This window comes from Canis aureus, chromosome 1 (assembly GCF_053574225.1).
Source record: "Canis aureus isolate CA01 chromosome 1, VMU_Caureus_v.1.0, whole genome shotgun sequence".
In the NCBI taxonomy this organism is placed as follows: domain Eukaryota; kingdom Metazoa; phylum Chordata; class Mammalia; order Carnivora; family Canidae; genus Canis; species Canis aureus.
The window spans coordinates 72,930,444-73,218,801 of record NC_135611.1 but is presented as its reverse complement, the minus strand read 5'-3'; the positions used below and the strand labels follow the sequence as shown (position 1 = coordinate 73,218,801).

The 288,358-nt window shown below is 44.5% G+C and overlaps 1 protein-coding gene and 2 long non-coding RNA genes across 3 annotated transcripts; 2 read left to right on the top strand and 1 right to left on the bottom strand.

Moving 5' to 3' along the window:
- Nucleotides 1-51,400: 51,400 nt before the first annotated feature.
- LOC144317757 (uncharacterized) lies at nt 51,401-71,912 on the top strand. The gene is made up of 3 exons (XR_013383726.1): nt 51,401-51,729; nt 69,003-69,105; nt 71,689-71,912. It is a non-coding gene; the product is annotated as an uncharacterized LOC144317757 (long non-coding RNA).
- A 46,076-nt stretch (nt 71,913-117,988) lies between these two features.
- Nucleotides 117,989-287,659, top strand: DAPK1 (death associated protein kinase 1). The gene is made up of 26 exons (XM_077904609.1): nt 117,989-118,055; nt 118,897-119,064; nt 208,957-209,178; nt 235,372-235,510; nt 237,475-237,604; nt 237,804-237,852; nt 237,942-237,968; nt 238,663-238,815; nt 239,169-239,214; nt 240,318-240,407; nt 241,752-241,844; nt 244,239-244,358; nt 244,820-244,918; nt 246,008-246,106; nt 247,409-247,507; nt 248,415-248,612; nt 249,982-250,179; nt 254,977-255,075; nt 261,478-261,555; nt 270,237-270,459; nt 274,333-274,521; nt 276,576-276,773; nt 277,750-277,888; nt 279,325-279,445; nt 282,468-282,656; nt 285,130-287,659. Exons 2-26 carry the CDS (start codon nt 119,003-119,005, stop codon nt 286,360-286,362), a joined length of 4,293 nt encoding a protein of 1,430 aa, XP_077760735.1. The 5' UTR covers nt 117,989-118,055; nt 118,897-119,002; the 3' UTR covers nt 286,363-287,659.
- On the bottom strand, nt 125,444-131,725 carry LOC144317746 (uncharacterized). The gene is made up of 5 exons (XR_013383725.1): nt 131,643-131,725; nt 131,036-131,294; nt 128,468-128,710; nt 127,286-127,484; nt 125,444-126,525 (listed from the first exon to the last, which is right to left on the bottom strand). It is a non-coding gene; the product is annotated as an uncharacterized LOC144317746 (long non-coding RNA).
- Nucleotides 287,660-288,358: the final 699 nt, after the last annotated feature.

Sequence of the window (288,358 nt, the reverse complement as noted above, 5' to 3'; positions counted from 1 at the left end):
GAACCAGAAAGTCCAAAGTCACACTGACACATTGAGAGTGTACCAACTTTCCAGATGAATCCATCCTTGGGAGGCCTGGGTGGCTCAGTGGTTGGGCATCTGTGTTTGGCTCAGGGTGTGATCTCCGGGTCCTGGGATCGAGTCCCACATCGGGTTCCCTGCAGGGAGCCTGCTTCTCCCTCTGCCTGTGTCTCTGCCTCTCTCTGTGTCTCTCATGAAAAAATAGTCTTAAAAAAAAAAAAAAAAAAAGGAATCCATGCTTGACCTCCAAATTGTAAATACAGTTGTCAACCGCAAGGTGGCCCTAGAAGCAACAAAATGCAGCCTCCAGACTGACCCTGTCTCTAAATGGGGTTGATCTGAGCTGTTTTTGTTTTCCCATTTATGAGCAATTAATTGAGTAGGGGGGGGGGGAAAGGAAGAATGAAGGATTGTGCTAACAAAGTGATCCGTGTCTTCGGTGTTCGTGTCCATCAAATAGAGCGGAACCCGCAGGTCCCGTGGGAGGCAACACAGCACACCTTGGCTGTTTCAGACCCCAAGCACCTCACATGACTCGTGAGGATTTCTGCCAATTTTTTAAACAAGGGAAACATTAGGGACAGTAAAGGAAAAGGCCCCAAAAGACGAGCAATTGTGCAAATAGGGTTTTTTTTTTTAAAAAAGAAAAAAAAAAAAAAACAGGCTTCAGCCAACACAGAATTCCAGATTGCCAGATTTCTTGATTGTGGCTTTTAATCAAAACCCAGCCAGCTGCCTGTATTTAACGTTAATTGTTAAGTTCCAAGTCTCAGCCAATCATGCTACTTCTGAGCTGGCAGTGCCACAAGGACAACAAAAATATGAAGCTGTCCCTGACCCAGTTTAGGGAGGGGGAGGGGTGGGGGTGGGGGTGGGGGTGGGGGAGGGGGACCCGTTCTGGGATCGGGTCAGCCCTCCCGCGAAGGCCGCGTCTCTGGCTCTAACAGCAAAACAACATCTGTGCCGGGAAAGTGGCCCCGCACCTCCCAGAGCAGATAGTGTGTTTACTACCCCGAACCCCCCTCCCTTTCTCCCCCCCCCCCCCATGAAGAGCCGCCTTAGCACTTCAAAGAGATGAGGATTTTGTTTGTGGTCAGCCAGAGGGGTGCCCCCACTCCCGGAACCTTCTGGGCCTGTACTGTCCTCCCCTATTCGCTGAGAACCTTTTCTGTGCCGGTGGCTTCTCTCTTCTGGGCCCTTTGTGCGATTTGGAGTTTCTTTCTCGTCCCAGCCACAAAGAGCTTCCTCTCCTTTTCTTTTTTTCCCTCAGGGGAGAGATACCTTAGCTGCTTTCCCGGATCTGGAATGCAAAGAATGTCGCTTCGTTTGAGTGAATGGAGAATTCTTGGTGAAAAGACACAACCCCCCTCTCTCTGCCTCTCTCCTTCCATCTTTCCTCTCAGAAACCATAAATAACACACAAAATGGAGTCTCCCTGCCAGTATCTGCAAACACAGTTTCTGTTGCAAAACAGTATCTGCAAACCAGCTGGTCTCTAGAATCACCCGGGCACAGACCTGGAGGTGCAGCGCCTCCCTCCAGAGCGCGGCCTCCCACCACCAATCTGACTTTGGGCCTGACCTTGAGCTCGGGGTCCAGGTGGCACCAGGAATTGGTCACCGCGCATAGCAACAAGTTCCCCTCTCTCCAATCATTTACATGGAGACGGCAGCTAATATTCAAATCCATGCAAGCAAGCCCACGGTTGATTAAATTAGATCTCTTCTCCAGCTTGATTTGCATAACTTGCAATAATCAGGACAGGAAGCGAGAACATAATTGAAAGGAGAAAATATACCCTTGCAGCTACTTGGAATTCGGTGGAGTTGAACTAAGCTGCTAAGTTCTGAGGGTCGTGAAGGCGGAACTGGCCAAGTCGAACCTTCGTTTCAAAATATTGAGGTGAGTGGAGAACACCTTTGAGTAACAACAAGAAAAATTTTAAGAGAAAAGTGTTGAGCTAGTGGTCCAGAAAGTTTGCTCACGTTTTATGGGCCTAGTAGAAGGGGTCTCTGCACACTCTGTTCTGACCTGGCCCTTGGAAAGAAAATAATTCAGCCAGCATTTTCTTTATTTTGTTGCACAGATTTCCCCCAAGATCCTCCCAGTGGCTACACCCAAACTCCAGTTTTCTTCCTTTATGGCTTAGGTACGAAGCCCTCACTCCCACCCCCTGCCCACGTTACCTTTATATATAAGAACAAAACCTGAAAGAAAAAAACCACCGTGCCCTGTGCGGGTGGGAACCCCACTGGCGAGCAGTGCATCTGACAGATGCTGCACACTCCCTCTTTAATTTTCTTAATTCCACCTTTCCTTTGCTGTCCCCATCACCTAGGGCCTGAAAGCAGAAACGCAAAAAGCAAAGGGGTCCAGCAACAATGACACGGATCCCTGGAACTGCCCCCCTCCATTAATTCCCATCCATTTCTCAGAAGCAGGGGCAGCAGCAGGCCGAGCCAGGGACCCCCAACGAAGCAGAAGCAGAGGGCACTGCAGTTGGGGACAGTCTGAGAGACAGCGTCCCCCTCAGAAGCTCTTCGCACAGGCCACGGACAATGTCACAAAATGTTAGCCCATGGCAAATCTCAGCGCCCCCACCAGCTTGTGTAGGTCTCCTCATCGAGGGGACACTTCCCTCTGGCACAGAATTTCTGGAAGAATGTGTGGAATGCATTTCTTTAGGACAAATGCCCGTGATCTGCTGTTGAAATCAACGCACACAGATACCAACCAAAAATCAAAGTGAAGATGTTTGAGGGCAGCCCAGTTGGCTCAGCAGTTTAGCACCGCCTTCAGCCCAGGACTTGATCCTGAAGACCGGGGATCGAGTCCCACGTCAGGCTCCCTGCATAGAGCCTGCTTCTCCCTCTGCCTGTGTCTCTGCCTCTGTGTGTGTGTGTGTGTCTAATGAATAAATAAATAAAATCTAAAAAAATAAAAATAAAATAAAATCTTAAAAAGAAAGAAGAAGAAGAAGAAGAAGAAGAAGAAGAAGAAGAAGAAGAAAGAAGAAGGAAGAAGAAGGAAGAAGAAGGAAGAAGAAGGAGAAGAAGAAGGAAGAAGAAGGAAGAAGAAGGAAGAAGAAAGAAGAAGAAGAAGTTGTTTCAGTGTCCCTGCAGACGTTTCAGTGTCCCTGCAGACAAGGGCTTTGTAACCACATGGGGTAAGGGCTTGCTGTCACTGCTTCCCCAGGACCGGGGACCTGACTCGGGCTCCAGTGCGTCCCAGGAGCCAGGGAGCACAGCTGCCCCACTCCCCAGGCGGGAACAAGGAGGCAGGCCAAGGGAAGCCACCTGCCCAAGGGCGCCCCTAACCCAGGGGAGCGGGAGCGATGCCCGCCCAGCCAGTCTAGTTACACAATCTCCACTCTTAACAGTGTCGTGCTGCCTTTCTGAAGGGCATGATTAATTATTCTGAATATTGAGAAACTGTTTAACAGCCAAGGGGAGAAAACAGTTCAGAGATAGTTGTTTAGGGCAGCCCAGGTGGCTCAGCAGTTTAGCGCAGCCTTCGACCCAGGGCGTGATCCTGGAGACCCGGGATCGAGTCCCACGTCAGGCTCCCTGCATCAAGCCTGCTACTCCCTCTGCCTGTGTCTCTGCCTCTCTCTCTCTCTGTCTCTCATGAATAAATAAATATAAAATCTTTAAAAAGAGAGAGAGAGAGAGAGAGAGAGTTGTTTAATTCCCAACATTTGCCCTACCTTGGCCTTTCTTTGTTTCGTCTCAATTCAACTTCCAAAGCTGAAGTCAGAATATGATGAGCTTCCTTCAAGGAACTTCTAGAAAGTTCTATCCTTTGCCTCACTGCAAATTTTAAGGGGCTCGAGGGGGAAATTCCGAGCATCCTAGAATAAACCAAGCAGCTGAAGCAGAGAACCAGGAGAACCCTCTAATAAGCAAGTGTGAAGTGGGTATGGCAGGCCCTGGTGCTGCTCCAGGAGCATGCTGAGTCCTATTTTTCAACTCGAAGAGCAGGGACGCATTAGGGTTGGTACAAATGGTAGAGAGCCTTGCTGGATACCTGTGAAACAGAGTCACTTCCCCCTCAGGGGCTGGCAGGGACTTGGGAGCAACCAGATGCCCAGAGAGGAGGAAAACCAGGCAAGCCCTGGCAAGCAGTGGTCACAAAGACCCTTCCTGGCTCCTGGGAACTTCACAACCATTTCCCAGCCTCCCTTGCAGCTCACCTCAGCATCCTCTAACTAAGCTGTAGCCACTTCCAGGCTGTCCCTTAGGAAATCCTTTCAGCATTTTCCTCTCAAGTCTGAACACCTTGGGGATCACACACTCCAGATGGTGTAGCTACAAAGGGAGGAGGCGGACTGACCCATATGAGGATGTGTGCAAAAAAACAGTAAATACGTATTATGCTAAAGCCACTGGAACTTCAGGATTAATTTGTTACAGGACCATAACCTAATCTACCCTACCCTAATCCTCCATCCAGTCCTGACTAGTGTAGGGCAAACTAATTACCTGCAGGGTTATTGGAAATCGAGATTCCTAGGATCCACTCCCTGAGATTCTGGTGGACTCCACAGACTTGGATGAAGGAACGGGGAAGGGGACTGACTGTGTTTGGGGCAGGCAACCCAAGGCACGGTGTGTCTGCTATAAAAGGGAATAAAGAATGTCAAGAAAAATATCTAAAGAAGCTGCAAGATTTTTGTGACAGTTTGGGTGAGGCATTTGTTTAAAAAAAAAAAAAGAAAAGTAGAGTCAAGACTTCCAACTTGAGAGGCTGAAAAAATAATGGGAGAATGAGAGTCTTCAGGGTTCATTTTAGAGAGAAAGATGAATTTGATTTCAAGATGCTGGAGGCCCAAGTGAAGTCTGTGCAGTTGGAAATGCAGAGCAGGCACACAGGTGAAGGCAGGTGTGCAGGTGAGCTGCCCCCCAGGAGTGAGCACATAGGAAAAGGGCAGGAGGTGATGACCTGGGTGCGGAGGATGCTCACAGGATGCTGAGAAGGCGCAGACAAGAGCAGGCATGAGATCATTGGAAGAGTAACAAGGCCAACACATGTAAGCAGGAGCCCGAGGGCAGTGGGAGGTGAGGAGGAAGGTGCAGAGAACACAGCTGGTCCCCTACAGGCCACCAGGGACACAGCTCAGGCCTTCCAGGCACCCCACCACCACCACCTATGGTCCCCAGATGTTGTCTTTCTCCTGCTCCTCCTCACCCACACTTTGGCCCAGGTTCCTGCTCTTTCTCCTCTACTGACCTTATCAGTGCCTTTCTCAGCACTATCCCTGCCTGAACACAGCCTCCTGCCCACAATGTCTTCTCCCTGCCTGCCCTCCCCCTGAACAAAAGCCCAGAACAAGCCTACCTGCCTTCCCTGAACCTTTGGTGGCCCTCAGTGGAGCAGTTTCCTCCTTTGTCCCTTCTCTCCTCCACAGCCCATTGCTGATCCAGTGGTTTCCAGTATAGGGAATCACCATCTTCATCCAGTAAAGGTCTCAGAGTCACTGAGGACTGGCCCGTCGGGAGACCTCATCCGGTGCTCCTAGGAGCAGGTGTCCTCGGGTCTGGAGCCCCGGACCACCGCCAGGGGGGTAAGGCTCCTTTTCAGTTTCTCAAGCTGCCTTAGGTAACACAGGAGCCGTGGCTCCCACAAGAATTGTCCTTCGAGCCACATTCGGTTGTGGGAGATTCGACGCCTGAACTGCTTTGAACTGGTGTAGACTCGCCAGGTCCCCTCCCAAACCCGAGACAGGGCTCTAATGCCGCTGCTCCCATCATGCTTCTCTGTGCTCCCCCTTCTAGATCGTCGCCCTCATTCTCCCATCACACGTCTGCCCATCTGTCCTGGCGGATTACGGGGGATGGCGGGGAGGGGTGACTATCAGAGCCTCGGGGCACCAGCCCCTCTCAGACTCAGGGAGCTGCCCCTCGTCCATTGGCTGCCAACTTTGGGCAAGGGAGTGTCATGTGGGACCCGCGACCTGTAGCCCCCGCTGCAACCTGTGGGACACAGCCGCACCTCCGGTGGTCATGGTCCGTCCCCTCTGCCTACCTGCTACGTCCTCCTCCTCCGGCCCGCGGATCTCTGAGCACAGGACCCCAGAGGGCTCAGGTGGCAGCCTAAGCTTACAGTTCAGTGAGAATCTTGTCTCTGTGTCTCCGACAGACGTCTCCCCTTTGGGACAGTCGCGTCCAACCCAGCAGGGCTCGGGGGCAGCGTGGGCAATGCAGGCTTTCCCCGTGCGCCAGGGGGCGGCAGGAAGTCAGGAGCGGCTTCTCCTCCCTGGTTCGTGGGACTGGTCGTCTTCTCATGGGAGACACAGAATTGTGGAAGGTCTTTGGTTCAAAGTGTGTAGGGCAGCCAGAGCTCCTCGCAAAGCATGCAGAAGCTGGGGCTGCAGCTCCCGGACTCTCCCAGACCTCGACCACCCCAACGACTTTGGGGTGCTGGGCCTGTGATATCACGAGTGGATCCCATTGTCCTGTCATGGGCCTGCTCCTGCATCTTCATATGTCAAGTGGGTCTCCTGCTTTGAAACATTGTTATATCTGACCCTGTGCCGGTGGATAAGCCTCTGGAATAGTGGCCCTGGTTCTTCCAGCAGGGCTAGTCACTTCTGCAGGCTCGGAGGGTTTGGGGGAATGTATATGTTCAAGATTTTCAGGAGCATAAACCTAGTCATCCCATCCGGTGTCAGGATCCCATTCTCTCCCACAGGAGCCCTGACCCTGGCAGAGCTGAGCTGCCTTGTTGGAGTTTAGCTTCTTTGGAGCTCAGGATTCTGATCTTGAATCCTGGACCTGAGGGGTGCCTGCCTGCCTGGCTCAGTCGGAAGGGCATGCCACTCTCGATCTTGAGGTCGTGAGTTCGAGCCCCATAGTGGGGGTAGAGTTTATGTTAAAAAAATAATTAATTAGGGATGCCTGGGTGGCTCAGCTGTTGAGCCTTTGCCTTCAATTTGGGGTATGATCCCGGGGTCCTGAGATAGAGTCCCACATCAGGCTCCCCAGAGGGAGCCTGCTTCTCCCTCTGCCTCTCTCTCATTCTCTCTCGTGAGTGGATGAATAAAATCTTTAAAAAATAATAATAATAAAATCCTTTCTTTTATTAAAACACACACATACACACACACACACACACACACACACACACACAATCCTAGGCCAGAGCCTGGGCTCCCACTGCCTTCCAGCTATAGGAGATGAAACCTCTTTAATAAAGTCCCAAGGTGGCCTCTGATTGTCACACTTGGCCTTTTCTCATAGTTTTCTAGAGTTTCAATAGAATCTGGCCATTGCCGTCCAAGGCCATTGTTGCTATTATCTCCTCCTTCCATTCAGACTCCTGATCTGTCACACAAGCTCCTTCCCTTCCCTGCTACCCCAGCTCACCCCAGGTGGGAGTCTTACAGCTAGACAGCTACCCTGTGCCCAGGCCTATCTGTATCATCCCTGCAGTCAGTGATGAGAAGCTCGTGCTCGGCTGGATGGCTGGATCTCGTGCCAATACAATAATCCACCGTATCACCCTCTCTTGGCCACACTAGAACCAACTGCCACAAGTTAGGCTCTCTCAGACGCTGACTCTGAAACAGAATTTAGTGCTTAGGACCCATAGGACAGAGAGTACCCACAGATTGGCCCCTATGAAAGGACTGGAAAGAAGAGGAGGACCTGTGCCAGCCCCCAAGGCCTCAGCCACCCCCGTGGGGATCCTGGAGTGCAAGATGCCCATTACAGTGGTCCTTGCATTGGAAGGTGCTTGTAAAGAATGTGGTTGGCCTTTGTACCCTGTTCCTGGGAGTCAGCCTCTAAACCCTTGGAATTTCCCCAGTGATTAGAATGCCTTTGTTATTCACATGAGCCCCCCCCCCCACACACACACACACACACCTGACTTATGCTAATGAGGCCGCTATGGCTGAGGGCTGCTCACACCAGAAAGATCAACCTGGTGATTGGAGAGTTGGGGCTTTGAGCCACTGAATCAGTCTGACCTTCAGAGGAGTCGATGAGGCCTGGAGATTAAGTCACAAGGCCAATGATTGGATCAATTGTGCCTCCATAGTGAATCCCTGATAAAAATGACAGAAATCAAAGCTGGGGTGAGCCTCGCTAGTTGGGTCTGTGTCTTGTCACTCACTGATGTGCTGCAGAATAACAAGTCCTGAGGACAAAGAAGCTTCACCAATGGGATGCTTTTAGACTTTGCCCTATTTTGTCTCTCCCAGTAGCTGACCTTGATTTGCATTATTCTTGCTGCTATCACAAAGCTATAGTAGATATACAGCTTTCCTAAGTTCTGTGAGTTGTTCTAACATATTATCAAACCTGAGGGGTTGCGGGGGGAGGGGGGAATCCTCCAAATTTATAGCCAGTTGGTCAGAAGTCAAGGTGGCCTGGGGACCTCCAAACTTGTGGTTCATGTCTGAACGAGAGCAGCCTTGTGGGAAAACAGATCCTTCACCTCTGAAGGCTGGCTCGACTCTAGTTAGTTGGTGTCAGAGTCATTGTACGCTGGGACAGCTTTACATCCCTGTCACCACCACCTGTGATGTGGCCCATCTCCTGGGCAAGGTAGCTCTGCAGCGAAGGCAGACCCAGAGGAGCTGGGAGCTGAGTACTGTCTGCTGACAGCACAAGCAGCAGGTCCTCCCTTGAACGGGGATGTGGGTGGCACATCTCCAGGTGCCAGACATCCCTCCATGTATGCTCCAGTTGCTCTGACTTCCAGAATGTCACCCCATAACAAAGGTTAAAAAACAAAAATTCATCTGAGTAAATGTGAAGATCTAGTTAGCATTATCAAGCGATTCATGAATCCAGCAGCATCCCATCTAGCAAGTAGGGGGGAATTTAGAATTGACCAAAATGGAAGGTTTTGATGTGAAGGAGAATAGTGCAAGAAGAAAAAGGAAAGAAAGGATTGCTTCAGACAAAGTCACCTTCCTTGAAGGGCCGGGGTCTTATTAGGTGGATTTGGGAATAGAGAGGACCCATGTGACAGCTTACCTCACTGGTGTTGATCAGAAAATTCCTAACTGACAGGGTAAGACTTACATTTCTAGGGGAGGTTGGAATGGCGGTTAAGTTAGGTATTTTACCCCAGTTTGATGACTTGGCTTAACTGAGGCCATTTGAGACCTACAGTTGTTTTGTTTTGTTTTGGTTTGTTTGTTTGGTTTTTTAGGATTTTATTTATTTATCCATGAGAGACGCACAGAGAGAGAGGGGCAGAGAAGCAGGCTCCATGCAGGGAGCCCGATATGGGACTCGATCCTGAGTCTCCAGGATCACGCCCTGGACTGAAGGCGGCTCTAAACTGCTGAGCCACCCGGGCTGCCCAAGGCCTACAGTTTTCTTTATAACACAAGGGAAACTGATATTTTGTCCTGGGTTCCCAGGAAGTAGCCAGCTTTGATTCCATTCCTGATTGTGTGACAAATAACTTTATCCATTTCTGGCAAACACAATACCCCCTGCCCCTGGGGGCTTCTGTCCTCCCCAGGGCCTGGTAGGGCTTCTTCAGCATCTCCTGGCTTCATCTCCCATGAGTACAGGGTGAAGACAATGAGATCACCCACTTGTCTCCAAGTCCCAGGTCTGGGGCAGATAACAGAGGAACATTTTCTTCTTCCAAGCTAAGCCATGGGAGGGCTGAACTGACCCCAAATTGCACACTGAAGCACCTGGCCAGAAAGCAAGATTTAACTGCATCTTGCACCAGTCTAGCAAGGATGATGGGAATGAATGAGTGGATGTCTCTGCAAGATGGAGGTCTGTCCATGCTTGTGCCTGCGAAGCACAGCTCCTTGGAAGGCATCTATGGAGAATCTATCGTGCTGAGGCAGCTGACACAGAACATGGGAGCGACGCCTAACTTGAACTTTGAAGTCAACTCCTCACGGCCCACCCAAACCCGAGAGAGGGGCTCTGACCTTCTCCACCTTGACCTGCTCTATGTATCTAGGACCCACTCTCCAAGTGGGGAAAATGGAAGCTGGGATTTGACATGTAGGTTAAGTCAATGAAGGCTGAAGAAAGGCTCAGACCCAGATGTGAGTTGTGAACACTGTCCAAGTGACATCCCCACCGGAAGCCAGGGCCCAGGGGGAGTGTGATGGTGCCGTTCTACTGCACGGGTGCTCTCAGCTGCTGCTTAATTCCCGTTTGGGCCCTGACGCTGGCAGCAAACGGCACTGGCTCCAGGCGAGGCTGGTGGCCTGCGAGTGCTGACGGCGCTCCTCCATCGGGGTCTGCTAGGGACCCACGCTCTCACCCAGAACATTGCAAACCTCTCTTCCTTCTCCTTTCCTCTCTTTCTCCACATTCCCTGGGCCTGGGAAGATATTTTCTAGGGGAAAGAAAGAAAACAAAGCTTTACCTCATGTTAGTTGCATTGCCCCAAATGTATTGTGTTGCCTAAGATGCACATTTTAATTTTTTATGTTACTTTTCTGAAGAGCCTACTCTTCTGAAACTTAAAAGCCATGAGGAAAGAAGATCCCAGTTTCCTCACTGGCTCTGCCTCTCCTTTTCTTGTAGTGAGAAGTAGAAGCACCCTGGCAGGCGGAAGGAGGGGGGCTGCTGGCCTTTCTGCCACACCAGAGACAGTGGCTCTGGGCAGCACCCCAAGAAAACCCGGGGCCTAGTCACCAGCCTCAGAAAGGGACAAGTGCACTTTCTCCTCTCCTCAGCTGGACACCATTGAATCTCTTCTTTAACATTAAAAATCAATAGTGGAAGTGTACCTTCCATTTCATTCTTTGGCTGAGACTGTTCTCAGTCTGAGCTAAATTCAAATCCCAGCTCTATTCTCAACTTCAGTGCATCTGCTTTAAGTTCTATAAATCCGTGTCTTCTACATAATGGAGGTACCAGTACCTGCTACTGAGAGCCAGTGCAAACAATAAATGCAGTGCTGGCTCCCTTTCTCCCACACTTACAGGACAGGACACATGGGTTGTCCTGTCAGACCAATGATTCCCTCTTAAATTAACCACTCACCAACTGCTGCCCCATTTTACTCTCGAACAATGGCATCCACCCACACCATCAGCCCTCTCAGGGCAAACTCAAACAAGAGCAAAGCTCACAAACCAAAAAATAGCTCCTGATCCTTTTCCAAACTTAAAAAAATTACAGGCTGCCTCCCCACTCCAGCATGTCCCCAGGCTGCGCATAATACATTCCTTCTCCTGGCCCTGCCTCCCACTCTCCCACTGCTAGCCCCGCCCCTGCCTCTTCCCAGGTCCTTGCTCAAGGTGTTCCCATTCTCTCTAGATTGTGGCACGTGTGCACTGGGAGCACAGAATGTGCTCCTTTGTTCCATGCTAAGTGCGGGACACTGTGGAGAACTTCTTACATTTACAAAACCCAGAGGAATCCAGAAAGAACTATAGGATCCCGGTTGCATGGGAAGTCTTATGCATTTATTTTTCTTCCAGCTTCTCTCTTATCCTGGTGCATTTTTAGAAGGTAGATACCTCGGGGCTCTAGAGGCTGCCTGGAAAAGCAGATATAGGTATTTCAGGGCAAAGAAAGGGCATCTCTCAATATCTACCACCAGATGTTTCCTCCACATTCCCTGCTAAGTAATTCCAGGACCCTTGTTGTATTATTTCCCACTTATTGTCACCAGATTACATCAAGGTAGTTGAGCAGTTTATCTCTATCAGGGTGGGTGTACTGGCCCATTCATGTCAGCATCCCTTACCCACTGTACAGTGCCTGGCAAACAAAACACTGTGGGTGGCAATAAGCCATGGTATGACTTACCACAGCACACTGTACTTAGAAGGGTCACATATGGACCAGCAGTGGCTGAGCTCAGTTGGTAGGGATACTGGTGTTTCTCTCCAGCTGGGAGCAGCTTTAAGTGGCCCGATTTGAGAAGTGAATTTTGTGCTTTGGCATTTGAAAGGAGAGGGAAAGTCTCCAAGAAGAAAAGCAGAGAAGAAAAGGGAATAGCACAGCCTATTAAACATGGGAGAACCACATCCTCACGAAAAGGACACCGTCCAGGTAGTCGGAAGATCAACTTGAATACGCCTGCCTGAGACTTCTTGGGAGGATCAAAATTGCTCCATCTCAGAAGAATGGAGCTTGAGTCTTTTATTTGTCAGAGGTGTTGATCCAGATCTTCTGCTTCCAAAGTTCAGTGGTCTCCACTTCCTAGGACGGATTTTAGTGTTTGGTCACTGTATCCGTTTCCTAGGCCTGCCAGATCAAAGTCACAAACCGGGTGGCTTAACCAACAGAAATTTATTTTCTCACAGTTCTGGAAGCTAAAAGTCCAAGATCAAGGTGTTGGCAGGTTTGATTTCTTCTGAGACCTCTCTCCTTGGTTTGATGAGAGGTAGCTGTCTTTTCCTTGTACTCACGTGATCTTCCCCGATATGTGCCTAAGTCCAAATTTCCTCTCCTTATAAGGACTCCAGTTATATTAAATTACTGCCCACAATAATGGCTTCACTTTTTTAATCTTAATTACCACCCTACAGGCCTCATCTCCAAATACAGTCATATTCTAGGTACCGACGTTTAGAACTCCAACATACAAGTGGGTGGGGCGGGGGGGGGGCACAGTTCAGCCAGTGTTGCCATGACCACTATATGGGCCACTATACGTGTTCTTTCAAGGTTCTAGCAATCAACTTGCATCAAAAGTGAGCCCTTGGCTATTACCAGGAATCCCTATTTTAACAAACCGACAGGACCTAGTGAGGACATCCCATTACATAAACGTGAATCTCTTTACTTAGGAACAGAGTGATTATCCAGGTATACTCTACTAATGTGCTCACAATTAAAGATCAAACTTCTGCCACCGAGAACATGAACATTCTCAATTACAAAAAAGCTATACATTGCACATGATCAAAGTTTAGATCCACTCAGCATCTTCTTAAACTAACTAAATAGAGATAACTCTGTTTTACAGGATAATATCCAGTTGGTCAATACACATGTGAAAAGGTGATCAGTCTCATTAACCATCAGATAAATACAGATGAAAAATCTAATAACAAAGCACCGCCTATTTGCCAAATGGTTTAAAATTTTTAAAAATAATAATACCAAGTGAATGGATGCAGAACAACTGGAATTCTCACATATAGCTGATGAGAGCATATATTGATACAACCACTACAGAAAACCGCTAATGGCTCCTACACTGCGCATACCCATATGCTGTAACCTAGGAATCTACTCCTAGACATATACCTGGCATATCATATTATGTGCCCACAAAACAGACGTATTGTAATATTCACAGTAGCACTATTCACAATTTCCAAAAACTAGAAATAACCCAAGTGTCCAGCGATAATACACTAAATACTTAACTTGAGCATACTCATATAATGGAATACTATATAGCAATGAGAATGAAAGAGTTACTACTACATTCAACAACACAGATAAATCTGACATTTAGACTCTAGCTTGAAAGATGTCACACACAAAAGATTATATATTGTATTATTCTGTTTATATAAAGTTAGACAAAACTAACTGATAGTTTACCTTTGGGTTTAAGAACTCGGAAGGGCCTAAAGTTATGTTCTATTTGTGAAATTGGGTGGTGGTTAGACAGATGTGTTCACTTAATGAAAATACACCAAGCAGATCTTATGATTTGTGTACTCTTTCAGACATATTTTAATTCTTTCTTTTAAAATATTTTATTTATTTATTCATGAGAGACAGAGAGAGAGAGAGAGAGGCAGAGACACAGGTGGAGGGAGAACCAGGCTCCCTGTGGCGAGCCTGATGCGAGGCTCGATCCCTGATCCCAGGATCATGACCTGAGCCAAAGGCAGACGCTCAACTGCTGAGCCACCCAGGTGTCCCAACATATTAAAATTCAATAAAAATTTTATCACTCCTACCCTCAAAGAAAAAAAAGGAGAGTCAAAACTTTGAAATAAGGCTCTATAATGAGCATTAAGTCCACCTGATGAGAAAACAATTAAACAAAACAATGATCCCAATGAAAGATAGATTAAACAGACAATGAGAATCTTGCTTAGATGACCAAACAGTAGAAAACTACAAGCTTTTTCTTTGTTCAGAATCCGTGCATGCATGAACTGATTAAAGAGAGAGAGAGAGAGAGAGAGAGAGAGTGCGTGTGTGTGTGTGTGTGTGTGTGTGTGTGTATTGTTTGCTTATTGACTCAATGAACTCAATGGTTTTGAATGACCAAAAGGAGTCCTGCTCCAATCTCAGTGGGGGTCAATCTTCTGAAAGTGCTGGAGTCAACCCTGTTTGTCAGGGCTGCTTGGACCCCATTGAAGAGCAGACTTTTAGGATGATATCTCTCCTAAGACTCTCCCTAATGTTTGGTGAATTACAACCAACATTAATTTCCAGAAGAGAATCAAGTGGTTTTTCTGAAATCTAAAAGAGTCACTGATGAACTTTTTCTTCCTGCTATTTGATCTGAGTTGGCTTTGTCATGGAGACACACATGGACCCAAGCACAGATGTGCCTATCTGTAACATCAGCTGACACATGCAGACAGCTGTTAGAGGAGCACACCTCCTTTCACTTTTTTAGACTGAATTCTTGGTTTAGCCCAACTATTGAATCCAGGTGATACTCCCTAATTGGCAAATGTAATGGTTAATTTTATGTGTCAACTTGAATAGACTATGATGTATCTAGATATTTGGTTAAGCATTTCTGGTGTGTCTGTGAGGTGTTTCTGGGTGAGGTTACCATTTGAATCAGTAGACAGAGTAAAGAAGACTGTCCAACCTAGGGTGAGTGGGCCTCATCCAATCAGTTGAAGGCCTGAATAGAATAAAAAGCTAAATAATAATTCTTTCCCTTCCTTTCTTCTTCCTTTCTTTCTTTCTTTCTTTCTTTTTCTTCCTTCCTTCCTTCCTTCCTTCCTTTCTTTCTTTCTTTCTTTCTTTCTTTCTTTCTTTTTCTTTCTTTCTTTCTTTCTTTTTTTCTTTCTTTCTTTTCTCTTTCCTTCCTTCCATACTTTCTTTCCTTCCTTCTTTCCTCCTTTTCTTCCTTCCATTCTTCTCTCTCTCTTCCCTCTCTATCTTCTCTCTCCCTCCCTCCCTCTGTCTGAATGTCCTCAAGCTGAGACATCAATCTCCTCTGACTTTAGACTCAGACTCAGTCTGGAACTAACACTATTGGCTTTCCTGCTTCTTCTGGACCCCTACCTCTCCTCATAGTTCTCCACCTTGCCAACTGCAGATTCTTGGACTTCTAGGCCTCCTTAAAAATATGAGCCAATTCCTTATAAGAATATGTATATTCAGTATGTATCAAAATACATAGGCTGTTTCTCTGGGGAACCCAGACTAATACAGATTTTGATACCAACAGCAGTTCTAGAGGAACAGAATTTTAAGGATGGGTTTCTAAATTGGTTCTGGGGTTTCTGGAAATGGCTCTAAACTGATTAGATTTTAAAATTCCAATAGTAAAGATAAAATATCTCCACTACATACTTTTCGTCAACCACTTATAAGACTGGATGATAGTGTACATTACTTTGAACCTTTTTGGAAACCTAACAAAGATAATGCAGTTGGCTGGTTGCTCCTAATGTTGCTAGACAGAGTAGAAAAAGAAAGGGATGAGCTCAAGGGTTGTACTTCCAAGGTAGAGCACCACATAAATGACCAGAAAGCTTCCACATATGCCCTCCAGGAGACCCTTATCCCCCACATTGCACAGCTGAGATTGCCTGAAATTGAATGCAGTATCTCATCTAGTGAGTGAGTAAATCACAATGGAGGCTGATTCCCCCACATGGTGTCTACTATCTGGAAAGCAAAGAGGACAGCTGGATAGAAAGCTTTCATACCTTCAATGAATACATAAATAACCATGAACAGAATGTTGTTAGAAACATCAGATGGAAATGAGGAATGTGCTAGTGGACACTGAAGGAAAAGCCATCCTTACTTTAACGTGATGAAGAATTTGGCTCAAGTTCTAGTGTGCTATGGAAGGTAGAACTTGTGACTGATAAAACTGGATATTTAGCCCAGGATATTTCTAGGCAAAGTGTTGAAGGAGAAACTTGATTCCTCCTGACTGCTTATAGTAAAATGAGAGAAGGGAGGAATGAAAAGGAATTTTTTAAGCAAAAAGAAGCCAGAACTTAGATTTCAAAAACCCTCAGCCTGTCCACATTGCAAAAAAATGAGCAGGTGTATTTGGAAGAGAACACCAAGGCTGTGACAGGACTAAGACTCAAAATAGATTATGGGGTTATATGAGCAGAGACACTGCCAGTTTGGGCTGAAGGGGATGGGATGGGCAAAATGAAGAAAGGCTCAGACTTCTTACATTTTATGGGGTTGGGCCATGGAGCTAGTCAGCAGGGCACATACACTGCTCTTCAAGACAAGACTCTGAGATCACTAAGGCTTCCTCCTTGGTTTCAGGCAAGTCGGAAGGGGGACATTGCTTTGGCTTCAGATAGTAGTCATCCAGACTTTTGGTGAAGAAGCCTTGGGGATAGAGCCACCCAGAGCTTTGGAGAGAGGACCTCCACCCAAAGTTGTGGAGGTGGGACTGCTGCCCCAGGGGGCCTGCAAGGCAGCATCAAACCAAAGAGAGTTATTCTTGAGCCTTAAGATCTAATGGGATTCTCCTTGCTATATTTTGGGCTTGCTTGGGGACTATCACTCCTTCCTTCTTTCCTATTTCTCCCTTTTGGAATGAGAAAGTCTGCCTTATGCCTGCCCCATCATTGTATTTTGGAAGCAGGTAACTCCTCAGGTTTCACAGATTTACAACTCGAAAAGAATTTTGCCTCAGGTTGAATTAGATCTCATCTTGAGTCTTATCCATAGCTGATTGAGATGATATTTAGATGAGACTTTGGACTTTCACACTTTCAAGTTGATGCTGCAATAAATTAAGGCTTTTGAACCTGTTGGAATAGAATGACTGTAGTTTGCATGTGAGAAGGTCATAAATCTGGAGGGATCAGGGGGGAATGATATAGACTGTTTGTTTCTCTCTAAAATTCATATGTTGGAGGTCTTAACTCCAATGTAATGGAGTTACATTTGAAGGTGGGGACTTTGGGAGATAATTGGTTTTTTTTTTTTAATTTTTAAAAGATTTTATTTATTTGAGAGAGAAAGAACAAAAGAGAGAGCACAAGCTGGGGAAAGAACACAAGTGGGGGTTGGAAGGTTGGTGGTGGTGGGGGTATGTGAAGAAGCAGGCTCCCTGCCGAGCAGGGAGCCCATGCAGGGCTTGATCCCAGAATCCTGGGATGGTGACCTGAGCTGAAAGCAGACACTTAACCAACTTAGCCACGCAGGCACCCAGAAAATTAGGTTTAAATGAAGTCATGACAGTGGGGACCCCAAGATGGGGATAGTTTCCTTACAAGAAGAAGAAGAGGAAGAGAGACCAGAGTTTCTCTGTTTTTCTCTCCCCTCTGTGAGGACACAGTGAGAAGACTATTCTATTGCTCAAACCACCCAGTTTATGGTATCTTGCTATGGTAGCTCCAGTGACGAATACAATGTATAAGCAATAAGATGTTCATCAGCCATTTAAGCAATTTTTTCCCCATTTTATTGGGCTCTTTATTTAATGATTGGCTTGCACTTCCTTGAGGGACTATGTGATAGCCAGCCTCTAGGCCAGCAGCACACTTGTACATATGCACTGTAACTCATGCATTGATTGTGTGATTCAAATAAGCTCAAGTTTTAGAGGTGAAACCATTTACATTCTCACTATAGATTGTTTTTTTAATCTGGCTGAACCTTCAGGGTACTTTTTATTTTGTGAAATTAAAAATCTGTCTTTCTAAGAAAGCCAAATACAATAGAGAGCCTAATAGGGAGCTCTAGGGCATCTGCTACTGCTGAAATCTATCGCAATAAATTTTTAGTATTGGCTTAATTATTTAAATAACTAGGGTATGCTAAAAGGAAAATGTTTTTTTTTTTTTAATGTAATGTAGGAAATGAAATAAGTCAACCAAATGCCATATCGATCTTTGCTGAAATAGCAAAGCCTTTAGGGAGTTAAGTGCAACTTTGTAATTTCCTCAAGGCAAAAATCCCAGTGTGACAGATCAAACTGTGTCCCCTACAGTGTATTACCAGAAAAAGAGATAAACACCCAATTTTTTTCCATATGGTTTGTGGAAAGAAAATATTTGCAGCAATGAATGTCCTTTCTCTTGGTTTCAGCTTCCATAATCATAAATACTTTAATCATCTCTAGATCTTCAAAGAAAAGGCCACCAGTGCTAAGTATACAAGACATCTATCAGTTTGTGTTTCAAGTTTCAAGATCCTTATTTAACAATACCTGAAGGCTGTCAGCTTCCCAGAAGAGCAGATCAAAATGATGAACAAATGAAGCATGGCAGAAAAGCCTTCACTGGGGGAAGCAGAGGAGTTTGTGGAGGAAGGGGAGACAAAAGTGAAGTGGTCTATCTCTCAGAGTCAAGTTATCAACATGTAGAAGACAATGATGGAATTATCTAGGTCAGTTTTACAATCACTAAAATCTTTTAATTCATTTAACAATAATAATTGAGACCTATCAAAAAAAATAAAAAATAAAATAAAATAAAATAAAATAAAATAAAAATAATTGAGACCTATCAAAAAAAATAAAAAATAAAATAAAATAAAATAAAATAAAATAAAATAAAATAAAATAAAATAAAATAAAATAAAATAAAAATAATTGAGACCTATCAAGTATTAGGCATTGTTACAGGCTCTGAAGATATGATGGGAACACAGAAGGGTCTGTCAAAAGGCAAACACAATAGTAATATCCATTTACATGGGTCACATTTTTCTTTTTTTTAGTTTCGATGTGAATTGCAACATTAAAAAAAATTCCATGCCCAAAACTCAATCTGTAAATGATCATATTCATATACATTCATTCAAAAAATACTTTGAGTGCCAATTCTATTTAGGACTTCGGAGTGTTTTTTTTTTAAAAAACTCATTGCTTAAAATCTAGATGCTCTAAAATTAAGTGTTTCTGAAATTTACCATGATCTTTTTTTATGTATTCCTTAAGAAAAAAAAGCACTTTCATTTTTATCACTGTTTCTATCAATGATCATATTGCCATGACTGCTTGGCAGTCATGTTTCAGATTTATTTGTTCCCTGATAATTTTCAAAGATACAACCAATTTCTTTTTTTTTTTTTTAGGTTTTATGTATTTATTCATGAGACTCACAGAGAGAGAGGCAGAGACACAGGCAAAGGGAGAAGCAGGCTTCCGCGGGGAGCCTGATGTAGGACTCGATCCCAGGACCCCGGGATCATGACCTGAGCCAAAGGCAGACGCTCAAAGGCTGAGCCACCCGGAGGTCCCAAGATATAACCAATTCTGATAACATTTGTTGCAGTACCAAATCATGTCAAGATTTATATTATCACCCCTTCCTATTGAAATAAATTATAATTTAGCAGATGACAAGATTTTTGGAACAGACAAATCTTGTACACAGAGGAGTACTTTCACTGATATGTTTTTAAAAGTGTATTTATTTTCCAACTTGACTATTTTCCAATGGATTCCAATATTTGATTGTTTTCCATTACTTGTAATGCCTTATTGATTTTTTAAAGATTTTATTTATTTGAGAGAGAAAGTGCACGCAAACAGTGCAGAGGGCTAGAGGCAGAAGGAAAAGCAGACTCCCCACTAAGTGGAGAGCTTGACATCAGTCTCTACCCTAGGAGCCCAAGACTATAACCCGAGCTGAAGGCAGAGGCTTAACTGACTGAGCCACCAGGCCACCCCAGCTATTAGATATTTTAACATTACATAGTTTAAATGATAGAGTATCATTAGTTCCTTCCTTAAACCCAGGCTGAGTCCCTTTTGTTTCACGCAGTTTGAGATATAATTGACATTTTAAACTGAACATGATTATAGTGTAAAATTACATAAGTTAGACATATGTGTATATCTGTGAAGTCATCACCACATCAAAATAATTGAGCATATCCATCCAAAAAGTTTCCTTGCATTCTTTTGTGGTTCTTCCTTCCTGTCCCTTTCCAACCCTTTCTTCTCCCCACTTCAGGCAACCACCAATCTGCTTTCTGTTACTATAAATCAGGTTGCATTTTCTAGAAAGTTTTGTAAATTGAATCTTAGAGTATATACTCTTTTTCTCCTAGCTTATTTCATGCAACATAACAATCATAAGACTTATCCACATTGTTGTGTAGATCTATAGCTTAATTCCTTCTTATTACCATGACTAACTGCATAAATATACCAGTTTATTTATCCACTCATCAGGTAATGGATATTTGGATTGTTTCCAGTTTGGGACTATTACAAATCATGTTACTATGAACTTTTGTGTACAAGTGTTTGTATGGATGTATGATTTTATTTATCTTGGGTGAATACCTAAATGCTTATATGTTAGCTTTTGAAAAAATTGCCAAACCACTTTTTTTAAATGGCTGTGTCACTTTACACACCCATGATATGGGTGTATATGAGTTCCGGTTGTTTCACATCCTTATCAACACTTAGTATGGTCAATTTTGAAAATTTAAACAGGTGTAGGTGGTACTTTGTTGTGTTAATTTGAATTTCTATAGTGACTAATGATGTTGAGTAACATTTCATGAGCTAATTCGCCATCCACGTATCTTTGGTGAATTATTTGTTCAAATCTTTTGCCCATTTTTTATGGAGTTTTAATTTTCTTCTTACTGAGTTCTTAGAGTCCTTTATTTATGGTGGATCAAGTTCTTTATCAGATATATGATATGCGGGAGTCCCTGGGTGGCTCAGGGGTTTAGCCCCTGCCTTCGGCCCAGGACGTAATCCTGGAGTCCCGGAATCGAGTACTACATCAGGCTCCCTGCATGAAGCTTGCTTCTCCCTCTGCCTGTGTCTCTGCCCCTCTCTCTCTGTGTCTTTCATGAATAAGTAAATAAAAAATCTTAAAAAAAAAAAAAGATACATGATCTGTGCACATTTTGTATTTTCTCTCGGTCCACGGCCTGTCTTTTCATTTTCCTAACACTGTTTTCCTAAGAGTGAAAGTTTTTAATTTTGATGAAATCTAATTTATAAGTTTTTCCTTTTATGGACACCATTGATTTTGTTTATAAGAAATGTTGCCTTACCTAGGATAACACAGATATTTTCCTGTTTTCTTTGAGAAATTTTATAGTTTTAGGTTTAACATTTAAGTCTACAATCCACTTTGACTTAACTTTTGAACATGATGTGAGCTATGGCTCAAAATTCATATTTTTGCATATGAATTGCTCATATTTTTCCATCTTTATTTGTTAAGAACACCATCATTTCTCCACTGAACTGTCTTTGCACTTTTGCCAAAAATCAATTTATCGTATGTGTGTGTATTTCTTCCTGGTCTTTCTATTCAATTCCAGTGATTTATTTGTCTATCTTGACAATACCACAGTATCTTGATTACTATAGCTTCATAAGAAGACTTGAAAACAGTGGTCAGCTCTTGAAAACCAAGAGTCAGGGCTTGACTGACTTGAAGACAATAAGAGTTCTCTAACTTTATTGTTCTTTTTTTAAATTTTTATTTATTTATGATAGTCACACAGAGAGAGAGAGAGAGGCAGAGACATAGGCAGAGGGAGAAGCAGGCTCCATGCACCGGGAGCCCGACGTGGGATTCGATCCCAGGTCTCCAAGATCGAGCCCTGGGCCAAAGGCAGGCGCCAAACTGCTGCGCCACCCAGGGATCCCACTTTATTGTTCTTTTAAAGTTGTTTTAGCCGTTCCAAATTCTCTACATTTCCATATGAATTTTAGAATCAGCTTGTCAACTTCTACAGAAAAAAAAAAAAAGTCTGATAAGATTTGTTTAGAATTACATTGAAGCTATAAATCAATTTGGGGGAACTGACATCTTAACAATTTTAAATATTCCAATTCATGAACATAATATACTCCCTATTTATTTAAGTCATCTTTAATCTCTCTCAGATGTTTGGTAGTTTCCAAGTCCTGCATACTTTTTGTTAAGATTTACCCTTAAGTGTTATATAGTTTATACTACAGTAAATTGTGCTATTTTAAAATTTTCAATTTCTGATTTTTGTTGCTAATATAGAGAAATACAATTGATATTTTCATATTGATGTTATTTAGTACAAGATAGTTAAACTCACATACTAATCCTAGAAGTTTTTTATAGACTTGATAGGATTTTCTGTGCAAATAATTATATTGCTAGCAATGATAACTATTCTAATTCTTCATTTGTTTCTTTTTCTTGCCTTATTATTTTTTTTTTTTTTTGGAGATTTATTTATTTGAGGGAGGGAGGGAGAGAGAGAGAGAGAGAGAGAGAGTAGGGTGAAGGGCCAGAGGGAAAGGGAGAGAGAGAAGTCACAAGCAGATTCCTTACTGACCATGGAGCTCAACCCAGGCTGGATCCCAGGACACTGAGATCATGACCTGAGCCAAAACCAAGAGTCAGCTGCTTAACTGACTAAGGCACACAGGTGCCCCTTTTTTCTTGCCTTATTGATTGACTAGACTTTTCAGGATAACGTTTGGTAGAAGTAATAAAGGTAGACATTTCTGACTTATTTCTGCTAGAGAGAAATCATCAGTTAACCAGTAAGTATGTTAAGCAGAGGGTTTTTAGTGAATGCCTTTTATCAGAGTGATGAAGTTCCTTTCTACTCTTAGTTTGCTGAGAGTTTTCATCAGGAGTGGATTTGGGAGTTTTTTACACTTACTAAGATGATCATACAGTTTTCTTTTTTTTGTCTATAAACATGGCAGAGATTACATTGAGTAGTTTTTAAATATTAAACCAACCTTGCTTTCCTGAAATAAACCATACTGGGTCACAATTTATTATCCTTTTATATGTATTTGTTGAAATTGATCTGCTAAGGATTGTTGCATCTGTGTTTCCAAGAAATATTGGTCTTCAGTTTTCCTGTCTTGTCATTTTGAGAGGAGGGTCCTAGGTTTTGGTATCAGATTAATGCTGGCTTTATAAAATTAGTTAAGAACTATTCCCTCTTTTTCAATTTTCTGCAAGAGTTTATATAGAATTGGTAATATTTATTCCTTAAATGTTTGGCAGAATTCACCAGTGAAGGTTTCTGGCCTGGAGTTTTCTTTGTAGTAATCTTTTAAATTCTCTGCTCCATTCCTTTAATAAATAAAATGTTTCTTTTTCTTGACTAAGCTATGTTCATTTGTGTCTTTCAAGAAATTTATCCCTGTGATCCATGTTGTCAAATATTTTTGACATAAAATTATTATATTTTTTAAAGATTTTATTTATTTATTCATGAGAGACACAGAGAGGCAGAGACACAGGCAGAGAGAGAAGCAGGCTCCCTGCAGGGAGCCTGATGCAGGACGTGATCCCAGGCCTCCAGGATCATGCCCTGGGCCCAAGGCAGATGCTCAACTGCTGAGCCACCCAGGGATCCCTGACATAAAATTATTTATAACATTTCTTTAAATATATGCAAAATTAGTAAAATCTTTTTTAAATATTTATTTATTTATTTATTTATTTATTTATTTATTCATTTATTCGCGAGAGACACAGAAAGAGAGAGACAGAGACATAGGCCAAGGGAGAAGCAGACTTCATACAGGGAGCCCAATGTGGGACTTGATCCCAGAACCCCAGGATCACACCCTAAGCTGAAGGCAGACCCTCAACTGCTGAGCCACCCAGGCGTCCCTGGAAAGTCTTAATATTGGTAATGTGTGTATTTTTTTTCCTCTCCATAGGATCCTAGTCACTTTGACTAGGGATTTAGCAAAAAACTAGCTTTTGGTTTTGTTGATTCTCTGCCTTTAAGATTTTTGTTTCAATGATTTCTGCTCTGATCTTTATTATTTCCATTTTCTGCTTCATTTGGATTTAATGTTATTTTTTTTACTACATTCTTAAGATAGAAGCTAAGGTCATTGTTTTCAGACTTCTCTTTTTTTTTAATGTAGGTATTTTAGTGCTATAGATTTCCCTCTACATACTGCCTTAGCCGCATTTTGTAAATGTTAATGTTTGTTTCCATTTTTATTCAGGTCAAAATACTTCCTAATTTCTCTTTTGATATCTTCTTTGACCAAAGGATTATTTAGAGATATATTGTTTCATCTCTAAGTATTTGGAAATTAAATAATACTGATCTTTCTGGTTTTGATCTTTTTTTAAAAATATTTGATTTCTAATTTTCCTTTTGATTTCTAATTTAATTTCATGTTGGTGACAGAACATATTTTGGATGACATAAATCCTTTTAAATTTTTTGAGACTCGTTTTATAGGGGTCAGAATACGGTCTTGGTGAGCATTCTGTCTGTACCTGAAGAGTATGTATTCTCCTGTCATTGATTAAATGTTTTACAAATATTGTTAGTAACATAAAGTTAGCTCACAGTGTTAAGTCATCTATAACCTTACAGATTTTCTGTCTACTTCTTCTAACATGTATCAAGTGAGGGACTGTGGACTTTTTTTTTTTTTATTCCTTGCAAATCAAACAGATTTTGCTTCAAGTATTCTGAAGCTCTGGTGTGTGTGTGTGTGTTTGTGTGTGTGTGTGTGTATGTGTGTGTGCATGCGCACGAGCCTAAATGCTTAGAATGGGGATATTGTCTTGATGAATTGACACTTTCATTATGAATTTACCCTCTTTATCCACAGCAATGAATTTTCTTTGTAAAATCTATTTTGACATTAATTTAGTTACTATAGGTTATTTTTGTGTTTTTGTTTTTTGACTAGTGTTAGCATAGTATATCTTTGTCATTCTTTTAACCTATTTGTGTCTTTACTTTCAAAGTTCATTGTAGGCAGGATAAAGTTAGGTCTTTTTTTAAAATCCAGTCTAAAAAAATAAAATATTTTATTTTTTATTTTATTTTTTTTAAAAAAATAAAATAAAATAAAATAAAAATTTTATTTTATTTTTTATTTTATTTTATTTTATTTTTAAAAATAAAATAAAAAATAAAATAAAATCCAGTCTAACAATCTCTTGTTTTTAATTGGAGTGTTTTGGTCATTAGCAATCATATGGTTAATTACTGGTATGGTTACTATCTTACTATTTGCTAATAGTCTTATATGTTCTTCATTTTCCACCTTCTTTTTTCTTCTTTTTTTCTTCTTTTTCCACCTTCTTTGGATGACTTCAGTATTTTCATGATTTTATTTTATCTTTCTTGTTGGCTGATTACCTAAAACTATTTTTCCTGAGATTTTAGTGGTTGAAGTGGTTCATAATATACATCTTGATCTTATCACAGTCTACCCTCCAGTGATATTATACTATTTCATACATAGTGTAAGAAGCTTATAGCAATGTGCTTCCATTTTTCCCCTCCCAACTTTTTTGCTACTATTATCACATATTTTTATATGTATGTTTTAGACTCCCAAATATGTTTTATTTTTGTTTTAAATAGTCTTTTATTTTCTTAAGAGATCAAAAAAAAAAAAAGAGAGAGAGAGAGAGATTTAAATAAAGGGGCACCTGTGTGGCTTAGTCAGTTAAGTGTCTGACTCTTGATTTTGACTCAAGTCATGATCTCAGAGTTGTGAGATGGAGCCTACTAAGCATGGAGCCTGCTTGGGATTCTCTTTCTCTCTCTCCTTTCATCCCTCTCATGCTTGCTTGCACATGTTTGCTCCTGGATGTTCTCTCTCTAAAAAAAAAGAGATTTAAATAAAAAGAAAAAGAGGTGGGTGTTTTTGAGTATTTTTATTTACCCTTGCAGTTACCATTTCCAGCATCTTCATTCCATTGTGTAGGTCCAGGATTCAATCTGGCATAATTCTCCTTAATTTTAAAAGATATGCTTTAGTATTGCTTGTAGTATAGGTTTGATGACAATAAATGCTTTCAGTTTTTGTATAACTGGAAAGGTCCTTATTGTGCTTTCATATTTTAAAGATATTTTTCTTGGTAATTAATTTCATGTTCACAGATTTTTTTTTTTTTTTTGCTAATTTCAGTACACTATCATCTAGCTTGCAGTATTCTGACAAGAAAACTGTTGTTCTTTCATTTTACCTTCTGTATATATCTTTTTTCTCTGACAGCTTTTAAGATTTTCTGTTTTACTGGTTTTAAGCAATATGCTTATGATGAGCTGTAGTGCCACATTCTTCATGTTTCTTAAGATTCATGTTTGATGAATCTCTTAGATCTGGGCTTAAAGTTTTTATCAAATTTGGGGAAATTTTGGTCATTCAAATATTTTGCAGACCCTCTCTCCTTTGGGGACTCCAATTACATATACACAGTTTATGCCTGAAAAACACAGGCTTGAACTGCATGGCTTCATTTACATATGGATTTTTTTTATAAACACAATACAGTAAATGTATTTTCCCTTCCTTATAATTTTCTCAATAACCTTTTCTCTAGCTTACTTTATTATAAGAACACAGTGTATAATACATGTAAGATATAAAATATGTGTTAGGTTTTCAGTCAACAGTAGACTATTAGTTAAATTTGGAGGGAATCAAAAGTTACATGGGGGGTTGGTGCCCCAACCCCTATGTTGTTCAAGGGTCGGCTGTATTTGCTTGAAGTTGTCCCAGAGTTCACTGACGTTCTCTTCACTTCTTTTCTCTCTACTTTTATTTTGGATAGTTTCAATTACTATGTTCAAGTTCACTAATTCTTCTGCAATGTTGAAACCAATATTGAACCTATCCAGTGTAGTCTTCATCTCAAACATTGTGTTTTCATCTTTTAAAGTTCAGTTTTAGTCTTTTTTTCTCTTCCATAGAATATGTATGGTTTTCTTCTACCTTTTTGAATATATGAAATATCATCATCATAACTTTTAATGTCCTTGTTTATTAATGCTATCACTGTGTCAATTATGGATCAGTTTCTACTGATTGATTTTTCCTCTCATTGTAGATTGCATCTACCTGTCCCTTTGCATGCCTGGTGAGTTTTGTTTGGATGCTAGACATTTTAGATTTTATCTATTGAGTGCTGGATATTTTTATATTCCTATAAATTTTCTTGAGCTTTTGTTCAGTGATGCAGTAACAATAAATTACTTGAAAACAATCTAAACCTTTTAAGTCTTACTTTTATGATTTGTTAGGAAGGACCAGAGCGACATTTAATCCCGGTTTAATTTTTCCCTAGTCCTGAGACAAGATGCTTTTCAGATAATTTTCTATGTGGTTGTTGGAAACCGCTATTATTTTGAGTCTTTGTGAACACTGGGCATGATTTCCTCTAATCCTTTGGGTGTCCCAGCCGCAGCTTCCTCTAACACTCTCTGGGATCATAGCCCTTTATCATCTGATGTTATATGTACTGAGTGCCCTTTTTTCGGCTGATTTTATGGCTATTTCAAGCTGGGGGATAAATTCAGTCCCTGTTACTCCACCTTGACCAAAAGCAAAAGTCTCTCAGTTTTTGTTTTTTTTTTTTTTTTAAGTCTCTCAGTTTTATCTTGAATCTTTTCTAGAACACACTGCTTCAGAGGTCGTTTTTGAAATTCCAAGTGAACATAACACATGATTAACAAATATAAAGTTTAAGACATATTAGCACACATTCTGACTCCATAAATATGCTTTCTAAAATTCTCCTTCCTTTAGTATCAAGGGGTATATGTTTCAAAGTCTGCAGCATTGTTTTGTTCACAGTGCTGATTGCTTTCTTCATAAAAGAGTAAACTACGTAAGACTGAAAAAGTATGGGGGATATTTTCACATGTTTTTGTTAACCAATGCCTAATTAAAAAGTTGAATTTGACTTAAGTTCAACACAAAGAAATGAGTAACAATACCTCCCTGAGGTAGAAATACTTTTAATTCTCTTGTCTTGATGCTTAAAATTTGGTAAGTTTAATACTTTTGAGAAAGAAATGCTTCTCACCCTTTCAGGAGCAAGTAAGGAGCCAGCTTAAGGAGGATTGGAAACTCAATCTTTATCTTTCAGATTTGCAGCTTTTAGGAATGGCACTACCTACCTCTAACTGCTCTGCTGTTCTATCTCCTGCACCTATTACTGGTGCTCAACTAACACAGACTAAAAACAAGCTTCCTTTTTGTTGCCATCTACAAAAAATTTGAGCAAGCTTATGATTTTAATCAGTACTGTCTAAGGTTTTATTGTCAGGGCATCAGGGGTTGGGCCAAAGAGATGAAATCTGCCCAGAACCTCACATCAATTTAATCGTTTTTTAAAGACACAGAATAACAACTACGAGAATACAGCGTTGGCTGTATTTTGGGTTTGTTTAGCTTCTGTTGGTTTATTTTGGGGAGAAAGTATTAAGTTAAAACAACATCAAGGACATTCTTGAAATGAGGAAAGAATTCATAACCAAGCAGCTCACCGCTAAGCGGGAGAAGTGGTTGTGGAGAAGAGCTGACCTCCAAGTGTCTCTATCAAGGCAAAGGCAGGATGGGGACAGAGCCTAAGCTGGCACATGTGTTTGACCCTCACTTGTTTGAAACTCACCCAGCAACCAGGCTACGTATAGACAGATGTAAAGGAACAAGTGAAGTCTGACTCAGCCCAGGTCTTGGTACAGGTGATTGGCATCGAGTTATCCATGAGCAAGCTAGAGGCAGGTGAGACAGACCATCTCAGGAACAAAATGAAGGACAGCAGCTAGGCCAGTGGAAGAGTTACACATGAAGGGAAAGGCTCTTGTCCTCTGGGCCATCCATTTTTCCAACCCCTGCTCTGGACCAGACACTGTGCTCTTCATGGAGGTACACATGAACTAGAGTCAGTCTCTGCCTCCAGGTGAAGTTAGGGTAATTCCAGGAAAGAAATGTTCCCTCTGTAGTCTACTCACCTTTTCTTGATGTGAGGAAAGGCAGCAGGAAGCACCAAACATCAACAGAAAAAGTCTAGTGTGGGCTTTGAGGGTGCATCTTACTGGAATTTATTCTCTTCTGAAATGACTCTTCAGTTCTCCACACACCATGCTCTCTTCCTTTACTCTGACTCTTTCTCTTCCACAATTATACCTGTGTGCACATGCGTGCACAGATACACACACACACACACACACACACACACACACTAGCAAATACGGGTCATAAACTACCAGCTATAATGTAATAGGAGGTCTCTAAAAGTGATACAAAAAAAGGTGATGAGAAACAGATAAGGGAGAAATCAATTGTTAGAGGAAGGAGGAGACAGAGAGATTTCTAGAAAGGGGACATTTGAAAGAATGGGATCCACTGAGTGGTAAGAAGAGGAAAGTTAGAACACTGAAGGGAGGCAAACAATATGGTCAAAAGCTCAAGATCACAGAAAGGCCTAGAGTGGTCTGTGGGACTGGAGCATTTGGAATAAAGAAGCTGGGGGGGAGGGTAGAAATGGCTCTAGGGGACCTCCAGGCCTCCAAGCTCTCTGGCAAGAGTGGGCCTCTCACAGGAGGAACCATGGGCTGGAAAGTGCCCTCATGAACAGCTCGATGTTTTAGAAAGCTGGTATGCACACTTAAATGGAGAATCAAGTGTCACATGGGGAGTGACAGAAAGTAAGGAAATCAATACAAAAATTACTGTAATAGTCCAGGCAAAAGACATCAATGGCTTTCACATTCTGGAATATTCTTGGCATCAGAGTTTTATGAGCACATTAAATTAGAACTGACATATTTATGTTCATAAACTAAAAGAATAGGGAGAAGTGAACTCACAGATTTCTCTCTCGTACCCCCCCAACCCCACTTCCCACACACACAAAAAAGATTTTTTCTTTCATTGCCTTAATGCTTTAAGAAATTCTGTATCTCTACTCTTTAGAACACCTAGCAGGAATGTGAGCAAAGGGAAGCTGGTTAATGGATAATGTTGCCCTTAGAGAAAAGTAACAGAATAAAATATAACTCTGCTGTTGCTCCACATAAGTGCAAACAGCATACTCCCCACAAGTGCTATTAATGAAACCAAGGAGAGTGAACAAGGGCCATTATCACCACTGGTCAAGCACCCACACCAACTGCATTCTTCACAGGCAGACAGGCCTTGCATTTTGCCTCGTCCCTTTGTCCTCCATAACTGGAAAATGCAAAGAGATAAACAAAATGTGCATAGTGAGCCTGCCATTTAATTTTTGACTTTTTCCAAAATGCACCACAACTTATTTCAGAGACAAGGGGCTATAAAAGGGGTTTCTGTAGCATTAGTATGTGCCAAGGCTCTGCCATCAAGGACCAGTGGGGCATCTTGAGCAGGTTTCTCTCCCTCTCTTTAAGGATATATCACTTCCTTACCTGTTTATTGTATTTTTTCTAGAGGATAATAAGTGAAAAATGTGATCTGTGAGATGGTAAAGTGCTAACCAATAAATATATGTACTGCAGTATTTAGCTTTAAAAATTAGAAAAGGCTAAAAAAATAAAATAAATTAAAATAAATAAAAATTAGAAAAGGCTTTCCCTTATTAATAGCCAATACAGGACTCCTGGGTGGCTCAGTGGTTAAGCACCTGCCTTCAGCTCAGGTTGTGATCCTGGGGTTCTGTGATTGAGTCCCACATCGGGTTCCCTGTATGGAGCCTGCTTCTCCCGTCTCCTGTGTCTCTGTTTCTCTCATGAATAAATAAATAAAATCTTTTTAAAAGATAGCCAATGCATACATATTGAGCCCTAATATGTGCTAAGGTAATATAACATCTTACTTGTTTTTCTGGGCTCCTCTCTCTCTTCCTTCTCTACTTCTTCTCTGTGTCTATTTTTACTTCTTTAAAAATCATTCTGATGAACCAAATGATCTAAGAATGTCTGTTACAGGTTTTCAAAGGTTTACATAGCCATCTGCCATCTTTGTTGGCTCTTCATTTTTTCCAACTACTCATTTTGCCCTATCTCAAAACTGGTCTGAGCCTCCAAGTCAATTTGAGACAGAAAGACAATGTCTTGGAATGCCTGGGTGGCTCAGTAGTTGAGCGTTTGCCTTCAGCTCAGGGCATGATCCTGGAGTCCCGGGATCAAGTCCCACATCATGCTCCCTGCATGGAGCCTGCTTCTCACTCTGCATGTGTCTCTGCCTCTCTCTCTCTCTGTCTCTCATGAATGAATAAATACATAATCTTAAAAAAAATAAAGACAATGTCTTAGGACAAGATCTAGCCAAGGAAGGAATTCAGGCCACAAGAAGCCTCTGGGTGTCCTCCACGTTTGCTCATCCCTGGGGGAAGCACAGCTCTGGCTACCATTCAAAGCTCTGCTCAAAGCTTTGCTAGGTAGTCTAGTCTTCGTTCGCATGTCTAGTTAGTAGATTACTCAATTGGCATGTCTACCTCAGTGCTGAAAAAAAATTAGAGCTTAAGATCATTATACTTTATCCACAGAGACACCCAGATAATCATGCTTCTCTTGTTGGACACCAGGCTCACTACAGAGACACTTTTACAAATATAACTTTTGGCCAACCTATTTGCTTTCCTGGGAAACTAGAGCACAATTGTGGTGGTAAACGTTTGCAAAGTTTATAAAGAAGAGCTCATCCTGAGGCTGAAGCATGACTTCAAAGCTTAAGAGCCAAACATTGATCTATGGCATGGATTTCTCACATGGCAACCTCAAGTTTAAGATCAACAGTTGATAATATTTAGTGAAGGCCTAGCTTTGTAGTGGTCTGCAGTTAAGCATAATTCTTGTCAAAGAATTCTTAAAACACACACACTAGAGAAACATGGAGATGTATGGGCAGGTATGCAGAGTATTTGAAGATATGGCAACAAGGTTTAAAACATAATTGAGATCCCAAAATCAAAGCTATTTGAAGTTTATCAAGTAATGTAAATGTGTAAATGGGGGATGGGAGCAGGGAGAGGTAGGGCCTGGAGCAAAGTGGAGAACACATGCTTTGCTGAAGTCTTCGAATTCCAGTTGTTTTAAATATGTATTTTGAGACATGTCCATAGACATCAATGGCCTGTGGACCACAGCCTGAGACCCTCTGATTCTGATATGTTGCCAGGACATTTATTTCTCTTTTGCTTTTGCTGACACTAAATCTTATCACCAGGAGTGCCATCTAATTTGTAATAGAGTTTATCGACACTTGTTTACCTCAGTGATTTGGGGCAGAGGATGGAGGGGGCTACACAAAAAGATGCCATCCTTTCACACACATCATCATAGAAGATACAAATCCTTGCATCCTCCAGAAGCTAAGGGGCAATAGGAAGAAATAAAGTATGTAAATAAGGGCCAGATTATAAAGCAAAGCCAAGAAGATTGATACAGACAATCCACATCACAGGGTGTCAGAGTGGGAGATGTCAGTCCAGATATGGTCAACTGGAAAAGTATATAAAATATTTGGAATTTTCACTATGCCTGAAGAATAGGTAGGACATTGAGATACAGAGATGGAGTAGTATGAGGTCAGTCTCTTTACTTATGATAAAAAAGTTTATCTTCAAAAGTTAAAGTTACAAATTGACATCCATGCTGCCTCTGAAGTCTAAGTCCATCTGTGGAGCTTGATAAATGACAGAGATTTTGCAAATGTCTAGAATGGAATCTGGAGATGGGCGATAGAAGTACAAATGATCCAGATCAAAGAAAAAGAATGTAAAGGCTGAGTGGACAATTCTTACCCTTTATTGTGACATCTGCCAGAGTCCATACACTACTCCCTAGTTCTGAGTCATAATGACAGTACTAACGCTTGGATAACTCCTTCAAAGGAGCATTTAAGTTAATCCAGAAAAAAATAGACTTGTCAAAATATTTGTGTCAGTCCAGCACTTTTAAACTGCTTATTAATATGATTTTTTCCAACTCCATTTGTTGTACAGGATCCCATAATTAAACTTCCAACAGTGATTCATTTTGGTTGGAATAAAAAACCTTTGCAAAAATAAATACAATTGCTTGTATGACCATCATCTGAGGACATCTAAATTATTTGCAAGCAATATCCTGTCTTCATCATCATATCCATTTGAGTTCTTGGGTTGCAAGCAATCAAAATCAGATCAAGCTAATTTAAGTAAAAATGGAGTTTATTGAGTGACTCACAGAATGGGAGACAAGATAAAAATCAAATTTCATGAGGGAGTAAAAGCTAAATGTTAATCTTTCTGGAGTAATACTAATGAATGCTAATTGTTTTCCATCTCTTCCTAACATTCAGACTCCAAGGAAATAGTGTGATTGAAGTGTGATTGAACTTGGGATCACACACCCACTCTATGGCAGGTGAATAAGAGATGTCTTGGGCACCAGGCCAACCAGCATTATATCTAACAGAAGGAATTTGTTTTCCAAAGGAAAATTGAGGTGTGATTTCAAAGGAGTAGAGGATGGATCCTTGACACTCAAAAGCAATGGAGCATCATATATAAATGTAGCATCACTATAACTATTATGCCTATTGCCCTTGGAAAAAGGTAAGATTTTTGTATTAAATCAATTGTGGTAATGTTGTGTCCAAGGATCACCTGAAAATGACTTGGTTCTTGACCATTAGCCCTGTGTTAACTCACAGCAATGTAAAATAGGAAGACAACGACAAATGTGGAGTCATGATCTTCTGAACAGGATGCTGCTTGCAAAGATTAAGGTTTCTTCCTAGCAGCCAAAGGACCATCTGGGTGAGTTTTAAGGAGTAAGTAAGGAAAAGCACAATCATGGTGGTAAAATGCTGATACTTCTGACCATGGGTTTGGGGGAAATTAGTATCTTGTGAAATGTTTTAGTATCTTGTGATCTTTATGCTCTCAGATTCCTATTGATTTTAGACTCATGTCATCTATCATTTTTTTTTTACCTTAATCTCTCCATCACCAGACGAGCTAGTATGTTATATTGGGTTTATTACAAAGGAGATAATTGGGGCATCTGGGTGGCTCAGTAGGTTAAGCATCTACCTTTGTCTCAGGTCATGATCTCAGGATCCTGGAATTGAGGTTCCTCCCCCAGCCCCTTGAGTGCTCTCTGCTCAGCAGAGAGTCTGCTTATCACTATCCCTTTGCTCTTCCCCCTGCTCGTGCTCCCTCTGTCTTAAATAAATAAATAAAATCTTTTACAAAAAGGAGATAATTATATTTAAGCATAAAAAATCAGAAAATTTTTCTAATTTTAATTTTTTTTTTTTAATTTATGGTAGTCACACAGAGAGAGAGAGAGAGAGAGGCAGAGACACAGGCAGAGGGAGAAGCAGGCTCCATGCACCGGGAGCCCGAATTGGGATTCGATCCCAGGTCTCCAGGATCGCGCCCTGGGCCAAAGGCAGGCGCCAAACCACTGCGCCACCCAGGGATCCCAGAAAATCTTTCTAAAAAGCAAAAATACCAAAAAACAAAACAACACACACACATACACACACACACGCAAAACAGAATGATCATCCTACCAGGGTGGTCATTTCCTTCTCTTAAAAGTTGTCAAGCAAAGGCAACTATTAGCCACGGGAAAGACATCCTGCTTTGTGTCACTAATGGCTAGATCTTATAACCAATAATAAGAATTATAATTCTAAATCTATTTAATAACAATGTGGAATCTCAAAGCATAACCAGATAGTTGTATAAAAAGAATATATTATCATTTTCACCCAGAAATTGCTTAAATTGGGGGATCCCTGGGTGGCTCAGTGGTTTAGCGCCTGCCTTCGGCCCAGGGCATGATCCTGGAGTCCTGGGATTGAGTCCCACATCAGGCTCCCTGTGTGGAGCCTACTTTTCCCTCTGCCTGTGTCTGTGCCTCTCTCTCTCTATCTCTCATGAATAAATAAATTTTTAAAAAATCTTAAAAAAAAGAAATTTGTTTAAATTTTAACACCTAAAGAGGCTAAATTTAATTTATTTATGAAAAATTATAGCTAATGGTAAGTATAATATGTTTCTCCAGCAAGCTGGGGTGTTATTTCAAGCCAGGCTTCTAAAGCAGTTGAAGCAAGTAATTCTAGTCAAAGCAAGGATTTTTAAATGGAAAACTGCTTCTTTTTTTTTTTTCTTTTTTTTTTTTCCAGAGAGAGTGAGAGTGAGGAGTTGGGCAAAGGGAAAGGGAGAGAGAGATAGAGAGTCTCAAGCAGGCTCCCCACTCAGCAGGCAGCCTGATGCAGGGCTTGATCTCATGACCCTAAGATCATGACCTGAGCTGAAATTAGGAGTTAGATGCTTAACTGACTGAACCACCAGGTGCCCCCAAATGTATTCCATTGTTAATGATATTTCTAAGTTCTATAGTTTGATGTAGTAGAAGAGCATAATAGCATATTGAAGCATACTATCAATGCATTGAGGCAGACATTATCCAAGACAGCAAAAATTGAGAACATAAAAACTTTATGAGGCTATCAAAGATGAAAGAAAAGCTCATAAAACCTCAGAAGACTCTAAATGTAATAATTAGTGATAAAGTATCTTTTAACATGTAAAATCAAAATCCTTTCTAAGTAAATTAAAATGCTGTTAAAATAATACTAACTGAAATTCACACATATACATTATTATCAAACTGGTAATTCTGGAGTTGAAGCTCTTCAGAGGATCGTAGATCTCCAATCATTTTTTAAAGTGCATAATGAATGGAAATGATCTAAAACTCCCTGTCAGTAAGAACTGCTTAAATAAACCCTGATGTATGCATTCAGTGACATACCATGCCGCCATAAAAAAAGAACGAAGGACTCTATCACCTGCTATAGAAAGCAAGGTCTTGGGATCCCTGGGTGGCGCAGTGGTTTAGCACCTCCCTTTGGCCCAGGACGTGATCCTGGAGACGTGGGATCGAGTCCCAAGTTGGGCTCCCGGTGCATGGAGCCTGCTTCTCCCTCTGCCTATGTCTCTGCCTCTCTCTCTCTCTCTCTGTGTGACTATCATAAATAAATTAAAAAAAATTTTTTTAAATAAAAAATAAAAATAAATTAAAAAAAAAGAAATCAAGGTCTCGATCAGTTTTATGTTAGTTGCCATTTGAGGAAAAGAGAAATAAGTAAGAGAATGTTTGCACGTTTGCTGCCATATGCATTATTTCTGAACCGTGCACCAGAAACTGGTAACACTGGTTGCTCCTAAAGGGATCCAGAGAGCTGGGGCCAGTACTAAAGGGAGGTTTTCATTCTGCATCCTTTTTTTCTCTTAGATTTCTTATTTCTAGAATAATAGGCTTCGAACCTAATCTTAAGAATTCAAAGATCTTCGTGCTACCAAACTTACACCACAATGTGAATGTGCCACCTATTCCTTCTATAAAGAAAATGAATTTAAAATTTTTTCAAGTCATTAAATTGTTTTAAAAATGGATAAAGTTGTACACCTTTATCCAGTACATAGTATACACCTGGTACTACCAAGAGCAATATGGTCAGTTTGGTAGAGTACCTTCATAGTAAAATGATGTTTGGTCTCAACTTTCATGAATATTTTATTGTTCTTTCCTCGGGCCTCTCTTAGGAACATAAAACACTCCATTACTAGGTGGCAACGCATAAATTGATTGGTACTGAGCAGAGTCAACAGGACCACCAGGGGGGTAGTCTTCCTCCTTATTCTTCTGGCAGGAGACAGACCCAAAGCAATGCATACATGTTAGAAGTGGGTACATGAGGTATATAGCATTCCTAACTTTTTATAACTCAGTTTAAAACTTCTGTTCTGAGTCCCCTTCCACCACAGTGTAACAGTCCTCCTTCCTTCCCAAGAAAGGCATATAATGTCTAGAAATTCTTCATTGTGCCAAGGGACTAGGGTGGGGGAGGAAGGTGGCATCTGATTGTGTGTGAAGGCATCTGTTGAAATATCCATCACCCCACCTGATCCCCCATCACGATCTATCCCTCATGTCTACAAGGACTTCCAACAACCCCAAATAAATGAAGCTCATCACCTTCCCTCTGGTTCTCCCATTCACCATCCTTACTGATTAAAAAATCTCTTTTCTGTCCTGGGGGAAGTAATCCTTGCTGTGGCTCATGCTGTATTCTGCAAGATCTTCTGTCTCCCTTTCTATTCCCCTGCCAGTCTGCTAAAACCCAAATACCAAGAATATATTTCTTTTTATTCTTTTTGAATTTTTCTCCCGTGCATGAGAATCACCCAAAAACAGGAAGTTCAGTCACTCCAGAGGTCTTCAGACTTGGCTGCACCTCAGAATCCTTTAGAGAGCTTTTTAAAAATACCCATGTCTGGGCCAGGACCCCAGAAATACTGATTTAGGTCCTCTGGCAATAAAACCCTAATAGGGGGCAGCCCCAGTGGCTCAGTGATGTGGCACAGCCTTCAGCTCAGGGTGTGATCCTGGAGATCCAGGATCGAGTCCCACGTTGGGCTCCCTGCATGGGGCCTGCTTCTCCCTCTGCCTGTGTCTCTGCCTCTCTCTCTCTCTGTCTCTCATGAATAAATAAATAAAATCTTAAAAAAAAAACCCTAATAGGGTTAATTTCTAAAAGATCCCAGGTGTTTCTTATGTGAGGTCAGGTTGTGTTTTTGGTTTTGTATTTAGAATATACACTCTAATTTTTTTCCAATTTTTTGAGAATCTTTTTTTATTATTGAAGTATAACTGACATACAATGTTATATTAGTTGTAGGTGTACAACATAGTGATTCAACAATTCTATACATTACCCAGTTCTCACCCTAATATGTGTAGTTAGCATCTGTTACCACATCACATTATTACAATATTATTGATTATATTCCCTATGCTATACTTTTCATCTACATGACTTATTTATTTTATTACTGGAAATTTGTACCTCTTAATCACTTTCACTTATTTTTCCCATTCCCCCCAACCCCTGACCTCTGGCAACTACCAGTCTGTTTCTGTTTTTTTGTTTATTTGTTGTTTGTTCATTAGTTTTGGAATCTTAGATTCTACATATAAAGGAAATCATATGGTGTTTACCTTTCTCTGTCTGACTTATTTTGCTTAGCATAATACTCTCTAGATCCATCCATGTTGTCACAAATGGCAGGATCTCATTCTTCTTTATGAGTAAATAATATTCCATCTCATATATTTATATATATCACATCTTATTTAACCATTCATCTATCAGTGGATACTTGTTTTTCTTCCATATCGTGGCTGTTGTAAATAATGCTGCAATAAACATAGGGGTGGATAAATGTTCCAAATTAGCGTTATTGTTCTCTCTGTGTAAATACCCAGAATGGAATACTGGACTGCATGGTATTTCTATATTTAATTTTTTAAGGAACAACCATACTGTTATCCAGAGTAGTTGCAACAATTTTAATTCCTAACAACAGTGCGTGAGGGTTTCCTTTTGTCGCCATCCTTGCCTACACTTGTTTTTTTCTGGTCTTTTTGATACTAGCCATTCTGACATGTACAAGGTGATACCTCACTATGGTTTTTTTTTTGTTTGTTTGTTTTTTGTTTTTAAATTTTTTATTTATTTATGATAGTCACACACACAGAGAGAGAAGCAGAGACATAGGCAGAGGGAGAAGCAGGCTCCATGCACCGGGAGCCCGACGTGGGATTTGATCCCGGGTCTCCAGGATCACGCCCCGGGCCAAAGGCAGGCGCTAATCCGCTGCGCCACCCAGGGATCCCTCTCACTATGGTTTTGATTTGCATTTCCCTGATGATGAGTGATATTGAGCATCTTTTCATGTGTCTGTTGGCCATCTGGTAGTCTTCTTTGGACAAATGTCTGTTCATGTCCTCTGAACATTTTCTAATTGGGTTTTTTTAGTGATGGATTGTATAAGTTCTTTGTATGTTGTCGATATAAACCCCTTATCAGATAGTAATTCGCAACTATCTTCTCTCATTCAGTAGGTTACTTTTTTATTTTAATGGTGATTTCTTTCATTGTGCAAAAATGATTTATTTTGGTGTAGTGCCAATGGTTTATTTCTACTTTTGTTTCCCTTGCCTTGAGAGACATAGCTAGAAAAATGTTGTTAAAGCTGATGTCCAAGAGATTACTGCCCGTGCTTTCTTTTAGGAGTTTTATGGTTTCACATCTTACATTTAGGTCTTTGTGCATGATCCGCCTGAGCACTCAACAAAGGGGAAGTACAAAGGAAAGAAAGGACAAAGAAGAGAATACTTTGGTTAATATTTCATATTATTATGTAATCATATACAAATGCCAAAAGATGGAAAAGTCTTTGGGAATGAATTTGAACGTATGAAAAGTTAGAAGAAAATTGAAAACTTTACCTATCACAGATGTCTACTAATTTTTTTTTCTTTTCTTCTAATTCCTTTTTGTTGTTATTGTTGTTGTAGCCCAGAATATCTGAATGCTAAACGCTTCCTGGTAGAGCATTTGGAAAATCTTTACTTTCCAACTTATATATCTTGGTAGTCTTACATTTTCTTTTTCTCCAGTCCAGCATCCAGGTAAGATCAAAACTTGCATGAATTCTCATGGAAAGGAGAGGCTTCTGGCTTGACCAAGACCCTAACAGTCATCTGAGAACAAATTAAATCTTAACATCAGCTACAAGAAAAGGATACTAATCCAAAATCCTAAGAGCTTCAGAGTGTCCTAAGAAGGTGAGGGCTCTGCCCCATGTGCCTAAGGCCACATCTAGTTTCCTTCTCTGGAGACACTCTTGAGCACTACCTGGGGTTCTCTACAGATGGTGGCCCCAAGCACACAACATTCTTGCTCAGAATGAGTCAACCAAACTGAGAGTTCATTACTTGAGCAATAAAATCTTAAGATTTAGCAGGGACACTGGTGTTTAGTTAGAAGCAGAAGTATACAGTATGTGGGCTCTGGAACTGAGTCCAAATCTTGGCTCTACAATATGCCAGCTGTGTGAACTTAAGTGACTAAACCTCTGTGCCTCATCTGACACATTTATAAAAGAATAGGGCAGCCCCGGTGGCTCAGTAGTTTAGCGCCATCTTCAGCCCAGGGTGTGATCCTGGAGACCTGGGATCTAGTCCCACGTTGGACTCCCTGCATGGAGCCTGCTTCTCCCTCTGCCTGTGTCTCTGCCTCTCTGTGTGTGTGTCTGAACAGGAATAAATAAATAAAATCTTTTTTTAAAAAAAGGATAATAAAAAACTTTCTTAGTAGAAGTTTTATGAAAATTACATGAAAAATATTGAGAGAAGGCTTTGTATGGTGCCTCACCCAGAATGCCTCAGTAAATGTCAATTCATATTATTTTTGATTTAGTTGCATTGTGAAATCCCTGCTATGACATTCCTAAGAAATGGTGCAGATCACCCTAAAAAATGGTAAGTGAGAAGACAGGAAAATGATGCCAAGAGTGTGAAAAAGAGAAAGAGGGGGCTGTGCAATGTTTTTTAACAACTGGCATTCCAGTTGATCAGTAGGAGTGGCCCTCCTTAACCCACAGCAGTGGAAAGCCCCGCACTCTTTTCCTCAGCAAATCACACAGAGATCCTGTTAAGTCTGCTCTGAGTAGGAACTATTCATTTTTGTACCCTCAGAGCATAGCACATAGTATGTGCTCAATAAACAAAGGTTGACCTGAGATAATTATCTTGTCTTTCCTCTGCAGTGGCACAGCACAGCTCTAACTGTGGAGAAAAATAGAGAATGATGAAGGACAGGGACCAGGGAATGTTCCTTCTGCTTTCTTAGTGCCCCCGACCAATACATCTCAAAGCTGTGCCTTGCCCATCTCCATGCAGGTTGGCAGGGGATCAGACGAGCAGAGCCCTCCTGGTCCTGCTGTCTTCCAGGCCCCTTCACTGAGCTTTCCAGAATTCTTCTCAGGGAATGTAGCCTGTTGGCAGAGGGAATCCTCCTTCCCTTCTCTGTTTTTCTAGAGGACTTCACTCATGCTCAAATCTTCCTTTCATTCTCAAGACTCTAAGGAAACCAAAACAGTTCTTTCTTCAAAAGGCGGGGCTAATGCCTAAGGTACTGCTAAGAGTTCCATAGCAGGTATAAAATAGCTACGACTTTTATGTAATTACAAATTTAATGATATGTAAAATTCATTATTTAAAGTAAGAAAAGTGGTTTTGAAAGTCTTTGAAACTTGCTCATAGTGTAAAATATATATTATGTAAAAAGAACAGCATGACAACAGGCACAATGGGAGTTAACAAGTATTACTATTCACTCCTACGTGGTTTTTCATTTTTCTTCTTGCCCCTGCAATCCAGAGCCTTCCTTTACCTCACACAAACCTCCTTCAGAAACGTGGTGGTTGCACACTGCCAGGTGATACTCCATAAGCTGACCCCAATTCCAATAAGAGTCATGGAGAGAAACTGTGCCAAAGCATATGAGTTGGTAGCCTGGGTGGCTTAGTCAGTTAAATGCCTGCCTTCGGCTCAGGTCATGATCTCAGGGTCTTGGGATCAAGCCCCATGTCAGGCTCCCTGCTCAGCGGGGAGCCTGCTTCTCCTTCTCCCTCCTCCTGCAGCTCCCCCTGCTTGTGCTTGCACTCTTTCTCTCTGTCAAATAAATAAATAAAATCTTTTTTTTTAAGCATATGAATCATAATCAACTTAAGAAACACATGCCCCCCTACTTATTAACTGATGTCTCATCCCTCACCTGAGAACCACCTTATGAGAACATGGAGAGATTTTTAAGGGACGTCTTCTTGGATGCATAGTTTTGTAACTGGCATTGCCCACAGTTGCTAATGGATCCTGCCAGCTTAAACAGTCATGGGTCCACAGTATCATTTATTCATTCAACAAACATCAGCACCATTGAGCCAAGGCCTAAAGGAAATATGATGGTGAGCCATGCAGAATTGTGCAGGCAGAGAAGGCGGGGTACCTGAGGTAGAAGCAGATCGGCCTAGCCCACCATCACCCCACCCAAGGCCCTGCTCCCAGCAACTCAAAGCTTCAAGATAGTGAAGAATTCCACTTCTCTCCATACTAAGAGGGAGTCCCCAGCAAGAGCTTAACTCACTCTCTCAATAACTGAAGGGAGAGTTTACTCCCTCCCCAATGTAAAATCTGGCCAGAACCCACAATGGTGGCTCATGGATTCACAAAAAAGAGAAAAATGGAAAAATAAAGAAGAAAAAGAGCAAGTGGAAAAGGTGGAGGAGAAAGGAAAAAGGTAGAGGAGTAATATCCACATGAAACAGAGACACCTTCTATCACACATCCACAATATGAAACCTTGGATCTCAGAACCTGTATCTCCTCATGAGCCAACATGAATGCACACTTTGGACGTGGCGCAAATGTTACTGTGGCATCTCAAGAGGCAAAGGAAGCAAGACTAAAAGTCTTTGAATTAACAATGTGTAAACGTGTAGGGGCGCCTGGGTGGCTCAGTGGGTTAAGCATCTGCCTTCAGCTCAGGTCATGATCTCAAGGTCCTGGGGTCGGCCCCATGTTGGGCTCCCTGCTCGGCGGGGAGCCTACTCCCTCTCCCTCTGCCCCTTCCCCTGCTCCTGCTTTCTCTGTCTTTCTCTCAAATAAATAAATAAAATCTTTTAAAATAACAAGAGCAATGTGCAAACATGTAAAACATAGTATCACACAAACATAGGACTCAAGCACATTGTTTTAACACTGGTCCTTGTACAAATAAAACAATCACATCTTTGATATCTATCTATGTATACTAAAGGAATCGGGATCCCTGGGTGGCGCAGCGGTTTGGCGCCTGCCTTTGGCCCAGGGCGCGATCCTGGAGACCCAGGATCGAATCCCACGTCAGGCTCCCGGTGCATGGAGCCTGCTTCTCCCTCTGCCTGTGTCTCTGCCTCTCTCTCTCTCTCTCTCTGTGACTATCATAAATAAATAAAATTTAAAAAAATAAAAATAAAGGAAGCAATTTTGCCTGAGTACCAATCATTTTATCTCTACAAAAGTACATTTGATGAAATGATGGTTACCCAGTTAAAAAGTTCATTTCTGTGAATTATCAGGAAAATAAATATTTTCTTTCTTAAGCTCTTTTTTAAAAAATCTGTAATTAGGGCAGCTCAGGTGGCTCAGCAGGTTAGCGCCGCCTTCAGCCCAGGGTGAGATCCTGTAGACCCTGGATCAAGTCCCACGTCAGGCTCCCTGCATGGAGCCTACTTCTCCCTCTCTCTCTGTCCCACATGAATAAATAAAATATTTTTTAAAAAAATCTGTAGTTAAAAAGCCTTTCTCCCCTAAATAAATAAATAAATAAATAAATAAATAAATAAATAAATAGCTTTTCCCTCCTATGTATTTTATATGTATTTCTATGTTTCATGGTATTTATATCCCTTGAATTATTTTATTTCAAATATGCCAAATAAATCCATTTATTTACCATATTTCCAATCTGCCAAAGCCTTTTCTTTTCTTTTTTCCTTTTTTTTTGCCAAAGCCTTTTCATTGTATCTCAAAAGATCTCTTTCCAAACAGCATCAAAGGTTATTTGAAATTTTTAAAAATAAGAAGTTGAATAAACAAATACTAAAATTTTTACTTGATAGTAAAGTCTTTCTATGACACGTATATGAAACTTTTAATATGACCTCCACCATTACTGTCCCTTCAAATACTCTGAATCCCATCCTGAATGCCAGGTGTCATTACGGGGAGCAGGGATTCTGGGATCCCAGGCAATGCTGAGCCCATACAAAGCACTTGATAAATAGGTACTGACTGAAATACCTACTCCCTCTCTCTTGTGTTCAACCGCCTGGCAAAGAAATGGTTACACCGGGTTTTCTGACTGAGCTATGATTTGGCTGAGAAATTATTATCACTGAAGGGGCTTTACCTGGAACTTGTTTCATAAAACAATACTATGAATTCATCACAGAACAATTGCTTGTGATTTTTCTCCTATCAATGCAAAAGATTTGCACTCAAAACTTAGAATATTAAATTTAGTGTTAGATTTTGGATTTTTCTGGATACCTTTTACACAAAGAAAAGAAAATAATTTCTAAGGCATTTTCAAAACACAGCTGGCAGCACCAAACTACACTGAATTACCTAAAAATGTTGTTCTATGTGCCAAGAACAAAAATCTAAAATCTAATTCCAAATCTAAATCTAAGTATTCAAATTTAAGTATTGACAACAGCTTAGAATGTGACCACTGAAAATAAATAGGTGTCATTCAGTGGTATCTAGGTTTCTGGTTAAAAATAGAGAAGTAACTTATCTTCTCTTTGAAACAAACTACACATAAAAGAAAAAAATGTATTTAATGTGTCTTTAACAAAACTAGAACTATGTCATAATTTTGAAACATACTTATGAAAGAAACACTGCAGAGCACAGCAAAAACGGAACTGGTGAAAGGAAGACTGGTGTGATGGGGATTGCTATGTGTTCATGAGACTCATTTCCTTTTCCTGCTTAGCAGACAGCCAGACTACATTTCTCAGCCTCCCTTGCAGTTAGCTTCAGCATGTGGCTGAGTTTTGACACCTAGAATATAAGAGGGAATATGTCACTGCTGGATAAAATGTTTAAAAAGCAGGTGTGCCTTCTTACTCTCTTCCCTATAGCCAGTATGGTTGGGCTTGGGAACCAAAAAGAGGAAGTAGAAATGCCCAGAATACTTGATGGGGAAAACCTATTTTCCCACCCAAATCTTGAGATCAAAGTATTTGGTAGTCTTAATGCTCAAAGGAGAAATTCTACCGGAGAATGCAGTTTTGGCTCTGTTACATTTGAAGCTAAGACTATGCCATGGCCATTCTGGATTCTTCACACAACTGACCCGACAAGCAGAGGAATGGGTTTCTGTATTGCCAAACTGACAGGGAGACACGGGTGCTGTGACTCAAGCAAGAGATGTAGGGAATGCTATGTGGGCAACCCAGAAAGTAGGCTAGGTGCCTCTTAACACCTCCTGGCCAAATACTTCTGGTCAACGAGAAACAGGCCATATGAAAAAGACAAAACAACCAAGGTCTCAGACCCCACACAACTGAAGGTTGTGACCCATACCACCAGGCAAAAGATCCTACATAACCTAGATGTTGCTAGAAAACAGGGAAATATGGACTATGGTTGCTCTTCAACCTTTAACTGCCATGCTCTGCCACCATTCTCATATGCCTTTGGACCTCTGCTCATGCTAGCTTCTAGAAAACCTATTAATGCTCACTAAATATCCATGTGCTCCTCTACAGTGACTTACTAATATCCTACCTAATTTACCTTTATGAATCTGCTATCCAATTAAGTGAGTAGTGCTTCATTCAAATTTTCCCTACGATATTTTTTGCCTGAGTTCAATGTGGTGCATCAACAATTTAAAGAAGAAAGAACCATAGAATCATCTTAATAGTGACTGAAAAATATGGCCTTGAAAATGTGCCTTTTGACCTAATGTACTTCTAAGAATTCATGGAATCTATGGAAATTATAAATAAAGACAAAAAGTGTACACACCAAGATATTCATCACAGGATTATATGTAACTGTCAAAACTGCAAACACCTAGGCATCAACCAGTAGACAAATGGTAAGTACGTTATGGAAATTTCATACTGCATAATATTATACAATCACTAAGAAATATTAATCCCTTGAGGGAAATGATTATAGTTAATAAGTGGAAAAAACTATATACAGCACAGTCCATATTAGATAACATTTTATTAAAAACTAACTCTACTTGTTGGAATTGTTGGTTTTCAGTGAGTGCTATGGTCTGAATGTTTGTCTCCACCACATACCAAATTCATGTGTTGAAATTCTAGTGTCCAATGTGATGGTGTTAGGAGGGGACACCCTTGGGAGATGATTAAGTCATGAGCGGGGAGGCTTCATAAATTGGACTAGTGGCCGAGTTCCTTGAAATCTCCCAAGTCCCTTCTACCACGTGGGGACATAGTGAAAAGGAACCAGGAAGCTTCCACCAAACACTGAATCTGCCGATTCCTTGATCCTAGACTTCTCAGCTGCCAGAACTGTGAAATAAATTTTCGTTGTTTGTGAGCCTCCTAGCATGTGGTATTTTGTTCTGGCAGCCTGAACAGCCCAAGACAATGAGCATGAGCCTATGCTACCTGTATGAATCATGTATGAAAAAAAAATTTTAAGGGTTCTATTAGATATGATTTTTATTTCAGACTTCCAACTCTGCCCCATAGAGCATCACGAAGTGCTAAGACTGCCTTCCGAATTGGCAAAATAATAGTCTTTATCCATTAATTTGTGAATTTGAGCTTTCCACAAATCTCAAGAGAATGCAAAACCAACAACAAGCCAACAAAAAAACAGAGTTTTTAAGAAGTTTAACCCTTACAACCAAGATCTGGCAATATTACAGCCACAAACGTAAAAGAGAGCTGAGGCCTGGATTTTTTTCCCATGGGCTGTGTTTCTTTGATTTAAAAACAAACACACAAACACCACCACCAAAAAGACACACAGGCATTCACTAGTTCTTTTCTTTACATCCTAAAAAGAAGTAAAGAAACTGTTGAGAGCAGGATCCTGCAAAAAAGTTTCCAATGTGTTGCCTTCATATGTAATTCCCGTTATTTTAAAATAAGCCACCACAGGAATTATTTCATGAGAAGACATACCGCAATACAGTTAGTGAAACTCTCAAAACAAATTGTATTATATTACTCTTAAAAGTAAAAAATATGGGCAGCCCGGGTGGCTCAGCAGTTTAGCACCAGCTTCTGCCCAGGGTGTGATCCCGGGGACCCCGGATTGAGTCCCACGTCAGGCTCCCTGCGTGGAGCCTGTTTCTCCCTCTGCCTGTGTCTCTTCCTCTCTATCTATGTATCTCTCATGAATAAATAAGAAATCTTAAAAATAAAAAAAAGTAAAAAATAAAGGGGCACCTGGGTGGCTCAGTCCGTTAAGTATCTAACTCTGGATTGTGGCCCAGGTCATGATCTCAGGGTTGTGAGAGTGAGCTCCATACTGAGCCCCTCACTGGGCTCTGTGCTGAGTGTGGAGCCTACTTAAGATACTCTCTCTCCCTCTCCCTCTGCACCTCCTCACCACTCCCCTTTTCCCTCTAAAAAAAAAAAAAAAAAGAGTAAAAAATAAAAATATACCTGACCCTTCCATACAATATGATGCTCTGTGGTTAAATCAGATAAGTCATTACCCTGTATGAGAGGATGAAAGCTACATAGAGGGTGGGAGGGTAGGGAAATGGGTAGATACAAAAAGACCAGTTCCTTAAACTCTCATCAGTGATCTGATTACTTTTCCTGGACCATGTAGAAGAATGCATTTACTTCTGGTGCTACCTTTTGGAAGATACTTACATGACTTCACTTTCCTTCTAGGCCTATGGAGAAGATTTGAGGTTGGGTCTTGCTGTTTTCCTGTGGGGCAGCCAAGAGAGTGTGCAGGCATGCAAATGATTTACTCAAAAACAGATGCAATACTGTGTCAGAGCCAAGGGCAGCTACAATCTCCTCTGAGCTCCCATTATCACTCAAATTCCAAATTTTTAGGTTGCTTTCTCCCATTGTGAAGACTTTCTGTGCCAAATCAATTAACTACAGGCTTATAGCCTCCATTTCCGGTCCACTCAAAGTAAAATGGATCTCTATCATATTAGAACAGCAGTGTACTGTTGCCTATGAAGAAATCATCATGCTCATATACGTAACCTCTGAAGTAAGATTCAGTTTTGTTTTTTGAAGCATATCAGAACCATGATTAAGCTAGCATTCAAAAGAAATATCAAATGAAGCAGATGCTTTTCAATTTGTTTAATACCATGTTCACATTTGCTGTCAACTAAAGATCAAGAATTCGATAGGATTGTATTATATAGAATATCACCGTGTTTCATTGTTCTTTCTGCACAGTCTTGCCCTGCTCCAGGACATTATCCAGGATAAAACCAAAGTAATCTTCTAAAAGCCATAAATATGATCTCAACACTTTGCATGGCTCTCATTGTCCATTGGGTAAAGCACAAATTCTCCCATCATGGCTCCCAAGTTCCCAAATTATCTGGGCCCCTGTCTTCCTCTCTAGTCATAAAAGCCGCCCCTTGGCCTTTCATATCCTATGCTCCTGCCCAGCTACAGTTTCTCAAACACACAGCACTGCCTCCTGCCTTTGATCCTTGCATGTGCTGTTCTATTGTAGAAACTGCTAATGCTCACTATGCTATGTCTTCCTATTGCCCTGGCCCGAGGCATCTAGAAAGGTCATGTGACTTATTTTTTGCCAATGACATGTAGGCAAAAGTGATGAGTCATCTTCAGTCCAAAGACTTAAGAATTAGGTATGAGATCTCCATCCCCCAAGTCACCCTCTCTCTCATCAGTGCACCTGGTAGTGAAGGGTTGCAAGGTTGCAAAATGGAAAGCGTGGGTCCCAATATCTCTGTTGGAAGAAAGTCAAGCAGCTACCTCATCCAACTTTGCACTTAGTATGAGTTAAAAAATAACCATTTATTATGTTACGTCACTGAGAATTGGGAGCGTTTCTTACTGCAGCAGCAAGCACTGATGAACCCAGTGACCTCTCAGCCTACAAAATGCTCTCCTCACTTTTCCACCCTCCACCATCAATTTTCACCTAATGTCTACTCTTCTTTAAGTTTCAGTGTGACTCTCTCTCTCCCTGAGACTCTTGTCCTCTCACAGAAGACACTCTTGTCTTCCTTATATTTCCTCAATGAATTCATTCATCATATTTCATTGTAATTGCTCAAAGTTCTTTATTTCTATATGGACTTTAAGCTCCAAAGGAACAGGGACTCAGTTTACATTGTCCCCTACTGTACCCTCATGTTGACATGGTGTATGACATAGAGAAGGTGCTTAAGCAATATTTGAGAGTGAATGAACGAATAGAGACTTGGTTTTCAGCTACTGCAAGTGTCAACATTATTTTGCTAATTGAGGCAATAAACTTTCATTGAACATCCAAGAGACTTAATATACAAATGGAGAGAAGCCAAACGATATATAAAAATAGAATTCTGATTTATAGTCAGCAGCAACCAATTCAGGAAACCAACCCATTATCTCCAGTAACCAGCCCAAGAAACCTGCGAGGCTATAAAGCTGTAAGTTAGAACAGTAGGAAGTCGGACCACTGTCTATACCAAAAGGGCAGTATGCCAAACAATAACAATAATGGACCCCAAATGGCTAGGACTTAATTAATAACTGTCAGCATTTCTCATTTTTGTCTCTATTTCTAACTTAGACCCAGATGGAAAAAGCCAAATACGTTGTACCCCAAACTAACCACAGAGGATGCTCACTTCTAGTTAGCCCACCTATAGCTTCCCATGCCAACAGTCCCCAATCAGAGCATGCCTGAAGTGTGAGGAAAGGTTTCATATACACAGTCTTTTGACCCCCCCACTCAGCCACACAAGAATGGGCCTTGGGCCTGGAACACTTCTCAATCTGAGAGATAGAGTCCACACAGCCTGTCCAGGGCTTGTTACCACCATCTGTTTGAGCAAGGCCTCCAGATGCTGATGGTGTTACATTTGGGAACTACACAACATAACCAGATCTGAATTACCTTACATCTCAAAGGCATTTGTCCTTTGGAGCCTATTCATATGTGGTTCCTTCCCCATGAAAAGGTCCTATGAGTCTCTTACTCCCAGAGTCATTGTTACACAGCTCCAGACAAGGCCAATCGGAACATGCCTCCCTCTGGGAGCCATGGCTTTTGCATTGTGCAACAATCCCCTTTGAAACATGCTTCATGCATCTCCTTCCTTCTTTTCCTATGCCACCTGGTATTATGATCTGTTAGAAGACAAACACACCGACTTTGGCTGTGCCCAGTTACTAACTGTTCTGAAGAACTAGCCAAATTATTCTTATGACATAGCTTCCTTCCTACTGAATTTTGCTTCATATTTTTAGACTTCTGACTGTTCGTCTAACATGTGGAAATGGATGCCCTCTAAGCTGAAATCTTATTTTACAGAAGCCAGAAAAATATGACTTGGAGATTCAGAAGAGCACTTTCCAATATCAATGGCCTTCTCTCCAGGCTACCAGTGCCTGGGAACACAGTAGACTAGAAAGATAAACAGGAGGAATTTTGCCTTCATGGTTTTAACTTCTGAGTTGAAACTTCCTGATTTAGAAGGTTTAATGAACAAATTATCTTTTCATAAGCATCACAATGGTTTCCAATAGTTAAAACTGGGGTCTGATCTATATGTTGAGGCCTCAAAAGCTTAAAGGGTCTCAGGATTCCTTTTCTTAAAAAAGAATATAAAATTGGGTGTGATGGGAAACCAGATTGCATGCGAAACCAGAAATCATAACAAAAAATACATTTTGGAAAGTTGATAAGTATCAACTTATCATAAAACCATATTTGGTTTTATGATAAGACCAAACCATATTTGGCTGTGGTCTCTGATCATTTCTTCATATGGCAAAGGTGCTGTAACATCAGATACAAGGTCAAAGACCTTTTCTCTAGCATGGTTGATCCATTTTTTCTTATTGCTAGTTTAGAAAACTCTTTTGGCAACACACCTGATATTAATAATGTTTCAGGAATTGTTTTTAAGGTATTGTCAAATTTGGGCAGATTTCTATCAAGTTTCCTCCACATGTGAGCTTTAAAAATCGGAAGAGGCTTTCACAGACTAGCTCCAGGCCCCATACCTTGTGGACTGGGCTTCTGCCCTGCCTCCCATAAACAGGGTGCAGTTCCTGGTCTGTCCCCTCCCTGTCCCCACAGGGGAGGGTAGCAGAGAGAGTCTTCATGCCCTGAGGACACCAGCACTAACTGAGCTGTACACAGACACGAGTGCGCACCAAACAAGTATATTCCACAAAAATCCACATTAGATAAATCCACTTAGATGAGCCCCCAACTCAACTTTTCCTTGGACAGTTCTCAGAAATGGCCATGAGTGCTCCAACTCCAACCACCGCGGGGGAGAGCGGCCTGAGAACGTGCAAGCTATCGGCTATGTGTACATTCTCAGCACTCGGCCATGTGAACACAGCGCCAGGGCAGTGCAAGCCAGACCGGCCTGAAGCTCAGCTTCCTCGGAAAATCCACCTGCAGGCACCTGGGTGGCTCAGTGGTTGAGCATCTGCCTCTGGCTCAGGGCATGATCCTGGGGTCCCGGGATCGAGTCCCACATCGGCTCCCTGCATGGAGCCTGCTTCTCCCTCTGCCTGTGTCTCTGCCTCTCTTTGTGTCTCTCATGAATAAATAAATTATATCTTTAAAAGAAAATGCACCTCCAAGGAAGAGGAGAAGCGGAGTTTGAGTCCTGATGCGTCTTGGCAGGTGAAGGTGCGGCATGCACCTTTAATAGACAACCAAAGAAAAGCCGAGAGTAGAAAGGGACAGCAGATGATGGAAAGAAAGTGATAACCAAACACCAGTGGCCCGAGGCTACTGTATGAAAGGAGGGGAAAGTAGATTGAAGAATATGAGAGTTTTTAAAAAGACAAATGCGCGCGGCCGAGCTTCCCCAGCCAGGCTGCCGCGTTTCCGTGCACGTCTCAGCAGAGCAAATTTGTCATAAATGATTAACTTCTGGAAGAACAAATCATTTGACCTCTGCAGCTGAACAAACACGGAGCGGCAGTGACTAAAAAAGCCAAAGGCAATGCTTCAGCCGCACTGAACACATTTTCATGGAAGTCCTGCCATTTTATGGCACAAGAGCCCGAGGAAACTGAGGTTTTGGCTTCTCTTTAGCTAAAGGGAAAGCCTTCTCGGGGCCTGCGTTGCCGCTGCAGAGGGACTTCGGGTCTCAAAGGTTGGTTTTACCTTAATTTGGGAAGCATGGCCTGCAGTTCTTCATAGGAGAGTTTGAGTCCAATTTCCGGGATTGCAACAAAGAAACTGAATGAAGGTAGCAAAATGCTGCAAGGAACCCAGGGCAAGGAAGGCCACGGTAAGTTCCCAGTGACTCTGTGCCTCTGTTGTAAGCACTTGGCCATCAAAATTTACACAAAACAGCTTTGAGCCCAAAGAGTTCCTTGGGATACAGAATGCAAATGCAGCTCCATTAATTCCATGTTTCCCTGTTGTGTGAAGCTTTCTACCACAAGGAGATTTTTATTTATTTTATTTTTATTTTTTTTTAAGGATTTTATTTATTTATCCATCACACACACACACACACACACACACACACACACACACACGGGGGGGGGGGGCAGAGACACAGACAGAGCGAGAAGCAGGTTCAGTGCAGGGAGCCTGACGTGGGACTCGATCCCGGATCTCCAGGATCAGGCCCTGGGCCGAAGGCAGGCGCTAAACCACTGAGCCACCGGGGCTGCCCCACAAGGAGATTTTTAAATAAGGAGTAAGTTCCTTGTCCCAGGGAATTCTTGTTTTATTCAGATATAGCTTGGCAGGGACTTTCACAAATAGAATGCAAATGAGAATGAAGAAAATTAATTAGAAACAGAGATCAGAATTCCTTTTCATTAACACCTTAAAAACCACCATTCCCCCAAAGAAAACCTGAAGAAATGTTAATATACTAAAATTAAAATTCAAGTCACCCCTTTTCTGGTTATTTGGTTTGGTTTGGTTTGGTTTGGTTTAGTTTAGTTTAGTTTAGTTTCTTTCTTTCTTTTTTTTTTCTTTTTTTCTTTTTTTCTTTTCTTTGCCATGATCTTGCTAAACTAAAAGTAATGATCTGGTCAGCCCGGAGACCTTGTCTTACAGGGCATTTTCCTCTATAAAGCTGAAGGTTGGAATTCTGTTCTAAAGCCTTTGCCTGACCCATGGTTATTAAAAAACAGTGTTCTCTCTTCAGGCTCTGGAAGCCAGCACCTACTAAACCATGAGACAACAGCCCTGATGCATTGTTGATTTGTTTGGAGCAGGTACCAAATACCTGGCAATTCCTGTAACATGTCCAAAAGAATTCTTATAGTTTTACTTTAATCATACCCATAGAATACACACACATAATCATCTATGGTTTCATCTTAAGTTTACAAAATTGAAAAGATAGAAATAACTTGTGAACAATCATTTGAAACAAAATGTATTTGTATTTATGGTGCTTGCAGCATATCATTTATATGCAATGAATTCTTAAAAATTATATGTCTTTTTAAAGTTTTAAAAAAAAGTTTAAAAGCCCAAAACAGAATACTTGGAAAAGAAAGAAAAACAAGAAAAAATAAAATCACCAATATATCTGCCATCTAGACACAAGCAGGCTTACCTATGGGTTTATCTTCTGGTATTTTTGTTGTTTATAATTTTTTTCATATAAATGTCAATATATGAAGTATTCAAGATTTTATATGCTGATTTTCAGTCTTTTCCTAATTATAAAACTAATATCTGCTTATTGTGTATCATCTGAATAATACAGAAAATCATGCCTCTACAATGCAACAACCCAAAGACACTTTAAATATGTTGGTGTAATTCTTTACATTTTCTTCTTTTAAACCTAAACAACTAAATATGTGTACATTTTTGTTTAAAATATTTTTTAAAAAGATTTTATTTATTTATTTGACACAGAGAGAGAGCACAAACAGGGGGAGCAGGCAGAGGGAGGAGAAGCTGGCTCCTTCCTCAGGGGCTCCATGCGGGGCTACACATGGGGCTCCATCCCAGGACCCTGGGATCATGACCTGAGCCAAAGGCAGACCCTTAACTGAATGAGCCACCCAGGTGCCCCTAAAAGATTTTTTAAAAAGGAAGTGTAAGAAGCAAAACACAAAATGGCCCCTTTACCCTCCCCTATCAATGTCTGCCATCCCCACTCCATCTTGGTGGGCATTTATATTAGTCCTAATTATTTTTATTACAAATAATGCTGCAATGAATATCTATGCATGTACATTTGTGTAAACAGGCAAGTATTTCTTTAGACAAATTCCTAGATTTAGAATCCCTAGATCAAAGGAATTAAATTATGATAAACTTGCCTTCAAAAGACTTGCAATTTACATTTCAATCAATTCTGTGAATGCTTGCTCCTCCAATCCTTGCCTATAGATTATAAACTGCAGTTATAATTCATACTTCCCTAACTACTGCCAAGGTTAGGCATCTTTTCCTTTGTTTATTGGCCATTTGTAATTTTTCTTTCATAAATTTCTTGGTCATCTTCATTTTGTTTGTAGGAGTTTTTTGGTTTTTTTTTAAGATTTTTTTTTTAATTTATTTATTCATGAGAGACACAGAGAGAGAGAGAGAGAGAGAGAGAGAGGCAGAGACACAGGCAGAAGGAGAAGCAAGATCCATGCAGAGAGCCGGATGTGGGACTCGATCCCTGGACTCCAGGATCACACCCTGGGCCCAAGGCAGGCGCTAAACTGCTGAGCCACCCAGGGATCCCCTGTTTGTAGGTTTTTATATTGATTTTTAGGAACTTTTTATATTTGCTGGTTACTGATCATTTTTTTTCCGTCTGCCAAGTTGTCTTTTTACAGAGACATTTGTCATAAAGACATTTGTTATTTTCTGTGTCCTCAAATCTATAAATCTTTTCCTTTGGGGCTCTGGGTTTTGTATCTTGTTTTGGAAGTCCTTTTCATATCCCCAAGATTATTTTAAATTTTTTTTTTTTTAATTTTTATTTATTTATGATAGTCACACACAGAGAGAGAGAGAGGCAGAGACAAAGGCAGAGGGAGAAGCAGGCTCCATGCACCGGAGCCTGATGTGGGACTCGATCCCGGGTCTCCAGGATCGCGCCCTGGGCCAAAGGCAGGCGCCAAACCACTGCGCCACCCAGGGATCCCCCCAAGATTATTTTAAAAAATAAGATTATTTTCCTTCTGATACTTTTATGGTTCTGCTCTTGAGACTTAGCTCTTTATTTCTGTGTCTGATATGAAATAAGGGCTTGATTTTGTCTATTTCCAGATAGCCTAGGGTCCCAATGGTTTATCACATTGTCCAATCTGTGTTCTGCATCTAAGGGCACATTTTAAATTACTTGGGCTTGATATTGTATTTTGATGCAGGGTAAGGGTGCTCAGGCAAGGGGTCCCCCCTCATTCCCATTGTTCTTTTAGTTATCTCAACATTCATAACTATTCTGTTTTCTCTTCCAAAATGAATTTTGTAATTATTTTGCCCATAAATTCTCTTGGGATTTGATTGGGAATGTCTGGAATTTATAGAATAATTTGGTACATGATAAAATCCTTATAATAATGAGCCTTGCCATTAAGAACATGCTATATTTCTCTAGCCCATAACTACTATTTTGTATCTTTCAGTAAAGATTTACAATTTTTCTCAGGTCTTACACATGTTTGAGATTTATTTCTAGATTTTTTAATTGGGAATAGATTTGGATTTGACAATTTTCATTTCTGAGAAAGGCATTTTTTTTTTCAAAAATGTTAGCTTGACTTGTGCAAACTATTCCCTTATATATTTTTTGTAATTTCCTGCTTTTCTGCAGTGATGTAAATTTCTCATATCTGATATTATGCTTTTTTAGATTTGCTGTGTTTGCCTTTTTCATGGGTGTTTTTTAAAAATCAAGTGTGATTGGGTTTTTTTGTTGTTGTTTATTTACCATTTCATTAATCTACTTCCTTTTTTTCCCTTCCCTCTTTGGATTTCTTGTTGTTCAGTCTTCAGCTTCTTTCTTATTTTGTAATATATCGGTGTAACACTACACACAGTCCTTCAAGCACTGCTTTGACCTCTTCCTCCGTGGTTTATATTTGGAGACTCCGATGTTAATCATGTCTGTTCATCTGCATCTGCTTCCTCCACAAGGTATTCCTCACACCTACCCCCGCCCCTGTCTTCAGCACCCTTACATCCTGCTGTATCTGGAATTCTGCGGTTACAGTTTACTACCATGAAAATCCTGACGTACTAAAGACATTTGGGTTGTTCTGAGTGCCCAGAATCACATTCCTCAAATCACCTTTCTCTTTCCTTTTACTAATTCTCTGTGCTTCCTGTAGGATGGCCTTTTGAGTAATTGAGACCCCTTCCCTCCATCCTGAGAAAAACTGGATCCTCATATTTAATCTAAATGGATCACGCATAAGAAACAAACCCCTCTCCTACTAATATTGACCATCTCTTTTATATATTGTTAATGTGTCATTATGCTATACATATAAGGAGACATACAACCAGTATTTTTTAGAACAGTCAAAAAATAGGTGGATTTTCTAATGTCCTTTTAGAGAGAACTTAACTGAATCCTGATTGAGATTTTTCCCACCCCTTTGAAGTATTCATTTACCTTTTCTTTCTCAATGTAGCATCCATCCTGGGCATATCTATTGAATCTTCTATGGGCCAGAAATCTGATGACCCATCCTAAGGTCTGCTTGAGGAAGGACTCCCTTTGCTTCAGGAAAGTAGAAGCTGGACCTCCACTGCACCCCAAGGGAGTCTTACCGGATTTTCTATTCTTTGGATCACTATTTGTTCCCCACCAGCACCCTGATGATGCCCTGAAGAGGGAGGACTCTTCCCCTTACCAGAGTTTTTCAGTGTGTAAGAAGTAATAGTAATGATCAATAATTTTTCAAGGAGTAAAATCATGATTATCATCTAAAATAAACATGGTAAAAATTTTATTTAGCTCATTAACTAAAAAGGAAGCCAGTACGATATTACAACCAGCTCAAGGAGAAAACAAAGAATAGATGCAAATATAAGTCCCAAAAAGTGCTGAAATGAATTGGCTCAGTAGATGCAAAATTTGTTTTTTTCATGAGGATGGGAGAGGATCAATCACCTCTCCACCAGACAAGGTTTATTTGCATACCTATAAAGGTAAATTATTTTTATTGCTATCAGTTATTTATAATTTACAGTTATAAAATCACTCAAAGACAAGGAAACTGTAGAGATAATCTGGAAAAGTGTGCTATAGACATCCAGTCATCTGCTTTGCGCATTTCAAAGGCATTCACCACTTTTCTGATGTGCTTCCCTTAACATATTCAGTTTCAATTTTACTCTGTAAGCTGGCGGGGGTCCTCTTCCCTGTCTGGTAGTTTGTGATTACCTGGCATTCCCAAATTAGACATATTCTGGCCTCCTGACCGCCCAGAGATCATGGAGCCCTCTGTTGTATCAAGCTTCCATGGATACCAGCCGATGAGCTACACAGAGCTCTCCCTCAGATTAGATTTGGGCTGGATGAGTCTTCTTCTGCCTTTTAACCACACACAAAAGTCACTGGGTATCTGGGGATCCTTCAGATACCAAGAAATGAGGACTGAATCATCATTTGTAATGATTACATTTGGGCCATTAATTTTTTTATTCCCAATTTGTCTGACAAATTGGCTGTTGTTTCCTTCAGGAGCCCGAGAAATAGTTGTAGATTTTTAAATCTTTTCAACTAAAATAATTCCAGCACTAACCAACTCTCAAAATCTTCTCTTTGGTGCACATGGATTCAAGCTAAATTTATAAGCCAAAAAGGATCCCCCAGTCCTGTTGCTATCAAGGAGGCTTCAGAGATTGAGTGAGAAGCTACAAGGAGGCAAGTGGTCTTTCTTCATAGTTGGCTGTAGACCATGATTGGAGATCCTTGACCATTTAGTGTCACTTACAACATGATTGCTCTTTCAAGGAATAATAATTTAAGGGATTGTATTAATTCCAGTCTTGATCAAGGTCCTTGTAAGGTCAAATAATTCTACTTTATAGGTGAAGAAATTAAGGCTCAGAGGAAATAAAAAACTTGCTCAAAGTCCCATAACTATTAAGTAACTGTGCTCTGATGTACAGAGGCTATAATTCAACATATTGAATGCCTTCCATCACACTATGCTGCACCTCTATATTCCAGGTATTTGTTCCAATATTCTACAAATATTCACTCAGTGCCGACCATGGGTGAGGCACTGTATAAGAAACGCCATTTATCTGGTTACCCAAGAAAGGAACTTCTACATTAGCCTGACTCTGCCATCTGCTCCCCCATGTACATTCAGTTGTGTTCTCAGCTCTATGAATGTTATTTTGATGTATTTCCCCACTGCATCCCTTTCACGCTATACCCCTGCACATTAGCTTATTCATTCATATTCATCTCTGTTTGCTGGAATAACACAATGTTCTTGTCTGGCCTCCCTAATTCTAGCTTCTTCCCATCTCTGTTTCCTACCCATGTACCCTTCTTATTTTCAATGAGTAATACTGTTGATCTATGCATGTCCCTCCCTTGCTTAACAAATCTGAATGACTCCCCAGTTACTATAGGGTAATGTGCAAACTCCTTTGAGTAGCCCATAAAGGAGTTAAAAATGTATCAGCTCATCTTTCTGGTCACTCTTCATCTCAGCCACTAATGAATCTATGACATAGCCACAGTACATTAGTGCCTATTTCCATAGCATCTCTTCTCTTCAGGCTTCCATGCTTTTCTTTCCCTTGTACTGTTCTCTGGAATTACAATGTCCTTCCCTGATTCCAGGTCAGATACCTCCTCTTCTGTGAGACCTTCACTGATACCATTACCATTCTCCATCCACTGAGGAAAATAATCCTCTTAGTCAGGGTGCACATTTCTCTATTAAAGCATACATACACTCAGGTTCTACAATGAGTGTGCCTGTTTGCCCATGAGTGTCTCCTCATGGGCAAGGGTCATTCCACACACCTTAGAATTTGCAGCATACAGCACAGAGCCTAGCATCAGGAGGCCCTCAATAAATGTGTTGTTGACAATCTAAATTAATAAGAGAACACATGTTGAACTTGAGAGTCCAATTTTCAGACTCTTCGCTGCATCCCAATCAGTTTAAGAAAGAAACAATAAAAACAAACAAGCAGAAAAACAGGAAAGGACAACTCAAAGGCTAATATTCAGGGAAAGCTGTGTATACCCCTGGATGTCCACCTAAACCCTAGTGGTTAAGGAATGAATTGCCACAGTGGGAACCAGTGCTGTGCCAGAGCCTGTGCCCTTCCTAGCTGCGTTCAGTGATGCCACGTGGGCAGCTTGGCATCAGCCATGATGGGAGTAGTTTACACCACTGAAATTGGCACATGGTGTGAATGGAGGTTGTGGGGAGGTGGGTCTTGTGTTATTCTTCCCATTTTGAATTGTACAAGTCAGTGGTCTTTAGCGTATTCGCTGCTTTTTATCCAATTTCAGAACGTTTTCATCAGTCTCCAAAAAACCTTTAGCAATCACTTCCCATTTCCGCCTACCCTAACCCTGGCAATATTTTTTCATCTGTGTGTGTGTATGTGTGTGTGTGTTTTGTTAAAGAACTGCTTGTTAAACATTTACAATACACCACTGTTGGGAAACCATCTGTTTCTATAATAACAGTTACTTTTCTCTTCTCATTCAATGCTTTGATACTTCAAGTACCTTGAGGCCTCCTAAACCCCAAGGTTTATATAACAAAGATTTATATACCTTTAAAAAGAAGTTATTTTAGCTCTTGCTTAATTCAATTTATCCATCATAGAATGAAATGAAAAATAGTCACGCATAGAGAAAAGATCAGGAGCTAATAAATCTTTTAAAAGGCTAGATCACTTTCTGCCGGATTAGTATACGGGATTTACTTTTGCATGAGACAATGGGCTCTTGTCTATTTTTAGATTAGATAATGCATTTCCTAGGACCCACAGGAGGCCTTGGCTTCTCTTATTACTGAGCACACATGCAGAGACCAGAGGTTTTATGAAAGAGGAAAAAGAAAAAGACAAGGGGAAAGGATTCGTGGTTTGCTCTTTTGATCACTAATGCAACTCCATCAGGAAAGAGGAAATATAATGCCCAGGAATTTCCTCAAAGAAGTTCACCACAGATGCACAAAAATGCACACTATCAACAGATGTATATGCATTGCACACATCCACGTGAATGTGCTTGTGCCATAAGATCATTTGTTAATGTCCTAATAACCTGCTAACCCCAGAACAGTGTCCCATATGTGGGCTCCCAGACATCAGATGTACATTACTTATCTAATTAATGCCTACTGATTGAACTTGTTTCTAAATCTTTTATATTTGCAAGAAGGGAATGCTGGGCCACCCTCTAGGAAAGAGACTGTAAGCTTTGAACTCAAATTGTGGCCCACGGACCAGCAGCATTAGCATTATCCAGGAGGTTATTAGAAAGGCAGAACCTCAGACCCTACCCTGACTTACTGAGATGTATTTCTATTTTCCCAACATCCCTGGCTGATTCATGTGTGCATTAATGTTGAAAAGCACTAGATGAAACCAGTGGTGGACCCTTGGATCAGTGTCTATTCTCACCTCACTGTCTTGAGTTTGGATGAAGGAAGGACTTGGTGAGACTTCCTTGGAATTCATCCAAATGCTCACCAACCAGAGCTTAGATGTCTTGGGAATTCCATCTTATCCTAAGCTTTAGTTTTGGAGCAGAAACAAGAGGCTTATTTTCTGCCCAGATTGGAACCCTACTGACTGCAGAGAGGTCAATGGCCCATCTTCAGAGATCATGTCAAGTTTTTTTGTTTTTGTTTTTGTTTTTTAATTTTTATTTATTTATGATAGTCACAGAGAGAGAGAGACAGGCGCAGAGACACAGGCAGAGGGAGAAGCAGGCTCCATGCACCGGAAGCCCGACGTGGGATTCAATCCCGGGTCTCCAGGATCGCGCCCTGGGCCAAAGGCAGGCACTAAACCGCAGCGCCACCCAGGGATCCCGATCATGTCAAGTTTTACTTAAAATCGAGTTTTAGTAAGACCAAACTAATATGCTCAGTACAGAAAATCTAGAGAACTAAGGAAAAGCAAATTAATACCACTTGACTTTCCATCACTGAGTATTAAACACTTAATACTTGGGCACTTTTTTTAAACATGCAATTGTTAACATCCTGTTTCCAGTAGAATTCTTTATTTTACACAGCTAGGAGGGTGAAGTACATAGAGTATGTATCCTGGGTTTCTTTTTTTTTTTCGTATGCTATGATTATTCTCTTATTCCTAAAAATTCTTCAAGAACATGATTTTAATGACCTTATATTCTTATGTGACTAAATCATATTTTATTGAAATATTCTCATATTCCTGAGTACCTTAAACATTTTTAACCATTATAAATGACACTGTGATTAAGATTCTTATGTATAGGGACGCCTGCGTGGCTCAGCGGTTTGGTGCCTGCCTTCAGCCCAGGGTGTGATCCTGGAGACCTGGGATCGAGTCCCACGTTGGACTCCCTGCATGGATCCTGCTTATCTCTCTCTGCCTCTTTCTCTGCCTGTGTCTCTGACTCTCTCTCTCTTTCTCTCTGTATCTCTCATGAATAAGTAAATAAAATCTTTAAAAAAAAAAAAGATTCTATGTATAAATCTTTTTCTACTTTATTTTTTAGTAGGTTTCACACCCAACATGGGGCTTGAAAATCATGACCCTGAGATCAAGAGTCATGTGCTCCCCTCTTTTTCTGAGTTTCTGATTTTTCTTCTGTATAGATTTTCAGAAGTGCACTTGTTGGGTCAAATGGTGTGAACTTTACAGGATATTGATACATAATATGGAAGTTTATTATGTATCATAACGTGGGGCTTCCCACCCCCCCACCCCACCCCTGCCCTGAGCCCCTGAGGTGGACCACACCCTCACCAGCCTTTTGAACTCCCAGCTTCCTGGGTGACAATCATTATTGCTTTTTTCTCATTTGAATTTCTTTGATAAGCAGTGTGGTTTCATTTGTGAATCCCCTATACTCTTTGATCTTGGTCTTTTTTTATTGTTGGGGTGCTACTACAATAATACGTATGTGGTGTATGTTCACATCATTGATTCTTTTATCAATCTTATCTTATGTTCCATTTTCCCAATTGCCATTTATCTGTGGTTAAAGTCATATAAATGTTTTACATTTTATTTTATTTTATTTTATTTTATTTTATTTTATTATTTATCTATTTATTCACGAGAGAGACATAGGCAGAGGGAGAAGCAGGCTCCATGTGGGAGCCCAATGTGGGACTCAACCCTGGAACTCCGGGATCACGCCCCGAGCCAAAGGCAGACATTCAACCACTGAGCCACCCAGGTGCCCCAATACTTTACATTTTAAATTGAATATTGTTAAAATTATGATTTTTTTCTGTGGGACTTCTTACATAGTGCTTATGGTTAGAAAGATCCTCCCCACTAAGGAGTGCATGGTTAATCTACATATTTTTCCACAACAAGGTGAAATAGCAGGGCTGATTGTGACTATTCTAACCTCATTCCTGATAAAGCCTGATGTTGGCTTTTACCTGGATCACTTCCTGAATACTTCATTCCTTCCCCATTTTTTTTGTGATATTTCATTAATTGTGTGTTATCTTCTAAAACATACTCAAGAGCCTGTTTGATAGCTGACCTATCTCACCGATCTGTCAATTCTTGCTTAACTCCCATTAGCTTTTGCTTCATCACCTACAAAATTAAGAAAATAATGGTTCCTAGCTCATTGAGTTGATGGAATGGTTAAATGAGATTAAAGGAGCCAGCATAATGTCCAGCACAAAATCAACACTAAATAAATGTGAGCTTAACACGTAGAACCCCCTTTCTCCGCACCCCATCATCTTTGCAGTTGATCTTGCCTGACTTACTTCACTGAGAAGATGAAATTCTGTCTGCCATTTCCTTTATGCTCATCCTTGACTCTAACAATCGCATTTCCTCCTTCTTCCTGTCTCAAGAAAGGAAGGTCCAACCTCCCTGCCATGGCTGTCCCTAGTTCCGGGATCACCTTCCAATACAGAAGCTATAATGCTTGGCTGAACTGGCTTTGGAAGCCACACGCTATTATTTCTGCTCTATTCTATTGGCCCCACATATCAGCCCTGACTCGACATGGACGGGGACAGCAGAAGCACTTGAACACCACACGTTAATGATCAGAGAGGCCACCTTAGACACTACCTCAGTCCACTCTTATGCCCTTATGCCTCTTTCCACATGCCCTTAGGAAGGCTGTCCTCAGGCAGCCCCGGTGGCCCAGCGGTTTAGCGCCGCCTTCAGCCCAGGGCATGATCCTGGAGGCCCGGGATCAAGTCCCGCGTCGGGCTCCCTGCATGGAGCCTGCTTCTCCCTCTGCCTGTGTCTCCGCCTCTTTCTCTCTCTCTGTGTGTCTCTCATGAATAAATAAATAAAATCTTTAATTAAAAAAAAAAAAAGGAAGGAAGGATGTCCTCACTGGCCACAATTTCTCAGCCTCTACTCTCTGAGGCAGAGTTCCTGTTTGCAAGCAACTGAACTTGACTCCAAGTATTTAGAAGATGAATTTATTTAAAGGATATTTTGGGGGAAGACAGGAGACCCAGGGTGGCTGAAGTTACATTTCTAGGAGCAGTGCCACCGAACGGGCCCAATGGGTTAACAGTCCTTGCTGCGGCTGCTGTTGCCACTGCCCTACTAAGCACTACGGGGGACAACCACCATCACTGCCATCCCAACAATGACATTTTTTTTTTTTTTTTAGTCAGGACCACAACCTCACAATCACTGCTCTTCAAAAAGGCCAAAACCTCTGCTGCCACCCACCACAAAGAAAAATAAAGAATTCTTCAAATAGATCTCTTTCATAAGTTGTTCACTTCTGAACAGATGTTTAACATGGGTGTGTCTGGGTTGCATTCTCACATCCCAGCTTTGAGAAATACTGAGAATTTCAATTTCTGAGTTCTGCTCTGGTAAAGCAAGCTGCAAAAGGCCAAAAATACTCAAACATTACAAGGGTTTCAAAAGGTATAGGACATCCAGAAAGAATGACAAATTGTTCACAGTGTCTACTTCTTTTAACTTTTGCAGTTTGGCTTCAGTCTCACTATTCCCCTACAGCTGTTCCTCAGTGACATGCTATGAATCTTCTTGTGTCAGTCTTGCACTAGTTGAGGAAATTAAAGTAGCCCTTGGTCAGAATCTTAGGACAGGTTCCCCAGAAGTAGACACAGAGACAACTCATTTCCAAGTGATTTATTAAGGAAGTTTCTCCAAGGAGCGACTAAGAGGGGAAGCAGAAGAGGAAGAGCAAGAAGCTAAGTATGGGCATAATTTCAGGCAAAATCCCAGGGAGTAAATTCAGTCTGATCCTGCAAGGGACTCTGGAGGGAAAGTTGTGTCTCAGAGCCCTGACCTGAGGCCAGGAAGCTTTCACAATCTACCCCAGAGAGGCAGGAAGGGACACAAAATACAGAACTACTAGCTCTTTCGATTACACAAGTAAGGTGGCCATAGTAGCCTGAGAGCAGGCCTCTGAAAAAATAGAGGCAGACCTGGACCAATGGAGACCAAAGCACACAGGTTCCTTCAGAAGAAGGATGCACAGACATGGTCAAAGAAACTCAATGTTTTCTGGACAGAAGACAAAATAGCCTAGTAGAATCAGGGATTTAGTATTCAGTTTCAAATATGCCTTCCCATGGGTACCACTCCACCTGGGTCCACAGCCTTTGCCAACGGGCTCCTGTCATCAAGCAGCCACCATTAAGCCATACTTCTCAGTAATCCCCTGGATCTACCTCAGCCTTCATCCAAATTCACTGTCAGCTTACACCAAATATCCCTTGCCTTTCTTGCCTTCATCGCATCCCTGTCCTCTACCTGAGGATGCTCTCCCCTCAGTTCATCTACTGTAGACTTCCCTGAGATCCAGCCCAAATGCTGCCTGCATCAGGAAGTCTCTCTTGGTCACCCCAGCACTCAAGGAAAGCTCTCCCCTGAATGAGGACAAGACTATTTTTAGCTCTTTTAAGATCCTGATCACATACTGCAGACATGTTCATGCCTTGTCTTCCTTGATGAGTTTTAGGCTCCTGAGGACAAAGACTACCTCTTATAAAACTGTTTACTACGTAGCATCTTATTAATAATATTGACTTAGATGTTTTAAAAAGAATCCTGTTTCTGAGTGCATGGAGACATCAAGGATATTACAGTCTACTTTTAAAATAGAGCACTACCTAAAGCAGGACCTCTAGTGTATTACCTTAAATATATTTCTCTGTTGAGAGCAGAGAAATAACACACTTTTGTGTAATTATTCCCAGTCTGAAAAGTAAGTACTGAAATAAAAGGTTTGGCTCTGGGTCCTCAAACAAATAAAAAAAAAAAAACAAAAAAAAACATTCTGGAGAATGTTCCTGACCCTTTGTGATGATTTTCATCAAGTGAACTTATACCCAGCTCCTCCTACGAAGGTGGGGCTGATGCCTTTGAAGCTGTTGGGAACCAGGTGCTCTCTCGTGCCCTAATCTACTTAAAACCTCTCCATAATGTTCCACTGGTTTCTGACTTCAATCCAGCACTCATAAGGCCCTACATGACTGACACTGTCTACCCCACCAACCTCATCTCATCACATTTTCCCTTTGCTCACAAAGCTCTCTCCACTACAATCTGCTCTTGCTGCTGTCTACCACACTTTTCTTTGCTTCAGAGCTATTGTTCCTTCCATTCCCTTTGCCAAACTACCCTGGTAGGTGACAGACTAATTGATTCCTCTTCATCTTTTAGGTCTTAGCTGTTTTATCTGTGACCCTTTCACCCCTTTGCCTGGGTGGTATCAATCATACCACTCTGTTTTTGTTTTTTAAGATTTTATTTATTTATTCCTGAGAGACACACAAAGAGAGGCAGAGACACAGGCAGAGGGGGAAGCAGGCTCCATGCAGGGAACCCAATGCAGGACTCCAGGATCACGCCCTGAGCCGAAGGCAAACGCTCAACCACTGAGCCACCCAGGTGCCCCTGGTCCTGAACACTTTCAGCATTACCTACATCAGCTTAACCACTGAGCCACCCAGGCGCTCCCATATCACTCTGTTTTTATCCTTCAAGGCCTTCATGACAATCTGAAATTGGTAGCAGTTCACATGTTTCCTGTCCCCAACTAAAATTGTGTGTTGCCCAAAGGAGATTACCTTATAAATGTGCTCAGAGACGACAACAATTATACACTGTGTGAGCACTCTGTTAGCAGTTGTTCAAACAGCAAATGGAAGAGTGTACTTTGAGAAGGAAAGTCTTCTTGTGCAAGACAGCAAAATGCAAAATTATAAAGCAATAGATAAATTTGACTTCATAAAATTTTGGAAGCATCTGATGAAATGTAAGGATACCAAGTAAAATATGGGAAAAAAATTCTTGGAACGAAAATAGATGGTGAAGTGTTTTGGGCACAGCAGCCAATAGCCAGGTGAGATAAAGGAAAATAATGAATGAGAAAAAATAGAGGAAGTGAAACTCTAACATGCAAGATGGATCATCTATGTAGTTGTGGGTTTCTCCAAGAGTGGAATGGAAAGGTGAACTTTGAATGGGTGAGCCATTAAATGCCTTTGGGATGTGGAGGGCATCCAGTCCTCTCCACAAATTCACATGGCATGACATTTTTTATCATCACTTGACAAAAGTGTCATCACTTGACACTTGATAAAAGGTACCTTGACTCACTATCTAACCTCACTCAAGCCTGTAAGTGGTTGGAGCTGGGATTTGACCCTAAGTTTTTGTGGCTTCAAGGCTTATTATGTTCTCCCTATGCCAGTATGCACCTTCCATTTTTCACTGGTGAGACTAAGCACAAGGAAGTTAAGACATGATCCATGGTATTCTTGGGCAGTGGATTCTAAGCCCAAAAGAGAAAGTAAAAAGTAGGACTAAAATGCCTTGGGGAAGAAATACCAGACTCTAGAAACTCTTAGTCTCATTAATCTTAACACATTAATCTCTGCACACGACAATCCCATTCAGAAATGTGACTTGACCGCCCAGGGGAATAAGTGGGATTCTGGCATCAAAAGTATATAAATAAGCCATAAAATCTTAGAACTATTAGATATCCTCTAGAAAGTATTTTCTTAGAAAGTATTTTGTCCAACTCATTTTCTGCTTAAAAGTGACACTCAGAAAACTCAGTGCCTTGCCTAATACCACAAAGCTAGATGATAACACCAGTCTAACCAGGGCATTACTAGCCCTGTGCCTCACATAGACTTGTGACTTTTTCCTCCCACTCCAAGAGGATTTTGAGACAGAATCCTTGAGACTGTATGTCTTTTCTTAGATCATAGTCACCTATAAGTTAATTCCACTTTGCCTGGGCGTCTTCTCTGTGGTGCATTTGGCATCATTGGCCCTTTTTGCTCAAATTTGCTGATGCCGGCCTTCTCTCAGATCCAGGAAAGCTTCCTTCACCAAAACCATGACTATAACCTGCTCTGAACTTGTGGTCAAATCTTACGAGAGGCAAAAGTCCTCTTCCTGATGGGTCTTTTTCTCACGACTGGACTCTTGAGAAACTGGAAGTTCAAGTACGTGTTGCCAAGCAAGAAGCCTGAATCACTGAGCACTAAAATGTGAGCCAATAGAGAACCAGCCCCTCACCAACTGCTGTTTGGAAGGCTGAAAATGCACTGAGCTGTCTCAGCTTCTTCAGTGAAGTCAGGTACAGCAACTGGGCATTTTCCTGTACCTTCCAGCCAGATGATTCTCTGGTGGTTGGGAGAAAGGAGCTGGGATGGATTGGGCCAGAGAAGAAACAGAGATGAATTACAAACTACTTCCTTTTCCACACTCACTCACTTGAGGAACAGTTGATCAAGGCATATCAACATTAGTAAACATTGTGTTCAGCTTCCTTTGGCTCAAAGACATCAGCTTTTTAAAATGAGGGCTATTAAGGCAAGTGGCTGTGTAGGGCCTCATAAATTATGAATTTACTAGTCATGGATGAATACAGATAACCCTGCAATCAGGAGACAGCTGGTAATTAGCAGCAACTCTTCTTCTGATTTAATTAACCACCTGAAGAAATTGGGTTTTGATTTGGATTTGCATTTGAACACAGAATTCCTTTAAATCAAGGAAAAAGAGGAGCACCTGGTAGTGCAGTCAGTTAAGTGTCCAAGTCTTGGTTTCAGCTCAGGTCATGATCTCAGGGTCATGGGATTGAGCTTCAGATTCACTCTAACGTAAATAAATCTTTTAAAAAATATTTTAAATAAAATAAGGAAAAATAATAATTCCAGAGTGTAGAATATCTCTTCCAGATTTACAGTAGGAGAGCTCTGTCTACTATGGGTAAAAAAAAAAAATCAATGAATAAAAAGAAAATTAGCCACCATGTGTTATTGTTGTGAATAATTGCCATTGATCAGCTCAGGAGGGAGGAGGATGGGGAGAAGCATTCTGCATTTCTGAAATCTGATCTTCCCCATGGCTGAAGACAGCCTGTTTCTTTAGGAGATTTGATGATGGGGGAACCGAGGTTTGGGCGGTTGCCCAGTAATTGCTAGCGAGTAGGTGGCAGGCTCAACATTGAAACACGGAGCTCCTCATTTTCCAATCTACAATGCTGTTTGCTGCCTATAGCACATGACCCCCGCAGATGTTTGGGAGCAGGGAAGGAAATTCTTGAACACTTCTGTATTTGATCCTGCAGTCTTCCTGACAGGTTAGCGAGGAACAGAATGTGTTCCCCAACCCCCCCACCCCCGCCACGCCAACAGAGACAGAGACAGGTGTTTTAATAAAATCTAAGAAATGTGGTCAGCATTTCAGAAGAATGGTGTTGCCTAGCAGCAGTGACCTTTAAAGAAAGGTCAAATAGATGTTTCCTAAAGGTTTTTCAGGATACTTGCAGCCAAGTTTCCTGATGATTCATCTAAATATAGTACTGAAATTTTACCATCTGCATGAATAAAGGGAGTCTTTTCAGACTCCACAAATAAATATTAATAATGGCCATCACTTATTTGATGTATTGTTTCACAAAGCACGGTACAGGTTCAGAGACCACAGGTGGTATACAAAGTAATCTGATGTCAGAGATCCCTGGGTGGCTCAGTGGTTTAGTGCCTGCCTTTGGTCCAGGGCGTGATCCTGGAATCCCGGGATCCGGTCCCACATCGGGCTCCCTGCATGGAGCCTGCTTCTATCTCTGCCTGTGTCTCTGCCTCTGTCTCTTTCTCTCTCTCTCTCTGTCTCTCAAGAATGAATAAATAAAATCTTTAAAAAAAACACAAAGTAATCTGATGTCGTATCAGATGAATATTTGTTATTACAAAGGTTGCATATTTGTTTAATTTTGTATTTGAAAACAACTAGTTCACCAACTCAAAGCTTTAATAAATAGAGTTGCTTAGAGTAAAGATAAGTTTTTAGAATAATTTAAATAAAGCCAATTAAAGTATTTGACTAAATAAGAATACATATAGTCAGTGCTCAAATATAGCTAACGTTTTGCAGGTAATACTTTGGCATTTATCATATTCCAGACACTTGTCTGGAGGATGGTACTTTCTTCTCCTTCTCCTGTTTCTTCAGAAGCTCAAGTAAATCATATCTGTGGGTAAGTGGAACTGAACGCATTTGGGTTTGGTTTTGTTTCCCTGAACACTATTACCCTTTGAACTCAATCCTCTTGGGATTTAGATTTTGCAGGATTATGGGCAGATGTCTGAAATTCTCCTGTTTTAAACAGTCAGTTCTAGAATTCTCTCAGTGTTGCAGCAGTCGCTCATACCAGCTCTCATGATTTATGCACATTCCCAGCTTTGTGTTCAGGGACAGTATTTTGGTCGCTTGAAACTGGCCACAGTAAGAGTATTAACACCACAGATATTGGTAAATGCTATAAATTAGGATGTGCTTTTTGTTAAACACGGGTGTTAAATATTTATCAAATAAAACTGTATTCAACCTCATTTTAAAGAGTTGGCAATGATGTAGACAAAGGGGAGCCCTCTTGCACTGTTGGTGAGCAAACTGGTAGAGCCACTCTGGAAATCAGTATGGAGGTTCCTCAAAAAGTTAAAAATAGAGCTGCCCTCGAATGCCTGGGTGGCTCAGCGGTTGAGTGTCTGCCTTTGGCTCAGGGCGTGATCCTAGAATCCTGGATTGAGTTCCACATCAGGCTTCCTGCATGGAGCCTGCTTCTCCCTCTACCTGTGTCTTCACCTCACTCTCTGTGTATGTCTCATGAATAAATAAATAAAATCTTTTTTAAAAAGAGAGAGCTACCCTATGACCCAGCAACTGCATTAGTAAGTATTTACCCAAGAATACAAAGATACCAATTCAAAGGGATAAATGCATCCCTGTGTTCATAGCAGCATTATCTACAATAGCCAAATTATGGAAACAGAGCAAGTATCTTATCAACCAATGAATGAATAAAGATGTGGTGTATATAGACCATGGAATATTACTCAAGGATAACAAAGAATCAAACCTTACTGTTTGCAATGGCTTGGATGGAACTAGAGAGTTTACTATGATAAACAAAATCAGTCAGTCAGAGAAAGACAAATACCATATGATTTCACTTATAAGTGGAATTTAAGAAACAAACAAGCAACAGCAAGAAAAAGAGAGAAAGGCAAACCAAGTAACAGACTCTTAACTCTAGAGAACAAACTTCTGGGGACACCTGGGTGGCTCAGCAGTTGAGCACCTGCCTTCGGCTCTGGGCGTGGTCCAGGAGTTCCGGGATCGAGTCCTGCATTGGGCTCCCTGCATGAATCCTGCTTCTCCCTCTAACTGTGTCTCTGCTTCTCTCTGTGTGTCTCTCAGGAATAAATAAATAAAATCTTCAAAAAAAAAAAAAGAGAGAGAGAGAGAACAAACTTCCAGTTACCAGAGGAGAGGTGGGTTGAGGGATGGGTGAAACAGGTGAAGGGGGTTAAGGAGTACAGCTGTTGTGATGAGCACTGGGTGTTGTATGGAAGTGTTAAATCATTGTATTGTACACCTGAAACTAACATTATACTGTATGTTAACTAACTGGAATTTAAATAGAAACAAAAAAAAATTATGTCTCCCTGCAACATATCTCCAGGTCCCTAGACAACCAGAGACGTCCACCTAAACAAGCTGCTGCACTCTGCAGCAGAGAATGAGACCTTCATGAGGGGCAGGAATTTTAGGCAGTTTCTTTTTTTTAAGATTTTATTTATTGATTTGAGAAGGAGAGAGAGAAGGAGAACATGAATGAGGGGAGGGAGGTACCATTGACTAATGGATTGCACCTTGACTATACGAGGGGCCATCAAGACAGCATTGACTCCAAGCTGAGAACATCCCAATTCATCCTGGGCTCCTCGATTATAGGAAGTCAGCAGCTGCAGGCCTTCCACATTTTACGATTCCAGGGAATATACTTTACATTTTCCCCTGTGTCAACAGTGACTCCTGGAAGTGTACATTGCACACAAATGATCAAATGCTCCACCAGTGAAGAAAGGAAGGCCTGCAGAGAAGTCTTGTGCAAGTCGCTTAGCTAGCTGCTAGTAGAACCAGGATTATATTCCAATCTCTGGATCACAACCTTTCTGAATACACCAAACTGCCTCCCATACTTTACTAATAATAACAACAGAAAAATAATGATGCTATCTTACTACACTGAACGTTTCCTATGAGCCAAGCTCTGCATATTTAATGAGTCATGTACATTTTATCATTCATAAACATGATGAGTGGAGTAAGCCATGGGCCTAGGTCTCTAACATATTGGCCAAGTCATAAGTGAGAATTTGGCAGAGTTCCACAAAGTTTAAGAAGGGATGTGGCAGGCCTCAATGCTTCTCCTTGTCAAAGCATAATCCAGGGGTCTCTCTGACTTAACCACTTTGCCCCTGAGGAGGTAGGGTGACTTAGCATACTGGGCATGTGTAGTTCTGCCCATTGGTTCTCCTCTGCTTCTCCATGCTATAAATCTTCCGGAGGGGAGGGGGGATTCTCATGTACACAGAGTTCAGAATGTACGTGAACATATAGATATGCCTGATTCCAGGCTGTTTGCTGTCAAGCCTTGCTATCATTTAATTATTTGTTAAACTGATTGCATAAAAATAAGCCCATATCTCATCAAACAATTCCAATAGGTGTTCTTTCCTCTCTGCTCTAATATCACATTGTCATCTCATTCCAGATACAACAATGAAACATTCAGAAAGAAAATTGAGAGGTCCCTGGGTGGCCCAGGTGATTAAGTATCTGCCTTCAGCTCAGGTCATGATCTCCAGGTCCTGGATCAAGCTCCTCACTGTACTTCCCTTCCTTAGCAGGGAGTCTGCTTCTGTTTCTCTCTCCCTCTGCCTCTCCCTACCACCTATCTCCCTACCTCTCCTTACCTGTCTCTCTCTCAAATAAATAAATAAAATCTTTTAAAAAAGAAAAGAAAAGAAAAGAAACTGGTTTAACATTTGGAGACAAGATTCCAATCCTTTAAGCTTCTATCCCTGTGTCTACCTTCTCTGCCAGAGCTTTTTTCAGTTAAGATTGCATTGGGCTGCATGCATCAAACACTTGACTGTGGGGTCTTAAGCAAACAAAGAGTTTATTTTTCCCACTAAACAAGAAGTCTGGAGGTAGGAAGTTTAGAGCAGGTGTAGTGGATTGGGAAAACCACCAAAGACCTAGGATCCTCTTTCTTCTCCACTACCCTTTGCATGAACTCTATTCATCCTTATAGTTGTGAGATAACATCATGATTGTGTTCAGGCAAGAGAAAGGGAGACAGTCAGTGGGCAAAAAGGGCAAGCCTATGAAGTCTTTCTTTTTTGTCAAGAAAAGAACAGCTTCCCAAGAAACCCTACCAGTGAATTTTCAGATTTATATCCCATGGCTATGGCTAGGGAGCCTGAGAAATCAGATGATTTGGGGCAGGGTCACATGCTATTCTGAACAAAAGCTGAGTTGTGTTAGTAAAAGAAAATGAGAAAACAGATATGTTTTCAGTAGTGTCAGCCTGAATACTGGAGTCCCTCCCTGGGGCCCTGACCATCACTAAGTCCTTCCATAGAGGTCAGAGTTCCCTTCTCCAGCTGCAGTCCTACTTATTAAGTATCCCTTTTCTGGTACTGTTACCTGATTCAGTACTCCCTGAGATAGACAAGCCCACTAAGTCTTGCCTCTCTGTTAGCTTTGGTCAAAAACCAGAATGGAAGTCTCTTGTTAAGCCTAGAGCCACCTACACTGTACTGCGCTCTACCAATGCAAATTTTTAGTCTTCTGTTCTCTCCTGAAACTTTTGGCAGCTCCATATATCCAGGGCATCTTCACTGATTATTGCCTCCACCTCCATGCCCGTCCCTGAGGTTGCGAGCATCCTATGGCCTTCTCAAGTGATAGTACTCTTTATCTTATACCCAGAGAAGCTCAGGGCACTTCCCTAAGTTCTCCCTGACAATCCAAATGAGATATAAAGATTCTCACATTTTGGGCCCATTCCGAGAAGTTTGTGCCTTCTCCAGACCTCCTTGTCCAAAACTAAACTTTCTCTTTCCAAATGGCTAATCATCTGGCTACAATCACCATCTAGAAATTGGAATAGACCCTTATTACTTCAGATAATCCTCCTTCCAGGAGAGTGGACAAAGAGATACACTGTTCAAAGTTCTGCCCACTGGGAAGATTTCCCTCCCTTGCTACCCTCAGTTGAAATGTTCTAACTGTCTACTTCTGGTGGAGGCTGACAAGCCCGGAAGGAATATCTGTTGAAGGATCAAGTTGGGTTTTTTAAGAATCTTCAGTTGTGACAGCTTCCCATGTGGTTACAAGGGTGGGCTGACAGAAGGACAGATGAGTGGCAAAAGTAGACACAATGACAGTGTGAACCACACAGCCCTCAACCTAGTTATGCTTTCAGGGACTACTCGGGCTTCTTATGCTTGATGACTGAAGGCCTGACTTCATGGCTGGGTATGTCCAGGTAGATCAGATAGTATCTAGGTCATCAGATCAAAGCACAGTAGCAAGTCAGAAGCTATTTCTCAATGGAGAATCTGTGCTCTGCCACAGATACTTCAAGAACCATTGAATGTTCTGAGCCAAAGGGAAAAAATAGGAGCAGGTTCATTGGAGAGTCTCTTATTCTGGGCTCTATACAAAGCCGACAGCTTTCGGGGTCACATGGTAAACTGGCCCAAATAGATGAATACCAGTCCATCAAGTAAAAGATCTTCATAAGTTTATTAATTTGCTCCAGTAATAAAACTGTGTGAATGAGCATCCACAATGGAAATTACTACCTACTTACATTTATAATTTACAGTTATTATAGAGCATCAGACTGTTTTGGGTTTTGGTCTTTTATTTTTAATTTACCAAACTGAAAAATGCATCAGAAAGCAACAAAAAACATTAGCCATTCGTATTCAAATGTGTGATTGTATCATAATCTCCGAATGTCCCCCAGTAATAGAATTTTGTTTCCGTTTACTTACTATTCAGTGGATTTGGCCAATTACTCTGATCAGCAAACTACAAGGTCATTCTATATCACTGAGAAACTGAGAATTTACTTAATCTTGCTATATAATAGTTTTCCCAATAAAATAGCCATAGTTACTTTGAGGAGATGCTGGAAGGAACTTCTTAGACACATGTAGGATTATAGCCCAGCCTTTCACCCACAGTACTTGGCTTCCCCTTTATTCAAGAGGCTATTTTTTAACTGTCTTACATTATAGAGTTGGATAAGTTTTCTTTTCTAATGTAACAATTTGAACTAAATTTCTCTTCCCTTCTATCCATGGGCTGCCTGTTGCTTTCATTCATGAGGCACCCATAATTTAAAGACCATAGCCAGATATTTATGCATGTCTGATGATCTCTTACATTCTTCACACCATGTTTTCCCTGCTGCATAATGAAATGATTAGATCACTTTGTTTCTGCTGTCATTTGGAGTCAGGCATTCTGGCTTCTTTCAAACTGAGATCAAGGAGGCCATTTCAATTACAGCATTTTCCACCAACTTCATGATCTCTTAGGAACAAACTGTAAAGTTCTTTTTAAATGTTGCAGTACTTCTTTCATCAACATGTCTTCATGGCAAGAGTAAAGGGAGAATCTTCCTGGTCATATCAGAAGATATAGTAATGGGCAGATAAGGAAACATAATAGATTCAGTTCAGCATCTGTTCAATGATTTTTTTAAAAAGATTTATTTATTTATTTGAGAGAGATAAAGCAAGCAGTGGGAGGAGCAGAAGGGGAGGGAGAGGAAAAGGAAAAGAATCCCAAGCAGACCCCATGCTGAGTGTGGAGCCCCATGGAGGGCTGGATCTCATAACTCATGAGATCATGACCTGAGCCCAAACCAATAGTCGGCTGTTCAACTGATTGAGCTATCCAGGTGCCTCTGTTTAACAATTCTTGAAATTATTACTCCTGCATCCTAATAAAAGCCTTACTGTTCTTTCGGTGTCATTTAGTATGAGCCAAAATTTAATCCAAAATTATGTAAGCTAACCCAGAAGAATGGTAGAACCATAGCTGGTTAGCTAAATCTAGTCCAGTTTATGCTGAATCTCTAGCAAATATACCCATATTAATAATTTAAGTCCCATCCTTAGTGAAATAAGCTCAAAATTGATTTCAAAAAATTTATCTAGACTTTTAATGAAACAAACTCACAAATCCTTTCAAGTTCATGATATCTGAATTTTGCACTTTATTTCCCTGACCTTATTGTGTTTAAATTCTGATTATCTTTAGAGCATCAATACTACATGCAGCATATGGAAAATTATCTTTCTTCTACATTGGAGATATGGCTTCCTCATATGTAGAAAGAATTTTAGAAAGTTTTGAGTATCTGAAAAGCCCATAAAATCTTGCCATATACCCCATTCCAATCACTGAGGTTCCTGGTCAAAGCCTTAATTTTCAGTTAGAGACCTGGCTAGATTGTGATTTTAACAGGTGCATAACTTAGCAACCTGCAAAGTCAGCCTGCGAATTTCTTTTAGTTATTTTAGCTCCACGTCTATAAGCCAAAAGCAAGCTATAAATATAAATTGTGTTTTTTTCCAAGCATTTTTGGGCATAACCTACATTATAAAGTAAATTTTATATCACAAGTGAATTCACATATGCATACAATTGAATCATAAATTACACAAAGCATTTTTAACTGCAACTATATATAATGTACTTTGATATTTTCTCTTCTATTATGTTATTTTTAAACTGTTGGTTTTAACTACACAATAATGAGTTTCAACCACAACCTCATAAAAATTCTGAGATTTATGTTTATTTCAAAGTTTGATACAGCTGCTTAAAATACCCAATGGTGTTAGGAGACACCATCTACCCTCGTGCTTCCAGCATTTCTCATCTGTTTTAAACTTATTTCCAGCTTTAGCTACCTAGTTCCTAAGAGCTTCTCCCTCAGTGGTACAGTGTTTCCCCCTGGAGCACAGGTGAAAATTAGACTAGCAGTTTACCAGGCCATAACCTACCCCTATGTATTTGGTGCATAAATGGGAATTTCACCATATTTTTCCCCATTTAGATTCAATAACTAATTCTAATAAATCACATTTCCTTGAGGATCTAGATCCTACAAATCATTCTTTCTCCTGTCAATGTTTGTATGATTTAGAGTTTTTTGGATAAAATAACAAAAATCAATTCTGGCTAACTCAACTTAAAAAAAGTTTATTGAGGATCCCTGGGTGGCGCAGCAGTTTGGCGCCTGCCTTTGGCCCAGGGCGCGATCCTGAAGACCCGGGATCAAATCCCACGTCGGGCTCCCGGTGCATGGAGCCTGCTTCTCCCTCTGCCTATGTCTCTGCCTCTCTCTCTCTCTCTCTCTGTGACTATCATAAATTAAAAAAAAATAAAAAAAATAAAAAAGTTTATTGAGGGGCACCCGGGTGGCTTAGTCAGTTAAGCGCCAACTCTTGGTTTAAGCTCAGGGTCATGATCCCAGGGTCCCGGGATTGTGCCCCACATCCAGCCGTGCCTAGTATACAGTCTGCTTATCTCTCTCCCTCTGCCCCTCCCCTCACTCTCTCTCTCTCTTTCTCTCAAATAAATAAATAAATCTTTTTTAAAAGTTAATTGAGGGGCACCTGGGTGGCTCAGTCAGTTAAGTGTCTGACTCTTGATTTCGGCTCAAGTCATGATCTCAGGGTTGTGAGATCAAGCTCCATGTCAGGCTCAGATCCTGCTTAAGATTCTCTCTCTCCCTCTCTCTCTATCTCTCCCCAACCACTTACACATGCTATCTCTTGCTCTTGCTCGCTCTCTCTCTCTAAAAACAAAAACAAATTTTATTGAGAGTATACTTGGTACCATGAAATCAAAAGAACTCATGACAAACTAAACTTTGGAAAAAGTAGGAACAGTAAGTTTTAGGAATCTCAGTTTTAGGCATGTGTAGACTCTCTCTGGAAGATTCTCTTCCAAACATACTTACTAATGATTCAGATTTATAACAAAGAGAGTCTAACTGGCCCAGCTTGATGTGGTATGCCAAGTCTCTGGTAGAAATAGTAACATGCCCTTCTGATGAGCAGCCTTATCAGAACCATATGGATAAGGATGAGAAATACGTCCCAAAGGAAGAGACATTCCCAAACACAAATAATGGATGTTCGCTTCGTCACAGTAAATTGTAAAATCAGGGTAGCCATCTAGTTTAGAAGTAGGGTTCAAGGAAAAGTCTAATTTAGCAAACTGCAGATCCCTATCCAGCAACTCAGACAGATCACCCCATTCTCAGAGCAGAGACTTCTTGATGACAGAGCTCTGTGATTCAGGCACCAAAAAATTCCATATATTCCAGTATCCTATCTTCCAGCAGTGATTGCTTCCCTGGTTGGGTTAGTAAGAGTTGGGATGGGTAGCATTCTCAATGCTACGTCCCCTTGGTTATTTTAAAGGTGAGATTGAAGCATTAAAACCATTTCCTACATTAATCAGAAATGCCTAAAAGCAGTAGTTTTCAACACTGAATGCCCCCTATATGAGTCGGGATGCTTTTTAAAAATATGCATGATCCTGATGTAACCTCAGAGATTGTGAGGGAGCTCAGATACGTACATTTTCAACAGAAGGACATTTTGATTCTCAAGCACAGTCAGAGTTAAAATGGACTGAGTTAGAAATCGGAGGGGGTGAAGCCTGGAGATGAGGAAGCTCTGTTCAACCCAGCTCTGAAAATCACAGAAAAAGAGAAAAGAGGCAAGTCAGTCCACCAGACGTGGGAAAGGAGGTGACATTACAGTGTGGGGCTCTATGTATAAAATATATTTACCTCAGAATCTCTCTTCTCCTCCCATCTTCAGATCACCACAGGTATCTGACATTCTGTCATTTTTAAAAGATTTTATTTATTTATGAAAGAGAGAGCAAGCAAGGGGAGGTGCAGAAGAAGCCAACACCCAATGAGCAAGAAGCCGACATGGGGCTCCATCCGAGGACCCTGGGATCATGACCTGAGTCAAAGGTAGACATTTAACCAACGGAGCCAGTAATAAGCCCCTCTGACACCCATTATTAGTAGTTTCTCCCAGAAATAACCCTCTCATACTGAGCCCTACTGCCCACTAACATGTTAGCCAAAATAATTTAGAAAAAGAGCTGGGAATCAGAGACAGGTCAGGTCAAGAAACCTTTGATACAGAGTGAGGAGAGGCAGGAATGAAAGCCTATAATGGGGGTGCAGGTGGTGTGTGGCAGGGAGCACTAGCTGCCCATGCCATATCCATGACTCCTTTCTCCTCACTAATAGAATTGCATTGTAAGCTAAAGACTACATTTCCCAGACTTCCTTGCCACTAGAGGTGGCCAATGAGATGTATATGGAGTTGTTGAGTGGTGCTCTCCTGCTCCTTCACAGGAAGACTGACTTAGCTGAGAAGGGTACTCTTTCCAACGGACCCCTTCTCATTCCTGAGACCACACTGAACTCAGACTTAGGGGCTGAGCCATCTGGAGCCCTGAAATTATCCGAGTACAGAGGCTGCTTGCTGAAATGGAGGAACAGAAGGAATGATGGAGCCTGGCTACCTCCAGAAACTTCTTCTGTAAGAAAGAAACAAATCTCTGGTCTGCTAAGTTGCATATTGGTGTTTTCAGTTATATGCATCTAACTGTACCCTGGAAGAGAACCTGGAATGTAGTCCTATGCCCCAAGAGGACATTTTCAGGAAAGGCTCTCAAAAAGAAGGCTCTGAGAGTTTTAATGTATGAAAAAAGAATTTAAAACTTCCATCAAGTGGAAAGTAAGAGCAACCCATGGCCTCTTATTTATGGCATATCCAACCCACAGCTTAGAACAGGCTCACCTCTGCAGGCCACCCACCCCTTGTCAACACTTCTGTCCCATGACACTGGTCATTCCCACTCCACTCTCACCTTGCCCCTCAGACCTGGAGCTCCTGACCATCGTCCCAGGTGTGGCTGGCTGTTCTCAGCCCCATTTCCACCACTAATGCTGCTTTGCATGAGTGCCTGTCCAGCCCAGCATCCTCACCTACAGAGGTGACTCCCAACGACTCGTGGCACAAAATGTGCACAATATTCAGCAAGAAAAGGTTAGCGTGGTCATGCATTAGAGTTGACTTGTTCTCTCAAAAGCTTAGAGCTGGAAGTAAATTCCATAAATGAAGATCTTGAAGTTAAAACAGTATTTTGGAAAATGTGTTCTGTTGTTTTACATCTGTTTAGGTATCTTTCTTCAGGTCACATTCCATAAGACACAGTTAGGAAAATGTCCAAGATGGTCGGAAGTTGCGTACTAGTAGTTGCTGATAGTTGTAAGCCCTAGTCTCTTCTCAAACATTCATGATGAGCACCCAGCCACTGACCTAGCAGCCAGCAGGGTCCAGAGGTAGTCCTATCTACACAAGGAGCAGATGCCCCCAAAAGTGGACAGGGCGGCAGCTGGACTGATCCCTTGGGTAGCTGGGGCTCTGCACTCCTCATCCTCACCAATGTCCCCATCTCCCCACAATGGGAGGGCGTGCTTGACAGTTCTGTTTCCATGGCTGGGCTCTATTTGTATTCTTCATTGTCCATCAGATGTGTGCGTAATCAGGACTTTCTGTATGCCCAACACGTTCCATGGTCTTTCCTTGTGCCTCTGCAGCCACAGCCCCTAGTTGGCCTCCCAGAAAAACAGCTCCTGCCCCCACCCCCACACCAAAACACAAATGCTCATGTCTCTGCTCTGGCTCTCAAAGCCTGTCCGAATCTAGCCTGGTATGTCTGTGCCCTGTCTCATGGCTCTACCTCTGTTCACAACACCTCCTCCCACTCCTGAAGGCCTGGCCTCGTCGAATGGCATTGACTCTGGTACTGTCTAGCTAGAAGAACATGGATGAATTGCTTGGGGCTGCCCATCTCAGTTTCTTCAATCAGAAAATGATGGGATTCAGTAGAGAGTTTAAAGATCCCTTCCAATTCTGAAAGGCTGCTATACTTTGCACACAGGTTCTCCTACGTCAGTATCCTTCCTGATTAAGAATATAGATAAAAGTAATGGTCACCTGACACCTACAGAGCACCTGTTGTGTGCCAGGCATGGTGCTAGGTGCCTGACAAGCCTTTTGTTATTTGACCCCTCCTGGTTAACATATAAAAGGTGAATGAGATAAGGCTCCCTGTTCTGCACCAAAGACAGACCAGAATGTAGCATAAGATGCCCAGAGTAATGAAGACTACAGCCAGGCCTAGACTTGGAGGCTGACCCCAGAACTCCTGCTTCCCAGCCCTCCGCTGTTCTACGGTAGTGTCATGACCCTGATGGTCGTGCGTCGGTGCCAGGGTCCTAGGTTCAAACTCTGATACCACCATTTACGAATCAAGTTTTGACAACAGTGTCAGCATTTAGTAAACAGCCAATCACCATCAGCTATCACTCTTGCTCCCCCAGTTCTTTCCTTACTGTTTCTTCCTGGGAGCAACAGATTCCTTTTGGCTGCAAACTGCTGAGGTCACCTCTTAAGAACAGACACATTTGTTCTGCAGAAGGGGGAATTCCAAAGGAAAAGGAACAGTAAATGAGTCCTTGGGAGAAAAATTTCTCTTTTCAAATCTTGACAGAATTCAAAGAACTGATTTAACAAGAATTTGAGTTCCAGTTACAACCCCTTGCACTGGTAGTAGCATTCTGCAGAGACTGTGTGCTACTGGGGACGGAGATACAGCACCGCTGTTCCTAGGCAACCGACCACAGCAACACAGGACGAAGCAAACAACTCAAGCTCAGAGGCCGTGGATTCCACCTCTCACTTGGCTTCTGTGATCTAGAGCAGGTCACCTGCTACACAAGCCTTCTGCTCCTTGTTCCTCTAAATGGGAAGAACAAGTTCAGCCCTGTGTGGAGAAAGCCACTTCAAAAAGCGACTTGCCAATAAAATGCATAATTAAAATATGTAATAGAATGTTATTTAGCCCTTCACATAATTGTCTATCCATTAATATACATGTGTGGTCTTGGCTTTCATGCATTAATTATTAAGAATTCTTCAATCAGGATCTGCCTGAATATAAATTGGGCCAAATATGTGTTCTATATTAAGGTTGAAAAATATGTAAATCTCGAGGGATCTTAGGTCTGAGAGCTATAATTTGTAGGAGGACACAAATACCTTTGGTGTAATTGTTTCACTGTCCATAATTATTTCAGACTAAATTAGCTTCAATTTAGATAAATCCTGAAAGCTATTTAACATCTCAGCAGGAAGGATGACCTGTGATGCCTTAAGTTCCATGCATCACTCCTGCATAACTAATTATTATCATCGTCCCTATTATGAACCATAAAATAACAAAGACCTGACTAATTACTTAATAGAGTAGTCAAGCGTCAGTAAACATTATTTGACTCAGCAGAGAACATAAAGTTCAACCTCACAATACGTCTGCTTTCAGTTTGATGGAGATGAAAGGAAAAAAATACAGCCGAAGTTAGAGATAGGACCTGCAGACTTACTGCCCTTTTCTTCTGAACGATAGCCTTTGTAAAGCCTGCCCAGGGGCCCACGCAGGGTTTGACCTGGTTATTTCTGCATTTGAGAAACTGGAGAGCAGAGAGACACTGGAAATGATCCAAAAGAAAACACTGATTCCTAAAGATGAACAGCTCGCTTATCTATTTCCTTTAGTCATGATAGTAACTTGGAATGTCCCTCTGATGTTTGCATTTGCACAGATTCTTCCTTCCCCGGGACGTATGTGGTGCTTTTGAGCACCTTTGGAAAAAGATTCTCAGAATGGTCCCCTTAGGGATGCCCGGGTGGCTCAGTGGTTGAGCGTCTGCCTTCAGCTCAGGGAGTGATCCTGGGGTCCTGGGATCAAGTCCTACATCGGGCTCCCTGCACAGAGCCTGCTTCTCCCAGCTGTGTCTCTGCATCTCTGTTTCTCTCATGAATAAATAAATAAAATCTTTAAAAAAGAACGTTCACCTTAAAATAGATGGTTGAGTGGGATCACCTGTGAATAGTGACTGAGCACAGAATGTGCCAGGACTTCCTCATTTCCTGTGCTATTTCTTTTGTTTGTTTGGTTTTCTTTTTTAACTACCCCTCCTCGCCCTCCACCACACACACACACACACACACACACACACACGCACACACACACACACACACACACATTTATTTTTACAAAATAAAGCCACATTGATTTGGAATGCTTCCAACAAGCAGCCTTGTATTTGGAGATTTCTCTTTCCTCATTTTTAAGAACGCCTCTGGTGAGCAGAACGTTGTTTAAATCAAAGCAAGGAGGAAAATGTTAATCATTATTAATGGAGCTGTCCCTTCAGTTGCCCAGATATAATTCATAATGGCCACTCCAAGCAGGTGCTCTGTCATTAGGAGGTTAGTGATACATATGCTGAAGGTATCGAGTTGAACAGCGAAGTCGATCTTTTTCTGGTTTACATATCAAACCGGAAAATAAAACAAACAACTCTTGCTATAACAACTGAGTCGGTCTGGGTAATTCTGTTAGGCTAATTTGATAGGGGTGGATAGAGCCCCAGAAGGTAATAGACAGAGCCCATGCAAGTAACAGACAGAGGTCACATCCTGTTCATAAGATCGCCAGTATTTTTTTTTTTTTTATTGGAGTTCAACTTGCCAACATATAGCATAACACCCAGCGCTCATCCCGTCAAGTGCCCCCCTCAGTGCCCGTCACCCAGTCACCCCAACCCCCCGCCCACCTCCCTTTCCACTACCGCGTGCGGCATAATAGTCTGCAATCCGCACAGCCCATTCACATGTTGACGGAAAAAGGCACGTGCGCTAAGGCCCGAGGCTGCTGCCCCTGCCCCCGTTCACCCTTGGGTTCCCCCGGGGATTATTTGACCGCAGGTGCAAGCAGGGTATTTGCAGGTGCTGGGTGCCTCTGATGGGGGAGCGGAGTTCCCTCCCGGGCAACCCCCGCCCCCCCCGCTTCCTCCCTCCCACTCCAGCCCACCCCGCGGGGTTTCCAGGGCTCACCAAGGACCTTTCAGCCTAGTAAAGGTTCTCGAAAAGGTGCGCTTTTCAAACAAGCGATTCCTCCGTTTCCTAACAAATCCGCTCACCGCTATACCCCGGACCAAGCCATGTTTGTGAGTTTACCCCAAGACTCACATGTGAGAAGGTCAAGGATGGAGCTTCGCTTTTGGGTTTGCTTTGCGGGGATACCTCAGGCAACAAGGATGAAGAAGCGGTATCTGGGCCCTACCACCTGCGCCCTGCTGCTCCTGTCTCCAGGTGTTTTCTTCACAGCACGTTCATCTAGTCTCCGTTTTGCCCAAAAGACATTTGTCTAAGTTACCATTTCATTTTCCCATGCAGTTTTTTTGAAATTGAAGTGTAATTAAAGTAGTGTTATATTAATTTCAGGTGTATAATTTAATGATTCAACAATTCTGTGCATGCTCAGTGCTCCCAGAGATAAGTGTACCCTGAATCCCCCTTTTTTTCTGAATCCTCTTAATCACCCACCCTCCAATCACCCCCCTTCCAGCAACCGCCAGTTTGTTTTCTGAATTTAACAGCCTGTTTTTATTTTGGGAGGGGTTTTGGGGTATTTTTTTGGGGGGGTCTCTTTCTTTCTTTCTTTCTTTCTTTCTTTCTTTCTTTCTTTCATTTATTTTTTATTGGTGTTCAATTTGCCAACATATAGAATAAAACCCAGTGCTCATCCCATCAAGTGCCCCCCTCAGTGCCTGTCACCCAGTCACCCCCACCCCCCGCCCACATCTTTATTTATTTTGTTTCTTAAATTCCACATATGAGTGGAATCGTATGGTATTTGTCTTCCTTTGACTTATTTCATTTAGCCTTATACCCTCTAGATCCATCTATGTTGTTGCAAATGGCAAGATCTTGTTCTTTTCTATGGCTGAGTAATATTCTACTTTATACATCTGTTTATACATGAATACTTAGGTTGCTTCCATATCTTGGCTATTAGAAATAATGCTGCAATAAACATAGGGATGCATATATCTTTTCAAATTAATGTTTTCTTTTTCTTTGGGTAAATACCCAATGGTGGACTTAGGGTTCCTTTTGCTCCTCATCCTCACTAACACTTGTTATTTCTTGTGTGTGTGTGTGTGTGTGTGTGTGTGTGTGTGTTTAAGATTTTATTTATTTATTCATGAGAGACACAGAGAGAGAGAGAGGCAGAGACACAGGCAGAGGGAGAGGCAGGCTCCATGCAGGGAGCCTGATGCGGGACTTGATCCCAGGACCTGGGATCACACTCTAAGCTGAAAGCAGACGTTCAACCGCTGAGCCACCCAGGCGTCCCTTTCTTGTTTTTTTTATTTTAGCCACTCTGACAGGTATAAAATGATATTCCATTGTAGCTTTGATTTGCATTTCCCTAATGATGAGGGAAAAAATGCTAAACATTTTTTCATGTGTCTTTAGGACATCTGGATGTCCTCTTTGGAAAAGTGTCTTTTAAGGTCCCCTGCCCATTTTTAAACTGGGTTATTTGTTTTTTTGGTGTTGAGTTGTACCAGTTCTTTATATATTTTGGATACTAACCCCTTATGAAATGTACCATTTGCAAATATCTTCTCCCATCCAGTAGGCTGCCTTTTTGTTTTGTTGATGGTTTGTTTTATGCAAGATAGTCATGGGCTCCAAACAGGATGAAAAGCTGGTGAAGAAAATGGGGCAGAAAGAAGAATGTGCATTCCAGCATTCCAAAGAAAACTCTCTGGTGCCTTTCCTCCATCAGCCACCATGAGCCATCACCTTTTCTTCCTTTTGTGGGACCATAAACCTTTAGTGCTCCATATACAAGTGATGTTAATAACCTTGAAATTATTCTTTAAAACTTAAATAAAAGTATCATTGTATAATCGGAATGCTTTTTTATCCATGCACATTGGGCACCTTGGCACTAGTCTGAGACACACTCCAATTTTTCCTATTAAAACTAATGGAATTTTTTTTTTCACTCCATGGTTTTTCACTTAACAGCAGGATTTGCAGGAATGAGTGACACTAAGTGAGGGATGGGTGTAATCTGGTCTGAATTTAGTCTATATGAATGCACTCTTGCACGTCCACAGTGGAATCTCTTCTGTCTAATCTCTAACCTGATAACTTTTCTGGGTGCCCCCAAAATGGCTATTTCCCCTGCCTCTTTCCCTTGGTCAGGTTATTTCAATTCCTTGGAGTTTTCTTTCCTTGAGAACACCCCATCCAAATCATGCACATGCTTCTTTACCCTTCTGGAATGCTTCAAATGACCACTGCTTTCTCTGGCATCCTCGCTGTCTTACTGGTTGCACTATTCATTTTCCTACCCAAGCACATCTTGCTGAATGTTTCCAGAAACCTAGTGCACAGATCCAAGTCCTTCTCCTCATCAGACTGCAAATTCTAGTGGTTCCTACTCCCACCCAACTCCCCCCACCCCATCACCACCTACCCTCATAGCACCTAGTAGGGAGCCAGGCTGATGTTCAATAGATATTTGTCGCATTGGAATTCGATGGAATTTTTGTTTTCTAGTCCTGCATACAAGAGAAGCCAAATCTATGCTCACACAAATCATTCTTACAGAAGTCCTCTGTTGCATTTCCAGGTAGGCTGAAACACGCAAAGATATTTTGCCCTATAGACACTGGCAGGGGTAATAATGACACAGTGCTGGAGTGCTTGGCATTGTAGACAGCTCTGAGCATGAAACCCACTCTCCTACTTACTGGCTAGGGCACACTGAACTAGTCTTTTAATCTAAGTCTTAGATCCTTAATTCACAAAAGAACAAAATGACACTTCCTCCCTAGTTATTGTAAGGTTTGAATACTTTTCCTTTCTCTGTCTCTTAATTTTAGACATATTTTAAGTTCTTTTTCAGATTGCTCCATTATTTTCATTTCTCTGGGAGCAAATTCCTCATGCAATTGTTGAGCTTATTCCCTATCTTTTTAGTGTCCTCCTTCTTCATGTGCCTTCAACTTGGAGTCTGTGAGTAAAAATTTTTTTTTAATTGTATTTGTCTTTCCTTCTTTCTGGCTTAGCTTCTCCTCCTAGCAGTTTTATGGTTTCCTCACAAGCCACCTCTGTGCTTGCAGGGAGAGCCAGATCCTATCAGAGAATCTCAGGGCTTCTGCATTAGGATGATAGTGAGGATATGGTAGAGACATCAGCCAAGGCTCCCACAAACAGTTGGACCCTTTCCTTGAGTGAGGCTGAATCTGCTTCCACCTGCCACTGAGGCACATAACTTTACAAACACTGCCCTTCCATACAGTATCAGCACATCCATCAGCCTCTGTTTATAGGCCAGGGATTTGACAGTATTCCCCAGTTGTAGGCACTGTGCCTGATTCACTTTTCATTGGATATTTTGGTTGCAATTACTCCACTGATGTTAAACTGTTCTCTCACACCCACAGACCAGCTGGCCTGTGGTTTCAACCCAGCTCACTGCCTTATATATCTGTCTTGTGTTCAGATCTAGAGAGATCTTTGTCTTGTCTGGGGTGGAAAGTCATGCCTTTATTATTTATTTATATATTTAATAGTTTGCTATGTTCATGTATCACTGATATGCATTGGAAGCTAGAGATAGAAGAGACAGAAAGGTGGGGGACCACAGGTATCTGAAATCACATGCCACCTTAACCTGCAGAAGTACCAAAAATGGCATCTTAGGGATGCCCACTGAACTGGGCCTGAGATCAGAGATTGTAAGAGATGAAGGACTGGAGCCCAACCCTGGGAAGGAGCATGAGCTCCAGTTTGGAGGAAGAAACACTAAGCCATATGTCAGAGAGGACAAAGAGATTGGTTTCAGTTGGTACACTCTGTGTGTGTGTGTGTGGGGGGCGGATATTGTAGGAGTTTGGGCTGAAAAGGGAGACAAGAGGAAAAATCAAAGCCCAAAGGAATGAAATGACCTACCCCAGGTCGTTGAACTCTGTCCCTTTGAGGCACCTGATTCTAAACAAATTTACAGCAAAACCATGGTGGAAAACAGGCAACCCTACAAAGAGAAGCAAAGGAAGAAGCAGAGAAGAAAGAGGTAGAGGACAAAGAGTAGAACAAGAAGAAAGAATAGAAAAAGGAGCAGGGAGAGGAGAAGGGGAGAACCAGGAAGAGGGGGCAGTACTCTCTGCAGGGACCTTAACCTTAGATCTGAATGTGCAACATTCATAAATAGCATATATGCAGATTTAATTCTCAACATTTTTTACAAAGCAACAAGTGGTAATAAGCAAATTCTGATAATCAAGTGTGGAGGTAGAGGGGAATTCTGGGAAGATGAGAAGGAAAAAGAAGGACCACCAAACATACTGGAGATCATGGACTCACACCTCCTTATTTTATAGCTGCAGAAACTCAGACATAGAGGGACACAGTGACTTGCCTCAGGTCCCACAAATTCAGAACCAAGACTAGCCAATCGGACTCAACAGTGGTGCATTTTTTCTTCTCATTTTATCCTCAGGGAGAAGTGGGGTTAATTGAGAAATACTCACAGGAGCAGAACCAAATAAAAGAAAGCAGTATTTATAATGTTGGCTTTGTAGAATACTAAGCTGGTGGGTCTGATGATTTGTAAAATGTAATTGAAATGTCTTTGAGCAAATAAAATACATTCTGTATGAACACTCTATATTCTGGGAAGTGGTATAATGAGAGGTCTTCATGAAATAAAAATGGGATGGCAAGAAACCATCACTGGTCACAGAGAATCTTCATGGTCATAAGTGATGATGGACCAAACAGGTAATTAAGTCCTAACTGGTTTCTTAGTCTGTCAACTATGACATTCTTAATTTGGCCATTGACCTTTGAGACTGATCCCCTGAAGAAGCAAATTAACTTGAACACTGGACCCTATTTTCCCCTGAAACATAACCTTCATGTGTAGATATGGAATCTTTTTGCTTTCTGATCAAAAGCTAACCTTCTCTCCAAAGATTTTATTCATTGAGTAGTATTTTGTTAAACTTTAGTTTGGTTTCTAAAACAAAATTCAACACTTAACACCTACTTTAGGAGACACTAATATAATAAGAGAATTTGTTGTCCTATCCTACCCATGCTGCATTTCTAATTTCTAGAAATGCTATTATCAATCAAATGATCTCTTCATTAGAAAGACTGTGTGATTTTTATCATTTTTCAAATTCTATTTTTTTTAAATAAAGAAGTTTAGGTATTTTAAGTTATTAATTCTCTTTCTAACAATCCTACGGGAACAATCAGAAACTCAGATATGCTCACCATTCAGTTATCTCTCTTAATAAAAAAATTAAAATCGGTCTGTCACACTATAGTATAGCAATTTTATTATCACATATACATACACTGGAATATTAGGTACTGTGGAACTCATCTTTTGAAGAATATTTAAGGACATGGAACAATATCTCCTATAGGAGGTAAGCTCCACGAGAATTGAGACCAAGCCTGAGTTTGTTCAAATGTTTCCAATTCCTTGTACAGTGGCTCAGTGATTATTTGTTGGATGAATGAATAGATGGATGGAAATATTAAGTGAAAAAAGAAAGAATTCAGAGTTATGTGTTTATTGCAAATTATATTGTTTCTTCTCAAATAAAACTCCAAAGAGACACTGTCACTATTATCACAAACAAATGCAACATTACCAAAAGCATTTCCTTCTTCTGGCTTTGTACTATGTAAACATAATTAAAATGTGTTCACTTTTGAAAGCTGAAATATGTTTCTTGGGTGCTCAAGCACAGTTTTGATACACACGATAAACAAGTTAAGACTAAAACAAAAGACAATCTTTTGATCCTAATAAATTTTTTCTCCCCTAATTCTATTATATAGAACCTTATTTTTTAAAATTTGTTCTTTGTTTCCATAGTGATGAGCTCCCAATGTGAAATTATATCACACTGGCTTTCTTTCAAGTTTCAATAACATGCTGTCAACACCCACTTCTCTTTCAAGTCCTCTAATCTCTGAGTACCTTAAGAGCCTCACTTTTGGGGAGCTCTAGTGGGAGTTTGGGGGCGTGGTTAGCAAAGAGTTATGTATGGAGAGTAAGAGTGAAATGACAAGAAAAAAGTGAAATTTGAAAATAAGTTAATTTATCATATAAAATAAGGTTTGGCCTTCTCCATACAGCAATGTACTCTTCCCATCTTCTCAAATTTTCATTTTATAAATGATATGCCAACAGATGAAGGGAACCTTAACTTAAAATCAGAGTAATTTGAGAATAAAGGTGTGTGGTTTGTATTAGAATTTATGGATTATCCTTAATATAGAAAGTGTCTTTACAAAGCAATAAGAAAATGTTTTCCAATAGAAAAATAGAGGAAACACATAATAGGCAATTTACAAAAGAAAATAATACAATGTTCAATAAACGCTTAAAAGGATGTTTCACCTTGCTAGTAGTCAAAGAAATAAAAATTAAAGTATCATCTTTTGTCTGGCAACTGGTAAAAATTTAAAAAGATGAAAGTGCCAATATAGCCAGAGTTTACTGGAGAATTGGGCATTCCTGTACACTGTGGTAAGAATGTAAATCGGTACAACCTTTCTGAATAACTTTTGAATTAGGATTTCCACTTTTAGGAATTTATCTAAAAAGGGGGGAAATGGGGGCTCCTGGGTGGCTCAGTGATTGTCCGCCTTTGGCTCAGGTTGTGATCCGGGGGTCCTGGGATAGAGTCCTGCACTGGGATCCCTGCTCAGAGCCTACTTCTCCTTCTGCCTCTGTCTCTGCCTCTCTCTGTGTCTCTCAAGAATAAATAAATAAAAATATTTTTTAAAATAATAAAAATTAAAAAGGGGAAAATGGAGAAATAGGGATATATATTCACAAAGATGCATATGCAATGATATTCAACTTTGTTTTCACACAATAAATGGAATCAACCTCAGTACCTATCAGTAGAGAATAGTTCTATCAATCATGATGTAACCATGTAATGGAGTACTCTGAAACCATTGAAAGTGATGATGTAGACTTATATTTCTTGACACGAAAAGTTTTCTTATTGACCTGAAAAGATAGTCACATAACATATGGTGGGAAAAAAAAGTAGGGATTTGGAAGACTTCTGGAAATACCCTGGGAAGAAGAAATGTGTGTGAGTCTCTGCAGAAACAGGTCTAGATGCTGCTACACCAGAATATGGATGAGGTTATTGCTGAGACAGATGCTTTCAAGTGATTTTTATTTTCTAAATTTCTGTGTTGTATGAATATTTATAATTGGCAAGCTGAAATCAAGAGAAAACAATGGAAGTGTGTATTTTTGTCATACACTAAGTAAGTCTCACAGAATTTTTGAAACCTGAGTTCCCAGTACAGAAAGCAGTTAGGACTGGAATGGACCTTGGAAGTCAGATGGCCCTAAAATGAAATAATGATGATCGGGTTGGGGAAGGTGTGTGGAAGCACGAGCTCAAATCTGTTACTCAACCAGTCATTTTTGAGAAGAACCTGGATTTAGTCCTTCATTTTATAAGACAGGAAGCCCCAGATCAGAAAGGTGAAGATGTTTGTTCCTAGTCTCCGTCATGCAATGAGGGACTGAGGAGCCCAGATTTCCCCTTTCTGGGTCTCTTGGTTCCTCTCCCCTTGATATGTCATCCCTGCTACACAAACTACCTGTGCCCTCCTCAATTTCAGGTGACTGCTTTCCTATATAGCAAAAGATTTTTTTTCATCATATGATAAATCTTGAACAAAGAAAGACAGCATGATTCAGTGAGCTGAGTTTACATAGAAATTATAGGCTGTGAAGCTGTTTGGTAAGAGTTTGGAACTAATTACAAGGTATTCCCCAAACAACACCTCTTTGGGTATCACATGCATTTCTGAAAATTTCCTGCGGATGACTGCTGGCCAAAGGCATTTCCTCTGTGAAAATCCAAACACTGCTTGTTTATTGTTATGCTCCAGTGCAAGACTTCTAGGAATATTTCTAGGAACCAAAGCCTTACCAAGTTGCATAGTCTCTCGCCACTGAAGGAATGATCTGGCTAAGGCAGCATTTCCACTGCTAGTGTAAATCACTATTTCGGAATCCAGGTGATTCCGGTCTGGTTGCATTGAGTACAAGAGATTAGTAGAAAAGGAGTCATATTAATGGGGGAAAGTCCACGTTTCTCCAATCCTTGACCTGGCCTGTTTTAGAACACTGAAGAATGTCAAAGGGTACATTTGGGTGTCCCTGGTTGGTGTCTCTTCTTGTCTCCCAAACCTGGCCCTCAGCATCCCCCAAGGAGGACCACCTTCACATTCTTCCCCTCTGCCTGGTGTCTTTTCCCTTTCTGGCCGCAGAGCCCCTTGCCCCTCTATTAGCATCAATCAGAGGAAGGTTAAAGTCCTTTCTCAGGCTTCCTCTAATGCTGCCTACTGTACCAAACCTCACTGAGAGTCTGGTGACATATTCTCTGAAGACTGAGGAGAAAGCATCACAGACTCTGGCCCACATTTTGTCGCCAGGAGCTGAAGGGAGCTGACTCTTACCAATGGAGCCACAGGGCCGGCAAGGCGGAGGCATGGCAGGTGCCAGAACACCGTCCGTATACCCCCATCTCTCCGTGGGCACACCAGAATCTGCCTCACTTCCCTGAAACAAAAATCACTTGATGGAGGTCAGCTCATGCAAAACACCTCTTATGGATCAGCCCTCTGCTCTTCAGATAGGTCTGGATAAGTCTGAATCTCCTTAATGAGCTTAGCTACATGCATTTCCCTTGTCATTTTATATTGCAGAAGAAATAAAACAAAAGCAGTTTGGGGAAAATAAAACCAGTTTCTGTGATGCTAAAAGAAATTTAGCATTTGACTATTCTAAAAGGGTCTATTGATTCTGGTCAAGTTCATTGGAAAAGAAATACAAAGCAAACCTGTAAACATTTTAATGTGAAAACCAAGAAAGATAGGAGCACCAAATAGTGAGAATGTCACCCCTTCCTTCTTGCTTAATTTTGTCTTTTGGCTTGAATTTGTCACAGTTGTCAGAGCAGATCAAATCACTGTTTAGACAACTCTTAAAAAGTTAGCAACGGTTTAAGCTTAATTTTATTTCAATTTTCAAAGCGAACTTTAAAAATGCCTCCCGGGGCTTCCACAAATGGGCTGAGCACCGAGCCCCTTCGCAGCAGCTGCCCGAGAAGGCCCCGCTCCGTTCCCATGATGTATGGCTGGGCCCCAGCGAACACCCTCAGATCAATCTCGAGCACCAGGGATTATCTACGTAAACACACAGAATTTAGCACCGCTGAATCTGACCACTCAGACATAAATGCAACTGTTCTCAGAGAAGATCAATGTTTATAGCCTTAAATTCATTCAATATTTAATTTAAATGCAAGCTGGTTTATGCCTGAAGCCAAAGCCTGACATTTCGGGGGTATTTTTTCTTCACTGATAGGCCAACCCAGCAAAAAGTATCACGCAAATTCCCAGGCGGCTCTGAGGTCTCAGGGCCTCAAGCACGGAACCCACATAGCACAGAGGGGTCCAGGGACAGAGGAGGAAGGCACATCCACATATCTGATCCTGTCCCAGAAATCCTGCTCATTGGCAGCTCCAGCTTCTTGTTTTCCCTGCTTCCCTCCTGTCACCCTCCAGCGAGTCCCTAAGGGGCTGCCCAGGCCAACCTTCTGGCGAAGACAGGAAACATTCAACCCACCATTTAATTCAAGGCCACGTTAAATATTGAGAAAAACATTTCCAAAGAGCAGAGTTGACCTACTTAGTTGAAAATCAAAAGCAGAAAAATACCCTCTAAACAAATCTAGATCCAACTCTTATATTCTTTCTTTCATTGGGTTTTGTTTTATCTTGCTTTTCAAATGCCATGTACACTTACTACCCACAATTCACAAAACAGAAACAAGCCAAAAGAACGTCTTTGAATTCACTACCTCCATCTCCTAGGATGGCATATTTGTACATCCTCCTTCAAGATTCTTCCAGGGGGGCACATATACATACAGATAATATTTTTTACAAAACTGGGCATCTGAAGTACATGTTGTTTGTTACCACAATTTAGGTCAGTGGTTCTTGAACCTGACTGCACATTATAATCACTTGGGAATACTTTCAATACCTTAATAGGCCTCACTCCTTAACACTAAATTATTAGAATTTCTGGAATGAGACCAAGACATCAGTATTTTTAAGACTCCCTAGCTGTATCCAAGGTACAAAAATGTTTGAGAACAAAAGCCTTGTGAAGGATAGCACACTTTATCACCTCCAAATATGCATATACATCTCTGGCATAAGCATTATTTTAAGAGGGACGCCTGGGTGGCTCAGCGGTTGAGTACTTGCCTTTGGCTCAGGGCATGGTCCTGGAGTTGTAGGATCGAGTCCCACATTGGGCTTCCCGCTGGGAGCCTGCTTCTCCCTCTGCCTGTGTCTCTGCCTCTGTGTGTGTGTGTGTGTCTCTCATGAATAAATAAATAAATAAATAAATAAATAAATAAATAAATAAATAATATTTTTTTAAAAAAAGGATTATATTAAGAAAGTGCCAACACACGAGAAACTTTGAAAAGGGGTTAGAAATTACCTTTCACTAAGGGACGTTTATATTTATTATTTTTTTAGTCTCCATTTGTAGGGGTGACTCCCTGTCTGTGCCAGGAAGAGCTGGCTAACTCTAAGTCACAAGTAACTTTTATCAATGGACCAGGCAACCCTGAAATTTGCATAACAAACTTGCACTCCTTTACTGTGCTTTTCCCATAACCAGCTCCCCTCCTGCCCACTCCCAATATCTTTCTTTTGTTTTTAAGTGAAGATGATATTGAAGGTGGTGGTTTGGGCCATTTTGAGGAGAGTTACTTACCTGGGTCTCTCCCATGTATATGTGAGGTATACATGTTAATAAACTTCTTTTTTGTTGTTGTTAATAAACTTCTATTTGTTTTTCTGTCATTAACAGGTCTATTTATTACAGGGGATAGTCAACCAAGAACCTAGAAGGGTTGGGGTAGAGTTCTTTCTTCCTCCCCTACACTCACATGATAACCTGGGATAAGAAGATCAAGAGTGGGGGAGTGGGACCAGGTAGGGCAGTGGTTGTTGAACTTTGCTGTGTATCCAGACCAGCTGAGGAACCAGCTGAGTATGCACAGTCCATGAGCCTTGGACTTGTGCTCCTTACTAGCTCTCAGGCAATTCAGGTATTCACCAACTTGGAGAACCATCAGTTTAGATGACCGATCTCTTACTGTGTGATTACTTCTTACATGACCTGTTCTTCCCTCCTGTTCACCAGACTATAAACTTCAGGTGCTGCTCTTCGCTATGGTGGGAGCTCTACCCACATGTGCCTATGGAATACTTGACTCTGTGGCTGGTTCAAAATTGAGAGGTGCTGCCAGTGTATTGGAAACACTGGATCATCAGGCTTTATCGTATAGATAAAGCCTGAAATCATAGTATTTTGGCTGCATTAGGTTCCTTTCTTTTTCTTTCTGTTTTCAGTGTGGCTACTAAGACATTGAAATTACACATGTGGCTCACTTGAGATTTCTATGGGACAGGTTGCTTTTAGGACGGGACCCATGTCTGTTCTCTGCTGCCTTTCCAGCATGGAGCTCAGTGACTTTGCATCAAATATGCACTCAATCAATGTTTTTTCTGAAAAAGAGAATGAGTCAATGAATGAATGAATGAACACAGATGGATGGAAGACCAGGCATCCACAGTTCAATTCCACAGACAAAGGAGAAACTTTTGGAGAATACATGTTATTTTGGTCTGGATTCCTCCCAGAAGCAGTCTCTGAGACAAGGATTTGAAGCAAGTGATGTATTTGAGAAGGAATCTCCAAAATACCAAGAGAGTGAAGAAGCGGGAAGGTGGCAGGGGGCACAAAATAGGATGTGTTCTTGAACCAATTACCTCTGTGGGCAACTGCAGCTTGGTCCTGCAGGAGAATTTTAGGGAACAATACAGAATTTGTGCCTGAGGTCTTCCCTGCCTCCCAAGAGTGAGACAGCCAGGGTCTTTGTACACTATTTCCCATCAGTCTTTAGTTGCAGTGTGCTGAGAGGACTGGATGTGTGAATCCTGGGCACCTCTGTCCCACCACATGGAACAGACAGAGAAAGCCTGCCGGCAAAGGGATGTCAGTGCTAGTAGGTGACATGTGCTAAAATGCTGTGGCTGAGGGGACAGGGGCATGGCCAGCAGCAACTAATGACATTTCCTTTCTAAGCAAGCCTATTCACTCCAGCACCAATGTTTAGCTTTGGCACCATCAACATACAGGTCTACATATCCCTCCAATCCCTTCAGGATTATTTGCCAGCTCCTTCCTTGCTGACACGATTTCCCATTCTCCCACCCTACACTTGGGGGCATCTAATGGATTTGCAGAAGAGGGTTCCAGCAAGGAGCCCAGTGTGGCTTGAGAGTTGCTCACGTTGACTAAAGGTGGCCTCAGTTCCTCCGTCACAGGTTTAGGGTTCTAGCCCTCATCTCCCGTTAGTTAAACTATGCAGATGCTGGTGGCAATTTTCTTTCTCCTGGTTTCTCCATTCTGATGCAAATGCACCCCGGGGATGTAGCTGGCCCTTATCTTTGAATTGCCCAAAATACAAGCACACAGGCCTGAAATGGTAGTAGCTGAAGGTTTTAATAAAGCATCTCAAATTTCTGGTTTCAGAAAATATAACTTTACTTCACATTAAGTCATTTCACAGAAACCAGACCACAGTGGTTCTGTCTAGGGAGGTTAATTCAGTCTGGTTCTAATTTGAAATGAATCGGGAGCGGCTCCAGAATAATTTCATTAAGCACAGTGAAGCAAGGCAAATAAGCCCGAACAAGTAGTAAACAAAATGAAACCAAAAAATGGTTGCTGTTGTTCTGTTCAGAGAGGGCAATGAATTCAAAGTAGTCCCAAGTTGTTACAGTAATTTTACTTCTACTTGATACCATAGAAATGTATCTATGTTTCCCCAGTCCATTTCAGTCAAGACCTTGGCTTATTCAGGTTGGGCCAAACCCCATCACGACCTACCACTGCTGGAGTTCTACATTCAAGGCCTTTGCCCTAGTCTAAGATTCTGATATTTTCTTTCTCTCTGGAATTAAAGGTTTATAATTGTTTAGGATATTTAATTAAGCATCTAGGTTACAAATAATTAGGTTCTTTAATTTAGATAGATGATGGAGAGAGAGGAGGTGGATGAATAGATAGTCTTAGAGTCCCACATATCGTTAGGACACAACCTTAAAAGCAAAACTGGATATTCCGATAAAAACATGACAAAAATAAATGAATCCCCCAGGAACTCCCCCCCCCCCCCCCGCCACCTTTTTTAAACAAATGCATACGAAGCATCAAGTGTTGGCAAACACAGATGTCTATGGCCAGGTATGTTGGATAACAGCTCTGTCTGAACAGCCCCTGTGAAGGTCTACCCAATTGTTGGGTGAGGGAAAATGAATCACCTGTCTCCAAATCTACTACCTTTATGAGACATGTCAAATCCTTACATTTTCATAAAAAATACTTTTTTTACAGCAATAACTAATTTTTAAAAATGTTTATATATTGTAGAGGCCCAAATGAAAAGGGCTGAGCAGGGGGGAGGGAAAGTTGTGACTTCAGATCCACTATGGAGTAGATAGTCTTTTTTTTTTTTAAAGATTTTATTTATTTATTCATGAGAGACACAAAGAAAGAGAAGCAGAGACACAGGCAGAGGGAGAAGCAGGCTCCATGCAGGGAGTCTGATGCAGGACTCGATCCTGGGTCTCCAGGATCATACCCTGGGCTGAAAGCAGCGCTAAACTGCTGAGCCACTTGGGCTCCAGGGCTGCCCTGGAGTAGATAGTCTTTACTTGGTGCCTAAGATACAAAGATCTGCTCTCCAGAATAGATGTCACATACAACTAAAATTTTCATACAGAATAACAAAGATAGGGGTAGAGTGGCATGCAGTAAGAGAAACAAAACCCATATATGGGGTGGGGAATTGAGGTATATGATTTATGTTTTATTTCAAGCAACTGGAGCAAGGACTGGCCAGCCTATAATTTATAGGACACACTGGCAGATTGGAAAGACAGGCAGGAGCTGATGTTGTAGTCTTGATGCCGAATTTCTTCTTTTCCAAGAAATCTTAGTTTTTGCTCTTAAGGACTTCAGTTGAGTGGATGAGACCCACCCACATCCAGGGTAATATTCTTTACCCAAAGTCAACTGATTGGAACTGTTAGCCACTTCTTCAAAAGCCCTTTACAGCAACACCTAGATTAATGTTAGACCGAAAAACCGGGTACCATAGCCCAGCCAAGCTGACAGAAAACTGACAATGGAATAAATCCTATAAGACAGGTACAAGAAATTACTACAGGCATTCAGAAGAAAGAAAAATCAAGGAAGGTTAAAGCATTGAAAAATAATCCCCATCATAAAAGACTAAAGAAATATGGACTTCTCAATAGGGAAGAGCAAGAAGAAATAATATTAACCTGTAGTAGCCAAGGTGTTACTATTTTGGGGGGGATTTTATTTATTCATAAGAGACACATAGAGGGAGACAGAGGCACAGGCAGAGGGAGAAGCAGGCTCCCTTTGGGGAGCCCAATGAGGGACTCGATCCCAGGACCCTGGGATCACAACACGAGCCTAAGGCTCAACCCCTGGGCTACCCAGGCATCCCTAGCCAAATTTTTATTATGTATCATTTCATTTAGTCATCTCAACTCACCCTAAGAGGGCAACAGATATCATTCTCTCAATTTTATAGATGAAGACCCAAACTCAGCGTTTTCAATATCACATAAGCAGGAAGTGAGGGAGATGGGGCTCAGATTCAGGCAGTTTGAAATCTCTGGAGCTTTCACCGCTACTTACATTGCCTATTTGATGAACCCATTTCCCATATATGACTTCATTAACTCTCACAAAAGTCCCATGAGATAGTGTGATTTTCTCCGTTTTATGGAACTTGGAGGACTACCCAGCAGTGGGCCAGAGCTCAGTGAATCTGATTCTTAACCTTGTTCTGATGTTCTCCCAGAACACTGCACATCTCCCTCCTTGGCTCCAACTGTACAAAGAGAATGTGTCAAGGGGTCTAGTTTATGTTCAGATGTGACCTACATAAAAGGCTTAAATTCAAGGAAGAAAAGCATTATGAGAACATTGGAAGTAACTTCTTGGTTGTCCATCAGAATGATGTGTACCTCAACTGGAGAAAGATACATTTCTCATTGGAGATCGTGCTGTTGTCGGCATTAACCTCCTCCAAGACCAGAGAGATTTCATTTGATTGATGGAGACTGAATTTTGGTTATTGATTGGCAAGAATAAAAACACAGCACTTTGCACCCACACAGAAAACAACAGCAAAGTTGGCTTCCCTTAAATGAAAATATTTCCTTGGCTTCCTCTTAACCACACATTTTTAGCAAAAATTAAACATACACTGCAAATTGTGCCTTTACTTATTGTGTAGGGAATAGACTCATCTCAACTGAACTTCAAAGGAGCAGCCACAAGACTTTTTTTCCTAGCCCACTTTGAAACACTCCCACACTAGTTTATCCATTTCCCTCTGAGTTATTTTTTTCCCTTGTCAGAACGTAGAGTATGTGAGAAATCTGTACTGTTCTATTTTTGCTGAGGAATGAATTTTGAGCTCAGAAATTGTTAGCTATTCGATTGTTATTTCTTCTCTAGACATTTATATCAGATTCAATGCTGGGTCTTTCCTCGTCCTGTGATTGTAACAATAACATGAGATAGAAGGTAAAAATTTAGCTATTGTCTAAGACTAAATGATGCCCTATAATTGTAAATATTATTTTTTACTTTAATTACATCTTTATAATAGTAATCATCCAACCCCACGTAATCTTATGTGGTGATCATGACGTCACAGATCAAATAATAAAAATGAAAACAATATTTTTTAAGGCTTACTACAGGCCATCAGTACCTTTAAGACTCCCATTAAGCCCATTAGTTAGATGCTAATAGTTGTCCCTATTTGTCAGAGGAGAAATCTAAGGTACAGGGGACTTCTGTATCCTGCCCATGTTTACACAGAGTGGGGGCAGAGATTCAAAACTGCAGAGACCATCTGTGGTCAAAACGATGCATACAATCCCCACTAAAAATGATAAGGTTTTATTTTACAGTTTTGCTCTTCCTTCTCAGGAGTTCAAACACCAGTCCACAGAGGCAGAACAAATAAACACAAATAACCCAAAGGGAAATCCTATGATCAAGTAGGTGGTCTTGTCTATCATTCAGGGGAGATGCCAGCCAGGAGGTGAGCAGTGAACCTACCACTAGGAATATGATAATGTGGGAGATGCAGACTTGGGGGGGTCCCTTGACCCCTACCTCCAGATGTTATGGACCTCAACAGCATTTCCCTAATGTAATAAACTTTATGAGAAACCACAGGAACAGAGCTTGACACCTGCCTTAGCCTGTCATGGCGGTTTAACAAAATACCGAGAGTGGGAGCCTTATAAACAACAGGAATTTATCCTCATGGTTCTGGAGGCTGGAATTCCAAGTCCAGGGGGCCAGCACGGTGGGGTTCTGGGAAGAATCCTCTGTGTCTCAGAGTGCCAGCTTCTTGCTGTGTCTTCTCATAGCAGAAGCGAGGAGCTCTCTCAGACCCTGTATAATAAGGGCACTGATCCCACCCATGACCCAAGCACCTCCCAAGACCAACACACTAGGCATTAGGGTTCAATGTATGCATCTAAAGGGGGGGACACATACCTGAGTCCATAGCGACATCCCAACCAGTTCTCACTTTTTACCAAAGTGACAGCAGAAGGCTAACACGTGGGGGAGAGGCTTACCCAGATTCACAACATTTTTGGTAAAACTAGAACCATTTATCCAGGTTACCAATGTCTCTGCACCTCACATCTCAAGCATAACAGAGATGAGAACAGCAATGTACCAGAGGTCTGCATTCTATGTGGCTTTAGAGCAGTGATAACTTCGCACCTCCAAATCTCTGTTACCTGAAACGTCTATAAAACATGCTCATAAGTTCTTCAAGATTTCATGGTGCTTTTTGGATTGTGATAAGAAAAGATAAAATTGTGGTCAGTGTCATTTTGCTGTTATGCAACCTGTTTTATTCTATCTCTCCATATGGCAGTTTATTTTGTATCTGCTAAACCCCAGAATATACTTATTAACTAGAGCAGCTGGGCTGAGCAGAAGTGGTTAAAAGTCGACACAGCCGGGTCATCTTGTTGCTCCAGAAAAGTCAGAGGGTTCTAAGTATAACTGGAAGAAAACTGGGTCAAAATAACAGAGCGAAAATAGTTGTAATACAGCATCGAGATCTCTCAGGCAGAGGAAATATTAGCATTTATGCTTCTGTGCAGAGGAAAGCTCCCATAAGCTTTTGCATGAAACCTCAGTAAATTTACCTTCTTCCACAACTGTAAAGCTGTGGAACCAAGTCCCTTTTGGGAAAATACTTGGAAAGAAAGTGGCCAGAGCCTTGCAAGAGAATCCAGGAGGTGTGGAAGGCGTGGAGCCCTGGAGGCCTGGGTCTAGGGTGTGGGGCAGGTTGCATTCCCCTGGACTCTGAGCTGAGGAGATTGCCTGCAGGAGGTCAGTGAGTGGTGCTCTTGAGATCAACATCTGAGGAAGGGAAGGACAGGACAAAGGGTTGCCAGAAGGAGAGGATGAGCAGAGGCCTCCCGCCAGGAGGTCTGAAACTGGGGTGACGTGTTTAAGGTTGTCCCAAGTTCCTACAAAGGCGATGGGCCTTTGCACTCCAGTTCCAGTGGTCACTGAACACAGTCCACCCCAGCTAGGGCCAGGAGGTTCTCTTTAGCCTGGAAAATTCCCCAGCAGGCTGACAGCTAAAGGTTTTCTGCCAGGAGCACTCCCAGCAACCAGGAAGGGTGACCTTTCGTTCCTTGCAGGGAGATGCTGGGGGATGCATCATAGCTCCATCCTGGGGTCATGAACATGCTTCTTTCCTGGGAGCCAGGCTTTATAAGACCAGACAAGGGCATTAGGACTGCTATCCCAACACACAGGTCAGGGCACAACTTCCACCTCAAGAGAAAGGATGGGGGAGGGGTGCCCCGTGAACAGAGTCTGGAGGATGAATCCATGCCTCACAACAGAGTGCACACACTAGACTCATGCCTGTGACAGGGCCAACCCAGATAGGAGGTGCCAAGTGGGGACTGTGAGTGCTAGAGGTGTGACATGGGTCCCCTGTCCTGCTGTCCTCTCTCTTAGGCCAGCTAGGTAATAAGGAAACACACAGAATTCCCTAGAATCCTGGCAGGATTGTCTGGGCCATAGACTCACAGTTTGTAGGGTGATTTCTGACACATTGGGTGTGGAGTGGGGTGAGCCTGGTGGAGTTGGGGGTGTGAGTGGGGATGTGAGGGGGTTACCTCAGCTTTAAGCAGATCAGGAAGGCAGGAGAAATCCAGGGGGTGGAAAAATAAGTAATTGATAATACTTTACACATGTAGGATATTTTATATCTTCTAAAATTCTATGTGTGAGAGAGATCCCATTTTCTAGTTAGTTCTGCCCCTAGAATGTTTATACAAAAAACAATGATGAATGAATGTGATAAATGCTTGTATTACAGCTGATCAGGATGTACCCTCACCCCTTCCTCCCTGTCCCACGCCTCTGGAGGTAAGAGAAACTCCTGGAGCATGTGGTTTTTGTGGTAGATGAACCACTGTAGATGTCCTTGGCCAAACAACCATTCTTGTCCAGGAAGATGCCTCTAGTATACTTTTCTCTCTTCATCTTCCTTTTGCTCACAATGTTAAATGGCATCATCAGTCTTTCGAGACTCACCCCAATTACAAAGATGACAAGGTCATGTCAACCATTTTAATGATGACACCATTTTCGTGTTTAACCAAACCGGCCACAGCTCTGTAAAGCACTCGTGACAACCCTCCGATGTCTCCCTTCACGTCCAGCCTGTAGGACTGAAATAAGCATTTTGTGGGACAAAACATAACATAGGGAAAGATAAGACCTCAGTAGTCATAACTGCTAATCAAATTCTGACTCTGCAAGAGGTGTTGTCAGGAACCGAATGTCTACTCGAGGCTATTGTTGTGGGGCCAAAGCACAAGTAAAAGGCAATTTGTAGGGTTGCCTGTTAAAAGTAATGGGTGAGGGACACCTGGATGGCTCAGTGGTTGAGCATCTGCCTTTGGCCCAGGTCATGATCCTGGGGTCCTGGGATTGAGTCCCATATCAGGCTCCCCACAGGGGGCTTGCTTCTTCCTCTGCCTGTGTCTCTGCCTCTCTTTCTGTGTCTCTCATGAATAAATAAATTAAATCTTTTTAAAAAAATAAGGGGTGGGCCCCATCCCCATTGCCATAGACTGGTTTGAACGCCGTAGACTGGTTTGAACAGGGTTTGAACCCTGAACTTCTGCAGGGAAGGCAGGGTGAGGGAAAGTCATCTACACACAACGTGAGAGACTGGTGGGACACATCCACTGCTTGCTGCTCACAAGTGGGTCTTTGAGCATCACATCCTTATTATCTCAGTAGGAGAAATGTAACCCTTCAATGCCAAGTTTAACAAATGCTTTATTTGGGTATTTCACGTTTGTAACTATCGAGGAATGTCCTTGTCCGGCAGCATCTTGCTATCTATTTTTAGGTACTTAATTAATGGCCTTGCTCCAGGATAAACGCATCATGTTTTCAATAAGATGATGAAAGCTGTCTTTAAAAATGTATCTTGCATGGCATTATACTTGAAACTGTCCTTCAACACAAAATAGTGAACAATTATTTTAAACAAAATTGTAGTAACAATCGATGAAGATATTAATTCTGTCTGTTCTCTGATGACTCATTCAGCCCCATCTAGCAGATGTTGAGAAGATGCTCACACTCTAAACTGAGTGCAAGATGGTACATTCTATCACATCAGAGCAGTACTCTCAATATCACTGTGGATAAAACTGTGCAATTTTGGTTTTTTTAACAGCTTGTTTGAAATTCACTTGTTTTCAGAGTATAATTCAATGATGTTTAGTGCATTTTGTGATCCTTATTAACAATGATTATCCCTGATAAAAGCATGTATTGAGTTTTGTTCAATCATAAAAATCATTTCCAATTCAGGTATTTTGGTGCCTTCTGTATCTCATTTGTACAGAACTCACAGTTCTTGCTAGCTAGGACATGGAAAGGCCTGGCCATTTCCCTGATGACAAATTTTTAACAAATATCTGGTTTGTCCTATCTGTATTATAATGGGAATACCAAGAATTTTGTCTGGCTCGTGCTGCTTAACATCAAAAAACACTCTGAAGGCAGGCCATGATGTATTGAACACATGCAATGCTGCATATAAGTTTGTCTTTTGCAATCATATTTTATTTTATTTTATATTTTAAAGATTTTATTTATTTATTCATGAGAGACCCACAGAGAGAGAGAGGCAAAGACACAGGCAGAGGGAGAAGCAGGCTCCATGCAGGGAGCCCAACGTGGGACTCGATCCTGGGTCTCCAGGATCACACCCTGGGCTGAAGACGGCGCTAAATCACTGCGCCACCAGGGCTGCCCTGCAATCATATTTTAAAAAGGTTTATTCCACTGTCAAAACACAATTCATTTAGTTGTCATTAAATACATTTTTCTTTGCTATTTTGTCTGGTGTACAGCCTATTGGTCATTGGCAAAGAATGCAGTGATGCATAATTGAAGGTGCATAAAGTCTGCACCTTAGGAACACTTGTGCATTGGTGTGCTTAAAGAGTTTGCAAAGCCTGTGAGAGCTGATCTAATTCTATACTAATATGATCTACTTGGAAAATAGATGGAAGCATGATGCTTTCAATTAACATATATTTAATCAAAAGGAGAAGGAAGGCAGGAAGGAGGGAAGGAAGGAAGGAAGGACTAGGAAATAAATAATTATTTGACAGTTTCAATTAAAATCCATGTGTAGGCCATGTGTATGACACTCGGCAGTAATATAAGGTACATTCCTGAAGAGGTGAACCCTACTGATAGATGATGGGATAATGAAAACTATTGAGGGATCACATATTTTGAGGTAAATTGCATAGAGAAAACTAAAGGGTCAAAGCAGTTTAGAGAAAGATCAGTGTACCATTAATATTGGGGAAAGTTTCATGGAAGTAACAAGACATGAGCTGGACCTAAGGGATGGTTAATATTCTTAAGAGAGAGTTTCCAAATTTAGTTTACAATTTTGATAGAGTGGTATAACTTAAACTTTTCCCACCTAAATTGACTTAGAAATAGCACATAAATAAAAATGTTTCCATGTAGTTACACACAAAACAATGGAACTGAAAGATACAAAAAGGAATTTGCCAGTATTTGGCGTTCTTCACTGTTCTCAAATTCCTGAGCAAAAATGGGGGTCCAGTCACGCAGAGAGACCTGGCTTACCAAATACCTGACTTGGAGCACACCCCACACATTAGGAGTTTAAAGGTCTGAGAAGTTGTGCTGAAGAGACACTGGTTAGCTCTGTTTACTTCAGAATTCCCCAAGCTCACCTGACCATGGAATGTTCTTTCTCAAAGAATAGACTGTGAGAGGAACTGAACTCTACAGGACACAGATTGAGAAATACTAATCCACCAACAGCAACAAACAATCCAATTTTTAAAATGGACCAAGGGCCTTGACAGACACTTCACCAAAGAAGATATACGGATGCCAAATGAACATATGAAAAGATGCTCCACATCATGTGTTATCAGGGAAATACAAATTAAACAAGGGGATGGTATCATGCACCTATCAGGATGGCCCAAGCCCAAAACACCGACAACATCAAATACTGGTGATGATGTGAAGCAAGATGAATTCTTATTCACTGCTGGTGGGCATGCGAAAGGGTGCAGCCACTTCAGAAGATAGCCTCTTACAAAAGTAAATGGGATTGAGCAACTATACTCCTTGGTATTTACCTAAGTTGTTGAAAACTTATCTCCACACAAATACCTGCACATAGATGTTTATAGCAGCTTTACTCATAGTTGCCAGAACTGGGAAGAAACCAAATGAGCCTCAGTAGGTGAATGAATATATAAACTGTTGTGTATCAGAATATTATTATTCAACTCTAAAATACAATGAATTAAGAGGCTGTGAAGAGATATGAAGGAAACTTAAATGCATATTACCAAGTGAAAGAAGCTAATCTGAAAAGGCTGCATGCTGTAGGATTCCAACTATATGACATTCTAGAACAGGCAAATCTGTGGAGACAGTAAAATGATCAGTGGTTGCCGGAGGCTATGAGAGCAGGAAGGTGAATAGGTGAAGCACAGAGGATTTTTAGGGCAGTGAAACTATTTGTATGATATTATAATGGTGGATACACATCATAAATTTATCCAGATCTATAGAGTGTACAACACCAAGACAGAACCCTAATGTAAACCATGGACATTGGGTGAGAATGATGGGTCAATGCAGATTCATTGATTGTAACAAATGTACTTCACTCTGGTGATAATAGGGAAGCTGTGCATATGGTAAGAACAGCGGGTTTAGGGGGAAATCTCTGTACTTTTGCCTCAATGTTGCTATGAACCTTCAAATGCTCTAAAAAAATAAAGTCTATTTTTTTAATGCAATCCAGTCAAGCAGGCATTGCATTCCATTGGAATCTGCTCCACATACTTATTATTTTCTTTCTTTTTCTTTCTTTCTTTCTTTCTTTCTTTCTTTCTTTCTTTCTTTCTTTCTTTCTTTCTTTCTTTTTCTTTCTTCTTTCTTTCTTCTTTCTTTTTTTTTCTACCTTACCTGTGTAGTACAAAGCTTTGTTCAAAACAAAACAAAACAAGGAAGAATTGGTATTGAGAGTTATTATTTAAAAAAAGAGAGTTTTTATATGCTTGTCCTAATGTCTCAGTGAGTGGTGGAATCCAGATCTACTCAAGTATAGTCTTGCCCTTGTTCTACAAAGTTCTGTCTCACAGAAGCATCCTTATCTACATCCTGAAACCCTCAGAAAGCCTGATGAACAGATTGAACAATGTCACCACTGATCTTGAAAGGAAAAAAATAGAAGCCTAAAGTTCAACCTACTCAAATGTGGCCAAATATAAGTTTTTTAAATGAAAAAAGAAAAATGCCTTCTGGTTGCAAAAATGTCGAAATTGTTCAAAGGCATAGAGATGGTTCCAATAGGAATTTACAATCACCAAGAAATTCTATAAGGATTTCTAGTCTACTTCTTAGCCATGCAAATCTGTTGTTTCTTCTTAAGAATTGCAACACTTCCACCTAGTTCTTACCTTGAAATAAGAGACATTTATGAATTGCAGCTGAACTCAGTGAATGGAGAAAAATCCAACTTAAATATACATATAAGACACACAGCTCCCATGTTTCATATTTTCTTGTGTTGAAGTCCTTGCATTCCCTGCCTTTGATCATTTTCAAGTTTGATTCCTTGCTACCATCTTTAACCATTTTAAATATTCTTGTTTTACCATTCAATTGTGCTGTTATCTAAAGTTCTCAGGGGGGCACCTGGCTGGCTCAATCAGTAGAGCATGTGACTCTTTTTTTTTTTTTTAAGATTTTATTTATTTATTCATGAGAGACACACACAGAGAGAGAGAGAGAGGCAGAGACACAGGCAGAGGGAGAAGCAGGCTCCATGCAGGGAGCCTGATATGGGACTCGATCCTGGGTGTCCAGGATCACACCCTGGGCTGAAGGCGGCACTAAACCACTGAGCCACTGGGGCTGCCCAAACACGTGACTCTTGATCTGAGGGTCATGAGTTTGAGCCCCACAAGAAAGTATGGGGTGCCTGGGTGGCTCAGTGGTTAAGCTCTGCTTTAGGCTCAGGGCATGATCCTGGAGTTCGGGGATCAAGTCGCACATCAGGCTTCCTAAGGGGAGCCTGTTTCTCCCTCTGCCTATGTCTCTGTCTCTCTTTCTCTGTGTCACTTATGAACAAATAAAATCTTAAAAAAAAATAAAGTTCTCAGGAAGGAAGCTACTCTGTTATTTATTAAATCTGATGATTCAGAGTTACGATGCTTTGGTTTCTCGAGGGTTTTACAGTTTTCAATTGTGAGGTCATCTTCACAACAGTGGAGTTTAGTATTCTCCATGGCCTAGGATAAAGGCAAGTTCCTCTGGAGGAGTTGATCAGTACAGGGCCACTTTCCTGGTATAGGTGATGCTGAATCAACTTGAAGTATCAATTTTAAACTCAATTCCATGTGAGAAGGAGGCCTGAGGTTACAAATTCTCATGCACTTTATGGCAGGTCAACTTTTTGTCATTGGCCCATGGTGAATTTTTATCCAGTCCACCTCTTACTGAAGGTTTGGCCTCTGAGAATATTTTTTTAAATTAATTTTATTTATTTATTCATGAGAGGCAGAGACTTAAGTAGGGGAGAAGCAGGTTCCCCAAGGGAGCCCGATGCAGGACTCGATTCCAGGACCCTGGGATCACGCCCCGGCCCAAAGGCATCTGCTCAATCACTGAGCCACCCAGGCACCCTGATCTCTGAGAATGTTTTATCCAGAATTGCCAAAAGTCTCCTCTCCTGTCTCATCTGGGTTTTAAAAATCCAATGCCTTACATTCCTGAAGCTAACACCCATCCCCAGTGCTGACAAGATCCATTTATATCTTCTTAATTTTTTTCTTTGGTTGTGTCTTCTCTACTTTCTTTCAGGTACGAATGTGCATTTAAATGATGTTTGTTACATGTTATTAGTGTTGCTAGTAGCTCACAGCTAGAGGGCTTCAGGGTTCCTTATTCCATATGCTGCCAGTTTCAGATGCCCTTTGGCCTTCGCCGAATGACTTCTGTTAGACACTGAGGTTGCATTGGATTGGTTGGTTGGATTTTGGTGTATCCTTTGCTTGGCAAGTCTGTGAGAATACATAAAACTACTGTAAGTTCAAATTTTTCCAATGAATTAGGAAAAACTGTTCTGTATTCTTTTCTGGGAACATTTCTTACATGTCATAATACAAAGCACTTATAAATTAATAGAGGAAGCAGCAAATAGTGAAGGGAGATATTTTTGGTCAAATTTGAGATCCTTAAAAAAATTCAAAAAAATTCTTTGTGCAGCAACTCTCCATGTGAACAAATAACATGTGTTGCATACCTCATACCATCCTTTGAAGCAGCACTGATGAATTCCAAAGACCCTTGTTGCTTCAGGGAACATTTTTTTTTTGTTTTTTAAGAGAGAGAGAGAGAGGGAGTAGATGAGTGGCAGGAGGGGCAGAGAGAGGGAGAGACAGAATCCTTTTTTATTTTTTTTTTTAAGATTTAATTTATTTATTCATGAGAGACACAGAGGCAGAGACACAGGCAGAGGGAGAAGCAGGCTCCCCCCAAGGGAGCCCGATGTGGGACTTGATCCTGGAACCCGGGATCACACCCTGAGCTGAAAGCAGACACTCAACCCACTGAGCCACCCAGGTGTCCCAGGAGAGAGAGAATCCGTAAGCAGATTCCCTGCTGAGTATGGACCTCTCTGATGGGGGCCTCGATCCCATGAGATCACGACCTGAGCCGAAATCAAGAATCATCCATTCAATCTACTGAACCACTCAGATGTCGGAGGAACTTCTATAATCGTGAAAGGGGAATCAGCTTAAACATTCTCAGACAGATATTGGAAACCTACCCCCTGCTAATTATCCCTCAAAAGTCCTTCTAAAGACTCTTATTGTCTCTTCTGTACAGTTATAAATGACTAATTATTTAATTATTTTACTCACATACAAATTTTGTCTAGAATTTATCTTACTATAACATCGCAGTTTATGTGATATTGTATATGTGCGTATACACACAGGCACACACACTTATAACAATGGAGTGCTCTGGTGGACGTAGACAGTGCATTTATAGCCATTTTATTAGGCTTGGAGCAGAATTTACCGTTCTGTATTTTCAGAGTTATAGTTGCTGAGTCTTGGCTTTTATGACATAGTCTTGTTTACTGCCACAATTTATTTCATGCCAAATCCTTGATCAGGATTACAACCTCCAATTATCCTGCTCTTCCCATAGAAAAGTGCTACCTGCTTTACTATAGGCTACATGATGCTCCAGTTCCCTGGAATGCATTTTGCTTAAAAGTCAACACTATCTGTATATCAAAATATTATTGTAGCTAATTAATTACACTAAAAGGCAATCAATCCAAGTATTTTATTTTATTTTTTTGAAGATTTATTTATTTAAGAGAAAAAGAGCACATGTGCGCAGAGGGGGAAAGGCAGGGGGAAGAGCAGAATCCCAAATGCAGCATGGAGCCCCACTGGGGCTTGATCTCACAACCCACGAGATTATGGCCTGAGCAGAAACCAAGAGTCGGATGCTTAATTGACTGAGCCACCCAGGCACCCCAGAGCCTACAAGTATTTTAAAAGGCTATATAAATGCGACTTATAATCAAGTATCTAATCAAAAACCATTTAAAAGACACGTTAAAGTCACTTACGACATATTTAAGTCCATTAAAATATAATTTTTTAATATATAGAAGAATCTATTTTGTTAATACTTGAGAAATTAATTCACCTGTGCCAAAAGTTAGGATAGGATGGGGAGGAATCTATGTTTTGTACACCTCAAGGGGGTGACCTAGAGGGAGTGGGTGGATGTGTGCAGGAGAGATGGGAAACGTATTTTCAACTATTGTGCCTTTTTTGGGTAATGTTGGTTAGGGACTATTTTTATTGACTGTGGTTGGAAAGCTCAATTTAGGGATTTCTTCTAGGAAACCAGCAGGAAATAACAGAAAACCGAAGTAGATCCTTTCTATAAGAGACTTCTAAAAAATTGTAAAATGTGACTCCTAAATCATCAATTCCTGGGTCTGTCTAAACCTTATCATGCAATAAATAATTAAATTTCTGATGAGCATTAGACTATGAGAAGTAATTCTGGATTTCTAAGAAGTTATAAACCCAGCATATTGAAGGGTATTTTCTCAGAAATTTTCATCTTTTCAAAATTTCTTAAAATTGAAAGAGAAAATTGCAGAAATACTTCAGCAGCAAATTAAATTACATCCGTTATTCTTATACAGTTTTTTTTAAAGAGTAAATTTAGACTCACTAAGTCTATACAAGCAGAAAACACCAATTTTATAGGTGTATAAATTTTGAGTTCTTGGTGGGAGAATACAGCACTGAATGGGTCAAAGATTATTGCTCTATTTGCAAATCTTCAAACCGACAGAACCTTCTGGAAAGATTTATGACAAGTTTGTCTTTTTAAAAAAGCGATGTTTCTATAAATCCTACCAAACTGCTGTGAGTAAGGCTATAAATCACTTCACTGACTTGAGTAATGGGACTTGTATTTCATGAAACCGTGCCAGGAAACCTAGAGGCTTTCATTGATATTGAATCTTCTGTAATATTTAATACCTATCTGCCCCCGAAAAGATGAATTTTGATACTGACTGAAAATATTTTTTACCACAATTTTTGTTGAAAGGAAAAATAAACAGAAATCAATGGTATTAAATCTGATGGTTTTAAAGAGGTTTATTAGTCATCAGCAGAAAAAAAAATTAGAAGTAACAGAAAATAAATATAACCACATTCACTAAATTGATGGGCTATAAGCTCAGATTTTATCTGCAGTCATGATTAGTACATCCAGTTCTAATGGATGAACTATCCTGAGTGTTTCTTTCTGGATAACTTTTTTTTTTTTTTTTTTTAAGTCTTGCTTTAAATTTGACAAAAGAAAAACTCCTTTGAATGTTCTACTCTTCCTCCCAATTGTAGCCACACAGTCTCATAGGGAAATGTAGAGTCTGGTAGCTACCTGCACTAAAAACCCACCAGTGGGTAATTCCTATGGGGCGAGAAGGGTACCTGTCACACAAATTCCACATTTGCAGTGAAGTGTATGCTGTGTAGAGGCAGCCCTGTGTGCCTTTAGTTAGGGACCTGCCTGACATTCTAGGCCATGAATTTTATAAGTGTTGTCAAGTGTTACCAATCTTTGTCTCAGATAGTGTCAGAACTTGGAAGAAATTGGTCCAGGCATAAAAGAAATCTGGGTAAGGGCAAGAGTAAACTTGGAGCCCCAGATGTTTATGTCCTGTGGCCTTTCAGACACTGGTCAGTGATTTACATGTGTCTATTTACACCCTACTCGTCTTCATAAAGGATTTGATGGGGGTCAGAGATGCATTCAAAACCTTGGGTACAATAAACAAAAATTGGAAAGAAGCTGAGTCAGAAGGGGAAGTAAGGGTAGAGAAGTAGGCAAAATTTATGCCATAGGATCTTAAACCTGAGGTCACATACTCCAGCTCAGAGGGCCAGGAAGACAATGTGACTAATTTTTAAACCCGTGCACTGCAAAAAAAGGTGAGTCTGGAGCAATGGTGGGAAAAGGGGTTAGAAAGATGCTTCGAATAACTCACAGCTCAGAAGGACGTGTGTAATGTGCATTTGTTATTCTGTTTGTGCATATTCAATTCTGCTATAGAAAACAAGAAAATAAATGGGATGACTGAAATCCATAAGGTGTATTAGCCTAGATAAGGAAGTTGGTAACCTATCAAACCAAGAAGATAGCAAATATTCATAATGCACTATATATACAGGCACGTAAGGCACTCAGTATTCATGAGGTCTTAACTCACTACCCGCCGGTGATGCCCATTCTGGCCCCAAGAAACACAAGGGAGACCCAAAGCAGCTCATTAGGCTAGTTGGCATTCTATAGTTCCGGGTCAGGCACACCTACCCCGCTGTATTTGCTTGAGTTGATAGCTTCTGTTCCCAAGAGTTCTACCGCAAGCCCCTCTGTAGTCCTGCATCCTGTTCCTAGGTGGCCTCATCTACTTCCTGCCCTGGCTCCCCTGGCCCGCACCAGAATCACCCTGTCTATCCTGCAGGTCCCTCTCACCTTAACATCATCTGGACGCCCCTGACACCTCAAACTTTGTATCTTCAAGACAGTCATCATCTTCTCTTCCCCCAAACAACTTGTCCACCTGTATTTCAGACTACATGGCAGCACTAATCACTTCACCGAAAGTTTGGATATCACCCTGACTCTGTCCTTTTTAAGGACAAAGTCCTGTGATTTCTATCTCCTAAAGTATCTCGTTGTTGTTCTCTACCCACCACCTCTGAGCATGCGCCAAAATAAGGACATAATGGACAAGTGTAATGGGCAAGGCTGTCAAAATCTACCTGGGTTTATCTTTGCGCTCTTCTCTAAGTCCTGGGGATGGTGGAAAAGACCCTTTCTCTCCCTGCTCTTACCTTTTGCCATTTCACTGGCCGAAACTTAATTGCATAGAGATGCCGGAATGATCCATTATCTTCTTCACATCTGTGATTTTACCCTCACTGTTTTCTTCTGTCTAGATGTCCTCCTCCCATCCCTGGTACCCCCCCGCCCCCCCTCAGTCCACCACCTCATTGCCCACCATTTTTTTTCTGCTTACTCTTAATCTTTTTTTTCTCACGTTTTATTAGGATGTCAGCTCCTCTAGGAAATTTCCCTAAAACCCCAGGCTCACCCCTATCATCACCCTCCATCCTTGGCCTTCTTCTGAATTAAGTGCACTCCCTTCGTGTTTTCACAGCAGTCTGAGATTCCATTCTCATTATACTAGCAATCAGGGTCCCAGAGGAAAGCGACACATTCTAATTAGGATGATTCAAAGAGGTGTGGGAGAGGTGCAGGGGAGCCATAAGGGATGGAGTAGGAACCCAGGTTAGTAACAGCTGATCTGGCACCAATTCTAGGTCCAAGAAGACAAGGTGAGGGAGTGGTTACCAACAGGCTGAACAGAGAAAATCATGTCGAGGGGCTTACCTGCTGAAGAGCAGTGACTCTGTTTGACAGTGACCAAGGCAACCTTTCTGCGAGGAGAACAGGAGAGAAACTCTCCTGCCTTCATTCTCTTCCCCTCTACTTGACCTCATACCAGGGTTCCCCATTGACCAAACCAACCAGAAGACAGGGGACAAGGAAGGGAGTTAAAATAATCTCACAGCCTAGCCTGCCCATCTGTAAGATTGGAAAAGGGTTGAGATTGGCCCTGGAGAAGTGAATGGATTATGTCTAGCCTAATCACACTTGAATCAACTGTCTCTTTGTTCGTCAGGCTCCCTCATTAGACTGAGTTACTTCATCTCTTCATCCTCAGTATCTAATACATACTAGATAATACATGCTTATCGATTGATTCAGAGAGTATGGTGAATTGACATTACTTAGAGGACTATACTTTCTGAGCTTGCCTCATGCTTTTTGGAATCCAGGGAAAATAGAAAACAGAATGAGCTTTATGATTTTCATTGTCTCACAATAGAGAAATATCATTTGTTCAAGAGAGATGAGTTACCTTAGTGCTCGGTACTGGGAGGGAATTGGAAGCAGTCACGTGGTCTTCTACATAAGAGATACTCAACTACGTTAACGGGTAATCCCTCCAAGGGAAGCCACAGGTGCAGAAATATTTTTCACAGGGATTTTAAAAAATATTTTATTTTATTTTTATTTTTTTATTTTTAAAAATATAAGCTTCTGAGGGCTCCTGGATGGCTCAGTTGCTAGTGCGTCTGACTCTTGGTTTCAGCTCAGGTTATGATCCCAGAGTTGTGGGATCAAGCCCCACCTCGGGCTCCATGCTGGGCATTGGAGTCTGCTTGAGATTCTTTCCCTCTCCCTCTCCTTCTCCCTCTACTCATGTTTGTGCACTCTCTCTCTCCCAAATAAGTAAATAAATAAATCTTAAAAAAATATAAGCCCCTGTACTTATGAAATTAATATAACACTATATGTTAACACTGTATGTTAACTATATAGGAATTAAAGGGTTTTTTAAAAACCCTTGATAAAAGCCAGACTTGTAATTAAAAAGTCATGGAAAGGTGAATTGAAACAATGTGATCCACTCTGATAGGTCTTAGAATATCTTGCCCCCAATGGTGAGGCCTTAGACTTCAAACCTGACCCCCTAAAGAAGCCTCCAACGTAGTCCTCTCTGGAGTTTCCCTTATCAGTCAACAGAAGAGAAGCATCAATGAAGACGGTCACATGAACTGGAACCAGGGATCCCTCAGAGAGCAGAAACTTGGCTCCCAGAATGACTACTGGGGACCAGTAGTCCCCAGTAAAGACTACTCTCTTTACCTCTCTACCTCCTGCAAACCTTTGTGCTGAGACCAAGAAATGAACCTTCAATTTGTTAGAACTCTAAGTTTTGTTAGGCTTTATAGTAGTAGTTATTTTACTCCTAACACAGATATGAAATAATGTTCTAAATTCTATATCTGAATCTGTTTTAAACGCTGTCACCACGATTATCATAATCCATTGTCTGTATTCATAATCAGTTATGTTCATAGAAGTCCTTTCCAGCTTGAATCTCATAACTTGAGGATTGCTGTATTGCTGCCTTCCATTCGTGAGATGCCTCTTAGTGTCCTTCTTGCTTGGAACATGATGGAAAATACACAACATTCTGATGTATTTTATAATGTACAAAGTCCTATTTCATGCAATGTCTCTCTGTCTTCTCCCAGCAAATCCGAGGAATCTTCAAGGATCTATTAGTGTTCCCATTTTGCAGGTGATGAAGCTGACACAAAAGTTAAGTATAAAATGGAGAAAAAGGTGGAAACAGCTAATGTACAGAGTTCTCTGAAGAATAAGCAAGAGAATAATTTAGTCTGCCTGGATCTGGTACACGTTAAGACTTTTCTTATTTTCTTTCTAACTCTCTTTTAAGTTATCTATTGCTGTGTAACAAACCACCCCGAAATAATGACTTAAAACAGTAACAATCATGGATTCGGTTCCCAGAGCCGGGCTGGGAAAACATGAGTAGCTGGGGGTGGGGATGGGGCTGGAACAGCTGGTTTCCTTGGGCTTCTTTCTTTCTGTGGTCTCTCCACATGGTCTCTCCACATGGCAGCCTCAGGGTAACCATAGCAGCTAAAGGCTTCCATGGGGAACAGAGGGAGTGAGAGAGTAGAGCAAGAAAGAGAGAGCCAGAGTGAGATACAGAGAAAGAGAGGGTGAGGCAAAAGCTCATAATGCCTTATGACCCAGCTTTGGAAGGACGTTATGCTGTGTCACTTCCATCACATTTTCTGAAAAGCAAGGCATTAGGGCCAACTTATGTTCATGGGGAGAGAAATTAGACTCCCCATATATATTTTTTAAATACCACATTTTCCTTCTCCAAAACGGTTGCATAATTTTTTTTTATTTTAAAGATTTTATTTATTCATTCATGAGAAACACACAGAGAGAGAGAGAGAGGCAGAGACACAGGCAGAGGGAGAAGCAGGCTCCATGCAGGGAGCCCAACATGGGACTCGATCTGGGGTCTCCAGGATCACACCCTAGGCTGCAGGCGGCGCGAAACCGCTGCACCACCGGGGGCTGCCCACGGTTGCATAAATTAATGGAGATAGGAAACTTGGGGCATAGGGACACGTCCGAGTCCGAGGTCAGTCAGCCCTTAAATGGTTCCGCCAATATTAGATCCAATTTTGTGACTCCCACTGCCATGGGCTTTCCAAGACCCCAGAAAACCTCTGTGATTAGCATGCCAAGCATAGTAGGTAAGACATGCTAGCCCCCAAACAGAGCCAATCCTCATTGCCTTGGAAAACACACTTACATTTATTTTGCAGGAAAAAAAATATTACCCAGAGATAGTTGTCCATGAGCACTTTCTAAGATTCTCCCAAACATCTGTGTTTTAAATCCGCCCCCCCCCACAGATGTATTCATTTGCATTTCCCTCAGATGAATCACTTTTTTGTTATTATTAATTTTTTTTTTACTGTATTTCTTACCTCTCAATATCCTTTTGTATTAATTCTCCAACTCCCTACTTAGGTTGGTACCATCTCCTGATTTGGAATCCTCCCTTACTTCCACCATCATGAATGTGAGTCCTTCCTATGGGCCACTAAATGAAATGTTCTTTAGGAGGATGGTCTGAGGGACCCCTGGGTGGCTTAGTTGGTTAAGCATTGGACTCTTGGTTTTAGCTCAGGTCATGATCTCAGGGTCCTGAGACTGAGCCACAGGTTGGGCTCCTACTCAGCACTGAGTCTGCTGGAGATTCTCTCTCCCTTCTCCCTCCCCCTTTGTCTCCCCAGTTTGTGGGCACTTGTGTGCTCTCTTTCTGTCTAAAATAAATAAAACTTAAAAAAAAAAAAAAAAGAGGACAGTCTGATATAAGGTCTAAGGGGCATTCTTTTTTGGGGGAGGGGCAACAGGGCACCATCCCTACAATTGAAACTTCTGTTGATCCAAAGACAGTTTAAACCTCATTTTAGAAAATCTGGGTTATTTGAACAGTAATATAACTCTGAAATCTCAGAGGGCTCAAATAGTGCCTATAATTCCAAGCAGTAAGGTAGATTTCCCTGTAGGAGCTTTTCTGTTTGGATCCCCAGGAGTCTCTATGGAGAACCACCCTTTCTGTTTCCCAGGCCCAAAGGGTTGGTGGGAACATGGGGTAAGAAGTAGAGAGAATGGATGAGGAGTCTCCAGGAGATATGGGATCTCTGTGTAGACCAGCACAGTCTTCAGAGACATAATGCAAGCCCCAAGAGTAGTGTTACATTTTCTAGTACCTGCATTTTAAATAAGATTTTATTTATTTATTTATTTATTTATTTACTTATTTACTTACTTATTTACTTATTTATTTATTATAGACATAGACAGGGAGAGAGGCAGAGACACAGGCAGAGGGAGAAGTAGGCTCCATGCCGGGAGCCTGATGCGGGACTCGATTCTGGGACTCTAGGATCATGTCCCGGGTGAAAGGCAGGCGCTGAACCGCTAAGCCACCCAGGGATCCCCTAATACCTGCATTTTAAAAAGTAAAAGGTGAAATTAATTTTAATAATAGATTTTATTTAACTCTATATCCAAAACACCATCATCTCAACATGTAGTCATTAGAAGAATATTTATGAGATACTTTTCATTCTTATTTCTATACCACCTCTTGAAATCCGACGTCCATTTCACACTTCTTCAACACTTCATTTGGGACTAGCCACATTTCAAGTCATCGATAGCCAATACCATGTTGAAGAGCACACATCCAGCCTTCCTTTCTGTTGCTTCATTGGTCCCCTGAGACCTCAGTCTTGTCTTTTCTGTTTACACACCTTCTTACCACCGAGATCTCTGCTCAAAACACCTATTTCGGAGAGGAAAGGCAAGTAACCCGACCCGCGCTCTCTCTCCCCGCCCTTCTCTATCCTGTTCTCCTGTGTTACTGTCTCCAAAGAACTGATTTCTTCTAAAACGGTCTCATTCATTTGCTTCCAGATTTCTTAAGTGTCGTCTTCGGCAGAATGGAAGCTTCACGAGGGCAGGGATTTTTAAAGATCTGTCTTGGTCTCTGAGTTCTCGGTGCCGAGCACGGTGCCTGGCACGCGCCGCCGGGTGCTTCGTCCCCCTTCGCGGGACCAAGGGATCGCATTTTCTCCGGAACGCAGCGGGGGGGGGGGGGGGGGGCAGCCGAGCGGCGCGCACAGGTGGGGCGGCCCGGCGCGCGCGGGTGTGGGTGTGTGTGTGTGTGTGGGTGTGTGTGCGCCGTGGGGCGGGGGTGTGCGCCGTGGGGCGCGCGGGCGGGCCCGGAGCGCGGAGCCCCGGAGCGCGGAGCCCCGGAGCGCGGAGCCCCGGAGCGCGGAGCGGGAGCGGGAGCGGGAGCCGGGCACAGGGAGCGCGAGCGGGAGCAGCAGGGCCCGCCGCGCCGGGCGGCCGGGCGGCTCGGAGGTGGGTGGGCCGCGCCGCCAGCCCGCCCGGGGGTCCCCATTGGCCGCCGCCGGCCGCCCTTCGCCAGGAGGAGCCGCGAGGCCGCTCGCGAGCTGGAGGGGGAGCGCCCGACCGCGCCGACGCCGGGGCGGCCGCGTGGGATCCGCGCCCCCAGGCGCCCCCGCCCGCGCTCCCGCCGCCGCCCCGCTCGTGGCCGGCGCTCGCCGTCGGCCTCCGACTGCTCCAGAGGGACCCGCGCCGCTCCCGGGCGCCGGGTGAGTGGCCGCGCGCGCTCCCCGGCTCCTCCCGGGCCCCGCCGCCTGCTTTTGCTTTCGCCTCGGCGGCGGCGGCGGCGGCGGCGGCGCGGCGGGGTTTGCCCGGGCAGCGCCCGAGGCGCCCGGGCAGGCCGAGGCGGGGCCGGCTGGGCTGGGGAAGGGGGCGCGCCCGGGAGGCTCCCCCAGCCCGCGGCCCGGCGGGAACAGGTGGCGCGGGCCCGGCCGGGCGCTTTGTGTCGGGGCGCGGAGACGGGAGCGGGCGGCCGCGCCTCCTCGGCCGCTCGCCCCCTCCCTCGCCTGCTCCCGGGCGGCCGCTCGCCGGGTCGGCCGGGTAACGGAGCGGGAGTCGCCAGGAATGTGCCTCGGGGGACTGCGTGGCGGTGGCGGGGGGCGGGGGGGCCGCTGCGCCGCCGCAGGCGGAGGGGATGCTCGCGGCGAGGCGCGTTCCGCCGGGCCTGGCGGGGGCTTCCTTCTTCGCGGCGGCCCCGGAGGTGGGGAGCTGGGGGGCGTGTGTGCGCGAGGGGGAGGCGGGAGGCGGGAGGCGGGAGGCGGGGAGGCGGGGAGGCCGCTCACTTCCGGAGCCGGTTCTGGGCCGCGCCGAGCGCCCTGCCCTCGGGGACGCGGGCCTCGGGGTGCGGCCGTGCCGGGGCCCACGCGCGCGGCCGCGGTGCGGGGCTGGGGCGGCCCCGGCGCGGGCTTGACAAAAGGGTGCGCGGCTCCACCCGGCGGGGAGTGGTCGCCGGGGAGGGGTGGGCTTTGGCGAGCGGCCCCTAGCCGGGGAGGTCTCCTTCCTGCTCGGGTTGTCGTTTTTTTTTACCATTATTGTTATTGCTGTTATTTTAGAGGGCTGGAGACATGCATGCGGGGCCCACGGCGGCGCAGCGGCGGCGGTGATGGTGTGGGAAGCGGAGCTGAAGCGCGCCGGGCTTTGGTGAGGCGGGACGGTCTATCATGACTGTGTTCAGGCAGGAAAACGTGGATGATTACTACGACACCGGCGAGGAGCTCGGCAGGTACGAGGGGTGCCCGCAGCGCGTGCACCTGGGTCGTGGGAACGCATGATACCGGGGGCGCCGCGCGGTAGACGAGGGCAGTTAGAACCCGGCGGCTCTCCCTCTTCCTTCCGAGAGACGTGCAAATTGTAGAGAAAAGAGTTACTAACCCAGCGCAGCCTGGGGTCCAGAGATAAACCACCACCTCATCCAAGGGGCTGTGATGGAGAGGCAATTGCAGTGTTGGATGATGTTGCAAAGGGTATTATTGATCAAGACTCCTGGACGGCAACAGATTTCATTGTCTGTAGTAATTCTCGTCAGCTTTGGCTCTTCTAAGGTGAGGCAAAAGCTAAGATGTATTTTCACGGGGGGAACTAGAGCTTCTATGTGATTTAAACACAGTGCAAACTAATCAGTAGGCTCTTAAAATCTTAATACGCTCCTGAATTTTCAGAGTAATAGGAGCAAGTACTGGTAGATCATATATGGCGACTTGCCAGATGTTGGTGTCGGGTTTGGATTTTGAAACTTCCTCCAACCAGGAATTTAATAACCCATTTGGTGTTAGTGGTTGCTTTGGTTTTGTTCACAATGTTAAATTTTTGACAACTGGTTGGGAGTCCTATGTGGCTATCTGGATTCAGAGCTTACTTCCATTGCTGTGGGAGCCATGACTCTGAGGGCAAAGTTGTTCAGTTTCTAGGTGAACAAAGAATGATTATCTTGAGATGTCTCAGGGCTGGCTCAGTTTCCTCTTGACTGGGTGTTTGACAGATTGTGTTGAGCTCTGATCTAAGTAGCACAAAGCCCAGTTTTCACACTTAAATTTAAATTCAACATGAGAATTTGATTGTAGTGGATTTGTATTCAGTGAAGGATCTTGAAACAAAGTATATATTTACTTACACTTGTATCAAAATATGTATTTTTCCATACACACCTGATGTCCTGATCCTAAGCTTTTTCTTTATTACAAGGAAATTCAAAAACACTCATACCCTAAACTACCTAATGAGCGTGGAGCTTAACTAAAATTTTTTTACAAGTTCAAGTAAGAGTCGGGAATAAAAGCAATTTTTAAAAGGTTTTTGTAACGGTATTTCTCTATGTGTTTTGTATCAACTCAGGACATCACTTAGGAGAACCTGCACTTAGGAGGAGCTTATGATACACTGGAGATTTACTGAGTGCATAAGAAGGAAAGCCCTCAAAAATCATATTTCATGGATATGTTTAAGATTAAGGTTTAAGGGTATGTGGTTGAAGTACTTGGTTTAACTAGAATTAAATCACTTTACTCCTTTGATTTTCAGCAAGATGAGTGGTATATGGAGTTTTCCTACTGGGAAAAAAAAAGGTGAAAAAATATATTTTAATTTCATTTGTGTAATGTGGCCTGATTATATAAATTCTATAAGAAGGAGCTATTAAAGTTAGGCGAGCTGATTGCTTTCTGGATTAACTATATGACTCTTATTTTCAGTTAGATCTTTTGGTAGAATTCTGTGTTATGAGAAAGACAAAAAATGATGCCTCCCTGAGGCTGGTGGGGGAGTTTGTGATCTTTATTTCGTGGGCGAGATGACAAGCCCTCTGCCTCTGAGCTGGGAGTGGCTTGCTCGTTTGTCAGTACATTTCGCTTTGATTCTTGTTCAGAATCCGTTTCTGTATAACTTTCTCCTTACTATGCAAGATTAATTGACACCTCGTTTATGGACTAATTTGTGTGACCTATGGATTTGAAAGAAGGGTTCTGAAAAAGTGGGAGTTGGGTTTTTTAAAAGAAAGTATATATGCCCATCCATCTGATAGAGCTGCTTTTGCTTTGCCTAAAAATGGGGAAAATGGTTGATTTTAGGGGGAAGTTTTTTTTTCCAAGCCCTGTGATTTTTACATCTGCCTTGGATGTAGCCACTTCCTGAAAACAAGTCCTGACCTAAGATAGATATGAAGGAAGGAGGCTGCTTCGTGTGTCCCAGAAATGGAAATGGGCAGATATTTAGCACAAATGCAAGGCCCTTCCAAGCAGTAAGTTATACAGAGACCAGATTTACATTCACCACTCAATCTGGATGTTTCTAGGAGTCATCTAAATAATAGATACTCTTTTAACTTATGTATATGCTGAGACCGGGTTCATAGCCAGAGGAGGGAAGATGGGGCAACTCCGTATTATCATTATTATTATTATTATTATTATTATTATTATTTTACTTTTAGGAAAACCAAGAGAGTGTGTATGTGTGAATGAGTGTCTGTGTGTGTCTTTGTGTCTATGTGTGTTAGTGTGTGTCTGAATGGACTGCCCAGGACTGCTGTAAAAGCTCTCTGTTCCTGTAAAAACTTTATAAAAGATTCTGATTATTGCAGTAGTGATCCAGCAGAAAGCCCACTGGACAGATAGCCTGGTTCAAACTCCAGCTCTGCCACTTGCTAATCACCTTGAATAAGTCACTCACCCTTTCCGACTCACCCTGAGGATCTTCATTTTTAGTGAGAGGCTTAGAGGTACCTGGCTGGCTCAGGAAACCTCTTGTTCTCAGGGTCATGAGTTCAAGCCCCATGTTGGGTGTAGAGATTACTTAACTAAATGAATAAATAAAAACTTAAGAAAAAGTAAAAAAAAAATAAAGTGAGAGGCTTAAAGCTTATGTCATGGCTGTTGTGAAAATCACATATCTAACCCATGTAAAAGTATTTTAATCAGCAGTGAAGAGTTAAACCAATGCAGATATTATCTGCAGGACTGGCCGAGATGTGTGGGTGTTGCAGGCAGGCTAATTACTTGGCCTGCAAGTCAATTTTTGTTCAGGTGTCTGTTTACCAGTTTTGGGAGCAGAGGCCTCCTGGGTAAAGCGTCATGCATGGGGGAGACACATTGGTGTTGTCCTTGGCCTCCCCACTCTGAGTCTGAATAGAGCCACTTGGAAGAAACAAGTTCCTGGAGTGAACAGGCCCCCCATCCTTAGGAGACTGTGTGGTGGTGACCTTCTGTGTTGCCTCCGGGAGGCCCTTCGGGGTGTTACTCTCTGTCTCAGGAGGTGGAACAAAGCAGTGCTTCCGTCTCATGGAATGGGATCTGGGAGGAGTTCTTATGAATGCAGATTTCTCCGCCTGCATTATAGCTGGGTGTTGTTAATGCCCTGGGTGTCTGAGCTGCTCTGGACAGCTGGCACTTGGGAGGCTGCAGGCTGGCTTGTCCCACCATTGGGCTCCCATTACATGGTTGGCGGTAGTGCAGCCTAATCTGTGAGCTTCTAGACATGTCTCTGAGCACCATGTTCCTGGATACCTGGCCATCATTCCTCTCCCGCTGGCTGGCCTGACATGATCTTCACACCCAGGTCCTGCCTCCTGAAGAAATCCCTCCACGGTGATGTCTACCCTAGACTTGCTGTCTTAAAGCACTGTCCTGTGTGGGCACGTGAGTCCAGACTGCATCGTGCCATGCTGTGCCCTTGCTCTGTGTTGGCATCATTCTCGCGTTGCTTCTTGCAGCCAGCTTGGAGTTCCTCTGGTGAGCTCTGTGGTCTTTTCTCTCTGGGCATGCAAGGTGCTGTGTAACACCAGGCGAAAGTTTGGTCATTGCCTGGACTAGTGAGTGCAGTTTGGCAGGTGCAATATTGGGACCAGAACGGAGACTTAAGACATAAATGATGACATGGATGCTGATGCTGATAGGGAGGCAATGCACGGTGAGACAGACTCAGTACACTCATTTGGAAAGTGGGGAGACACCTACCTTTATAGGGCATTATGGGAATGAGAGACTGTGACTGTAAACACCTGACACATTGTCGCTGCCTGAGGTATTGTTTTAATAAACTATTGTCCCCATCCCAATGTTTACCATATGGTAGAGTCATTGCTTATTTGATTATGTGCTTTCCTCACAGGTTGTCACAGGGTTGCGATCTTGGACTTGCTCATCAGTTTGTATCTCTAAAGCCTAATTAGATCCATGTCAGTAGGGCCTCAAGAAATGCTCGCTGATCGTATGAATAGATGGATATACGTAAACACCACACACACACACGTGTGCATGCACACACGCACACATGCATGTACATACAGGTGGCCCTCAATCTGTGATGACCCCAGTGGAAGTTAACATAGGATATTACAGACTGCAGCTCATAAAAATAAAAGCTGTTTTTCCTTTTGTGTTCTTGGCGACAGAACAGTAATACACACAGCAGCGAAAATTTCCAAGCAGAAGATCCGCTTTGAGCAAAACAAAGTGGAACATAGATAGTTTACAGTTGTAGTAAGGCTCTGTCCTAACCCCCAGGAGTCAGAGTACATCTTTCATTTAGTTTACTGTGGACCACAGGGTGGGTCCTAAGAATTATGGTAGTCCTGCATGGATGGAAGCAGGAAAGACTTGGTGTGTTTTCTCTTTGGAAGTGGGAATCAGAGGCCCACTTGGTTGACCAGTGACATCATCCTCTAGGACTTAGCCAAATGTGGTTTTTTTTTGTTTTGTTTTTTGTTTTGCATCTCTGCTTCCACATACCCTCAGATGTTTCCTCTGATAGGAGACGCTGCAAAGTTTTAAGAGAGATAAAGTTCATATGTATTTATTAAAGGTAATGTTCAGTGATTTTTTTTTCTAAAGTATAGTTGACACAAGACACAATGTTACATTAATTTCGAGTGAACAACAGATTGAGAACCCTGTGTTATAGCTGCTCCCTCACTCGCTCTACAACACTATGATAACATTGCCAACTGTATTTTGTGTTCAGTGATTTTGAATTCTGTGCATTTTAGGAAGGTTTCATAATGGTCTTCCAGGTATGAAGGGAGGGCACAGTGATGGTGGTGAGTGGCAGTTTGGCTGGATGCTTCCTTGCCAACACTGAGAAGGCATCTCTGGACCACCTTGGCAGGCCTGCTTTCAGTGCGGTGGGGCCAGAAACATAGGAGGTTGAGGTTTTATTGATGGGGGGCCAAGAAGCATTGAAGCTTCCCTCTTCCCTCTATATCCTACTGCCCTAAGCCTGTACTTTACCCAGCCACTTGGGAACCCAGGCCCCATGACATTGGCTGCCCCTGCAAAGCCATGGAAAACACACTGTAGGCTTACAGAGATGGCTGCTCAAATTAATTTCAGTCATTACCTATGAGGGTTATATCAGGAGAGATGACAGTGTCAACATGTCCTCTTACCTCCTAACAAAGTTGTGGCCTTTTAAAGGCAAAGACCATTTCCTCCTTGGTGGAGCAGGGCATCTGGGTGGAGAGACACGAATGTGGATACCCCTGGAGGTGTATGGTGGGGGGGAGGCCTGAGCCCTGTGAACTACAAGGTCAGTTACATGGTCTGACCTCTTCAAAGACCCTCTGTCTCCTGCAGGGAAATGTGTTGTGAACTTTCACCCTCAATTCTAGCCAGCTGCTCTGTGTACCTAGGTTAACCAGGCGTTTTGTATAAATGCAATAAAACATGAATTTAGTAGAAACTTATTCCTGATCATGAGGCAAAGAAGCTGCTTATTGGTGGAGAGGTGCTTGCCTTGGTGAAGGGCAGCCAAAGGCCCCTCGGCACCCAGACCTGGAAGAAGCTGGAGGGATCAGTGGGTCCTTCCTTCTCATTTCATCTAGTCGGTGCTTAGACAGGTCAGGTGTCTCAAGCAGCTAGTAGTAAGTAGCAGGAGGTGGACCCCAAACCTTGGCCAGGCCTGCTTCGAATGTTCTTTACAATAGTTAGGATTTGGCAATTTTTCTTTTTCAGAAACTAGAGGACGCTGATATTTAAGGGAGGTGATTTGGCAGCCAGCTAATGCCAGTCCATTTTAAGATCTGCCCCGGAGGGGTGGTGAGGAACAGCTAGGGGTCCCTTCACTGAAGCTTTTATTCTGCCTGAAGCCAGAGGCTTACTGAGCTCCGGAGTCTCCTGGGCATATTCCTGCATGCAGAAACTTCTTTCCTTTTCCCAGTGGCTCGTGCCCCATGGTTGTGAATGATGTTAGTGTGTGGCACAGTTTGACCCAACTACCAAAGTTAATAGTTCAGCTTTTTAGAAAGTTCACAGGACACTCTTATTATTATTTAACCTTTGAGTAATGTAGTGTATACGAGTCATGGCTCTGCCCGGTGGGCCATCCCCTCAATAATACGCGGTTTCTTATTTCATTAAGTGGCACTGGTCTGTCTGCTTTAGAGCGGCTGTGTCATTGAGGCTTTATGTGGAAGGTAATACTTAATTGTTTACCTTCAGTTTATTGAGGTAAATTATCACAACCAGAAAGCATCATCTCTCAGCCTTGAAAGAGATGATATGACAGTATAATTAATTATAGTAACTTCAATTTATCACTTTGTTAACATTCTAAATGAATTCCTTTAAATGTGCAATTAGGAGAGAGGAGGAAAAAGAATTGCCATTCGGTTTTTCTATAATATCTAACTAAATGAGACGAGAACACTTGGGTCTGACTAGTAAGTCTTTCTTAGGTGAACCAAAAAGTGCTGTAGCCGTCTCTAGGTTTACCTTTTACAACGAAAACATCTAAAACCTAACATGGTTTGTGTCTTGTTTTCAATCCCGGTCCAAAACCAAACCAAACCAAACCAAACCAGTCACGTGCTAGTAACGAGTCTCTGGCAGTAGGTTGACCAGTGTGATCCTTGGTGACTCTGGTTGATCACTTCTCTTTTAGGTGATGTTTTAAGCTAGTGTGGCTTTCCGGATCACACTGTGGTCACTTAAACATAATACTGCCTCTGCCTGAGAAGTGACCATGGATCTTACCTCTCTGTCCTCCGACATTTTGAGTGTGAGCTTGAGGGATTTTATTCAGTAACCTAATGTATATTCAGAGGTGTCAGGAGAGGAGGTGGGGTGGATATGGTTGATTTTTTTTTTCTGTTTATAAACATGTTCAACTTTGGATGAGGACATAATGTGTGAGCAAGTGAATGCCAGGAGCTGCTCATCTCTGGTGTTTGAAAAGTTTATATTGATGGTGCTTATGTTCGTAAGCCTGGTGGTTTTTGGCTGGGAAATTTGGTGGTGAATGTGGCCTCTCTTTTGGGATACACTTTCTGTCAAAGTTACCTAATTATTCTTATTTAGATCTAATGGGATGAGCGAGGCTGGTTTATCTCAACTACAGTGAATATTGTGAGGTGTTCGCCAGCAAGGAATGAGCTAATTTCCATTCTTTCCCGTTGCTCACTAGTTTTTTCTGCAGCTTGCCATTTCCTGCCTTTGAAGCCATGCACACTTGACCTTTGTAACTGAAAAAGGGGTTTTGAGACCTTACTTCAATCTTCCATGCTCCCTTTTGAGGCCCTCGAGGATAGAGTTTTCCAGTTGAAAAATAAATGTAGGGAAAATCATCACTGCCCCTTTTTTCGATCTTTCATGGAAAGGATTGGCTTTTCCTCTGAGCTGCACGTCTGTCTGTGGCCAGGCTGTGTGTGCAGAAGGTAAGGTGACTTAGGTGAGGTGAGGAACAGCAGCAGAAGGATCTGTGGGGACAGAGACAGAGTGGTTGGGGGTGGGAGAGACCAGTAGTTGGAGCCGGCAAGTCCTCAGCTTCCCGCCCTCCTTTGAGAGGTTGCTTTGCCTCCTCTGTGCAGAGCTCCGTGTTTCTTTCTCTCTTTTGCCATCTGTGGTTACTGGGTAAGCAGTGTGTGTGTCTCTGGGAAAGTGATGGAAAAGGCCACAACCCTGCGAGTGTAGTTTTTAATAGGCTGAGAGTTACAAGCTGCTTCACTTTACCACCACCACCAACCACCACCAACAGGCTCAGCTAGGTAGTGCAGGTACACGGGCCCTGTTGAGAATAGACTTCTACCAGCTGACTGCCAATGTCGGAGATGCTGAATCGCACAGGTTACACAGAGGAGCTGTCTGTAGAAATTTGGTAAGCAAGACCCAAAACAAAAACGCTGAGAAGTCACTTGCTGCCCTACAGATACCACTTTATTGGTGCGTAACTCAGTATGATTGAAAGCAGAGCCTGCTCGGGGTTTCTGCCGGCCACCTGGGATGTGCATGTGCAACATCGTCTCTCTAAATATTGTCTTTGCCACTCAGAGTGTCTGGGATCACCATGCGAACTGCTATGGTGGAGCCAGGAACGTCTACTGAGTTTGTCCTCTGGGGTTGCGTCTGGATGGTCACGAGGGTGCGCCCTGCACCCTGCAGGGTGTGAGGCCCCGCTCCTGCCCGCCCACCGCCCCCGAGGCCATGCTCACTTGAGGCACTTCTCTCCTTTTTGCTCACCTGTCATCCCCTCTGGCTGGTAGCCTATAAAGTGACTGCTTGGGATCCTCTTCTTGGTGTTTCTTTGCCTGTAATTCAAACGAGCTTCGGGATAGCTGGGAGATGCACACCGCTTTCCCATGTAGCAGCGATGAGGCCTGGCTCTGAGCACCATCATGTATTTTCCCTCACGTAGAGCTTCCGGCAGCTGATTCAGGGGCTTGGGAGAGGAAGTGATTTAGTACAAGTGGAATATTTTTTCCAGGATGAAGTTTTATCAGGCCTCTCTCCCCGCCCCTCCTTTGGCGCAGAGGCAGCAGGGCTTGGCAGATAGAGTGGTGCACGGGCAAGCAAGCCCCGGGGTGGTGTGCGTGGAAGCACGACGTGCCCTGGTTTCACTAGATGTGATTCAGGTGTGGAATGAGTATGTCCTGTTTTCTGGATATTGCTAATGAGTGGGGACCACCCTCTTAGGTCTCATCTTCAGAAGCAATGTTCTCTCTTTGATGAAGACAGTTTTTAAAAATTATCTATATTAGAGAGAAGTCATAACCTGGAGAAAATAGGAAGTGATCGAAAATGGGTAAATAGGAAGTGACCCGGCCCTTCTCATTCCACGCCTTCTGTGGAGCAGGTCCCTGGCTATTCCACCAGTAAGGCTGCCTCTCTTAGTTTTTGTGCTCCTTAATAATTTGGAATGAAGAAGTGGCCACTTTGTGTACTTTTGCAGTTGGCTTATGCACATGATTTGTGGGTCTCCCTATAGACTGTGCCTTTCCTGAGAGTAGAGAACACAGCTTCATGTGTCTCTTCCATTGGGTGGGATTAAGCTTAACACACAGTAGGCCTTGTTTATTTCCCTTGGGAAGGTACATGTGCCGAAATTAGATTATGGTTCAGAGCTTCGGACCCAGAGCCCTGATTCTACAATACACTAGCTATTACTTTGAGAAACTCACTTAATTTTTGTGAGACTCACTTTTTTTCACCCGTTAGTTAAATGGGGATATGATCATACCTATCCCACATGTTGGTTATGAGGTTGTATAGAATGTGTGTGAAGTACTTGGTCCAGTACCAGGCACACAGTAAACTCTTGAGAAATGGTGGCTGGTTAAGATGGAGAGAGTGAGAGGGAAAACGAGGCAGGGAGGGGGTGGGGACTGTCTAACACGCTTCTTAATTTATGTGACAGAACCCTACCTTGCCTGCACTCATTCCTCCTCTCCCTGCTCAGGTTCCGGCTTGGACATCTAGGACATTCCATCCTTCCATCCTTACCCCTTCTCTTCTCCTTTCTTCTCTACCTTTGGCTGGGCTCATTCTGCTGAGTTCGACTTTGTTCATCTGCTCCGTCCTTGTAGGTGTGCGTGCCTCCCCCTGGGTCCATGGGCTGGACTCCCTCAGTGAGTCTGCCTCATGGTGTGGTAGATGGTCTTCGAGGTCCTGAGAAACAAGTTAGGAATTTAGCTGTGTATTCAAAAGTAGGTTGGGACGCCTGGGTGGCTCAGTGGTTGAGCGCCCGCCTTCGGCCCAGGGTGTAATCCTGGAGTCCCAGGATCAAGTCCCACATTGGGCTCTCTGCATGGAGCCTGTTTCTCCTTCTGCCTATGTCTCTGCCTCTCGCACTTTCTCTTTCTCCGTGTGTGTGTGTGTGTGTGTGTGTGTGTGTGTGTGTGATGAATAAACAAAATCTTAAAAACAAAACAAAAGTAGGCTGCTGGGGATAAGATGCCATCTTGAAAGTCCATCCAGGGGCACCTGGGTGGCTCAGTCAGTTAAGCATCTGCCTTGGCTCAGGTCATGATCCCAGGGTCCTGCCATCAAGCCCTGTGTTGGGCTTCTTGCTCAGCGGGGAGTCTGCCTCTCCCTACCACTGTACTTCTCGCCTCCCCCTGCTGGTGCTATCCCTCTCTCTCTCTTGAATAAATAAATAAAATCTTGAAAGAAAGAAAAGAAAGAAAGAAACAAAGAAAGAAAGAAAAAGAAAAGAAAGAAAAGAAAGAAAAAAGTCTACCTAGATGCCAAGGAAAGAGGGAGGGGGAAGCTTTTGTTAAGGAGGGCCTATTAAGATGGGAAGAGATGTGCCCAGGGCAGCCAGGGCTACTGCACAACAACCAGGCATCCCCTGCTCAGGGCTGCTCCGAGGACCAGCCCTCCTGGCTTCATTGGGCTCCCCGGACACGTCAGCATGCAGATTCAGCTTTCGTGTGGGTTTCCTTTAGTTCCTGAAAAGCCGATTTCATTTTTCTAGCTGCTTTTTAAGTTACAAATTGTCTTAAGCATCCAGACAAGACCCTGGGAATTTGATCAGAGACACAGACCACTGATTTTTGCCTCAGATCTTTATGGGAAAAGTGGTCTGAAATGAGCCTGCAAGCCCCTGAGCTCCTGACCAAGATGAGCTCGCTGCAGAGCACAAGACCTCTGGCGGGTCCGAGCCTCCATTCAGCTCTGACACGTACTGATTTAAGATGTGAAAATGAGTGTTTGGTCAAGCCCACATGGCCTGTGCCAAGAAAAGCCTATTAGGTTGGTGGCTGAAAGACTGAATTGTTAGGACTTACTTAATGGCCAGGAGGCCCTGCCAGCTGCTGTGAGTGAGGGCCCACTTACATGTTTGAGTGCCCATCCTTGTTCCCCTGGGCTGGGGTCTCGTTGATGCAGAGAACATGGCTGCGACATGAGAGGTCTCTTTAGAAGGACACTTCCTAATTCTTCAGGCCCACTGATGGATAGCTTGAGTTCATAGAAGTGACATTAGATGCTCACAGACTTGAAAAGGAAAATGATTGGAAGCTAGAAGGTGAGTTCAGGTGAAATATCTCCTCCTCCGCAAGGAGTGGCACAGCTAACTGTAAACAGGCACCGTACACAGACCGGTAAACACTACTTTCATGGGAGCCATACTATCTGGTTGTCACTTATTCCTTCGTCCAGGCTGGTTGGACATGTAATGACCCAGCACCAGATGAGGTGTTTGGCAGGACTCTTTTATCTCAACACTTTTCTTTTTTTTTTTCTTTTTCTTTTTCTTTTTCTTTCTTTTTCTTTTTCTTTCTTTTTTTTTTTAAAGATGTTATTTATTTATTCATGACAGAGAGAGAGAGAGAGAGGCAGAGACACAGGCAGAAGGAGAGGGAGAGAAGCAGGCTCCATGCAGGGAGCCCAACGCAGGACCCGATCCTGGATCTCCAGGATCACACCCCAAGCCAAAGGCGGCGCCAAACCGCTGAGCCACCGGGGCTGCACTCAAACACATTTCTTTTCTTTTCTTTTTTTTTTTTCTCAAACACATTTCTAACCACGTGTGGTAGACAGACTTTATACAGCCAATGATAATTGAAAACTCAAGAAGGGAGAGAAACCAAGGATGGAAACCTGTTTCTGGAGTTTGGGCAGGGAGAAGTCGCTCTGACCTAGAGGGGTCATTGATTTTTTTTCATTCATTTATTCAGATTCTTGTGGGGACATAAAAATGTAAGCAGGTGGGTGCCTGAGTGGATATGTGTGTGTGTCTCTATCCATATGTTCCCCTGGAAGAAAGTGGAAATCGGGAGTGAAGCAGGAGACGAGGAAACAGATTTACTGGGTACTCATCTAGACCAGGGGCTGGATGTAGATGTTGTTCTCCACATTTTACAGATCAGAAAACTGAGGTTCATAAAGACATCGGTGTTGGCTGGTGTATATGGAATGGCAGAGGCGACCGTTGGATACCCAGACTGCTAACCCGCGTCTGGAAATTGGGCTGTGGGGTGTGCAGCTCACTTTGTGTCCTGTTCCTTGGTCACTGTCTCGGAAGGGATGCTTAAAGAACTTGACAACATCCAGTGTAGCGCCAGCTCCTTTGATGTGTTCAGTGCAGGTTTCCTTTGTTCCTTCTACACCTGGCATGTCTCAGCTTCGGCAGTAATGACAGTTTGGTGGGGTGCTTTGTGGGGGGGTGCCGTCTGGTACGTGGTGGGATGTTTAGCAGCATCCCTCACCTCTGCCCACTGGATGCCAGCAGCACCCTCCATCCCCCAACCTGTGACAACCAGAAATGTCTGCAGACATTGTTAGATGTCTGCTGAGGGCCGCCCCCCTCCCCACCGCCCATTGAGAATGACTGGGCTCCCGCATCAAATCAAGACAGGGAAGTGCTGAGTAACAGGCCTGAGGGCTGGAACTGGTGGTTGGCAAACAGGATCCTGCACCCAGTGGGCAAAGAAGACATCCTTGAAGGAAGCTCTTGAAATTGGTGTTCTGAGCTGGGGAATGAATAGAGCCGGTGGCCAGGTGGCTTGATCAGGGGGTCTGGGGCAGGTGCTGTCTGACGTCCTGTTCTAGAAGTGGATGGGTCTGCTGTGTCCCAGAGGCCTGGGGTGGGACTCACAGTGAGTGAGACCTAGAGAGGCTCCCAGTCAGACTTCCAGATGTCTCTCCCCTGGGCGTGGGAGGTACCATGGCTAAGATCTTGGTTTCTGCTGTGCCCCACCCTGCTGACCAGGCTACTGTGAGTCATAGCTAGGCTCCTGTTGCTGCCTGACCCTGGTCCACCCTACTCTCTCCCAAGGGTGGCATTCTGCTCCTGTCTTGATGACTCTGTTTTTAACCTGCGTAATAGGTAGTTACTTTTTTTTTTTTTAATATACTGATTGCTAATTTTAAGTAAAAGCTAGAGACCTCCTACCTTTTATTCTCTTTTCATTTTTTTAGCTCCTAGTTTCTGCCTCTCTAGCAGAGTGGATGGTATGGCACGCTGTGTGACTGTGTGGCTGTGGGGAGCCCATATGGCTTAGTGAGGCCTCACCGATCCCTTCCTTCTGGCAGGGCTTTAAGGGTAGAAGGTGAGGTCTGGAAGACCCAGGCAGGAGGTGTGAAGAGTGCTGTGCATTGTCCCCCAGCAACCTGGGGACAGGGTACTTGTATAGAAGTCACCTGGGGAAGCTTGCCAGAGACGGAGTGTGTGAGAGGAACCAGGTTTGGGCAGTGTTGTGTAAAAGGGAGATGTGTCAGCCCAGGGTGCTGGCAGGAAGCAGGTTCACTAACAAGGGTTCAGGCGAAGGTTTTGGGATGGCCAGATACTCACTGATACAGCTGAGGCTGAGCTGGAGCCCCCAGGGAGAGCTGCCTGCACCTGCCATGTCAGGGAAGAAACAGCCCTATGTCTCTCTCCTTCCCTCCACCCTCCTGCCAGGGCCTCCGGTTAACCACCTGCGGGGAGACACAGTGGTGCAGTATATGGGGGGCAGCCTCCTGCTTGGGCAGAGAAGAATGAAGAATGCCCTGGGGGTGCAGGGTGGAGATGGATGGATGGACTGGGTGGAGGATAATCACGAGAGGGACATCGATTGGTGGCAGAAGTGGGTGTGCAGGTTGCTGTTTCCTCTGTCGTGCAGGTGGTTGGAACATGTGGGACCTTCCTCTCCCCTCTGGGTGTAGGTTTATAGTCCCTCTCCCCCAGGGGGTCACCCTGAGCACCCCGCTTCAAAGTGATGCCCTCCTCTCACAAACTTCTGGGGCAGATCCTCTGTGGCACAGCCTTACGACATTCAGACTCCCTGTCTTTGTGTTGCTGGTTATCTGCACGCACGGGGTGTGTGTGTGTGTGTGTGTGTGTGTGTGTGTTCCCTGGACTGTAAGCCCTTCAAGATGTCATCGTTCTTTTGTTCCCAGCATCTTGCAAGAAGGTATTCCTGGAATATCTGTTGTTGGACGATCAGTTCCTGAAATGGTCACACAGACTCCTGAGTTATGAAGGTGGACAAATAATCACTAACAAGTTCAGGTGCTTGGGGTAACACTGAGCAGTGCCAGCCCTGTAAGGGTCCCCATATCACACCACCACCTGCAGGGGAGGACGTGGACAGAACGGCTGTGTGTAGTGATATTGTCCCCAAACTCTGCTGGTACTTTTGAACATGTCAGGTATTCTCAGTGTTGTGTATGTTTCAAGTGTGGGGATGAGAGTGAAGTGTGGTTGATCCCATTCTAGTCACAGCAAGGGGGCTAGATCGTGCAGGCAGTGGGTGCCAGGTCCCGATCGGTCCCGGGTCACAGCCATGCGGAGCCGGGACTAGCCTGTATGGCACAGCTGCTTGCGCTGGAGTGATTGCACTGTGAGGGTGGACTGCTGAGGGACTTGGTGTGCAACCTCCTCGCCGTCTGCAGTTGCCCTGCTGTCAGTTCTGTCACATTTGTTCTCTTTTTAAAATAATGCTTGAAAATTGGGGCTTCGAAGAGGAAAAAGGAAGTCTTAACAGAGAATCAGCTTCTTCCTCAGTAGATTTTAATTGATTCTAGTATGTGTAGAAAGGTGTAGCATGTGTTCTGGGATAGGGTTTAATTATGGTTTAAAATTAGTTCTCCAGGAAGTGCTTGCAATCACACTCAGAGAGGAGAAACGGCAGTTCTGGTGGGATTGTGTAAAGGCTTGATGGGGAGACAGGCATTGGTCGCATGAGTCTCCTCCCTGCTTGGGGCCAGTAGCGGGCTGGCTGGGCAGGGCCTGTGAAAGCACCCGAGGGTGACCCCTCAGCCACCCTTGGGCACACAGGGGCAGGGGCAGCTGGAGACAGTGTCTAGCCCTTGTTCCTGGGATTGCACTTCCTTGGCAGCAGTAAACATGACAGGCAAGAAGACAGGTGCCCGAAAGCCAAGGGGAAGGTTGTCATGAGCAGGTATTTTCAAGTCAGCCACTGTGGAGTGGGAAGAGTCAGGGTAGTGGTAACAACTGGATTTCAACTTTATTGCTCCTCATCAACCCTTGAAGGTAGGTAGGAAGTGTTTAGCTCTTAGAAATTGGGAGACAGCTCAAGGCAGCAGAGTTCAGGTCAGCAGTGGTTGAAACGTGAGCTTGTGTGTACGTGCATACATACGTGTGCATATAATATATGCATACATGGATGTGTCTACACGTGCACACATGTATTATAAACTTGATGGATATGAAGGATGTCTAACACACAATTTTACAAATAGTAAAATATGCATCCTGTATTGGAAATTCCATATAGCCGAGTTGAGTCTCACAGAACGCTCTCCTTGATGTTTGCCTCTGCTGACCTGTGGTCGACAGTGTTGTGACACATGAAGTTGCAAACCTGTCTGCTAATTCTTTTCCCAATAAATTTTTCACCATCAAATCTGACATGTGATCTCCTGGTGGACTCTCTCTCATCCTTGTACAAATTATATTCATTGAACTCAGCTGTTTTTCACCTTCACCCCCAGTTGCAGTCGTGCTATCTCGTTAGCTTTCAGCGTCATCGCGAGGATCAAGACGTTGTCTGACGCTCCGTGATTTAACGGTGTCTGTGGTTAACATGCAGCTGTCCAGATCCCTGCAAAGTGAACAGGGAGCTCTCCTGAGCTGGCAAAGGCGGGCTGGAGCACTTTCCCTAGTCCATTGTTAAAATCTAGAAAGGAGGTGCTTGTCTCTTTTACTCCGTTCCCAGGATGATGCTGAATGTCTGGTTAGATATTCAGAAAGTACTGGTAGCAAGAGAGAGTGAGGTTTCCAAACTGGAGCTGGGAGCCAGTTCGTGAGAACTGGCTGTACCCCGTTATTTTTGGCAGGCAAGAGGAAACTCAGGAAAGAAGGGGCTCCAGAACCAGAGGCGGTGTCCACTTTCAGGACCACTGGCAGAGCCCTGCCCTCTGGTGGGATGTCAGCCCTCGAACAGTGTGAGACCAACAGGAAGGGAGAAGACAGCCTCTCCTTTTGTGTCTCTCTTCCAGCTTCATGTAAGCTGACATTTTTCTTCTTCTAGGAAAGGGAAGGCCTTCTCGTCTGGCAGGGTGGTGACTTCTGGTAGTCATCAGTAGCCAGTGGGGATGACGAGTCATGGGGAACAGGAGAGTTATAGCCCTGTCTTCTGGAGCAGGTGGTGCCTTCACATGGCACAGAAGTCAAAGGGTCTGGGCAGGAAGACATAGCCCCTGTCTCTCTGTCTTCCAGGCACCAGCAACTCAGCTTCTTGGGATCCATCCAGACAGTCTCTGCACATTTAAGTCAATAAACGTATAAATATTTTCATGTTTTTTACTGAAATGGTATCATGCTGTTCATTTTGTTCTGCACTGTTTTTTCCTTTTTTTTTTTTAACCTCACAACATCTCGAAATCATTCTGTTCCTATACAAAAAGAAATGCCTCTTTCCGTTCTCTGGGTTTACCATAATTTGTTTAACTCTTGCCCAATCTATGAACTTTTAGGGATCTTTCCTAATGCTTGTATTACAAATAATTCTGCAACGAATACCTTTGTGTAAAATGTTATAGTTATTTATAGGATAATTTCCAGGAAGTGGAATTGCTGGATCAAAGGTGATCAGCCCTTGTCATTCTGGTAGATATTGCCAGGTTGTTCTTTTTAACTACCCAGCCGCCCATAATCGAAAGCCAATCTCTCTAGTGTCTTCCATAACTGTTGGGTTCTTGCCACTTTGTTGAGTATGGTTTCATTAATTTTTAAATATGAATGAGTGTAAGCTGCTTTTCATGAGTTTAAGAATTGTTTTTGTTTGCTGTGAACTTTCAGTACATACTGTTTGCTCACTTTTCTTTTCCTTTTTTAAAGGATTTTATTTATTTGACAGGAAGAGAGAGAACGCAAAAGAGAGAGCACAAGTAGGGGGAATGGCAGGCAGAGGGAGAAGAAGCAGGTTCTCTCCTGAGTAGGGAGCCCAACATGGCTAGATCCCAGGACTCTGGGATCACAACCTGAGCCAAAGGCAGTTGCCCTACTGAGCTACCCAGGCGCCCCTATTTGCTCTTTTTTTTAATTTGCTCATTTTTAAATAGCTTTGTAGACCTCTATTAATTTATAGGGACTCTTTATGTATGAAAAATAGCTTTCAGGGGTGCTTCAGTGATTCAGTCAGTTAAGTGTCAGACTCTTGATTTTGGCCCAGGTCATGACCTCAGGGTCATGAAATCGAGCTTTGGGTTGGGCTCTGCACTGGCTGTGGAGTCTGCTTAAGATTCTTTCTCCCTTTGTGCCTCCCCTCAGAAAAATAACTTTCTGTCTATGATGTGATTTGTACATATTTTTTCTAGACTATTATTTGTCTTTTGACTTTGTCTCTAGTGTTTTTCCTCCCATGGATACATGTTTGTATTGTGGTACAATTCCATAAAGTAACACTTTCCATTTTAACCATTTTTAGATGTGCAGGTCATTAAGTGCATTCACATTGATTGTGCACCATCCTACTGTCCAGCTCCAGAACTTTTTTTATCATCTCAAATGGATGTTTTTTCAACATGTCAAATTTTATCAAACTGTTTTTTTCATCTTTTGTGGTTTTTGTGTCATGGTTAAAAAGTCCTTTTCCACTTTGAGTTTTTTTTTCCACTTTGAGTTTATTAATAAATAATTTTTCTTGTTTTCTGTAGTACTTTTGTGGTGTTTTACTTAAATTTAAAGGCATGATCCATCAGGAATTCATTTGGATATAAAGTATGAGGTATGGTTGCAGATATATTTTTTCCAGATAGTGAGCACTTTGATTGCCATTTGGTCATCAAACATGGTTTAAGGACAAGCTGGATTCAACTTGGCGGGGGGAGCAGGGGTGTCTGGCACCTCAGTAGCTATGGGGAAACAGTAAAGAAGCCATTTCCAACAGTCCATGTAAACTGGGGGGGTGGGGGGGGCTTCTGAAATGAGCCTGACCTAGATTGAGGAAATCTCATTCTAGGAAAACATGAGCTCCTGGGTATTTATGTTTGCTAACTTCAAATAGAATAACAGACATGCTCATCAGTACTTTGTCTGAACTTGCTGAAAGACGGTCTATTTGTACTGCTGCTGACACAGTCGGATAGGATCTGTACAGCACACAGGATAGAACTTCCTGTCTCTCAGGCGAGGACGAGCACTTCATGCCCTGCCACAGGCACTGAAGGAGGCTAGGGAGGGACAGGCATCAGGGCTGAAATGCAGCGCATACTCAGGGGCCTCTGCCAGGAAGAGGGGGGCACCTGTTTGTAATTCCCCAAAAGCCTCCAAATAGGCCAGAGGTGTCCTGACACTAGCAGCCAGTCTCCTGAGTCTCTAGACCCACCAGCAACTATCCTCCAGGATATGTCCTCCCAGGCTCCTGGAGAGGAGCATCCAGGAGCACCCCAGCATTCCAGCTGTGCTGGGCTGCTGAGCCCCCCACCCTCAGGGTAGGTGGCAGGGCTGGGGCGTCAGAGCCCCCAGGTTGGTTTTCTCAGGTGGCTGGCAACAGAGACATTATTTCTGTGTGTTCCATGAGGTGGGGTAGGAAAGGTTGGGAAGCCTTGAATTTGCATCTTTCTCAGAAGCCTGAGGTGGAGCCAGGGTGGGTTCCCTGCCAGAAGCACCTGCTCAAGGAATTCCAGGGGACACCAGTTACAATACATTCATATCCCAAACAACATGACTGGTATGTCCTGTGGTTTTCCCAGGCCCACCTTTTATCCTGTGGTAGCCTGTGGGTGGCCCTATAAAACCATTGGGTTGGAGGAGTATGGGTGGGAGTTCTAGGACTTTCTGCATCTCTATTTTTCACTGTGCCCAGCTCAGAAATGAGCTGAACTAATGAATGACCAAATGCCAAGTTCTAAAACCAAGCAGAAGTATTTCTTTTGTTAAGGCAGCTGTGTCTAGGTTGAGGGCTTCTGGTCTACCTCTTCTTCGGTATGTTTTCATCTCTTCTCTCCAAGAGCTCTCCAAGATCTGGTACTATGGCTGCTCTGCTCATTGCCCAGCTGTCTACCCACTGTGCCAGGCATCCCTAGAAGCTTGCATGTATGAGAACCTTAGTTTCCTTGTTGCTCTCACCACGGGATGAGAAATCGGTCATTCTGAAGGACATGACCAGTCAGTTGAGCCATTGCTATACAGACAGATGTACGTTTCTTTTGAAATATTAAAATGAGATTTACCTGGAAACGTTAAATATTTAACTTCTTTGTTGAGTTTTGCTTTTTTTCCCTGGATTACGAGATTTTTTTTTTCCCCAGGTATAATTTGCATGCAGTGGCATTACACTTGCTATCGAGCAGTTCTAGGAGTTTTCACAAATCCATGTTGTCATGTGACTTCTAGCATAGTCAGAATATGCACTTGTTCCCTTGTCTCCCCAAATTCTCTTGTGCCCCTTGAGCTAGCACCCTGCCTCCCCACGGCATCTGGCAGCCACTCATCAATTTTCTGTTCCCATGGTCTCATTTCTGAGAATGACATAGGAATGGAGTCATGGTGTCTGTGTCTTTTAAGTCTGGCTAGCATAGTGTGTTTGAGATGCATCTGTGTTGCTGGGATAGCATTCATCCCCTTTCATCATTAAGCAGTATTCTGTGGGATGAGTATGCCATAGTGTATCTATTCACCAGGATGAAGGATATCCACAGGATTCCAGTGTATGACTGGCATTTTGACTCTTTCCATCTGTTAGTGGGTGGGAGGATTTCTAGAGAATCACTGTGGTACTAATCAATTATGTTTGGTATCTTTCTTCAGGGTAAGGTTTTTTGGCCAGCATCCCCCAAGACACCTTCTATAATTGTGCATTGAATGGTCCTTTAAGATGATGGTGGTGGTAGTGGTGTCCCCATGCCCAAGTCTAGTTGACACTTCCCCACTCAGCCATCTTTAATTATTGTCTACTGCTCTCTCTCATGAGTGACATACCTTCTTTGATGTTGAGGCCAATTAGAAATGTTATAAAAGTGTTTCTCTGAAAACCCGGAACCCACACTAGACCATCTCCATATTTGTTTTCTACTTCAAAGACAGTGGAGAATAGTTTGACACAATTTCTTTCCTTTAGGACAGGAGATGGCTCTTAGCAGTAGGGCCAGGGAAGAGGGGACAGAAAGAACCCCCTGATTACATCAGTCTCGGGCAGCCTGGGGAACTGGACACCTGAAGGGTTGGAGGGCCAATGATGTTAGCTGTCTCTGATTATTTAGCTGATGGAAACAGAATTCTGTAAACACTCTATGAGAGCAAAGCCTGGAATACGGCTGTACAGTCCAGGGAGGAGAACTGGTGTCTGCACACTTCACTGACAGGTTGTGTCATTTCGAGCGACCCTCTGCCTCTTTAGGTGATGGTCTCCCTAGTGGCTGAAAACATCCCAGGAGTGGCATTGAGGAAACTTGGCCTTGGATCGTGACATTGTCATCTTTAGCACTGTGTATATTTATTTCAATTTCTCTTTGTTAGGATGAGGGGCTTGGAGAGGATGGGCCCTGGGGATCTCTGACACTGATCTCACCCTCTTCAGATTCCAGGATATCGTTGCTCTTTGCACCTGCTGGGTCTGTGAGTCTAGAAACAGCAGCGTGGTGCCTCAGGGATGTCATGCTGCCCTCACTGCTCACGGGGTGTCTGAGGGTGATTGTGCTTTGTCGTGGGACATGCTGAGCTGGCCGAGCCAGCCGCCCTGGAGAGTGCAGGTTGAGCAGGCCGCAGCCCAGGTGAGATTCAGGGGAAACTTTGCTGACTCCAAGCCTGGAAGGAAGGCAGTCTGACAAGATTGCTAAGGACGTTAAAGCCCATATGTCAATGTGCATGCAATATTGTCTTCCGCTAGCAAATACATCGAAACACAAACCTAGTGTTTGTGTTACCAAACATGGAGCTTCCTTTTGAGCCTTTAGTGGCTGCATTATTGGGACTTCCCTCAGGTGGTTATTTCACATCCTCCTTTTCTTGCGAGTGACATTTTAAAATACTTCTCCTTTGAAGCACACATATTAGGCCAGGCTTTGCATGTTAGGCCAGGAGAAAAGCCGAGAAGGAAATGAGATCTTTTGGTGAAGATCTTATCTGTAAGGGATCATTTGCCAACCAGAGTGCAGAAATCACTCATCCTCCTTCCCTGCTGCATTCCTAGTGACTTTGAAATGGAAAGTCAAATTTCAGATGTCTCCCTGTTGCCCTGGCGTATCCCCACACTACTTCACACTCTTGCAGGCACAGGTAGTTTGAATCCCATGCATGGATATATGTGGCCAGCTTTGCACAGAGCATGCTGGTAGTTCTGGTACTGACGTGCGGTGTAAGACTAACGTCCTTGCTTAGGCACTCACCTAAGTTAGACTTTCGAGAATGTCAATGTGCCTGAGCATTTCAACGCTTTGTCCCTTGAGAAGCCTGTCATTAGAAGATGTTGTCTGTTCCTTCTTCCCTGTGTGCTCTCCCCACGGAGCTACACACTGGCCCCCACCTCTTTTAGCCATTGCTCAGATGTCACTTTCTCGGTGAAGCCCAACTTTACTGCCCTCTGAAAAAATCTGCTCTCACTCCGCATTGCACACCATTTTCTGCCCTACTTTCCCCCCAGCACTTAGCACTTCCTAGCATGCTATTGACATAGCCTATCTTGTCTTTCAGAAAGTTAAGGGTGTTGTTTATTGTGCGACTCTTTCATCTGAGATCTGTGTTTTATTCCAGGTCTCTTGAACAATGTCTGACACACCATAGGTTAGGGAGTGAAGTTAGGGAGTGAAGGAACGCATGCTTGAGAGGATACATAGCACAGTTCTTGGGTTATTTAGTTTGCTTTCATTTCTTGACTGCAAAGCCGGAGGGAAGGCACAGGTTACATTGGAGGAGACCAAGCTTTATTTATTTACTTATTATTATTTTTAAAGACTTTATTTATTTATTCATGAGAGAGAGAGAGAGGGGCAGAGACACAGGCAGAGGGAGAAGCAGACTCCTTGCGGGGAGCTTGGTGTGGGACTTGATCCCAGGACCCCACGATCACGACCTGAGCCAGAGGCAAGTGTTCAACTGCTGAGCCACCCAGGTGCCCCCGGAGACAGAGCTTTAAAGTTCATGGGTGCAGCCTACATCCTTTTTACTGCAGGCCTGACTGCCTTGAGGCTGCCTAGAGCAAAGAAGTGTTCAGCCCCATCAGGCTCAGGCTGGCCCAGGAGAGCCCAGGAGGAGAGCTCTTGGTCGCCTGGCCCTCCCTACAGGTCAGGCTCTCTCTGTTGTGCTGGGATCTGGTCCCTGCTGTAAATCTCCTTTTTTGTCACCTCTGGCCTTTTAAGTTTAGGGTTTCAGGAGAAATGTTGGTGTGGGGAGTATCTGATGGTTCCCTAACTTCTCAGAACCTCTGCTTTCTCATCTGCAAACCAAAGATGGAGAGAACTGCTTTAGACACCTGTGAAGGTTACATCAGAGAATCCCCATCAGTTCTTAATGCAGCGCTATGCTTGATTTTGAAGCTCCCCCCCACTCCCTCCCCACTATCATCTGGTAATTAGAATTAAAAAGCATAGCCTGATCTTGTCCCCCTCTTTTCCCTAACAAGAAGCTGTTTGGTTTTTCTCATGTTCTGTGTAATTATTACATCTACCACAACATATGCCATAGCAACACAGCTTTTTCTGGGATGTGAGAAGTAAGCTGAACATGGAGTCCATCACTTTGAGGTGGTGTCAGCAGTCCAGAGCAAGAGTGCAGAGCTCTTGAAACTGTTGACATCAGCCCCAGAGACACTGTGTTGTCAGCCCTGGTTATATCGTCAGTGTATGCCTTCAGTCCTTCACAGGGTAGCTTGATTTTAAATGTGCAGGTTGGTTTCAAGTTTGTACAATTTATATGAAGAGCGTTAACAATCTCAGTCCCTCTGAGGGTCAAATGATGTCTACTTTGCTGGACATTTTGAAATTGGAAGAGAAAGTCTGTATTCTGCTGCGTGCACTCCATTTTTGCCTTAATAATTCATGGATGAAAAGTTCTTTAATCCACTGCACTTCTTCTAAAATTCTGGAATAATTCTCCTCTGTCTGAGGGATAGTAATTTGGCTCTTTTAAAAAGATGAACGTGCTATTTAATTTTTAAACCAGTCTTCAATGTGGTCTATGTGTACAATGGAATATTACTCAGCCATTAGAAACGACAAATACCTACCATTTGCTTCAACGTGGATGGAACTGGAGGGTATTATGCTGAGTGAAGTAAGTCAGTCGGAGAAGGACAAACATTATATGTTCTCATTCACTGGGGGAATATAAAAAATAGAGAAAGGGAATAAAGGGGAAAGGAGAAAAAATGAGTGGGAAATATCAGAAAGGGAGACAGAACATAAAGACTCCTAACTTTGGGAAACGAACTAGAGGTGGTGGAAGGGGAGGTGAGCGGGGGGGGGGGGGGGGGGGGGGGGGGGGGGGGTTGGGGGTGACTGGGTGACGGGCACTGAGGTGGGCACTTGACGGGATGAGCACTGGGTGTTATTCTATATGTTGGCAAATTGAACACCAGTAAAAAATAAATTTATAAAGAAAAACTAAACCGGTCTTCATGTGAATTCTGATGTTTTGGGACAGTCTGAATGAGCCAATTTCCCTTTATGTCAGCTGGGTTTAGGTGGTGCCACATGAAAAGGATGTGCTGAGGGAAGCCTCCTCGTGGCAGGTGGGAACAGACATCCAAGGAAATCCCCAGGGGCCCTTTTAAAGGTCAACATCGCTGGAACAAAGTAGTCATTGGGGCCAGACCAGTGACCTCTTCATATTCATGCAGATCTCCCCTTCAAAGGAGGTTTTTAAGTAATTTCCTTCCCCCAGGGGGCTTGGAGCAGCTGTGAGCCAAGGATTAGCATCAGGCCTTTTAAAAATAGAGAGTAATGAATTTAAGAAATGCTTATCCTTTGGAAAGTGAAGTAGAGCCATGGGTATGTTTTAAAGTATCCATCCATCCTTCCATCCTTCCACCTCTCTCTCAAAGACAAAGCAGAGTGAGGAAGGTAGGAGAGCCAGAAACAGAGGGAGACAGATGGGGAGGGTGGTGCATTTATGGAAAGAGTGACGGTGGGGAGGAGAGGGAAAGAAAGAGACTCTGTCAAACACATTATCTAGGGAAAAAATGGTCTGCCCTTCTCACGTTGCACGCAGTGGGTGAGGTGCAGCGCTTCTCCACTGCGGTGGCTCTGGGCCTGCCTGCCGATGCCTGACGCCCGTGTGCACGGCCCCGGGGGAGCCTCTGCCCCTCGCCCACTGCCCCGCCACCCTCCCGCCTCGTTCAAGAAGGAGCAACATCTAAAAACAGGCCTGATTTTTCCCTCTGGGCTCTCCTGCCTTTTGTTTGCAGAGCATGGATTACTTTGTTTTTTTTTTCATAAATTTATTTTTTATTGGTATTCAGTTTGCCAACATACAGAATAACACCCAGTGCTCATCCCGTCAAGTGCCCACCTCAGTTTGTAATGGGGGAAGCAGCACGAGGGGGCGTCCCAGGGTGAGACCATCGAAAGGCTTCAGGGATGAGTGTGTGTGTGTGCTCACATCTCCCCTGGAGAGTGACCCAGGACTAGGCATGGATGCAGGAGAGGGCCCCCTCAGTTTGACGCTGAGGAAGCACCCCTGTCCAGCAGAGGGGAGGAAGCCTCTCTGGATTTCTTGCAGGGACTGCCCACCCCCCCGCAGGCCGTACTCCGCCTTGTCCCCCATGGCCTATGGGAATGTGGACACTGAGGATGGACACACTGAGGATGGAGGAAGAGCAGGTGCCTGAGAAAGACTGTCAGCCCAGAGAAATCCCCACAGACTGTCTTATTTAGGCAGCTTTCCTCCTGCACTCCCATGAGCTGATGTAGGTAATGCTGAGCGTTTTCAGGGCCGCCGCTCTTGGTTTTCCTTTTGCGGGATACCACCGTTCACGGTGCATCCCCAAACAGGCCTTGGTGCCCAGGTAAGCCTGCTCCCTTTCCGGCCAAATTACGGTTCATAACACCTTTGATCCTCTCCTGTCGGTGAGCGCTAGGTACCGGGATTCCCTGCTGTCACACAGGGGCCAGAGTCCCATGTTGACATCAGGGGTCAAAAAGAATGACTCTGAGGCCCAGTCTAGTCCACTGCCTTCTTTGTATGGCCCATGTGCTGAGAACGGTTTTCACATTTTCAGATAATTGGGGGGAAAAAAATCATAAGAGCGGTAGTATACTGTGATCTATAAAGATTATACGAGATTCAGATGTTAGTGCCTATAAATAAAGTTTTATTGGAACACAGCCACACTCATTTTTTAACAGTTGGTCTATGACTGCTCTCATATTATAGGAGCAGAGTTGAGTAGTTGGGACAGAGTCCTGGAGCCCTGAATGGTGAAAATAATTTAGTTTCTACCCATTACAGAAGAAGTTTGCCAATCCATGGCTTATGTCACTGGGCGAGACACGCCTGATACACGGTACCATTAGCCTGTGCTGATTTTGTTAACATTAAGTTAATTCCATTCATATGATAATGTAACAGTTTTTATTTTGGTAACACTTGTCATACCCCTTATAAGAATCTAAAAAAATGCTAGTCAATGAAAGAATGTCTAACCTCTTGAATACACATTACCAGGCATCTATAATTTTTGATGCTTTCAGAGAAAAACAAAATCTCATCTCTCCTTTACCACTCTCTTCTTTTCTTCTAGCATGTTCTGAAAATTCTCAAATATACAGAGAAGTTAGTAGTCGAGAAGTTTTCAGTGGGTACCAGTATGCCACCACCTACATTCTACAACTGCTAACATTTTGCTTTATTTTATCTATCACATATATCTATTTTTCCAGCTCATTTTTGGTGCGTTTCAAAATCCGTGGTAGATGCTACTACATTTGAACCATGGGTTACTTTTATTTCCACTGTTGGCCAGGCGTAGCCCAAAGGATGTGGAATAGTTGTACTCCCTGAATGGAAGAAGAGGGAAGCGTTAATAGCAGCTGGGAGCAAAAGAAAAATATAATGTAATTATAGCCTGGGTTTAAAAAAAATATATGTGTGTCCATATGTATGCACAGGCACATTGTAAAATTTTGTATCTATGTGTGTATATATATATGCATCTATGTGTGTGTATATCTTTATATTAAATAAAAGAAGATGGTCAATAAAGCAGTGGAGTTCAGGGGAGCAGATTCAGGGGCAGCTGCTGGGAGAGAACTGTACCAGGCAGTGTTCGGACACCAGGGCAGTGTTGGGAAATTAAAGCTGTCACAGTCCCTCCTTGTGCATTTCCTGTTTCTGGCCAGGCTGTGTGGCTTCACCAGGGCAGCCTTGGGTCTCTTGCCCTTTGCCGGTAAATCCTGGAGAGCAGCTTGAGCTCAGAGCAGTTGTGTTGCAGCTTCCTGAACCCATTTGGCTCCCCTCCAAGAGAGTCTCCTAGGAGGCAGGGAGAAGGGGCAGGAGATGTGGCCTCTGGGTGAGCCTGGTCCCTGGGAAAAATGTTTGAAATCCATTAGGCAGCCTGTTACCTCAAGGGCCAGTGAGGAACCTTTCCTTATCAGAGAGTCTTTTTATGACAGGAACAGTTTATCCTTAATTGACCCAGTGTGTTCATCATTTTCTTCCAGCTGTTCTGAGAGTTTCCGTCCCTGAGGCCTATTTAAACGCACGCTTGTGTAGTGCTTTACAATTTTTAAAGCATTTTTCATTGGAAGTATTGGCCCGCTCTAAGGTCCCATGGACATTATTATCCAAATTTCTTAAGGGAATTTTTTAAAAAAGATTTTATGTATTCATGAGAGACACACCGAGAGAGGCAGAGACACAGGCAGAGGGAGAAACAGGCTCCCTGCGGGGAGCCCAATGTGGGACTCCATTCCAAGACCCCAGGATCACTCCCGGGCAGAAGGCAGATGCTCAACCACTGAGCCACCCAGGTGCTCCTTTAAGGGAATTAAAAAAAAAATTTGCAAACTGCTTTGAATTTGGGGGGAAAAATAGGTCATAAACACTGGGTCCTATTTATCTGTAAATATGTACTGTACTATTTTGGCACTTGTTTGTTTTTCTGTTTCAAGGCTACAGTGCTGCTCAACTAGTTTGGCTTGGAAGATTTTTGTTTTTTGTTTTTGGGAGTTTTTAAATTGACAGTCTTTGCTGCACTTCCACCACCCCCCCTGCCCCGAATACTTGTTCCTAAGGGCAAGCGTACCATGTTGGTGAATTTATTTATTTTTTATTTTTTATTTTTTTCATGTTGGTGAATTTAAAGATCACATTGGCTTTATTCAACAATCTGTGAACGGGGCAGCATCCCATCTAACAATAGAAAGGAGCTCTGCTGAGCTGTAGAAATGGAAAGTTTTTTAAAGAGGAAAGGGGACCGAAACAAGAAATTATTAGTAAGGAATGCATTGTTTCAGGCAAGGTCACCTTCCTAAGGGGAATAGATGGGGGTCTCTTGTGTGGAGTATCTCACCAGTGCTGACTAGCTAATTCCACGTTAACTGGTTAAAGATTACATTCCCTGGGACCCCTGGTGGCTCAGTGGTTGAGCATCTGCCTTTGGCTCAGGGCGTGATCCAGGGGTCCTGGGGTCGAGTACCCCTGCATCCAGCTCCCCTCATGGGGCCTGCTTCTCCCTCTGCCTGTCTCTGTGTGTCTCTCATGAATGAATAAATAAAAATCTTTTTTTTAAAAAAAGATTACATTCCCAAGGGATTGAATCTGCAGTTAGGTTAGGTTTTAAGCCTTGGTTTGCTGCTGTGAGGCTTGGCACAAGAGACTCCATTTGGGTCTTGCTGTCTCCTTTTTAACAGACATTTCATTGGATCTTCCAAGGCCCTTAACCAGTGGTGATCCCACTTGGTAAAATGCTTACTTTCCAATGAGTTTATTTTGAGTTATTGGGAGGATGCCTTAGCTTTGATTCCATTTCTGACTCAGGATCAGCAAAAACAACTTGAGGCACACTCTGTGTTCTTGTTGGTAGGTACTGTTGCGGACAAGTAAAATACTTTCCTGTTGGGTACCCTTATTTAAAAGTGTGTTTGTTCTTTCTTGATTTATCTTCTATAATTGATTAAATTTGTACAAATGCATTAATATGAAAGAAAACTTTTTTAGAAAGCAGGTTATTCAGAAGTTTAAAGAATAAGTAAAAGTACTTCCTGAAATCAAACCATACTGCAAAGCTATTGTGATCTCAACAGTATGGTGCTGGCATAACAATACATACACAAATCATTGGAACAGCATGGGGAAGCCAGAAATAAACCTTCATGTTTATGGTAAGTTTTCAGTGAATGAGGCAATGGGAAAGGACACTCTCTTCAGTAAATGGTGCTGGGAAAACTGGACAGCCACATAAAAGAGAATGAGACTAGATCTTTTATGCTATGCACGAAAATCAACTCAAAATGAATGAAAGACTGGAGTGTCAGACCTAAGACCTAAGACACCCAGAAGAAAACATAGGTGGTAAGGATCTTGACATGGATCTTGGCTGTGATTCTTTTCATTTGACACCAAAAGCAAAAATAATTAAGTAGGACTACATCAAATTAAAAAGAAAAGGCAATCTAAGGAATGAGAGGGAATATTTACAAATCATATTTCTGATACCCAAAATATATAAAGAACTCCTATAACTTAATAACAAAAAACAATCCAATTAAAAAATGGGCTGAAGAACTGAATAGACCTATTTTTAGAGAAGACATACAGATGGCCAACAGGTAAATGAAACGGTGCCCAGTGTCACTTGTCATCAGGAAAATGCAAATCAAAACCACAATGAAAAATCACCTCACACCTGTTAGAATGGTTATTATCAGAAAGATAGGAGATAACAAGTGTTGGCAAGGATGTGGCTAAAAGGGAACCTATGTGCACTGTTGGTGGGAATGAAGATTGGTTTGGCCACTAGAAAACAGTATGGAGATTCCTCAGAAAATTAAAAATAGGACTGCCATATGACCCAGCAATTCCACTTCTGGGTATGTATCCATAGGAAACAAAAATAGGATATCAAAGAGATATATGCACACCTGTGTTTACTACAGCATTATTCAAAGTAGCTGAGGTATGGAAACAGCCTAAGTTGTTGGATGAATGAATAAAGAAGTGGTATATATAGTTGACTCCTGAACAACGCGGTGGTTAGGGGCCCTTACCTCTCATGTAGTCAGAAATTTCCACATAAGTGGTGCCTGGGTGGCACAATTGGTTAAGTGTCTGACTCTTGGTTTCAGCTCAGGTCATGATCTCAGGGTCATGGGATTGAACCCTGTGTCAGGCTCTGTGCTCAGTGAGGAGTCTGCTTGAGATTCTCCCTCCCCCGCCCACCCCTCCTGATTGCGTTCTCTCTCTTGAAAGTAAATACATTTTTTAAAAATATAAATAAGTAAATAAATAAATAAATAAATCTTTAACAAAAAAGAAATTTCCATATAACTTCCGACTTTTTAAGCCAAAAAGTCGACTTTTTCGACTTTTTCAAAAAGTTTTTACGTAAAAACTTAAATATTAGTAGCCTACTTTTGACTGGTATCCTTACTGATAACATGAACAGTCGGTTAACACAATATTTTGTGTGTTATACATATGATACGGTGTATTCTTATAATAAAGTAAGCTAGGAGAAAAAAACGATAAAATCATAAGAGAATATATTTACAGTACGGAACTGATATTTATTGAAAAGAAATCCTCATGTAAGTGGACCCATGCAGTTCAAACCTGTATTGTTTATATATGTGAATATTATACGTATCTGAATGAATATTGTTCAGCCGTGGGAAAGAAGGAAATCTTGACATTTGCAACAACATGGATAAAACTTGAGGGCATTATGCTGAGTGAAATAAACCAGACACGGAAAGACAAATACTGCATCGTATCACTTATATGTGGAATCTTAAAAAAAAAAAAAAAAAAAAAAAAAGAAGAAGTTAAAATTATAGAAACAGAGTAGAAAAGAGGCTACCAGAGGCTGGGGGGTGGGGGGAAATAGGGAGAGGTTGGTAAAAGGGTGTAAACATTAGGCTGTAAGATGAAAAAGGTGTATTGTATAATTGACATTTGCTAAGAAAGAACCTAAATGTTCTCATATACACACAAACAAGAAAAATAAGTAAAAACTATTGATCAGTTCTTAGCTTGTGCAAACCACAAGATATAAGTGGATAAACAGATGACACAGACACATGCCATTTTTTTGGTGTGTTCTCTGTGTGTTCGTCGCCCCAGGCAAATTCTGCTGTGGGCTGGACTTATTATAATGGCCCCTGTTCTGTGGTCAGCACAGCTTATGAGCTGCATTTCCATTAGCCCTCCCCTTTCCTGGGCTTACTTGATCCTGCATTATTATTCCCTCAGCAGCTTCACGCAGAAAATCAGCACAGAGATGCTTATGAACATGCTGCACCACCAGTGCTCTCAGGATTGATTGATTTCAGTTTTCAATTCTAGTATTTTACATGAAATTGATGTGTTTTTGATATGGAGTTACGTAAAAATTGTAAGCCGTACTAAGTTTCGAGTGTGTTTAAATAAAAAACCAACCCTGTACATTTGAAACTTACATGGGATAGGCATTTTATATAATAAATTTTAGGCACTTGGAATAACTCATAGGAGTTCTCATGTGTGAAGGTCCCCTTTGATGTGAAATATATGATTTTTTTTTTCCTCTGGGAAAGGTTGTAGATTCTGGTCTAGTTCATATTTCAATATATAGTCCCTTAGAGTTATATTTCTCTTTATATCATTGCATAATTCTAGATATCTTAGACTATTTCCAGATCCATAAACTTCCCTTACCAAGTCTTTACAAATTATTTATTATTTATTTTTAATAAAATAGATGACGGTATAGTAAATGCCCTTTGCCTAAGGCACAGTTGAGGCAGCTTAATATGTTTGTATGTAAAGAGGAAAAACAATAGGATTAGATGAATATTACCCAGAGGCCTGTGTGGTTATCTTTTGGCAGAAAATTACATCTTGGTGACCTCTTGTTTCCCTCTTGCTCATCAGTTTTCTCAAATTTCCGCAGTGGAGATTTTATCTGGGAAATAAGAAACAAAATGATACTTGTTTGTTCTTTTAAATAAAGTCATTTATACCAGCCTCAGCCTCTCTCCCCTCCCAGGTAAGTCAGGGTTTGGGTGTGTGTTTTTAAGCTTAATTGAAGTACAGTTGAGAACATTGTAAAATATTTAAAGTGTACTTTGTGATGATTTGCTATACATATGCACTGTGAAAGGATTCCTCCTGTCTAGTTAATTCCATTCATCACTCACACGCACGCACACACTCAGTTTTTTTATTTTTTGGTGAGACCGTGGAAGTACTACTCTTAGCAAAAGTGAATTATACTGTACAGTGTTATTAACTGTAGTTACCACATGGGTTTAGACTTACATTCCTCATTGTCTCTAGGTTAGGTTAGTGCTCACATCAAATCTCAGGTGCTGTGGGAGGTCAGGAGTAACAGCAATTTGGTGTCACCAAAGTGACCCCAGTGGTGGATCCTCATGTGGAGAAGGCTGCAAGGCTTACTGGGTTTTAAGCCTTTTGGTTTGTCCTGGGAACCACACCATGCAGAGAGCTCAGACTTTGGTTCTTTTTAAAGGTGGTATCAGGATGAGCCACAGGAGATGTAAATCATAGTGCACGCCTACAAGTAAAGTTGTTTTTAAGATACTCACTGTGCTAATGAGTCTGACCCAAAGGTGGTTTAGTAATACAGATTCTTTTCTTTAGAGAAATGCTAAATAAAGCTTTTATATGCCTGTGCTGATTTTGAAAACCAAGAGCCTAAGATTCTGACAGCTTAATTAGTTTAAAAAAACTACAGGTCATGTGGGAGTTGTAAAAAAATAATCAATATCTGATTTTTCCATCATTCTACCTTCCTGTCACTCCCTGTCTTTGTCAGCTTTGGATGAAATTAGTATTATGCCATATTCAGTTCATTTTGCAAATCATTGCATGTGTAGCTATTCTTTCTGAGCTTTTTGGCTTTAGGGCAAATGATATCTTCTTTGTGAATATTTCATTCTTATTTAAATTCTGAATTGTGTGGAATAAGCACAATAACAATAAATCTATTCAAAATTCAAGGGTAGGAAAGAATTTTAATTAGCCTGATCATTTTATATTTTTGTAAGGGAGTAGCAGTGTTAGGTTTATTATCTGGACAATATGGTTGTTTTAAATTAATTTTTACTTTGAAAAACTAGATATTGGAGAGATGAGGTTTTAATATGTTTTGGAAGCTCTATTTGTATAGTTCCTCAGCACCCTGTCATAGCTCACTCCTCTTGACAGGCTTGGTGCCCAGGGGATGTTTCCCGGTGTACTAGTGTGTATATGTGTGTGTGTGTGGGGGGGGGTACATGTGGGATGTGGGTGTGGTGCAGTGTGTGTATCGTATGTTGTTCAAGGGGAGCACACATGTCTGTAGAATGCAAATATATGTAGAATGTGATGTGTAGGGTGTGTGCTTGTGCTTATGGGGAATATAGTACGTGTGTATGTGGTACATGTATTTTTGTGGAATCTGTGTTGTATGGTGTGGGTGCATATCTGTGGAATGTGTGTGTCTAGGTAGAATTGGGTCTCTGTGTGTGTAGAGTAAGGGAGCGTGTGTGTGTGTAGTATGTGATATATATGGTGTGTTATGTTCATATGTTTTTGGAAGGAGCAGTGGAAGATGCCACAAAAGAGACATTTCTCACTCTGCTCTTAATGGAGGTATTCTGGAAGCAGCAGATGGTATGAAATGTGCAGCTGTAAAGTTAGAAGAAAATCTTGGTGAGGACCAGATTGGTTCTGAGACCAAGGAAGGAGTATCCTCGTAAAATCAACTCTTGAAAACTATAAAATCAGATAGCAGAGCCCAAGGGCCACCCAGGGGGTTCAGAGGAGCTGAAATGTGCACTCATTCACAAAAATAGTGGCCACTAGCTTTCATCCACAATCCCACAGGAATTACAGTTGTTTTACTGCTCCAGGACTCTTTGTAATTCAGCAGATGGCTTGAAGAATTCAGCATCTTCCCCTTTTTTTCTTTAAGGTCAAAGGGATTCTAATTAAAGCTAAAGCTACAATCTCATTGTCATTGTTTAAATGGATTCACCAAGACTATAGTCATGGAATTTTTTTAGAGGCAATTTAAGATGTTAATTGCCCACGGAAGTATAGTGTGCTAATAATTGAGCCAAATAATGACACTAAAGAATAATTTAGGGATCTGCCCTGTTGGAGTACATATTTTTTTAAAGGAAGGGTTTTTTCCCCCCTCATTTTAAAAGTAATTCATGCTCACTGAAAAGGAAGGAAGGAAGGAAGGAAGGAAGGAAGGAAGGAAGGAAGGAAGGAAGGAAGGAAAAAAAGGAAGGAAGGAAAAAAGGAAGGAAGGAAGGACGGAAGGAAGGAAGGAAGGAAATCCCACTACTCAAAAGAATCAGTGTAATCAGTCAATTCCCCAATCACGTATGTAGATGTCTGAGTGTGTGGAGGTGTGTGGGTGGGGGTGTTGGTTTAATTTGCAGATCTGGGGTTCATGTTGTATGTATAAAGACTAATATGTTTCCATTCACTTTAAGGTTGTATTATTTCCTCGCTTTAAAAGGCCTTTATCTGAAGTCCATTGAAAGCCTCAATATATCATTTGTGTAGGAGACCTATTTATTAGAACAAAAATTTGAGCAGAATTCTTTTAAAACACTGAAATAAAGAGAGATCCAGTATTTTAGCACGAAGTGACTCTCTGCCCAGCTGTTTTCTTGCTGGCTGGTTCTATAGCAATTGCCCACATAACATAAAAAGAAATTGTGAGAGATTAAAAAAAAAACAAAAACCTCCATCTGGTTAATTAAAAATTTAACAGTGTCTGTAGTATTAGAAACTTAAAGTACAAAACAATTTATAAACTGTTGTCTTTCTTTTTTTTAATTAATTTTAACTCTGTTTTTAAAATTAGATGTTTTTGAGTCTTTAGCTGTGACAGATCTTTGTACTTGCTAGATAATGTACTGGTCTCTGAGAAGGAGCTAAACCCAAGTTGGATTGTGTATGTATTTGGAGGCATTTTATGGAGACTCTGTGTGTGTTATCTGACATGAAGTCTTCTAAAAGTGATGAGACTTCTCTTAGGGCAGTCACTGACGTTTAAGACATGGATTTAATATAGTTTTAAGATGCATAGATGCATAGTTTAAACTGTATAGATTATGTATAGATTATGTGTGCTGGTGAAAGCTAAATATAACCTTTCCCTGACTGCCCGTAAGTCAGTTTAACTAGACAAGTAATGGGAGCTGATAATAGGAGATTCAGTGAGACCTCTGTAAATAATTCTGTTATTACACACGTCATACCCCAACACAGATACTTACCTGTCTTTCCTTGCTATTGAACATCTGCGGGGAACCTGTCTTAATCATTTTTTAATCCCTAGGGCTGACATGTACTTGAGATATAAATAATTGTTGAGTTAATGAAAGACCCTCTCGATTGAATTGTTTTCTCTTGAGCCAAATTCATTTGGACTATGATGGAGATACTGCAAAAATCTGTTTCCATTTTCCATACCTACCTAAATCTTGTTCAGAAATGAGAGTAATTTGAAAGACTTCCCAGGAGCCTTCTCATACTTTACCATATTTTATTTTATATTACTTTACCATATTTTAATTAAAAGCTCCAAATTTTCAAAAAGTTATAATATGTGTTATGTATAAATCATCAAACCTATTTTTAGAAAAAACGAAATCAAGATGTTCCAATAGACCATCTCTTTCCTCCACACTGAATATTGGTTACTCCTTTGATTCCTTGATCCGGTGCTTCTGGTGAGTGCCTATCTGTTCCTGTGTCATTAATGTCCAGTCCAGCTCACATGAAAGGGGTCCTTCTTCCAACACTCAAGGAATGATGGAGAAAGACATTGGAAAGGCTCAGAGCAGACTGCTTCCCACCAGAAGAAACAGGACTTGTAGAAAAGTTCCTCAAAATACTCAGGTTAACCACTGAAGAAATGCAGAAGAGGAAGTGTGAGATTTATTTTCAAATTGAAACTTGAAGTGAGAAGAGTTAGAACCTCTTTCAGGGTATGCTTTCGTGAACTACTGTCTACGTATTACGTCTCAAGAGGTGTTCTTCATGATTCGTTAATTCATGAATTGCTGTAACGTTTTATGTATTAACAGGTGGCCTTTCCTGGTACTAATGTGGTTCACTCACTTTCCTCTTATGTTTATCACGTATCTGTACAATCCTTTTATATTGATGTTTTTCTTGTTTGTTTCAATTAGATTTTGGTGTTTTCTGCTGCTGTTTGTGTCTTGGGCCTGAGTGTCTTTGTTCGTCTTTAAAACAGTACTGACAGCTCTACAGAATTTTAATAATTGCATTTTATTTAATTATACATTTAAGTTGATATTTAAACTAGTGAATAGTAACATTTAATTGTTAAATGAGTTTTTGAAGAAACAAATCAGCAGATTGTTTTGGGGCCCCAAACTTAAGGAGAACAACATTGATTTTAAGCCCTGGCTCTGATGCAGAAGAGTCAGGGGCTTACAGAAAAATGACTTACAGGGTTGGTCAGCAAAGTTTCAGACTAATCTACAGCTATAGGACATCATAAGGATTTAGCTCACTTTAATCATGGGTTAACAATGAAAAATTATTACGGTGTTTTCTAAGTTTTGGAAATTACTTATTAATCATAGTAGGTAATATTTCCTGAACGTGTAAGACAAGCCAGACTGTGTTTGTGTGCAGCAGTGCTTTCTATGATTTATCCCACTATCATCACAACAGTCCTAATGGGTCTAGGCTCCTCTGCTCATTTTACAGAGGAGAAAGTGGAGGCTGGATGAGGTGAAGGATTTGTTGAGGGTCACACAGAGACAAGGAGTAAAGCTGGGCCATGAGGCCGGGTGTACCTGACATCCTGGTCCTTGGCGCTAGGCTCTGCCCACCACTCCCAACTGTGTCAGCAATCCGGTAGGAAACTGCAAGCCATCCTGTGCTGTAGGGATTCCCACTGGGTTTTCCTATGCATGTCTATTCTGTCTTTTGTAAGAGAAATAAGTATTTATCAAGCACCTACTGTGTTGGTTGGCTTATAGTCACTGATTTGTTGCCTCAGCAAACCCTATGAGGTAAGAAGGACCTTTCCTGTTTTAAAGATGAAGACACTGTGACCAGAGGCCAAGTCCGCTAAAGGAGAGTGAGGAGTGAAACCCAGGTCCGTAGGATGCTAAGACTAACACCCTCATCTTTGCCCAGGCTGCCTAGCTGCAGAGTCACTGCGGAGCCTCGGGTTCCATGCTGGGCGCCCTTCCTTGCTGTCCCCACTGCAGTGCTCACTGACATATGTAGAATATCATCATGGTCATGAATAGATGTTCAAGTGACATGGTTTATTGTTAGCATGTCTTTTTATAATTCAATATCTTAATGTGACCATAGGGGTGACAAGTCAGAAGGTAAATGTTTATTGTTTCTATGGTAGACATAATGTAGACATTTGTAAAAAGTTCTTTTAACAGTTAAGTATTTCAAATATGGCCTATGTCGTGGAGAACAAGTTAGGGAATGTTAATGTAAGAGAGCTTTAAAGAGTACTATTTAAGATTTCACATTTATGTACAAAATATGTACTGCTTGGCTGTCTTAGTTCTACTTGTCTAGAACAGCTGGGCTGATGAGGAACATGTCTTGTCTCTGAAATAGGAGGGAGCAAGGAGAGAAAGTCTTTACAAAAATATAAAATCATGGTGGCCTCCTGAGTGGGCATATGGTTGAATCTTTCTCAGTGCTTATCACTTATTTTGATTGCTTACCAATAAAGCATAACTGTTAATCTTTTAGAATTCAGTTTCTTAAAAATGCACTGGTATTAATAAATGTTTTCTGACAGTAGGTAAGTGGATTCTGACATAATTTATAAAAAACACGCAATCAGCCAAGGATTATCTGTTCATTTCATGGAACTCTCTGCGGTTTCATCATTTGTCCTTATCTGGGGTTTTTATGAAGTTGCTTTATTGAGTCTTGCATTGCTTAGTAGAAGACGTTGTGAGCTGATTGTAAATTTGGGGAAAATGTGAAAGCCTCATTTTTTTCAATATCCAGATTAAATGCATGATAGTCTTGTGTGTTTAGATTTTATTTGTTATAACATTGTGCTTAAGGACCTAGGACTTGGAAGATTTCATGTGACCTAAATTAACAGTCTGCCATATTTAAAAATAAGCTTCTGTTGAGATAATAAAGGTAGAGGTTGTAAATAATCCCCTGGAAGGCAGGGATTCTGTCCATAAAATTATTTAAGATAATGTTTCAGAAGAGGAATATATGATTAAGTATATAAATATATTAGCTTCAGAAAAAAAATATAGAAGTAACATAATCCACTATCCAAGTTTTGGAAAAAGTAGAAATCACTTGTAGCCTCATTATTTTAGTATTTGTGATGATTTGGGGTTAGTAAATGCTTTTTGACAATGAAGATAAACCAGTGAGCTCACCACATTTTCACTGTTAAATATTACATGCTGGAGCAGGGAAAACTTTTCTAAGTAGCATCTTACTCAAGGATAGTATGGTACTTGAGATATATGCCTGGGTACATGTGTGTGTGTGTCCATGTACACACATATACACATTTCAGAAAATATGTCTAACATTCCTCCCAAAACACAATCAGCACCTTTTGCAAGTAAGTATTTTTGCAATTTATTTAAATAGTGACTCTAGCCTTTATTTTTAATGGCAGGACTGGGGTGTTCCCTACAGAGAACACCGTCCTCCAAGCTCTGCCCAGTGAGATAGATTATGTATGTATTGTCTCAAACAGGGATGGTAAGAGGACTGGATCATGGTAACTTTGATTTTTAAAATTTTTTAAAGATTTTATTTATGAGTAATCTCCATACCCAAAATGGGGCTCAAACTCACAACCCTGAGATCAAGCGTCCCAATGTTCTACCAACTCAGGATAGTGGTAATTTTTAAAGGAGAGTTTAAAATTGATGTGAAGCTCATTTCCCCACCTGTATTTGAAATGCAGGAAGAAAGGCATTTCTCAACAGAATGAAATTGAAAAATGATTTTTTAATTTGGGCCTGCTCACCCAGCCTGCTCCCCCCACCCCACTCCCACTCCCCCATCCCTACCCACCTACCCCTGCCCCGTAGCATGGCAGCACACAGCTCTGCCTTCTCCAGGTAAATGACTCCATTCACCTCTGCAGCCCATTCTTGAGCCTCCCACACTGTGGGCGATGTCCTCACACACTCTGGGTTATTTCCAGCCTCCCATTGCTTGCTTTTCCAATCTGCCTTCCTGTCTGAAAGATGGTATCAGCTCCCTCCATACTTTGCATGGAAGGACAGAACTCCTGAACAGCAGACCTCTTTCTCAGATAATCCGAGGCCTCTAGTCCGCTGGCTTCCCTGCCTCCCTGCCTCCCTGGTCGTAGGAAGTGCTAACTTTACAAGTGGTTCCTGAAGCAACAGCTGAACCGTTTGTTAATAATGTCACCTCCAGCAGTTACTTGGGATGAAGAGATCTTAATGGCTGATTTAATTAAAATACACATGATAGTGGTGGATCAGCAGACCACAGCAAGAATCTAAGTCATTTATTAGTTTCTTTGCATTTTAGATGAATGTCGAATGGGCTGAAAAAATATGCCAGATAGACATCAGTCAGACTTGTTTGGGTTCGAATCCTAGCTTTGCCCCTCCCGGTGAAGAAGATGACCATGGGTTAGGCATTTCAGCTGAGAAGTGAGACTGTTGATCTGATCACCTGAGTGCCTACTTTGATTCCACTTGGTCCCTAAGAGGGACCTTTTTGGTACATTCCCAAAAAGTAGAAAAGAAGAGGTTTTTGGTTTTTGGTTTCTGTTTTGTGGTCCTTAACATATCCTCAGTACCTCTCACAACACAGTCAGATCGCACCTTCCAGCTTCTTGGCCTGGATTTTCAGTTAAATCAACTTGAGATTTCCTGTAGTGAGACAGGGTGATCAAGGAAATGTTTATGAAATGTAGATCTTATTATTATTCAGGCAGAGTGAGGCCAACAGGTGGGGGGAGAGTTTGTTCCTGAGAGCAGGGGCACACCCCACCCTGGGGGTCAGGCCAGGAAACACCTGGGTCCTCCCTGGGTGGGTCAGGAGGCAGAGGAGGTGAGGGAAAATGTGAGCCAGAGTCCTTGTGGTTTCTGCAGGAAAGAAGGAAGCAAGGAAGGAAGGAAGGAAGGAGGGAGGGAGGGAGGAGCAGGCAGGGTGAGCAGGTTTAGGATCGGCTGGTTTGAATGGCTTCTGAAGACTGGGGCAGAGGGAAGGTCAGGAGTTGTCGGATACCTGGCCCTGGGGTGATGGCGACAGAAGAATAGTGGCCCCAGGTGTGAGAGCCTGATAGGGGAGAGCATGATCTGGGCTCTGGGTTGGTGGGCTTCCATGGGAAAGGGACTTGGGCAGGTGAGGTGTTTATCTCTAGGAGCCTCCATGATCAGCAAGGCCCCAAAGATCAAAGCATCAGAATATAAAATTAAAAAGACCTGAGTAATACAGACAGTACATTGACTTTGGATGATAAAACACATTGCCCTCTCTCTTCCCACATCCTCTGTCTCTGCCTCTCCTTTTCCTTTTTCCTGCCCCTTCTCCCTCCCACCTCATCTCTTTGTTTTCCTGCCCCTTTTAACGGAGGACTCAGCATTAACTAGAGCAATCTGCATCCCACTTTCCTTTTGTAAATAAAAAATTCACAGGGGGTATTAAAAACCTAATATGATGAGGATGATAGTGATGATGATGATGACGACAAAGCCAAACCCAACACTAGTGTCCTAACAAACCTTTTACTTCTGATCCACTGGCTGATTCCTCGGGAAGAGGTTCATTTCCTTCTCTAGACGAGCACTATCCACCGGAGCTTTCTGTGATGATGGGAATGTTCTCAGTCTGCACCGTGAAATCTGGTAGCCGCTAGCCACTGGTAGCTATTGAGTATTCAAAATGTAACTACTAGTGAGACTGAGGAACCGGATTTTCAATTTTGGCTCATGTGACGTTAAATGGAAGCAGCCACCCATGGTTAGTGGCCACGGTGTAGATAGTGCAGGTGTGGCAACAATATTACCGGAGAGGTCCACACATTCTTCTAAGCACTTTACTTGGGACTCCATCAGATAAGAGCTGTTATTATACATTCTATAGAAAACAGTAAGGAAACACAGAGTAAGTCAGTTGCCCAAGGTCACACAGCTGGCCAATCGGGGTTCACACCCAGGCAGCTTGGCTACAGACCTTTTTTGGGCCTCCCTTGGCTTTGAGGGCCAGACTTCTTTCCTAAACTCCAACCTTTCTTTTTCACGAGTGCTGAAGCGAAAAGGCCTGTGAACCTCTCTGAACCTCAGTAGCATCATCTGTAATAGAGGAATGATCATTTTCTCCCCCCATGGATTTTTTTTTCAGAGGGAATGAGTGAGAGCGTCCTGGCTTTTTGTTTTCTCTCTCACCATTTTGTGGACATCTTTCCAATTCCTGTGTCCATTCTGCAAAATATAAGCTTGCTAACATTATCAATAAAAGACATTTGGTTATTGACAAATTGAATTGATTTACATCTTTTTTTTATAATACTAAAATGCAGGAATTGCTTCTTTTTTTAAAAAAAAGATTTTATTTATTTATTCATGAGAGACACACACAGAGAGAGAGAGAGAGAGAGAGGCAGAGACACAGGCAGAGAGAGAAGCAGGCCCCAATCAGGGAGCCTGATGTGGGACTCGATCCCCGGACTCCAGAACCAGGCCCTGGGCCAAAGGCAGGCGTTAACCCACTGAGCCACCCAGGGATCCCCCAGAAATTGCTTCTTTGATCTTGCAACTACCAAAGTTGCATAATCAGAATTTCCTTGCTGATGCACAGAGGAAGGCATGGCATTGTCCTCATGTGTGGTTTGTATTTATTTTCTTTTGGGAAACCATTTCTGAACCTGTGTGCTCTGTATTTGGCTGTCACCCTGGGGAGCACGGTGCTGATTATTCTCTTAGTCTGTGAGCATCTCCAACGCCCGAGCCTTCCCCGGAGTATGTCAGAGTCTGGTTCTACTTTGCGCGGCTGCTGTCCATGCAGGGTTGTAAAGAATGCACTTAGGAGCTTACCACCTAGAGTAAATGAAATCTTCAGTAGGTGGTTGGTTTGGGCTGTCCTCAGGATATTTAAGAATAGACAACTCTGAGATGAAGAAAGACCTCTTCTGGTTTTAAATAGACATTTCACAGAACTTTAATTAGTTTTATCAATAGGTTCGAGTGATAAAATGTCTCTCATCTTAAACAGTGAACATTTCAGTATGAAGTACTGTTCTCTTTCTCCTAGAGTTAAGTTTTCTTTTAGAACACTTTATATTAACTTGGCTTTTAAGTCCTTGGCAGCATCATCCTGTGATCATACCATCATCAGTGGAGCCCCAAAAGACATCAGGCTGTGGGCATGGTAACTTTTCCACGTTTTATTTTGAAGATTTTCAACTCTAGACAAAAATTTAAAAAGAAAAAAACAAAACAAAACATGTATCATGAGTACCCTTGTATACGTGACCTAAGTTCCAGAATGAATGTTTTGCTGTATTTACTTTACCACATACCTGTTCATGCATCCAGAGCTGTTATCACACCATCTTCATTTTTAATGTATTTCGGAGTAAATTGTGGGTATCAGTCCACCCCACCCCTTGAACACTTCAGTGTGCATATCATCCCCTGGGGTTCAGTATTGGCTTATGGTTCTTCTTATGTGTGGTGCATTTTACACATAATGAAATACACGAATCCTTAGCGCATCTCTTGATGAGCTTTGACACCTGTGTCACCCAGACCCCTGTCTAGATAATCACAGAATATTCACATGGCCCCAGAAAGTTCCCTCCTGTCCCTTATGCATTCCCACCCCCCACTCCAAAGGAAACCCCTGTTCTGGTTCTTTTCACTGTGTTTTTGCTTAACCTGTTCTAGAACTCAATGTAGGGGAAATCACATAGGATGTCCTCTTTTGTGGGAGGCCTGTGTTATCAGCTGGAGAGTGTGCTGGGGCTGCCATAACAACGTACCTGAGAGGGACGCTTAAGTGATAGGAATGTGTTGTCCCACAGTTCCAGAGGGTAGAGTCCAAGTTCAAAGTACAGGGAGGGCCGTGCTCCCCTGAAGGCACCAGGGAAGGATGTATATCAGACCTCTCCTCTCCTTGGCTTGTGACAGCAGACCTTCAGTCTCCACCTGGCGCCCTCCCTGTACATGTGTCACTGTGCCCAAATCTTTTCTTTTTATAAGGACATGAATCATACTGGATTAGGGGGCCACCTTTCCACACGGTGACCTCATCTGAACTCATGACATCTGCAGTGGGCTTACAACTTAAACAGAGGAATTTGGGGGACAAAATTCAACCCACAACATCAACCAATGATGTTGAGATTGGTGTAGGTGGTTGCCTGTGTCCATAATTTGTTCCTTGTTGCCGAGTAGTTTCTCATCATATAAAGTAAGCAGTGTGTTTTTTGTTTTAACTTTCATGCTTTTTAAAATTAAAAAATTTTTGAGTGAGGTTGACCCACAATGTGACATTAATTTCAGGTGTACAACATAGTGATTTGATAGGCGTATGCTTTATGCTGTGCTCACCCCGAGTGTCACTGCCATCTGTCCCCTTATCCTTGACTGTGGTCCTTATGCTGTGCCTTTTACACCTGTGCCTTCTTCACCCCGTAACTAGAGGCCCATACCTCCCATTCCCCTTCACCCAGTTTGCTTAACTCCTACTGCCCCTCCTCCTTTGGCAACCACGAGTTTGTTCTCTGTATTTATAGGTTTGATTTGGCTTTTTGTTTATTTCATTTTTTGAAGGATCCACTTATGAGTGAAATCATCTGATTTGTCTTTCTCAGTCTGACTTAGTATCATACCCTCTATGTCCAGCCATGCTGTACACGATCTTCTTTTTTGGTGGCTGCGTAATACTCCACATCTTCCTTGTCCATCTAGTGGTGGACATTTGGGTTGCTTCCATATTTTGGCCTCTGTGTAATACTGCAGTGAACATAGTGGTGCATGTATTTTTGTGTGTGTTTTTTTGCATGTATCTTTTTGAATTAGTGTTTTTGCTTTCTTTGAGTAGATACCCAAAGTGGAATTATTGAATCATGTGGTGTCTCTATTTTGAATTTTTTGAGGAACCTCCATTCTATTTTCCACAGTGGCTGCACCGATTTACATTCCCACCCAACAGTGCACAGGGGTTCCTTTTTCTCCACATCCTTGCCAACACTTGTTATTTCTTGTCCTTTTTATTTTGACCATTCTAGTGGGTATAAGGTAATATCTCATTGTGGTTTTGATTTACACTTTCCTGCTGATTAGGGATGTTGTGCATCTTTTTTTTTTTTAATTTTATTTATTTATTCATAGAGATGCAGAGAGAGAGAGAAGCAGAGACACAGGCAGAGGGAGAAGCAGGCTCCATGCAGGGAGCCTGACGTGGGACTCGATCCAGGGTCTCCTGGATCACGCCCTGGGCGGCAGACGGCACTAAACCGCTGCGCCACCGGGGCTGCCCGGATGTTGTGCATCTTTTCACGTCTCTGTTGGCCATTTGTCTTCTTTGCAAAAAATATCTATTCAGATCCTCTGCCCATTTTTAATTTTTTTGATGTTGCATTGCATAAATTCTTTGTATAGTTCATATATAACCCTTTCTTGAATATATCTTTTGCAAATACCTTCTCCCACTCAGTAGATTGTCTTTTTGTTTTGTTGATGATTTCCTTTGCAGGGCAAAAGCTTTTTATTTTGCTGTAGTCCTGATAATTTATTTTTGTTTTTGTTTCCTTTGCCTTAGGAGACATCTAGAGAAATATTGCTGTGGCCAGTGTCTGAGAAATTGCTGCCTGTATTCTCTTCTAGAATTTTTATGGTTTCAGGTCTCACATTTAGGTCTTTAGCCCATTGTGAGTTTATTTTTGTGTCTGGTGTTAAAAGGTGGTCCAGTTTCATTCTTTCATTCTTTTTACATGTCCATAAACTGCAGTTTGTTTAGCTGTTACCTTGTTGGTGGACACTCATTTTGGTTATTGTGAATAAAGCTGCTCGGTACATTCCAGAACAAGTCTTTTTGTGGACACAAGTTTTTGTTTCTCTTAGAGATATACCTAGGTGTGGAATGGCTGGCTCATCCCCTTTCAGCTGTAACCTCCTCAGTTTCAGTGGTAAATCTCTGGGCTTGTATTTTTACATGTAACAAAGATTATTAAACTAATCTCTAAGAAAATAGCTCAAAATTTGTGCATTTTTCTACAATTATAACCAAGAGATGGAGAACTCCCAGCATGTCAGGTCTTATCAGTTGGTCATCTCTACAGTAAGCGTTGAATGTGTGCTGTGAAGACAGAGGGAAAGTGGAAGAACAGGGGAACTTCATATTTGCTGAAAAGTGGCTCCTATAGAATGATTGACGTTTGGCCACAGATATTTCTTTACAACATGGTAGGTACTTAATTAGTCTCTACTTAATTGATAGTGAAGGAGGTTCGGCAGATTTGGTGGGCCTGTGGGTGGGTGATATGTGTAGTATTTAGTGAAGGTTCATTTTGCCGGATAAGCAAAGCACCAGGTACATAAAGCATTGGGGGTTTGGGGTTGGGAGCAAGTGTGCCAGCCTCCTTTGTCCTTTGGATAAAACTTAAACGCATTTGAGTTCCAATTGGACTGAGGCAGTGTTCGCTGTAGGACTCAGCAGGGGTGGGGGGTAGGATTCGAGATAGCACATGTGTGCATGTGTTTGATCCCCCTGAGACCCTGAGGGAGTGCTAGTGTGACTACCAGGACAGCGGGGGCACTGAGCTGAGAACGGAAGTGATTTCTCATGTCTGAAATGGAAATTCAGGGAAGGGAGACCCCTCTGAGCCAAGGAAAGGAGAGACAAAATGGGCTCGGTGTGGTGCCAGGGGACCTGAGCTGGCTTGTGAAGTAAGCAGAACCTGAGTGGGGCTCGACTTCATCTAGAGATATGCAGAATTTAGAAATGAGCAGAGGGTGACTGGGGAGCCCAGAACCCATGCACGATGAGGGGGCAGGGCCAGAGGACAAGGCTGGGTGGCCGGGGGCTCCAGACTTCCAGACCAGCAGAGAAGAGTCTGCACCCCTGTGTCATCTCAGAGATCTGGAATCAGGAGCAAGGATGAGGTGTCCCCCCATCCAGAGCAGCAATACTCAGGAAGGCAAAGACAAAGGTAGAAATCTTGAGGAGCCTGAGGAAAGGTCCCCCCTCACCGACATGGAAGCCAGAGGGTTTGGTCCTAGGGTTGGGGGCTTATCTTGGGATAGATGTGGAAGGGTGTTCCTTCCCAGGTCAGAGGAGCCCAGCCAGTGGGCTGCAGCCTCAAGCACTGCTGGCGCAGAGTCCAGTCAAGAGGTGGCAATTACAAATGTTGGATCCTGCTTCTTAAAACTACACAGTCTTCATGACCCTTTATTTAGGTTCTAAGCCAGGACCCGTTGGTCTCCCTATAAGGTTAGTGATAAAATCCTTAAAAACCCAGTGGCTGAGGGCGTTACCTGGGACAGCAAAGATGAAAGGAGTTGGGGAGATTGTCCTGGTCCCCAGGACTGTGGTGACAGCTGATGAAGGAAGGGAAGCAGCCACAGTCCCCCAGACCTGTGGGGGAAAAGGGGACATGAGGCTCCCTGGGCATCCTTGGGGGCTGGCCCATCAGGATACCCCTGAACCTGCAAAGGGGAAGTGATCAGCTCCAGGAACTTCTTCAGGGCAGCTCAGGCCCTGATACACAGGCACAGAGAAGCTGTAACAAAACCAGTGGTGTAGCCACAGGACCCCGAAGGAGGATCTTGAAGATAATCATCAGCATGTGTTGTCATATCCCTGGGGGTGCACTATAGGTAGACACGCGAGCCTGAGCCTGAAGCAGATGCGGGGTTTCAGATGCCTCTGTGGGACTGCGATCTGCAGGGGAATCTAGATGAACCCCACTTCGGGTAATCTCAGCTGCCAGTCAGCCTGGGGCCTCGTGGGCCTGGAGTCTCCGTGATAACCGTGATCAGGTTCTGGGCTCACCTTGGGGCCATGTAACTCTTCTGTCCAAGCCCTTTCCCCCCCGCCCCCCTAAGTGGCTCACTTTTCAGTGCTAGTCATAGAAATGTGACACTGTCTGGGGCCCATCCTCTCGGGGACCAGCAGAGAGTGGGCAGGAGATGCTGAGGCCAGCGGCCGCTCCTGAGTTGTGGGGAGTTGGTTCGGTGAGGCTTTCTGGAACACCGCATCTCTGGTCGGAGCCTCCCAGGGCTTCCTTCCCAGCCCTGCTGCCATCCCAGAGGAGAGAGGGAACAGGAGTGTGGGCCAGGCAGTGACAGGAATCCCACTGTCTGGCAAATAGGGAAGAAGCTTGTGTACCATTAGAGTTTGTGAAACTCCTCACGCAGCAGACCTTTCTCCTAGTACCCTGGCAGATATGGGCCCCAGTAACATCTCTTTTTGCAAAAACATGCAGAAAAATCAAGACAACTTTTCAAAAATTTGTAGTAAGATGTACATTCCATAAAATTGATCATGTTGACCACTTGGAGTGACAGTTCATTGCCATTAAGTACATTCACAATGACACGTGACCATCACCACCAGAACTTTTTATCTTTCCCATCTGAAACTCTGTACCCATGAAACATTAACTCCTCATTCCCATCCTTCCTCCCAGCCCTTGGTAACCACCATTCCACTTTCTGCCTCTGAATTTAAGACCACTCTTGAGAAGATGTGTCTTGTTCTTGATGTTGATATTTAAAATCCAGCCAGTCAACTAAGCCAAGCAGAACCCCTTTCATCAGACTCTTCAAGTATTTTCTTTCTTGACTCTTTGTCTCTGACGTGGGGTGGGGCTGGGGGAATGGGGCCTATTTGACATCGACACAACAGTCTCTGACATCCCCTAGCCTTCTGTCCATATGTATCTGAATAATTATAACACATGGCAGATTATCCACTTATGTGGCCTTTTCTTCCATCTGACTCTGAGCTCCTTAAGAACATAGACCCTGTCTAATTTGTCCTTGAATCCCCAACAGTGAGCACTATGTGTGGCACATATGGTGCTAAATATGTATTTTTTCTAAAGCTCCATAGATGAGGGGGAGGAGGAGAGGATAAGGAAGGCAAAGGATGAGCCATGCAGCCCATGGGTGAAAAGTGGTGGTGGTGGGGGGGGGGACGGGAAATGCCCCCAGTTTGTGCCTTCTACTGAGTTTTGTCATGTTATTGTAATAAAAGTTTTGGGTGGGGAAACTTAGCTATAAATTAAGTGAACTCTAAACTTTTGGGGAATGCCTCTAAGAACTATATACCTCCTTCTCAGAAAAATGGCCTCAGATACTCAAACACATAACCCACAGTCTCAGCTGACTCACAGCTCCCCCTGCCCCCATGCCTCTTACCCCCAGGTCAGAAATCCTGTGCCAAGGAGCAAAAAATAGGCAAAATGCTTATTTTCATCTAAGTAGCTTATTAGTTCATAAAGAGCTACTGATTCATTGAGATTTCGAGCTTGGTTTTACCATCAGTAATCTCTTCAACAAGCATATGGAAGTCAAAGGAAGTTATTCTTGAATACAGCTGCATTGCTGATGCTTTGAAGGGTTCTTGTTGCTGACTACTGTTTTTTAAATTATTATTCCCATTTTTTGAAATGCCTCAAGCCATTAATTTAAACAATTTTGACATAGTGGAAGAAACTGTAAAAAAAAAAAAAAAAGTGATACCAATGAGAGAGAGAGTGCGTGCTTCACTTCATATAGAAAATTTAATTTAAAGGAAAAAAAACCCTTTCCCTCTAGACATAACCGACTAAGGTAGAATGTTCCCTCTGACCCAGCAGGGAGATGGGGGACCCAACCTACCAGCTCTATACACTAAGCTTCTACTGCCACGTGACTTAGGATGCCCACTTAGCTCCCTTGTCAGGAAAGTACCAGGTGGTCCTTAGTGGGGGCATCCAGGGACACTGCTGATCTCCATGGCAACTTGGGCCTAAGCAAGCAAAGCCTGTGGACAATACTGGGCCTGCTGAGTATTCTGGAAGGGATGGAGGTGGCTGCCCTGCCCTGGCTTCCTGGGCCACCTCCTCCAGACACCCAGAACAGGAGGCTTCTGCTCTAGGCTACAGCTGGTTCTCTGGGAAGTCTTGAAAGAACAACTCAGCTGGTAACAAGTTCTCTGCCACGATCTGCAGCGAGGCTATTAACAATGTCTCTGTAGACAGATCAACTCCCCCCACGGTGGAGTGGGTGGGGTGAGCTCTGTGCTCAGGCAGCCTCACTATTATGACTCTTAAGGACTTAAGGCGTTTACATAACATCCCCTTTTCTCAGCAAAGCAAGTTCCTTATTTCTGAACTTCATGGTCCCAGAAGACACAGTTCCTGATCTTAGCTGCCCAGTTAGAGTATTCCCATAATATGGCACACATTCTTGAGGACACGTTCCATCAGGAAGCAGTTAGGTCGATGCTAAGCCCTGTCTTAACCTTCTGTATCTGTTCTTTCTTTTGTCCCCTATCTTGTCTCTCATGGACACAGGGAGAACATGGCAATGACACCCTGGGGTCATCTGGTACCCTTCCTCAAGAAATATTAATAACTTGATAAACAAGACCAATAAAGATGATTAATGAAATTCTGAGCCCCACACTTAAAAAAATCAAGCACTCTCAGCACCTCAAAACTTACTGTTAAGCACAGATATGCAATCATCCAAATGCATGCTATTAAAAAATTGCTAGCTACTAAAAGGTAAGTAGGTGAGTTCCATGTGAATAAAATTCAGGAGTGCATGGGGGAGTTATTATTTAAAGGAATGGAGGTAGTCATGGTGCTCCACTGTGGGAGATACTGTTTTATTCTTATAAAGACAAATAAAGAAAATAAGGTATCATGAAAGAAGAGGAGCAAATGTGATCATCATAATGACTGCGGAGGAGCAGATGAGGGGCTGTGTATTTGCATTCAAAGCTTAGTCATGCGGACTCCTCTCCTGAAATAAGAGAAGGCGGGTGGGGTGGACATTTCATCCACTCTGACTGCCGAGGCTGAGCCCCGATGCGGGTCGGGCATCGTGCTGAGTGCTTTTCCACGTGCTGCCACTCAGCCCTTGAGGTGAACTGTAGTGTTCCTTTCATGGGTGAGAAACTGAGGCACAGAGAGGTGAAGTACTTGCTCGGGCTTCCCTCAGGAAAGGTGACCAGGCTCAGGGAGGAGCCCAGCAGGCAGACAGCTTCTCGTGCTGCTGTCATGGGCTTCCTTCCGTTAGCTCTCCGGCTCACTGATCTCCTCTCTGGATGCTGCCCAGCTGCCCGGCCCTGGGGCTGCGGCAGTGGGCGAGACCGCCTGAGCCCATGGTGCTCATATCTGGTGTGCCGGGGAGCTGGCAGGGGCAGGGCGGGGCAGGGCAGGGCAGTCCCGCTGAAACCCTCTGACGTCCCCTCAGCTGCCTGTTCTTGGAGGAGAGCCTTGGGCTCTGAGGAGTGAACCCATTTGCCCAAGGCCGGGATACTTAGAGATTTCCACCGTGGGCCTTTGTGGGCCCCACCGCCCAGCCCCTCAGGAGGATGGATAGCCTCCTCAAGTTTTTAGTTCAGGAGGTAGCAGGATTGCTTTTCCTTGTCATCACTCTCACTAAGGGACAATAATGGGAAGGACTTGCTCCTGTCTGGCTGCATGCAGGAGGCCTGTCACATGTGTGTGGGGGGGACCCAGGGGCTTAGTCTCAGGCCACGTCCAAGTTTGTGTTCTGTGAGGGGCCAGCCTGGTAGGTGGGGTGGAGGCCAGAAGAGTTTCCTGGGATCTGGGGGAGGAGGTGGATGGAGGATCTCGGGCCCTCAGCTGCTCACATCCCCTAAGGAAAGAGGAAGAGCAAGGCCTAGTCTCTACCCGATGCTCCCCACCCAGCCCTGCTCTGCCATGAGGAGGGGGCAGTGCCTTTCTCAGCCTGCCACTTCTCACAGCTCAGTGTCTGGCTCTATGGGACCAGTGATTTTCAGACCCTTTCTGGTCCTAGAGTCCTTTATTCAAAGGGACTGTTACTTGGCAGCCTCACCTCCACCAGGAAGACCTCTGAGGAAAGCAGGACCCTTCTGAGAAGGGTCCAGAGACACCGTGACTGAGGCGGGAGGATTGCTGCCTTTCCCTGCCCATCCTGTTCCTTACTCTCTTCGTGGGCCACTTCCTCATCCTTCTGAATGCAGAGCCTTCCTCTCAGAAAGAAAATTGCAGTTTTCTTTCTGTGGCTCAAAGAATCCTCTTCTGTGAGCTCTAAAACCACACAGATTCAGAAATTACACATTTAAGGTAACATTGAATGTTCATAGGTCTTATCGACATGATTTGGGGACAAAGTCATTAGATTCTTTTTCTATTTCCCACAGAATCCCCCACTTATTACTTTTAAACCATTACTCCTTGTGAAGGAATCTATTAAAATAAAATGTACAGGGTTTTTAAAAATACCTAATCCTTTAGACAAGTGTGTGTCTTGAAAAAGTCAGCTAACGATCCTTCGAGTGCTTTCCTTGCTTCATCTACCTGGCTTAATCAGTTTTTCATTTAAATTTTAACAGCCAGAATCATGAGGAAGAGCCCAATGTGGTAACTGGTAGTTAGCCCGCCCAGGTCCGCTGATCCCGTCACCCGCTCCATGGAAGCCAAGTACAGAGGCAGGCAATCTCTGCTCCCACATCCTGGTCATGGGATCCTATGTGCACAGAGTCTCAACCTGTCAGTACCTTCCCTGAAGCATACCATGGAGATCTGATCCAAGTGGGTCATGCCCTTTGTCACCAGCAGCCCACTGGGCAGCAAAACTTCCAGATAAACCCATAGACCAAAGGGAGAAATAAAGCCTAAAAAAGAAACGAAAGGTATATTTTAATAAATCGCAAAAAAAACCCTTAAATAAATAAAGGATTTTGGAATCCTTGAATATACCTAAACATGTGTATCTGTCCGCGCACAAGTACACTGAACAGTATGCTTATACACGTGACCACCTGCACACACATATACTTGTGTATCTGTCTGCACACACACACGTGCATGTGTCTAGCAGATCTTAGACATGCAAGGTGCATGCAGGACAGTCTTTGCAGGTAAACATCCCTTCTGATGGAAATGAACAATTTCTGGTCACGGCTGGTCCCTGGGTCCCTGCTTGTCTCTGGCTGCAGAGTCCTTGTGGGGAAAGGCTGGGATCATAGGGGCTTCTGTTGATACGGGCAGCACTTTCCTTCTGCGAATTCCCCACTGGACTCGTTGGTGGGCCTGCCGGAGCCACGAGGAGGCTCATTCAGAGCCCGTTCTGGGCTCCACCCACCCTTGTGGGTTTCTAGTCCCACACGTCCTGTGGGTACATTCCTGACAGGCAGCTCGGTCACAGTGCCTGGTGGGCTCCCTGGAGGTGCTGTCCTTCTTCAGCACATCCTGGGGATGGGGAAGGTGGATGATGGTGCAAGTAAGTGATTCGGGTTCTCTCTCTGCGAGCAGTCACAAATGTATGTGAGTTTGTGTGCATGCTTGCAGCAGTTGCACCCCCTTTTCTCTCCCCAATCTAATAGCCAGTATACAGACTCCTCACAATGGCCAGACGTGTGTGCTTGTGAGTACGATCTCATTTACTCCACTTAGGTGCTGAACTATCCTTATTTTACAAAAGAGGACACAGAGACCATCATATATCATTACCAGTTCCATCATATATCATTACCAGGTTCCCACAGCCCTGGGGAAGCTGCTTTCATCAGAGTATAGCAAATAGTGTGGAGTCCCGTGCAGCAGAGCTTTCTGCAATTATAGAAATGGTCTGTGCCGTCCCATGTGGTGGCTTAGATGTTCCTTTTCGAGGCTGACTACTATTCCATTATACGTATATACCATTTCCTTTATCCGTGTACACATTGGTGGACATTTGGGTAGCATTCTATCTTTTCCTCTGATTTCCCCCCAAATACGATATGTAATTAAAATTAGACAATTACTTTATTTGATGACAAGCAGTTTGTGCTTATTTCATATTTTAAGAGCCACAAGAGTTAAGCCTCTGTATTTTCTCCTATCATCACCCCAAAATGTGCCACATATGTTTGTTTACCCAGAGTGGGTTTTTGTTTAATGTAACTGTCCATTGACTGTTCAGTTCTCTGGGTCATAGACTTTCCATAGAAAAAAGAGATGACCCAGGCCTGCCTAGGGGATGCCCCTGCGTGAATGGCAGGTTAGATAGGCATGGCATTCGGGTAGCGTTTTATGTTAGGTAGTAGTAGTTTAGCCAAGTTAAAGATTTATCTCTACAAAAGGGGGAGGCGGGGTGACATGGCAGTCTCTTGGTGCCATTGGAGACTCAGACTCCTTTTGGGTTCCTGCCCTGCCATCCTTTGGGGTCACTGGCATCTGTGAGTTTCCCTGTGGCCACTGGAGCCCTACGCACTGTTCCCATGGTTTAGGCAAGAGGAAAAGAAGTGGGAAGGGCGAGAAGGGATGCTAGCTTGCTTCATTGGCCTCCTTAATGGGCTTTCCTGGAAGGGCCACTGGGGCTCTGTTCACCTCTTATCAGACAAACTGTGTCAGCACGCACCCTGACCCCAACCCCAGAGCATAGGAGAAGAAGCACCTTGCTGCCCCGAATACAATTTGGTTCTAATAGGAAGACAGAAGGAGGTGAACCTGGGCAGATCTTAGACATGAGGTCCACATTCACCAGGTGGTCTTCATCATCCACCCTCTTGGGGTTTGGGTGATGGTTCCAAGAATTTAGGGCATAAGGCCCCTTTCACATGGCCTACCCTTAATACTTAGAGGCATCTGACTGCTTTGCTTTTGCTGCTAGAGCAGGCCAGCTTCCCTTTGTGAGTACAGGCTCTAACTTCTTCCAAAAATAGAGGAAAGGGATGTGTTGTATCTCTGTCTGGTCTCCGTTTCTTTGTGTGTCTGGTCATGGAGAAGTGTGGGATAAAGTCGCTGCCTGCAAGGACTCCTGTGGATGGGTCTGTTTTAAAATTCTCCAATTTAAAAAAAAAAAAAAAAAAAAATTCTCCAATTTAAATGGGTTTTAAAATGTGAAAGGGGAAAAAAAGAGTTGGCCCCTAAAAGAAGTCTCTTTCAGATGATAGTTCCATCAAACTGCAGTTTAATAAAGACACTCATTCATGGTGATTAGGCCTTCGTGAGAAAGGATGGGGGAGAGTTATTGGAGCTGGTTTGCAGAGCCTGCGATTGCACAGATACCCAGGGTTGGAGCAGACATGTAACTCAATCCTTCTGGGTGCTTTAGTGTGGGTCTGTGAAGGAAGGCACGTGGGGCTTGTTGGGACAGTAGGAAGTCCTGGCTTCTAATGGAGTGAAGTGGGAACTGGGTGGTTGGGTTGAGCCTCTGAGTGCTCAGTGGGAGCCCTGGAGAACCAATCACAGCTTCGTTTCTGAGCAGCTGGAAGCATCCAGGAGCTGGCCTTGTGGAGATGTTGCTTTAAGAACAGTGAAGAGAAACCTCATGGGGAGACTCAGGGCCAGGAGCCCACAGACCTGCTGCAGAGAGGCAGACAAGTTCAGATTCCAGGGGAAGGAGAAGACAGGCAGAAGCTGAGCTCCAAGCGACGCATTCACTAGTGTTGGGGGTCAGGCTAGTCCACAGGATCTGGCCCCGGGAAAACAACCCAGCCTTTAGATTTGGTTTTGCGACTTACTCTGGGCAAGTGGCCTTCCCTTTGCCTGTCAAGGTCAAAATTATGAGTGTGATGTCCTCAGTGGGCTGTGGGCAGTATCCTCTGCTCCCATGATCCAGACTTGGGGATGGCTATCAGAGGAATGAAGACAAAGGTCCTGTGGTAGGCAAGGAAGATAAGCCCCACACTCTCTCCCTTCATCCAGTAACTTCTGTGGCTTTCTTGCAGAGAAGGGAAGGAAAGCAGTTTCCTAAACTCAAGGCAAGCAAGAAGAAAGAAGGAGTGACTAGCCAAAAGGAAGTGAGGCGTAGTTACTAGCATTTAAGCTACTCTAAAACAGCCTGCTTACAGCGAGTCCCCCCTTTCTAAAATGTAGCAGTTAAAGATACGTATGTGTTCACTGTAGTTATAGGAAGTTAGGGTGGGCAGGGCTACGCCACTGTGGAACCAACAGCGCTGACGGCTGAAGTGACTTAGATGGAGGCTCTGTGTCACACGTTCGGACTCTAGGACCACCATTAATGGAGTCTTTACCATCGGGATAGTCTGAGCGGCGTTGGTGAAGGGAGAGCGTGGGGCACAATGAGGACTAGCTCTTGAAGCTTCAGCTAGGAACCAACACGGGTACTTACTCCAGCTCCCATTTCCTTGGCCAAAAGAAGTCACATGGCCACAGCTCACCTGACAGACATGGCGGTGCCCTCCCACCCTGTGCTGGTGGAAAGGATGCTGAAGAGTGAGGAAAAGCATTGCCATAGGAGTTAGTTTGGTAAAGGGTTATATTTTTACAGAGAAAGGGTCAGGAACTTGGTCATTGCTAACCCAAGAACCTACATTGTTTACACACCTGAAGAAAGTTGAGATTGCCCGTATAAGCTCAGACCATACAATTTCACTTAATCTCAGGCTCAGCGTCCAGAAGGAGGTAACTCTTGCCAAGTCTAACTCAAAAAATGATAGCTTGTCAACTGCCCAAATTAGGAAGACAGATTGAAACAGTGGTCTGCTCCTGTTGCGGAGCAAAGACAGTTTGCTCTATATTAAGCTTATAGAGTGATTTAAAGAGGATTTGGCCTGGACACGATGACTCGCTCTGCTTTTTTATGGAACCTAAAGCAGACGCTAACCTCTTAGATTTATTTATGTTCTGCATGACCAATGACGGCTTTGGAGTGAAGGTGGGGAGGAGGGCAGCAGTCTGCTTGGAAACAGGTTACTCTTTGTGAAGTGGCCATGTTCCTCTCCTAAGTCATCTTGATGTTTTCTGTAAGCAATATAGACTTTTTATTCTTTTTTAAGATTTTATTTATTCGTGAGAGACACAGAGAGAGAGGCAGAGACACAGGCAGAGGGAGAAGCAGGCTCCATGTGGGGAGCCCGATGTGGGACTCCATCCCTGGACCCTGGAATCATGACCTGAGCCAAAGGCAGATGCTCAACCACTGAGCCACCCCGGTGCCCGAGACTTTTTATTTTTTATGAACTGTACCTTTGAGCATTCTCTCTTGGTAAACTCCAATTCCTAAGTGTATAAGTATGTGCATTTGTGAGAATTTAATCCACGTGAGTTTATTAAACACCCACTGGGAAAAAACATGGGAATAGCCATTAGGGGCACAAAGGCAAACAGGACTGTAAACTCCTTGAATGCTTTCAAATTTAAGGGGCTCACAGATAAAGTGTGAACACAGGCACTAATCATGTATCTTTCCACTTGGGTGGATTGTAATATTCATGGCCCCCAAGGAACCATGCCTCCCTGTGCTTCACCCCGTGGCAGTTTGGCTCTGCCACTCTTCCTGACCCCTTGAATCGGGGCAGGCCTGTGATTTGCTCTGACCAGCCACGTCCTGCAGAAGGGATGCTGTGTGACTCGTAAGGCTCTCTTGGAACACGTCACCATCATGTAATGATGATCTGAGTAGCCTCCCTGGAAGTGGAGTGAGAGACCCAGCTGACAGCCAGCACTCACCACCAGCACCAGCCAGTCCCACTGAGCTACAGACCCGTGGATGTGCCCAGCCAGCACCTCAAGGTGTGGATGACCTGCCCAACTGAGCCCGGTCCATGTTGCAACCCATAGAACTGAGAGCCAGGCACAGTTTTTATTTGGGCCACTGAGTTGAGTGGTTTTGTTCCCAGTGATTGACCATGACGGCCACACAGACCTTCTTACCATTCTCCAGTATGTCATGATTCTTGGCATCTTCTCGCACATGTTATTCCTCTAGTCTAGAATCTCCATGCTTGGAACTTTTTCCTGTCTTCAAGATCCAGGTGCCCTCGAGACACATCTCTGTGATTCTCCAGAGCCCTCGAGACACATCTCTGTGATTGGCACTTTCTCCATGGTCCTCTGGTTGTTGACAGGTTGGTATCTCCCATCGGATGCCAACCGCCCAGGGAAAGAGGCTGTTTCCTGTCCTTCACTGACTCTTCCTGTCCATCACTGACTTACTCAGCTCCTGACACAGAGTGGGCATTGGGGGGGCGGGGTCCATTGGGTGAGAAGGCACAGAGAACAACTACTATGTGAGACTGAGCACTGCACTGGGGGTGTTAGGATGTGGCTGTAAATCCTGGGTATAAATGGATACCGTTCAGCAGTGCTTCTCAAGCTTTATTAATGTGCACATGAATCACCTGAGACCTGGTCAAATGCAACTTTTGATTTAGTAGATTTGGGAGGGGCCTGAAAATCTGCATGTCTGACAAACTCCCACAGTCTACACTTTGAATAGCAAGGCCACAGAAGATAATTCATGTGCCCAAGAAAGATGATCAGTAGTAACATAGGTCCTCAGTGGTTCCTGAAGAAAAATAATAGGGATGAGACTTGACAGTAGTGCCCATTGCCCACAAAGTTTAGAATGTGATGACCAAAGGGAGCCTGATCGTTTTAAGGGTGTTCCAGTTGAAGAGAGATGATAAAAGGAGATAAATATTCTGGAGAAAAGGAAGACTCTAAATAAGCTCAGATTGTGAGAGGGTCTACCAAAAATGAAGTGGGAGCGCATCAAGTATATAAGTACTGTTCACTGCAGTGGACTATACCTGGCTGATTATGAGAAATACAAATACAGAAACAAGCAAAACAGTTTTTTATACCTGTGTTTTGAACAAAAGGAACTAGGATGGGGTGGATAGATACACTGGCTAGGGCCTTAGGAGGATGAAAGGAAAGCAGTGAACATGAGGGAGTGGTCATATCAGGCCAAATTTTCTTTTTTTTTTTTTTTTTCCTGAAGATTTTTTTTTAAAAGAAATCTCTACATTCAATGTGGGGCTTGAACTCACAACCCTGAGATCAAGAGTCACATGCTTTTGAGAGACACCTAACTCTGGGAAATGAACAAGGGGTAGAGGAAAGGGAGGTGGGTGGGGGGATGGGGTGATTGAGTGACGGGCACTGAGGGGGGCACTTGATGGGATGAGCACTGGGTGTTATGCTATATGTTGGCAAATTGAACTTCAATTAAAAAAAAAAAAAAAAAGAGTCGCATGCTTTACTAACTGAGCTAGCCAGGCGCCCCCAATCCATTTTCTTCTTTGAAAACATCAGTGGACAGTTGAACAGAGAAATGTAGTCCTGGTACACAGGGGGTGTCAGGAGGTTGTTAGACAGTGTCCTTCCTGGGACGGATCCTTGTGGTCTTGTGTGCTCTAAGCACATGAGCTGATATCTGTACATTGGAGTGACTAGTTAAAAAGTGAAATAGCAAGAAAGCTGATTAATGACAGTTTACCAATGCAGAGAGAAGTGCCCAGGATTCATGTCGATAGTTTATCTGAAGGTACAGATGGACTACTTCAGTCCAGAGTTCCTTCCAAAACAAATTATTACGAGATTAAGATATACTCTTTGTATTGGCAAAGCAAGTGAAGGCAAAGTGGAAGGGATGTGGCGGACGTTAGAAATGCCTGTATCTTCTCCAGTGGTTACTGGTGCCAAGTCAATCTGTAGCTGATTATTGTCTTGAATATGTACTGAAATTAGCTGCATAGCAGGCCATCTGCTGTCTCCTCCAGACTTGGTTGATAGGCCTTGGATAGGGGAAATCCTGCCAAAATGCAAATAACCTACTAAACTAATAATAGAGAGAAAGATAAGGTCTGTAAGGGGGTGGGGGAGGGATAAGGGACTAGCTTCTCAGCTCTTCTATGTCTTTCCTCCCTCCTGTGTTTCTTGGGGAGGGACCAGGTGTGGTTCAGGAGACCCTGTCTGAATCGGAGATGCTGGGTCAGTAGGGAAGTAATGAGTCTTGGTTGTGAGAATGCATTTTGCAGCCTCCCAGACTAGTTTCTTTACGCTCAAGAGCAAGCATCCTTTTGATTTCCTTTGGTGGGCTTGCTGTGCTCAGCAGATTTGCCTTTTTCTAGGCCCCAGGAGTATAATCTCTGCTCTCAAGGGGCTACCACCTAGAGTCCCCAGGTTGCCTTCTCATTATTAATCCATGACCCACTCCACTGGGACCACTCTCATGTTGGTCCTGCACAAGCATGGCTCACATTTTCAAAATGGCAGCCTTGAACAGATTGAACAACTGTCATTTGCATATGCATACTGCTTTATAGCCTCCAAACACTTTCCTATTCACATTTAGTTCCTTTTAATACTTGTAAACACCCCAGAGAACATCACTGTTCCATTGGAAGACTAATGCTAAAGAAATGGAGGCTCCATCCCAGGAGGAGAGACAGTGGCCATCCAAGGTCTTATGCCTAACGAGTAGAAGACCGAAAATGTGATTACAAATTTCGTCATCAGTTCTGTCCTTGTAGGGTCATTAGTTAAAGAAGAGTCTGCAAAGGTAGATGCCTGTAGGCACCGGGTGATGGGGAACAGTGAGGTTTGTATCCAGCCAGAGGGTACAGGGCCACCCACATGGGCAGCCATTTTGCACCGGATTATTCTCCAGCTCTTCTAACGTGAGGCAATGCAGAGAATTAGATTTTAAAATGGAAGGTGGAGTCAGTTCTTTTCAAAACACTGTGGCTCAAAACAAAAGTCATCCACATAACCTTCAGTTTTGACCAATAGGTTAAAGTTAACATTCCCTGGTGAAAGAAGCTTAGTTTCTTTTGAGGGTTACTTGCATTTTCAAAGAGGTCTTTTTTTTTTTTTTTTAAAGCAATTTAGTTTCTAATTAATTCAGTCCATGGGGGAGATGTTTTTTCATGCGTGGCACCTTCTTGTGCCTTCTCTGGTCTCCCAGCTTCAATGAATCTTGGCTAAAGAGAGTGGGAAAATGAGGTACAGTGTGCATGGAGGTGCCTTGCAGCTAACCTGTGCTTCCCACATCCTGTCTGCTCCTGAGCCTGAACCCTGAAGGTGGCAGCCTGCCAGCATGCAGGAGGGGAGGCTGTCTAAATGTACTTTGGGTGATGGGCAGAACTCCTCTAAAAACCATTTTCTAAAATTCCTTGGGAAGGGGAAGAGAGCCATCTGAACCATGATTTATACTTTGGGGTCGTCACAAAACAGGTGCACTTTTAAATTGAGGTTTATTCATCATCTGTGCCCTGTGTTGAAAGAGGAGCTCTCCTCAGGAAGGTGCTCCTTCTGATCCTGGGCTACGGCCATGGGCTGATGAGGACCAGCTTTCATACTGAGAAAGGAGTTTTTATAGGAACACACATCAGCTCCTGAAGGGAGGTGTCAGCGTAGCAGAAGTAATTAGGAAAACATTTGGGGGAGAGGGGATCCTCTTGACGGGGGAACCACATTAGGCTATCCTTGTTCTGCATAAACATCAGTGCTTCTCAGCTGGGGCCTCTGGGGGAGTCAATGGGGAGCTTTAAAGGCCACTGCTCCTGGGGATCCCTGAGTGGCTCAGCGGTTTAGCGCCTGCATTTGGCCAGGGCATGATCCTGTCCCAGGATTGAGTCCCACATCAGGCTCCCTGCATGGAGCCTGCTTCTCCCTCTGCCTGTGTCTCTCATGAATAAATAAATAAAATCTTGGAAAAAAAAAAAGCCACTGCTTCCTGGGTCCAGTCTCAGAGTTGGGATTTCCTTGGTCCCAGGCCTGCGTGGGCACCTGCATTCTCAGCAGCTCCCCAGAACGCTGGGTGAGAGCCTCTGCTAGGCTCAGAGCACCTGGGGGGCATGTGGAACCATCCACCGCTGGGCCCCACCCCATCCATGGAACCAGTCTCAGGATCTGTATTTTTGAAGGCCCCCCCCTTCAGGCTGGCCCCAGATGATCATGGGCTTAGGTCTCGAGTGGCCTTCTGTACCCGCTGGAGTAGCACCTGACTGCAAACACACATACGTGCCATGGACACCTGAGAGATAGGAATTGTTTAGTGTCCTTCTTTGGGCAAACACTTGGGGGAAAACCAGAGTTCCTGAAACCTCAGTTAGGATCCAAAGGCTGTGGCACGGCACCCTGATTCTTCGGCTGGGGGGGTGGGGTACAGGTTGTGTTGGTGGAGGGAGGGGTGGAGCGTGGATCAGGCCAGGTATGTGGCAGCAGCTTTCTGGTTAAATGGAGTCTTTCCCTGTGAGAGGTTTACCAGCCACTGCCCTTGTGTCCTTGCTTCCTGCCCGGGATGGTGCTTGATAGACATGGTGCCAAACAGCTGTAAACACAAGACTGAGAGCTATTTATTCCTTTGCTTTGTTCTTTTTAAGACTCCAGACAACTTTGACCAAGGTGCTAAAGTCGCATTTTTATTATTCTTTTTGGATTAAAGAAATCATAAAATACGACGTGGAAACCCCTTGTAAGTGATGCTTTCCATCCTGGTGATAAAATGCTTGTGTTTCTGGGTCTTAATGAGTTAGGAAAAAGCTTATGAAATAAAAGCAGTTTGTGTTTCCTGCATCTGGTTCTTTTACCCCTTATCTTGAAAGTTTGCATCATACTTTTAGCGTTGGTCTTTACATAACCAAGGCCCTTGCTAAAGTTTGTTGTTGTTATTTTGTGATAAGAGAATAATCTTTGTGAGTTGCAGTCCAGGAAGGAGCAGGTGTAAAACACTCTGGATCAAATATCACCTAAGCCCGTATGGACTCCTGACCTCATGTTCCTCCAGTGTTTACAGGAGACAGACTTTATTCTGACTGAGTAGGCCTCTCTATTAGAAACCTCCCTTCTGATTCTAACCTGGTCTAATTATTAACACTGAGAAATACTACAAGTTCGTGGTTAGAAAAGGAATGAAAACTTATGTTTGGGGAACCGATTTTATTACCTCTCAAATTGGCTTTGATGTAAATCTACCACGTGAGTCTTTTTAGAATTGTCAAACACTTTGCTTTAAGGCCAGCAATCATATCCTTTAGTTGGGCCATGCCCTTTTCCATCCTTGTACTTACTTATTTTGCAAATTAATAGCCAGTTGCACGTAGCCTAACCGCTACAGGTTTTACACTGCAGGGCTGTGGTTCATGTCTTACCTATCAACCAGCTCAGGTCCTTGGGATGGGACTGGAAAGCTTGTGTAGCGCATCCAACTCTCATGTGTTTCTCGATGGAAAACAGTGCCCATTCATGGCAGCCATTTAAGTAGATGTGATTCCAAAGACTGAATCTTCTGTTCCAGTGTCCAAAATGCCTGATTCTCCAGATCCTTGGGCCAGGCCAGGGAGAGAAACCTTCCTGGAACACATAAGGTTTTGGGTATGAGTCTCCATGATTTTTTTTTTTCATCCAGAGGGTCATATGCTCAATTTGTGTTCCTTGCTTACATGTGCAACTGACCCCTAAAAGTGCTGATAACAGAAGAATAAGTAAGTAAACACTCTCAGGGTTCGAGACTGAGAGAAAAGTCACTTGGTTTCAGGGGACTGGGCTGGAACACGAGCCTTTTGTTTGCTGTTGAAAGTTTAGCACTTGAATTTCGGGTTGAGCTGTTCATTTCATTAAGGAAAATGTGGACTCCTCATGCCAACGCCTGTTTTCTTTAGTCCCTGAGAATGGAAGGTATTGTGTATTTGGTACACACACACACACACACACACACAAGGTGAACAGTGACTTCATTGTGCCCTGGGAACAAAAGCTGTTACCTGGGGACAAGATGGGAGACCCCAAGCTTCGGCTCACTCTGTTGTACTCTCTAGAAAGGCAGCGTTGCTGGGAACCCTGGAGCAAATGTCTGAACTGTTGCTGGTGTTTGAAATTGTAATCCATGGACTAGTTTCTCCTGGCTCTTACAGATGAGAGGAACGTGGCAAAGCGGAGCTTGGCTTGTTTGGGAGAGGCCAAGGGTCGAGGCCCTGAGCCCCCAGACAATGACCAGGTGTGAAGCAGAAGAAGGATATCCTAGAGGGAAAAGAGGAAGTTCGGTTTCCCCCACCCAATCTGCCTCTCTGCAGAAGCCCCATGATACGTGGTGTCATGTGGCTGCCCATCTGCTTTCCCACAGATCAGCTTTGGTTAAATCCCTTTAAAAAACGTTTACCCATTGTTCGATATCTGTAGGCAATGAGTGCATGCCAGAGGAGCACTCAGCACTTCAGGTAGATCAGGGCCATCCCTTGATTCTTCTGTCACTTGAATGTGATGTCACTCTATCTCCTTGAACAATGATGTAGGGGTTAGAAGCCTCTTTTCTCCTGAAAGTGGCCAAGGAGTTGGCTTTGCCTTTGGCTCAATCCAGTGCAATGGTTGATGACCTCAAGTCCCAGGCTGTTGTGTTTTCTTTTGTCTTTGGAATATCAGTCAAGACAACATTTCAAGTATTTTTCGTTCATTGGGAGGAATGTTGGCTTGCTAGAGATGGAAACAAAATGTCTCAAGTGAAAAGAGTTGCTTCAGAATTTGAAATTCCTATTCCCCTATTGGTTCTCTTGAGTTTTGGTTAATCGAGATCAATGGATATGGTTTTTATTTTTTAAATGAAGCAAAATAAAAAGCAAATACTTATATTGGGTCCCAGGACAATGACTAAGTAGTCATGACATCACAGATGTAATCACCAGATGAATCACCTGGGATCTTGTTACCATGCAGATTCAGATTCACGCAGGGACTGAGAGTCTGCATTTCTAGGGAGTGTGATGCTGCAGGTCCACACAACACACCGAGTAGCAAGTTTCTAAGTTAGAGATTGCCAAACCGGGCCGACCGTTAGAATCGCCTGGAAAGATTTCTGAAACACACAGCCTCCCTCCCACTTTCAAGATGCTGATTCTTAAGACACCAGCCTCGCTCTTACAAAACAGTCAGCCAAATGGGGGGCCCTGAAAGCATCTGTGATCTCGACGGGATCACACAGTGAGAACCCCGCCTCCCAGGGCTGGGAACGCACTCTTGCCTCATGTTACCAGTGACTGGTATCATGTGCTGAAAGGCGCACACAAGTTCCCATCTTTTCTCCTCCCCAAGTCTGCAACACCGGTAAACCACTTTGGCTGTCTGGGCGGAATGAACCTCCCTTCCTGCTCAGTAACCCCTGGTCTCCTTCCTTGTAGGCTCATTGTGTGCTGCACATTTCTCCCCGGTGGCAGTACAGCTGATGCCCTGTCTGTCCAGGATGGGAACAGTGCTCCTTGAAGAAGAGCCGGTGACACTTGAGTTCTGTCCTTAGCACACAGCTGTAGGGAGGAGGGAGAGGACGGGGGAGGGTAGAGTGAGTCTGGGGTAGGAATATGTGGCTCTGAAGGAGGCCTGCTGTGTTTGCAGAGGTGGGTGGCATAGCTCGGGGCTTCCCCCAATCAGCCATATTGCAGTTGCACATCCCTGACCAGGGAGGGTCAGGCTTCCAGAAGTGTCCCCAACCCTAGCCAGCGCTTCAGCTCAGTGTTCTGTGAGGACTCAGGCTTCTTTGGTCACTTCTGTATGTAGCTCCAATCCCACTAAGTGTTTAGGATCTCAACAGCTGTAGGGAATGGTCCCACAGGATTCACTTCATGTCCCTAATCTCTGTGATCCTAACCCAAGCTGCCCCTGGCCATTTGAGGTTTTGAAGGTTTCTTTAGAAGTATTTTCAGTACTGGATGTTTCTGAGGGTTTGTTTTGGCTGCTCAAGACAGAAAACTCAGGATAATAATGGCTTAAAGAAAGGAGGAGTTTATTTCTATGTCACGTAGAGGAGTCTCGAGCAGGCACGGCCGGTCTGTGGTATGAAGGTATGAGGTCCATCTGCCATGCTGAGAATATGACTTTTTCACTTCATGGTTTAATATGGCTGCTTGTGCTCCAGCCACTGTATCTTCATTTCATTCAAGAAGAAGAGAGAAAGAAGGGCATGCCCTTTCTTATAAGGACATTCCTTGAATATTGTGCTCAGTACTTTTGCTTACATCCTATTGGCAGGAATGTAATTACATGGTCACAGGGAGGTTGTTACATGGCCATAAGAAACCCTAGGAAATGTAGTCTTTATATCAGGTGGCCAGATTCACAGCTAAAAATTAGTAATTCTCAGACTCAAGACAAAGGAAAGATCAAGTATGGAATACACAGTTGTCCTGCCTCACCTAGGTCTTAAGGTCATTTTCAAACCCAGGTAATGTTTGGATTAAGTCCAGTGTTTCAGGTTGATGCTTCCAAGCTACTTTGTTTTATGTATGTGTGTATGTATGTATTCATGAGAGGCAGAGACACAGGCAGAGGGACAAGCAGGCTCCCTGAGGGGAGCCCTATGTGGGACTCAATCCCAGGACTCCAGGATCACGACCTGAGCTGAAGGCAGACATCAACCACTAAGCCACCCAGGCGTCCCATTTCTAAGCTACTTTAAATGCCACAGGAGGTTTGGCATTATGAGGTTTGGACCTCATAAGCATCCTTCCAGGATGAGCCAGAGCTGTCCCCTTTCAGATTGCACTCAACTAATTAATGGCTTAATGATTTAATTAATTAGGGCTGATGTGGATTGCAGAAAGAAAGAGAACATTGCTGCCGGTAATCAAAGCTTAAAGGCAGAAAGAAAGACTCATGGATTCGTGGCTGTTCCAATGGTGCCATCTTCAGCTTGCTGGGAATGTCTGTACATGGATTTTGAGCCAGGCATAGAGATGAATATCCATAACCTCTGCAAGAATAGAAAAATGGACCAAGTCTCTCAGCACTAGCAGGATGGTTGGTTCTGAGTCAGCACTGAGGGCTTTCTGGGACATGATGAAGCCTAGAAATCTTAAAGAGTGTGTGAGCTCTGAGATCCTTATTTTGTAAAAAGAAAGTCTAGAGCTGGAGGTACTGGGCATGTCAGTCTTCACAGGGTTCCAAAGGAGCAGTGTGAGGAGTGGCATCTGTATTATTTGAACAATGAGAGTTAGATAGACTTCTAGAGCTCGTGTGGTGCTGACAGGGCTATTCTCTGTTGTTGTTGTTTTCTAAAATGTTCCATCTTGTTCCTAGAAAATACCTAGGATAACTTCTGTACAGGTGAAAACTTATTCGTGGGCTGAGGGTTATCACTCCCCCCCCCCCCTTATTTTTTGCCTGACAGCAAACACAGAGTTCTCCGTGTTTAGAACACAGAGAGAAGAGAATGTGCTGAGGGAGGTGGAAGGATAAGAATAATTTCCTTCAGCCTAATCATCTGGCAGTTGAGCAAAACAGCCCTCATATTCGCAGGCATTAGGAAGCTCCCCTGGCAAGTGAACTCTGGGGCAGAACAGAAGGTGTGGGTAGGACGTGCACCCTGTGGGTACGGAGGTCAACCCTGTGTGTTCTGGGAGGCAGGCTGTGGATACAGTTAAGTCCTAACTCCAAGTAGCCAGATCTTACATGTCTACAGAACCTCTCCACGGTTGGGTGCTTTGCTTTTTGTAAGTCACTCAGGATGTCTGTGTTCCTGTGATCCTCTCCAGGGTTAGCACTCATAGTGTATTTTAAACTTGGCTGGATTTTGAAGGGTTCATTCTTTGCACACATAGACACACGCAGACCAGAGGCAATGAAAATAGGTTTGTGATAAAGCCAGGGTGAGCACATATTTTCCTGTACTGAATGCATTGCCTCTTTACCTGTACTAAGAACTGTAAGAATAATTTAAAAAAATAAAAGCACAATGACTTCACATCTGTTCCAGTATTTTCTCCGTATTATTTAAGTGCTATCTTTTCGGGCAGCATGATGTTTGCTTATAGGAAAGGTTTTCTCTTAGTCCGGTGAATGTCTGTTCTCAGAGGGACAAAAGACAGGACTTGGACGTCTGACAAGCATTGGTTGCATCTTGGCCTCCACGCGTCATGAGCTTCGTGTCCCCGGCAGATTACCATTACTCTGGATCTCACTTGTCATTTTCCTATGATAGAAATGGCTGTGCCTTCCTCACAAACGGATGGAATGAGCTCTAGAAGAGGTGCAGGATTTTCTTTGAACTCCTTGTTTGCTGCAGCTGCTCACAGAATGGGCGTTTCCTTTCTATGTCTTTATTTTCCTTTTGCCATCATCTTTGGTAAGGAAGTCAGTGTTTAGGGGCAGAAAGAGTAATCTGGTTTGTCACTAAAATTTATCTGGGAACCTGTTGTGGAACTCAGGATTGCCAGGGCAAATCCAGGTTCTCAAAGCATGGTCCTTTGTACCAGCAGTAGCATCATTAACCGGGAACTTGTTACAAATGCAAATTCTCAGGCCCCTTCCCAGACTTAGCAATTGGAAAGTGGGTGCAGAGCCCATGATTTCTGTTTTAACTAGACTTCTGGATGATTTGAATGCATTCTAACGTTTGCAAACCACTCGTGTCTACATCGGGGTTCTTAGACCTTAGATTTCCCCGGAGAGCATTTTAAAACACGAACATCAGGGTCCTGTCCCCAGAGACTCTTAATTCAGCAAGTCTTGGAAAGAGACCAGGCTTGGAGATTTTTAAAAATTTCCCTGGGTGATTCCCAATGCACCCAGGATTGAAAAATGCTGCTTTTAAGTGTCTCTGTCTTGCCTTGTCTATCTCCTGTCATCTTCCCTTCACTGCCTCCTCCTTTTTTTCTCTCCTTCATCGTGTAGTCTTGGGTGGGGTGTAGGAAATAGGGACAGGATTTTCCTGTGATTCAAGCTCAAAGGGCCTCCTGGGGCTGAGGTGAGATGCTACCACTGGCCCTGGCAAAGTCCCACTGCCTCTGCCTCATCCCTATAGTGCTCTGGTACCCTTTGGTCTTCTAATTTTAAATGTAACACATACTTATGTAAAAAGTTTGGAAAAAATCCATAAATGTGAAGGACAAAATAGAAATCTCCCATAATCCTGTTCCTCCAAAGATCCGTGAAATAGTAACATTTTGCTACGTTAGCGTCATCTGTTGCACTTATAGGTCACTGTTAATATAAACTTAGGATCACAATGATGGTTGCATATCTTGCTTTTTCCCTTAACATTAGAACATGATAATTTTGCATGATATTCTTTGAATCCCATTTTCAAAGCCGGCCTCAGCTTGTACTGAGTAGATTTGTCATAATTGGCTCAGTCATTTCTCTCTGGTTAATTCCAGTCTTCTTTCCTCAAAGTGCAGTTATCTTTATAAATAAATCCTCGTTTTGCTGATTATTTCCTTAGGATGGATTCCTCGAAGTAGGGTCCTAGAGTCAAACATTATAAATGTTTCAGAGGCTCTCGTTACATTGTGCTCCATTCGTATCCCCCCCCCCCATCCCTGCCATTTTCACTCCTGCTCTGAGAGCTGTTTCCTTTTCCCCTTGTTGACATTGGTTATTATCTTAACAAACCAACAAATACAATGTATCATTTTGCTGACACAAGAGTTGGTGTCCTTGTGCTCTTGTTCTCTAGCAGCTCTCCAGGAGTGTGATTTCTTTTATTTTTTTAAAGGTTTATTTGTTTATTTTATAGGAGAGGGGAGGGAGTTGCAGAGGACAGAGTTTCAAGCAGACTCCTCCTCGCCTCAGGACCCCGAGATCACAACCTGAGCTGAAACCAGGAGTTGGACACTTAACCAGCTGTGCCACCTGGGTGCACAGGAGTGGGATTTCTAAACCCATGCGTCTTTATCTTCCCTTCATTCATCCTTTTGGAATCATGCTTATGTTTTCATATCTGACAGCTCTAGTTTGGGGAATTTTCATCTTATCTTGGGATTTCAGCCCAGCCCTCTTGTAACTCCATCTTCATTGTAGCTGGGCTTCATCTTTAATGCTTTTGTACCTTTTAACCTATTCATGCCACACACATCAGTGCTTACCAGGAAGACACTTAGGACAACACCCTCAGGAGATCCTAAATAAGTACTCTGAGATATTGTAGCGAAGGCACACGTAGCATTACAATCAAAGCTAAGTTATCCTAGATCCCAAGGGGTATGTTGTCTATTACTGAAGTGATACTGCACCCTGCCTAGCGCGCGCGCGCACACACACACACACACACACACACACACTGTGCTTCTTCAGTACATTAAGCAAGGAAGACCCCCAACTGAAATAGTCAGAGATCTGTTTCCTTGGCCTTCCTTGACAAATGATATTTGATTGAAGCACCAAATGACTTGAATTCTTCTTTTCTTTTAAACTGGAATGTGCCTTAGTTTGGTTGAGGAAGTGGTAGAGAACGATCCCACTGTCACACTAATATCTTGCACTTGTCACAGTGGTTAAGCCATATTGATCAAGCCAAGATAACATGTCTTGGGGTTTGGGATGCTCCTGGGAAGAGCTCCATGCAGGAAGGCCACTGGAGAAGTAGTGGGTTGTCATTGTTGTAATCCATGAGGCTTCTTCTGGCATCTTTCTATCCTGTATACTCTACTTTTGAAAGTGTAGGTGTCTACGTGCCAGCCTGGATTCGGGCCTTAGTTTACAGCTCCAGGGCCTGGGGAGAAGGCAGCAGAGGCCCAGTTTTTAGTGAGTTCTAAGAAATTGGCATTATGTGAGAAGTGGGAAAATTAGGGAGGGGCAAGGGCAACAAGAAGGACTCTTCTCTAGAGTCCAGGCCACAGCTTTACACATTCTCTTCTGTTTCTTCACAAAGTGATTCCACTTCTTTGGTTCAGAGAAATCAAGTAACTAATGCTCCAGGAGTGAACCGATGGTCTTACTTTTATTCCAGAGCTCCTGAATTTGTCCATCCATCCATCCATCCATCCTTCCAAGAAATTTTTATTGAACACCTACAACTGGAAAGCAGCCATTTTGGCTCAGTTTTCTAAAGTGTAGTAATAATACGTACATATGTTAGTGTGTGCTAAGTGTCCAGAAGCCAGTGGTGGTGGGTGGCCTGGTATGGGCTCACTGGTATATGTAGGATTTTTTTTTTTTTCATTTAAACTGAAAGAGATGACAAATATACAAAATTAGCCAATAATAAGCCCCTGTCTGTTCAAAGACAGTGGGTATAGCAGATGTTAGCTGTTGAGGAGGCAGGCAGGGAAAGCCTTTACTTCTGGGGGTCAAAACCTCATGGTTATAATGGTCCTGTCTGCTCCTCCTTGTAGATAACTCCTTTTAGTTCCTAAATATAAATAAATAAGGTCTGTGATTATGTTTAGCTCTTTTGAGGGCTGTTGTAGGCTTAGATAATGACCTCAGTGATGTCCTTCTCCTAATAATGCCTGGAACCTGTACATAGTGACCTTAGACAGCAAAAGGGATTTGACAGAGATGGCGAGAGGAAACTAACATGGGGTTAGTTTCAATCTCAAATATTTTGAGATTGTTAGAAGCAATCTCAAATATTTTGTCCTCATAAGTATAATGTAGTTTTTAGACTGCATGCCTTAGTTTGGGTTTGGAAAATGAAACCTCCATCGTATATGCCCAGTCATGAATTCTGCCCTTTATCCCTTGACCTTTGGAGGAATTTCTTACTCCAGACTTTAGCTCGTCAAACATTACTGAGCACTCACTGTGCACAAGGCTGTGTACAGGGCTCGTGTAAGCATGACCACAAAGATTGATAGCAGCTCCTGAGCTAAGACTTCCTTTGTTTTGGCTCTCCATGGCATCTCAGCAGGATTCAGATGGATCTACCACTAGGACTGAGAGGTTAAACTTCTGAAGAGATTTTCTGAAGTTTTAAGGAGAAGTGAGGCTTGGAGTGGTTCAAACAGCCAGTGAGAATGTTTAATGTGACCACTTGGTCATGATTTCGGTGAGGGGCCTCTATTCAGCTTGGATATGGACTCTGCTAGACAATTAGATGACACAGAGCTCTGTGGGACCACTACACCGACTTCCCTAGCTACAGAGCTGGTGCAGAGTGAGCGCACGCCCCAGTTAGATAAAAATCAAGTAACTTATCCAAGCTGTTTCTCTCCACCTTTTTTCTTTCTCTTTTTTTTGTTTTTAAATTTTATTTATTTATTCATGATAGTCACAGAGAGAGAGAGAGAGACAGAGACACAGGCAGAGGGAGAAGCAGGCTCCATATAGGGAGCCCGACGTCGGACTCGATCCCGGGTCTCCAGGATCGCGCCCTGGGCCAAAGGCAGGCGCTAAACCGCTGCGCCACCCAGGGATCCCTCCGCCTTTTTTCAAACTCACCATGTAACACTGGTGAAGGCCATTGCTCACTGCTGTTCAGACTAGCCTTCATAAACACATTGCTTTCGGGAACGCACGGACATATTTATTATTGCTTGGACACAAACTATATTTCTCAAATTGCATAGTTTTATTGTGCCTTTGTTTCCCTTTTTCCATCCAAGGAGAGGAGCTGGGACTAGTCATGAGTAGTGGTCTGGCTGCGATTTTCCTCCCTGCATCTTGATTAGCATCCTTGGAGCTCTGTGTTTGTAGGCAGATAGATTCAGGCTCACCTGAGTGCAGGCCATGATAATGGAACCATGCGGTGACAGCTGTAACGAACATAGTTAATTTTACTTACAACTGTATCCTGAAATCAAAATGGATTTAAAATTGCACCATTATTATTATCAATACTAGAGAAAGTTGACCCTGGAGCCTGTGTTTTTGAGGTGTGCAAGCCCCTTTCAGTTGTGAGGCCCATGTCTTCTGTGTGTATTTGTGGCTAGGGTGGGATATAAATCAGAATGGGATTCTTTCCCTGAACTGCTCCAGTTCCCTTTGGCCAAAATAAGCTGTTGTGGGTCAGAAGCAATCTGCTCACATGACCAGCCTGCAAGACAGAGCCAGCCTTAAAACTGGCTTGACTGAACCAGCCTGGAAACTTGGAGAAACTTCCCTTGGTGGGGAGAGGGTCTGTAAGAAACAGAACAAGCCAGCCATTCATCTCAGGTCCTTCACCTGGAGTAAATCATGTGCCTGGAGGTCATATGTATTTTTAAACATTCATTCCCTCTCATTTTCTTTCATTTGAAACTCTTGGGCATAATGTAATAAGAAATTTTAACTGAAATTTAATTTGGTCAGGGCCTCACATAGAGTTTGGTACACTACAGAAAATAACTGCACTCCAGAAGAAAACAAATCAAGGAGGCCTTTGAAGCTATACCACTTAAAATAATTAACTTTATGTTTTCCACAGAGTTGGATTTTATGCCCTGCTGGAATGTGGCCCCGTACCAGGTCCATCTTTCTCCAGGTCCTTTTTTAATGAGCTGGAGGATCCAGGGAGCCCTGAATTCAGTGTGCATAAAGTAATGGTGAAGGAATTGCTAGACTCTTGGCAGCAAAATGATTGTACCAAAATGATTTAAAGCAAAAGGAGGTTGGAGGTGTGTATCAGTCAGCTCAGGCTGCCATAACAAAATACCATAGACTGAGAGGCTGAAACAACGGAGTATGTTTTCTCATAGCTCTGGAGGCTAGGAGTCTGGGATCAGGGCGCAGGGTGGTCAGATTCTGGTGAGAACTTTCTTCTTGGATTGTACAGCCACCTTCCTGCTGTGTCCTCACCTGGCAGAGAGAGAAAGGGAGAGGAAGAGACAGAGGGGGAGAGGGAGAGGCAGGGGGGCAGGGTGGAAACACAAGCTCTCTGGTGTCTTTCCTATAAGGGCACTAATCCCATCATGAGGGCTCCTCATCCTCATGACCTCATCTGAGGCCCAGAGGACCTACCTCAAAATGCCATCACACCAGGAGTTAGGGCTTCCATGCATGAATTTCAGGGGTAGGAGACACAGTTTAGTCCATAACAAGGTAGAGTGATTTAAAAGGTTGGATCTGGGGCACCTGATGGCTCAGCAGTTGAGCATCTGCCTTTGGCTCAGAGCATGATCCCGGGATCCTGGGATCGAGTCCTGCATTGGCTCCCTGCAGGGAGCCTGCTTCTCTCTCTGCGCCTCTCTCTCTCTCTCTCTGTGTGTGTGTGTCTCTCATGAATAAATAAAATCTTTGGAGAAAAAAAAAAGGTTGGATGTGTCCAAAAATCCCAGTAGAGAAACAGCAATCATTAGAGTCTCTGGGACCATAGCATCTAGGCTTTGGGGGCCCATTAATGGTTGACATTTCATGACAGTCTTCACCGCTCTTCAGTATCATGGACAAATCCTAAAATGTGTGGCCAGAAGTGGCCCGTACATTTGTTTTTTGAGCTTGCCACTCCACTTGTTGTTTCTGCCATGATCTTGACCATGAAAATTTTCTCTACTGTGGTCACACTTTGTTAACTGCCCCTGCTTCTAATGGGGTCTCTGTGCTAAAAGGACTATCGTTGATCAGAACCACAGCAGCAGCGGCACAGAATGTTCCCGCTTGTCAAGGAATAACCAATCCCTGGGATCTTGGGACCTGTCTTCTCCAGGTCTGTGGTGGATACAGTTGGCTGCTTTTAAAATGGCGTGACACTCACCTTTATTATTTAATAGGAAGAAGAAAGGAAGTGAAGGAACAGTAAACAGGGAGAAAGACTCCTAGAGACTGTAATTCTCAGCCGGGAGAGGGGAGAATATTTATTGTTACTGATTCCTCCTTTTGGTGGTATTTTGAATATTTTAAGACATTTTAGGAAATGTGTAGGGGAAATTTAGGGGAAAAAAAACCAACCCCAAACACCCTACTGTGTCTGAGACAGAGACAGCGCTCAAGAAATGTTCACTGAGTGAAAGAATAAGTGGATGTAGGTAGCAATTGTGTGGATTCAGGCAGGGCCCCCTGAGGCACCTCAGCACATTTAAACTTTCCATTTGGCCAGAACCCTCAGCACTCTGTGCATAAGTGCCCACGGAGTCCCTGTGACGGCTTTGTTAATCCTTATGACTTTCACCACCAACGAGAAATAATGGGCATCGGTACTACCATTTTTCAGAGAATGAGTCAGCCCTGTGTTTAAGAAATATGGTGCAGAGAGAGGGCAGATGTCTGGGAGCAGTGAAAATCTGGGCACGCAGACTTCTCTTTCACCTCCCCCCACCATCCTGTCAGCAACTTTTACTTCCTTGCAGATGAGGTAACCATTACCCTGCCTCCTCATTACCAGTAGCTTTTCCTCTACTCCATGGCCATCTACCTGAACAACCAAAATCTTGATTGCCGCCAGCGTTCACATAGCCCCTGCTCCCACCGACTTGTCCAGCCCTTCCTCCGTGACCACCCTTTAGCCTCACGGAAACTTCCAGTCCAGCCACCACGTTTTCACTCTCTATAACTGCTCTCCTTTCTGTACTTTAGGTTTTGGGCAGGACAAGGGGGTAACTGTGAAATAAATAAGATCACCTAGAATATCAATTTACCAAAGGGAGTCAAACTTTTAATTACCCAAATAGTCATCTGTTTGTATTTATCACTGGGGCAGGACACATGGTAGCCTCCTGTAGAATACTGCTTAGAGATGTGCATAGAAATCTTCACTGCATAGAAATCCTTCTTGCAGCCATAAGCTCGTCTACACGAACTGGTGGTTGGTTATACCGACAAGAATTTGCTAGAGAAGCTGAAAGGAGATTTGGTAAATACCTTCAAGTACCGAAATGTTAGAGCATGTGGGTTGTCCAGTTGACTTCCATGCTCCAGATGGCAGAGTATATTTAAAAAGAAAACCATTTTAGTGCACATAAATGAAGAGTCAAAAGTGTAATCACATTTATTTAAGATAAAAATATCTAGAATACACAGTCCGGGTTTCCAAGAAACAGTTGTTCTCTATTATTCTTCTAATAAGATCAACAGTAGTATCTTTCATCTTCTAATGATTAATGTGCTATAGTAGCAATGGTTCACCTCCCAGTGACTTCACAAGTCTCTTTTCCACTTTCCTTCTATAAATAAAATAATCAAGCTATGTCCCAGTTTTATATTGAAGCTATAAAATTAGCCTGAGGCTGTGATGTTTGACACAACAGCCATGAGCCACTTGTGGCTGTGGAGTACTTGAAGTATGGCTAGTCCAAACTGAGATGTGCTGTGTATATAAAGCACCCACTGGGGTTTAAATGCTCCCCACCCCAGAAATAAGTAAAATATGACATAGTAATTTTTAATTATTGACTACATAATATCTTGATATGCCGGGGTAAATAAAATATAAAAGTTAATTTTACCTGTTTCTTACTTAATGTGTCTACTCAGAAATCTAAAATTGCACATGGCGTTTACATTTGTGGCTTGCATTGTATTTCTTTAGACGGCTCTTTTCTAAATAAGTCACTGTTCTAGTTTATAGATATTCATTGCTTAAAACTTAAGTGTACATTTGTGTCCTAATTATGAAGATTACATATTTATAATTTATTTCCTGTAGCAGAAAATTATTGGACCCATCCTCTGAACAAATAATTGACACTAGTACTTAAATAGATTAATTGAAATGGAATTGACTTTAATATATAGTCAGATTGTAAGTTTTCAAAGCTTTCCTAATGTGAAAATTTATTCTGTCGAAGTATGTATGTTTGGTGAGAAGTTCAATTTCATTTGTTTTACCCTGAATCACAAATATTAATTCTTCTGAACCAGCTGTATAGTGACATGTCACTCAACATTTCTCAAGTTAATCCAGCATCCTAAAAGTCACCTTCTTCAGTTTGTTTACATATGTCTTTATCAAATTCTATGGACCTAGTGATGAAAAACATCTAATTAATGTTCTCTATAGTGATTGGGCCAATGAATCAAAAATTAACCAGGGAAATTTGGAATTCCAAGGCAGAACAAATCGATTCATCCATCCCTTCAGCAAACATTTGCTGGAGGATGAGGGTGGGAAGGTGTGTGTCCTTGCGGGGTCAGAACTCCCTCCTCACCCTCATGTGAATTCTGTAGGATGTTCTAGTAGCTGCTCAATTGGCTCATTCATCATTATCAGGCTCATGTGGACAATTTCAAAGCTAGCTCCCAGGCATGAAGCTTTCCTCTGTGTTTCCTGCCTTCATAGCAGATGCATGGTAGTATTTTACATTTACATTATTAATAAATATGGAAGAATTGGATTATTTGGGAGTTTTTTGATGTTGATTTTTATAAATTATTTGTATATTTTGGAAAACACTGATTCAAAAGAATATATCCACCCTTATGTTAATTGCAGCATAATTTACAATAGCCAAATTTTGGAGTAGCCCAGGTATGGATTGATAGATGAATGGATAAGGAAGATGTGGTGCATATATGTGTGTGTGTACACAGTCACATGCACACACACACAGTGGAATATTAGTCATAAAAAATGAAATCTTGCCATTTGCAATAACATGGATGGAGCTAGAGAGTATAATGCTAAGTGAAATAAGTCAGTCAGAGAAAAACAAATACTATATGATTTCATTCATACATGGAATTTAAGAAACCAAGTTAACTAACAAAGGAAAAAAAAGAAAGACAAACCAAAAAATAGACTCTTAATGTAGAGAACAGATTGTTACCAGGCCTGCCAAAAGGGGAAGTGGGTGGGAGGATGGGTGAAATAGGTCATGAGGATTAAGGAGTGCATTTAAGATGAGCACGGGGTGATATATGTAATTGTTGAATCACTGATTGTACACTTGAAACTAATATCACACTGTATCTTAACTATACTGGAATTAAACGCATACACACAAAATAATAAGGGGGGAAAAACAAGATTAGATTATTCTGTGCTTTCTTTGCATATTTAAATTTCCTTTTTGACGCTTTGTTCTCTGACAGGGAGCATTTCCGGAGGATGCTAATCTTATTTTTCTTGTACATGATGAATGTTGGGCTTGAATGATCAAAGTTGCAAAGTTAACTGGAGAAATTTGAGGCTTCTTGGAACACATGCAAACTTGAGTTAACAGCCTCATATGGCCTCAATTAGACTCTGATCCATGGCTGTCCAAGAGGTGGACCAACGGCCTATAATTGTTCTGGGGTGAGGTTGCCTCCTAGAATTTGTCCACTCACTCCTGAGGCTGTTAAGCTTCACAATACTAATTAAAGACCCAGGATGTGGAAATCTGCCATTTTTGTTCTCATACTTTCCTTCTCTTTAACCTGAATATTTTAGTATTCATAAATCCAAGTAGTACCATACTCTCATGCTACAGTGTTCTGAAGCCAGCGACCTTCACAGGAAGTACACTCAACAACCCCTGCTCAAGATAACTTTTCCACAACAGGGTGGGAAAGAATTTGATAGATTTTTCTTTTCTTATTTTCTCTAATAGGACAATATATGAGTCTTGGTATATCCTTAGGAGATGTAGATGGTTTTAAGCTATCATATGCAATAATAACAATTCTAATAACAGTGGCAAGCATTTGGCCTGTCTTATGAGTCTCAGGCAGTATTGAAAGAATTTTACATGTATAATTCATTTAATCCCTACGACAGCTATTCAATGTAGGTACAGTTATGCTCAGTTTGCTGATGAGGAACCTGAGTCACAGAGAGGTTGAGAGATTGTTGAAGATTACACAGCTCTTAAGTGGAAAAGCCAGGATCTAAAACCAGGCCTTCTGCCTCTAGCATTTATGAGTTAGAATGTCATGCAGAAGATCAATCTGTCTAGGTATTTGAGTTTTGGAAGACTTGAATTGGCTGTTTCTAAACCCTTTTTCAAGAATCCTTTCCTGGGGCGCCTGGGTGGCTCAGTTGGTTAAGTGTTTGATTCTTCATTTTGACTCAGCTCATGACCTCAGGGTTATGAGATTGAGCTCCCATGTAAGACTCCGTGCTGGGTGTGGAGTCTGCATAAAGTTCCCTCTTCCTCTGTCCCTCCCCACTCATACTCTCTTTCTCTCTCTCTGAGATAAAAAAAAAAAAAAGAATACTTTCCTTCCTTCATTATTCCCTATTAGAGACTGACCCAAACCCTATGTCTAAATCTTTATTAGATGTAGACACAGTGGTTTTATTCCCAGCTGTGATATCACTTAAATATTTCCAAATATTAATATTATCTTTGTTTGATAGTAAGGAATATGTAAGACACAATTACATCTTTTTACTAGTTTTGAGTCTTAGAGCAGTCTTGTAAGTTAAGCATTATTAGCTTCAATTTTTTTTTAATGTCCTAAATGACCATGTTGAATCTCAGAAGAGGTACTGAAGGATTAGCATTCCCATGCTAGATGGCAGTCAACATCCCATGCTGCTATATTATGGCCTAGCACTCTACCTTCCCCAAGATACATTTCTGTTCAGGTTATGGGTACTCTCTTGTCACTTTGGAAAGTTAATCTTAAGGCACATGTACATAAAATAAATATATTTCCAAGAAGAGACTAAAGAAGTTGATGGCAATATGGATTTTACTTCGATTTTTCCATCTGGGGAGTTCATTAGGATAATAGAGATTTAGAAAATGCATAAAGAAGAAATTCTGTCATTGGATTTCAACTGCACTCAAAGATATATTTTCTTTTAGTTAAGTGAGGAGAACAGTAGAGCACAACCTTGATTTCTGCAGCTCATGGAAGCAGAGCATCTTAAGGTTAGAAGGATCTAAGAGACTGTTGTCCCACCTTCTACTCCTTGCTGGCTGATGGCCTAATTCCTCTTGACAACCTTTCAGATAGGGACAATTCTTTTGCCCGGAAGCCAGGTCTTCTTGTTGCCCTGCCCCCACCCCAACTGCCACCTACACTGTTGGCATCATTCCTACTAAGTGCAAGTACCTGGCATCGCACCCAGACTCAGGCTGAGTGCAGGAGCATTGCACCCTTTAAACATGCTGATGCCATGCCCATGGTGTCGGCAGTGATGTGGATTGTGTCATTTGTGGTCAGCTAGAACTGTCAGGCATCTTCAGTATGAGCTGTTGTTAATGTGAGGTTAATTTCTTTGAACCTAAATATAGGGATTTCTGTTTATCTCTTGTGAATTTTATTATTCAGTTGGAATAATTTAGATCGTAGGTTCTATCAGTGAATAGGGCCATTCCTCTTAGATTAGTTCTTTAAAAATGCAGTAAGTGTTCCTTCATCTGATATATTGAGAAACATCTTACTAAGACAGTGCTAAACTCAAGAGCTCTCTAGTCTGCCACATGGTGATTCACCATTTCATCTACAAAAATATCATGAAAAATCATGTTACAGGCCTTACTGGAATCAAAACATTTTCTTTGTGTATATCATTTCCTATCCCTGCTCATCTTTATAATACAGTCAGAGGCAGGGAGAATGTTCTTGCTGATTGTGCTGTATGTTGATCACCTGCTGTTTTTAATTCATATGATCAATAATTGATTCTCATTTTTTGCTGGAGATTAATAATAAGCTAATTGATCTTAGAGATGGAGCCATTTTGGTCTTATTTTGAACATCGGTATAGTGTCATTCCTTAACATTTGTCCAAGATTGCCAGCAATGATTTGAGATTGCTTTGGCCACCCTGAGGTTTGACATTCTCAGATCTGTAGAATTGAATTTCTTTTAAATGCCCAGCCAGGCAACCTTTTATTAACTCAAGCTTCAGTTAGTTCCAGCTTGCCAATATTTTCCCAACTCTTCCCTAAGTAAAGATCATGGACCTCACACGTAAAAAACATGGAAGCTCAAAAGATTTAATTTTGTTTCCTACTATTATACTGTCCACTCTGACCAGCCACTCTTAGCCATTTTCTGTCGATCTTCTGTTATGTGTTGAGGTCTTTTTTTTTCTTTCTTTCTTTCTCAAATCTTAGTTCATTTGGGCTTCCTGAATAATTTGTGCTCTTGTGTTATATTCATACAAGATCATGAGTCTTGCCTTTCTGTTTTCCTTCTTTGGGAATCTGACCTCATGGAGTTGGCACATTGCATTGACCTCTCATGGGCCAATGACAAATTGCTTAATGACTATGGACAGTTCTTTTTTATTTTTTTTTGACAGTTCTTATTTAAAAAATATTTAGGTTGTGTTTCAATTAGGGAATTTGCACAGTTACATAAAGTTATGGCCTAAGGCATCTGCTGACGTAAAGCACTTAGCCCCAAGGAGGCCTTAGCTCCAAGGAGACCAGAAGAATTCCCTGAAGTGTCAGTAGCCCGTATGAGGACTATAATATACCCTTTCTTTTCAAATGAACATACAGGATCAAATACACTGTCCCCTTGACAAGCTTCTGAGGCAGGTGGGCAACTGCTAGGGGGCCAGTTGAGACCTAGCAAGTAGCTGGAGCCCAGGAAATGTTGGAAAAATGTGAATGCACATGGACTTCCCAGAGCTAGAACATTCTTAAAACAAATGATCAGAAATCTCTTGTAATAATTCTAATTACTGGAGCAGGTGTTTCTCCAAGTCTGGAGGGTCAGCGAAAACATTTAAATAGATAGGTAGTCAGCCTATAGTTTTAGGGTGACCCATAAGGTCATTGAATCAACAGGTATAGCTAACCCTTATAAAATACAGATTTGAATTGTGTAGGTCCAATTATGCATGAGCTTTTCTTCTCCCAATAAATACAGTATAGTATTATAAATATATTCTATCTTCCTGATTATTTTTTTAGTCACATTGTTTCTCTATCTTACTTTATTATAAGAATACAGAATACAGTATACAATACATATAATTTCCCAAACATGTGTGAATTTACTATATATGTTATTGGTAAGGCCTCTGGTCAGCAGTAGGCTATTGGTAGTTAAATGTTTAGGGAGTCAAAGTTAATACGTAGATTTTCAACTCCATTGTTGGGTGGGGGAGGCTTGCTTCCCTAACCCGTGTTGTTCAAGGGTCAACTGTATTAATAAACAACAAAATTTATTGAATGCACCATATTAGGTTCTTGGGTGTTAGTTTTCAGAAAGAATCCTATGTATGAGTATGATATGAACAATTTTTTTTAAAAGCTAATTTATGGGTAGAGTGCTAGGAAGGAGATTTAAACTCACATTTGGTAAGCCAATTCTTCTAGTATTACTTCTTTGTGGTTCTAAACAGAGTAACTAGTAGTGTATCTCTCATAAATGCCTAACAAATCTTGGAGTACCTGGAAACATGGGTTCTGTTTCTGTGCCATTCACCTGCCTGTTAAGTGGAAAATAATGTGTTGGCTTTTTTTTTTAAAGAGTATTTATTTCTTTATTCATGAGAGACAAAGAGAGAGGCAGAGAAATAGGCAGAGGGAGAAAGAAGCAGGCTCCATGCAAGGAGCCTGATTTGGAACTCGATCCCAGAACCCTGGGATCATGCCCTGAACCAAAGGCAGATGCTCAACCACTGAGCCACCCAGGTGCCCTATGTGTTGGCTTTTTACAGCTTTTTAGCCAGCCCTTGCCTCCCAGAATTCACTGTTACCATGTAGTCACCTAACTGTACTGGAGACCAGCGGCGCTCACTTCTGGAATGGATCTAAAAGCCCCAGAAGTCAGCACCTAGAGTGGAAAGCCTAAACAAGTGGCCTGAGGTGTGATGCACCTGCCTTAGGGCATCACAAGTGTGTGTTAGAGTCCTCGCTGCCCCAGGCCTGTAGCCCGTGTTTCCTTTGGGCCTCATCACCTGCTGGGGAGTCATGCTGGATCTTTAAACGAGGTGACCTGCCTGGTTTAGGCATGTCCACATGAGTGCAGATAAGCACAGGCTCTTAATCTGCCAGCAAGACCACGTGGACCCTCGGGGGAGGCGTTTTGGCAGCCTCACTCAGCCCTGCAGGGTCAGAGGCCAGCAGTGTGTGGAGGGGTGCGTGGCCCTCAGCCCCCTACACTACAGCTGAGGACGTGGGCACCCATGATCACAGGACCTCCCACCGCACCTTGATGGGGCCTTTGGAGGGGTCAGCACCCCTTCTGTCCCACGGTGCCTCCGCCCAAGCCTGCCAGAAAGTTGTGTTTCTATCAGACAGAGTTTGTGAAGCCTTCCATGGCCGATCCCTCTGACTCCCCCAGGATTCCCAAGGGGGTGAAGAGACACCCCACAAAAAGATGGTTGGGTTTGCAATCCCTGCCTTGGGAGGTCTCCCTTTCATACCTCACCCATGCCAGATGTGGTTCACTTCCTGTGGTGTTTGACCTACGACCTGGTTAGTGCCCCCTGCTCCTCAGAGGTCCCACTTCCTGGGAGAAGTAACGTCATCTGTGTGCCAGGTCTCCAGGCTGAGGGGCTTATAGCCCTCTCTGCTGCCGATCATCTCTGTGTTTGCTCAGGTCTGAGCACAGGGCTAAGGTCAGCCTCCGTGGCAAGCTTCCAGGGAGTTCTGCTTCCATGGAGGGAAGACTCAGGCTTCCCGGGAGCTCTGGTTTCTTTAACTTATCATCTTTCAGTTTTATCTGCGTGGCTCTTTCCTCAGGTAACTCCAGCAGTGACTTTCCCTGCCAGGCTCTCCTGGCCTGGCCTGAAGTGACCCCCTCAGTCCTCTGCCTGTTTTCTCCTATCCCCAGACTTCCTCTGAGATCCCCAGAGCCAAGGTGATGGGTCTGTAAGCAGCATGGGAAAGGATTTGGCCAAGAGCACCATGAGAAGGATTCCTCTAGGCAGGCTGCTGGCTGACAGCCACTGGCTGCCTTGTTGAGACCTGGGCCTGTGACTCTTGCAAGCCTGGGAAGAAAACCCAGGAAGAAGCCACTCCCCTCAGTTTATTCAGTCTCCAGAGCCAGATGGGCCTCTGTACAGTGTCCCCCAAGCGCATGGTCATCAAGCTGTGTTGGAAGCCACATCACCCTGAGCATATTTGAACTTCTTCCAAAGTCACGCAAGTCCAAGAAGCCTGGCTTCTTGAGGTAAGGTGAAGCTAATTCTTGCCATGACAAATCCTGGCGGGGAGTCCCAGACCTGCCCATGACATGCTCACCGTGACAGCATGTCTACCAACCCTGCCCATGAAAACACATGGGCAAATAGTATTTCTACCTAAGCTGAGAAGGAAGATGTGCAAACACCTAAATATCTTCGCAAAGTGCCTCTCACGTTCCAGAACTGGGTAGAGTACATATCGGGGAGGATTATCATACAGTTTCTAGAAGCTTCATTGAATCCGTGCAAGTCAGCGTAGTATTTGCACCATTACAACATGTGCCCATTAGATCCTGCTGATCTTTACTTTTCTTGTTACGTTTGGCTGATTTTCTCCATCTTGAGTCTCTGCACTGTGAATGAATCTGACTTTCTTTTTTGGTCACAGGGTAAGGGACTTCAGCTCAGCTCCTTTTTGTCTTCCCTTGCCCCATGAAGTTATATGAACCTCCTGCTCTCCTTTTCAGCTCCTTTCCCCTGAGAGCAGCTTGCTGAGTGGAGAACAGATCGTACCTTATGACCCAGTTAACTTTAGCCCAGAAGCTGAAAGGGGATGATATAACATAGTAAGGACAATCAAATAATGGGATTGGCCCCGGGGATCGCATGCTGAAGGCGGAGTGAGCAAACAAGGGACCTACCCATCTGAGTTTCAACGGGGCAGCCTATGCTGCCCTGTGTTTCGAACACAGTCCGGGGGCAGGAAGCCCAGATCTGCAGTCACCTGTCATGGTCACCTTTGGTTACATGGGAGGGCTGATCCTGGCGTGACGCCGTTCCTTCTAAGGACTTGTACTTCCCATAATCCCGGACTCAAAGGGAAATCCTGGTTCCAATGTAGGACTTGCTACATTTGGAGAAAATATTTGGAGTATTGTAGTTTATTTGTCTGGGAAGGTCCTCTTTAGATTGTATCATGTAATGCTTTTCCAAACTTGTTTTCTTCTTTCCTTTCCCTTTAGCTTCAGGAACAAAAAAAGCAGACACAAAAAAAGCATGTGTTCTGTACCCACCCTGAGTTCGGCATCCCAGGTAGTGGAATGGATGGAGACCCCCCCAGCCCTCAGCAAGAGTGGGACCCCACTCACTTTGCACACCTCCGTCTGTCATATATAGCACTCACAGATACGTTATATGGAAATGTCTTGTGAGTCCCTGTGTGTTGTAAATTTCTAAGTCACAGACTGTATCCAAATGAGCAAGATGGGTATGGCCACAAGTGACAGTGAGCAAAGGAACCCCTGCCGCCCCAGAACAAGATGGCATGTTACTTCCAGGCTTGTGTAAATCAAGGGCCCTGAGGCTGCTGAGGACTTGCTTTCAGGGGTGTGCAGGGTCTGGGCCCCTTCCCATCATGGCCACACTCTTGGTGGTGGCCTTCGTGGTCCAGGGAGGCAGGAGGGTTCAAGAGTTCTCCTGCGAGCTGACCAGCAAATAGTACTGCACTGTGCCTGGGGGCCTCCTCTCTCCACACCTACCCTGCTGGCTCCCAGTTCCCGTCCAAAATATCCAACCCCCCTGACCACTTGAAAGAAAAGAAAAATTAGTCTGAGATGATTCCTTTATGCAGCCAGACCGACAGCCAGAACGAGGCAGGGGGGCACTCACCCCAGCAGTAGCAGACGGCCTCCTCTCCTGGCCTGACTCCATTGGTCCCCGCCCGTCTAATGGACCAGACCCCCACAAGGGCCTGGACCCTCCTGGTGCCAGTGCCGCATGCAGCTCTGCCCCGCCCCACCCCAAGGCAGTGACCTCAAAATGCAGCTCTGTGTTGAAAAGTAAAGGGAAACTGGACATACAGGGCTCAGTCCTAGCTCTAAAAAAGAATTTAACTAGCAGAGAAGACTAAAGCAAACTTTCCTTTAAAAAACTGGATTTCAAAATGCTTCATAACAAAAACATAACACAAGCCAAAAAATCAAAACACGGTTTCATGGTGCACGACCCAAACCCTCTGAAACGCTGAATGCCATACCTTATTTAAGACCTGTAATTCCAGTATTCAGGCAGGATTCAAGACGCTGCCACTCCTTCAATACAGCTCGTCAACAAAAATAAATGGCCCGTGAACCAGCACTCAGATTGTGCTGGGGGTTAATACATGAATTCAGAAGTAGAAGTTACTTTGCTTTAATTAGAAACCTATTGCAACAGCTTGGGAGGAGGGGAGAGATGGAGCTTATCATTGGTTTGAAGCCAGATCTGTTTCTAGAATTAACACAGGGAATTCATAACAATTAATAGTTACCATAAATAATTTTTTAATTTATAGTTGCTGGAAACCCAGAGACATATTTAAAATCAATGAAAAAATGGTAGGCTGTTTCCTTTTCTTTGAATGGCATCTACCTTCCTGGGTGGAAGCTTGATTCAACGTGGTGCCCAGCTCACGGTCAGCAGTGGAAATGTTAGCCCCTCAGTGAGGTGCCAGTGCAAAGGTACAGCACATCGTCACGTGAAGCTAGATTGCTCTCCCTCCCTTCTGAATGCAACACCTCTGACATTGTATGTTCATCCCATCTTTCCCCAAGTGAGCAAAATTCCCACAAATAAATGAATTTGGAAATAAAACCCAACTGGATTAAACCGAGTTCAATGCCTTACTTTCAATGCATTATGAAGTATAATGGACCCATGAACACCACGTGCCTCACAAATGCATGCCTGCCATCCTTGTGCTGACCTTGAGAATCTTCTGTGGCTCTTTCTAATTGTTAGTATAGTGCTTCTGAAAGCACACACACAAACATGACTTACTTTTTATTGCAGGGAACTTCAGAGCACAGACACACGATGGATTTAATTATTTAAAACACGTTATGAGTGTTTAGTGGAGAGGAGCAAAAACACTGCCCACATGCCTTCAGCCAGCATCCTCTGTGTGCCTTCCCCTCACAAAGCTTCTTCCTAGAATGATTTCTAGACCCATCTGTGATTTCACAGGGATGTGGCTTATATTTCAAACAGTATGACACAGCCTGGGACAGCACCAGGGTTCAATGAGTAGAGCCTTGGAGGCAAAGACACTTGGAATTCACTTTTCAAGTGTAGAACTTATACTTGCAGGAAAGATTTGAGGCAACTAGGGAAAAAAATCTCTAAGGCTTGGTTTTTCCATTGATGGAAGAGGTGATGATGGTAGGAACCTCACATCACATAATGTGATGTGATAATGAATAAGGTAGTATGCATAAAGCTCCTTGCCTAGAATTCTGGTTAGAGTCATTGAGTGACTATAGGGTGTTCCAATTAGATACATCAGTAGGTTAGACAAAGACATTAGGTGGCAGGTTGTTCTTTATGAAGTTTTGCTCCTTTCAGGTAAAGTTTTATCTTTTTGACAAAATTTATGACCATTTTAAAATCAAAAACTCTTTTTTAGTATAAAACTCTTTAAAAAACAAAAAATAAAACTCTTTAAAGCAGGGATATGTCTCGTTGGCTTGGATGGATCTGGCTATTAGTAGTTGATACATGTTTATTACATTTAATTAAAAGTTTTTATGCCAAAATGAATTTGACTGGCTCTACCTAGTCCAACAAACTGTTGTCTCAGTTATTAGATGATAGAAAAAGGGGTAAAAAACAACATACAATTTTTAAAAAACAACATGCAATCAAATTTCATGATTTATGGGGTAGTTGTGTTCTACGACTTCACTGCAAACACAGAATTAACAAATACTGAACCATTAGTTCTAGAGAAGATACAGATTTATGTTTCTATGAGCCTCTGTTCATAACATTTCCACCATCAGATCAATGCATAGCCTTGTTTCAAGTGTGTTTCTGTTTGAAGGGCTTTCTTACCACATACTGTTGATTCCTTAACGTTGGACTCACAGCCAGCAAACACCTCACAGCCAGCAAACACGGATGCCCCCATCCAAATAAAGCTTATCTATCTAGTGCACGTGTTCTCAAAAAAAGTCCGTCACAGCCCCCTGTGCTTATGGCCACCGGACTTCACACTTTGGGGGCCATTTTAAATAGTGAAATCACCACCAAAAAGCAAAAATGCAAAAAAAGCATGGCACTAAACAGACCATTGAAAGGACATTTATTTCCTGCATGGAAGCTGACATACAAGGCAGTGTGTGGCCTTGATCTGCCTCAGCTGGGGATGTGCCCCTCAGGTGACTTGTATCCTTAAAATGACCACGACAGCACTGCCGGGTGGTTATGAAGGTGCAAGTACAGTTTAGCAAGCAGGTGAATTTGCAAATATGCATCCTACAAAAAGTAGGGAGCACCTGTATTCTGTTTTGTCCCTTCAGATGTGCTGGTACACGGTGAGTTTCTGTTCTCCAGGGACGAAGCTGCATCCCCCATCCACATGCCATGGCTGCAGCTGTCCTTGGGGGAGCCTGTCACCAAGGAGCCTCCGCTGTTCCCCACAGGAGGGAGGCTGGAGCTCAGGCATCCCCCGGGTGTACAGTGGCCTTGCTTCTCCATGTGCACTTCCTTTCCTCCCTGGCCACAGCTCACCCTGGCAGCTGTATCAGATTGTTTCCTCTGTGATCCCATGATTTAGAAGTGCTTGCCCAAAAAAGCCTAAGTTAATTGTTTTTTCAGTTGTCATCCTTAGGAGAGGGGTATTGAGGGAGAGGAATTGGCCCCCCAAAAGGGTGTGAGGGAGCTGGTTGGGGGCAAGACCCAGCTGCCCAGGAAGGAAAGGATGGGAGGAGCAATTTACCACCAGCCCAACTCAAATTAGGCCTCACGAAGCAAATTACTGTGTTTAGAAAGGACTTTTGTCTACGAGGAGTCAGCCTTCAGTGTGCTGCCTGCCCGAGGAGATGCTGCCGGGAAAATCCTGGCATGAGTGACCAAGTGCACACTGAGGCCCCGTAGCCTGGCGTCAGTCTCTGGCTGCCCTTGGCCCAACTGTGCCTCAGTTTCACCAGGCTGCTGAGGGCAGCCGCTCTCCCTTGGCGTGGCATGGGAGTGGGCTGGGGATGTTGTGTTTGCAGGTCGAAGCCCAGATGCCCGGGTTGGCTTGAGTTTGACACACTTAGACACAGTGTAGCCCCTGTTGTGGTTTTCTTCTTAGCACCCCCCCACCCCCCAGCAGCTTGGAGAGATTGATAGGTTGATACTTTGAGGGCAGACTGTGGCACTCTAAGATTTCAGCACAGACCGGCAGCTCTTGAGAGTGTTTCTGGTTGTTGAAGGTTAGTAATAGCCAAAGGTTATTGAAGACTTAAGGTTATTGAAGACTTAATACTGCAAGGCGCTGTTCTCACCACTCTCCATGCATATTTTTATTGGCTCGTTTAATCCTTCCTTTGCACCCCAAGAACTCTCCCAGGTAGGCACTATTATCCTATGCATTTGGCAGGTAAGGAAACTGAGGCAGAGAGTGGTTAAGGAGGGAGTAAGCCCACAGTTCCGTAGCTAGTAGGCAGGGCACCGGCTCCAACAGGCAGCCTGTATCCCCAGCCCCACACAGTGCTGCAGAATTGCAGTGACGCGTCTTCAGTCAACACCTCTCGTGTTCAGGAGTTAGGAGTCAGGAGCGGTGCAGAAGCGTCATGTGTGAGGTCCCGGAGGAGCTCTGCATGGTGCCTCCAGGGGTGGGAAGTCTGCCTGCCAGGCTTCTGTCCTCGTGAGACTGCGGTCGTGGGAGGAGTGGGAATGCACAGGAAACAGGCAGAAGACATTCAAGGTGCCCTGTGGACTCCAGTGCAGGCAGGGCACTGGCTGGAGCAGGGAAGTGGGGCCGGTGTTGGGTAGTCAGAGGTAAGTAGGGAAGGTGTTTCCCAAGAAGGAACCTTGAGGTGGGCCTGGAAAAATGGTCTTCAGAATTAGTCTACACCTTCTTGACCACCTGCAGCCAAGGGTAGTAGGGACAGCAGCCACAGCCCAGGGAATGAGAATCACGTCTTCCCTGCTGCTAGGGGAGGTGGGCCTTGATGCTTCCACCTCCCCCATAATTAAAAGGGGAAAGGTCAACATGGAGCATTTGGCAGTAAAAAGAGTTTGGGATAGTCTTTGAATTGAGGCTTGTATTTGGGTTTTCTGTGGCTCTCCCGGCTTTGGCTTTTTGGGTTTGTTGTTTAAAGCAATGTGATTCTGGGGAGCCTGGGTGGCTGAGTCGGGTTCACATCTGCTTTCAGCTCAGGTCGTGATCCTGGGATCCTGGGGTTGAGTACTGAGTGGGGCTCCCCACTTAGCAGGGAGTCTGCTTCTCCCTCTGCCCCTGCCCCTGCTTGTGTGCTCGCTCTCTCGCGCTCTCTCAAATAAATAAATAAAAATCCTTAAAAAAAATAATAAACCCACATGATTGTAAGCACTGAGTATGCCTTGAACCTTTACAGCCCCTGAGAAAAGTCCTGGGGACTGTGTGAGGGGCCCAGGGGCCCAGCCCCTGGAAGCGAGGGTTGTGTTGGGGGTGGAGGGGGAGCTGCCGGGTGGGACCAGTGCCCTCCCCCCCCCCCCCGCTGGGGGACCCCTTGGGAGCGCTCAGTAGGGACACAATACCCTCTGTGAGGGTGGTGGGGGCATAGAAGCACCACTTCACTGGCCTCTGCGAAGCAGTAGCTGACTCTGTCCTGTAGTCAGGCCCTTCTTTTATCTGCAAATCCCATGTCCGCTGCCCCCACCACCCTCCATGAGAGAAAAAGCCCAATTCTTTACTCTTCAGAAACATCAGAAAGGGTTGTAATAAAGTCATAACAGGTCCCGAGGCTCTTGAAAGTGGTGAGTTTACAGGCGTCCGGTGCCAGCATTCTGCGGGATTGGTTCTGCAGCCTCTCTGCGATTCTGCTGCAGGGGAAGGAGAGTCGGAATCACCTGTCGTGCAAAAATTTGGCAGTGCTGAGAAAAAAATCCTTTACTGTGTGTTTTTCTTCCCTAACCTCTGCTGCCAAAGTAAATGAGTACTGTCTTAAAGTATCTATTCTTTAACATTGAAATGTTACTGTTCATTGGATTTTCTCTCCCCCTTTTGTCTTCATGTGAGAATAAAGCCAGTTAAAAATAACTGTGATGATTCTCTCTATAGCAGTTCTCCAGCACCTGCCAAGAAATATACAGATCCTGTGATGGGTGGATCCACACTGCTTTGGGCTCTGGGGAAGAAGTGAGGGTACCAGCATTGGTACAGGAAGAGTCCTTTGTCTTGTGCCCCTCTTACTTTCAGGGTGGCTTACTGACTTTCCTCTCAAGATTCTCAAGACTTTCCCTGTTTATGTATTCATTTTATTATTTTGCGTTAAGTTCTTTTATTCTCTTCTATGTAGGTAGAAGGCTCTGGGTACATGCTGTGGCATAGGTTGCATAGGATGCGTTCCTCTGCAAGAATGGAGAGCCCAAATCAGACTAGCTTTAGCAGTAAAGGGAATTTATTGGTTTCCGTTGCTGAGGAATTCAGAGGGAGATGGCTTCCAGGTTAGGGTGAATCCAGCCAGTCTGCAGGGTTACCACAAACCTGGTTTTGTTTCTTCTACTGGCTCTGCCTCTGCATTGGTTGCCTTTAAACCAAGAGTGGATCTCCTCCTGGTCCCCAGGTGGCTGGAAGCAGCGTTTGAGAGTATATAGTTAAGTGTGCACATCCAGAAAAAAGTCGTCTCAGGAGAGGTCTTTGTCTTTGCATTCTCCAAGGGGTCTTACTTAGGTCGTATGCCTGTCACTTGAGTCAGAAAGATACAGTACACTGATTGGCTTAGCTGAGGTACATGATGTGTGTCTCTAGATGGGAGTGGAGTCACCTTCCTGAGAATTGTGGGATCTCTAGAAAGGAAAGAAGGAGGTGATGCTGGAGAAGCTGCCAATCATTGTGAAGTGTGAACAAAATACATAGCTTTTTTTTTTATTCTGGATTTTTCAATTGATAAATATTGGTGCTAGAGATATGTCATCAAAAACAAGACCCTATCTATTTTTCTGTGAGTTCCCTTGTCTTGATCCCTTCCTTTCCCAGACATTCAGGAGAAAGGCTGTCAAAAGGAGACCAGATTGAGGAGCTCCTTGCTGCTATCCCAGAATCTGAAATGGGAGGGAGGAAGAAACACAGAAATGGAGGCCTCATTCCCCATTCAATAAAATATTCTTCAAGAAAAGAATCTGTGTCGCTTGCAACATTATTCATAAAGAAACAAGTTTAATGAAAATGAGATGTAATAAGAAATGATCCTGCTTAATTCATTAATTGCCCAAACTATGGGCTTTCCTACTCACAATGCCCCTCCTTGCTCATGCCAGGCCACATCCTTGCTGCGTCCTTGCTCAAATCCGGGTTTTTGTAGCACACAATAAAGAGATGTATAAATGACCTGAAACCCTTCCTCTTCTGTTGGCAGTGGGCAGTTTGCAGTCGTGAAGAAATGCCGGGAGAAGAGCACTGGTCTCCAGTATGCCGCCAAGTTTATCAAGAAGAGGCGGACGAAATCCAGCCGGCGGGGCGTGAGCCGCGAGGACATCGAGCGGGAGGTCAGCATCCTGAAGGAGATCCAGCACCCCAACGTCATCACCCTACATGAGGTCTACGAGAACAAGACCGACGTCATCCTGATTCTAGAACTGTGAGTGGTGCCTGGGTGGGGGGTGGGGGGCGGTCAGGGCAGGTTGAGGTCGGCCCAGGGCTGCCCAGCCCCCTTGGGAGTTAACTCTGCTCTGCCAAATTCGAGGACAGCCATGCGTTGCCTGCCTGAGGCCTGTCCGTGGTGATCTAGAATGCTTCAGAAGGTCCCCAAATCTCGGGGCTCCTCTTCCTTTGTCAGGAGGTCATCTGTTTCCTGAGTTTTATGATAAACTTTAAGCTAATGTTCTTTTTCTCCTCTGGCTGTTCCTCTGCCTTCTCTCTGTTTTTCCACTTCTCTTCCTCCTCCTTCCGTCTTAACCCCCACCTCCGATTTCAGCTGTTAGAACTGTCAACACTAATTACATGAGAGGGTAAAATGGAACCAGAATCACTCAGAGGTGATTATAGGACTTGCTTTTCAAGCCTTTCACTTCTGTTATCAGGCAGGCCCTGCCTGTGGGATGTTATTGTGGGAAACTGATTGCAGCATGGAGTTCTGCGATGTGTCTGTCTGTCCCCCAGCCCTGGGGTCCTGCCCAAGTGCTCCACCCCTGTGAAGGGACAGGCTGGCAGGGAGGAGAGGATGCTTCCTGCTCCCCTACAGCAGCTGGCTGGGAATGGCTCTGGGCTGTGGGCTTTGCAGGCCAGGCCTTAGTGCCCCAAGTGCAGGAGCCATGATAGAGCCGGAGAAGCCAAGGTGACACACCAATCTGGGTGGTTCTTAGTGTTGATGGGCCCCACTTGTTTCCTGGGGCCTCTAGAATTCAAATCTGCTCATCCCACTGCCAAACAGCTTCCCTTGTTTACAGATCTCTTAGGTTACAAGGGGGTTTTGGAGACCAGATGGGATGGAAAGCAGCAGAGGGAGGTTTATGGAGGACACATTGTAGCCCCGAGGGTACCACACTGCAGGCACTTGGGCTTTGCCAGCGCAGCTGCCCCGGGGATGCCTGCACCTTCCTGTCTGCCACTAGTGTGTGGGTACTTTTTTGTTATGGATCTGAGCAGCAACTTTCTTAACTGTAAATTGGGGTTGTTAATAGCTACCTCTGCAGGGTCATGAGGAAATAAGTGAGTTAAGAATTTGACAATCCCCAGCATAGTTAAAGGGCTCACTGGGGTGCTAAGGGGCTTTCTGGGGTGCTAAGGGGGCTCCCTGGGGTACCAAGGGGCTCTCTGGGGTATAAAGGGGCTTGATGGGGTACTAAGAGGGGTTCACTGGGGTGCTACGGGGCTCATTGGGGTGCTAAGGGCTCCCTGAGGTACAGCAGAGGAAAGAGACATGGCACAGTGTAATCCTTGCTGCGACTTCATATGGCAACGCAGGAACCAGACAGAACCAAGATCCAAATCCAGGCCAATCCTCACCGTCCGTCAGCCTGCGTTTCCTCTCTTAAGACTGTTGTAAGAGGCCATGAGTATAAAATTCCTGGGGAAGAAAGGTTACAAGTCACAGCTGTTTTGCCTTTTCAGAGAATTACCAGATTGTGCCCAGTGCCTCAGGAGTGTCACGTATCCTCTTTACACACCGGGCTGTGGGATGATGCCTGTGCCTATGGCTCTCCTGGTCCCTACCTGCCCCTGTGCATGTTCTGGAGTCAGCTGCTTGCCTGGTCCCATACCGTACATATTTCCCTGTAGGTCCACCTGTCCTGTGCATCGATTGGTGACATGCATTTTTTTTTTAAGCATTTCATTTTTCCAATTTTTAAAAGTATCATACAGTCAATCTGGTGCAAGTCTTGGGAATTGAACGCATGCTTAGATTTGTGGAATCACCACCCAAATCAGGATTCAGAACAGTCCCATCCCCCCCACAAGCTCCCGTGTCTCAATCCTTTACAGCCACACACCTTCTGCCCCCTACCTCCTGGTAACCGCTGAGCTGTTGCGTCTTCTCAAATATGTCCTATAAATAGAATTGTGCAATATTCAGTCTTTTGAGACTGGCTTCTTTCACTCAGCATATTACTTTTGAGATTCATATATGCGTCTTTTGCTCCGTTTTGTTGCTGAGTGGTGTTCTGAGTGGAAGCTCGTTTGTCCTCTTACCCCCTGAAGGGACATTTGTGTTCTTTCTGGTATTTGGTGATCATGAATAAAGCAGCTGTAAATATTTACTTACGGGCTTTTGTACAATATTAAGTTCTCATTTCTTTTTCTTTTTAAAAGATTCTATTTATTTACTTGAGAGAGAGAGAGAGAGACAGAGACAGTGTGAGCAGGAGGGGGAGAGAGAGAATCTGAGAAGGACTCCGTACTGAGCTGGAGCCCAGTATGGGGCTCGATCCCACCACCTCAACATCATGACCTGAGCCCAAACCAAGAGTCAGAGGCTAAATTGACTGAGCCACCCAGGCACCCCAAGTTTTCATTTATTTTGGATAAATACCCATGAGTGGGATTGCTGTGTCACACATAACTACCGGTTTGTGAGACACTGATGAGTGGCTTCCTGCCGCGGCCGTACAGGACAGCAATCCTTCCAGCAGAGACTAGGAATTCCCATTGCTGCACCAACCCTTGGATGTGTCAGTACTTGTTTTAATTGTAGCCGTTCTGGGGATTCGTAGTGGCACGTAACATTCACTGTCCATCGTATGGTGACCTTGAATGAGGGTTGAGCGAACCTACTGAGAATGGCCTTTAGATGGAGAGGACAGGAGGGGCCTGAGAGGGTGCCCCTTCCCCACAAGGTTAGCGGTGTTTTTCTCCTCCCTGAGTATTTGCTCTTCACAGCTTTCAGCACCCCTGTGAGCTGATTCCTGTCTTTTCACCCACTGGGCATGTGGGGGTTGTGATGGTGACTTTTATGTGTCAGTGGGGATGTCCAGACGTTAGATCCAACATTATTCTGGGTCGTGTCTGTGAGAGTGTTTCTGAATGAGGTTAACATTTGAATTAGTAGTCTGAATAAGACAGATCACCTTTTCCTATGTGGGAGGGCCTCATCCAGTCAGTTGAGGGCCCCCATGGGACAAAATGGAACCTTACCTCTCATAAGAGGAATTCCTCTTACCTGATGGCCTTGGAGCCTAGGACAGAGGTTTTTTCCTGTCTTAGGACTGCACTGAACCTTCAGCTCTCCTGGGTCTCTAGCCAGGTCCAGATCACTCACCCCAGATCTGGAAACTTGTCAGCCTCCATGATCATGTGAGCCAATTCCTTAGAATAAATCCTCTCTCCCTCCATGTATGTACACATACTTCCTATCGGTTCTATTTCTCTGGAGACCCCTGATTGATATAGTCAGAAGGAATATGTACCCTTCTGTAGACATCACAAGCCTGTCCCATTTGTGTTTATTTACTTTGCCACAAAGAGGTGTTTTTTTTTTTTAAGATTTTTATTTATTTATTCATGAGAGACACAGAGAGAGGCAGAGACACAGGCAGAGGGAGAAGCAGGCTCCCCGCAAGGAGCCCAATGCAAGACCCGATCCCAGGACCTCAGGATGATGACCCAAGCCAAAGGCAGATGCTCAGCCACTGAGCCACCCAGACATCCCACAAATAGGTGTTTTAATTTTTAATAGACAATTCAGAATATTAGGTTTGCCTGGAAGAGACCATCATCTTTGTCATGGAAGAAATCATTCTACATTCTAATAGCTTTATGGGAAGTTTAGCCATCAGTGACATATTCCATCTCCTCTTAAGAATTCTGAGGTATTAATGATGGTTCAGGAGAGAATCAAATTTGAGAATTTGTGAGAAAATAACCCTGTGATGTAATGGGGGCCACTTGTCTGAATCCACTGGTACAATAATAACCCTTTGGTGGATGTATTTGTCTGATTTATTGCTTTGAGATGAGCTCCCTGGTAAGTAGAGCTTCCTTCAGGCTTTCTAAGGACACTTCTTCCCTCCTTGAAAATTTGTGCCTAATGCCACTTGTGTGTGTGAGTTGTCTACCTACCAACTTCAGGCCTGTCCTTACAGCGGAGGTGAAGAGACCAAACCACCACTCTGTTCCTTTTTTCTCCAGCTGCCTCCCATGACCTGGGAGGTGTGTGGAAATGGTATCTTTTCTGTCCTTTGGGAAGAAACTAATTGGTGTGTGTGTCAAAGGCACGGTCGTTCAATCCTAGTTCAGGATCTGCCCTTTAAGAATTATGTAAGCCTTGAAAGTCGCTTTAAAGAATGAAGTCCTCTGCCACCACCTCCGCCCCCACCAAATGTGTTCTACGGGGTAAGAATCGTTTGTTTCATAGCTGATCTGCTGTTGGAGCCCAGCACAGCATGCACACAAAAGAGGCATACGTGATGTCTGATGACGATTGCGTGTCCTCCCCATCCCACTGTTCCCTAGCGCAGTCATGCCAACCCGGAACTCTCTTCTAAGTGAGCTGTTACTCGCCTGTGCATTGTCCCATGGGCAAGCCTCTACAAAACCTTGAGGTCAGCACTTGACTCATTTGGTAACTCTGCTACCTCGTAAAAAGGGAAGCTCAGTTCTCAGAACTCAATGTCAGTGCTAATCAGAGCCACTGGCTTCTTGAATTTCATTCTTAAACTCGTTCCCTGGAAACAACTACATGTTTTAGGCTGTGGGTTGTGATGCATTTTTCTCTCTAGCTCTCCTCCCTCCAGACCTGATTCAAGCCCAACTGCCTCAGGGGCCAGAAAGGTGGTCAAAGCGAGCAAGTGCAGTCTGCATGAAGCCTCAGGGCTGGGGAGGCATCAGGGAATGGGGAGGACTGTGACTCAGCCAGAATCCTGATGCCCCACATCACACCAATCAGTTGATTGTTGTGGAATTTTAGATCTAGTGTTGCCAAATCATAGAATGTTTTTCCCAAGAAAAGTCTGTAATCTAGTTTTTTGATGTTGGCAGTTCATAGTATTCATAAACAGAAAAAAATAAAACCTATCTGAAGGCCACACATGACCTGCATAGACCTGAGACTCCAGTCTGTTTTATTGTAGCCGTAAGAACTAGTTGACCACTGCTGGGGGAGATACAGTGCATGATAAATACAGTCAGAGACTTCCCAGAAGGGCAAGGCACACACTTAGCATTACTTTATGGTGATTCTCAGACTTCAGCACGCATCAATATCTCCTGGAAGGCTTAGGAAAGTATACATCATCTGGCTGTACTTCTGGAGTTTCTGATTCAGTGGGTCTGAGTGGGACCCAAGAGTTGGCATTTGCGCAAATTCCCCAGTGATACTGATGCTGCAGGTCTGGTGTTCATCTTCTTAGAAGCTGTCACAGGTTGACATATGACCCTCCCAACCAGCTATGTTGAAATCTTAACTCCCAGTACCTCAAAATGTGACCTTATTTGGAAACAGGATCTGTGCATGTGGATTAGTTAGATGAGGTCACTCTGGAGTAAGGTGGGTGTCTAATCCACCATGGCCGGTGCCATCATAAGGAGGAGGCTGTACGAGGACAAAAGCTCGGGGAGAAGGCCCAGAAAGTGGAGGGTTGGAATGAGAGAGGCATGGCAGAGCTTCCCCCTCTGAGTCCTCAGGAGGGACCCAGAGCAGCAAGACCTTGATTTTGGACTTCTGGCCTCCAGAACTTCTGTGAGGCGTTAGTCTGTTGTTTCAAGCCACTCAAGGTGTGTGCTTTGTTAAAGCAACCCTTGCAAACTAATACAGATGTGCTGATTGAGTAGAAAACTGTAATTCCTAGACTGGGAGTCCACTCACATGCTAGTCTAAATTCTGTAAGCAAGTCAAAACCAAAACAAAATGCCTAATTATGGCGGCTCTGTGAGGCAGTCGAGCTGCTGAAGGCCTGGGCAGAAGAGGTGGCTGGGGTCTTAACTCAAGGTGGGAGCGGACATCACCCCATCCCCACCTGCCTTGGGAGAGTCATCCCTGTAGCTTTGAATCACCTATCTGAACGTGACAATGTAAAGATTTACAAAGTAAAAATGCTGACATTGCTATGTAAGCCTTGGCATGATGGGTTCTAACAGGAAAATCAAACCAGTTTGGATTTTCCAGTCTTAAATTTTTCTTCTTATTTGTTCTGCTTGGAATGTAAAGCAGATCTTGAAATCAGAGTAGCCCATTTTAGCTAGCTTGTGCACTTGCTTGCTCTCTCTTTTTGTGACAGGAAATTCAGTTTACTTAGTTTACTGTGGCTGTAGCCAAGTGCAGGGCGTGGAATGAATAATGCATTCTGTTATTAATAGTTTTTAAATTGAGCAATGTAAATTTCATTATTTTTTTATTGTGGTAAGAAACACATGAAATTGACCATCTGAACCATTTTTAGATGTATAATAATATAATTGTATGCACATTGTTGTCCAGTAGCTCTTTAGAACTTTTTCATCTCTATACCTTTGGAATAACAACTTCCCTTATTAGCTTACTTTTTGACTTTGACCAGGTTAATAATTACTGGAATTCTGTTTGCTCATTGCAAACAACCACTGAGTTCTACTCAAACATTTGTGCAATCTGAGGTCACTTGAAGCAGGATCATTGTAAAGTTGGCTCACTCTCTCTTTCATCGCCAAGCCAAGGTGAATTCTTTCAGTGTACGTCATCAGCTCGATGCATGTGGATGAATTCATTCCATCCTGACATCACCAGATCTAGAATCACAAGAGCTTTTCAAGAAGAAAATGCAGTGATTGGGGTGATAATCTCAAGCTACCTTAAAAGGGGCAACGTTGCACGAAGCAGGATATAGTTGTAGGGACATATGTGATGCTGGTGAGTGAGGTGTATCTGATGCTGGGGGGGCCAGTCAGCCCCCCACCTCCACCCCTCTGCCCTCCCCTGCTCTCTGTTCCTCTTTCTCTCTTCTCCTGGTCCTCACAAGACACAAAAGCACACTCAGATTTCTTCAATGTGTTTTTCCCCCCTAGCTGCATTTGTTCCTTCTTCTCTGAGCTCCCGCCAGCTCTTTTGACTTTTTGAACTTTTGGTTTTATTCAGAGAGGTAATTTCAAGAACTGTGCTGGGTTGCACTTTTGGCACTTCGCTCCTCAGTTAGGAGCTATTAGGCAAGAGCAGAGAACCGAAGTGCATTTGGCAGCAGCCTTACCTTTCTCAACAGAACTAAAGCACGTAAAATCAGTTCTTTTCCATTCAGGCGCTCTCTGGAGAAACAAAACCCTGTATGTGTGTCTTCCCCCACACTCTCACTTCTTGCCAGCACAGTTGAAAAGTGTTCCCTTAGTGTTTATTCAATGGGCATTTTCGTTCACTTAAGTGGAGCATTTGGTTGCTGGCTGGTCTTAGAAAATTTGGGAAAATGGAAGTTTTAAAAGCCATGTGTGGCATCTGAGCTCAAAGTTCTGTTGTTTTTCATCACATACTCATTATCTTAGTATCTGGCTTTGTGTTTTCTGTGATGTATCCATGAGTTAATCGGTATTTGCAATCTTTGCTTACCTCCAAGGAAGACCTGTAGTCCCCTGTGGTAAATGGGTTAGCACTGCTGCTTGCCAGCCAGCCTATGGACATCTGTAGCTTCCCTAACAGGCTGGTTGTTCTTGGGTCTCTCTCCAGGGACCACAGACCACTTTATGACACTCTAGGGTATTCCAAATTCCTGGGAACTGTTCACACTTCCTCTTGGAAACATGGAGAGAAATCTTATTATTTTCCTGCCTTGGTCACCACTCCCCTGACCATAGAGAGGATGTAACAGAAGGAAATTCTGGAGGACTGTGGCCCAAATGGCCCCTCAGACATTCTGATTTCCTCTCTTGTCCCATTCTCTTCCTGCTGGCCCCAGTTTCTCTTCTCTGTGCCTCAGGCCATCCCAGTGATGGGTCACAACTCCCTATATGGCTTGGCTTCCTCTCTGCATCCAGAGCCCAGGTCCCTCCCAGGCCAAGGGCTGCTATTTTGATCCTGCCGGCTCAGCCTAAACCTTCCACGTGGCTTTCCTCCCTGCTGGTCATATGGCACCCATATCTAGGCACACTGTGCTCAGAATTCTAGATGGTGGTTGGGTTGAGCTTGGAGACAGAAGCCTGGGGGACTCACCCCAAAAAACAGAGAGCCCCCAGACTCCAGGACCTGGGTGGCATTCCCTTCCTTAGGCCAGCGTCTAGGGCAGGTCAGTGGCAACCACTCCCGATCATTTTTGAGCCTCTCAGAGCCTCCTTTCTGCCTCATGTCATTGCAAAATGTTGCTTAAAATCAAATCAAAATATTTCTAAAATGACCTTGTATTTGCTTTTTTCCCTCCTAATTTGTATTTCCAAGTAACTAAATATTATCTGACCTTCTCATGTTTAATCATTCCTTTTCTTTCCAAGTGTGTGACTTGTTTTTAATACAGTGAGAATCACTGTGATGCAGATGAGGGACTGCAGGGCTCCAGTGGCACAGTGGTCGGTATTTGCATGTGTCATACTCAAATGCTAGTTTCATCTCCAGTCTGTGGACCATTGCAGTTACCACGTGTGGCTGCCGCGTGACCTGAATGCTGCTGTGTTGATGATTGTTAGATGTGGGACACGGGCTCATGGACCTGGACCACCCTTGGTGACAGAAGCATCTGCCTGATATTCTGATGGGGAAATTCAAGTGGAATTGATTGTTTCAGAAACATAGGGTAGCATGTTCACTTCTTCTAAGGTCCTTCCAGTTTGGTGTGGATCTTGGCCAACTGTTTTGAGGAAGAGGATGTAGGTAAAGGATGAGAGAGACTTTTCTTGGAGAAGAGAGGGAAGCTGGATTTCACATGGCTCTTTGGGTTAGCCACGGTGGAGCCCCTGCCTGACGTTACCTCATTTAATCCTTGGGTGCAGCTTCAGATTATTGTCACCACTCTGCAGATTCAGGAAACTGGGCCTGTTCTGTCTAGATACAGGAGTGGGGGATTCTGATTCTCAGACAGTTGCTTTTTGGGGAGGGAAAGTTTGTGTCTGAGTCCTAAAATTCTGCCAAGCCCCTGTAGGACTTAGCCTACAAGGCCCATTGCCTATCTTTTTTTGTTTTAATAAGATTTTATTCATTTATTTGACAGAGAGAGAGAAAGAGAGAGAGAGAGAGAGAGAGAGAGAGAACAAGCAGAAGGAGTGGAAGGGAGAAGCAGGCTCCCTGCAAAGCAGGAAGCCCGATGCAGGGCTTGATCCCAGGACCCCAGGATCACAACCTGAGCTGAAGGCAGACACTTAACTAACTGAGCCACCCAGGTGCCCCCCATTGCCCATCTTTTAAATGGTGTCATCTTTGGAGGTTGTGGGGGAGGTGATGGAAATAAAGAAGACCCCCTTGGAGCACCGAGGGCCCTCCAAGCCTGCCCCACTCACTCTCCTCTTCTTGCAGGACTTGGCCAGTCACCTGTGACCGATACCCCCAGGGCAGGGATTATCAGCTTTCAGTAGGCCTAGAGTTGTATTTGCTCCTCTTCAGTTTCTAAGCAGTGGTGTTGCAGCTTTTGGAAGCTAACTTGAACTTGGGGGACCTTTCTGACAGCCATGTTGCTCTTACCCCTCATTTCTTGGCATGTCCGTGTTTTCTGGAAGAGGGTAGAACACGTTCTAGTGTAGCTACGGGAATGATGGAAGTCCAGAAGGTGGGATGGCTTTGTGGCAGCTTTGGTATCATAGCTGCAAGGGCCTGTTTGCCCCCCTCAGTATGTTTCTTTGAGAGCAAGACTGTGGCCTGCTCTGGCATGCACCGCACTTAGGACTGTGGTCTAATAAATGTGTGAGAGTCCAAATAGAGCAAGAAGAACATCATGATGTAAGGGAAGGGTCATGTGTGTCTCAAGAGCCTGTTGACCACTGATGTAGATGGTTTTGTTCCAAGTTGCTGATCTACTCACTTGGGCTTCAGGAAACATACTGTTGACTAAGTCTTCTAAGGGGTAGGGAATAAAAACCAGAATACAAAAGCCTTACAGTGGAAACAACCCAGCTGATGGATGGATAAACAAAATGTGGTCTGTCCATACAATGGATTGGTATTTGGTCATGAAAAAAGAATAAGGTATAGATACACACTACAATGTGGATGAACGTTGGGAAATGTTATGCTAAGTGAAGGAAGCCAGTGTCAGAAGACCATGTATCAAATGATTGGATTTATATGAAATTTCCAGAATGGGCAAATCTGTAGAGACGCAAAATAAATTAGTTGATTGCCTAAGGCAGACAGGACAGTGGGGACAGAGAATGGGTGTGGTCACAAAGTTTCTTTTGAGATGATGAAAATGCTCTAAAATTATATTGTGGTATAGTTGCACAACTCTGTAATACACTAAAAATTACTGAATTGAATACTTTAGAAGAGTCAGTTGTATGGTATGTGAGTTATATCTCAATAAAACTTTAGAAAACAGCTCTGATGGCTGCATCCTTCCCATAGAATGAGGCCATGATCAGTAGAATTGTGTAGGATATTTGAATCTATGTTCAGCCTCCTCCTTATATCCAACCATTTCTCCTCCACACCTTCCACCTCTGCCCCTGATGCTAAACCCACAGAGAAGCTCTTGCCTTTACTAGATTATTCCATGTTCTTACCTCTAACCCATTGTTAATGCTTCACCCTCTGCCTGACATGCCAAACCTTGCCCACCTGGAGAATCTGTACTCATCTTTTAAGGTCCAGCTCAGACATCATCCTCTCTCTTGGGCTTTCCTACCTGCTCCAGTTAGCTTAATTGCTTCCTTCATGTGCATTTTCATCACTTTTTAGATGTGTTATAGCACTTACCATACTGTATTTTAAATGTTTGTGTGTATTTCTCCTGCAAGGGACAGTGAACTTTCCAGGGGACACGCCAGCATTTTGTTTATTTGTTTTTCTGTCTGTCTGTCTGTCTCTCTCTAGAAGGGGCGTGCACACCAGCACAGTCAGTGCCCAGTAAAAGTAATTGAGATTGAATTCATTCAAGAAGACCAGCAGGGAGATCCTGGTGAACAGCAGTGAGCGGCCTTACTAGAGTAAAGACAGCGGGGAGGACGAAAAGGAACAAAGCTGAATGTTATGCATCATTTGTGATCTGCCGAAAGTAGCCTCTTTCCGGAGATCAGAGCAGTTTGTCACCCTACCTGATTTCCACGTTGGGCCTCAGAAGGCTGGGCCATCATTGTGAGCTGGGTGCCTGGGATGAAGAAGGAGTAGACTGAGGGAGGGCTGGCGGGACTCCGAGGGACAGGAACTAAGAACCTACTATGTGCCTGGCATTATGTTGCTGGATGTCAGTGACAGTCACAAGTGGGCAGTTAGAATTAAAGTAGCTGATTGTCACTGGTATCTTGTATAATAATGCTCGTCACATGGTAGGTACTCAATCAACATTTATGCAAAAGAAAAAGGAAGGAAGGAAGGAAGGAGGCAAGCCCTTCAGGTAATCAGGAGTCACCTTTGCCCAGCGTAGCATTGTGTATAGAGCTATCCTTGCTCAAACCCTGGCATGGACCCAGGCTGACTATGCCATTGAAAAAGAGATCCAGATCTCAAATCCATCTTTCTTGGAGGCTGTGGGTTGAGGCCTAGAGCTCTGCCTCCCCTTCCTACAGAGCAGGGTTTTAGGCTCCACCGTCCCCTTCCCTTTACCCAAGTGTTCAGTAGGAGGCCCTCAGCTCCACGCCCTCCTCTGCCCTGGTACCCGGCTTTTGCCAGTGGCCAGATTCTTTAGAGCTCCTGGGGGGAAACTGAGGCAGGAGGCGTTCTGATGGCCTCTGTACCTGCTGAGTGAATGCCATCTTTTCTTCCTTTCCCACCTCTTCTTCCAACTCTGCTTCTTCCTCCTCAGATTCATCGTCAGACTCAAGGGAAAGACTCTACTCTGCTTTAAGCTCATTTTAAATCACGGCTTTCCCCGTCTCGGGAAGTGGTTCAAGAACGGGCAGCACTGTCCTTCAGATTGGCAGGTGCCCCCGATCTGATGGGCCGTGTTCTGTCATCCTGGGATTTCTACGTTGTTAACGACAATTAGCAGCTTTCATCGGCACCCTTTGGGCTGGATTGTCAGAGAGAACAAACCCGGTCAAGGAGTGGGAGGGGAGCTGGGTCCCTGTGCTTCCCGAGATAATAGCTGTCCCTTGTTTTCAACTAGACGAGACTGATTGATTTTGGAATAAACCTCCAGCTATGGCTGTGCCAGCTTGGTTTACTTCCCGCTGGCCCTTTGTTCCAGCACCTGGTGCAGTGACCCGGGCTGAAGAGATGTCTGGCTGCCTCGGCTTTTCCGTTTGCCCCCATTTTGATTGGCCTAATTATTTCTCTGGGTGTCTGAAGCTTGGATTGAAGCCATTAAAGTAAAAAGAGTCCGGGTGTATGCTGTTGAGTTTATTTCCCTTTATGCAAGAACTTTACTTCAAGGACCATGTGTGGACCGATTGGAAGTGGAACTGGTCTACCTCGCAGCCCTTTCCCTCCACCCTTGCCAACGTCAGCACATCTCATCCCGAGTCCGTCACGCCCGGCGCGCTGCACTTGCTCATCATTGGGAGCACGAGGGTAAATAGCTGATGCTCCCAGTGGCTGGAGATGGGGTCCAGCCAGGCACCTCTGGGCTACAACGAGGTGGAGGGCTGGGGCTCCTGCGCCTCTGCACGCTTGTACCCCACTTGTGGTACCCAGGTCAGCAGGCTTAGCCCCTGAACTCTGGGACACCGTCCCCAGAAGCCCTTGCATGGTCTGTCTCGTGGGCTCCCTGCTTAAAGCAGCCCAGCCAGGGATCCCTCCATCCCCGGGGCCAATGTGCTCAGCATTCCTGCATCTCCTGGCTGCCCTAAGTGTCCCGAGGGCCGGACCATCCTTAGAGTCAGCCTCGTGGGTATCACCTTCATTGTTGGTGTGGCATTTCCTGAATGTTCTTCAGATCCAAATCTCTTGTGGAATGTATGGTCCATGACTGTCTGCAGTCCTCAGGGCTTTGACCGATGGGGGATGTGCCTTGTGCTTCAGGTTCTAAATCCACACTGCATCCCCAGCACCAACCCTGCATTCCCTCTTTGGCATACTAGCACCTGCTTTTTCTCATCTGAGTTTGCTTATGATTTCGCGTGGCATGGACACATCTGACTCTCCCTCTCTCCCCTCCTTTTCTTCTTCCCCACCACCCCCATCAGAACTGGGGCCTGGGTGGCTCCAGATCCTGAGCTCCTCATCACTGTGACCCAGAAACCTGAGATTCTGCAAGCGTCCGCACCAGGTTCCCAACATGGCCCTTTCTTGTATATCATTACCTCCCTTCCAGGCCGTCCTTTGGTCTCATGGAATTATTTGGGAAGCACATTGAGCCATTTTCTACAAAGGTTTTCATTCCTCTGGTCTTACTCCTCTTTCCCTTCCTGAACTGATGGACTCCGTTGTTCTTGTTTGTTTCTAGAAGTTTTCTGGACGCTTTAAACTGATTTTTATCACTGGTGTATTTTTTGCTCCCTCCTCCAACCACTCCTCTTTCCCTCCTCTAACCAGTATGGAAACAAACATGCAAGTAGGGAATCAGAAAACAAGCAAGTGCTCAGAGTTGGGGGGAAGCTCTGGTGTATGGGCATCCACCATAGGAGTGATGACCACCTACATAAGATATCCCATAGGTATGACCTGTCACCCCATTCCCTGGTCACCCATAAAACAACATCAGCGTTTTCGTCTCCAAAGAACTGGCCCTAACCAGCCACGTCTCTGAACCGATAGCATATTTTCCTGAGTCACAATGATTTTGATCTAGTCAGTGGGCAGAAAGCAAGTAGATCCTGTTCCCTCGAAGAGGAAGAGAAACAAAATTGTTTCTGGTTTGTTGGCTTGTTTTATAAATGCCTCATTATATTCCTCATAAAGCTTCTTCAATTAAAAAAAAGAGAGGGTGTTTTTTGTTTTGTTTTGTTTTAGTACCTTGTCTGGTTGAAAACCACAGCCTCCTGTTTGAAAATCTGCCTCAGCAAACTGTAGCTCCATTATTCCAGCCTTGAATTTGAGCTCACCACCATTTTAGTGAAGGGGTGGGTAATCCTGTCAGGGGCCGCTCGGCTGGAGCACAGCTACTTACTATGCTGTGTCCACAGCCACTATCACCTTCCCGTCAGCTGAGAAATGCGGTCTGCTCATGCCTGCTGGTTTTGATAAATCATGACACGTTTCTTCGTTACCAGCCCAGCATCCTGCTTCTATCTCGGGCACTGAAAAAAAGTCATGATTCTGTTCTTTCCTCAGTGAATGAATGTGATTGCTTCAAAATCGTCATTTTCCCATAGAGGCCGTGCTTTGATCCAACTTCACAGATTAGTCCTTCATGATGATGGAAGACCAGAGTCTTAAAGCAAGTGACCTTAGATAGCCCAGCTTATTTCCAAGTGTGGGTCTTTGTTTTTTGTTTTTCCAAGTGTGGGTCTTCGTATGGGATCGAGACCTTCCTTTTCCTGCCACAGCTTGGCAGTAGTCATGGGTTTGGGCCCTTACTCACAAAGCGTACATTCCCCAGAAGCATATAGTCTCACTCTCCATTTATTACTCAGCACCACTTCAGGTTTTCTTGCCAGTGACAACTCTCTGTCCCCCCTTGAGTCAGGGAGAATATGTCTGCCAGGATACAAAGGAACTGAAATAAAAGTGGGAGCTCTTGGAGAGTTTGGGAATCAGGCAGCCACCCAGATGGAGCAGTAACATGCTGGACTGGAGGTGGGTTGGGAGGGAGGCTTGAGACAAGTTAGGCCTCCTGTGGAGGTTTCTGGACATCAAAGTAGAAGGATTTTTTATGTTTCCTGAGCAACTACTATGTGCTGTGCTCTGTGGTAAGTGCTTTTCATGTCATCTCATTTAATGAAGAAGCCATGAGAAACATCAGCCTCTTTAAAGCTTGGCTTGAGAAGCAAAACCCCTAAGATGAGGAGGTAAACATTCCCCTAAACCTGGAAGAGAACTCAAGCAGCTGTGTTTTTTCTGAAGATTCGCCATTCATGGAGGACATTTTTGTGCCAGGCATTGAGCTTGAGTACATTATAAACAGCGCATCACTGAATCCTCACAAAATTCCAGGGAGGCAGGGTTCTGAGGCACTGCCCTGGGTGCCTTTTGCTGTATAACAAACCACTCCAAAGCTCAATGACTTGAAATGGCAACCGTCACTTGTTTTGATCGCGAATCTCCGGTGTGGGCATGGGATGGCTGTGCCAGCTCATCTCCGCTCCCTGCAGAGTTGGCTGGGCTGCTGCGGGGACTGGGTGGCCCCCTTCCATGGCGGCTCCCTCACCTGAGCAGCTGGGTGCCGCTGGCTGTCGCCTGGGAGTTCAGTCAGGGTGCTGGCCCTGCTCCGTGTGCCGCCCTCACGGGGCCGCCTGGGTTCACCCACAGCGTGGCAGCTGGGCTCCTAGGCCAAGGATTCCAAATGGGAAATGGAAGCTGCCAGTTTCTTAAGACTGACTCAGGATAACTTCTCTCATCTTCTATTGGTCAAGGAGACACAGAGCCTGCTTAGGTTCAAGGTGAGGACAAAGAGACCAGCTTTCAACGGGTCGTGTAAGAATTTGCGGCCATCTTTATTCTCCCAGAGGCCCAGAAAGGTTAAGTGCCTCACCCTGGATTACACAGCTAGCACGTGGATAGGTACCCTTGTGTTCCACTTTTTTTTTTTTTTTGAAGGTTTTATTTATTTATTCATGAGAGACACAGAAAGAGAGAAGCAGAAAGTAGAGGGAGAAGTAGGCTCCCTAGTACTCCAGGATCACACCCTGAGCTGAAGGCAGACTTGCTTAACCACTGAGCCACCCAGGCGTCCCCCTTGTGTCCCACTTCTTATGGATTCTGTGACACTCCTGAGTTGTCCAGAGTACCTGACTGACCTCAGTCCAGATTTCTGTACCTTTTCCTGCTATAAGCTGAACCTATAGAGTAACCTCACCACAGCTATGGAGACCCAGTAAAGCAGGTTCTAGAAACATCCCTAAATTACTTTACTTGGATTTGGAATCTAAGATTGGAATCCAATCTGCTTTAGGAGCAACTCCAGCAGAATCCTAGGCTTGAAAAGATCCAGGGGTGTATAAGAACTGCATTCAGCTTTGGGAAGGGTGATGTGCATTCTGTAACTGCGTTCTTGAGCAGGGTCTACAGGATCTACTATAGCCAGTGGGCCAAAGTTTGCTGCCTGTTTACGCACAGCTCTGAAGAAAAGAATGGCAAATGGCTTAACATGTTCAAACAGTTGAAGAAAAAAGTAAGAAGACTATATAGCAGAGTCAAAAAGTTGCAACCCAAAGCCTCTTACAGAAATGTTCACTGACATTGTTCTAGAAGGCAGGATCTGGAGTTTTGTTACCAGGTCTATGTAAGAAGGAATTTTCTGACTGGAGTCATCCATGAAAAATAGCAGCTCATAGCTGAAGGTTATGCAGGCAGGTGACTATGCCTAGAATGCTATAGATGAGTGGTGTGCTATAAAAAAAATGCCTAATAAGTCAGAGAAGCCCTGATTTGTAATGTTTGTAATTGTACAAATCCCACCTTGGCCAGTTTCCAGTTCCAACATATTGTCCCTCCAGGCAGAGTTGGGAAGAGAGGCACATCATCTGCTCTTGGAGCCCCATTTTACCACCGTGACAGGTTCATGTGGCCCCTCAGGTAGCTCCCAATCTAGGGACAGACATGGGTTCGGGGAGGGACGATAGTGCTAGAAAAACCTTTGACATTGTGCCTGCCTCTCTGGGCTCACAGGCAGCTGTTGTTAAAATCCGCAGATGCGGAAGGATGAAGTATTTGCTCCGCTCCACCGCTGCTAAGCTCCACCTGCTATTTCACTGTCCACACATTTGGTTTCAAAAACATTGATTTCTACAAGTGATAAGTTCAACCGGAGCCAAGTTGTTTAACTTGTTTAACTTGTTTAATGCATCACTTTAAGCAAAGTTAGAAGAGAAATGACAGAGTGGGAGAAAACATTGAGAATATAGAAGAGATCGAGGTTTCATGTTGAGAGGATGATTGGAACCCTGATCAATCGAGTAAAATTAAAAAACAACTGATAGTCCAGTAAGAAGATGGGCAGAGTGTGGACAGTTTATACTCAGAAGCAAAAGGCTGATAAACATGAAAATTAAGCCGTCTTTCGATACGAAAGAGCAGCCGTGTCACTGTGAGCAGGAACGTGTAGGATACAAAGCGAGTCCGTCAGTGAGGTCCATTGGATTGGTGCACAGTAATAATGCCAAGCACACGAGGCTGTGAAGCCACAGCATGTTCACCGGCTATTGCTGCAGGACTGTAAACTGAACTAAGAACAAACATATCCTAGGACCTAGAAATTGCAAATCAGGCCATATATCCTGGGGTCTAGAAAAATATCTTTAGGAGGCAGGTACACACACAAAAATCATTGCCTTGTAGTTTGTGATCATGAAAAATTAGAAACAACATAAAGCACAGCAACCAGAGAATGGCTAGGTAGTCATGGTCTGGATGCCCAGATGGCCATTGGTTGGCAGTGAGAGCTCTGTACCAGCCAGCACTGCCACAGCGAGGTGGCAAATTGCAGTGGCACATATCATCTGATACCATTTAGGTTCTTTAAAATGTAGTGCTGTGTAGTTCACAGAGCATACAGAGAAAGTTCTGGAGGGTTATCAGCATATTCCTAGTAGAGTACACTGTGGGGGAGGAAAGGAGGGAGGGAGAAGGGCCAGGACTGGGGAGGAGGGCCATAGTCAGAGGGGACTTCAGTTTTATATATGGGTGTTTTAATTTTTCTTAAGAAGAATATATTTATGTATTTTTCTATAATATTTTTAAGAGACCAAGTTAAAGGGGCATCTGGGTGACACAGTTAGGTAAGCGTCTGGCTTTTGGATTTGGTTCCAGTTGTGATCTCAGGGTCATGAGATCAAGCCCTGAGTCAGTCTCCTCACTCAGCATAAAGTCTACTTGGGCCTCTCTCTTCCTCTGCCCCACCTCTCTGCACTTGGTGCACAAATGCATGCTCTCTCTCTTATAAATAAATCTTTAAAAAGAGAGAGAAAGAGACCAAATTAAAGAGGTTGAAGTTCCATTCTGCCCAAATGGAGTGGCTTCTGTAAGAGAATGGGTCAGCTCCCTGGGTAAGCATAGGTCTGCTAGGTTGACCATCTGAGGAGCTACATGGAAGGCTAGGGGAGTGTCTGGATATGGTAGTCGCTTTGGCCTTGGGATTGAACTTCCCTTGGGGACTGGCCTTCATTGACGTAGTTCTGGAACATAGGTGAGGTTTGCTGGGGTGAGGTCCAGAGCCAATGACCAAGAAAGAATTCTTGAGGCATCTTTGGTGCAAAATGGTGGTTTTATGAAAGCACAGGGACAGGACCTGTGGGCAGGGAGAGCTGCATCACGGGGCCTGTGAGGAGTGGCTGGTTGTATACTTGGGAGTTGGGGGAGGTCAGGAAAAGGGAGGTTTTCAAAAGGACTTTCCTATGCTAACGAGGACTCACTCACAAGGTACTGGAGGCCCTGCTGTTGTCAAAACCTGGTTGTCTTTCCCTCTAGCGAGGCGTTAAGACATCTGGGAGCTTCCTGGAGGAATGTCACACACTTCCTGCTCAGCTGGCCTTCGGTTCCCTCCTCAGCATCACCTCTCTCTCCTCCACTCAGGCCTTGATATCCCTTCACGCTCTTAACTAGGCAAGAAACCACCGAAGTCTCCAGTCACACTGTCTAGACAGGACCGTGTTTAATCCGTCTTTATTTGACAGGGGAGAAATAGTCACAGTAAGTGAATGGTGTCAGATTGGGACTGCCAGCACTCTCTCCCGCTTGCCCACACCTTCCTCCCCACGGCAGATGCGCCTTCTCCCATTGGCCCATGGCTGCCCTCAGGCTCATCTAGAGCCCTCCATGTCCAGACCCAAGGAAAAGGAGCCAAGGCCCACTTTCCAACCTAAATGCCTAAGAACCCACCTCTTCACCAGGTTTGTAGCCTCAGGAATGTCTACTCATTTCAGGGAAAGGCTGCTGTTTAACCAAGTGAGTAGCGTTATCGCCAGTCAGAACCCCACCCCATAAGCTAGAGACACAGAGAGTAGCTCTGGGGTTTTCTCACCCACACACCTGTGGCTGAGTGGAAGGCCAAGGACGGCTGCCTGCAGTATTGATATACTTGCCGAGTACAGGTGCTCCTATCCTAAGTCATATTTTCCTCCTTTCATCCTAAGTAGTAATAATGGACAGTAGGTATTATTCTCCCCATTTTATAGACAAAGGAACTGCCTATGAAGGTAACTTCACCTATCTGAAGTCACAGAGCCCAGATTGAAACCCAGAACGCCTGCCTGCAACGCCTTTTACCCTTTGAGTGATGCTCTTCCCATAGGGATTTCCTTCTGGAAACCCTCAGAAGGCTCCTCCCTGCTGTGTGCACTATCTCTCTGGGGAAAGTGAAAGATCACTTCCCCCCATGAATTTTGAGTGCCGGCCATGCTGTTCTGTGAGAATCCCCAGAACTCTTTTAAGTTGTTACTTGAATTTGAGGTGAAAACAGAAGATGTGTTTCCAGATACAGCTTATGGTTTTGCGTTCAAAGGAGGCAGGGCTAATTCGGAGGAGGTGTGAAGATTAGGAACTCCTTTGATGCTGTTTATATGGTACCTCAGGGGGCAACACAGGATCTAAGTAGAGAATGGTGTTCTCAAGCCCCTAGTCTACCGCAGGCCTTAGATCCACACCTATTTCACACAATCAAGAAGGAGGGTGTTGTGTTCACCTTTCCCTTCAGATCCCCAGCTGCAGTTTTGCATTCCCCAAAGTCCTCAGTTACCCAGGGGATTGCAGTTGGAAGGTGAGAGGTGGGAGGTGTGAGTGTGAAAACCCTCAGGGGTTCCCCTAGATTAACAAGAAAGAACATTCTGTTGGTAGTGATAACAGGAAAGCACAGGAGCTCTAATTTTTGTTCTGAGGCAGATCCAGGAAGTGGCCAGGAGCTTGCCCTCAACCTTCACATCACGTCCATCACGAAAGGTCTATGACATCTTAATGTGTTGGGGAAATTACTTCAGGATGAGACCAGATATGCATTTCTTCCCCCTCCCCCCCCCCCACACACATTTCTCTGACTTGGATCTAAAGATTTTTATTACAGTGTGTGAAGGAATCTTTCCTTTCTAGGAGAATCTGAAAGCAGCGCTGACAAAATACATTAGCAGATCCTGGGTACCTTCACTGAGTCTCACTTGCTTTAGCCACTTCAGCTATCCTCTAACGTTTTGCTTGTACCCTATGAGCAGCGGCTACCTGTTAGGGGTGGATTGTACCCTACCCCTGAAAAAAAAATGTTGAAGTCCCAACCCTCAGCACGTCAGAATATAATCTTCTTTGAAAATAGAGCCTTAATGGATGGGGTCAAGTGAAAACGAAGCCACAAGGTGAGCGTTCATCTGGTGGGGCAGGTGTCCTTAGAAGAGGGAGGTGCAGATTAGTTGTGTGCCCAGAAGAAAGAGCTAAATGTGATGGGAGCACAGCAAAGGCTCTGCTACACCCTCACACTGGCTCATAGAATCTTAAGTGGCCAGAGGTGGCAGGGGCCTGAGAGAGCAGTCTCTCTGAGCGTGGTCCTTCAGCACCAAGATCGCTAGAGTAATTTGTTCACAAGGGCCCTACCTGCTGAGTCAGAACCTTAGGAAGTAGGTTCTAGGAAATAGTATTTTTACAAATTCCTTCAGTTATGAAACACAGAAAGGTTAGAGAGTCACTTGGCTAAATTGTTGAACCCTCTCATTTTACGGATGGTAAAGTTGAGGCCCAGAGAAGGGCTGGGAGCTCCATACTTTCCTTCAAGTCACCCATAGCCTCGGTCCGGAGCCAGGGCTGGGGGCCTCTGTGCTGAGGTCCGTCCAGTCATCTTGCCATGCCACCTCGCAGGGTTTGTGTCATAGTGGGCCAGGACCCTGAGAGTGCCCCGAATTGTTCCAATGGCCCCTCATTCACCAAATGGTGAAACCCAGCCCAACACTGATAAACCATAGCATTTGCCTCAAAATACCTCATCAGCTATAGTTAGCTTGTAGCCAACAGTCCCCTGCAGCTTAGCTCATGACCATATCTAGTCCAGAACAAGTCCTACTACATCTTGGGCAATTCCTAGCAAAAGTCAGGGACCCTGAATAGTGTTATAATTTAGAAATTGGAATTTTGTAATAAATTCACTCTGAAGGCCCCCTTTGTTTTTAAATACCTTCTGTGACAGCTACCTTTTAGAGGAAGCATTGGCTGTCGAGGAGGGCATGGGAAGGAGAAGAAGCCTTCCTATTTTCCAGCTTTCTTAGAGAAAACAGCAATGCTTATTAGTATGCATTTCACACAATTTCCATGATCATGCTCTAATTTCAAAACACTCTGAGTCAAAGACCTAATAAAGGAGGTTAGACTTGCTTTCTCAACTTGCTGCACAGATTGCTCATCTCCCCATCAATCTTCCTTCTCTTAAACAAAATGTAAAATTTGGAACAAATTTTACAAACCTTGGAAGCACCAAGGTTTTGGCTGATCTTCTTGTTAACATTTTCCTGCTGTTCACCAACTACATTATAAATGTTTGTGTCCTGGTTCTAAGCATGTATATGAAAAAAATCCTTATGTCACTTTCTACCTCTGAGATTAGGGGAACAAATAGGGCAAAATATCCAGTGATGCTTTTTATGCTCCCAAACTTTTACTGAAGTCATATAGTGTTGATTATCTTGATTAATGACCAAGTATCTTATAAGCCATATTTAAAATTGATGGCTAGAACATCTGCCATCCCATGGTGTGCAGGAGAATGTATATATGTGTATGGCCTACAGGGTAGCAGGAAACCAATGATGGATCTAGGCCCTGTGAGATGGGGGCTCTCCCAGCACTCCTGGGGTCCAGCTGAATGATCCCCTGAATAAGCCACAGCATAAACCTCATCATGAACACCCTGAGATTTGATCAGTGCATGGAAAAGGGTGATGGGAAAATCAGAGATGATTCGTGCCTCTTTCCTCTCAGTCTTGGTCAGGCATCACCACTTTGTAGGCTGGTCCCTCCCTCTCCTTCACCCTGGGGACTCCAGACTTGTTCCCGGTTCTCACTGATAATGGTCGGGAAGCACTGTTGGGAGTTGAGTTGCTCAAGACAGGAAGGCTGAAAGGGCAGGAGATGACCAGTCCCAGAGGAAGGCAGACCTGGTTTCTGTTGGCTGAACCAAGTGAACAGACCCAGTTTAACATAGTGTTGTGGTCCTCTATTGCTGGGTGACAAACCACCCCCCAGATCTGGTGGGAGGCAGGATAGGTTCCCAGGAAGCAGACTGTGAGATGGAGAAGAGGGTGCAGGAAATGTATTAATTGCTACACTTAGGATGAAGACATGGAACAGAAGGGAAGGAGCAATAGTGGGCAGAAGAGTGACAGCTTGCAGCTCAGGGACAGCCTGCACTGGCCCAACAGTTCTGAAGGACCCCTAGAGTTGTTCCAAGTTGGACTGAGATGACCTGGCCTTTATGTCAGGGTAGGCAAACTACAGCCCGTGAGCTATATCCAGGTGGTCACCTGTTTTTATAAATAAAGTTTTATTGAAGTACAGCAACGTCCCTTCATTTACATATCATCTAAGGCTGCTCTCACTTTTTTTTTTTTTTAAGATTTTATTTATTTATTCATGAGAGACACAGAAAGCGAGGCAGAGACACAGGCAGAGGGAGAAGCAGGCTCCACGGGCGGAGCCCAATGTGGGACTCGATCCCGGGTCTCCAGGATCATGCCCTGAGCCAAAGGCAGATGCTCAACCACTGAGCCACCCAGGCGTCCCATAAGGCTGTTCTCACTTGGGCAGAGTTGAGTAGTTATGGCAGAGCTATATGGCCCCCAAAGCCTGAAATATTCATATTTAGCCCTTTATATAAATTTGTCCAGCCCAGCTTTATGTTCCTGTGCTCAGTAGCCATTGGATGTGACCTTGGGTGGCATGTTGCAGCAGAGGCAAGCTCTAGTGTCCCCCCTTAGTTGGCTAACAGGTCCTTTCTCCGTGGAGAGTATGGGTGGTGCTCACGGTGCCCACCATAGCAGATTAAAATGACCATTTTATTGTGCACACGATTTTGTGAGTGAGGAATTCTAGAAGGGCTCAGGTGGAGAGTGTGACCTCTATGGCATCAGCTGAACTGGAGGACCCACTCCCAAATTTCTTCCTTGCTTAATGCTCCTTGGCCTCTTTCTCTCTGTATGAGGTGTCTCATCTTCCAGGGTTTCTTCATACCATAGCATGGTGGTTTCAGGATCCTCACACTTCTCCATGAGGGCCTCAGCATGTGGTAACCACGGGACCTTGAAGAACCACACTAAGGCTGGCACAAAGTCACTCTACTGGGTCTTATTGGTCAGAGTGGGATCTGCTTAGATTCCAGGTGGTGGAGCCACAGAGGCACCATCACAGTGCAGAAGAGCATGTGACAACGTGACATGCTGTGGCGCCAGCTCTGGAAAATATGGAATGCTTCGGTGGGCCAGATAGCCCAGGGTGGGCTGGCTTGCCCAGGTCACAGAGCTCTTTGTGTCTCCCAACCCCATGGTCACCATCGTCCCGTGGGTGGCTTGAAATGGCTGTGAGAGGACACTCCCGGAGTGGAATGGAATGGGCCTTGTCCTCGCCCCCAACCCCATAGAGCCTGCTGTTAAATACAGACCAGCACACCATTGCCGCTGTGGGAGGGCTTTTAGTTTGAAGCCAAATGAGAACAAAAACAGTATTTATTGAGCGCCAAGGGGCTCTGTGTGTCCTGACACCTCAGAACATCTCTGTGGTGTGTGATTGTCCCTTATTTTACAGAAGAGGAATCCTAGGCTCAGCGAGGTTGGGTAATGGGGCAGGATTTGAACTGGAGTCTCCCCACCCCCTGCTGTCCTGCATCACAGAGCCTGGAGCCCTCAGGAGGATGAAATAGGTTGCTCTTCACTGACTGAAAGGAAGCTCAGGTCAGATGAGAGGTGGGGAAGGCTGCCTCAGAGAAAAGGACCAGAAGAGGCCTGGCCTGAAGTGGCAGTGGGGTTTCTAGGAAGGACCTAGGCCCCCGCCCTGCACTGAGGTTTTGGGTACTAGAAGGTTCACCCCATCTCCAGACATCCAACGTCTAGACACTTCTCACTGCCAGGAAATTTCCGACGTGTTTAGACGCACAAGCAGTCAGTGGGAGTGGGAGTGGGGATGCCCCTGAAGAGGGGCAGAGGAGGGCAGGGCTAGGCCAGCCACTACAGCCACAGCAGCACCCCGTTCTCGGGAGTGCAGAGGTTGGGCCAGATAGTGGGCCCGAGGGGGCGGGAGCGGAGAGAAGCAGGGCAGGAAGGGAATTTTCCTGTTGGAGCACTGGGGCAGGTGGCATGGCATTCCTTTAAGTGGCACCCATTCTGCTCACTGGACCCCAGCCTCCTGCCAGGCTTGCCAACCTCTTCATTTGTGTTTATTACCTTTCATCTGTAAAATGCTCACAGGAATAAGTCCTCTTATACCTGTTAGGTGAGAAAATGAGGCCGAGTGAAGGAGTGGGCTTCCAGCTGCAGAGGTAAGGTTTGCAACACATGTGGCAACTCTAGACCTCACTCCACAGGGTAGGCCACGATGGTGCAGTCCGCCCCCCCCCGCCCCCCAGGTGAGGCTGGGCAGGCGAGAGCACAAAGGAGCACCCAGATGATACAGCATCTTTCTCAAAATTTACTTGGTCCATCATTTCCCATTTTTCCCTTTTCCTCCCTAGAGTTGAAGGATTCCCTTTCTCTGTTTTGTTGGTTTTAAGACGATTAAGACAGAAGAGTGAAGAGTGGTAGGGACCCAATGCAGAGTTCATGGCCGAGGGCTCCTCTCGGAGAGGAGAGGGCAGCAGGGCTGGGAGGGTGTGGGCTGAGAGGCCACTCCCGTGGGCATCTGGCCGGTCGGGGCTCCCAACCTTCACCGTGGCTCAGGCTCTGAGGCCCGTGGCTGATCTACCCTGAGCCCTCTGCTAGGGTCCCGGGGTGGAGGAGTCACCTTGCCTTCCAGATAAACATCCAGATGTTAAATATCAGAGGGAGGCTGTGCATCAGGAAAATGCAATTAAAACTTTGAAAAATGGTCCTCATTTTCAATGTGCTAAGAATCACCTGGGGTACTGGCTAGATGTTTTGCATTTCTCTGAAACTACATTTCTTGGAAACTCTCAGGCAGCAGGCTGGAACCTAGGTCCAGAATCTACATTTTTCAAAGACCCCAAGCATCCTGATGCTAGTGGGCCAGGCTAAGAAAAACAACAACTTTAGAGAGGGAGGATCTGACCCCTTTCTTTAAGATGCCGGCCTTCTTGTCATTAGAGTTTAATCTCGCAAGCACCAGATTTCTTTTCTGGATGTGGAAGTGGTAGGTATGTTTATGGAGCTGTCTTGCTGAAAGAAAGATAATGAACACAGCATTTATGTGCATAATTGCAGTTAATTATTATGTTGGGAATGTATGGTTAAACTTGAGAAAAGATGAACTTATAAAAACTCTTATTAAAAAAGTTCCCTGTTATTTGCCATTAATTACTGCTGAGAATTTCTTCAGGGAGTTTGCTCGTTTATCCACCGGCCAACAAAGTTTTGAGGTCTTGCTGTGTGGCTCGCACCGTGTGCGGACATGGGAACAGTCACGGGCTGACCTCTGTTCGTTAGGGATTTACAGTTTGGCCAGGGGGACTGGTTGATAAATCCCAAACAACCTCGTGCATTTCAGTTTTGCACGTTTATTCTTATTCTTAAAGGTACTAAATTCATTACTAAATGTGATTTTAAAAAAAATATATAAGTATTTACATATAAACAGATACAAAACAACAAGAAGAAAATCCTTGTAGGCCATATACTGTGATTAGGAGCTTAGAAGAATTGATTAGTGCACAGATTACGAACTTTCCAGGCACTCTCTGCATGAGGAAGATACATTCTATAAGTTCTGCACAAAGTTGGTGTATAGTTCTGTTTTTAAATCAGTAAGTTAAGACTTCACCTGTAGATATGTGTAAGATGTTTTAAAGATCTATTTCCCACCCCCGCCCATGGCATCTCTGCTCCGTCCCTTGCATGTGAACATAGCACATGAAGAGGATGGTACCAAGGTGCTTTCAAGCACAAACGTGCCTGAAGACAGAATTCCCATCCAGTTGTGAGAAACACGGAGAATTCTGTTTCCTTGCTTAGCACTTTCAGCTTGTTCCTATGCCATTCCCTTGCCTGAAATTTGAGCACGCCAGCAGGCCACATAAGAGAACAAATCAGTGTGAAACCGAACGGTCCCCAGTAACCTCTGCTTCCTGGTTTTCAGAGTTGCAGGTGGTGAGCTGTTTGACTTCTTGGCTGAAAAGGAATCTCTGACTGAAGAGGAAGCAACGGAGTTTCTCAAACAAATTCTTAATGGCGTTTACTACCTGCACTCCCTTCAGATTGCCCATTTTGATCTTAAGGTATGTTTTGTTAAGTGTAAGCCACCAGAGAGAAGGTTATACAGAGCACAGCATTGGTTGGTTGTTTGTTAAGAAAAATTGAGGCATCCGAGAGATACATTTTTTTATCCTGTATGGGTGTAACAGATGGAATTATGAAGCTAAACCAGCCAGTATATAGTGCATACCTACTCGAGGATTCCTAACTTCTTGTGAGATAGAAGCTTAAGATGAATGATTATGTTCAAGAATCCTTGGGGCAGAATCAAAGGATTTTACCAGCCAGATCTCTAAGCAAAAAGGGCTGCTGTTGGTTACCGGGTGTTTTCAGCTTAGAGTGGCCACTGGCTGCCCAGTTCCCACCCCCTGTGGCTGCAGGGTGCGTAAGGTACAAGATGTCTTGATCTCCCTTCTCCTTCTTGATGCAAAGGCCTGTCACCAGCAATTGATCAAGACAAACTCTGAGATTGGCTAATTGGGGTCTTTGCCTGCGTAGGGGCAAAGCACCATGAGAGATAAAAAGGCATGTCATACTTGTAACTGTCAGAGAAGTTACAGTCTCTTTGGGAAGGGAAGGTATATACTCAAGCAACGGGCAGTGACAATGTAAGATTCAAGATACAGTCCAAGGGACTGAGAAATAGTCATGAAATATCCTTTTTTTTTTTTTTTTAATTTTATTTATTTATTCCATGATAGTCACACAGAGAGAGAGAGAGAGAGAGAGGCAGAGGGAGAAACAGGTTCCATGCACCGGGAGCCCGACGTGGGACTCGATCCTGGGTCTCCAGGATCGCGCCCTGGGCCAAAGGCCGGCGCTATACCGCTGCGCCACCCAGGGATCCCCCAGTCATGAAATATCCTGTGGTCAATTGCCAAGTGAATGATTCAGATCGTTGGAGCTGGGACAAGACTTCAGAGGAGGGAGGACTTTCCCCATGTTTATTTGTGGCAGAGCTGTCCAGACCCCATCCAATCTCCCCAACACACACACTGAACACTGCTGCACACACGTGGGGCTCTCCACCTGATGTCTGGTTTCTGGCCCTGGGGGCTGCAGATGCCAGAGTAAATGCCCTCAGAAGCCTCTCTTAGCAACAGAGGATGGAGAGATGGTGGATAAGTACCCGACTCCCTCCTGCTTCAGTTGGAAAACTCAGGGCTCCTCCTCAAGTTCCCCAAAAGGATTGTCCTCCAGTCACCCCAACCTTGACAGGATACTTTGTCTGGGTGAGCTTTCTTCTGCTTCCTGTCTCCCCATCCTCTACCAAGCATTCCCTGGAGCCCCCTCCCACATAAGCCACTTGCACCTGAATCCTTGTCATAGGTCTGCTCCTGGGAGAACCTAAACCAAGATATTTGTTTTTCTCGGTGTTCTCTTGCAATTACCCTTTCATCCCTAGTTTTAGGTTGTATTTTCAGGGAAGGGGGAGAACAACTCTGCCACTTTGTCTTCAGCGTATTATAGCTGTTTTAAATTGCAATAAAGTAAACATAGCATTTTAACCATTTCTAAATGTATGGTTCAGTGGCATTATGTGTACTCACACTGTTGTACAACCATCACCACACTCCATCTCTAGAACTAATTGGTCTTCCCAAACTGAAACTCTGTATCCATTAAACCCTAGTTCCTCATCCTCCTCACTCAGCTGTTAGCAACCACCATTCTATTTTCCATCTCTATGGGTTTGCCTCTTGCAGGTGCTTCTCATAAGTGGAATCATGCTGTATCTGTCCTTTTTTGTCTGACTTACTTCATTTAGCAGAATATTTCTAAGGTACATTCATGTTGTAGCATGTGTCAGAATTTACTTCCTTTCTAAGGCTGAATAATACCTAATACCTAATATCTATATATGTATATACACACCACGTTTTGTTTATCCATTGATCAGTTGGTGGACATTGGGTTGTTTCCACCTTTTGGTTATATGAATACACTGTTTTGAACACGTGTAATATTTCTGTCTTTTTTTTTTAAGCCTGAAAACATAATGCTTTTGGATAGAAATGTCCCTAAACCTCGCATCAAGATCATTGATTTTGGGTTGGCCCATAAAATTGACTTTGGAAATGAATTCAAAAACATATTTGGGACACCAGAGTTTGTTGGTAAGTTTTTTTTTGTTTTGTTTTGTTTTTTTACTCCTGTGATCATTTATTTCTCACAAATATTATGAATTATACTGACAAAGTGTCCACTGCTGTAACATCATCGGTTTCCCTGATACTTATTTTTGATTTATATATGACGATAGAATCTGTTGATTTACTTTCTTTCAAAACTAAACATATGTTTATTTCCTCTTAGCTCCTGAGATCGTCAACTATGAACCTCTCGGTCTTGAGGCAGATATGTGGTAAGGAGCATGTGCCCTTGATACTGTCATCTTTCTGATTTACTTTACTATTCTTCTGACATTTGCTTCTGTTTTTGTTTTGTGTCTAGGAGTATTGGGGTAATAACCTATATTCTGTAAGTACCAAAATCCATGCCTCATGTTCTTTTTCTCTTTCTTTGAGACCATATGTCTTATTAACCATCTATGTGTCGTGTTGATCTCTTCAGTTTATGCATGCTTTTTATGTAAACATATCCATTTTATACCCCCGGAACACGTTTAATTTATACTAATTAAACATTATCCTCTAATTCGCAATGAGTCATCAGAAACTGCAGCACAATTGCTGAAAGCAAGCATGGCTGTCCATCACTGCTGAGAAATTAGAAAAGGGGTGTTTTTTTGACTACTAGATGCTGTTCCAAATTAACTTTTTAAATGCATCATATGCATTAAGCTGAAACTTTTGTGCATGACAGTTAAAGGCTGTATAAAATGTAATTGGGGGATCCCTGGGTGGCGCAGCGGTTTGGCGCCTGCCTTTGGCCCAGGGCGCGATCCTGGAGACCCGGGATCGAATCCCACGTCGGGCTCCCGGTGCATGGAGCCTGCTTCTCCCTCTGCCTGTGTCTCTGCCTCTCTCTCTCTCTCTCTCTGTGTGACTATCATAAAAAATTTTTTAAAAATTAAAAAAAAATGTAATTGGATTCTGAAGTAACTGCCCAAGCACCAGATTATAATCTGATTCCTCACTTCCCTTATCAGCCATGATAGGAATGACAACTCAAGAGGTAATTATTCATGTTCTGCACCCCACTTTATTAACAGCTTAAGTGGAGCCTCCCCATTTCTTGGAGACACTAAGCAAGAAACGTTAGCAAATGTATCCGCTGTCAACTATGAATTTGAGGAAGAATACTTCAGTAATACCAGTGCCCTAGCCAAAGATTTCATAAGAAGACTCCTCGTCAAGGATCCAAAGTGAGTGTTTGTTTTTCCTGAAGGGTACTCGGCTGTGATGGCTTCAGCACCTGTATTGTGCCTGTGGCCATGTTTACAAGAGCCTGATTGGTTCTGTGTGGCAAAGGAAGCATGCCATGTGGAATGCTTCAGAAAATGCAGGCAGGGCCCTTTGTACCTGCTTAGTCAGTCCCTACGGGCGCAGAGAAATAGTCACAGAAAGACCGATGTTCTTTTCGGCTTTCTTCAATAAAGCAGGCCCTGAATTGCATTTTCCAGAGTATCTGCTTGGTAGGCCCAGCCGGCATGGAAACAACCTCAGTGTTTGCTTCTATGGTCACAGCATTTTTTTTCTTTCCCCTCCCCCCACCAAGGAAGAGAATGACAATTCAAGATAGTTTGCAGCATCCCTGGATCAAGGTAAGTTGCCTGTTGTGATTGGTTTGGCATTGTAGGACATCTTGGAATGCATTTGCCCTAGAGTATTCCTAGTTACTGTGGGGTCTCACTACAGATCACGTCTGGAGTATTGTTTTTGATATTGGTGCCATATTTTAAAATGGCTGACAGAGTGTCTTATTGATCATGGTGGTGGAAAAGAGTAAGCAATCACAATGCAGAATTGTAAATGGGGAGTTGAAGGTCAAGTCTACTCAATAGCTAGTTTTGGTTAGACCTCTGGAATATTGGCCCAGAGAATATTTTAAATATTTGGAATTAAATTCCAGCGTTTAAATATCAGATCAACTCTGGACTTCCAGTGTTTCTTGTAAAATCTGAAGGTCTACCAATATTGAGCCCTCATTCCATAGGCCACCCAAACCTTTCACAGTTACCTCTACATCCCTGTGACACCCATTGGCATTTGGGTTAGAGAACTGAAGTTGCTCTAGCCAGAACAGAAACGGCTAAGTGCGGGCAATATGGCAGTTCCAGAATAAAATCATGGAACTGGTAAGGGGATTGCAGTATAACAACTTGTGCTGCAAAAGTAGGTTTGGGGAATCTGGAGAGCTCTGCTGTGAGAGCTTCTAGCAGTTGCATGGGTTCCCTGACGAGGCAGTGGTGGCTCCTTCTCTCCTCAGTGGAGCTAATGGCCTCCTAAAAAAGATGCAGTATATGGGATTCTAATGCTGTCAGGTCAAATCTGCTAACCGTAGTTCCCTACCAGCTCTAAATTACTTAATGATACTAAGTTCAAATGCCTCATCACATGACCTTACCATGAATCTTGCCATTCCCAAACTCTCAGTGCAGAAAATTGAAATTCAGCCTGGTCCTAGCTCAACTCCTCAGCTTTTCCCAAGATCCAGTCTTTATGGATTTTATCAAACCCTTAGTCACAAGAGTTGGCCTCCAGAGACTAGGTTCCTAGCTCTTGCATATTATCCCAACTTGTTTTGCTATCTCATTAAGGTGAATGTGTACATATCCCAAATAATTAGAGGTTTCCAGAAGTTCTCATGTAATACATTTCCATCATTTGAGTGCTTTAAATTTGCTTTCTTGGATTTTGGTTTTAGCCTAAAGATACCCAACAAGCACTCAGTAGAAAGGCATCGGCAGTCAACATGGAGAAGTTCAAGAAGTTCGCAGCCCGGAAAAAGTGGAAAGTAAGAATGTTTGATAGGGAAGGGTTAACTAATTTATTTTCTCTGTGGCACTGCCTCGGGCTAGTCTCATCTCTTCTGATAATGGCCATACAAAAGTGCAACCTTTTTTTGTTTGTTTAAATTTACTCTATATTCTTCTATACCATTACGCTATTTTCAAAAGATAAGCAAAATAATATTTCAATCCTCTTTAACTCATATTTTCATATGTAATTTTGCATTTTTTAAAAATTAAAACCATTCACAAGGCAAATTTTTAAATCAGCACAACAAAATTATAGTGCAGTCTTTCCCTAAATTCAACAAAGCTACATTTTAAATAAATCTGTCCTTTGTGGTAAGCAGTACGGAATTGCATTTATAGTAGAATTTGTATAAATTATTCTCTAAATCCAGCCTTGGTCTGTGAATGGTTAGAATGGGGTGGGGTGGGGCCATGAGCATTTGCAATGTGGTCTCTCATACTTTTTCAGTGTGGATGGCCACTGAAGGGGCTTTTTCACATGGCTCTAAAAAGCATTCTAGTCAACCCCGAACTAATAAAAATTCAAAGTTAAGAAGGTGACAGGATGTTTTTCTATGCCCATGGTCTTGTTAAGCTCAGAGGAGGCAAGTACCTGCCATGTCTCTGAGCACAGAGCCAGAAATGTACCTCATTTTCACACTCATCAAGTTCGGGGTGCCATGATAGGAATGAGGAGGACTATAGCACTAGGTTGCTTAATTAACACTTGGTCTGAAAGAAACCCTGAGAATAGGCTTAAAATTATAGAGAGAACCACCATAAGTTTCTCTCTTTTTGGGGTACTCACACACACATACGCGTGCACACACACACACATACTGTTGTTTTTGCTTTTGCTTTTGAGAGTAAATGAAGGTGTGTTTGTCGTATAGGCTAAGGAGTTCCCCACTGTTTGTTTCCAACGACTGTATGAACTTTGATAGTCACATTACTACCATTGCCAGCTTGCCTGGGCACAAGGATACAGGACCAGACCCTTGCAAACCATGCTTTTCTGAGTGGGGAAAAAGTAGAGAATAACATGTCAAGAGAAGGGATGCAGGGCATGCAATTGTGGAGTTAATAATGAAATGTGGAAGGAGAATCTCTGTCCTGTTGTCCTGATTTATAAAGACTTTTAGAAATTTCCTTAAGCAAATGTGATCCAGGACCTCCCACCCCTAAAGAACATGCTGTCAGTGAATGCTATCCCAAAGGCTTTGCCATTTGCACTAATTTGAATATCCTTTTATAAGCTCTCTTTCTTCCTCTCCCCCTGCATTTTATGTTTGGTTTGGTTATTTATTTATTTATTTATTTATTTATTTATTTATTTACAGCAATCCGTTCGCTTGATATCACTGTGCCAAAGATTATCCAGGTCATTCTTGTCCAGAAGTAACATGAGTGTTGCCAGAAGTGATGATACTCTGGTAAGCAAACCTGTTTGCCTTGGTGAGGTTCTTTCTAAGCAGTGTGTATTTCAAATGTTTAGGTTGTTTGATTAGTTCAACAACCCAGAAAACCTGAAGTCATGGAAGTGTCAGGCCTGTTCTTCCTCTGCTTGAGGGAGGGAGTTAAGTGGATGATTTGGTGTACTCTGTTGCTTCTTTTCTTTATTCTTTGCTTGGATTGGCACCATACCCACTCCCACCCACTGCCTCCAACACTACTACTCCCCGCTGCACCCCTCCCACATTCATAGTTTGATGGAAGAGTAACTGGCCAGCAGAAAAGGAAAGAGTTTATTCTGATTTTCATGAATAAAATGAGAGTCCTCTATTGCCACTGACCTTGGAAAATACTGGGTTATAATAGTACAAAAGGAGCAGGTACTCTTCCTGCCAATGCACACACACACACACACACACACCCAAAAATCAGGCCCAATACTTGCTGGGGGAGTTCATGGTAGTCCAGAAGACCAAACCCACTTGCTCTGTTGATATTGTATTAAGTGTACAGTGCCCTTGAGAACAGCTCCAAAATTTTTCTCCCTACTCCACAGTGAACCCTAATCACAGATTAACTCTTCAGATATGATTGAAGTGTGTCTCATTGGACACACCTGAATTCAATAAGACTTTCCCCTGACAGATGACAGGGCTTTGGGAGCCCTGGAGGTAAAAGGAAGTTCAGAGAAGTCAGAAAGGTTGGTTCTGTGGGAAGCAGCCTGCTCGCCTGACTACATGGTGAGTGTTTCCCTGAGCTGCTCCAGGGACTCTGGGGCAGGATCACACATCTGCAGACATCAGTTCTTTTTTGCCCCCTGAAGCTGGTTACTTCACTATGGCTCCAGGTGTAGCCTCATGGAGAAAAAAGAGATAGGAAATGTTAAGAAGAAAACAGGAATGGGAGATAAACAAGGTTGAAGGAGGAGTAGAAAGTTTGGGTTTGGGAGTTATTTGAGGATAACAGTGGAACTAGAGCCAAGATAAAAACTGTTAATCTAAGTACGATGAGAACAATTAAATATTATAAGTTAAAATCATCTTGAATAATCACTTAGGGGAAATATAAGTGTCACAATGTGAAGTTGAGGGTAGGAGAGGGCTTTGGGGCTCTGGGTGGGATGATCCCTCCCACAACTCAGGTTTCCTCATCATCCTGATGTCCCACTAATCATGAGGACCTATCATAACAATCTGCTTCTTCCTCCTATTCACCCCATTTCTCTGCACTGTCACTTTCACACAAATGCCTCTTAGTGATCAACTTGAGTTGTGATGGAAAAGTAAGACCAGTGACATTCTTAACATGGGCTTTGTACGAAGATTATTAAAACTCTCATGAAGGTTGTTTGGATTCAGATCCGTAGAGAAGAGAAAGCAGAGCCCAGAGAAATGCTTTCTCCATTCCACCCCATAGGCAGAGACTCGGCCTCTGTAGATATGCTTTTCTAGATCTGAAATATTAGAAGCCATACCTCTGTAAATCCAGAGATTTTGTTTGAGGTTTTTCTAGCTTATTCCTTAGTTTTAATGTGCCATATTTGGTAAATACCTTATCATACAAAAACTTTGACAAAGTGGCAAAGATTTAACTAAGCTGTCGTTCAATATTCTCTAGTTATTTTTCTCCTTGTAATTAGAAATGCATCTGTTTTCCTTTATCTGGCCTTTATTTTCATACTTCTCCCCCTCTGGTGCCTTTTTAAGAATAAATATTAGTTGTGGCCAGCTTTCAGAGAATTTTGCCATGTTATTCTATACCTAGAGAGGGGAGAAATCCTAGTGATCAGAAAATAATTCTATAATTGGATGAATGACAAATTAAGACTATAGAATTCAGGGACATCTGGCTGACTCAGTCAGGAGACTGCAACTCTTGATCTTGGGGTTGTGAGTTCAAGCCCCATGCTGGGTATAGAGCCTACTTAAAAATAAAATAAAATCTTAACAAAAATGACTGTAGAAATCAGAAGTATCATTTCCTTGGTTCTATGGTTTTTAGAGTCTGAGTTATGCCTGCTATTTTTCACGGTGGTTTCTGGGACTATATATTTTGAAAGATTCCTAAGATAAACAGAGGGTAGTTTGTTACCAGTCATTGTTCTAAATCTTGAGTCTTAAAAGCTGTTTACTATCTGGGTTGCAATGCAAGTGACATTAAGGCACAGGCAAACAGACAGTGGCGTCAGTTTCCAACATGGAAGGAGCAAAAAGTAACCTTCTGCTTCCCTTCATGACCATGTGGATTTGGGGACAAAGTGGCTCACTTTCCTCTGAATGCTTCTCTTGACAAATGAGCATTGATTTCTCTTATGGTGATAAGAGGATCGTGGCCAGCAAACTAACTCTTTTTCCCTCTTCATTGTCCATCTCAAGGATGAAGAAGACTCATTTGTGATGAAAGCCATCATCCACGCCATCAATGATGACAATGTCCCAGGCCTGCAGCACCTCCTGGGCTCATTGTCCAACTATGATGTTAATCAACCCAACAAGGTCTGATACTGTTCTGCGGGGGTGGGGCGGGGAGAGTGATCACTGTGACTATATACCTCCAAGTGGAAGAGATCTCTGCTACATCTCCATTCTCCCTGGCTGTTACAGACTCCATGCTGTTGTAGGGAAGTCACTTTTGTGTCAAGAGTGAATAGAGTTAGAAATGAGGTCGAGTGCACTGAGGGCCTTTCTTCATGCCAGGCCTTTCCTTGTGCGCTTCAGGCACCTCTAATCATGACATTGTAAATGTGCTCATTCTGCAAATGTGAACAGGATGTGAATTTGATTGTGAATCCGGCAGAGAAAGGCTGTGTGTTCTCCTGAATGTCCCTATTCCTAATATGCAAAGTAGTCCAGTGTCTTTTGAGACATAGGAAGCTGTGTGGCATGGGCAGCAGGGAATACTTGCTTTTCCTTTTTCTACCAAACCTGAAAAAATATATTTTTCTTGCCTATTCCAGCATGGGACACCTCCGTTACTGATCGCTGCTGGCTGTGGGAATATTCAAATACTACAGTTGCTCATTAAAAGAGGCTCAAGAATTGATGTCCAGGATAAGGTCATAATTCTGTTTCATTTCCACTGAGTTAGTTTTTAAGTGTTTCCAAATGTCTCCCTATCATAGAGGTAACAGAGAAAAATAACATGTGCTGCTTACTTCATATCTCAGTTTCCTATAAAGGAAGATGTGACGTGGGCAGCTGTTGAGCATCTGCCTTTGGCTCAGGGTGTGATCCTGGGGTCCAGAATTGAATCCTGCATTAGGGTTCCCACAGGGAGCTTGCTTCTCCCTCTGCCTGTGTCTCTGCCTCTCTCTGTGTGTTTCTCATGAATAAATAAATAAATATAATCTAAAAAAAGAAGAAGAAGGAGAAGGAGAAAGAAGGAGAAGGAGAAGGAAAAGAGAAGGAGAAAGAGAAGGGGAGAAGGGGAAGGCGAAGGCGAAGGCGAAGGAGAAGGAGAAGGAGAAGGAGAAGACCTGCTGAACAGATTGGCACAGTCTAACCTATGTTATAAAGAAAAAGGCAAACACTTCCCTTCCTCTTGGCATTAACCTTTCTTCCCTGTGCGCTACCCCTAGATTCACTCCTCACAAATCATTACTCAACAGTGTTATTAGATGTCACATTTGGCAAAACTTCATTATCTTAAGTAGTCTTATTAGAAGTATATTTGCCTACATGTTTATTGGGGCAATGAAGTAAGGATAATACATATGCTTTGAGGCACAGGTCACGTTGGAGGAACAGACATGATTGTTTAGCAGCTAATAGTCATTACAGTGGATCTGCCATCAGCTTCCATAGATCTTCAACAGAACTGTAAAGTGGATCTGATCCTTGAGCACAGAGGGATTTCTAACCAGAGCTTGAAATGAAGGTTATAAGAAAAGAAAAACATGATTTTGAAATAATTCTCGATTTAACAAAAAACTTGCAAAGAAAGGACAGAGAGCTCCTGTATCCACTGCTCCCCAGAATGTTAACATCTTACATACCCTTGTCAAGACTAAAAAATAAAATGGGAGTGCATTCCTTTTGGAAATTGCTCCTTTGGAGTTGCTGTCACATAGGAAGGGAAATAGAGTGAGTCTGAGTGATGCATGCATCTGGGTCTGGAATGTGACTCCACGTTGGTTTTTACACAGGGCGGATCCAATGCCATCTACTGGGCTTCTCGGCATGGCCACGTCGATACCCTGAAATTTCTCAATGAGAACAAATGCCCTTTGGATGTTAAAGACAAGGTAAGGCCACTTCTCCTCTTAGGGACAATGGGAAGTAATAAGAGGCTGCATGTGAGTGTTGACCTGCCCCATGTGCATCACTACCCAAAGCAAAAAGGTTCATGATCAAAGTCTTCTTGTAGAGAATTTAATTTAGAAGTTTCTGCTGCTGGCTTGGTCTAATATTGAAATCTGCTTTTAGCTGAAGTCTGCCAGGTAGTTGGCATAATATGCAAGCAGTGAATTATCTTCCCCATAACATGGAAGCTCAAGGTTCTACCAGAAACAGAGCCTGATTCTTTTATTGAATATTGCCCTGGGTACATCTCTTTCCCTTTCTCCTCTGTGAAGTAGCTGCCAGTGCTGACCTTAAAAGCATGGGCACTAGACTGATTCACGAGACTGCATGTAAAATAAGGCTTTGGGGGGCCAAGATATTATAAAAATTACTGACTCAGCATAACCTTACTTTCATATATCTGTATTTCATGTAATTCACACTACAACCCTGTGAGTTAATTGACAGGACTGGAACATGTACCTAGGATTCTTAGGCATTCTGCTCTGCAGCCCCTCTCTGCTCCTAATACTTGTAGGCTGATTTGTCATATTTAGTAAGGACTGCCACATACAGTTGTATGGACTGTGCACTGCTCTATATCTAAGGAATGATATTCACATCAAAGACACACACACACACACACACACACATACACACACCTTTATATGTTATGGCAATTTTTTGGTCAGGTAGGAACAAGTACTTTGTTTTGTTTTGAATCTGTTTATACTCACAAGTTTGGGGCAGATTAAAAAGTAAAATATCCTAAGGAAATTGCACCTACTACAAATTCACAGAATTTGTGCAACTGTGGGCTAATAGTGGTGTTTTTAAAAATCCCTGAGACTGTAAAAAATAACATTCTTAACATATACAATGGAATCAGAAACTTGCTCATAAAAAAACTGTTGAAATAACTGAATATTAAAAAAGGAGTTTTGTGTTTAAAAAAAAAAATTCCGTGGCTCCAAGCATCAATCAGTGTATAAAGAAGACCGAGAACCACCATCACAGAAAAGGAAAGCATTTTCACTTAGGAGTTTTTGTGACAAACAGGATGAGCTACGTGTGTGGGTTTACCACTAGCTGTGTGGTGCATGTTCTGCTCCAGAGTCCCGAGCCCAGTCCCCAAAGGGGGCCTGACCTGAGAGTGGTGGGGGCCCTGAGGGGGAAGACATGGAGCCAGGCATGCGTAGGATCTGACCTCCAGTCCTGAGCATTGAGTTTCCACAGTCTGCTGAATTCGGCTGTTTTTCTTGCAGTCTGGAGAGACAGCCCTTCACGTGGCAGCTCGCTATGGCCACGCCGACGTGGTTCAGTTACTGTGCAGCTTTGGCTCTAATCCCAATTTCCAGGACAAGGTGGGTATTGGTGGTCGATGTCCTTGCCTCCATTTGCTTGCTATATGGAGGTCCACATAGCCGATGGATACGGTCAGGTCCTTTGGAGTTTTATCCAAGCTTGGCTTTCTGCTTAGATTTCAGAGGGCAGGAGCTCAAATAGAAACACTAGCTCATTCATTTGTTCCTTTACTCCTCTGGACAGCCCGATAAGTGGGTTGGTATTATTTTCATCTTCATTTTACAGAAGAGAGGACTGAGGCAGAGAGAGGTTCAGTGATTTGCCCAAGCTCACACAGCTCCTAAGTGGTGGAGCTGGGGCTCAAACCCACTCAGTCCGGTTCCAGAGTCATGCTGTAAACACTGCCATGTAACACAGACAGACTTACGTGTCTAACGATGTTGATCGTGAATATACAGGCCTCGCAGTCCTACAGACCTGACCCTAGCTCTTCCCTTGACTTGTTAAAGCCCGATTATCTTCGAACTGCTTTGCCAGAGCAACAATAAATTACGTGACTTGGCTTCATGTTACACACATGACGGAAATCTTGCACGGGTCAGTGCCCTATGACTGTGAGGAGCCTCTGATGAAATGGACAAAGGCATTTTTACAAGAAAGCTGCTATATGATTCGGCCCACACTGAGGCTCTCTTGTTCAGAGCTGACGGTTCTAGTGGACTCCTTCCTGAAAGTCAACCAGGAACCTGCAGGGAAAACCGAGTTTGTCCGACACACAAGCGTGGAGACCAGAGAACTAATGAAGGAGAGATGTCAGACCCACATCCGTTATTTCAGGTTAACAGCAGCCAGGAGCTCATTTCCCCGTGCTGCCATGCCGCGGCTGCCGTGGTGGCTGGAGCTCAGCATGCGTGCCCTTGTGCAGTGTTGCGTCCTTCTCCCCTATGCGTGTGTCTCTTTGGCCAGGAAGAAGAAACCCCCCTGCACTGTGCTGCCTGGCACGGCTATTACTCCGTGGCCAAAGCCCTCTGTGAAGCCGGCTGCAATGTGAACAGTAAGAATAGAGAAGGAGAGACGCCCCTCCTGACGGCCTCTGCCAGGGGCTACCATGACATCGTGGAGTGTCTCTCGGAACACGGAGCTGACCTTAATGCCTCTGACAAGGTGATCTGGGGGGCTGGCAGGACCACAAGACTCCTACCTTAGTTTACCTAAATTAACAAGCTCGAATGTAGCAAATTACAATGATCATTTCTCCTCTCTGTTTCAGAAATTTGTGGCCTTTCCTTGATTTTGTCTGATAATTCATATTCACTTGTGGCCTATAACATTTTATGGTCAGATGATTCAGGAGTTTAGCTTTTTTAGCTTTGGAGCAGGTACAGTGGTGATCACTGAGCCTAAGACAATCTTCAGTCACAGTGAAAATTGGCAGCTCACTATTACTTTGTAGATAAACAAAGAAGTAGATAGTTTATTTACTCTTATCACTCTGGAACTCTGGAAACCACCCTTATTTGTCTGATAATTGCCATCCTAAACCAGGTATTCCTTTATTAATGAAGCAAATTCAGCATCATCTGTTCTTATTGTGAGTTTGTACTTACATGAGGCTGGGATGTTACTCTTCATAGTCAGATTTGGGATGCCGTCTTTAAGTTAGTGGACGCTTGTGGAATATTTATTTTCCTAGTACAGAGAAGTGGTTCTCAGTTGAGAGCAGGCTTGCCCCCCAGGAGACATTTCATAACAGCTGAAGAGACTTTTTACAGTTGTCAGAGTCAGGAGTGAGGGTTACTATCGGCATCTAGTTGGTAAAGATCAGTGTGCTGCTAAATATCCCACAGCTCACAGGACGGGTCCCAAATGTCAATAGTACTGGGGTAGAGAAACCTTAGAACAGATGGTACACACATGTCCCCAAACTCTCTACCTGGCTCAGGAAACTCAACATGTCTGTTCACCAGGGATTCTGTAACAAGTGGAGGGAATTCTCAGGCTGGTCCTTTATGGGATGCATGGATTTAGCATGTTATATTTGCCCCAAATATATATGACAGCACTTGAGCGCATCACTTCCCAGGGCTTTCTCAGTTTCTTCCAGAGTGAGGTAAAATAATAGGCATGCGTGCCCTCTCTGCTTAGGAAGTTAGTAAAGACTGCTGAGCAAATGTTTTTTAAAGTGGTTTTCAAGTATGTGACAAAACAGGCCATTGGAGTAAGTACCAGCAATTACTATAGTTCTATAAATTCAGGGACAAGAAGAAGTATTGGGCCTTTCTATCTGATTGTCCTGGCCAAGCCCAGGGTAGTCAGGCTGGTGGTGAGCTTCGTCTGTGGTTATGCAGAGTGGGGTACACAAAGCCTCTCCCCCACCCACCAGGAGCAAAGTTCGCATTGTGATCCTCCTTCAGGCTTTGCACCAGCAAGGCCATTACCAATTAGAGCTGGCCCCATGGTGGCTGGAAAGGCGAGTGTGACCAGGTCCATGTACCGAGGGGACAGTGCTCATGGTCCCTGGTGCTTCTTGCAGGATGGACACATCGCTCTTCACCTTGCTGTGAGAAGGTGTCAGATGGAGGTCATCCAGACTCTCATCAGCCAGGGATGTTCTGTCGACTTCCAAGACCGGCACGGCAACACCCCACTCCATGTGGCCTGCAAGGATGGCAACGTGCCTATCGTGGTGGCCCTCTGTGAAGCCAGCTGCAACTTGGATATCTCCAACAAGGTAATGCTGGAGGGGATCTCTCTGCAGGGGCCAGCAGGTGTATCCATCCATCTGCTTCTGGCTTTTGGCCGAGTTTCTCCTTGTGGCTCTTCATTGTTCCAAGTCTGTGTTACTCACAGGGACCCGTTCTGTTCCGTCTTATAGGACTCTCTACCTTAAGTCCTATTTTACATTTGATTTTTGAATAACTTGCTGAAGTAACAGAACATTTTTACATTAATTATTTTAAGTGCTTTCTATCTAGCCAGGTTGTCACTTAGGAACATCGAGAGAGGGAGAAGGAGAAAGAGGGAGAGAGAGAGAGAGAGAGAGAGAGAGAGAGTGTGTGTGTGTGTGTGTGTGTGTGTTGTGACCTCTTGTAGAGAAATTCCAGAACATCGGTCACATTAGAGCATCTTTCTGGAGTGCTGAGTCTTTAGGAAGACACCTCATTGAGATTCCTAGAACTAGATTTCTCTTCTTGGCTTCACCTTTTGAGAGCTCTATGGTCAAGCATTCATAACACCACCTTTTTTTGTGCTAAGTAAATTTGGTAAGACCAAGGGAATGCTACCATTTGGCAAATAAAGAAATGAAAATAAATAATTACATGCTCCCAGGACCCCAGATGTTGACTTTTAGAGGTTTGTTAACACCCTCCCTTTTCCTTGAATACCATTTAGATTTTCATTACCAAATAAGACAGAAGAGTTGGATATCCATGTGGTTTCAGCCATGTAACTGTATGGAAGGCAAACACTATTCTTTTATGATTGTGTTAAGAAGAGAGTCCAAGTAGAATTAAATTTTTGAATGTGGGAAGTGTTTGTTTATAAATGGCAGACATGATGCCAGCAGAATTTTATTATGATTTATTTGAGGCGAGAGAATTAATATCTGAAACAGCTGGAAAATTACACTTCTACAAAAAAATTATTCCTCTTGCTTATTATGTGATTAATTCTAATGAAAATTGAAATTGGCAATCTTCACATTCTGAAATTTGAAAATGCAATATTGTAGGTCTTAGCCATCAGCTGCAGTGCTGGTTGCTTTCTTTGTTTATCCCATTCTAATCCTGCCAAGTCCGTTAGGTAAGTGGCTTAAGGGGAAAGCCAAATGTAATATTAAGCAGCATCAAGACCTTGACTTTCCTTCCAGGAGTCTTTAAACACATAAAAAGTGGTTTCAAGGAACATAGTGGCACTTATTTGAATACCTTTGGATTTGGCACAGCTAGCTACTGTGTGTGCAGCATCTGGGATGCGCTGTCTCCTGGGAAGGTGGAGGACAGAGGGGGTGATTCATGGTACTTTGCATTAAGTTAAAGAAAGGGATGGGTGTTCACCCCACGCCTAAGTACAAACAGTGCACTTGCTAAATATGCTCTTTAAAATACCCAGCAAGACTGGGTGTCTTAGTCAGTTAAGCAGCTGACTCTGGATTCCAGTTCAGGTCATGGTCTCAGGTCCTGGGATCCAGCCCCGTGGCGGGCTCCATGCTCAGTGAGGAGTCTGAGGATTCTCCCTTCCTCTCTCTCTCCTTCCCTCTGCCCCTCTCCCTGCTCTCACACACTAGCTCTCAAATACATACATAAATCTTTAAAAAAAATAAAACAAAATAGCCATCAGGATGATCCTAGACTTTCATGTTTTGATGATCGGGATAGCCTCTACCTATGTGATTCTGCAGATGGTAGTTCAGACATGCCCACATAGATGTTTTTACCACATACGGCCACATAGCGGCTCAGGGAGGGCATTCAGTAGGTGATTTTGCCCCTGACTTGAGCTCAGTTGAAACTCCACATGTCGGCCTCCTTTGGACAGTGCTTTGGAAGCTGCTCAGGGCAGCAGCACACTGCTCAGCAGCTCTGTGCGCTCGGAGCCTCAGGAAGCTCCCGAGCTGCCTTCAGAGCTCGGGCTCACCACACCCAGACATTGCAGGTCTCACGCCTCCTTCACAGGCTTGGTAGCACCTTCGGGTTCTTTTTTGCCTTCTCTAGTTTTTTGTTTTGGGAAAATGATGGAGCTCTAGAGGAGCTGAAATGGTCATAAGGTAAGAGGAAGGACTTATGAGCTGGGAAAGCATGCGTGGCCTCACCCAGCCTTAGCCCCCTAGTCAGCAGTCAAGATGGACAGGCACGCAGCACCTGTGTCCCGCAGGCAGATGGTCACTCCTTTCTCATGGTGCATCTGGCCCTTCCTTACCTGGACGCAGTTCCCCCAGAGATAAAAGTGGCCCGTCCTCAGTATGTGACAGGAATTTGTCCATATCTCTGACACTCATCTCAGTGAAACAGGTATTTCTCACTCTTCCTTCGTCCCGTGGGAAAGTCAGGAGGCAGCTGTTTAAACGGGTGTGTTGGGAGCACAGAGCTACGGGCCTTAACCCTTTCTTCCTCTGGGATGGCTCTTCCTAACAGCGAACACGAGGAAGGCTGTGCTCATGCGTGCGTATATGCGCACACACATGTGCACATATGCACACCGACCAGCACAGATATGTGCATCCACACACAGGTATACACACATAAACTGATGTGCACACATGCAAATGCAGGTACATATATGTGCACACATACACACAAACGCACACACTTGCATACACAAATGGGCACACATGCACCTATACACACGTGCGCGCATGTGCGTGCATGCACATATCCAAGTGTGTGAGTGAGACTGCCATGCCCCTCCAGGGTGTATTAACACCTGGCTGTGGTGGGCCCTGTGCCCAGTGAGGTCTGGGGGGCTTGTGGATAGTGGAGTGAATGGTCTTGCCCTCAGGCTGCTGTCCGCTCCAGCTGCATCTCAGGTTGTAGGCTCTGCTAAAAAGGGACACAGGTGCTATAGAAATGCAGACAGCATTTCAGGGGCATTTAGAGCTTTGCTGGATGAAAAGAGCATGTGTTTCAGACTGAGGGAGGTGTTCGTGTATGCGTGGGGATGACACTGTCATGGTGGGGATGCACCTGCAGCTGACATGGGGTGTAGGTATTTAGGGAGGCCGACAGGCAGCGGGGCACAGAGAGAAAATGCAGGTGGAGGGGAACTGTGGGTCCAGATGGTGCAAGACCTTGACTCTAACACTCGGGAGTTTGGGTTTGGTTCTGTCAAAGGTTGGAGTCTTCAAAAGGGTCCACTCCCCAGTCCTTTTTCTTTGTCGTCCTTCCCTTCCATAAAGTGATGCCTCCTATTGCCGGGCTTCTCTTCCTCCTGCATAGATCCAGACACTTCATCATATCTTTTACAACCCCCTCAACCCCTTCTCTAGGGTATTTGAAAGTTTCATATCTGCTCTCTAAAGCACTCTAGATGACAGGAAACAAAACCTGGACGTGTATGCACGTTGCAGCATTATTTATTAGGGCACAGAATGGAATCACCTCAAGCGTCCATCCTCAGTGGGCTGGCTAAGTGAATTATGACATGTCCCCGTCCCCATATTATTCAGGCATCCCAGAGAATGTAATAGATTTGGTGACAAGCATGGCAGTGTCTGCCCCATATTCTTAGCTGAATGTAGCAAGGGACAGAATAGAAAGTGAAGTATGATCATGTCCTGGCTTTTCAAGTAATTTGTTTCCTTTTATGGATTCAGAGCTACATGCTTGGAAAGAGAGGCACCCAAGGGCTCAGCAGGAAGTGCTCTGAGGGGAGCAGCTTGGGGGAGGGGACCCAAGGGAATGAGCACTTCTGTTTTCTACCAGTCCCCACTGTGTCCTTTGCCTGTTCCCCATCAGCATGTATTAACTTGGGAACAAAAACTTGTATTTGCAAATAAAGAGCCTGAGCCCGATACCTCACCAGGCTAAAGCCTGTGAGACTCCTTTGAGTCTTAGTTAACTTTTTTAGCTCCCCCAGGACGCAAGAAACACCTAACAGTTCTGTTTATTAGGTGGCTCGGTCCAAACAACCTAGTAAGAATTTATGTCCCAGGACTCAGTATCTGTGGGGAAAAAAATCATCCACATAAATGGAAAGTGAATGAATATTTTTTTTTTGTTCTTCCATAACCGCAAGGCTGTACCGAGGAGGGGTGTGCTTGTGGGGCACCAGGCAACTCCTCCTGGGACCATGAACCCAGGTTGGTCACTGTCCTCTGTTCTACACCGATGTCCTCAGGATCCTGATTTCTTGTCTCAGTCATCAGCAAAGCCCCGCTGCGCCCACATGTTGAAAGGAAGGCAGTGCAGTCCGATGCTAAGAGCCTGAACTGCCTGAGCTGGGAGTTCACTTTGTGTGTGTCCCTGTTGGTTCCATCAGTAACGTAGACTATTCCTCAGTACCACATGATTCACCACGTTCCCTGACGTGCCTGGGCACACAGTTTGGGAACCATAGATGTACACAGTAGGGAGCGTGGTGGGCAGGGCTTTGCAGTGTCCCCTCACTAGACTGGCCTCAGTGGCTGTCGTCCATCCCTTTGTCCCTTGCAGTGTCTATGTTTGCACTGTGCTGCAGATCTTTCTGGAACTTTGGGACCCTTTGTCAGAGCCCTGACTCATGCCTCCTTTCTGTCAGCACAGCAAGAGACTTGATCTAGTTACCTTATGAGAGGCCTCCCACTCATTTATGCTTTAGAGTTTTATTTCCAAGTTACTCTTTTCACTGGAAAATACTGGAACGCATTCTGCTGGGCTTGCCTCCCTCGGGAGAGGGCGAGTTTCTGGGGAAGGGAGCCCACGCCTCCTATGCGTTTGGGGGTGGGGGTGTCCCCAGATCTGTCACACGGGGCTGGCCCAGGGGAGGCTCCACTGAGGCCCTCGGCAGCAGTTGCAAGAAGGACTCCCTTGGGGCTTTCTGTGTTTTCCAGTACGGCCGGACGCCTCTGCACCTTGCAGCCAACAACGGGATTCTGGACGTAGTCCGCTACCTCTGCCTGGCAGGCGCCAATGTGGAGGCGCTGACCTCGGTGAGTCACCTTCTGGCAGCAGAGAGCCAGAGAAAATGATAGAAGACTGGCTCAGGCCTCAAGGGCACGAGGGGAAAAGTATTGCTTGGCAACTGCATCTCAAGTCGACAAGCTGCTGTTAAGCTTTGCTCGGGTGCCGTGGTTAGGGGGCTGGCTGCCCCCCAAAGCTGGGTGATGGCCCACACGGCCGCAGCCTCACTGCGCTTTGAGGCCCAAGCAGCCACAGAGGCCTGCTGTGTCCCCTGTTACACAACGGCGCCTTTGTGTGTGTTGTTACATCTGTGTTTTCCTTTTCCGTGTGCTCCCCCCAACACTGGAGGTGCCTCGGGGTTGGGGGTTGGGGGTGAGGGAACCACTTAGGACAGCTGTTCTTTCCTGTTTGAGAAGTCTGGCTTGGTGCTTAGGCCGCCACAGTGATTTTACATGAGATACTTTGGTTCCCCTGCCTCCACACTCCACACTCCACTCCACACCTGGTCCTGCCCTGCAGGAAGGGCCCTTTGATTTACATTTCATGAAATTGCAAAGAGGAAAAATAGGGGGACTGATGAGGTCAGGTTGTCATCTTTACGGCTACAGTGAAATTTTATTGTTTGATTTGCTTCGGGCCTAAGGGTGGGTTGAGTCTCCCACTCTGTTATGTGGGAGGTTCCTGGAACTCACTAGTGCTTTGCTGATGTAAAGTGTTTACCTTTAAACAGTGGACCACTGGAGCTTTAAAATATGGTAGCCAACTTTGGGGAAGTCAGGGCCCTGGGGCTGGACGGGAGGCTTCATTTCTTGGAGAGCCATGCGGGGGTTGGCAAACTATGGGCCAGGGGCCAAATCCAGCCCGCTGCCTGTTTCTGTAAATAAGGTTTTATTGGGAGCCAGCCATGCCCATGGGTTACAGCTCATACCTGTTTCTATAAGTAAAGCTTTCTGTAGACCCAGCCGCGTTCGTTGTTTACATATTTGTGGCCACTTCCATGCTGTAAGGGTGGAGTTGAGCAGCTGCACGGAGACCCGATGGCCCGTAGAGCCCAAAGCATCTACTCTCTGGCCCTTTACAGAAAATGTCTGGTGACCCCTGGTTGAGGGCATTGTCTCCCTGAACGCACTGGTGTTCCTCTGATGTCATTCTGTCCCCACAGGTAGTCGGCCCGTTCTCGGTAGGGTTGAGCGCTGAACAGGGCTTCTCTGCGGACCAGTGGATACCAGCGTTCTAGATAGGATGGTCCCTTCCTCGGGGCACCTCCCTGCCCATCACAAAGCCCCGCAGGGCCATGCGTGGGCTTCTAGGCCTGATGTGCCACCATCAAGCCCTGCTCAGCCACGTCTTGGCATTCAATCCAGTAATTTACACAGTGCGGTATTTATATGCATTTTTATGAGGAAAAGGTTTTTTTTTTTTTTATTTTTGGTCACAAATGTTGCCTCAAAAAAAAAAATGAACTGTCAAGGATGGCTCTGAAGATACCTGACTCTGCCAACCCTGGGTCCTCTGCCCTTGCACTTGCCCACAGCCGCTGTTTCCTTGCTTCCCACCGGCGCCCCCCCCCCCCCAGCCGGCCCTCAGGGTGTCCCCTCGGGTGTCCCCTCGTTCGTCCTCGGCTCAGGACTGCGCCTCCCCGGCACCCGGCACCCGGGAGTCCACTCGGACGTCTCTCTTCATTCCCCAAATAGCGGGCACATGCTGTGCATCAGGCACTGCTAACAGCCAGGAGACAGTAGGGCCTGGGCAGGTGAGCTCCCCTCCCTCTGGAGATTTCTGGTCTAACGGGGGTGGGGGGGTGGAGGGATAAGAGCCACAGCCATAAACTAGTGATGGGATGGGAAGTGAGGGGCGGCCCTAAGGGAGTTTCCAGGGGTGGGGAATGCTCCTCGGAGGGGGAGGGGAGCGGTGCCACCTGGGGGTGGGGGCGGGGCGGGGCGGGCACCTGACGGCTGCGGCTGCCGACAGCCCCACGGAGCCATACCACGGGCGGCAGGAGCCCTTCTAAGTGTTCTAGAAGCCATACCCAAAACGGAAAAGAAGCTGAAGAAATGAATTTCAGGAATATATTTAATGCAGCACAAAACATGCAAAATGGCATCATGTCGACCTGCAGTCGGTGCTCTGAGTCTACCGAGCTACTTCACATTCTCCGGTGTGTGCTTCACCTCCACAGGCATCGAAGGGCCGCTTCCAAGCCCTGAGCAGCCCCGAGTGCGCGGGGCCGCCCCCTTATTGGCAGAAACGGCGCCCTTGCGTTTCCTGCTCCCCCTGCACCTGAGCGCGCGGAGTGCCGCGTCCCTAACCGCAGCTCGCGGCCCGCGGCGCCCCCTGGCGGTCGCCTGCCTCCAGTGCCGGGCTCCGCCCCAATGACTTGGAAAACCTCTGAACACCCTGCCCGGTCTTTCCGGGGCTCCGGGCCCGACTCCGCCTACAGGGCCCCCCGGACTCCCGTGCTCTTGGCCGAAGCTCCAGCCACCTCCTGGTAGCTCCTGCCTTCACAACGTTTTATTTTTAAAGATTGTATTTGTTCATGAGAGGCAGAGACACAGGCAGAGGGAGAAGCAGGCCCCCCACGGGGAGCCCAATGTGGGACTCCATCCCAGGACCCTGGACGCTCAACCGCTGAGCCGCCCAGGCATCCCCAAAATGTTTTAAGATAAAATAGATTTTTTTTAAACAAAGCACTTGAACAAAAGAAAAGCTTACTGAATTATGACAAGATTGGCACCTTTATAAGCCACTCAAGGTCAAGAAATAGGACTTCTGAGGTCAGGTCAAAAGCCCCTAGGGTTTGAGTCAGTCTTGGCGTCTCCCTCCACACATTGACTTTGGGGGTAACCGTTCCCCTGCAGCTAAGTACCAGCAGCTCTTCTAAATCCCAGGGCACCAGTGGTCTCCCCAGGACTTAAACTTCCTGACCCTCTCTCCCGCCTGGGGTAAGAAAACCCCACTTGTTCCTGCCTTTCCTCTGGCTTCTGCTGGCCTCCTCCACCCCATGTGCTGCCTGGCGTCCTCCTGCCCTCTGCCCCCGCCTTCTGGGACCTTCTGGGGCCCCAGCAATGGAGGGCTGCCTCCAGGTTCATCCTCACCTCCCACCCCCACCCCCACTGTGCCCTTCTCTGCCCGTGTGGGCCTTTACAGAGGGCTCCAGTGGGTCCCGCGATGGGGGAGCTCCGCTGCCTCTCCTCCCCCTGCATCCTCGTGGGGCAGCATCCTGGATTCTTCTTGGTCTTGGTCTCCTAGCACTCTGGCCTCTACCTGGTTAAGGACCTCAGTGTGTGTTTCTCCCAGACCATCTGGGCCCAGATCGGGTCCCTTCAGTGTCACCTTGGCCTTCCTGACAGTTCCGTTCCATCCCCACATCTGGGGTTCTGAAAAAGCCAGTGAACTCCAACCTCCACTGCCTGGCACCCTCTGTGCCCAGCCTCACCCTCCACCCTTTCCTCCTCGGCTACCCCCAGCAGAACAGAGCTCTTAGCAGGTCCTGGGAAGCCCTTTGCTTGCTCCCACCTCACCGACTTGGGTATGTTTTTCTTTCCATCTGGGATCTCCTCGGTCTCTACTCCCTCCCTGCCCTGCAGAGTGCCACCTGCACACACCCCTGCTAGAAGACACAATGTGCTCCTTCTTTCAGAGTGAGAGACTTTTAATGCCTACTAGCAGATGCCTGGGCACATAGTAACAGGTGACATAAGTGGCAGAAGATTCTGGAACACTCACTCCTTCTCATCTTTCAGTATTCAGCTGGAGCCCCAGACAGCCTCCTCTTTGCCAGCCCCCCTAGCAGGTATGGTTTTCTCCCCTTTTTGCTTTGTTGGAATTGGCTGTTGTTCCCCCATGAGGTGTGAGCCCTGGGCCATGATCACATGCAATCTGTCTTGGTCTCCTGCCTGGTCTCCTTGCTGCTACCCTCACCTGTCCAGTCTGTTCTTCAGGCAGCAACATGTGTGACCCCATTTGAATATAAGTCAGATCCTGTCCCTCCTCTTCGCAGACTCTTCTAACCCATCAAGTTAGAAGTCCTTATGATGGGGGCTCCCTTAAAGATCGGCCCCCGATCTTTTAAACTCTTCAAACATGACAGTCATCTTGCTGCCTGAGGGCCTCTGCACTTGCCTTTCTTCACAGGACTTTCTTCAGGTGTCCAAATGGCTTGCTTTCTCACCTCCTGCAGGTTTTGACTCAGGCATCATCTTCTCAAGGAGGCCCTCCCAGACCATTGTTTATAACCAGGAGGACACTGAGTGTTCGAATTGCTTGTGGGAGTTGGCACCCGACTCCAGGGCACAGGGAAGGGCAAGGCCAGAATGCAAACATCCAGCTCCGACCCTGTTCCCTCTTGGACAGAAGACCAGGGAGTTTGAGAAATTCCCAGCACACTATTCATAATTCCTGCTGCTTGCTTTTCCATGCCTGGTGCTTTGCTGGTTCTTTATGTTTGGTTTTCTCTAATCTGCTCAAGACCCTGTGTGGTGAGGGCACCCGTTTTCGCCTTGCAGATGGAGAAGCCAGATGCCAAGAGGCCGAGTGACCGACTCACAGCTGGGGAGGGGTAGACTCAGGCCTTACACCTCATCCTTCTGACTCCAAAGGTCAAACTCTCCACTCTCCCGGCTGGCCTTCTATTGGGAACCTGAATAGTGTCTCTTTGGGCAAAGTGTTTTGCAAACTGTAAAATACTGGCCATACAGAGGGCATTTGGTTGATGGTGGTTTTCTTGTCCCTGCAGAGGCTCTGTGATGGACAGTGACCTTTGTCACTGAAGGTCCTCTGCCTGTGTCATGTGCAGATCTGGGGTCTCTGAGAGAAATGCTGTGGCCAAGAGACCCCCAAAGGCAGACAGTGTTAGTCAAGGCTCAGATTTCTTCCAACTAGGACAGTGGTTCCCGAACCTTGCTGCCCGCTGGATCACCTGGGCACGCTGACCACCGCGATGTCTGGGAAGCCAGCAGCCTGAGGGAGGCAGAGTGTCCAGGAGGGGGTGGGCACATGCAGGCAGTGGGGGTTTTTAAAGACCCCAGTGTGCGGTGAGGTTGGGGAACCGCTAACCTGAAGCCTTGTCTTGTCATGTCAGTAAGGATCCAGGCAGTTTGGCATGAATCCCTGGGTAAGGTGTGGTGTCTGGCAAGATCCTTAATCACCGCAAAGGCAACTAGAGGCCCTACATGCCCATTAGAGACATCTCGGGACTTTATGGGAGAGCAAGATGGGCAGTGTGACCATAAAGCCTCCTCCCGGAGTGCTCATGTGAGCTTCCAGCTTTACCCTAGACAGTGGTCCTCAACTGGGGAGGTGATGCTGCGGGCATCTAGTGCAGAGACCAGAGAGAGATAGATGCACTAAACATCCCACAGTGCCAGACAGCCCCGCACAATAGAGAATTATCTGAGCCAAAATGTCAGGGGTGCTGAGGTCGAGAAGCACTGGTCTCATGAAGCCCCACACATGGTTCAGATTGTTGAGTTGAGAAGCTGGAAGATGTGCTGTTATCCAGACTCGGCATCCCTGAACTTCCATGGGAATGGAGCTCTGTTTATTGAGAGATGGGCCCAGATGCTTCTTAGTCTCCTTGCTGAAAAGTTCCTTGTTAAAAAGTTCTTTTTTATTTGCATGGAAATTGCTTCTCACCCTTTCTATTTCAAATTTGTAATGACTTTAAAATTGCAGCAGGACAGTCCTAAAACCTCTGTTTCCTCCTCAGTGGCACAGGAACGCCGCAGTTCCACCTCCCCTGAGTGACCCTGAGGGTTAATGCACGCAAAGCTTGGAGAGCTGGACCAGGCGCGTGGCATTAGGAGCCAGAGTTGTGCTTATTTGTGGGACAGAAATGGAAGTTAATTTGCTTGCTTTGAAACTACAACCCTATGAAAATTCTGTAATTGAAAGGTGCTGTGAACTCTGGTTTTCTCCTTTTATGGTCACTGAAGAGCTTTAGATCAAAATTGTCTGTAAAGCTAAGCCTTTTCTTTGATATGCACAACAGTTACCAGGAACTAGCGTCCTCTGAGTGCTGATGTCTGTCCAGGGGAGGAATTTAAAGACCTTAGCTAGCACTAACTAGAATTTGGCGTCTATAAATGGCTTCATCATCTGCTTTATTGGAGAGAGGTTCAGCGTTTGGGGTCATCTGCTCACCAATGAGGTGCCAAGTGTGGTTAAAGCCTGGGGGTCTGAGAGTTCTTACTGATGGACTTCAAGACACCAGTGCACTTTTTTTTTTTTTTTCCTAATTCTCATTTTTCTTCCCGGGACCAAGTGAAATAAGCACTCTACAGAAAGAGAAAGAATCCAGGACACACTCTGTCCACCTTTCTTGTTTCTTCTAAGGCCCGTTAACACTTGTTTCTGCCTCCAAAGGCTGAACTAATGTATGGAACAAACAGCTCCCTTGTGAAGGAAAGAAACTAATCATTTTTCCTCAACAGGATGGGAAGACAGCAGAAGAGCTTGCTAAGTCAGAACAGCATGAACATGTAGCAGGTCTGCTTGCAAGACTCCGAAAGGTGAGAAATTCTTTTTATCAGTCTGAAATTCTGTTTTATCTGAAAAAGTCTGTCTTTTTCCTTGTAAACAACGAGATGAACAAAATGAGGGGTTGGACATATGGGTTGGTGTCTGTCCCTGGCCTGTGGTTTGCATACATTTAGCGTAAACGCATCACCTACCTGTTGGGTTCCTTCTTCTGTATTTGGACTTGGAAATCATTTGGCTGTGCCTGGTTTCTCTCCATCGACCCTCTCTGTAGTAACTGTTCCCATAAAGTAGATAGGAAATGAGAAAGCTGAATGTTTCTTTTCTTCTGATGTTTTGAGCTCTAAGACATCACATGATATACTCTGGTCGAGGAAACATCGTTGCTCTAAGGTTTAAGGACACAGGACAAAAATAAGTAAATCCAATGGTGTCTTTCCAGCTCATGTCATAGGGATGTTTATCAAGAATTTTCAGAAGAGTCACACCATTTCAGGTAGGAACTCCATGTCTAGGAAACAAATGCGGGAAATAGTGTTTTATGCACACACATTGTCACGTTATTTATAATACAGTAATAAAAGCCAGAAACATCAGATGACCAACAATAATGTCTAGTAAATTGCTATACAGCTATACCCTAGAACTGTGTTTGACCACTAATGTATCTTTGAAGAGGTTTTAACCAGAAGAGCTTAATGCTTACGGATGTTCCGGGGTTTTAAAGCAGAAAATAAATTATATATATGCACATTATAATCCCTCCTGTGTTTTTAAAGTGCATAAAAAGAAAACATAAGCAGGGGTTTGTGGGATTTTGCTAATGTAATTAACACCTTACAAGGGGATCAACACGCTGGGCTGGGAATTCTCAGGGTTCCCACATGCCACAGAGGGCGAGTCTGACCCCCGTCCCACTCTGGGTGCCACCACCCGAATCTGAGCCCCAGTGTCCGTGTGTGCAGGCTCAGCGGCCACAGCCCACATGCTTCTCACAGCAAAGCATCTGGCAAGTCTTTCTTGGCTTGGAGCACTGCTCGCCATCTCAGAGACTTCTCCCAGAGCTGTGGCCCTCAGAGTGCAGGCACTTATTTTTAAGCAGAAATCAGTGGCAAACCATGATCCACACTCGTCTGGTGGGTCACCCAGGAGACATCATCCTTGGTCAGAGTGACAGCTTTTCCTTGGGCTGTGCTGTGTTTAACTGCCTGTCTACCTCTCAGGAAAGGTCCTTTCTTCTATTTTTTCTTTTTTTAATGATTTTTTTGTTTGTTTGTTTGTTTATTCATGGAGACACAGAGGGAGAGGCAGAGACACAGGCAGAGGGAGAAGCAGACTCCCTGCTGGGAGCCCCATGCGAGACTCGATCCCAGGACCCAGGGATCACGCCCCCAGCCAAAGGCAAATGCTCAACCACTGAGCCACCCAGACGTCCCCTGTTCTGATCCTTTATATAAAAGTGGGTGCAAAAAAAAAAAAAGAAAAAAAGAAAGTGGGTGCAAAGCCAGTGTCATTGCAGCGATGGGTGAGAAATAGTCAGGAAAGCCCAGACAATAGACAGGAAGGCCAGGCCCTGAAGCAACAGCCAGGGTGCAAGTGGATTGGAGGGGGTAAAGGTGCTTTCTCCCTTAATCTGATCCCGGGATTTCCTGCTCTGTGCTTATGTTGCTCTTGTAATTGGAAATATAAATACAAAGAAGCTTGTGTGTTGCTACTGCCGACCCCATATGCCCAGGGGAGGCCCAGGGGAAGCCCAGGGAGGCAGCTAGCTGTTTCCTGACTAGGATCTCTCAATCGAGGTGGGTGGGCTCTTGCACTGTCCCTGTTTCAAGTTTTCTTTATATTCTTGCACCGATTGGCACCCTCGTGTTTGGTGACTAGATTTTTAAAAGACAAATGGGAGAAAGAATATTCCATTGTCTAGCATGTTACCGTTATCCTGGGATATTTCTCAAAGAAGTCAAGGCAAAGAAAGGTTATTTTAATACCTATGAGCAAGAGGACATCATTCCTGTTCGTGCCTAGAATCCACAGATAGATTCCTTTCTTATCTTTGCTTTGAGAAGCAAAATATAAAGTGATAGCCAAGTGCACAGACTCAGGAGTCAGACCCTCTGGCTCAAATCCCAGTACTGCTACCTTCTAGCAGCTCTGTGCCTCAGTTTCCCATTTGTCAAAGCAGGTAACTATAGTTCTGCCTTCCAGTACGGGGGTGATAGAAACGATGTCTTTAGAACAGTGCTTGCCACAATAAGCACCATGTGTTTGCTGTTGCGGTTGGTACCCTGCACACCGCCCCGAGTCCCCGTGGTGGCCCCTCCTGTGGTCCAGTGCCCGGAGCAGGTGCCAGCGAGTCAACAAGGCCACCCTGAGAGCCATCGTTAGTGACAGCCACCATTCTGGCCTCGAGACGTGCCAGGGGCTGTCTGTACGACATCCCGAGGGTGAAGATGGTCCTGCGGGAAGGGGGCTCTCCGTGAGGCTCAGCAGGTGCCCATCAGCGCTGTGCCACATTCAGTCCTGAAATAGGACCCTTCCGTGGGGCGGGAGGGGGTCCTTCTCCGGAGCTGAGCTCGCTTGCTGTGTGGAGAGCCCCGATCTCCCTCCCAGGGTCACAGGACAGCTCCAGCAGCTGAGTCTCCCAGACTCCGTGTTCAGTGAGACCCGCAGGTTCGTTGGCCTCAGCTGTTCTCTTGGAAGGCTCTAGAGCCCAACTTCTTGATGAACCAGAGAGCAAGGAGGGGGCTGCCATACATTTCTAACCACATTCTTTAAAAAAAAATCTCCAAATAAGTAGTTGCTTGGGAGTGTGGGGACTCCCGGTACTGGAATCTAGTTCTGGAAAAAGATTGAGATGTCTCATGAGCTACCTTGGAGAATAGGTCAGCAAGGACTTGTTGTAGTAAGTCATCACCGGGCAGGCCATGCCTGCAGAGAAGCCAAGATGGCAGATGTGTTTGCAGTTGTAACTGGGGTCATGTGGTGGAGGAGAGTGATCACCACCAGTAAGGACGGGGAAGAGAGAGGAAGAGGCCAATTTCACTGAAGAGTATCTTGTCCCCAATTTCCTTTATTTGTCATTTCATCCTTGATGTCCCTGTATTTCTCTCCAAGGTTAGGTGGGCATTTGGGGAGGGGGGACATGAGGACCCCAAACAGCCCAGGTCAAAGCTTCCCCTCCCCCATCCACCGTGACATTAAAAAAAAAATCACCTCTACACATTTCCTGACAGACCTGGGGGGAGCCAGCCACCCTGAGACCCCCTCATGTGGATCCTAAACACATCCCTGGGGAGAAGCCTGTATCTGCACAGCAGGGGGGGTGGCCTTAAATTGCCTTGTCATGCCCTAGGATTGCCAGTGGGCCAGATTAGCAACAGAAACGCCCCCTTGTTTGCACCTCTAATCAGGTGATGAGCCTAGGAACATGTTTGTTTTTTTTCTTGAGCTCGATATATTTCTTTTTCTCATAAAGGTTCAAAACCAAAAGCGGTTTCTCTTTGCAGCAAATATACATTAAAATAGAGTCTCTACAGCCTAGGTCTCTGGGCCGGGCTTGCCCTATGTCCCTGCACCTCCCTGGCCAAACCCAAAAATAAATATAGTGTTATTGCTCTGCAGGGCATAGAGGCAGTGCTCTCATTACCCCCTGAGGAGGCTGGGTGAAAGCTGATCGGGGGGACCCTGGCCACTCCAGGGGTCAAGGAGCTGGAGCCTGCTTGGAGTTATTGCTTGGGGGCAGGGGAAGTAATGCCCAATGCAAATGATGAGAGGAGTGAAGGGTGCAGGGGCCTTTGCTCTCCAAATCCCCTCTGCTCTGGAGAGGGGGTTGGATTAAGCAGCAGCAAAAGCATCACCCACTGGGAGACTGTGGCCTCACTCCCTTCCCTCCCTGAGATCAGGCTTCTGCCCCCCCTCCCACACACACACCACATGTCCCCTGCAGCCCCCTTTGGCTTCCACAAGGCCCCCTACAGTCTGGGGGCACGTTATGGCTTGCAAGGGGCAGCACTGTGCCCAGAGCCTGGGTGCACACATTCCCAGCTTCTAAGACCCCCCTGGGAGAGGGGAAGGGAGGGCATAGGGCCTGCTCCCAGGGGCTGATGGTATTGCCCTGGCCTTGCCAGCAGGCTGTAGCACTGCCCAGACCCCAGCTCTGCCCCATTGGGGCTGACCCCATTCCAAGTGTGTCTTGCAAGCACCCCCACCCATGCCCACCCATTGCCTCAGTCCATCAGGGCCTCAAGCATCTCCAAGAACAGCTTGTGCATGGGCATCTTATCCTCCAGCTTCACCCCATAGAAGTGGGCCAGCACTTTGCCCGCTGTCTGGCGCAGGAGCGGTAGTGTGAGCAGCAGCCTGCCTGCCCACTGCCGCTCAGCACCCCCTCCAGGGCCTGCCCAGCTGGCTTCATATTCCAGCAGGAACTCGTGTAGAGCTTCTCACAGCTGCTCCACAGCCTCAGCATCCTCAATGTGCAGAGTCTGAACTGGCAAGGGCATCTTTTTAAAGAAGGTTTCTAGGGAAGCCATGGGCTTCCTGCTCCAGAAATATGACAGTCCTCTTGTTGAGCTGCAGGGGGCAGCAAAGCACCAGCTGGAGCTGAGTGGGGGTCCTGGGGTCCTCATCACAGGGGGCTGACCCTGGGGAGATGAGACCTTGCAGCCAGTGCATCTGGGCAGGTGGAGCTGAGGGTGGCCGAGGCCAGAGCTTGTGGGGGCAGCCTGACCTCTGACCCAGCTCTCCACAAGGTGCCTGGGGGCCGCAGTGTGTGGGAGCCTCTGGTCCTGTCCCACAGAGCCCACCCCACGCGTCTCCTCTGTGTGCTCAGTGCCCTCATATTGGGGGTTCCATGATTGTCCTTCCAATCAGATTTCCAAAAGGTGATACTAAAATAGTTCCTTTTTGGGGGATCCCGGGGTGGCGCCTGCCTTTGGGCATGATCCTGGAAACCCCGGATCGAGTCCCACATCAGGCTCCTGGCATGGAGCCTCCTTCTCTCTCTGCCTGTATCTCTGCCTGCCTCTCTCTCTCTCAATCTCTCAATCTCTCTGTCTTTCATGAATGAATAAATAAAAAAATAAAATCTTTAAAAAAATAGTTCCTTTTTTTATGTCTAAAATCAGACAGTGAAGAAAGATGCCTGAGAATATTTTGGAAAATAGGACGAAGTATAGAGTTTGCCCAGAATTTAAAATTCAGTACAAGTAACAACATTTGCATAAGGAAGAGTTGCTGTTCCTCTCCTTCTATCTGCATCCTGCCACGTGGGGCAAGTCACATAACCTCCTCCTGCTCTCCTCCGGCCCTCCCAGATTGCAGGTGGGCCTCCCTGTCGATGCGCTAGTGGTTAGTCATCTCTGCTGATGAGAGAGTGAAGCTAAGCTGCCAGGGGCAAAGGTGAAGGTTAACCAGAAACTGGGATTCACTAGGGTGTCAAAGAGTGATGCAATTAGCAAATAATATTCACTTAAGAGAGATTGACCACGTCTAGAAATGCTGAGAACTATTCTAGGCACGTGAGAGACCACAGTGAACAAGAGGCAAGACTCAGACTGTAAACAAATAACAAAACTGGCAGATGTGGTAAGTCAGGGGTTGGCAGACGATGGCCTGGGGGACAGCCCACCACCACCTGTTTTTGTAAATAAAGCTTTATTGGAACACAGCCACACCCTTTTTTCCTACTGTGTATTGCTGCTTTCTGCATATATGGCAAACACAGGAGAGACCACCAGACCTTTATAGAAGGATGACTGCTTCTCCTGTAAGTGCAGAGATTCAAACAAGGTGAAATAAGAGAGGTGGGTTATTTCCATCCATTGGTCAGCAACACCTCTCTGCTGGTGACATTTAAGCCAACAGATGAAAGATTAAAGAGGGGAGGCAGCCAGAGGAGAGCTGGGGGATAGCAGTGGGAACAGTGAGTGCAAAGGGCCTGGGGCAGTAGAGAGCTGGGTGTGTCCCAAGAAACAGACCAAAAGGATTGAAGGTGCCTGGCACCAGGGCTTGAGCCAGGTGGTCTGGGGGAGGATCAGGCCTGAAGGGATCTGATTGGAGAGGTCAGTGCCTTTACACACCTAGGTCAGGAGATTGGTTTTGGTCCAGGTGTGCCCAGCAAGACCTGACTCTGGTTTTGGGACTTTCGCTCTGACTGCCCAGAAAGAGAGACCAGGTAGGAGGTGATCTTGACAGCCAGGCGAGCTATGACAGCACTTACATGGATTGTTGAGGCTCAGTTACTCTGTGAGCCGTGGGCTGGCATGCAAACAGCTCCCATCCCTGGGTAAATATTTAAAATATACGGTTAAAGCGAACAAGCAGGGATAGTGCGTGTTCTGTCTCACTTACACAAATACCCCTTTCTGACCACCTGGAGGGAAGGACTGGTTTCAAATTCCAATTCCTCAGAGTCTCTGCTGCTTTCCTGTCCTTTCCCCGAGCCTCCAGCCTCTCCTGCAACAGGCCTACAGCCATGGACACCCCAGGCCTCACCTGTGCAGCCAGCCCCACCTGCCTGCCTGGGGAGCAGGGGACACACAGGAGACTATTCAAGGCAGGAACCAGAATGTAGGAAACACAGTGGTCCCAGGTCCTCAGGTGTTACGCCAGGAGGTCCTGACCTGACCAGGTGGCGCTTTGTGACCAGCTGGGAGCTCCTGGTAGAGAGAGGCCCGGGTTGGACTTGTGTGCTCCCCTCCAAAGAAGTCCATATTCTCCCACCTTCAGAGCTGGTCAGGAGCTACTCACTGTCTTCCTCAGGCCATCTCCCTATCAGAACCCCAGTGAGCCTTGGAGAGCGCACGATGGCAGCTGCCTTCTCAAGGACACCAGTCTGCGCCCCCTGCTGATTCACTGAACAGCTACATTCCTGGAAATGTCGGTGACTATTAAACCATATCCTCCAAAACATGCACTTTAGTGCTAAGATCACCTAATCACACCTTATATAAGTGCTCAGCAGACCGTCAGAAGGCAGGTGGACCTGAGAACTTGTTACGCCCATGCACCCACATCCAGGAGCACCCCCTCCCCCGCCATCTGAACTAAACCTGGAGCCACCCGTTTCGTTTCCAGCTGGCCCCCCGGGGGCGGTGTTGCCGCAGGGAGATGGCGAGTCAGGGTCCCACACAGAAGATGGGGGGACACGGGAGCCTCCAGCAGAGCTGAGTCTGACAGGTGCGCTTGCTGGGTGGTTGGAGGGAAGAGCACAACAGGGAGTCCACGCCCGAGTTTAGGAGGGGAAGCAGTGGCTGCCGGGCCTGATCTCAGGACACTAACAGGCAGTCCCCCTGACAGGCTCCTGCAGGGTCCCCCTGAGGCAGGTCATTTCTAGCACCCATCTTTATTGAGCCCCGCCCTGCCAGGAGCTGGGGACACCAGCTCTCCCCTCAGTTGGCTCCACTGAGAGGGGGAGAGTGTCCCTCACATCCTACTGTCTGGAGGGGTCAGGATGGGGAGCCTCCCACAGGGAGGAACATTCTAGTGCCCTGGATGCTGGAAGCTAACCGGCTAAAGCAGCGGGACCATCCTGAATTGGGGGAAGGAAAGCATCCAAGGCTGCCTTCCATGGTTCTGAGAGGCACCGGGGCCACTGTTCCGGAGCCAGGATCAGGGGTGGGTAATGAGGCTGCTTGTGAGGCCGGATGCAGCCGGTGGGCTGGGGCAGCAAGAGCCATGCCTCATTGTGCGAGCCTCAGGGTGGGGCCTCTGGGTGCACAGAGCACCTGCCCACACCGTCCCCCTCTTGGTATACTTGGTGTCAGTGTTCCCATGTCCATGTCCTCCCAGGACATGGATCTGGGCCGGGTCTGCACCTTCCCATTCCCTGCACTGTGCTTAGCACACGGGGTCTCCATAAATGTCTGCTGATGAGTGAGTGAGTCTATGGATTATCCTGCTTCTCCCTGAAGGGCTGAGAGAGAGGACAGTGGGAAGGTTCTTAGTTTCCTGGCCCTGTCACAGCAATTGTATTGGTACCCCCTGAGGCCCTCCTTCTCAGCACCTGGTGCCATCGCAGTGCCACAAGGGAACAGGACTCCTCCACACAGATGAGCAGGTGTCCCTCGCTGGCCTCACAGGGTTGCTTCACCCCATTCCTTATGTACCATATGCCACGGACCTGGGCACATCCCTGGTGGCAGAGAGCAGACTGGTGGCTGCCAGGGGCTAGGCAGGAGGGGGCAGTGGGTGCTGATGGCCTCAGAGCTTCTTTAGGTGATGGGAACACTCTGGAACCAGAGAGCGGGGCTGCTTGTACACACTGTGCACGTACTAATGCCTCAGAGCTTCAGTCCACTTTAAAATGGCAAAAACAAAGAAAAAAAATAAAAATAAAAATAAAATAAATAAAATAAAATAAAATGACAAAAACAGGGCATGTGCACTTTGCACGACTTTTTTTGTAGATGCAGTGGGATGGAATAAAACCTGTCTACGACACGGGTAAGAATCGCAGACTGGGCTGCAAGCGTCCAGTTGTTATAAAATAGATGCCGGGATGTGCTGTACACGGTGGCGGCCACAGCTACTAATGCTGTATTCCGTATTAGAAAGCTCTGAGAGAGTAACTCTTAAAGCTTCTCATCACAAAAAAAATCCCCGAGGAGGAAGGACACGGTGAGAGTCCCAAACTGTGAGACTCAGCACTGGCAGGCTGCTCGGAGCCTTCTCTGTATCTGTGGCTCATTGGCCCCTGTCCCTCTGTGCTCAGGATGCTCACCGGGGACTCTTCATCCAGCAACTGCGACCCACGCAGAACCTCCAGTCCAGAATCAAGCTGAAGCTGTTCGGCCACTCTGGCTCTGGGAAGACCACCCTGGTGGAATCTCTCAAGTGTGGGCTGCTGAGAAGCTTCTTCAGGAGACGCCGGCCCAGACTCTCCTCCACCAACTCCACCAGGTTCCCACCGTCGCCCCTGGCGTCCAAGCCAGCAGGTAGGCACCGTCTCCCCGGCTCCTGTCTCTCCCCTGGGTGCCTGCTTCGCTGGGCGTTCCTGTCAAGGCCCAGGAGGACTGGTGGCTTGGCTTCGGTCACCTGGCTTGTGCTGACCACATCTCACTGTCTTGGTGGCTTTAGGTATGGTCTTACCCGGCTGTGGGCCCCACGTCTACCCTCCTGGCCCACACTGCGGATGCAAGGCCGGGGCCTCCCTGAAATCACGGTTACAGACGCAAAGGGCCAAACTGCAAATGTGCAAATCACAGGATGGTGTCGTGTTCTGCTCTGAAATGCTTCACATGGTGAATTGCACATTATGTGCACATTACACAAATCTCTTTTAGATCCAGTGGGGTGGAATAAAACATACCTCCTACGTGGGTAACAATCATAGATCAGGGTGCTCAGCCCCTGCAGACAAACCCAGTGGACGGATACGGGTTCCAGATCGCACACAGGGAATATTGGTCCCCGGGTGGGTTCTCCCCCTCGGGCTTTCTTCCTGGAATGCTGGGCGCACACAGTAACTCGAGAACACAGCAGCAGAGGTCACTTCCATCCCCGCACATCTCAAAGTCACTTTGTGGTTTTGAAAGGCCCCTGATGATGCCATGGTTGTTCGTCCACTCCTCAGAGCCCCATTGGGAGGCGGGCTTTGCTGTCCTCCCCCTCCTTCTTGGACAGGGTCATAGGTCCTTTCACATCCAGAGCTTCAGCGTGCCTGTCCTCCCTGCTCCCCACCAGCCCAGAGAAGCAACTACAGGGCACACCAGGAATTGTGGCATCTGGGATGTCGTTTCTCCCAAATCCCCTCAAGTGAGGGAATTACATGTTGCAAAGATAAGAGTATATCTCTTCAGGGAGTTTCCTCAGTCACAATTTTCTGCAAGGATTCATTTTCCGTACCTGACGTTACCAGATGTGTCAGTTCCCCATGTTGAAAACCATGGTTTAGACTTTTGTTTCTACGTCATCCTTCCCTCCACGAGGGAGGGTGTGTGGGGAGCATTCTTCGGGGCCGAGGGGTGGCACCTGAGAATCACGTGCCCCTTTCAACTTCTTTTCTCTGAACAGCAGTAGACATGTCACCACGTGAAGAAATAATACCCACAATGGATTTATAATTCATAGGAATACTGTATTGCTTCTCCATCGTACGAGTGCTCCCCGAGCACTGTATGCCAGGATGAGGACAGAGTGTGGGCCCTGTGGTGGCTCAATGAATCCATGCAACAACATCCAGGCAGCTCCCCAGCATGTTACTGAAGTCTCAAGGGGTTCAGTGGGCTGCCCAGTGTTACCCAGCTAGAAGGTCGTGGCACATCTGACTCTGGAGCCGGTGCTTGGTGGCGATGCTTGCAGCTCTGGCTGGAATAAGGGCATTTTCAGACACACATTTTAGGTTGTCTTTTAGGTTATCTTCTCTAATCGTGGCTCAGTTTGGAGGTGTCAGATGGCCAGCAGTCTTCCATACATAATGATGAGGGTCAGCCTCTGTGTGGCCCAGGCCAGTGTTTCCAAGCATGTGTGTATGAGAGACACAGAGACAGAGACAAAGAGATCTATTTAGATCTTGATCTGGAATGTCTAAGTCCTCACTGAGTATGACAATTATGCCAGGAGCCCAGGAGCTACACTGAACCAGCCACAGACAGATGTTATCTCCTGTTCAGCCCCCACCACTCATCTTCCATATCTGGAAGAATCTGGAAGTAGATTCTTAATAAGATGTGGCTCGAAGGCCACATTATCCGCCAAGGTCACCGTGTGTAGCAGTGTCCTTCAGCCAGTGCATAGAGAGATTTGGGTCATGGGGCTCAATGACAGAAGATTCTGTTGAGGATGATGTCTGCTCTGGACCAAAGAAGCAGATCTCCTGGGGAGGCTACTTCTGTTCTTTCAACCACTCTTGCTTCAGAGCTGCGTCTCCAGGCCAAACCCTCACATTTCTCTCAAGATAACAGGTTAGCGGGGTCAGGCTTCCCTGACAGGACTGGTAGGAGGTAAATACTGCTGTCTCTAGTATCCCCAATGAATCCATTCCAGAATCTTCCTGGTGTCCCAAGCATCCCCGAGGACGCTGGCTTTGCTACCAGAAGGAACTGGATGGAGGAACCCCTTAAGCTATATATTCTCTTCTCCTGGGATTAGAGAGCCTTGTTCTCTCAGGAGGCACAGCTTTGCTCTCCACAGTCACTTGTGTAAGAAGAAGTCCCCTTGGGGGGAGTGGGGGGGGACTTCAATTTGCAAGATTGAAGAAAGTGACAAATGCTGGAAAGACATGAGAGAAGGCCAAGGGGGCACCAAAAGGATGTCCAGCTGGCAAAGTGGCCGCTCCTTGGGGAGGCCGCAGTAAAACCTAGAAGCAAGGAAGCGTGGAAAGCCGTGTGTGTGGTTGACATCATCTGTGCTGACCCGGGTTCACGTGGTGTACACGTGTCCTTACACTGCATCTTCATGACATTGTGAGGTTGTGTCATAACCCACTTTAGAGAGAAGTAATCCCGGGCTCAGAGATACAATGTGTGTCTACCTCAGGCAGGCGCTGAAACGCGGGGCCCAGGCCGCTGCTGTGCTGTGTCATGTGTGGGAAAATTGTGTTCACTGCTGACATTCAAAGCTCAGTCCCCCAAAAAGTTGGAAATTGAAGCTCTTTGTAGAAAATTGGAAGCCCTGGGTGCACCACTTTACATTGTATCTGATATCAGATATAAATGTGCCACCCACGCACATTTCTGTCACCCAAACAGCAGGAAGTTTGTTTGCACTAGAAACCCCTGAAAATGCTGCGGAGAAGGGCTGGGCCACCAGCAGGACGCAGGGCGGTGGCACGCGGGGCTCTGGCTGGCCCCGAGGCAGCCGCTGGGCCGTCGGGTCTCGGGCCCGCTGAGTGTGGGAGCGGAGGCCTCGTGGGGCTGCGGCGGGAAGGGGGTGGCGAGCAGGGCCGGGTGTCCCCGGGGAGCGCTGCAGGGCCGCCGCCGCTGTCCCCACACCACAGGGGAGCGGGGTGGCAGGTCGGAGGGGGCTCCCCGCAGGCCTACCGCCCTCACCACCAGGGGGCAGCGGTTAGCCAGAATCAGGGGTTTCTAGGCTCGCAGTGTCTCCTTGTGAAATAAGTTATTTTTTATGATGCTGCATACAAACGTGGTCCTAATGAGAATTCAGTGAGGCTCAGGAATGCCTAGCACTTACCCAGTCCTGTCTGCTCTCCCCGGACAGGCCTGGCCTGCTACTGTGTACGGTTGTTTTGCAGTCAACCTAACACCATATCAGGGACCAGAGTCCAACTGCTTCATCTGCATCAGTCAGGGTCCGGAGTGACATTCACGGAAGGACAAAATGGGCAAAATTCTTGGGAACATCCCAGAGACAGTGAAGCATCCAAGGCCTGGAATGGAGGGAAGCCATTCCCTCCCCAGGCAGAAAGATAGGAGGAAGAAATCCTATTCCTGAGAAAGCTGGAGTGCAGGGGTGAAGCTGCTCAGGGATCTGGATCACAGACACCCCACTGGTGGGCGAGGAGCAGCAGGGGGGGAGGGAGAGGTGGTGTCTGGGCCTCCTCTCCCCCAGCCTGTCCTATGCCCCCTGGGGGCTGACCCCAACCAGAAGCCCAGGTGGCAGGCAGGCCTGGGAGGTGCAGCCCCCGGGGTGGGCCTCTGGGGCACAGAGCAGGGCAGGGAAGGGACGTGGGAGGAGCAGCAGCAGCCCTGAAGCACTGTCCCCGGCACACGTGGGGGGGCCGCAGGGCCCAGCCCCAAGCAGCAGAGGGTGGGGATGACAGTGTCCCGGGAAGGGATGGGGAGTGGGCACGCGGGAGGGGCACAGGCAGGCCCGTTGCCCGGGTCTCACTGCCTCCTGTCCACCCACAGTCTCTGTGAGCATCAGCAACCTGTATCCGGGCTGCGAGCACGTGAGTGTAAGGAGCCGCAGCATGATGTTCGAGCCAGGCCTCACCAGAGGGACCCTGGGGGTGTTGGTGGCCCCACCCCCGCACCTGCACTGTGCGACTGACGACCAGTCCACGAAGGCCATTGACATCCAGAATGCTTACCTGAACGGTAAGGTAGCCCACCCACCCCGCAGGGGAGGGAGTGCCTGCGCTGTCTGTTTCGGGAACTGTAAATCACCCCCCAAGGGAGCCCAGCCCCACAAGGATGGACGAAGAGCCGCACAAAGTGACCTTGGGAGAGACCCAGTGAAGCCTGGCCACTTAACATCCCTCAAGAGTGAAACTAACTCCCCTGTCTCCCACCTACTCCTTCAGGAAAGCCCTGGGCACACAGTAGGCACTTAATAATGACCACTGAGCAAATCAATACGTTTTCTAAGCAGAGCCCAATATTTATCTGAATGAGCAACCTTATAGAACACAATCCCACTAGCAGTTTGACAAATCCATGTGTGGGAAGAGCCCTCCTTGAATACGTCTACACACATGGCTGATGCTGTGATGCAGGCACCGGCGATTTCCCCACGGGCACAATGTCAAGTACATCTTTGCTCTCAAACATTTTCAAGGAGATGAAGCTTTAAATACTGCCCGGGGAAGGTTACTCTCTCCGGCAACTGCTCAGTCGCCTGTGCAGTGCCCCCTGGTTCCCGGGGCTCCTAGGTGGCCTGTGTCACTTGAACCCCAGCCCCCGCCTTATTGAGACACGGTTCAGAGCAGGGATGAGGCAGTTCCTTTGAGACTTATCTGTGAGGACTGTAGGTTCGTTCAAGCGCCTGGCCGAGTGTCTGGCCCAGAGCAGGTGCTCAAAAAATGCCAATCGGTGCAGCTTCACGTGGGCTCTCTATGACCCAAAGCCCATGACTCATAGACTGTCACTGTGTGTACCTAGAGCAGAGGCTCGTCATCTACAGTGTGGGAGCAGATCCCCTGCAGGGCACGTGTAGATGCAGCAGCCCAGAGCTGCCAAGGCAGCAGGTCAGGGGGTCCCCAGGTGATGCTGCTGCTGGTCCGGGAACCCTGCTGGGAGGACCGCTGGCCCCAATGAAGTGGAATTAAGTCCATGGGCATTTTCTCTTGTAAAAGCTGAGTGTTCTCTGAGCTCCTGGAGCAGAGCTGGCATGTGGCGGGGGAGGCGCGGCCTGTCCCCCCATCCCACCCTCACCGGCTCCTCCCCAACTCCTCCCCGCCCCGGGTCAGGCTCCCCATGCTCCCCGTGCTCACAGAACCCTGCACACTAAAGCCTCAGGTGCCAGACTATTTATAGAGTCCTGTGCTCCTGGAGGAGGCCCCAGAAGAGCCCTTGGACCTCCCAAAATGACTACTGACTGAAGAATTTCTGACCCAAAATAAACACCAAAAGGAAAAAATGAGGGAAAGGGATCCTGAAATCTTACAACGTAAGTGGGCCTGCCGGGTCACCCCAGGGGCTCATGGAGGGGGTGGTCACTGTCCTGCTGGGATGTGGCCATTAGGGCCAGGGGTGCCCATGTGTCTGGAGGGTCACTGGGAAATTCCAGGTGCCTTAGAAACCACAGAGCCTCACCCACAGTCACTTCCAAGAAAGGCCTCCATTGCTCAGGCATGAGGGAGAGCTGCCCCCAACACTAGGGCAGGGTCGACCTTCGACCCTGCTCCACCCTCCACTGCCCCCCACACTGGGTGACCTTCAGAAGCCCACCCTTCACAGTGCTGCCCACATCCTGCAGAGGCAGAGCTGCTCATCAGCTCTTGCATCTTTCACCTGCACAGGTAGCCTGCTCACTTCAGACCCACCTGAGCAGATTGCTTGCTCACCTGTGGAAGGTGAATGTCATCCTTATTGAACCAAAGCTAAATTACATATCTTGGTGACTTTTCTGTTCCACATTATATAGCCTGTTGTGTTCAGAAAAGAATTTGTACTTATTTGAGGATGTAGAATCCTATCACACGCGTTCTCTGTGTGCATATGTTGACGGAGACCCAAGGTCAGCCTTTGGCTCTGACCCCTTCCCTGTGGGGAAGGTGGAACATGTGTGTCTCGAAGGTGCGTGTGTCTCGCAGGTGCGTAGATAGATGGGCGGATGCTGCAGGCGGTGCTCTCTCTCTCCACAGTCCCTAAGTGCTCAGGACAGTGGTGACTGGCTGTTGCTGTTTCAGGTAGTAATCTTCTCTCCGTAGGAGTCGGTGATTTCAGTGTGTGGGAATTCTCCGGCAATCCTGTATACTTCTGCTGTTATGACTACTTTGCTGCAAACGATCCCACGTCCATCCACATCATCGTTTTCAGCCTGGAAGAGCCCTACGAGATCCAGTTGAACCAAGTGATTTTCTGGCTGAATTTCCTGAAGTCTCTGGTGCCAGTTGAAGAACCCATAGGTGAGCTAGCACACCCCACTGTGCCCTCCCCAGGGCCCTGCAGCCGCCCTGGTGGAACTACAGCCCGGGGCCAGCAGCAAGGCTCCTTTGGCCTCTCCTTCCTGTGGCAAGATCCTACCTCTGGCCAGTTCCCAAGGATCAGCTGCCCCCTTCGTACGTAGGGAGTTTTTACAAAGACCAGGAGACCTGCCTCAGAGACCGAGTCTGAGCAATTCCTTGAAAATCGTTTCTGGCTCTCTCCCTGCACCTTAGAACTGTGGTCACTTTTGTTGGTGGAAGTGGAATTCGTTCTTTGATGGCCTGTGCGCCTCCACCTTGACGGTACGTGATGGAGAAGCAGAATGAGCCCTCCTTCATTCTGTAGTTCCATCAACAACTGAAGGGACCATACGGAGTGGACGTGTTACCTTAACTTTATTCCCAGAGCAGCATCATGGAACGTTCCTTTGCTCCCTTGTACAAAACAAAAAGGAGTGGCCTTCTTTTCTGGAAACTGGACTATCGATTTTTTTTCTTTGAAAATCAGATAATAATCAAATAATTGGCCTTAACCTCCTCAGGGTAACTCGGCTCTGCCTCTTTCTTTCACATTCTTTTTGATGTTTTCTTCCTAAACCTCCCCAAGGGGAGGCGCTCTGCCTCTGTGCAGTTCAGGGGGCCGTCCCAGCCTCACTGGCTATTTCTGCACTCAGAGGGCTTTCTTTGTCTTATAAAGACCAGAGTTAGGTTTCCCCTCACCAGACAAGCAGGGCCCACTTGGAGGAGTTCTGAGCAGCCTCTCTCAGGCCCAGCGAACAGGCTCATCCCCAGGTTGTCCAGACCTAGGCCTTCTCGGGGTCACCCTGCACCGCAGGCCCGGGGCCCTCATGTCTGCGAGCAGGCTGCATCCCCAGAGGCTGGTGTCCCCTCACCACCTGGGGATGCCGGCAGCCAGGGAAGAGGACCCACCTGTGGAACATCTGCTTTCTGCCCCCAGCATTCGGCGGCAAGCTGAAGAACCCATTGCACGTCGTCCTGGTGGCCACCCACGCTGACATCATGAACGTGCCTCGGCCAGCAGGAGGCGAGTTCGGATATGACAAGGACACGTCCTTACTGAAGGAGATCAAGAACAGGTGAGGGCGTCGCCAGATGCAGGGCCATCCACGGAACTCATGGGCCCCGGACACAGGGAGCAGAGGCCTCCTGTGCTGGCTTGGCTTTTGTGATATAGTTTTTATTTTTATCAAAACAATGAAAACAGGGACACCTGGGTGGCTCAGTGGTTGAGCATCTACCTTTGACTCAGGTCCTGATCCTGATGGAGACCCACATCTGGCTCCCTGCAGGGAGCCTGCTTCTCCCTCTGCCTGTGTCTCTGCCTCTCTCTGTGTGGGTCTCTCAAGAATAAGTAAATAGAATCTTTTTTAAAAAAGAATTGAAATTGTAACAAATGCAACAGACGTCAAGAGCACAAGATAAAAAACCCACAGACTTTGCTCTTCTTTCTTCACTTCCTGGGTCCACTGCCCAGGGGGAGCTTCTGTTAAGTGTTTCATACATTAATCTTCCACTTTATGGAGGAAACTATAGTTGACAAATAACATTATTAGAGATTTCATGTCCACATTGTGGTGACCGGATGGATGACACTGCGCCCATCTAGTTAGTGAGCACATCCATCCCCTCACATCTCTCTCTCTCTCTTTTCTCTTTTTTTCTTTTTTTATTTCTTTGTGAGAAAAGATGACTAAGTCCAACACGTAGTGAATGTCAGTCATGTCCTACAATGTCATCCACTGTTGTTACCACAGTTCACATAGATCCTCAGTTCTTTTTGTTGCGTTACCTCTTGGCTCCTCCGATGACTGTCTTCTTCCCACTGAGCAGTATTTCTCAAAGTCTGTGTTTCCACTCATGAGTGGTTCGTGACAGTCACTGGTCAGACCGACCTGGTCTGGAAAGGGGGATGGGCCGGAGGGGGACCTTCCTGGCAAGTATTCCTGTAAAACTTCAGTTTCATTTATCAGGATGGATGTGCACAGGTCACAATGTAGAAATGTGTATTTTTACTTAGTGTCTGTCAAAATAATTTTGAAGCTGCAGCTCTATCTATTCTGCTGGGAATTCGAATTCTTGGTTTATCTACTGCAGACACTTCCCGTAGTCCTCCTCACAGGAAAAAGAGGTCTCGTACTGATATTTTCCATATAAGGTGTGGCTGTCGTGCCCTTTCTCTGCTTTTACTCCATCGCCCTGCGGTGGCCACTGTCCTCCTAGCCTGCAAGGTAACAGCATAGGCCTCACCTGTCCTGAAATCTTCCCGTACTGTGTCCCTGCTGTTTGGTATAACTGGGGCCACTCCCCGCCCCTCCACCACCGTCCTAAGGACTCGGAGCGTGGGGGTCACCACCCAGTGTAAGGTGACAGAAGCCAGCAGGGAGGGGGTGCCCTTTGCAAGGTCATAAGAACTTTCTGGCTTCAGACCAGCTTTTCAGGCCAGCAAGAGCCTGCCGTCTGTGGGGACAACTGGTGGGACTGCATCACCTTGAGGCCACTGCTCTTCCCTTAGGTTTGGGAACGATCTCCATATTTCAAACAAGCTCTTTGTTCTGGATGCTGGCGCTTCGGGCTCTAAGGACATGAAAGTACTTCGAAGTCACCTGCAAGACATTCGGAGCCAGATTGTCTCGGTGAGTGTGCTGGGAGGCTGCAGGCCCACCTTTGCTTAGACCATCTGGTCACCCCGGAGCTGGCCTCTTTGTGCTGTCCTCTTGGTTAGGTTTGGTTCCCAGGGGTCGTGGTAGGAGGCAGCTGCACGGCCATGTTTGCTGTGGGAGGAGGAAAGAAGGATGAGAATACGGAGGTGGCCTGGAGATGAGGGGGGTTATGGGCATAGGGGCCACATTACAGTGTGTAGGATTCTGACAGCTTTAGTGGCCAGTCTGCAAGTAGCACGGCCTTTTAGAAATCACAGAACCTGGGACACCTGGGTGGCTCAGTGGTTGAGCGTCTGCCTTTGGCTCACGTCATGATGCCAGGGTCCTGGGGTCAAGTCCCACATCAGGCTCCCTACAGGGAGCCTACTTCTCCCTCTGCTTATGTCTCTGCCTCTCTCTGTGTCTCTCATGAATAAATAAATAAAATCTAAAAAACAAAACAAAAAAACAAATCGCAGAACCTACCCAGAAGTGACTTATTGTGCAGAGGAGCACCTGCATGGCTCAGTCGGTTAAGTGCCTTATCTTGGCTTCAGCTCAGATCTTGATCTCATGAGTCGTGAAATGTAGCCCTGAGTCAGGCTCCACACTCAGTCTGGAGTCTGCTTGAGGATCCTCTCCTTCTGCCCTGCCCCTCAGTTTTGTGCATGCACTTGCACTCTCTCTTTCTCTCAGATAATAAGTTTAAAAAAAAAAAAAAAAAGAAAATGCAGAAAAATAGAAGAACCATCACCAGCAAAATTTATTGAAGGACATAAAATAATAGATGCACAAATGGATGACACTGGGCTCTTGGGCAGCAAGATCTTATTCAATGTTTGGTTTTCCCATATTGTGTAAGCTTGGTACAGTCCCAGCATACATCTCCTGAGAGTGAGACAATTGGGTTGGGTATTTTACCTTAAAATTTCAGTGGAAGCATAAATAAAACCTATTATAAAGGCTGTGCAATTAATAAATCCAAAATCAGCAACTGAATAAGTGGAATAAATTAGTGTAGAAATAATCCAACATCTATAGAAACTTACTAGAAAACAGAGATTGAAATTTTGAGGAAAATATCTCATCAGTGATCTGACACAACTGCTGTTAGTCTAGAATGAAACGAGATTGAATTCTACTTACTGTGAATTCCAAAAATAAATTCTAGGTTGATAAAAACTTTTAAATGTCAAAAAGAAAAAAGCCCACAATATCTTGAATGTCTTTTTAAAATAATGTGGTACTGCCTTGGAAAAATCTTTCAAGCAATATAGAGAACCCTAGAAGTCTTCAAAGATAGCATACCTATCTGACAACATAAAAGCTGGCATTTCTTTTCTGACAAATGAATTCCATGAACAAAGTTAAAAGGTGAAATAGACTAGAAAAAATATTCTCTGTGCCTCTGACCCGTAAAAGGTTGCTAATCTATGATACTCAGTAAGTTCTCCCAAGCTGATGGGAAAGGGGTTAGCATTCCAAGGGCACAATGCTCCCTGGAAAGTTCCTGCTGCCCCGGCCTGGGTGTGAATGCAGAGCATGTGTCCCAGCCCTGGTGGTGGGTGGCCTCTCTCCAGGGAAAGCTTACTGCTTCCGTGCTGGGAGATGCTCCCGTGCACACCACCACACTCCAGCCACGTGTGCTTTAGGAATCTTGAGGAAGACTCAGGGCCCTCCGGAAGCCTGGCCCTCACCCCCGTCAGTGGGGAGTTGTGTAGGGGCACTCAGAGGAACCCGGTCACAGAAACCAGGGGTGGTGATCGGGAACGTGGTCTGTGAAGGACCCCAGCACCTCCCCACCAGGGGGCAGTAGGGCCTCTGCCCTGGGCTCCGGGGAGTCCCTGGAGAGTTTTGAACCAGGGCCTGGTGACATTGTTTGCTTCACAACCCCCATCCTCAGCTCCTGAGGCCAAGCAGGTGGAACCCATCACACAGACTGCCTGTTTCCCTGGGAATTTTATTTTATGAATAGGGAGTGGGATTTAGCTGACTCTCTCCTCCTGGGGCACCTGGTGCTTCACTGCGATTCCTGCAGCCCCTGGATGCTGGGATGCTGCTTGACACAAAGGTAGAATTCGAGAAGGGACTGCCTGATAAATGATGCAGGGCAGTGTATGGCAGGTGTTTTTAATTAGAATGGTGTGCGGATTATAGGAGTCTGTCATACACATGATTTATTTAATCAAATTGAAAGATTAAAAACCTATTTCAAGGGGAAAAGAGGGGATGAGCAAAATGGGTGAAGGGAGTCTGGGAGATGCAACCTTCCAGTCACGGAATGAATAAATCACAGGAATAAAAGACACAGCATAGGGCATGGAGTCAGTCGTATTGTAATAGTGTGTGGTGAGGGAGGTACTACTCTGGTGTGCTGAGCCCAGCGCCACCTACGACTTGTCCAGTCCCTGTGTCACGCACCTGAAACTCACGTAACATTGCATATGGACTATAGTCAAATAAAAATTTTTAACAATTTGTTTAAATAATTTAAGAAAAAAATATATTTCAAGCCCATTACCAAGAATTGGTCTAATTTAAATTGTACTTTTCACAATGGTCTCACAGATACCTAATTTGCTGATAAAAACCCACTCCAGTATTGCTAATGATAGTTACTCTCTTTTCCTCTCCCTTTGCTCATAAAGTGATCATGTTCCAGCTAAAGGAGTCACTCCAGGGGAGGGACGGAGGAACGGAGAGAGCAGAGCATTAGGGGCTAAGGAGCACTGTAATGGAGTCTGTACAGTCCACAAGGATTGTTGTGAAGCCTCCCCACTCTTCTCCATTAGCAGCAGCAATGAAAGCATCTATACCATTTTATGCTTATAAATGGATTTTGCTTAGAGGCAACACTATAAAGAAAAGAACTGGCCCAGGGTACCCAAAACCTCACTAACTCATCCCAAGTATTTCTTGCAACAGTGCAGAAAAGAGCGCCATCCTTTCTACCTGGGCTTTTCCTGGGGAGTCCCTGTCGGCTGCATGTTGATGTGTCCTGCCCTGCACGTTCTAGGTTTGCCCCCCGATGACCCACCTGTGTGAGAAGATCATCTCCACGCTGCCTTCCTGGAGGAAGCTCAACGGGCCCAACCAGCTCATGTCTCTGCAGCAGTTTGTGTACGATGTGCAAGACCAGCTGAACCCCCTGGCTAGAGAGGGAGACCTCCGGCGCATAGCCCAGCAGCTTCACAGTGCTGGCGAGGTAGGGACTGGGGCCTGGCTGGGGTAGTGGCGTTGGGGATGTTTTTCCGTCCCCAATCCGAAGGTGCTTTGGGGCTAGAGAGGCAGAGTGGAAATAGCCCCAGGACCCATAATCTATCCAGACACGTGGCTGTCACACAGAAGCCCAGGTGATCTTCTGACCTGCAGTCTCTGCTCCCCCCACACACACCCTGAGAGCTGTCCTGTGGTTTTGTTTGGATTTGTTTGTTTTACATCTTGTATGAGTTAGGGAGCACTGATCCTGCTACACTGGGTTACTGGGCCTCTCCTCTCTCCTCCTGGGGCACCTGGTGCTTCCCTGCGATTTCTGAAGCCCCTGCATGCTGCTTGGCATAGGCTGCTGTGTGCTCCAGACAGACTCTTGGGTTCACAGATGGTTGAGAAAAGGCCGTGATGAGAGGATGTCCGGAGACAATGAGACCCAGCAAGCAGTGTCCCAGCAGGTGACCAAGCAGTGGGACTCTTTACTCCTGTCTTTGTGGCATTCCGCACTGCCCTGCCCTGGGGTGTGGTGTGGGAATGCATCTAATTGCATCCTATTTCTGTCCCCAGAGAGGGGACCTAGCCTTTGTGTTCCTCCATCCTGTGACATCAGGGGACAGTTTAGGCTAGTCTTGGGCCATGAAGAGCAGCTCTGAACATGAAAACCCAGAGGCGGTTCTGAGAATTGTAGACAGCAGGAGCTTCCTGTCCAGGCTTAGTGCTGCTTCTGACTCGAGGCCAGTTTGTATGGATTAGAGAGGATTGAAATCATGACCGAATCCAGTGACCCTGAGAGCTAGGGTGTCAAGCAATGAGAGCATGAGCCTCCGAACTCCACTGAAATTACCGGTGATCTACAGGCCCCCCGGGCAGTACTTTACAGTGATTGAATCCAAGGACTGGGATCCAAGCTTACATTATAAGATGCTTATTATAAGATAAGATTAACCATAATAATAAGCACGCCCCATTGGCCCAGGATTCCCTTGCCTTCTGGTATTTGACTAGCAGTTTCTAGATCAAGGGTATAATCCACTTTTATTCTACATCATGCCCCACCTTGCCCTTGAGACTTTAGGGAGTAAGTGAAGATTTGGCAGTAGGAGTAAGGGCGGGAAATCCATCAGGTGACCACGCTCTGCATGGCTGCCAGCCTCCCGCAGTGCTGTTCCTGCCGCCAGTGAGGAAGGCCCAGTGCTTAGGCACATTTCCCCAGTCATCCTCCTGTGGTATCACTTTCCAGACCCTTTCTCTGTGCATTAAAATTTTACATGATGCAGTAATAGAACAATCTGAATCTTTTTTTGAAAAATTTCAAGCCTTCAGAGCGGCAAAAGTAACTCAGAGTCACCATATACTTCATGCTTAAATTAACCAGTTAATATTTTGCTCCATTTGCTTTCTCTCTCTCTCTCTCTCTCTCTCTCTCTCTCTCTATTTGCTTAACTTATTTTGCAGATACTGTGACATTTCAGCCCTAAATAACTTAGCATGTAAGCCTCCTAAGCCATGGGTTGTTCTCCCACTGGCACAGGGTGGAGAATCCCCCCAGTTGAGACCAGAAGACGAAGCTGGCAACTCCTTATAGCTTCCACAGTTTTACTCAGGGTAACTTAACCAGCAGAGGAGATGTGGCGGACAACGACCCAACTGCACCGCTGTTCTCCACAAAGCCTGGACCTTAGTCTGCAGGTTTTAGCTAGCAAAGGGATGCCCAGACGGGCATGTGGTGAGATAGGGTCTGTGTGCACCTCACTGACCTCTGACATTGGATTCGATCTCGTGGCACCATGTGTGTGTGTCAAGAAGGGGAGAGCCTTCCTTATGTTAACCAGAGTATGCAGGGCCAAAGCAAGCCTCCCACCCTCCTGGCCTTGGTGGGCATTTCTCAGGTATGTCTATTAATCTCCAAGAGTCCCCAGAACATGTAGCTGAAGGCATCAGGGAGTGGATGTGAACAAGACAGTGGGCTAAGAACAGGGTCACCCATGTTACCACAGTATAATTAATTATGTTCCAGAAACAGCATTGAGAGAATACTGCTATTGAAGTTACAGCTCTCGTTCTAGTGTTTGCCACTGATCCCAGTCATAGCTGTGTTTATTCACTCGTGTGTTTATTTGGGGATATAGAATCCAGTCAAAACATACTCGTTGCATTTGGCTTCTCTCTCTCTCTCTCTCTTTCCCTCTCTCTCTCCCTCTCTCTCTCCCTCCTGTCTTTCATTCATTACATTGACCCTTTTTTTTAATGATCAAAAGGTAGGCTTTTCAGAGTCTCTCTCACGGCCTTCTCAAGCTGGTATTCTGGCCCGCTGTTGGATTACTGAGGTCCATCCACATGAATGGCCCGGGTCAGTTTTTGCAACCTGTGCGCAGATTTTATCCTTGCTCGGTCCTCTGGTGCTCTGAGCAGCTGGCAACTAGCCCTCTCGGTCCCCAGGCGTGACTTCCTGTTGTCCCTTTTGGCAGATCAACATCATGCAGAGTGAAACGGTCCAGGACGTGTTACTCCTGGACCCCCGCTGGCTCTGCACCAACGTCCTGGGGAAGCTGCTCTCCGTGGAGACCCCCCGGGCCCTGCACCATTACCGGGGCCGCTACACCGTGGAGGACGTCCAGCGCCTGGTGCCCGACAGTGACGTGGAGGAGCTGCTGCAGATCCTCGATGCCATGGACATCTGTGCCCGAGACCTGAGCAGCGGGACCATGGTGGACATCCCTGCCCTGATCAAGACGGACAACCTGCACCGCTCCTGGACAGACGAGGAGGATGAGGGGAGGGTCTACGGGGGCGTGCGCATCGTCCCTGTGGAGTACCTCACCCCCTTCCCGTGCGGCATCTTTCACAAGGTCCAGGTGAACCTCTGCCGGTGGATCCACCAGCAGAGCGCAGAGGGAGATGCGGACATCCGCCTGTGGGTGAATGGCTGCAAGATCGCCAACCGTGGGGCCGAGCTGCTGGTGCTTCTGGTCAACCATGGCCAGGGCATCGAGGTCCAGGTGCGAGGGCTGGAGACGGAGAAGATAAAGTGCTGCCTCCTGCTGGACTCCGTGTGCAGCACCATGGAGAACGTCATGGCCACCACGCTCCCGGGCTTGCTGACCGTGAAGCATTACCTGAGCCCCCAGCAGCTGCGAGAGCACCACGAGCCTGTCATGATCTACCAGCCGCGAGACTTTTTCCGTGCGCAGACCCTGAAGGAGACCTCACTGACCAACACCATGGGTGGGTACAAGGAGAGCTTCAGCAGCATCATGTGCTTCGGGTGTCACGACGTGTACTCACAGGCCAGCCTGGGGATGGACATCCATGCCTCAGATCTGAACCTCCTGACCCGGAGGAAACTCTGTCGTCTGCTGGACCCACCTGATCCCATGGGGAAGGACTGGTGCCTTCTCGCCATGAACTTGGGTCTCCCTGACCTCGTGGCCAAGTACAACACCAATAATGGGGCCCCCAAGGAGTTCCTCCCCAGCCCGGTGCACGCCCTACTCCGGGAGTGGACCTCCTATCCCGAGAGCACAGTTGGCATCCTCATGTCCAAACTGAGGGAGCTGGGGCGTCGGGACGCAGCGGACTTTCTGCTGAAGGCATCCTCTGTGTTCAAAATCAACCTCGACGGCAATGGCCAGGAAACCTACGACTCAAGCTGCAACAGCGGCACATCTTATAATTCCATTAGCTCGGTCGTGTCCCGGTGAGGGCAGCCTTTGGCCGGGGCAGGTCTCTTTGGACTGCAGAACGGGGGGATGTGGCCCAGCTTTCCCATGGGAAACCCAGGGTGCATCCCTCCCTGAGCCCACGTACCGAAGGACGCCACCCTCCTGTCTGCTTCACCAATTTCTCTGCCGCTACCTTCCTCCCTCTCACACATTCCACTGTGTGTGAATGGTCTTTCTGGCTTCAGAACAGACCATACCCTGCCCTTTGGCCATTGGAGAAGCGAGAGTCCCTCCTCTCTGTTCTGGATCCATCTCTCATCCTCCGGCACCTGGCTCCTTGCTGATTCCTTACTGGAATTCTAACTTTCAATGAAATTTTTTAAACTACAGTATGAGATTATCCTTTAAAAAGAAAAAACGAAAAAAAAGCACACATTTATCCAAAATGTGTATTTATTATAGTCTTTTCCTGGTTAGACCATGTCCTCAGCTCATCTCTTTGATATTTGTAGGAAAGACTCCCATGTATGGAATTCCATTGTATGACTGATAAACAGACAACATGTGAGTGCCTTTGCAGAAGAGGGTGTGTTTGAGACCATCCAGGTCAGCCAGGAGCTGTCGAGAAGGAAACGCTCCCTCTCTGTCCCTTGCTGTCTGCTGATTATCGCCAGAGGTGCTTCACCCTGTTTTTCCCCCCAGTAATTTTTGTGTTTCACTTGGCAAGGAAAGGGGAGGAAGGAGTCCTCTTCTCGAGTCATTTTACAGCCAATGTTGTTTTCATGGAAAGACACTTCCTGTTGCTCTTGTGTCAATGTCCGTGTGCTCGTCCACGTGGCACCTGCAGAACTGTCCCCCTGCATCATATCCCCGCTCATCTCAGGTAGAAGGTGACACAGCTGTAGGGAAGGGAGGCCTGTGGGGGAACTCAGAAGACCCCCGATTCATGGTCTGTGGCAGTCCGTTGGTATTGTGCATAGCAGGGGATTTCCAGGTGTAAATCCTGGTTCGGTAACTTCCTATACTTGAAGTCTAACAAGATGAAGGAAGTGAGTTTTCTTGCAGTGATTTTAAATTGTGGTAGAGTTTTAAGTTCATATGAGGAAACGTGTCCTAATTCTTCTGTCCTGGGAAGCATGTAATTTGAATGTTACATTACATGTGTGTATATGTGTATATATATATATATGCAGTATGTATATACATATATATGAATACAGGTATTTTTACTTAATCTATACAATGTAGTAAAAAGATGTTGGTTTTTCTTTTCTGGTCTCTCTTTTTTTTTTCTTTTCCTTTTTTTTTAAATATAAATAAACTTTTGCTTGTTGCATTGGATTGTTGGTCTTTAACTCAAAAGGAATCCTGTTTCTCTGTTTCGTTTTCATCCATCAGTACCCACAGAGCAGGGCTAACCAAACTGAGGTCCAGAAAGTCAAGGAACCTAAATTCCCATGTGGAAACACCCAGCTTACTGGGGTGGAAGGTGTTATTACTAAAATTGGGGATAGTACAGGGAAGTGGGTAGAGCCCAGATGGTTTTCACATTTGTTCTCACTTGAGGAAAGGTGTCCCTTCCATTGTCCTTGCGTGTCCCACACATACATGGAATCCTTGGGTCCCGCCCAGGCACACAGGGAGCTTTCTCTGTCTTGTACAGGGGTGCGGGGAGCAACCCACAGGAGGGAGAGAAAACCTACCTCAGAAGATGCAGAGCCCCTGCCCTTCCCTCGAGACAGAGCCCCCGGCTGCAGGCCATCGCCAGAAATGCCAGCTCTGACCTGCATGGTAGCGCTGAGTGACAAAACCTGCATTTAGTAAAATCTCAAGACAGTTTTGGAAAAAGAAGAAAAAAGATGAGAAGGAAAAAGAGTGAAATGGTAATGGTGATTTTCTCTGTGGAGCTGGGAATACAATTCATTTCTGTTTTGCCCAAATCACCCACAGTAATCTATGATATTATGATGAGAAAAAGAAATAGAAGTGAAACAAAGCTAAAAGCTACACATAGTCATGCCTGGAAAGGGCGGCA

Bases quoted from the DNA above. Each gene is read 5' to 3' on its own strand.
- DAPK1 (XM_077904609.1), top strand. From the start codon at position 119,003: ATGACTGTGTTCAGGCAGGAAAACGTGGATGATTACTACGACACCGGC. The intron at 237,969-238,662 runs GTAAGTACCAAA...CTTTATTAACAG, and splicing joins GGGGTAATAACCTATATTCT to CTTAAGTGGAGCCTCCCCAT. The intron at 277,889-279,324 runs GTGAGGGCGTCG...CTCTTCCCTTAG, and splicing joins CTGAAGGAGATCAAGAACAG to GTTTGGGAACGATCTCCATA.